At 42.9% G+C, this 285914-nt stretch overlaps 4 protein-coding genes, 3 long non-coding RNA genes and 1 pseudogene across 9 annotated transcripts; 4 read left to right on the top strand and 4 right to left on the bottom strand.

Moving 5' to 3' along the window:
* Positions 1-13782: 13782 nt before the first annotated feature.
* On the bottom strand, positions 13783-51441 carry cwc25 (CWC25 spliceosome associated protein homolog). 2 transcript variants are annotated; one of them, XM_069906984.1, is made up of 10 exons: positions 51298-51434; positions 35603-35775; positions 34308-34544; positions 30899-30968; positions 28407-28513; positions 26576-26645; positions 24858-25075; positions 24022-24108; positions 18057-18218; positions 13783-16138 (listed from the first exon to the last, which is right to left on the bottom strand). In XM_069906984.1, the coding sequence occupies exons 1-10, from the start codon at positions 51313-51315 to the stop codon at positions 16024-16026; spliced, it is 1257 nt and encodes a 418-aa protein (XP_069763085.1). In that variant the 5' UTR covers positions 51316-51434; the 3' UTR covers positions 13783-16023. The 2 variants fall into 2 exon arrangements, with proteins under 2 accessions (XP_069763085.1, XP_069763086.1); XM_069906985.1 differs by lacking the exon at positions 24022-24108 and having other exon boundaries at positions 51298-51441.
* On the bottom strand, positions 43753-44256 carry LOC138747112 (serine/arginine-rich splicing factor 3 pseudogene; annotated as a pseudogene).
* Positions 51415-66954, top strand: LOC138747613 (uncharacterized). Of its 2 annotated transcripts, none has more exons than XR_011347577.1 (3): positions 51415-51552; positions 64645-64694; positions 66349-66954. It is a non-coding gene; the product is annotated as an uncharacterized lncRNA (long non-coding RNA). The 2 variants fall into 2 exon arrangements; XR_011347578.1 differs by lacking the exon at positions 51415-51552 and adding an exon at positions 59608-59764.
* LOC138747611 (sperm microtubule associated protein 1-like) lies at positions 54216-73146 on the bottom strand. The gene is made up of 3 exons (XM_069906991.1): positions 72871-73146; positions 66848-66947; positions 54216-54529 (listed from the first exon to the last, which is right to left on the bottom strand). The coding sequence occupies exons 1-3, from the start codon at positions 73123-73125 to the stop codon at positions 54372-54374; spliced, it is 513 nt and encodes a 170-aa protein (XP_069763092.1). The 5' UTR covers positions 73126-73146; the 3' UTR covers positions 54216-54371.
* An 8695-nt stretch (positions 73147-81841) lies between these two features.
* rpl23 (ribosomal protein L23) lies at positions 81842-89792 on the bottom strand. The gene is made up of 5 exons (XM_069906992.1): positions 89699-89792; positions 87645-87728; positions 86504-86632; positions 83509-83622; positions 81842-81987 (listed from the first exon to the last, which is right to left on the bottom strand). Exons 1-5 carry the CDS (start codon positions 89709-89711, stop codon positions 81905-81907), a joined length of 423 nt encoding a protein of 140 aa, XP_069763093.1. The 5' UTR covers positions 89712-89792; the 3' UTR covers positions 81842-81904.
* Positions 89793-99254: 9462 nt separating this feature from the next.
* On the top strand, positions 99255-236116 carry lasp1 (LIM and SH3 protein 1). The gene is made up of 7 exons (XM_069906972.1): positions 99255-99521; positions 145649-145743; positions 171342-171426; positions 204743-204850; positions 229585-229687; positions 231370-231461; positions 233055-236116. The coding sequence occupies exons 1-7, from the start codon at positions 99453-99455 to the stop codon at positions 233226-233228; spliced, it is 726 nt and encodes a 241-aa protein (XP_069763073.1). The 5' UTR covers positions 99255-99452; the 3' UTR covers positions 233229-236116.
* Positions 236117-252186: 16070 nt separating this feature from the next.
* Positions 252187-258543, top strand: LOC138747599 (uncharacterized). Its single transcript, XR_011347571.1, has 2 exons — positions 252187-252685; positions 257167-258543. It is a non-coding gene; the product is annotated as an uncharacterized lncRNA (long non-coding RNA).
* Positions 258544-258684: 141 nt separating this feature from the next.
* Positions 258685-266783, top strand: LOC138747600 (uncharacterized). The gene is made up of 3 exons (XR_011347572.1): positions 258685-258836; positions 260863-261015; positions 264046-266783. It is a non-coding gene; the product is annotated as an uncharacterized lncRNA (long non-coding RNA).
* Positions 266784-285914: the final 19131 nt, after the last annotated feature.

Raw genomic sequence — 285914 nt, 5'->3', positions numbered from 1 at the left:
CCCAAATTGCATGTACTGTTGTTCCCGTTTCCTTCTTACAGCGAAAAGATCGATCTGATACTGTTGGGTCCCATTTATTTAACTTTTGGGGCGTGGTGTATAGCCTGTGTAACCAATTATATTGTATCATGCATAACCTTGTGTTTATTGTATTTCTCATAGTTCCGGAGCATAGCTTTTCCCATTTTTCATCTTTATGTTTAGATCTTGTTCCCATTTTTGTTTGGGTTTACAGCTTATTTCATCGTTCTCTTTCTCTTGCAGTTTGATGGACATGTTTGTTATAAATCTTTTAATTATCATTGTGTCTGTAATCACATATTCAAAGCTGCTGACATTACATTTTTAATGTATTATTATTTGACAATAAATGGAACCTTAAGTCTTGACTGACACTCAGAGCACTACAGAGGCACTGCTGCATTTTCAAGGTTCCTTTATTGTCATGTAAATAAAAACAGTGCATATTACACAGAATTTGCTTCAGTCTACCGTAAGGCAAACAGATTGACCATCGGCAGAAACTGTCTGAAACACCCCTTAGTCAGAGAAAAAGAAGCAAAAGAGACTTCCCTTGGAGTCACCGAATGTCCTTGGATTTGCCTCCAGCGTACCCACAGCCGCACAGAGTCCAGTCCAAACCATCTGCAACCCAAGCTCCAGATCTGAACCTCCGACATGATCAGAAAACCTTCAGTGCCCTTGGCACCTTCTCGGATCTTGGTTCCAATACCTGGTGCCCATTCAGCCAGTCTCCAGCAGTCCACAGCCTATTGTGAATCCTAGTCGCCAGCAGCCCACAGCCTGCGAGGTTTCCTCAGATGAGATATCAAAGCAAGATTCCATTTGTTTTCATAGGTTGGCGTAAGAAATCCCATGGTGCCATTTTAAGAAGAGCAGGGAAGTTATCTATCCCTCAGTTTATAATATCTCAAACTGTTGAATTCAAGCTCTGCAATTAAAGCATGCAATTCATTCAGGAGAAATTAATTGGGAAGGAAAAGCCAGAGAAATTGGAAGAGGTTCCAGTATGTGGAATGTTCATTTCTGTCATGATCCAAATATCCAAGGGCTTAAAGAGCTAAGAATGGAGGAGAACTCATTTAAGACATTACTCACTGGAGGGATTACTTAGAAGATATTTACACTCTGTATTTGACACGAGTGTCCTCATGGTATTATTCCCGATCATCTCAATGCCAACCAAGCCCTGCACATCTGATTGATGAGAAACAACAAGGCGGCTGCGGCAGATGTAATCCTTTCTGCCGAACCAAAACATAATGAAGCAGTACATCTGGAGTGAATCCATCATCTCACCTCCCTCATCCAGGGACAACAGAGGGTGCCAAGGGATCTTGGAGACACGTACATTCAGGTAAGAAATGATTCCTGTTTCCCAAGCAACCTTAAAAATACAACAATGGTACATAGAAATGAACAAGTGTATTCCATTAAAAAAAACCTACAATCTAAAAGACAAATATGCTTTATTTGAACAAATTTGGGAATCATACATAGAGTATACTAGAAACCACCAATTTCAGACCTCCATCTCTTGAAGTACAAAAATAATTCAATGTGAAATATTGGATGACACGATTTCTTTTTCTTTTCTGTTCTTCTATTTTTTATTTATTTCTTCTTCCCTCTTTCTTTACTTTCTTGTTTAAAGTTATAGGGGGTGGGGAGGGTGGGGGAGGGAAAATGAAAATATCACTGAATATTTGTACAGGTACATATTGTTATTAACGTGGTTAGCAGTGAAGTGCTAAATAAAAAATTATTTGAAAAGAGAAATGATTCCTGTTTCCCTCCAGTGTGGGTTCATCATCAGGTACTGATTCAGCAGAGGGGTACTGAACATTTCACCAAGACAGGGAAACAGGTGACTGCGACTCAGAAACATTGTCTTTTTCAATGTTTTGATCAATTTCATCAAGTAAATATTACATAGGTACATGATAATCTTTCTTTGGCTCAGCTTCGCGGACGAAGATTTATGGAGGGGTAATGTCCACGTCAGCTGCAGGCTCGTTGGTGGCTGACAAGTCCGATGCGGGACAGGCAGACACGGTTGCAGCGGTTGCAGGGGAAAATTGGTGGGTTGGGGTTGGGTGTTGGGTTTTTCCTCCTTTGTCTTTTGACAGTGAGGTGGGCTCTGCGGTCTTCTTCAAAGGAGGTTGCTGCCCGCCAAACTGTGAGGCGCTAAGATGCACGGTTTGAGGTGAGATCAGCCCACTGGCGGTGGTCAATGTGACAGGCACCAAGAGATTTCTTTAGGCAGTCCTTGTACCTTTTCTTTGGTGCACCTCTGTCACGGTGGCCAGTGGAGAGCTCGCCATATAACACGATCTTGGGAAGGCGATGGTCCTCCATTCTGGAGATGTGACCCACCCAGCGCAGCTGGATCTTCAGCAGCGTGGACTCGATGCTGTCGACCTCTGCCATCTCGAGTACTTCGACGTTAGGGATGAAAGCGCTCCAATGGATGTTGAGGATGGAGCAGAGACAACGCTGGTGGAAGCGTTCTAGGAGCCGTAGGTGATGCCGGTAGAGGACCCATGATTCGGAGCCGAACAGGAGTGTGGGTATGACAACGGCTCTGTATACGCTTATCTTTGTGAGGTTTTTCAGTTGGTTGTTTTTCCAGACTCTTTTGTGTAGTCTTCCAAAGGCGCTATTTGCCTTGGTGAGTCTGTTGTCTATCTCATTGTCGATCCTTGCATCTGATGAAATGGTGCAGCCGAGATAGGTAAACTGGTTGACCGTTTTGAGTTTTGTGTGCCCGATGGAGATGTGGGGGGCTGGTAGTCATGGTGGGGAGCTGGCTGATGGAGGACCTTAGTTTTCTTCAGGCTGACTTCCAGGCCAAACATTTTGGCAGTTTCCGCAAAGCCGGACGTCAAGCGCTGAAGAGCTGGCTCTGAATAATAAAGTATTAACAAATCACATATAATAATAAAAATGGTAATAAGACCCATGTTACATTGAAAAGAAAAAAAATCCACTATACTAATTGTCAACCCCCTCCCTTCGGAGGCTACTGGCTAAATATAAACAGTTCACGACTTAATAATAAAAGGAAGGTAATCAATGGGGTAAAAATAACCCAAATGTAAACAAAACCTTACAAATTTTGAAAATAATTAAGAAAGGAACCCCATGAGGAAACAAATTTAAGATTCCTTTTGGTAATGGAGTATCTAATTTTTTAAAAGTCAGACATGCCATCATATCAGTCAACCAGTGTGTATGAGGAGGAGGGGCAGCTTCTGAAAGGCTGTCAAAGAGTTGAATTATCTGAGTTCTTGTAAACAACTTTATACTTGCTTAGTGAAACAAGAAAGTCTGGAGATGCTGTGATGGTAGTAAAGAGACAAGACCATTGGGGGCGGGGGGTTGCTCTCTTCCTACCATGAAGGACATCGACAACACTCGATGCAGGTGAAAGGCAATAAACATTGTGAAGGACTCCACACACCCCTCACGTAAACTGTTCTCCCTTCTACCATCTGGTAGGAGGTACTGCAGCACTTGGGCTCTTGCGTCCAGATTGGGCAACAGTTTTATCCCCCAAGCCATCAGGCTCCTGAATTCCCAGAACATATGTGGATAGTGTACCATGGACTTTTACTGTACATGTTTTAATATTTCAATGTGTTTAACTTCTATTCTAACATATTTATGTAAATACGATCCATGGTCCTGGAGAAGACACTATCTCATCTTTACCGTGCGAGCATGGTATGAACGATAAATAAAGGGGACTTGACTTGAAATTGATGGAGAAACTCAGCAGAAAAATATGTAACCAATGTTTTGGGCCCAAGGTATGAGCAAAGAGCAGACAGGCTCCTGAACAAAACGGTTGGGGAGGAGGATCAAAGATCAATTCCGTCCACCCAATATTCTATTCCTGTCACCTACTCTCACCATGATCCCATCAGTTGCCCACAAATTTCACACTTGCCTATGCACTCGGGGTCAGCATCCAGATAACTTTGGGAGGTGATAGGAAACCAGAACACATGGAGAAACCCACGAGGTCACAGCAAGAACATGAGAAATAGGAGCAGAATTAAGAATAGAAGCAGATCAGACATTCAATAAGATGATGGCTGATCTGGCCATGGACTCAGCTCCACGTACCCACCTGTAATTCCCCTACTATTCAAAATCAGTCTGTGTCTTAGTGAGGCAGCTTCTACTGCTTCATCGGGCAAAGAATTCTACAGATTATCTAATCTCTAGGAGAATGTGCTAACTCCACACAGACAGCAAGAGGTCAGGATTGATCCAGCATCTCTGCAGCTGTGAGGCAGAAGTTCTATTTCCCGAGCCACTGAAAATGTGGCTCTTTGCAAGTAGTTAGTGAAGCTTTATGCGGAGTATTGTGTTCAGTTTTTAATCTCCTTATTTAAGAAGGACATCAATTTGTTGGAAGCAATTCATAGAAGGTTCACTAGACCAGTACTCGATATGTGCAGGTGATCTTATGAAGAGAGATTGGAGAGGCTTAGCTTGTATCCACTGGAGGTTAGGAGAGAGGCAGGGTTCTTGATTGAAGTGAGTATAATCCTATGATGTTTTTGACATGATGGATGTGGAGAGGATATCTCATTCTGCGGAAGAATCTAGAAACAAGAAATATTGTTTTAAAAATGAAGAGCCGTGGATTTAAGGCAGGATAAATTTTGGATCTTGGGTCTTTGGTGCCTTTCCCTCTGAGGCAGGTTGATCGTTCATTGGGACCATCATAGTAATGGCTATGGCTGCAGTGCAGCAGTGGGGTCCTGGACGGTCTCGGGTGCCTGTACGTGTTTGTCAGTGTTGTGCTGGTGGTTAGACACCAATGAGTCCAGTGTATCCTCCCTCAGGGCAGAAGCAGGGTACCAGGGGTCAGGTGCATCATGGGTGTGTATCATGGGACGGTAATGGGGGTGTGGTGTGATCAGCAGCAGTCTCCAGGGCCCCTGAGGGAGCCAAGTCCCTGACAGTGACTGTATCTTCGTGCCCATCAGGGTACACTACGTAAGCATATTGAGGGTTGGCATGGAGGAGGTGGACCCTTTCAATCTGGGGGTCAGACTTGTGGCTCCTCACTTGCTTCTGGAGTAGGACGGGCCCTGGGGATGTCAGCCACGCCGGTAGTGTGGTCCCTGTCACAGGTTTCCTGGGGTGGCATTTGTGGCAATACATAGCAGGGACCTGATAGAGTGGAGTGGCTCTGGGAGGACCTCTTGCCATTGGGAGTCTGGGAGGCCCTTAGACTGCAAGGCTAGGAGGACTGCTTTCCAAACTGTAGCATTCTCCCTCTCCACTTGCCCGTTACCCCAGGGATTGTAACTGGTTGTCCTGCTCATGGCAATGCCCTGGCCAACAAGTACTGGCACAGCTCATCACTCATAAAGGAAAGCCCCCATTCTCTGTGGATATAACTGGGGAAGCCAAAGAGAGTGATGAGGCTGCGCAAGGCCTTGTTGACTGTGTCAGCGGTCATGCCCAAGCAGGGGATGGCAAATAGAAAACGGGAGTATTCGTCAATGATGTTAAGAAAATAGATAATGCGATCAGTGGAGGCCAGGGGTCCTTTAAAATTAACTCTGAGTCGCTCAAAGGGGCAGGTGACTTTAATTAATTGTGCCCTGTATGGCCGGTAGAAGTGTAGCTTGCACTCAGCGCAGACCTGGCAGTTCTTTGTCATGGACCTGATCTCGTTGATGGAGTATGCTTTGACTAAGTGATAAAACCTGATAATTCCAGGGTGACAGAGATTGTTGTGGAGGTTTTGCAGCTGGTCGATCTGTGCACTGGCATAGGTCCCGCGGGACAGGCCATCTGGCGGCTCATTAAGTTTCCCCGGCCGGTACAGAATATTGTAATTGTAGATGGACAGTCCAATTCTCCACCTCAGTATTTAGTCATTTTTGATTTTACCCGCCTGCTGATTATTAAACATGAACATGACAGCCAGTTGATCAGTCAGCAGGGTGAATCTGTTACCGGCCAGGGAATGGCGCCAGTGCCTCGACAATGGCCTGGGCCTCTTTCTCAACCAAGGAGTGCTGAATTTCTGGGCCCTGCAGGGTACGGGAAAAAATGCGACTGGCCTGCCTGCCTAGTTAAGGGTGGTTGCCAAAGTGAAGTCTGATGCATCATTTTCCACCTGAAACAGGGTGGATTCGTCCACAGCGTGCACCGTAGCCTGGGCAATATTTGTCTTGTGGCAATTGAATGCTGCACAAGTCTCTGCCATCAGGGAGAAGGATATGGATTTGATGAGGGGGTGGGTCTTGTCCATATAATTGGGGACCCATTGGGCACAATAAGAGAAAAACCCAAGGCATCTTGAGGCTGTGTGGGAGGGCAAGTTCCAGGAGCAGACATGCTGTTAGGGTCCGGAACATGTAATTTTGGATCGCTCCAAGATTCAATGATCTGTGATCAAATTGTGTTCGGAATTAATGATAAGAAAGTGAAAGAGAGGTTGCTGCGAGAGACAGAACTTACTTTAGTGTCAATATAAAGAGGGAACATTATCAGAATTAGCTCTGCAGCGTGCGAGAATGTTTGATGATAGTGTAAAAGTCAGTGAAAACGAAGGCATTGTCATAGCCACAGTGTCTGGACACCCACACAAACAAAAAATGAGACATAGGAAACAACAAAAAGATGGAGAAACATTCAATTGTAAACAATGTGGCACTAAGCATACACCAAAGCAATGCCAAGCTTATGGGAAAGTGTAATGAGTGCAAAGAAACTGCTTTCAGTGAAATACTTTTCATGGGTATGGTGGTGCAGTAAGTGAACAGAATCGAGCAGGATAAGTGGATACAAATGGAACAAATATTCCTTTCAAGTTAGACACAGAGGAAAAGGTCAATTTGATTTCTGAGCACGACATCAAGTCAATGAAGATAAAGTCATACATCCATGCAAATCCAGTACTGCTCAAAGCCTACAATGGACAGAGCATCGACACGAAAGATACATGTAAACTCAAGGTGAAAAGTAAAGATAAAGACCACCACCTCAGGTTCACAGTAGTCCCAGATGGTCATTATTCACTGGCTGGTGACAAAGCATGTGAAAACATAAACCTAGTCAAGAGGATGTACCTCATTAACAGTGACCATGCGCAGAACAGTGTAGAGGAAATACTGGATCAATTTTCTGACATCTTCAAGAGGTTTGGTGTTCTACCATTCACCTACAAGTTAAAGGAGGACACACAGCCAGTAGTGCATGCCTCAAAGTGGGTAATAGCACCACCAAAAGACAAGCTCAAGCAGGAACTCAACTGAATAGGGGTCATAAAGAAAGTGAGCTGCATGTGTGCATGGACCTGAAAGACTTGAATGTCAATATAAAAAGGGAACATTATCAGATTCCAACCAGGGATGAAATTACAAGTGAGATGGCCGGTGCAAAGTTTTTCACTAAATTGGATTCATCCCAAATAAAACTGCATGATGAAAGCACAAAACACTGTGCATTTAATACACTGTTTGGCCAATACTCCTGTCTGAGGATGCCTTTTGGAATTTCCTCAGCTCTGGAAGTGTTCCACAGGACAATGGAGCACATCATAGTTAGAAGGCATAAATAGGGTATAGGAGAAGATTGGAAACCAATAGCATATGCATCAAGGACAATGACATTTGAATGTTGATTTGCACAGGGCAAGAAAGAGTATTTAGGTCTGGTCCATGGACTCGAGAAATTCCAGTTATGTGTCTGGTCAACCAACATTCGTGGCAGAGACAGACCACAAGCCATTAATAGCAATAATAAAGAAAAATCTCAGTGAAATGTCACTGAGAATCCAAAGACTGATGTTGATGCTACATCATTATGACTTTGAACTGGTGTACACAGCAGAGAAACTCAATGTGTTAGCTGATGTGTTATCCAGGGCAACGACACAGAGTGAAGAACACAGTGAGAGTTCCACAGAGACAGATGTGAATCTGATCACTGAATCTTCCCGTATCTGACATGAAATCCAAGCAGATTGCAGCTGAAACAGAAAAGGACACAGTTGCACAGAAGGTCATCAAGAATCTGAATGAAGAATGGCCTAGAGGTGAATGTCAGCCTACAGCAACAGAGGTGAGTTGAGTGTTGTCAAAGGGCTTCTACTCAGATAGAGCAGAATTATCAATCCTCAATCACTGACAAGTGATGCTGAAAAGGGTGCATGAGGGGCACCTTGGAATGGAAAAATCCAAGAGGAGGCCCAGAACTGCTGTTTATTGGCCAGGTATAAATGCTGATATTGACAGGGTGGTTTCAAGCTGTGAAACCTGTTTGAAACATCACGCAAAGCAGACAAAGGAACCCATGGTAATAACTGATGTACCAGCAGAACCATGGCAGAAAGTTGGGACTGATGTGTCCCACATGGATGGAAAGAATTACTTGCTGGTTATTGATTATCTATTGAACTGTCCAGAGATTGCGCTGCTTCCTAGCATGTCTGCAGCTTGTGTGATCAAATATATGAAGTCAACCTTTGCAAGACACAGAATTCCTCAAATTGTCTACAGTGACAATGGACCATGCTACAGTTGTAGAGAATTCCAGAACTTTACAGAACAGTAGGATTTCTGACATGTGACTTCAAGCCCTCTGCATCCACAGACCAATGGCAAAGCAGAGAAAGGTATTCAGATAGTTAAACAGTTGCTCAAGAAAGCACTAGACAGCGGCTCAGATCCGTATCGAGCTCTATTGAGTTAGAGCTTCACCACTGCACATGGCATGTCATCTGCTGAGCTTCCAATGGGACGTAGACAACACACCACGCTTCCCTACTTTGCAGGCCCAAATAAGAACCGAGATGTCAAACGGAAACAAAAACATCTGCAAGGGAGAAAGAACATAAACTATGACAAGTCAGTGAGAAGCTTAGGGCCACTGGCACATTACACAGTGAGACTCAGAGATTCCAACCCTTGGGACAAAAAGGCTACTGTTCAGGGAGAAGCAAGTCCAAGATCCTACACTGTCAGAACAGAGGAGGGTCAAATACTGAGGAGGAATTGAAGGAGCCTGCTGAAAATGCCAGAGATACTGCAGGAACAGATAAATGCAGAGGATTCAGCCTGCACAACAACAGCGGAAACACCACCCTTGCTAGACAGTAGTGGACCAGCTGAGCCGACACAAGCACCTATGTTAAGATCCATACGAGTTATCAAAGCATCTGACAGACTGAATCTACAAAATAAAAAGAATTGCATACTGAAAAATTTGTGCTGCTGATGTTCATGTTACATTTGTGTTGAACTTTAAATTGAAAGAATATTGGATTAATGTGTCATGTTTGATTAAATATCTCAAGGAAAGGCATGTGTATATTCTGTCCTTCAGCTGTTTGCTTAGCTAATGTAATGGTATGGATTGTGTATGCTAATTGCTTCGGGCTGGCCCTCCCCTGATGACACTCTTACCTGGTCTCCTCCCCTGGGACCCTGGTCATAAAGGTCGGGCCACCTTTCCCTTCCCTAATTTGGATCCGGGCCATCTCAAGTCTTCTGTGCAATAAAGCCTATCGTTCCCTTCAGTCTTTGTCATTGCAATTAATGGGGCAACTGATAGTGCCCAACAGCTAATAAATCTAGTTTTAAAAAGAACCCAAGATTTCCATTTCCAGTGAATAAAATTGATCTACCATCAATTACTCAAAAGATTGTTGTTGAGAAACCAATAGACTTTTATTCACAAGAACAAAGGGACTTCCATACTGTTCAACTGTCCTGCATTGAGGAAGGGGGCTGGCTGTGGGGAGGAACCACAGGTACAATCGGCCAATAGGTGTGCCTGACCAGACAATTATATGCAACAGTGGTTTACCCCTCAAGGTCAAACACAAAAAGAAAGCAAAAGACCGTCAAGTGGTGCAACAGATGTAGAAGCTACAAGTGTTCCATCCACAATCTGTGCAGCTTTATTCCTTCTTAAATTTTAATTTTAGAAGGTACTGACTGAGAATCCAGAAAAATCCCAATCCCCGAGCAGTCCAGATTTTCTTACTTCTACTGTAACCTACATGTTGTATTCTACTGGTACAAATTTCACAAACGATGGTTTCTACATACATTAACAAATTAATTGCAGTTTCCATCTGAGGCAAGTTGAATGTGAAGGAATCGCAGCCCAGCTTCATCCTCATGTCCTTATCCATCCACACAAACCTACCCAGGAGGACACAGGCCAGAGAGAATCTCTCTCCAAGTACTTCTTCCTTCCTCTCAACAATAAGGTAGTTGTCACAGCTAGTGTTGCCCCTGGGTGAGAGCTAACAACTGACTATATATATGCATCAGTAATGAGAGAAAGACTTGTACAGTAAACAGGGACTGCCTTCGAGCTTTATCTGTAGTGTATTCGAACAAATTTGGGAACCGTACATGGAACACAACAGAGAAGTCCTACCGCGGACCTCCACCGCCTAAAATGACAGAAGGAGAAGACGAAATGAACTGACCCAGTATGTAAAAGTAGAAGACACAAATTTCTTGTTTATTTTCATTGTGTGATGACATTGTTTAATGGGTTTAATGTATCATATAGGTTGAACGTTGAGTGGGTGGGGAGGTGAAGGAGAGAGGGAAGGGAGGGGGGAAAAGGGGAGAAAATTACACTGTGTATATTCAAGAGGGAAATGTTTGTGTGTATTTTGGTTAGTATGGTTCATAGTGTGAAAAATAAAAAAAATTTAAAAAAGCTTTCTGTAGTTACCTCTACCAGAGCTACATTGGAAATCACTACAGATAAACTAGAGATAGAAAACAAAGATAGTCCAAAACCACATTTATAAAAGATAAGTTTGCGCCATTTGATAGAATGGAAGATGGAATATGTAAATATGTATTTCAATTAAATTTACTATTGCTTCTTGCCCCCTGTTTGGGGGTCAATGGGGTGGGAGGTGTCAAGGGGAAGAGGATAGGATGGATCTGGAAGCAGAGAGTAGGAAGGATGCAAGTGAGGAAGGGAAGGGTTGGGGAAGTTATGGGGGTGGGGGTGGGAGAGTGGGGGAGGTGGAGAGGGACCAGAAAGGGAGTTTGCCAGAGGGTCAATCATGTAGACTTCTGGGGCCAAGTTGGAGGCTTGGTCCTGTGGGCCACCAGGGCCAGGGTGGAGACTCACGTCCTCCAACTGTCCCTATGTCTCCTCTATCTCTTTCCCTTATGTCTCCTTCCCTTTTTCAGTAATACTTTAATTATCATTTTAAATATATTTATCAACAATCATATCAAATACATCAAGAGAACACCTCCCTCCACCCCTCCCCTCTATATGTCCTATTAAACAGAGAAAGAACAAAGAAACACAAAAATTGTCCCATTGTCAGTGCATACAGTAGAACACATGGAGACATGATAATACCAGTGTTAAAAGCTTTACAGAGGTTCACTGGCTAGCCAGTAGTGATTGTAATCCTATATTAGTGCCAGTGAGGTACCTATACTCTCTAAATAAGGCTGCCAGACTTTAGGAAGGTGTTATATCCCTTCCTGAGATTGTATGCGGCCTTCTCAAGTGGGATGCAGCTATTTATCTCTGAAGACCACCTATCCATGAGTAGATGGGAGTCAGACTTCCATGTTACTGCTATGCTCTTCCTGGCCACACATAAAGCAATTTCTGTGAGTTTAATTTGAGTTTAGTGATCTGCCAACCGTGGTCAAGTTCCCCAGAAGATAAAGCTCTGAATCTACTGGGAAGGTGACTCCTGTGATCTTGGTTAGATCATACCAGAAGGGCCTCACCTCGTGCAAAGCAGGTAGAATAGAAAAAATAACCTCGACACCACACCTAAAACACATCTCTGATAATTCAGGTTTATAGTGGTGTAATTTCTGTGGGGTGAGGTAGTTGATGGAGAAAATAATTGACCAATCTACTGGTCTTCTTTCCCCCAGCTCTGCACTGATAAAGCCACCCCTTCCCCCCCCCACCAATCCTCACCTTTAATCTTTCCTGACCTCCACATCCAATTAACATCTTTTGTCTGTTGGTCTGTGCTCCTCCCCCTGCCTTTATTTACTTTCTCCCCATCTTTTTAATTCAGGTGCCTAATGATTTTTACTCATACCTTGAAGAACAGCTAAGGCCTTGAACGATAGTTGGATATCTTCACCTCCTGTGGAAGCTGCGGGACCGGCTGAGTTCCTCCAGCGTTTCTGTGTGTGTCTCTCTCTCTCTCTCACTCTCTCTGCATTGCTCTGGAATCAGGTTAAAATCTAATATAAATCCTACAGGTTCTATAAGAAATTCTTCATTCAAATCTGGAGAGTCCACCATACAAATATGTTCAGCAACAGATGACTTGCTGACTGCACTTAAGGTCAATATAGATCTGATGTAATCTCAACCCTTTCAATATAGCCAGATCTTCAGATAGATTGGACCAGGTAAGCTACATTATAATTGCACATTAAATATCTCGCAGCTAAAGTGGTAATTGGCGGCTCCCAACTCAGACTACTTTCCCTAATGAGTCCCAGAAGGAACCCAAAGCAGAATTATGGAATCATTGCAGTCCCTGGGAATAACTGGAGCATGCAAATGTGAAGTGATTATTAATTGAAGTTGTAGATTGAAGCCTTGGCATCCAGTTGATAACATCTCCAGTGGCTTTGTGATTATATTTGTCCCTCTGTACTACGATATCTGCAACGTGACTGCATCCTCCGTTAGACAATATATGGATTGCCTCACAGTGCATTGAAATGCTATACAATTCTGTCATCTTCCTGCAGTTGCCATCACCCAGTGGGAAAATAAAATTTACTAACTTTGGAGATGATTAATAAAAGGAATCCTGAACCCAGCCGAGTCACATTTAGGTCAGATTTTTCCTCCTCACAAATATATTTTATTCATAAAATATATTCAGTAGATACAAGCATGTAGTCATAGAGGGCATCACTTAAATTTTCCAGTTTAATTTTGCACCACCTGGGAAGCAGGTCTATGAGGGGGCAAGATCATAAACTGCAGGCAGATCAAATGTAAATCCCCAAATCCTGATGCTAATTCCAAATGTTCCCTTTCCTTCCTTCAAAAAAAAACTTAGTTTTACTCATATTTGGAAATTCACAGAGCCCTGGTGAATAACTGGGCAGGGGGAGCAATGTTGCCAAGTCCAATATTGATCCCTCAATCACTGAAATAAATGAACTGGTCATCGAAACCTGGTAGTTTGTGGGCATTTGCATTCCAGCAGCAGTAACAATTACATAATACAGTAAAACCCGTTACCCAGAACTAAAGCAACCAGCAAAAAAAAATCAAAGAAAATACATATTAATTTTTTAAAAATAAGAATAAATACAAATTTTAAAAGTTTTAAATTGTAAATGTTCTCTGAAGTAACACAAACCTTTGGTGAAGGTGGGAACAAATATTCAGCCGGCGGAGTGCCTTGGTCATGCTTTGCTCGTAGCAGCTGTTTTAATAAAATGGCGTTGTCCAGGATGAAGAGCTGGTTGATGCCGCTCACTGTTGGGCTGACTCTTTTGAAGTGTATCCTTATCCCTGCTTAGTAAGTCTTTATCTTCATTATTATATAATTAAGTAGATCAGCAAGGCTGTCTCTGTAAACTTGGGGAGGGGGTTAATTATCTATTATGTTATTGTTTGCGTTTAGGGAAGCTCTGTGGAATAGAAGCCTGCAGATGCAGCGATGGTTAAATGTTTTCAAAGAATGTGACTGAAAATAAAGTAAAATGCTTTAAGGTTTATATATTCATGCACATAGCATTTCTGTCTTTTTAAACTGTTTATTCTTTATACAGGTGTATTAGTTAGGCATTGTAAGAGCGAATCTCAAACAACCACCAATCACCATAAATGGCAGGTACCAGGGGTTTTACTGTAAAGCAGTTAACTGGTTGGAAAAGTTGTGTGGGAAGTCTTGAAATCCTAAAAGTAGACAATTTTTTTTTCTTTTTACAACATGGAGTACCAATCATCATGACTGAGCAATATTAGACAATTAAAATAAGTCAGATCCCACCCACTGGAACCATGCAAAAACCTTACTCTTGCTTTATAACATTCATCAGTACATGTGAAAACAAGGCAACATGTTGCAACTGAACTAAACATTATAAAGTTTGAAAATGGCTTTATGGTTTGAAATATATAAAATTATGACATTAGAAATGCTGCCATTAAATTTCACAAGTATTTAAACAGTTTTATACACAATCTTTAATAAAAAGTATCAAATAAATGTAGTTATTTACAGATTAATTTGTGCAAACAGATCAAAGGTGTTATACCTGACTGTCAAGGTGCGATTCTGGCAACCAAATACAATTGATAATTATTTACACTACATACAAATTGGTGAAACATACTCCCGTAACAATGTTCCATAAAATTCAGCTTTCTGCACCTCCCTGCTGTTCAGTTGGTGAGCATGTGCCAGTTAGTGAAGCAGTTAATCAGCAAACTAATGCTGCCAAGTTCAGGTTTGCGCTGTAAGATACTGGACTCAAGTCAGGGCAATCAAACGTGTGACTCAAGCTATTTCAAAAGCACTGGAGTCTGATGGGCCGGGTTTCTCATGCTGTATTAATTTCTGCTGGATTATCTATATACATCAGGCAATGGTAGTATTAGGCTCGGGTAAAATACCCAGTGGGGAACATCTGCTTGAAAATTATACTTGCCTCTGTGAAAAGATAATGCAGACTGTGGTATTTCACTGAATGAAAGAAAAAGACAGTTTTTGCCAGCTATCTGTCCCTAAATTTACCAAGAAGGATCAGGTTAAACTCCTGTACAGAGAGGCATGATAATCGATTTACACAAACTCAGCATGGAAATACAGGAGTGAAGAATTCCAGAAAGCAATTACAATCTTTCCAAGGAAGATGGAGGGGAATCTCCTTGCTGAGAAATGGTCCACAATGGGCAAAAAGTGGAAGAGAATGTAAAAGGAATGAAAAAAAACTTATGTACACCTGATCTATCATTAATCATTCAACAAAGGGTGCACAATTTTAGTCCTCATTTTCAAGATGCCGAATATCACATTGACATTTCCTATTTAATTTTGCTGAGCTAAGAATCACATAGTAACTACAGGTTTTGGTCAGCCATCTGGAGACAGATGCCCAATTCCATTATTACTACTGGGTTTGTGCATGTAACATTGCAGGAACTCTCCATTCAAACAGAAGAAAATGAAAAAAAAACTGCAGAGAACTAAAACTGACACTGTCCAAATATTCAGGACTCTGGAAAGGGAAAGTGCATACCAGATTTTTAGAAAGGTCACCGATGCTGCCTAACCTGAGTATTCCTTATATTTTCTTTTCATTTTGGAAACAAATTGTCCAGAGTCTCTCCCCAATTTAAATGCTGATTTGAATGACACAGGTTCAATGCTGTCTTCTGGTGCTGTATGTGGAGTTTGCACGTTCTACCTGTGGCTGCATATGTTTTCCCTCAGGTTTCCTCACATCCCAACAGTGTTGGTGCGTTGTTAATAACTCCCCCTGGTGGTGTACATGTGTGGTAGAACTGATGCGACCATGATTACAGGTTTGAGGGAATGTTGGTGGAAAATGAAATTACTGAGCTGGCTAAATGCCTTCCTTCTACGAGACTAAAACTGCCTCAGGTTTACTTGTGCTACTGAACAATGACAGCCTCAACAAAATAAGCAAACACACGTTAATATCTGAACGTTAATACTCTGTTCTTGACCCTTGGCAAACCAAATATTAAGGGCAGCAAAAGGGGTCTTTACGGTGGCAACCTCATGGGAACAAATCAGCTTAATTTTCTTATTTACTGACACCCTTTATAAACTGAACTAGCATCTTTGGTTGTACTTGGGGAGAGGCCAGAATCAATTGGCCTCCAGAATGATGTTTCCCTGAGTAATATTGCTTCACAGAAAAGGCAAAACTGGCTGTTTCTGTATTTTTTTGGACACACTTGTCTTTCAACACCATCTCAGCTCGTGTTCATTATTTACAGCCAGATTCACTTCTTCATGAAGTTCTTCTCCAAGGCTAATGGCATCCGTTGGAGGGAATGAATATTGCGTTTCACACGGTCTTCCAGAGAAGAAGTAGCAGCGCTCTGTAGTTTCATTTTGCTTAAACAATGAAAGTTAAAAAAAATTAGCACGCAAAATTCTGACTTGTGGAGAAAGCAAGAAATTTTGATAGGTTTTTTTTCCTTTAGCAAATCCTAGCACAAGTACAGGTCAATCATAAGGCACACCCTTGTCTCATCCAAAGCAGGACAATATAAATGATAAGCCATTTTCATCTTTATTCTTGGCTCTGGCCCCCTCAAGACTCTGCTCCAAATTTATGGGCCCCCTTCCCTGTGAAGCATTCAAGTTATGTTGGTTTCTTCCGTACTTTTCTCCTACCAATAGTAAAAAATACCAAAAAAAATTTTTCATGATTCAGTATGGCCCCTATTGAGAATAGCTGATCTAAAGGATACAGTTTGAAAGGGTGTGCAGGAACAGAGGGACACGATGTGGAAGTGGAAGGACACGTTGAAAGAATAAAGCATTTGGAATCTATAAACAGAGGCAGGGAAATTCTGTTAAATTTGTTCAACCCAAGTTAGGCCACAACTAGATGGTCACCACATTTGAATCTTCTGAAGGTCATAGAAAGAGCATGGACAAAGATATTCTTGAATGGTTTCAAGATTAGTATGGAAAAGCTTGTATTTGGATTCATTCAGCTGGGGTTGTTCAGAGAAGGTTGTGAGATACTTGGAGGAGGACAAGAAAACTGCTTAAATAGTGTAAACAAAGCAAACTACCACCATTAATAGATGGCACAAGGTGTAAAGGGCATAGATTAAAAAAGTTGAGCTGAAGGATGCAAATTTACTGTCACGAAAGCAAATCCAGTTTTTGAAAGAGAAATGAGCAACATTTAGAGCCATCAAAATGCACATATCATCAATGCCTATCGATACTAATGCAATCTGGTTTATCCCACAGATCTCCTTTAAACCTCCTCCCTTTCACCATAAACCTATGCCCTCTAGTTTTTGCCATCCATACTTTTGGAAACAGACACTGGCTATCTACGCTTTTCCATCACTCCACGGAAAACTAACCAAGCCAACCTCCGCTGGCAACTCAAGCCCTCCAATCCTAGTAACTTCCTTGTTAATATATTCTGCACCTTCTCTAGGTTAACCACATCTTTCCCAGAATGTCTTGACTGGAAATTCACAATACATCAAGTGCAGTCTCAATCGAGAGAAAATCATGCAAAGGATTCTCAGGCCTGAGGAGGAAGGATTAATAGGATGTCTCTACCAGAAACTGGCATGCCAAACTGACCCCATCTGTGCTGGTACAATTCTCTCACAGATCCTAATGATTAAATCCATTAAGAATGCTGTTTGTCCAAGAACAGTAAAATCCCCATAATCCAAAATACAAGCAACTAGCAGTCTCAAGCAACCGGCCAAAGATTCACAGAAAATAAATAGGTAAAAAATACAAACATTTTAAATTGGTGCCCCTCAGTGGTCACTTCACCAATCACACAACCTACAATCTCAAGCAACCAGCAAATTCACTTATCTGGCATCTACCAAACCCCATTGGGCTGGATACCAGGGGTTTTACTGCATTTTCAATTTTTAATCCTTCTTTCTTTCTTTGCTCTCCACTAACCCCCACTAGAGAGTTTGCAGATGGGAACTGGGCAAGCATTATAATTGAGCTTTTATTAAAGAGGCCACTGAGGTTCTTGTCTACTGCATGGCCCATAGAACAGAGAACCTATTAGTAAAGAAGAGTCATTCTAACGTAGCTCCAAAAGCCAAGGGAAGAAAAATGCAAATGGAACCAAGACCAACATCAGATTGACCGCGATCTTACTGAATGGTGATGCGGGATCTGGGAATATGTGACTTGCTCCTACTCCCCCTTATGAAATAAACCACACAAACATCATATAAAACAATTACAACTGCACAAGAAGTGAAAAGCATAACTGGGAGATTGTAATGCTAAAATACAGAATACTTACTGGATGAATTTTGCTTCTCCAATATCCTTTTTCTCCAGTTTTTGTTCCATTTTATCTTCCTCTTTGTACCTCTTGATGTTATCCCGGCGAGTTTTATCCCTCCATTTTGCGTTCTCCATCATCTCTAAACGCCTGCATTCAAGCTCTTCTGCTGAAAGGTGTCTGTAAAAATCCACATAGAACTGGTGTCTCCCTGTATTAGGTTCTTGCTGACCATTGTTAATGGCTGCTCATGTGGGTCATTGGTTGCTATGGCCTGAAGCAGGCAAAATTCACTCAATTGAACAACTTTGCTCCATTTACTCTCGTATCTGCTTATTCTTCTCTGGATTCGAAAAGTATACGTCTTGTTGTAATCCAGAGAAGAATAAGCAGATATGAGAGTAAATGGGGCAGGGTTGATCTTTTGGGCAACTTCACTGAAATAAGTAATTAACTAAATTCCGAATGTCATTTGTTGAAATAGACTTAGCAGTAGCTAAGAAGTGTATTGCAATTACTTGGAAATCAGATTCTCTTCTATATATAGCATGATGGACTGCTGAGATGAATAGCTGCATACCTATGGAAAAATATTATGAACAAATATGACATTTATTAAGATATGGCAGCCATATTTGGATCATATTGCTCTAATATAAATGCAAGTGACTTCCCCATATAGAATTTTTGATGGTCATCGTAAATGTGAGTCCTGATGGTGTGTGGATTTATACTGTGAAGGGGGCGGTGCTTTGTTATTTTTGTAAAGAAAAACTTTTTATATAAGACTATTTTAACAAATGAAATTTGGAATTTACTTAGTTTATTACTTATTTCAATGAAGTTGCCCAAAAAAATAAAGCTCTGATCACCTGTGAAGACCACCCCTGTTATCCTTGTTAATATTTCAGTGGTATCCTTCCAGAAAGGTCTTACCTTCACACAAGACCACATAGCATGTAAAAATGTTCCTCTTTCTGTCCCACACCTAAAACGCGTTTCTGATATTTCAGATTTTGATTTATGCAACTTCTGTGGTTTGAGATATACTAGGTGTAGAAAATAATATTGCTCTAATCTGCATCTTGCATTTATAATTTATGTCATGCTGTCCAAACACCAATCAGACTAACATCTTACCATTATTGCAACACCTCGATCTGACTCCCATCTCTCTTTTGATCTCTGTAAACCTGATTTTGCATTTTTTTTTCTGGAGAGCCCAGTTCCCATCTGCAAACTCTCTAGCGGGGGTTAGTTATAAATTTAGATGTATTCCTCAGCCAAATCCTTTGTTCCACTTCATTAATTTTAAGTGGGGCCAAACTTGGCTCCCATCTTTCTCTTAGGAACGATCTTAGCTGGAGAAAACAAAAAGTCCCATTAGGCACTCCATATATATTTCTTAATTGTTCAAAAGACACAAGAGATCCCTTCATATAACAGTCATCAATACATCTTATTCTTTTGTCATCCCATGAATTCAATATTTTGTTACCTAGATTCATAGGCAGAAGTATATTTTTACATAATGGTGTTCTTAATGGTATACTTGCTTTTTTTTTCCAATACACTCATTTATTTCTTGCCATATTGTAATCATGTGGATTAATATAGGGTTATCCATCTTTTTTGTTATTAACTTAACATTCCACATAAATAAAGTCCTTCACTGTTTCTTCTTCTATTGAATTCAATCCCATTCAAATCCAAGGGGGACTTTCTTCTTCAAAAAAGAATCAAAAATCTTGCTTGTGCTGATAAATAATATTTCTTAAAGTCTGGAATTCTAAGTCCTCCCAATGTTTCCAATTAAATTTTTGGCACTTTGTTATTCCTTCAGAATTGCCTTATATAATTATTCAATAACAAAGTAATTTTTAGGTAGTTCAATGGCAACCATTGAAAAAGATACTGTAATCTTGGCATCACCTTCATTTTAATACAATGTACTCTTCCCACTTGAGTAATCAGCAGGTCTTTCTATTTCTGTAAATATTTTTTCCAAGAGGAGTGTAATTAAATTTATACAAGTTTTGTAAATTATTATGTCATTATTTCTAAACATTTGATTCCATCTTTCTTCCATTTAAATCTCCTACCTTTTTGATACATTTCCTAATCAAAATTTTCAATGGCATCTCACTCTTGTCCATATTTATTTTATAACCTGATATTCTTCCATATTTTTCTAATGTTGTTCACAACTTTATCAAGGATTCAGCCAGATCAGACATATATAATAGCACATCATCAGCAAATAAACTAATTTTAAGTTCTTCCTGTCCAACTTTAAAGCCATTAATGTCTGGATCTCTCCTTATAATCTCCACCAGTCGTTCAATAGCTAGGATAAAAAGTGCTGGAGACAGAAGACAACCCTCTCTACTCGATCTACTCAAGGGAAAAACCACTGACATCTGATTGTTAGTTATAAATTTGGGTTGCGGTTTATGATAAAGAGTTTTTATCCAGTTTATACATTTTCTGCCTCTACCAAATTTTTCCAATGTTTTAAATAAGAAAGACCATTCTAATCGATTGAATGCTTTTTCTGTATCTTGGTATATGGTTATACTTGGATTCAACTTTGATTTTGCCATATGTATTATATTAAATAGTCTCCCTTTAACAAATTCCACCTGATCTGTATGTTTTAATTTTGGTAGATATTGTCCTAGTCTATTAGCTAATGCCTTTGCCCATCATATAGACCTATATAATTCCTTAATGCATTATAATCAGCATTAAGGAGTGATATAGGTCTATATGGTGGGGCCTATATCTTTCTTCGGTAGCACTGTAATTATAGCAGTTGAGAAAGATTCCAGGAGGGTCTGGGTCTCCACCGCCTGGTCCAATACATCCATCATAAGAGATATCAATAAATCTTTAAATTATCTGTAGAACTCAGGACAAAACCCATCATCCCCTGGAGATTTGTTAGCTTGTAAAGTACCCAAGGCTTTCTCAATTCCTTCTCTTGTGAAAGAGAAATCAATTCGTTCTGTATCTTCTAATTTTGTAAGATCAACATTTGTTAAAAATTCATCCATCTCATTTTCATCTCCTAATAATTGTCAAAAAGTATTATTTATCTCCTTTTGATTTATATGTTATAATGTCGGCTTCTGTTTTTATTGCATTCATCATTCTAGATGACTCCTCTGTCTTTAACTGCCAAGATGCTCCCGTTCTCTAATTCATATTTTTGTTTGGTTTTTACAAATGTATAGAACAGAAAAAATATATTAATCTGTTATATTTCAATTTTTTATTCTCTAACAGTCTATATTTTTCTAGTGTCCCCGTTCTCTGATATTCTTCCTCCAATTTTATTACATCTTTCTCAAGACCATCTAGTTCTTAGCATATTCTCTCAACGTTTTTGTATAGGAAATAATTTGTACTCTTAGATAAGATTTAAGTGTATCCCATATTAAAAAGCTATTATTAATCAGTAGAAGAAAGTTTAGTTTCACAGAATAGTTCTATCTGTCTCTTAATAAACTCACAAAAGTCCTTCATTTTCAAGAGTATGGCATTGAGATGCCATCTGTATACGTTTTCTTGTTTATCCATTATTGCAATAGTTAAAGTTAATGGTGAATGATCTGATAGAAGTCTCGCCAAATATTCCATTTTTACCACTGTACTTTTTAAATTGGGCAGTCATTAAAAACAAATCAATCCTTGTATGTGCATCATGTACACTTGAGTAGAATGAATAGTCTCTTTCTACGGGGTTAAGCTGGCTCTATATATCAATCAAATTTAAATCCTTCATAAATGATAGTGTCATTTTTGCAGCTTTTGCCCTTGTGAGTGTTCTGGCTGATTTATCAAATATTGAATCTAGAAAGAAATTGAAGTCTCCTCCAACTAGTATCTTTTTAAAAACAGCAGAGGGAAGACAAAATACATCTTTCATAAAGGCTTTATCATCATAATTTCATGCATACATGTTCATAAATGTCTATGATTCTGTGTAAATTTTACAATGTGCCATTATAAATCATCCGACTTGGTCAGTCAATGTCTCTTCTATTATTATTGGTATATTTTTATTAATTAGAGCCACTACTTATCTTGCTTTTGAGCCAAATGAAGATGATATTACTTGTCTCACCCACCCTCTTTTTAATTTAGCATGTTCTGATTTGGTAAGATGCCTTTCTTGCAGAAAGACTATATCTGCCTTAATTTTTTTTTAGGTGTGTCAAGACCTGCCTCCTTTTCACCGACCCGTTTATCCCATTAATATTAAGACTAATAAATCATAATGTTCTATCCCTATAGATTTTCAAACAAATGTTGTTTAACTATAAAACCTCTGATTATTTAAATAATTGTGATCTTTCCCTTTAAGAAAACACATATAATGTCCCTCCCCTGATGGTGACACAAACAGGAAACCCTGAAAGCCCATGAAAAAAGCCTGAGGAAGAAGAACCCTTCCTTTTAGCACCATCTTTTATAGATTCTTCTCTCTGGGCACCATTCTCCCCTTAGAACGAGTCTCCACCTTGCTACTACTTTTCCCAACTTTTCTCTTTTCTGAGCTCTCCGTGAACATTTCAATAAAATTTACTTTTCAACAATAAATATAAGACAGTATTTTTTTTAAAAAAATACAACTTTTACTTAGTCTCATTGTAAACATTCTTCACAGTCTTCCTCTTTGGAAACCTTAGCCTTTTCATAACTCTCTCAGAAAGTCTTCCACCTCGTTCTTAATCCTTCTGCTACTTCGACCCTCAGAGTCGCAGGGTATATCATAGAATATTTCAAGCTTTTGGAATGCATTTGTCTTTTTACATCAAACTCCTACTTTGTTTAAGCAAATAAAGGACTAAAATCTTGAAAAAAATAGGACATTTTCATGGTCAATCTCGGGCGGACCATTATTTTGCTTAGAGTATTCATATGCTGTCTTACCAGGACCGGTCATGGTCGCTGACTCTCTTGGATCCAAGAATCCAGTGAGGCCTTTCAATGAACAATTTTTCTCTGAATGTGTCTTCTCCCAGCATACACGGGATCTATGTTTTGAAAAGGTTCACCAGATCTCTTCCCTCAATTGCTTTTTTTAGTCCAATAATTCAAACATTATTTCATCTGCTAAAATTCTCCATGTAGTCGATCTTGTCCAGCAGACCTTGTCTGTCCCACTCCCATTGCTTTGCATCTTTCTCCAAAGCTTTTCAGTTTATCTTGTGTTTTTTTTACCAAATCTGCTTCTGCTTGGGTCAATTTTTCTATTAAGTCTTCAACGATTTCTTTAATTTCAGTCATCCTTTCAGTTATGTCTCTTATTACATTTTCAACACTAACAAATAGTTTGCTGAGGTTTTCCATTTTCTCCAGGATAATATTTAGTTCTTGTCCCAACTCCCCAGCCCTGTCGGGGTCAGCTAGTCCCAAGGCCATTCCTGTACCACTCCCTTTTGGGCTTTTGCTCGATGTTCCTGTCTGAGTAGAAACTTCATTTTTTGTTCTCGGCTGCCTTGGTTTCTTAGTAGTTGTGTCCATTTTTTAGTGAAAAATTCTTAATTTCAAAGTTTTGACCGTCTTTTTGATACTCTTCATGGAGACCTCAATCAAAACATGTCTAAGTCCTTTGTATGGCCACGCGCCCCCCCCCCCCCCCACCAGCATATGCTTGGTTAATGGAGACCAAGCACCCTTTACAGCAGTAAAACATGACACAGAGTTAATCTCTCCACAACCAGTAGAATAACAATGGGCTGAATAGTTGTGTTCTGTCCTGCAGCAAAAAAGTTAAGGACACTCCAGCTTTCCTCAGAATAAGACATGAATATATATGAACATCTAAAATTACCAAGACATAAAAAAGTAAGTCATGAGACTGCCGTGATATTTTTTCTTATTCCTTTGGCTTTGCTCCGCTGATAAAACTGAGAAATTGATTTCAATATTATAGCCCTTCTACCCACTTGTATGGAGCTAGAATAAATAGTACCTTGACTGTTTGGAATAAGACCTCCTCTGGTATCCTTCTCTCTTTGGGGACAATTTCCGTACTTGGATGTTTCCAGTGTCAAAGTGCCTTCAAAAATAAATGTTTAGAACTGATTTTTTTTAAAAAAAAACACATTTCCAAAGTCTAATTCTCTGTGAAGATATTAGATCAAGAGCCAATGTGGCTCAGTGTATAATGCTCTTCTCCAAGTCAGACCAGTGAAAGTTCAAACTCCTTGAACAAATCCAGGCCACAGTTGTAGTGCAGGGCTGAGGGACTCCTGCACTATTAGAAGTACAGTCGTTCAGAGGAAATGTTAAAGCAGACAGGAACTAAGTCCCAGTGACACCATTTTGAAGAAATGCATGAAGCTACCTTTGACCAAAATACCTCCTCACAACCAAAATAAAAAGGCTTGATTATCTGGTAATTATTATGCTGCCATTTCCAAAAGTTTAGCATTGTAAATAGGTTGCCTTGTGACCACATCTTGAAAATCATTCATTGAATGTATTCCTGAATGCAATGGGTTTTGCCAAGGTTCTGGCAGGTGCAAATCTTTAGATCTAATTTGAATTCCTGATCAGTGTTGAGCAGAACCATGAATATAATTGGTTTCAGCAGGAGACCACAAAATGTTTACCAGACAACCAGTCACTGTAAACATGTGGGAGCAAGGCATGTACAGTAACTGGACCGTTTATCTTCATGCCTCACCTTTCAGAGAACAGTATGAGAAGCAAATTGACCACTATATTGCATTTCTGCATGTCATGAAAAGAAAAATAAGATCAAAGAATTATTTCAAAACTGGACGGAATAAATGATGCACTCACTGTGAACGCACTTTCAGGTGTCTAGGAGGTGATCGAGATGATGATCTGGATCTCTTATCATGTGGATCTTCACGCCTGTTGTGTTTGTGAGTCTGTTTTGTTGACCGGGTGCGGCTCCCTGACCGTGATCGTGACCTTGGCCTGGTTTTGTGAGACACGTTACCTTGGTTAGAGGATGGGGAAGGGGGTCGCTGCTTAATCCTATGAGAATCTCTCACCTACAAAACACAAGGGAACAAGGTAACTGAAAGGGCAGAGGGGAACATCCTCCCACTTAAGCTAACAAAACAGCAGGTTCATAAAACTGAGTAATGATAAAGAAGGTTCTTTGTAAGAACCTCTCCTGTGACTTGCTGAGCAAATAATAACAGCAAGGGCTCTCATTACTTAAAATTATGAAGGGTTGCTTTTCTTTACTAAATTTTGTGATTTGAAACTGATAAACGACTGTATATGTCGACGTTTAGGACAATCCTCAAAATTTAAAAGTGACACCTTAAAAATCAGGGATTATCTTATTCGCTGGATCGAAATTTGGAATCTTGACAGCAAAGTCTCAACACCACCACCATCTTCCCGCTGGCTCCAATGCAATCTTGCATGTATCCTGTTAGTTATCAACGAAGTCTCAGTGTTCCCCCATGGGGTCCATCTGCTCAGTCTGACTGCTGTCGGCTCTGTATAGTCTTTAAATGACCTGTTACAAGGAGCCAATGGTGGTTTATTTTAAAATATGCCAATAAAATTAAAAACTTTACAGGGTAATTTGGTATTAAAATATTGTGATCTGCTTTAACACCATCCACTGGTCAGCGGTGCCAGATTTATTTTTTGGGGGTAGTTTTATACAAAGAGTAGTGCTCCAAACCTACAGTTTAGGTGGAAATTCCTGGATTGTCCTATATAGAGTTGTCCTATTGGCCAGCATATATGGTATATATTTGAGATGATAGAAAAGTATACAGATACTCCCCAATTTACAACCTATGAACATTAGTACATACGAACGAAAAAAAAAGGCATAAATAAAAAAAACAACAAATATATGCAAATATAAAAGTTACGTTTGGCTGTACGTCCACCAGCAGTAATGACTGCATGCGTATGACAGTGACCATCAGACGATATCCCGGCTTTATGTACATCACAGCATCTCTCTCACTTCTCAGTATAAAAAATTGCTCTACAGGTACAGCTGGCTGTTGGGAGAGCACGGGCCAGTGGGATCAACGTGGGGACCAATAGCGGGCAGTCAGGAGAGTGTGGGACAGTGAGATCAGTGTGAGGACTATATGTCATGCTAACATACATCCATTTCAATATATGACCGGTCAGTCAGAACAGAACTCAGACGTATGTCAGTAGTATCTATACTACAATATACAGTACTTCTTTTCTCTGCTATTGATGTACTTATCATGCCAACTACTGTGTGTTATTAAACTTCTTTAATATAGTAGAGTCAAGAATGACTGCTAAAATTTTAATAAATGGACTCATTCTCAATAGCTAAAAGCTAAGATGAGTAGTAGCCTCACCTGGCAATCTGAAATAATACAAATTGAAATAATATAAAACAATATTGTTGCGAGCAGCCTACAATTCAATGCTTGGCTGACTTGGAAGATTTTCATTTCATAAGCAATTACTTGGATTCTGACACACAAAAGAGAAAAAGCAACTAATTTTAGAAACAGCAAACATCCATGAAAACAAACCTTTAAACCATACCCGGGGATTTTCCTCTGCACCAGTGCTGGCGAAGGACTTGCACTCTTTTCACGCTTTCTGTGGTAATTTAAAACAAAATTATTCTGTTTCAACAATCTCATTGTTTTAGTGCAAATGTGCCCAAATTCAGGTCTTCTATGAAGAGTAATTTTTATTAACTTCCTTTCAAGTGTTTCTTCAACCAGTCATTATGTACTTAACAGCAACATTTCATTGCCATTCAAGATTCTTTTATTGTCATAAAATAAAACAAATGTAATATTACACGAAATTGCGTTTAGTCTGCTGTAAGGCAAAGATTTTCCATCAGCAGAAATTGCCCAGTGCCCCTTTACAGTAAGAGAAAGAGAAGAAAAAGAGAGACCCTTCAGAGTCACAGAGTGTCCTGTGAATTCACTTCCAGCGCTCCCACAGCTGTACGGACTGCCTACAAATGTAGTGAACAGCGTTGTGAATATTACAACTGCCATGTCTACTGGTTCAGAAATACTAACCAGTGGGTGCCAAGAATTGAACTGACAAGTTTAGAGAACTACAAAAACAAAATCTCCTCTCCATCCCCCGTTTTCTCCCTTCCTCCCCTAAAGATGGAGGTTAAATCTTGAAATCACCACCAAATTTAGAATCTTTTTATATATATTTGAAAATATACAACAATTATGGTGTTCCAACCAAAATATTCTCCCAGATATTAAGCACACGCATGTTCCAACATGTCATGGGATAGTAATCGAGGTCAAAGTTTTATTTTAAAAACTTAAAGCAGACTTGTGATGCCAATAAATAAAACCTGGACTTCTAAAGAATAGTTTGACCCCAGGCAGCTTGGAAAAAAAGTACAGATAAGGAAATACAATGAAATATCAGAGGCAATCAATTTTCACGCAGCAGACTGCGAAAAAACAGCATTGCAGCAATGTCCATATCATCTGCATTTTTTCATTCATCATGCTGATTGAAAGACAGAACTACCCTGGAGACACAAGAGAGACTGCAGACACTAGAGCATGGAGCAACAAACAGTCTGCTGGAAGAACTCAGTGGATTGAGCAGCCTCAGTGGGAGGAAGAACTATCAACGTTGCGTACTGAATGCCTACACTGGGGATTCGTCTCGCCCTGATGAACAAAACTACCCGACTCTCCCTAGATACCATGCCATGGAATCTTTTCTGGCCATTTGACAAAGTAGACATCTATTGATAGTGAAGGTTTTCCTGGGCATCGCAATGAAACCCACCATGTAGATCTTGAACCCATGACCTTCTGACACGCAAGTGATAGGTCTCCCAAGTCAGCCACAGCTGGTGAGTCACTGAGAGAGTGTAATTACTATAACTGAGTGGGTTTTTTTTAGTAATCTTGATGTGAGGTCAATGTACATAGTTCTCATAGTAATATGCCATGTCCTACAGAATCTGCACTAATTATTTCACAAAACAATCTAGTTTCTTCACTCTTCATAATCTCCATAATCTTTCACACCTTAACTATTTATCCAACTTCTCTCAAAGCCACAAACGAGCATCTTTGCACTGTCTGCAGTTCATATAACCTTAATCCTTCACAGTCATTGCATTATTTTGTCTTGTCATGAAAGAACTTGATCTGTGTCCAGATTTCTGACTCTACTGTCACTGGGAACGAGCCCTCTTTGTCTACACTACCGTGATATTAGTACTTCTATCAAATCTTTCCTTTGAGACTTGGCCAGTTTTAATTAATTCCCTCATCACTGAAAGTCTTTTCCAAAGTGTGGCTCCCAGGGATGGAGACAATATGTCAGCAGATGCCGACCTTATTGGATAATATACTGTACTTTGCTTTATGCTGCCCATTGTCACTGGAACTGGAGCGATGTTTCTTGTGCTTCTTCTTCCTGTCCTTTTTTTTCTTCTTGTCTGTTTTATCCAAGTTTCTTTTTAGCTTTTAAAAGAGAGCAACAAATGTATTTGTTTCTACAGTAAAAAAAATAAAGCATGTAGCTCCTGATCCTACAACATCTACAACAATAGATTTACAGGATACAATTAATTAAAAGGTCAAATAAAGAAACCACAATATTTGGAGTAAATTTGCTCTCAGACACTAAGGGTTTCAGACATTCAATTTCCAGCTATTTTTATGTTAACATATTGCTTTAGTCTTCTGCTTCCTGCATGCTCAGCAGTTTAATAGTAGGTACTCAAAGTCAGAGAGAACATACGTAACAATACATACAACCCTGAGATTCTTTTCCCGTGGGTGAGGCAGAATTAGTGCAAAAAATCTGTACTCAAAAGATGATATGTTTACATGTAAATGAACTGATGTGCTATACAGAGAGGAGAAAAAACATCAATAAAAAGTGCAAGAGTCCTTAATTGAGTTTGTCATTGAGGAGTCTGATGGTGGAGGGGGAGCAGCTGTTCCTGAACCTGGTGTTGCGAGTCTTGTGGCACCTCTACCTCTTTCCTGATGGCAGCAGTGAGAACAGAGCGTGTGGTGTGAATCATCGATGATTACTGCTGCTCTCCGATGGCAGCGTTCCCTGTAAATGTTCTTGATGGTGGGGAGGGTTTTGGCTGTGATGTCCTGGGCTGTCCTTTTGCAGGGCTTTCCACTCAGCAGTATTGGTGTCCCTATACCAACCCGTAATGCAGTTGGTCAGCACACTTTCCATCACACATCTGTACAAATTTGCCAGGGTTTCGGATGTTTTACCAAACTTCCACAAACTCCTAAGGAAGTAGAGGTGCTGACATGCTTTCTTCATGAATCCATTAGTGCACTCGGTTCAGGAAAGATCCTCCGAGATAGTGACTCCCAAGAACTTAAATTTGCTCACCCTCTCCACCTATGATCCTCAATGATCACTGCATCATACACCTCCAGATTTGGTTTTATAGCAGGTTATGTTATTTAGGCCCTGCTATAGCTGTTGGGTCTACTTTGTCTGGAAGATAGCTTTCCGCAGGTCACATCTGCTCCTTCTGTAGTGATCTGGATCTCTGGACTTAAAAGCCTATGATCTGGCTCTCGGCGGGTTCTGGATCTCATTGTTCATCCAGGGCTTCTGGTTGGGGAAAACCTTGAATGATTTGGTGGGGACGCCCTCATCCACAGCTATTTTGATAAAGTCTGTGACAGCCCTGGTTTAATTGCTCAAATCCTCAGCTGAGTCCTTTAACATGGCTCAATCCACTGACTTGAAGTCCTGTAGCCATTCTTCAGCCTCCTGCAATCATTTTCTAGCTGTCCCGATCTCTGGAAACTCTCTTTTTAGGCTCTGTCTGTATGAAGGCAGAAGGGAAAGATACTGCATTTTATCTTGATAAAGCAGTGATCAAGTGTGCTGGGACTTCTGGTACAGCAGGTTGCATGCTGGTGACAGGTTTTTCTTCAGACAGGCCTGGTTAAAGTCTCTGACTAAGATTTGTAGTGCGTTGGGTGGACCGTCTCTTGTTTACTGATCACATCATGTAGCTCCACAAGTGTCTGAAATTAGCATCGGGAGAGGTACAAACTCCAGCGAGAACCACTGATGAGAATGCTATGGGTAGAAAGATCTGTACTTAATTAAGATTTGCTCTAAGGCAGTAGAGTAGGAACGTGACAGGACTCCCACGTTCCACCCAGTATTAACTAAAAATTGCACACCACCCCCTCTCTCTTCAAGTTCTGAGCCAGTCTTTGAATGTTGAAAACATCTGGCTGGATAGCAGTGTGTTCTCTGTTAGCCAGGTCTTGGTGCAGCAAACAAATGAGATTGGTCTTCCAGTCGGACTCTGATAAAGCAGCCTTGTTCTCAGATCATCAATTTTATTCTCTGGTGACTGGACATTCACCACCCACTCATTTCGCCAGCCACTCAGTTTGGCCTGAACTGGTGTAGGAATCAGAAATCAAACATCTAGATCAACCGGATAGAAATGACCCAATGTAATGTAAACTTGGAACTGCCGCAATTTGGCTTGTTTAGCAAAAGTAATCAAGGTCCATCTTCAAGCTCCATTTAAAAGGCACAAAAGTCGGCTGCATTTTGAGACACAGGAGATATTTCCAAAATGTGAGAGACAACAGAACTACACTTGATAAAATGATCAGATATTCTTAAATTCCACTTTCCTAAAAAAAAAATCAAACGTGATCATCATATTGCTGGACCAAGAACTGTCAACAGTTAATCCAGGCAATGGAAATTTGGAAGCCACCACTTTGTTACTTTAGACCATTGTCAACCTCCATTTAAAATTCACAAAACACCACCTGGATGCTTGAATGTTGGGGGGGGGGGTGAAAGGGGATCAAAAGACTTGAAGACCAACTCACCATTTCTCTGATCATCTTCATTTTCATGGGGTTAGTTAAAGTCTCTCTCTTTTTCTCTTCTTCTCGCTTCCTGTAAACACCAAATTAAAAACAAAAAAAATCAATACAAGCATCTTTTAGTTTTACTTTAGACAGTTACAGGCCCTTTCAGCCCATGAGCCCTTACTGCCCAATTACACCCAATTGACCTACAACCCCAGGTACATTTTGAAGGGTGGGAGGAAACCAGAGCACCAGGAGGAGACTCATTCACACATGGGGAGAATGTACAAACTCCTTACAGTCAACGCCAGATTCAAAGCCCGGTCACTGACACTAATAATAGCACCGCGCAACTGCTACGCTAAACATGTTAAAAGTCAAACTAAAAAGGATTAGCTATTCAAGAATCAAACTGTTTAACAAACTGTTCCCAGACTAAAAATAGGTGCTCATTATTCCCCTACTCTCACACTTAGCACTGGTTCCCCACACGCTGTGTGTTGGGCCCAATGTTGTATTCTCTTTATACCCATGACTATGCCTCCGGGTATTCCTCTAATACCATCATAAAATTTGTGGATGGCACATCTGCAGTTGGGCTCATTTCAAGGGGCGACAAGTCAGCCTATAGGGACAAAGTCCACAGACCGTCAGTGTGGTGCTTGGAAAATAATCTGGCATTGAATTCCTTGAAGATGAAAGAGGTCATAATGGATTTCAGGAGGAAAAGTACGGCCCAGCTCCTTTGTATATTAATGGAGACTGCGTGGAAAGGGTCACAACTTTTAAGTTTCTGGGAACGTATTTGGCTGAGAATCTTTCTTGGACTATTAATACCACTGTTATAGTCAAGAAAACACATCAATGTCTCCAATTCCTGAGAATCCTTAGAAAAATCAATCCACAGGAGAAGTTATTGATGTCCTTCTATCGTTGCTCTATTGAAAGCATGCCGACTTAATGCAATCCCGTGTGGTTTGCCAGCTGTCCAGCAGCAGATAAGAGGGATCTTCACAGAGTTATCAATATGGCCCAGAAGATCATTAGGTGCTCCTTGTCCCCTTGGGAGGATTTGTTTTGATCTCGCTGTATCGGGAGAGCAGCCAATATCCTGAAGGATTCTACTCACTTAGGCTGTCATTTGTTTGACCTATTGTCTTCAGGTAGACAATATTGGTCCATTAAATCACGGATGAATAGACTCAAGAGCAGTTTCTATCCCAGATCCCAAGAAAGAATCTCCTCCAATTAGTGTATTTGTATTTTGTATTGTTTTAATGCTGCTTTGTTTTTCTTGTTTTATTTGGTGTTGTATATGTGAGTACTGTGGGTTGTGTTTTTTAAAATTTTGTAGCGTTTTCTTACACAACAATAAAGTACTTACTGGGAGCAATAGATATCTGTTCACATAGTATTTTGCAGCAAATGGGAAACTAACCTCCTTCTTACTCCCCTTAAACTACAGAAGCATGTATTCCAATTCTCTCCTCACGAGGAGATGGGAAGCATCTGCTACAGAAGCTCAAGGATTCAAAAGAGGCATGAAGGTAGGTCCAACTCACACGGCACAGAATGTTAGAAACCAATGACCTCTTTTACTATACTCTCCACTCTTCTGGAAGCCAACAGGGCAAGTCATTTCTTAATATCAGTCCCTGAAAGCATGGCTGAAATGGCAGTGGTGCCAGTGGTGCAGACCCATAGAGAGCAGAGAGAGGAGACACAGTTCTCCTCTGCAGTCTAGAAGAAATTAATTATACAGTGATAAAGGTCTGCCCAGTCCAACAACCGACAGCTCCACAAAGGCTTTAAACAGACTGTTAAAGAGCTAACTGATGTTTATTTTTAAATCTTGCCATCACGGGGTCTGGGTTAAAGATGGCAGCACCTGTCTTCAGCAGCAGTCACAAGTGGTTTCAGATTCCAGGGAAGCAGAGGACTCGCTTCATAGGGCACCAGAAAACAGGAAAACAGGAAAACTCCCCACCCCCCATTTGAGAAGGAAAAGCAGAGGAAATGGTGACCATGGCAGCAGAACAGTGAGGGGCTCTGAGGCTGAAGGCCACACAGCTGACGGGCTGTCGATGACTCAAGGTGAAGAATCCACGCGGGCTGCAGGCAACTGTGGTCAAAGGACTTATGCCAGACTGCGGACTGCTGGAGACTGTCTGAAGGGGTACCAGGTATTGGAACTGGGAAGCAAGAGGGTGCTGAAAGTTTCATGATCATGTCGGAGGTTCGGATCTGGACCTCAGGTTCCTGATGGTTTGGACTGGTCTTTGTGTGGCTGCGGAGGCTGCGGGAGTGCTGGAGGTGAATCCATGGACACTCGGTGACTCTTGGAGGGGGTGGGGAGGGGGAAACTCTCTCTTTCTTTAACTATAAGGGGTGTTGGGCAATTTCTGCTGATGGCAAGTCTTTGTCTGCCTTATGGCAGACTAAAGTCAACTTAGTGTAATATTATACCTGTTTTATTACACAATAAAGGAAATCTTGTAATCTAAAGCATCCACCTTTTCAAATCTCTCAGAGCACACCCCTATCACTGCATAATTAATTTCTTCTAGACATGATATTAGGCTCTTCCAATGCTGGCATCTTGCTCAACCCCAATAGTCATTGCACCAAAATGGGAAGGTGCAATTGTGACTATAGTTGTCTGGCTCCTAGACTCTGGAATTCCCTGATCACTTCTTCTTTCACCTTAAATACACTCTTAAAACTGCATTTTCAAACCAATTTTTTTTCATCAACTGTCCTAATATATTAGATCAATTCTCCAGTGAAAAGCATGTAATACTTTAGAAATGTTACAGAAATACCAATGGTTGTCATGACGATGACCATTACAATAGATATACCCAATCTATGCAAGACAACAGAAGTATAATTAATAAAATGACCAGTGGATATTGTTCTTAAATTCCTCTTTCCTAAAGAAATTGAATGTCACAGTCATATTGATCACACAGCATCTCTCAGCTACTCCTGTTGGAAAGAGATACAGGAGTATCAGAGACAGTACCACTAGGCTGAGGAACAGCTTCTTCCCACAGGCAGTGAGAATTCTGAATGACCAAAGGAACTGCTCACACTAACCATCCGGGGCTCTCATATTTATGAAACAATATTTATTTGTTTATATTAATACTTGTCCTGCAATGTATTGTTTGCTCGTTTGTGTGTTATATCTGGTTGTGTGTCTGTGTATTTTATACCAAGGACCGGAGAACACCGTTTCATCGGGTTGCACTGTGCAAACAGATGACAATAAACTTGACCTGATAAAGGAGGGACAGTGATCAGCTAACCTAACGAGCAGCAAGATCTCAAATCTGCTGATTCAGTCTGGCTTCACCCCTTTCCCAGCAAGCCAAGTGCTCTTACTTCCGAGTTTCAGTCCTTGATAATCAAATCGTTTTCCCACCTGATTGTAAAGAGCGGATCCTCCCGGATTTTGGAAGCCATATCCAAGGCCGAGTTAGCCCCTGTTGCTGAGAAAATGGAGCCAGGCAGCAGCCCAGTATCAGAAGAAGGGCCAGCCTCCTCGTCTACCATCTTTTCAGTAGCATACTTGTCGATAGGTCTACCCAACAAGTACTCCTCCTTGTTTACCATGGCACAGGGGCCCTGATACATCCAATCCAGGCGATCGGACTTCTTTCTGCAGGCAAAAAGCCAACCTTACATTAAACTTTTGCACTAAGAAAACCATGAGGAACTTGTATACACTGTATCATCCAGTCAAAGTAAATAAATTCAGTCAACAAATATGTCCTGATCTAGTTTAAGCCATTTAAAAATATCAACATACAACAGAACCTTACACAACTTTGTCCCCGACTTACGATGGTCTAACTTACGATTTTTTGAAGTTATAATGGTTCGAATCTGTATTGTACTTCAAATTTTGGCTAGGCTAGGTTATGTTCAGTGTCTCCCAACAGCACAGTATAAGTCCCCACACTGATCTCACTGCCCAATGCTCTCCCTACAGCCCCATGTTAGTCCCCACATTGCCCCGCTCTCTCCCCACAGCCCCATGTTGGTCCCCACACTGATCCAACTGTCCCGCTCTCTCTGGACAGGCCTGTGTCAGTCCCCATACTGATCCCACTGCCCTGCTCTCTTCCCACAGCCTCATTTCAAGCCCCACACTGATCCTACTGCGCTTTTTCAACTTACAAAAGGAGTGCCGGAATGTAACCCCATTGTAAGTTGAGGACGACCTGTACTATATTGTTATATTCTGAAATAGCCATCAAAATAGGCCTATACTCAGCTCTTACATCAAAATTCAGTCATTTTTTTTTACCATGTTTACAATTTCTAGTTAGTCTTTAGCTGAAATACTGAGGCCAAAGAACAAAGAAAATTCGCTACCAAGATTTTTAGACTAAATCATTGTCAAAACAAGGTGCAAGGCAAATCCTTTTCCTTTATTAATCAGGATTAGTAGAACGTTCCATTTGAAGAGGGGTTGGAATCTATGAATAGCTCTAAAAGGCTGCAAAATAGCCATTTATGGATAAGAAACATGGGATTATATAGAGAAAAGTTGGATATAAACAGTCTTTTCAGAGGTTCAATGACTTGTGCTTTCTAGTATTGAGCTAATGTACAGTTGATTATTTAACTGCTTGAAACTAAATTTCATAAGGAAATGACTCCATTCTGCAGTCAAAATCCAAATGCCATACAGCCAGAACACCAATGACTTACTTCATGGCACCACTATCCTCCGCATAGCGCTGCATTTCTTCACGAGCCCGCTCTTCCCGCAGCTCCCTCTGAAGCTCCTCGATCTTTTTCTTTTCTGCTTCATGTTTCTGCTCTGCTTTCCACACCCGCTCAACATTTTTCAAAGTTTGTGGGTGCCAACTTTTCTTTAGATTCTGAAAGTGACAGATGAAGGAGCATCTATTCTGAATAACTTTTATAGAGCAAAAAAATGTCATACAATTTAGAAACAAAAATGACTAAAATTCAGTGATAATACACCCTGTCGAAAATAATTTAAGCCGTTTTAAAAAAATATTTGGGCAGGCATTTCTCCCTTTTTCCCTCACACATCACAGGACAATCTACCTGCTCTCCTATGAGAGCATCATTACCTAATGCAGATGGATATCTATTATTTTGATATGGTTTAAAAAAAAAAATTGACCTTCTCACTACCCACAGCAATACATAGTGATCCCTGATTCCATGGTTTTCTTTGTGTTCATCGTATGGAGAAAAGGCAGTGTCAGTGGTTCCAGGGAAGGAAGGGCCAACACTTTCTACATCCCATTATATTATCCATCTCAGCAGTTTGTATAGGTAGGAGTGAAAACACAATGCTGGAGAAACTCAGCACGTCAAACAGTGTATTTTATGTGGCAAAGATAAAGATACTAAACCAACGTTGTGGGCTTGAGCCCTTCATCAGGTACAAGCAAAATATAGGCAGACACCCAAGCAAAATGGTGGATAAAAGAGGAAGAACACACCAGCAAACTAGGGGATGGGTGGGGGGGGGGGCACTGTGAATGGAGGAGGAAGGAGGTGGAGAGCTGTAGGAAAGAAGACAAAGGGATGGGGAAGAGAGGGAAAACAGAGTGGGCTAGCAGAAACCAGAGAAGTCAATCTTAATGGCATTCATTTAGAAAGGGCCCAGACAGAAAATTAGCTGTTGCTCCTCCAATTTAAGAGTGGTCTGGGTCTGACAATACACAAGGCCATGGACAGACATGTCATGATGGAAGTGGTGCGCAGAATTGAAATAATTGGTCACTGAGAGGTCCCCGTCACTGATGTGGACAGAGTGAAAGTGCTCAGCGAAGTGATTTCCCAGTATGGGTCCAATCTTTCCATGTAGGCTTTAAGCATGAATTGTAGTACAGGAGCTTGATGTGAAAGTCAGAACCCAGTACTGTATCATATGATCATCACAGCAGCCCAGTTTAAAAATAAAACATTAATCTCTTTTTCTTTTGAAAGCACCTTGAATCTGCAACGAAGTTTGGGGTATTGAATTGCTTGGAAAATTATTTTTCTCATGACACTTGAATCTTTTACTTACCACTTTAACCCTCTCCTCGCTTTTCATGGCAAACTTTAATTTACTGTGCCTAAAACGATCAAAATTAATTGACCTTTATCAAATCTACTTTATTGAGTCAATCCTCAAGGACCTGGTTATGAAATACCTAGAGATGCTTGACAGGATAGGTCCAAGTCAGCATGGTTTTTTTTTAAAAAGGGTAGATCCTGCCTGACCAACCTATTAGCATTTCTTGAAGAAATCTCAGGTAGGATGGACAAAGGGGAGGCTGCGGATGTTGTATATTTGGAATTTCAGAAGGTTTTCGATAATGTGCCACATGTGAGGCTGCTTAATAAGATGAGAGCCCATGGAATTACAGGGACGATATTAGATTGGATAGAAAATTGGCTGATAGGCAGTCGGCTACCTGCAATAAGCGGTGTTCCGCAGGGGTCAATCTTGGGGCCGCTACTGTTTACAATTTATATTAATGATTTGGATTATGGATTGGTGGCCAAATTTGCAGATGACACCAAGATAGGTGGCAGAAGCAGGAAGAGTTGAAGAAACCGAAAAGTTGCCGAAGGATATAGACAGCTTAGGGGACTGGGCAAAAAAAATGGCAGATGAGATACAATGTTGAGAAATGTACAGTTCTATATTTTGGAAGTGGAAATAAACAGGCAGAGTACTATTTGAATGGGGAGAAAATTCAAACCTCAGAAGTGCAAAGGGACCTGGGCAGGGAAACCTAAAAGTTAATGACCAGGTTGAATCGGTAGTGAAGAAAGTGAATGCTATGTTGGCATTCATTTCAAGAGGAATAGTGTATAAGAGTATCGAGGTGTTGATGAGGCTCTGTGGGGCACAGGTGAGACCTCATTTGGAGTACTGTTTTGGGGCCCCTATCTTAGAAAGGATGTGATGTTGTTAAAGAGAGTGCAGAGGAGATTTACTAGGATGATTCCTGGAATACAAGGGCTAACGTATGAGGAACATTTGGCAGCTCTTGGATTGTATTCATTGGAGTATAGAAGAATGGGAGGGGATCTCAGAAACATTTCTAATTTTGAAAGTTTTTGACAGAGTGGATGTAGATAAGATGTTTCCCTTGCTGGGTGAATCAAGGACAAGAGGGCACAGTCTTAAAATTAGAAGTTATCCATTTAAAACAGAGATGAGAAAAAAACTTCTTGAGTCAGAGCGTCATGGATTTGTGGAACTCATTGCGGTATACAGCGGTGGAGGCCTGATCACTGGGAGAGTTTAAGCAGGAGATTGATAAGTATCTAATTGGTCGGGGCATCAGGGGATATGGGGAAAGGGCTGGCAATTGAAACTAGGTGTGAGTATAGTTCATCTTAGAGTAGAGTCACAGAATGGACTCGATTGGCCAAGTGGCCTACTTCTGTTCTTTATCTTGTGAACCTCCTACACAAACAAGCCTGATTCTCAGGTCCAGATTTCTCACAGGTTTGTTGAAGGTATACTGTGACACAGGAAAGACAAATATCACTGATAATAATAAGTAATATGTAACACAAGGTTGTCAATTTGATGACAAAAAAAGGAAAGTTCCCTGTAGCATGGAGGGTCATGTGATCCCTCAGGCAGGAACCTTGTCAAAAGCCACCACATCTATCAAGGTACTCACAGTAACACACACCTTGGCACTGGCCCCTTTGAGGGATTACACACATCACCATTGGCTCATTTAATCACCTACCCTATTAAGGGCATACCGGAGTTGGCTGCCACTGGCTGAATAAGGGTATAAAGCCCAACAGGTTGAGTAGCTGGGTCTCTTTTTCCCTGAGGATGAACCTGAGATCCACTCCAGGTCATGAGCCATAGACAATGCTGGAAAGTCAATTACAAGGTGTGTGCCAGAAACAGGTTGGGAGGGGGGGGCGGCTTATCAATTGTTGTAACTTCTTTCTTTCTAATTGAGGTGCTGTACCCGCACTGGATCGAGAGGTGGCAGGTACTGTTGCATCTTTCTGCTGTAATATATCACAGTATCTACAATTGCCAGTACTGTTGTTGTATCCTATGCAAATGTATTGCATATGTCTTATCTGTGTGTATGCAATCCCAGTTGAGACTCCCCCCCCCCCCCCTCACCCCCATCATCATCACTCCCCTCCCACTGGCAAATAAAAGTTTTTTTGTCAAAAGCAACTTGTGGTCAATCATTAAGCCCTTTCATACAGTCAAAAAGCCCGAGTGTAAAGACACAGATTCTCTGCCCTTACATTGGGCGACTTACCTCCATGAATGTGCCGTGGCTGGCTCCAAGGCGCTGACTGCAATCCCTCTCGGGGGAAGCGTCAGCGGCAGAGCACTGTACTCCGCACCCTAGCATGAATGTAATGCCACTGCAAGTGGCTGGCTGGAGGTGGGCTGATGATGTCGCGGTGACGTCGTCAGCCTGAGACGCAGGAGCTGACAGCTTGGCGCGTATGAATGACATCGACTTGGCAGGCGGTGCTATGGCACCAGTCGCTCTGCCTCCATCGGCTCCGGAGGGCACTACGAGGCGCTGCTCAACATGAATACAACACAAGAGCAACCTCTTAGGGCTGCTCTATGAAAGGCAAGTTTATATTTTTCCCTCTGCACTTATAGCCGGCCTCCAGGCAGAGGCTTGGCATGAAAGGGGCTAGAGTCTCTCAGGCCCACCGAACTTGTTTCTCACATCACATTCCCCAAAAACATTCTCACTGAAACAAAAAAATTTCAGTGGTTTGGGCAGGGGCTTGAGTTCATCAGCACATTTGTCCAACACCCACGGTGCTCATTGGTAAATAAAGAAATACGTTAGATGGTCTATGGGTGAAATAAGGTTTTTTTTTAATTGTATTAACTTTTATACTGAAATCTGACCAAAAAAAAACACAAAAAAATACAATCAAAACATCAATCCAGCTAGTATCACGTCATTTTCTTAAAAAGTCAGTTACTGACAGTTTGCTGTAGATGTCCACAGTGACTTCAAAGGGGTCCTGCTGTACTCTGGGGTCACCACAAAAGATGCACAATCAGGAATCCTTTTCTTTGTGCTAGTGTGGCACACACAAATGGGCCATTCACATTACATTCTAAAAATCCTGCAATAAACTTAATAAAGGAGACTCAGTGTAACCAAACAACTTCCTCAACAGCAAGAAATATCTGCAAGCATGCATCTGGTTATTTTTACTCAAAACTTTTTTCAGAACGATGTTGTGGTGTTTCAGGATACAGATTTGGAATATAGAAGAGTTCAAAGTATTGGGAATTTACAACATGTATATTGTAAGCTTCCAAGTTCCAATGCTAACTGTGTTTAAAAAAAAGCATTTCAATGATAAGCAGAATGACAAGTACTGTGCTCTTTTTTAAAAGTACTAAAATGAGCACATGGAACTCCTTCCCATAGGTCTTTCAACTATGCATAGCTGCCAAAAAAATAAGCCATCTTTCCTACCATGAAATCCCTGGATTGGATATCAATAAATGTTTCCAGACAGTTCTTTTTCACTTCATGATTAAGATGCCGTCCAATGTTATTAAACTGTTGTACAGCACTCTTTGTAAAAGGCTGCTTTTTTTTTTTTTTTTTTTTCACACCATAAACCACATTGACCAAGATACATACATTTTCCTTTTCAAATATATAGTGTCATTTTCTTCCCCCCCCTCCTCCCATCCCACCCTCCCTACCTCCCCCCCATTCATTTAAAGTACAAAATCTAAGATACATTAAACCAGTCAAACAATGTTGTCATTCATTAAAAATAAACAAGAAATTCCACTGAGTCAATTCTTTTCATTTCCTTCTCCTTTCATTAATTTAGGTGGTAAATGTCCCCGGTAGGTTTTCTCTATTGTGTTTCATGTACGGCTCCCATATTTGTTCAAATATTTCAATATTATTTCTTAAACTATAAGTTATTTTTTCTAACAGAATACATTTATTCATTTCTATATACCATTGTTGTATTCTCAAATTATCTTCCAATTTCCAGGTTGACATAATACATTTTTTTGCTACGGCTAGAGCTATCTTTACAAATCTTTTTTGTGCACCATCCAAATCAAGTCCAAATTCTTTGTTTTTTATGTTACTTAGGAGGAAGATCTCTGGGTTTTTTGGTATATTGTTTTCTGTAATTTTATATCTGGTTTAGATCTTCCCAAAATTTTTCGAAGTTGCACAAAAAGATGGCCTGAGATAGGGATGGCCTTTGGTAGCTTCTCCATTCATGTGAGAAAATGTGGACGAATGTAAGCAAATTTTAAACTGAAAGCATTTCACAGCAAGATTTTGGTAGAAAGCATTTGGAATGGGCTGACCCTCTTGTTTAATCAGCAAAATAAAGACAAATTCCATTATAGCATTTTCATCTTTTAAGACCTAATCAACCAGGTTCAGAATTGAGAGCTTGAAAATCCAAATTAAACACCAGAGCTGCAGGTGTGGTTAGCCTAACCATGCTAAAAACTTCATTAGGCTGAGGTGAATTTTCCAACCATCTCTGTAAGGTGACACTTTTCTGACCTTGCCAACATTAAAATGCAGAAATATCTAGCCTTTGTGTCTTAGTATCGGTCATGATCATTGGGAAGCCAGAAAATGTATCTAATACTTCCAGCTATTTTTCAGTTCTATTAACTGGAGTCAGGCTCTGGAGGAAGAGTCTCTTAAGGATGCCATGCGATGTCAGTAATGATTTGGGATTGAAGTCTGAAATTTCAGTGCAGGTGGATTCCTCTAACTGATTCTGTCAGAAATATACCCCCATTTAAAAAAAACTTATTTGGAATAACAAGTAGGAAGAAATATATTGCAATCTTACTACCCTGTAGGATGTAGCCTCAGGAATATCTCTACAGACATCTGCTGGGCCAAGCAGGGAATTGATGAAATTCTCATTCATTTGGAGAATTAACTGGCAATTAGACATAAAAGGCCTCAGGCAACAGAACAAAATTAGTTGCGACCACAAAATTCTAGGATCAGGACTCCCATGCCCTTTTAATTTCATATCAGGCAGACACAATGAACTTGATAATTGTTAGCATTTTAAACATTAAGTTATGCTGTGAGCAAGGCCAATGTCACTTGAGTCATGTCCTTTAATACAAAATCTGTTTGTCAGATAGCAACACACCAAGTCTGAGAGTGTTAGAGACGGTTTACATTAGCAGGAATGTTTCTCAACTCCATCATCCCAAGGAGAGCAGGGTCAAATGATCTGTTGAAATAACACAACACTAATCTGATCAAAGCACTAAAACTCCCATTATAATGGGTTGTTAATTTTTACATTTGATAGATTTCTCTTCTGCCAAGCATCATTTCCCATACGAGCAGGAGATCACCGATTAGAAAATGTACCACAAGGAGTTAAGTGCAGACTAAATGCTTGCAACCAAATGGTCTCCTGAAGCAATGATTTAAACCAAATTCTACTGTACACGGGCAGTATCAGCAACAAATGAAGTTGATCAGATACTTTGCTAGGGCTCTGTCAGTTTTCTGTAGCTTCAAACATTGCAAAAATCAAACACTACCTTAAAGACAATACTCTGAGCACTGCAGCCTGTCCAATCAGTTAAACTGTTTTATCACAGATCAAAGAGATCAGAAAGTTAGATATGCTAATTAAACTTTGGACACTGCTAGTTCTTTGGTTGATAGTTGTCAGAACTTTGGGGTAAATCTTTACCTATCTCCTGAAAAGATGTGCACAACAGAGATGCAACTCAAGTAAGGTATTCTTCAAAAGCATCAACCACAGGAGGAACAGAAACTTCAAGGCAAGAGCGTACAGCACTTAATCTATTTCACACCCCAAATCCTGTCATATTTCGAAGGATTGTTTTGCTGCAATGTAGAATGAACCCTTCGAAGTAAATTAAAACTGAGATATAACCTCCTGCTGTTAGCCAAACTCTTCCTGGTATATAATTTCTTATATTGAAACGCATTATAGTATGAGGTTTTACCTTATCTCTCAAGGTTCTCCTGGTACAGGGGCAAACACAATTAGCGATACCTGGTCTAGACGCAACATTAAAGCAGCAATAATGTGGTCCCCATTGACTGTGAGCCTGTTGATCAAAACTGACCAGTGCACATCAATTAGTTACGACCTCTGCTTCCTTCCACACCCCTCCCTATAACTGCCCAAATCATTTCTTACATTGTTTAATTTTCAGTTAGTAGACAAGATCTTCCTTTCCTAAAAAAGATCTCTACCTCACTGCCATGAAATCTTCCTGACTACTGAGTTCAAAACAAAGATCAACCTGACAAAAACAAACTTAATTTCTGCTCATCTCTAAACTGTTTCCCCGCTCACACCTTCTGTAAAACAAAATGAGTTCTGATGGTGTAGTTTATAATCAGTACCTACATCTTGGTGAAAACCTTTTACCAGTCACAATAACTTATCATTGCAATGCAAGGCACAAACTAATAAATGCACTGAAAGGGATTCAATGAATAACTGTTGACATCACTGGATATCTAATGAAAAAAAATTAACAGTACGTGAATTATAAGAAATTGAGGTTTTGTTGCTGTTCTAACACTGGGACCCTCCTTTTCTGATTTGTATCAATTTTTGTAGTTTTACTTGACGGTTTTTTTTTTGTCTTTGTTTTTTAAAAAAGTTCCCAAATTTGGTGAGCTGGTTAAAGCTCATCCTCTAAACCAGAATAAAGGACAGCAGCCTCCTCCCCCGACCCCACTCTGCTGCATTTTAAGCCTGACCCATTGTAGAATCTCAGGAGCACTGTAGTCATTCATCTCCAGTAGGTCAGAGGGGAGAAGAGGTCGTCTCCACCACAGACACTACTTCCTCTCGATAGACCGGGAGCGACTATGCATCTGGAGAAAGATGGCTCCCGTCTATCCCGTGAAAGTGAACACTCACATCGCCTGTTCTTCTTGGAGCGAGACCTCGAGTAACGTCGCCGCTGTGGGCTGCGATGACGATAATCATCATAACGGGGACACCTAGTCCAGGGAGGTGGTGGGCCACGGTAATGCTTCCTCCTTTCACCAGAGGACAGCTCCACTTGGACACGAACGCCACACAAGGTTCTGCCATCCAACTCTCGAACAGCATCTGCTACATCACGAGGGTCCTCAAACTCTAGACACGCAAAGCCAGGAGGATTCCATGCAACCCACACATTCCTCAGGGGTCCATAGTAGCTGAATGAATGCTCCAGCTCCGTCTTGTTTCCATTGGTTCCCAGGTCACCCACATAGACTTTACAGTCAAGTGGACAGGAATCGCGGCGCACCATAGCTCAGCTAAATTTCTGGTGACTTCCCCCGTGTACATCGAGTTTTCTCGGGTGAAATAAGGTTGAGAACTTTTACTCTAGTCTAAACCTGTAGCTGAAATTCTCTCACTCTAGAACCATTCTACTAAATCAGTCCTGCATTTCTTTCAAGACCATCACATCTTCCTAGAGTGCAAACCAGAATGCAAATCTCCTGCTAAAGACTATATCGTGTTTTCATCACAACTTCCTTGATTTTGCATTTTCTGCTGTCAAAGGACAATCTCCATAATGTGCTCGAGGAACGACACATAACACTTTAACACCAAAGAGTAGGAGCCGAGGCAGACCAAGTGCTGAAAGTAGCCTTTAGTGCAGTTATGGCATACTTTAAAAGTCCTTACTAATAATTAGCTTTGAAGGACCTTTAATAAAAATAGTTTAAAAGCAGCTCCCACCCTCCAACAGATAATAGTTTGAGATCTCAATTTGACATCACACTGCTACCTAGAAAGTGTGGCTGGTAACCAAATCACACAGATACTGCAAACATAACAGAACACAGTAAAACCAGGCCATCATGGGTGAGCCTTGCTTAAACCAATTGTTTACAGTGAGTGGCTAAAACCAGGAGATTGCACCTCGATGGGATCTCACTGATATAAAGGGCGAGTCGGGGAGCCAGATCTTGGATGCCCTGAGTTACTTGCTACCACCAAATATGTACTTATAAAGAAGGACTCTAATACTTATGCAAGTAAGAATTTTGGGCATATGTACATTGCACAATGTGGACGACAATAAACTCAGGATGTTTAAGGAGCTCTATCGAGAGCATCCTGGCTGGCTGCATCACAGTGTGGTATGGTTCCTGCAGAGAAATGGATTGAAGGTCAATCCAAAGGACCACAAGAGTGTCAGAGAGGATCACTGGAGTCTCCCTCTCCACCATCGATGTGATCTACCAGGATCGTTGTCTGAAGAGGACACACAAAATCATTGAGGAACCCTTCCATCCTGCACACAGCATCTTTCAGTGGCTCCCATCGGGAAAGAGATACAGGAGTCTCAGAGCCAGCACCACCAGGCTGAATGACCAAAGGAACTGCTCACACTAACCATCTGAGACTCTCATATTCAAGAAATAAAATATTTATTTATCTGTATAGATGAATACTTGTCCTGCAAATGTGCCGGGTTGTTTGTATGTACGTTATCTCTGGTTGTGTGCCTGTGTGTTTTGCACCGAGGACTGGAGAACATTGTTTCATCGGGTTGTACTTGTGCAATCAGATGACAATGAACTTGACTTTAGAAGGCCATGATTTTCAGTGCTAACCATTTGTCCTGAGGATTTAAAAGAGCAACCCCAAAGAAAGGCTGTCTATTTTCTGAATGTTCCTTTCTTACTGATCTGTTCCCTCATTTTCTCTTCAATCAACCCTTCACCTCATCTTTGTTTTTTTGTCTCTCTATCCCTTGCCCTTACCCCTTCCTTTCTTATTTCTGTGTACCCATCACAGTCATAAAAACAGGCTTTTTCAGCCCACCAGGTCCATGTTAGCCATTCTGTCCAGCTCTGCTAATCCTGCTTGCCTACATGAGGACCATAACTTTCTATGCCTTGCCTAGTTAAATATCTCCAATTCTATTACTTCCTCTGACAGTGCATTTCCAATATAAACCATTCATTGTGTTAAAAAACTTAACCCTTGGATCCCCTTAAAAATGATTTCCTCCCACTTTAAATTCCAATCCTCTTGTTTTTGTTATCCCTACCATGAGAAAAATATTCTCACTGCTGCATCTACATACCTCAATTTTATAAACTGTGAAGAAGGCACACCAACATCTCTACTTTCTAAGGAGATTTGGTAGGTTATTGAATATTTATCAAACATGTTGTAGAAAGTATACTGACTGTTGTTTTACAGCCTGGTTGGGAATTTGAATGCCCAGGAACACAGAAAACTCCAAAAGGTAACAACATAGCCTGATCCATCAAAAGCTCCGACCTCTGAGGTGCTGCCTCAAGAAGGCAGTGAACATTATAAAGGATTCCCACCAGCCTGCTCACAACCTCTTTTCACTGCTACCTTAAGGCAGAACGTGCAGAAGCCCGAAAACCAGCACCTCGAGGTTCAAGAGCAGTTTATTTTCAACTGCTCTCAAGCTCTTGAACCTCCCCTTGTTACATTAATCCTGGACTCTTCCAACACCACAAAAGAACTGACTGCACTGTTCTATAGTCATTTTTTTTGTACTGGGATAACTGTGAATATATATTATCTGTTTTCATTAATTGTCTCTTTTTAATTCACTTAATCATACAATTGTCATTGATTTAGTTATTTTTTTTAAAAACAAGAACCTGTTTGGCTGCAGAATGCAAGAATTTTGATGCAGAGGTACATTGTATGTTGGATAAGAAGAAACTCAATGTCATTATACCTCACAGGGCAATACTCAGCCTTCTTCACTCCACAGAAAACAAAGCTCATCTTTTCCAGTCTCTTTAGCTGTGGATTTTTTCCACTGACCAAACCTCCCTTTTTGTTTCCCTCTTCTCCAACTCTGCTCCCAGCCTCAGATACTTCCCCTCACCTCCTCTCCCTTTCCAAGCCCTCCTCCTCTCTGCTTAGCAGAAAATGGGTGCTATTTCAGACATTTAAACTGATGAAATCTCTGTTAGCCCTTGAAGGACCAAGTACAAACACATATAGAGTTGTATGCTGTAATAGGAAAACATCTATGTCCTATTATCGCAGGAAGACAAATTTTATTACAGAAAACAGGCAAATTCGTAAGCAAATATTTGGCTGAATTACGTAGACTGTCAGAAACCTGTGAGTTTGGGTCATTCTTAAATGAAGCATTAAGAGACGGGCTAGTCATGGGTTTAGCTAACCGCAGTCCCCAACAGCGATTGCTAAGTTTTGAGATGGCCAATAAAAACTTACAAGGTGAGCCACAGGTAGTGGGAAAATTTAACCGACGAGATTGCTTCCGCTGTGGATAATTGTTATTTCAGAAAAGTTAGATGTCATCTATGTGACAGGGAGGGACATACAAGAGCCAAATGTCCAAGAAAGAAAGTGTCAACAAGGGGAAAAAGGACAAAAAGCAAAGATCCAGATACAAAAAACAACCCTCCAAAGTAAAAACCGTAGAGAAGGATGAAAGCCCTAGCAGTGAACCTAACGACTCAGAGGAAGACAAGGCACTGGAAATAATGTATATTCGTGGATTCATGGATAAGAAATCAACGTCCATGTGAAAATCAACAACGAACCTCTTCAAATGGACATGGGAGCAGCAGTGTTGTTAATGCCAATAAAGTTAAAAACATGACTGTTACCTCATCTTACCATGAAAAAGTCTGACATGGTCCTGAGAGTCAAGGTGTTTGGGAAATGCAAAGTAAATGTTGAATATAAAGGACATACACCGAAAAGATTATCCCTCTACATGTTTGACAGCAAGGGGCTGGTGTTATTTGGAAGAAACTGGTTGTCGCACATCCAACTCGATTGGATGAAAATTAGATCCATAATGAACATAAGTACAGAGGGTGAGGCCAAGCCAAAACTGGAGCATGTGCTTCAGAGGTATCAGACGATTTTTGAAAATATGCCTGGGGAACATCCAAAGAGTCCAGGTGATTACACTTGAAATCCGGTGTTGAATCCAAGTTCTATAAGCCCAGGATGGTACCATTTGCAATAAAAGGAAAGATTGAATCAGAAGTTATCAGGTTGGAAAATGAAAGAATCCTGGAAAGAATTCAATGCAATGATTGGGCAGCTCCCATCATAGCAGTCTGAAAAGCCAATGGAGAAATCCAAATTTGTGGTGATTACAAAGTCACCACTAATCAGGCTCTGCAAATACCTGAACACCCTATGCCCAAAGCTGAGGAATTATTTCAGGCCCTGATTGGGGTATGGGGAAATAATCACGAAATTGGACATCCCAGGCATATCAGCAAATCGAATTGGATAAGGCCTCAAAGAAATACATGGCAATCAATACTCACTTGGTGTTATTCACCTATACCCAATTGCCATATGGAATATTAGCAGCCCCAGCAATATTTCAAGCAGTCACGGACAAATTGTTGCACGGCATAAATGTGGGATGCTACCTCGATGACATCATAATTACAGGTCAAGACAACTCAAGAGCATTTATCAAACCTGGCAAGGGTCCTAGCCAGATTGCAACAAGCAAACATCCATCTGCACCAGGACGTGTGTATTTATGGTACCTTCTGTAACATATTTAGGATTTACAATTAATAGTGAAGGAGTCCGATTGGATACTACTGGTACCAAGGTTGTCCACAGAGTACCTTAACTTCAAATAAAGCTGAATTGCAGTTGTTCCTGGCTTTAGTTAACTATTATCGGAAGCACATTCCAAATAAGTCAATGCTGTGCACCCCACTGAACTAATTGTTAAGAATAGAAATGGGGCTGGAATGAAGAGACAAATAATGCGGTCGATCATTTAAAAGAACTGCTAACATCAAGCGATAATGTTCTTTTCCATTATGACCCAGAAAAGGAAGTAACCCTTGCAACGAATGCTTCGCCTGTGGGCTTAAGTGCAGTGTGGTCACACATGATGGAAAAGGAGGAACAGCTGGTGGCTTATGCCTTCTGGTCTTTGATGGCTTGTGAATGTAATTATGCACAATTGGAAAAAGAAGGACTTGCCATAATATTTGGTGTCAAATGATTTCACCAATACTTATAAAGGTAGGAAGTTTACCTTAGTTACAGACAACAAACCAGAGTTTGATTCTAGGCCCTAAAAAGTGGATTCCAGTGCTAGCTGCAACAAGAATTCAAAGGTGGGCCATGCAGTTCGCCACATACCATTATGATTTGAACCATAAACCAGCAACATAAAATGGCTATGCTGATTCCCTATCTTGTTTACCTCTGAAACTGAACAGAAGGACGAAATAATTAAATGGATAGCAGAGGCTACAGTTATTATTCAAGAACTGCATTCCTTACCAATTACAGCAAAGACTATCAGTAAAGTACTGAAAGAAGCTCCACTGTCAAAAGTCCTATTTTTCACATTAAATGGGTAGCCCAAGGCTGAAACTATTTCTCCCAAACTGAAACCTTATTATACACGACACAATGAATATGAATATTGTTTATTATGGGGGACCAAGACAATCAGTTTTAGAAATGGCAGGCTGCCAATGCTATCAGAGCTCCACAATAATCACCCAGGGATGGTTTGAATGAAAGCTTTGGTATGTATGCATGTCTGGTGGCCATCAGTAGACATCGATATTGAACAAACGGTGAGAAGATGTTGCACTTGTCAGGAGATGCAATCCAAAGCACCTCAAGCTGAAGCCAACCCATGGAAATGGCCATCACGACCATGACACAGGATTCACATAGATTTCGCTGGTCCCTTTATGGAAGAAAACTTCCTTATTGTTGACGATGTACACTCGAAATGGCCAGTAGTGTCACACATGAGAACAACAAGCCAGATAATCAAGACTACAAAATATGTTCACATCATAGGGATTACCTAAAGAACTAGTCTCCGATAATGGGCAGCAGTTTTTATCTGATGCTTTTGAGGTGTTCCTACATAATAACAATATATGACACATCTAATCAGCACCCTACCACCCAAGCACAAATGAGGAAAAGGAACATTTTGTGCAAACTTTTTAAAAGGCCATGAAAACTAATTCCTAAACACGTCATGGAAACACAAAGCTGCAGATTTTCTAATAGCATAGAGAAACACATCGTACTCTACTACCAAACACCAGCAGCATTGATGTTTCCGCGGTGCACCCAAACATCGGCCTTCGCAAGGAACAATCCACGTCTCCAAGTAAACCTACCCGATCTCTGGAAGTAGAAAAGTGAGTACTGGTACAGGACTACCATGACCATAAGGAACTGTGGATAAGAGGCACGATTCTTAAAAAATGGAGTTCCTGTTCTTATTCTATACCAGTGGGAACTAAAATATGGAAAAGGCATATTGGCCAGTTATGAGAGGTGGATGATCCAGTGGCTGCCCCCAATCCCAACCAGTTTCCATTTTAGGCTCATCCCAATGAATTTCTAGAAACATCTTCAGAAAATGCTGCCTCCTTGATGTCAGCTGCTCAGCAAAGCAGTCCTCCACAACGCCCGAATGGGGCTCACCAAAGAGAAAGTTCACACAGTCCTGACCACCAACCAAAGAGGACATACTGCCCAGAAAGGCAGAGCCTCGGGAAGTCACTAAATCTCCTGACAGATTGTACCTCGCCAAAAAGGGAAAGATGTCCTCCGACACGCCTGAGGGACTATGTACAGTGAAAAGTTGGCTGCTTAACATGTTGTACTTACGTTCTAGTGTAATTGTAATTCACACCATTAGTTCACGTGTTATTACACATCACAGTTATTGTAGTTTAGTACGAGTGCTGCCTACGTGTTATTTTCACAAAGCATTTATTTTGTTGGGGGAAAGAGTGTGTGTGTATGATGTCATCATTGTGTACTACAAGGAACCATTTTAGATTGGTAATAAAGAATGAATGAAACACCATCTTTGTGTGTGCAAGTGTATTTCTAAACCTAGAATACACTAAACCCCCACCTCCTTCCCTCTCCCTCCCCACCAACTCCTCCCTCTCCAACTCACCTTCCCACACCTCCCCTCCCCCACCCTCTTCCTCCCCTCCTCTCCCTCCCCCCTCTCATCCCACACCTTCCCTTCCCCCAGGCTCTCCCCCCCACCCCCTCTCCACTTCCCCACCCAACCCCCTCTCCTCCATCCCACCCCCTCTCCTCCATCCCACCCCCTCTCCTCCATCCCACCCCCTCTCCTCCATCCCACCCCCTCTCCTCCATCCCACCCCCTCTCCTCCATCCCACCCCCTCTCCTCCATCCCACCCCCTCTCCTCTCCCTCTCTTCATTCCATCCGCCCCCCCGCCCCCCCGCCCCCAAATGTTTAAAGGTCAGAGCTCCTGGCTGTAGGCCCCAGCCTCCCGGTTTGATTGACGGTCATTCTCCATCCACGATCCCTTGACCCACATAATCTCGCCGGTCCCCCACACTCACCAAATCCCCGCCGCCCATGACGACCCACAAACTCCACGCTCTTCGCGGCAAGCCAACCGGGAGCAACAATTCTGGAACTTAGTACCCGGTCGCTGCTGCCCCCTGACGTCTGGAGGTCGCACAGCAAATGCGCTTAGTCGCTGTCGCCCCCTCGTTCTGGAGGACGCAGCTACTGCGCAGTCTCCGGATCTACTGACCCCTATGTCCGGAGGACCCTGCTGCTGTCTTCTATGGCTGGAGGATCCGTAATAATATGTAATACTTTCCAGGATTTTGATAAAAATACTCCAATATTTGATAACCCAGTAACGCCGTGACATGTCGCCAGATACTGTGATGATTGTACAGATGCTTCTTCCTGCTGTCCACTGCAAGGCTAATTTGCCATCCCATTTGCGTCCATGATAGGCTCTACCCCTCACACACGCATCTGACCACATGTAGCTTCTGCTGCTACCTGTGTTAGCTAATTCCATACACCCACCACCCTTGGTGGGAAGAACCATCTGCAGCCTTGTGTACTTTCATGCCAATAAGATTTGTTCCTCTGTGGCGTTCAGGTACTGAACAGCTCCTACTTTACCTGCATTCAAAAAGATGTTTCGGTTCAAAGTTGAAACTGTAGGAGTTTGTCTTTTATTGGAACCCATGGAAGGATCTCTGCAGTTACCTTAAAATCATGCTTTGAAGTAAAAGCCTTTGAGTGACAGAGGATTTTTTAAAAAATTCTTCAAGTAAATGTCATGAAGGCATTTCTGCTTTCCAACAGGCAGCAAAGCAACAGGGTCTCAGAGAAATTTTTTTATACTGGCTGTAAAATACTGGGCTGGCATGGTCCCTACTTTAATAACAAATGGACACCACTCATTTACTATTTGACTTTGCTTTAATGTTTGTTCAAGGGAAATGGGCGGGAATAATAGCATTGACTTTGTCCATTCACTGTTTCGTTATGATCCATGTACAATGTTTGCCTACAAGTGGGAAAAACTCACTTCTATTCCATCGACTTTCTCCAAAGTGAAATCCCTTTTCAGAATAGTCAAAACATTCAAGCAATTGTCAAAAGAAATTTTAGTTTGAGCAGCGATGCTTCCTGCTAGTGACATTGACTGATTTTATTTTTGTGACAGCTGCTGCAGATACCGATGATGGTTCAGTTTTGCTCTGTATTATGCAGTTTCTGTTTAACTTGTTGTTAATACTTGCAAAAGTTTAAATTTGAGCAGAGAATTTCCACAGTATTACACATCCCATGCAAAGTTCAAGTAACTATTAGAAAGTGTTAAACAGATGGTTTAGATTTGGGTTTAAACAAATCAGTGCAATACAGAACTAGAAACTGGGTACTTAAAACAATTGTCACATTATTTTTGATGTCAATTTGCTACTGTTATGGTGTGGATTAGATTCACTCACATTTAATCAAACAAAACATCCAACTCACCAATAGAAAACAGCAGTTCAAGTGAATGCGTCATTATTAATATTACTAGGCCTGGATTTCTTTTGAAATTAGATTTCAGTATAAGTGTCTTATTCACCCCCGCCCCTTCCCCATTTGCAGGGGTAAGAAAAATCAAGAGTCACTTCGAACAAACACTCACTGAACAGTCCCCTGTTTGCTTTCTGATGCAGCCTGCTCCTGCCTTGCTTGAGGCTTGTGCGGCTCCGGAGTTGTTCAAATCCATTGTGCATACACCATCCTGACTGTGCCCCTCTGAGGTCTGTGGTCTAGGTGGCTCCCTCGTCCATCTATTATCTCCTGCCTGTGGAACTGTGCTCTTTCCCCCCAAAAAATTTACTTGGGTGCCTGTCTACATTTTGCTCATAAGAACATAAGAAGTAGGAGCAGGATTCAGCCATCCAGCCCATTGAACCTGCTCCGTCATTCAATGAGATCGTGGCTGATCTGATGATGGGCTCATCTCCACCTACCTGCTATTTCCCCATATCCTTTAATTCCCCTGCTATGTAAAATTCTATCAACCTTGTAGTAAATATATTTACTGAGGTAGCCTCCATGGGCTTCAATGGGCAGCGAATTCCACAGTTTCACCACCCTTATCTCCATTCTAAATCCACTAATCTTGAGGCTTTATCCACTAGTTCTAGTCTTCCCACCAATGGAAACAACTTATCTTCCTCGATCTTATCTATGCCTTTTATATGTTTCTATAAGATTCCCTCTCATTCTTCTAAATTCCAGTGAGTTCAGTCCCAGATGACTCAATCTCTCCTCAGGCTAACACCCTCATCTCTGGAACGATGAAGGGCTCAAGCCAGAGACACTTGTTATGTACCTTTATCTTTGCAGTATAAAGTATGCTGCTTGACTTGCTGAGTTTCTCCACTCAGAGTTTTATCAATATTGGAAACCTTTAAGGTGAGAGGTTCTGACCTAGGGTGGTACACAACACTTTTACAGGGCCAGCGAGCGGCATTCGAATCCCGCGCTGTCTGTAAGGAGTTTGTACATTCTGCCCGTGTCTGCGTGGGTTTCCTCCAGGTGCTCTGGTTTCCTCCCACCCTTCAAAGCGTTCTAGAGGTTGTAGATGAATTGGGTATATTTGGGCGGCACGGGCTCATGGGCCGGAAGGGCCTGTTACCGTGCTGTATGTCTAAATCCCTAAAACATTGACGATTCTTTTTCTCCCATTGATGCTGCTCAACCCACTGAGTTCCTCTAGCAGGGTGACGATGCTCATGATTGACAAGTGCTGAATGTGACCCGTTCCCAAGGATGAGATGGACATTGAGAAACAGGAAGTACAATATTCTGACTCAGAAATGAAAATGCTGCCAACTGAATCAGAACTGATAATGTGGACAGATAATAACAACCCTGTGTATCTGACTCCAGAGATAAATGGCAGTAAATGGAGATTAACAAGAAAATTCCTGACAAAAGGAAAAGACCAGATTAATTAACATGTTTAAACTCTCAAATGCTCTTTGCCCATCACAAATTAATTCAGTTCTTAAGAATGGATAACTTCTGTGAAAAGGACTTCTTTGTCTTCTGAGAGTCCCAACCTCATCAAATGTCCCCGGGGAAAGAAGGCCTGTGTTCTTCAGTACAATGGAAAATTGGAGACTTCTCTGAAAACAGATGGCTTTTCTCTCAGACCAGGTGTGTTCCTTCTGTAGCCAAACTTCCCATTGTATCCAACGATGGGTTTGACATCTGATAAGTATCCTCTGTGGCCAACTATTTGGTCATAGGAGTGACCTGTAAAATCAATAGACATGAAATCAAACCAAATCCCTTGCTGAGTTTTTCTTTTCATTTCCAGCACAGAAAGACACTACTCATTACAACTAGTCCATGCCAGTTTTGTTAGCTATTAAAGCTATCTCTCATTCTCATTGACCTTTTCCTGTCTGACCCCATAACCCTAATTACCACTAATTAGTAGTGAATAAAACTGTACACAACATACATGTGAACAAATGAAGAAATGTAAACAAACTGACTGCAATACAGAGAGGAAAAAAAATCTATAAAGTGCACAAGAGTCCTTAAATGAGTCCCTGACTGAGTTTGCTGTTGAGGAGTCTGATGGTGGAGGGGGAGCAGCTGTTCCTGAACCTGGTGGTGCGAGTCTTGTGGCACCTCTACCTCTTTCCTGATGGCAACAGGTGTGCTAGGTGGTGAGTGTCCTTGATGATTGCTGCTGCTCTCTGACGTCAGTGTTCCCTGTAGATATTCTCAATGGCGGGGAGGATTTGCCTGAGATGTCTTGCGCTGTGTCCACTTCTTTTGCAGGATTTTGTGCTCAGGGGTATTGGTGAGCCCATACCAGATTGTGATGCAGCTATACATTTACAGAAATTGGGCAGGATTTCTGGTGTTTCTGGCGTCATACCAAACCTCCGCAAATTCCTGAGGAAGTAGAGGCGCTGACGTGCTTTCTTCATGATGCCATTAGTGTATGGGGTTCAGGAAAGATCCTCTGAGATAGTGACTCCCAAGAACTTAAATTTGCTCACCCTCTCCACCTCTAGTCACTAATGATCACTGGATCATTAAAACCTCTGGTTTTTTCCTTCCTGAAGTCAAAAATCAGCTCCTTGGTGACATTGAGTGCAAGGGTACTGTTGGGGGAAACAGCCCAGCTGGGGAAAGCGTCAGTGGCTGTGCCTTTGGCACTGGGTCAGCCTCTGAGGCTCAGAAGTGTAGGGAAAGGAAGAGGAGGGCAATAGTCATAGGGAACTCGATAGTCAGGAGTACAGACAGGGGATTCTGTGGACAGAGCAAGGAGAACCGGATGGTGGTTTGCCTCCCTGGTGCCAGGGAATTTTCTTGTTAATCTCCATTTACTGCCATTTATCTCTGAGTCAGATACACAGGGTTGTTGCTGCTCAAGTCCAGGACATCCTAAAGGGGGAGGGAGATGAGACAGAAGTCATGGTACATGTAGGTACAAATGACATGGGGAGGAATAGAGAAGAGGTCCTGAAAAGTGAGTACAGGGAGTTAGGCAGAGAGTTAAAAAGAAAAAGAAGGACTGCAAAGGGAGTAATCTCAGGATTAAAAGGACAGGTTGCATTTGAACCCAAGGGGGATCAGGATTCTGGTGGGGACATTTGCTAGGGTTACTCAGGAGACTTTAAACTAGAATGGCTGGGGGGGGTGGGGGGCGGAGGGAACCAAATGAAGGAGAACAGCAAGGAGAAGGTTAGAATGCAATCAGAGAAAGCTTGTAGACAGTGTTTGAGGGCGGAAAGGCAGGTGATAGAAAAGGGGGATGCTCTATATGAAGATGGACAGAGGTCGATTGCAAAAGATAATAAGAGAGCTGTTGGTAAAGATAGGGGCATACAGGAAGTAAAAAGTGGGAAATCTCTAAAATGCATATATTTTAATGCTAGGAGCATTGTAAGGAAGGCCGATGAGCTGAAGGTATGGATTGACACTTGGAGGTATGACGTGGTAGCAATTAGTGAAACATGGTTACAGGAGGGATATGACTGGCAGCTAAATATTCCTGGATTTAGTTGCTTTAGGTGTGATAGAACTGGGGGTGGGGGCCAGAGGGGGTGGGGTTGCACTACTTGTTAGAGAAAATATTACAGCGGTGCTTAGGTGCAATAGAATAGAAGGCTCGTCCAGGGAGGCTATTTGGGTGGAATTGAGGAATGGGAAAGGGGAAGTTACAATTATAGGGGTGTATTATAGACCACCGAATGGGGAACACAAATTAGAGGAACAAATTAGTAGGGAGATAGCAGATATTTGTAATAAGCACAGGGTAGTGATTGTGGGGGATTTAAATTTTCCAAATATTGATTGGGCTGGATGGAATGGAGTTAGTAAAATGTGTGCAGGATAGCTTTTTACATCAATACGTGGAGGTACCAACTAGAGAGGGAGCTGTGTTGGATTTACTGTTGGGGAATGAGATGGGTCAGGTGACAGAGGTATGTGTGGGGAAGCACTTCGGGTTCAGTGATCATGGTGCCATTAGCTTCAAAGTAATTATGGAAAAGGATAGGTCTGGGCCCAGAATTGAGGTTTTTGAGTGGGGAAAAGCGAGTTTGGAGGAGATGCGAAAGGATTTACAAGGGGTGGATTGGGACAATTTGTTTTCTAGGAAGGATGTAATAGAGAAATGGAGGGTCTTTTAAAGGAGAGATTTTAAGAGAACAATATCTTTATATACCTGTTAGGTTGAAAGGTCAGGTCAAAAGTTTGAGAGAGCCATGGTTCTCAAGGGATATTGGAAACTTGGTTTGAAAAAAAGAGGGAGTACTACAAGAAACAGGGAAAAAAGGAGATGTTTGGGTACTATATTGAATGTAAAAACAATCTTAAGAAAGAAATTAGAAAAGCTAAAAGACGGTATGAGGTGGCTATAGCAAGCAGGGTGAAAATAAGTCCAAAGGGTTTCTACAAATATGTAAATAGCAAAAGGAAAATGAGAGATAAAATTGGTCCAATAGAGAATCAGAAAGGACAAACGTGTGTGGAGCCAAAAGAGATGGGGGAGGTCTTGAACAATTTTTTTTCCTCAGTATTTACTGAGGAGAAGGATATTGAAATGTGCAGGGTAAAGGAAGCAAAGGGGGTAAATATGGAGACTATAGTGATTAAGAAAGAGGTAACACTGGAGCTTTTGAAACATATTAAGGTGGATAAGTCTCCAGGTCCTGACAGGATTTTCCCCAGGACCTTGAGAGAAGTTAGTGAGGAAATAGCGGAGGCTCTGGCAGTGATTTTTCAAATGTCATTAGAAACGGGTATAGTGCCGGAGGATTGACGTGTTGCGTATGTGGTTCCTTTGTTTAAAAAGGGTTCAAGGAGCAATCCTAGCAATGATCGGCCTGTAAGTTTGACGTCTGTGGTAGGTAAATTGATGGAAAGTGTTCTTAGAGATAGTATATATAAGTATATGGAGGGACAGGGTCTGATCAGGGACACTCAACACGAATTTGTGCGTGGAAGGTCGTGTTTGACCAATCTTGTTGAATTTTTTGAAGAGGTGACTAGGAATGTTGATGAGGGTAGAGCAGTGGATATTGTCTATATGGACATCAGTAAAGCCTTTGAAAAGGTTCCGCATGGGAGGTTAGTTAGGAAGGAAGGCTAAGTCCTTGGGTATTAATTTGGAGATAGTCAAATGGATTCAACAGTAGCTGGAAGGAAGGTGCCAGAGAGTAGTAGTAGATAATTGTTTGTCAGGATGGAGGCTGGTGAAAAGCAGTGTACCTCAGGGTTCGGTATTGGGACTGCTGCTGTTTGTCATATATATTAATGATCCGGAGGATGGGGCAGTAAATTGGATTAGTAAATATGCAGATGATACTAAAATAGAGGGAATTGTGGATGACGAAGAGGGTTTTCAAAAATTGCAGAGGGATTTAAACTGCTTAGAGGAGTGGGCAGAACGATGGCAGATGGAGTTTAATGCTGATAAGTGTGAGGTGCTTCATTTTGGAAAGAATAATCAAAGCAAGGCATATGTGGTAAATGGGAGGGCATTGAAGAATGCAGTGGAGCAGAAAGATCTAGGAATAATGGTGCATTTGTTCCCTGAAGGTAGGAAGGAGTGCATGTGGATAGGGTGGTGAAGAAGGCCTTTAGTATGCTTGCCTATATAAATCAGTACATAGAATATAGGAGTTGGGAAGTAATGATGAAACTGTACAAGGCATTGGTGAGGCCAAATTTAGAGTACTGTGTGCAGTTCTGGTCACCAATTTATAGGAAGGATATTAACAAGATAGAGAGAGTGCAGAGAAGATTTACAAAAATGTTGCCTGGGTTTCACCATCTGGAATACAAGGAGAGATTGAGCAAATTTGGTCTTTATTCCTTGGAACATAGAAGGCTGAGAGGGGATTTGATAGAGGTGTTTAAGATAATGAGAGGGATAGATAGAGTTGATGTGGAAAGGCTTTTCCCATTGAGAGATGGATACAAGAGATCATGGGTTGAGAGTTGACAGGCAAAGGTTTAGGAGTAACATGAGGGAGAACTTCTTTACTCAGAGAGTGGTTACTGTGTGGAATGGGCTTCCGGGAAAGGTGGTGGAGGCAGGGTCAATTTGTCATTTAAGAAAGAGTTGGATGAGTATATGGATGGGAGGGGGATGGAGGGATAATGGCAGGGTGCTGGTAGGTGGGATTAGAGGAGGGTACTTGGATCAGTGCGGACTAGAAGGGCCAAATTGGCCTGTTTCCGTGCTGTAATTGTTATATGGTTATATGGTTATTGTTGGTGTACCATTCTGCCAAGTTTTCAATCTCTGTCCTATATGCATTGACTTATCGCCAGTCTTGTACAACCCACTACCATGGTATCGTCAGTAAATTTATAAGTGGTGTTGTTGTCGTAGTGAACTACACAGTCGTAGGTGTATAGCGAGTAGACCAGGAGGCTAAGGGGAGATTTGGTAGATTAATTTAAAATTATGAGGGGGATAGACAGAGTATATGTAGGTAGGCTAATTCCACTGAGGATAGGTGGGATACAAACCAGAGGACGGGTTAAGAGTGAAAGGGGAAAAGTTTAGGGGGAACTTCTTCACACAGAGAGTGGTGGGAGTGTGGAACGAGCTGCCAGTTGAAGTGGTGAATGCGGGCTCAATTTTAACATTTAAGCAGAATTTGGACAGATACATGGATGAGAGAGGTATGGAGGGCTATGGACTGGGTGCAGGACAGTGGGACTAGGCAAAAAAAAAGTTTCACCACAGACTAGAAGGGTCAAAGGTGCCTGTTTCTGTGCTGCATTGTTTTAAGGTTCTAAGAACGCAGCCCTATGGTGCTCTGGTACTGTTGGAGATTGTGGAGGAGATGTTCTTACCAGTCCTCACTGATTGTGGTCTGGAGGTATCCTTCAGCCCAAATCCATGCCTATCAAGTTGCATTTTTTAATAGGGGCACCATGGTTGTTTAGCGATTAGTGCAATGCCTTTACAGCGATAGTGATCAAGACCGGGGTTTGAATCCTGTGCTGTCTGTAAGGAGTTTGTACTTTCTCCCTGTGCCTGCGTGGGGGGTGGGGGGGGGGTTATAGGTCAAATACGTACTGGGGTATAGGTCAATCGGGTGTAATTGGGTGGCACAGGCTGATGGGCAGAAATGGCCTGCTACTGTGCTGTATTTTGTTACGTCACAGTTATTTTGCTTTTTTGGGCCTATATTGAACTGGGTTTGGCCACTTGTTTTTATTCCGAATGTAACTAATTGAGGTGTCCCTGGTGCAAGTTCAAAATCATTTTGACCTTAAAGATTAAATTCAATGTGGTTATGACATTTGGCATCAAATGTTACCCCTACTGAACCTCCTTGGACATTTCTAGAGTGCTCCATTTTGATTTGCATGGAAAATAGACAAACAAACAAACATACATGCACAAATATATCTTAGATTACTAATAATATAACACCTTATCTAACTTATCTAAACTTAACCCCCAGCTATGTGCTAATATGTGTGTGTGTGTGTGTGTGTGTGTGTGTGTGTGTGTGTGTGTGTGTGTGTGTGTGTGTGTGTGTGTGTGTGACCCAAGCCATAACAGCTTAGGCACAATTCTGTAAAGTCATTCCAAAGTTGGTCTTAGACACCCAGTGTTGACACGAAGACTTTTAAACTGATGCAAAGAAGTAATTACGAAGGAGGTGGGAGATACTAAGGGATTAGACTGTTGAAAACTCACAAATCCTTATCATTGCTTCCAGAGTGAATGTCCTTCCAGATGAGTTGTTGTCACAACTCCCCTTCGTGTGACTTCCTCGAAGCTTCCAAAAACCAAGGCAAGGGTCAATTACAAGCCCCTTTCACACTTTCATCCCACTAAATTGGCCATTCAGTGTCCTGGGATAGGAATGGGGGTTTGGCTTTTCACTCTTAACCACTCCTAACTGGGACACTAAATGCTTTCACACTTGCAAGGAGCCATCCCCGGGATTAGGATATTCTACCTTCTACTGGTGTAATTACCCATTTCACACTTGCCTGATTGCAACGCCAGTGTCTGCAGACACTGGGGATTGTACTAGGGGTAGAGGCTGTCAACCCCCGGCATGAGATGACGTCATGTGACGCTGGCATTGAGCTGATTTTGCTTTCACACTTGGCACATTAAAGGCCAATTGGCGTTTGATTCCTGGGATCACTGGCAAGTGTGAAAAGGGCTAAAGTGACCTTTCATTTGGTCACAGTGTGTTTCAATAATTCCCCTGACAGGGAGTGTCAAACGAATTGTCCATCACCACAGAGAGCCACTCCAGCACAGTCTTCCTTCAGATGGCTGTTGCTCACACAGTGCTGTTCCTTTTAAAATGGCTGCTGATCATCAAGTGTGCTGTTCCTTCAATGTTTTCCACTCTCACGACTCTCTCGACCTGTGTCCCTGGAGAAGCAACACATTTCCTCTCTTCTCTTCAAAAGTAGGGAAGTTGGTACATGCTGTACGAGTTGTTGCCACCCCAGTCTCTCCAAAGCTGTGCTTGTTTGCAGCTTGGTATGTTAACCCTTAAAGGGACAGTCACACTAAAATGAAATGCCTCGTAATAATTTAAAATTTAATGTAAACTTAATATCTAGTCTAGCCCCATTTGTCTGCATTTGGGCCAAACTAATCCTATCCATTTCCTATACAAATTCCAATTGTACCCGTCTCTACCTCTGGCAGCTTATTCCTTAGACCCAATACTCTCTGTGTGAAAAAGATTCCTGTCAGGTCCCCTATGTCCCTTAGTTTTAGTCAACACTTCTCTGTACAAAGAAATTCCTCTCCAATCTTTCTTTGATTCATTGTTAGTTCTTACATTCATGATTCCTTGCCCTGGACTTTTCCAGAAGAGGCAATGAGTTCTTCTTCTTTGTAACTTGGTGTCTTTTTAAAAAATCAATCTCAGGGTATGAACAGTCAAACCTTAGTGAAACTTGTATTAAGTTTAACTTCTCAATTCTGGCTAAATCACTAAATCAGTGCATTTTAGTCAGCAGAATTAGAGTACCCATCAGTTAATTGAATGTGCTTCCATCATTTATGTTAGCTGAGCCATTTTACCCTTTATCTCCTTAATGATCTGACTGTCCACCATCTGTCCTGTTAAGGCAGAAAACAGTGGAAATACACGTTTGTGTCTGCAAATTTAAGGATGGTGACTCAGATAATGGTCTTGGGAGCAGAGTTAGGCCATTCAGACCATCTATCTCCTCCACAATTTCCTCTCAACCCCACTCTCCCCATAACCCTGGACACCCTTGTGAATCAAGAACCTATTGACCTCTGTGTTAAATATACCCAATGACTTGGCCTCCATAGCCAACTCTGGGGTAGGGGGTTAAGCAGTATCTAGGGACTTGGTGAAATTACTGAAGGAAACAGAGAATTTGATGGATATTCAGATCCAGAAGCAGGTGGTTGTGAGCAAATTGTTAGAACTGAGGCCTGATAAGTCCCCTGGGCCTAATGGGCTGCATCCCAGGGTGCTTAGAGAGGTTTCTCTGGAAATTGTGGAAGCACTAGTTGACATTTTCCAAAGTTCTTTAGATTCCGGGGAAGTGCCTGCAGATTGGGGAGTGGCTGATGTTGTACCACTTTTTAAGAAGGGAGGGAGAGAGAATACGGGAAATTATAGACCAGTCAGCCTGACATCGGTGGTGGGGAAGATATTGGAATCCATCATTAAAGGAGAAATAGCAGAACACTTAGGAAAGAATAATAGTATCAGTGCTGGTCAGCATGGGTTCCTTAAAGGAAAATCCTGCTTGACTAATCTCCTGGAATTTTTCGCGGACGTAACAAGGAGGGTGGAGTCGGGAGAGCCAGTGGCTGTGGCGTACTTGGACGTTCAGAAAGCCTTCGATAAAGTCCCACACAGGAGGCTAGCTTGCAAAATCAAGGACCATGGTATCAAGGGTAGGGTGCTGTGACAGATAGATAATTGGTTGAGAAATAAGAAACAAAGGATTGCGATAAATGGGTCATTTTCTGGATGGCAGGATGTGACAAGTGGGGTCCTGCAGGGGTTGGTGTTGGGCCCTCAGTTGTTTATCATTTATGTAAATGATTTGGATGAGGGGATAAATAACTACATATGCAAATTCGCAGATGACACTAAACTGGGTGGTAGTGTAAAGAGCGAGGAGGATGTCAGGAAATTCCAAGGGGACAGTTTAGGGGAGTGGGCGGAAAGATGGCAGATGAAGTTTAATGTGAGTAAATGCGAGGTTGTCCATTTTGGAGGCAGAAACAAGAGAGGAGAATATTATTTAAATGGTGTTAAGCTAGGGAGTGGGGTAATGCAAAGGGATCCAGGCCTACTTGTTCACCAGTCATTGAAAACTAGCATGCAGGTTCAGCAAGCGGTGAAAAAGGCGAATGGTATGTTGGCTTTCATAAAGAGGGGATTGGAGTATAGGTGTAGAGAAGCCCTCCTGCAGTTGTACAGGGCCCTGGTAAGACCTCATCTGGAGTATTGCATCCAGTTCTGGTCCCTATATTTAAGAAAGGACATACTTGGTATAGAGGGAGTGCAGCACAGGTTTACAAGGTTAGTTCCCGGGATGGCAGGATTGTCATACGCGGATAGGTTAGAAAGACTCGGATTATATGCGATGGAGTTTAGAAGGATGAGGGGAGACATGATTGAGATATTTAGGATTTTCAAAGGGCTTGACAGGGTGAAAGCAGAGCACATGTTCCCAATGATGGGTGACACCAGGACTAGAGGGCACAGTTTAAGAATACAGAGGAGGCCATTTAACACAGAAATAAGGAGAAATTTTTTTACCCAGAGAGTTGTGGGTCAGTGGAATGCATTGCCACAGCAGGTAGTGGGGGCGGATTTGTTGGATAGATTTAAGAGAGAGTTGGATAAGGCTCTTGTGGGCAGGGGAGTTAAGGGTTATGGGGATGAGGCTGGGATTGGTTATTGAAAGGGAAAGATCAGTCATGATCCGATAAATGCCAGTGCTGGCTCGAAGGGCCATTTGGGCTACTCCAGCATCTATTCTCTATTGTCTCTCATCCCTGGGATCATTCTCATAAACCTCCTCTGGACCATGTCCAACAACAGCACATCCCTTCCTCAGATATATGCAGCATTTTGTTGTTAACATAATTTTTGCCATAATCAGGCAAAATTCTTCTGTAGATGTCCAGAATATGCCATTGTTTAAAGATTTTTTATTTATCTAAATTAAGCTGCTGAAATATAGAGAAATATGGGGAATAGAGTTCCTTTTTGTGTGAAGAGTATTTTTCTGAAATTCTAATTCAAATTCTAAACTGTAGCCTTCAGACTGGCAATATTTTGAAACAATATAACAAGATTGGGGTTTGAATTGGAATCTACATATTCTCTGAGGCTTAATTTATGGTGGGCAGTGCTTTATCCACTGAATCATTAATTTCTGGCAGGGCTAAGCAACTAGTAATAGCTGTTTAAGTAGGTGCTGTTCATTAATGCCTTGTGCAGATTTTCATTGATTATTATTAGAGCCTCGATCACTAAATATTGTGATCTCCGGCTGCTCAGTCTCCTCTCCCTAATAAAAACAAAATGACCCAAAATGTCATTCTGTTCTCATTTGTTTCCAATAAAATGATACAGCAGCAGGCAACAAGACATATCGTGGGACCATGATAATCCAGCACATGCTGCTACTTTGTCTTGTTGCTAGGCACCAAAAGACCAGCCTGACATTCAATTCAATCAATTCACTGCGATTGACCAAGATGGCGTTAATGTCTCCATTTGTCTTCTACCTTTTCCAGGGTTTTGCTCGATCTGAATCGTGATTCTTCTGCAATCACATACAGGCTATTTTTCTGAAACGTTGCTGTAATTACACCCTTTTCTTCTGTCCTTATCTCTCCACAGAAACCCACGAAGGCACAAAAGATGTCCCTTGGTATCCATCAGATTTTAACGTAAGTAATTCATTCTGTTACACGAAACATACAGCAGAGGAGCAGGCCACGTATCCGTGCTGAACATGAGGTCCAAATCAAGCTAAAACTCAGAATCAGAATTTATTGTCATGAACAAGTCATGAAATTTGTTGTTTTGTGACATCAGACCCCAAACATTCATATAAACCACTTTACAAAAATAAATAAAAATAGTACATGAAAAGCCAAAGTAAGGCAGATTCTTTGGTTCATTGATCATTCAGGAATCTGATGGCAGCAGGGGAGAAGTTATCCTTGTGTGGCTGCGTGCTTGTCTTCAGACTTTTCCACGATGGGAGCAGAGTGAAGAGGGCGGTGGGGGTCTTTGAGGCTAGAGGCTGCTTTTTTAAGATACCACCTCATGTAGATGTCCTCGATGGAATGAAGCCTGATGCCCATGCCGACACAGGCTGAGTTAACAACCCTCTGGAGCTTTTCCTTGTCCTGAGCATTGGCACCTCTGTACCAGACAGTGATGCAACCCAGTGTGATGCGCTGCAGTGTGAACAAACAAGCTCAAACTACAAAGGCTGTACTACAGACTTTAATTAGCTTAAAACTGGCACTAAAGGTTCAGTATCCCTTCTGGCTCCATGTGTTCTACTGCCTACACAAGGGCCAGTGTGAACTTTTATATGGGGCCCGGTGATTTGCAGGGAGTAGCTGGAGCCAGCCTCCCAGTTTACTTCCCTGCAGCCACAGTGGGTTGCCCCCTGAAGTAGGCAGGCATCCACCCCCCGCCCACCATCAACCATGGGACCCCGTGCTGTATGTTGAAATTTAAAATTATTTCTTCTTGGTACCTTAAAAGCCAGGCAGCATTTCAACTACAATCTTTCCTTTGGCTTCAAACTGCAGTCATTAAAGCATTAACCTACATTAGATAATCTGAGAAATTACAGAAATAAACTATATCAATAAGATCATGGTTGATCTGGCATTCTCAACTTCCAATCTTCACTGATACACAGTGAAAAAGTTATTAACTTGCATCTACTTCACTTTCTACCAACCTGGTAGTGACATATCACAAGAATGATTGGGCTGCTCACTAGTCAGAGGCAACTTGACACCACCAACAAATCATGTATTGGTTTATCTTGTAATCTCTCCTCAGTTCCCAAAGGGATCCAGCAGTGAAGATTCTCCACAAAGGGCAGCACAGTTAGCGTAGGGGCGGCACGGTTAGCATAGTGGTTAGCGCACGCTGTTACAGTGCAGGAGACTGGGATTCGAATCTGGCACTGCTTGTAAGGAGTTTGCACATTCTCCCTGTGGCTGCGTGGGTTTCCTCTGGTTGCTCCATTTTCCTCCCTTCAAAATCTACTGGGGCCGTAGGTTAATTGGGTGGCGCGGTCTCGTGAGCTGGGAGGACTGCGGCGGGGCTGTATGTCTAAATTAAAATGAAATACAATGTGGAACTGTGACATCAGGAGCTCCTTCAGTATCAGAATCAACAGGAGCAAAGTAATTAAAATGACATAGAATTCACCACCTAGAAACAGGCCTAAACACTCTTTGCTGAGGCTTCACCTCCTCCTGTTATGTGCTGCAATGAAAATTCTACACAGAATTCTGCTCTCGACTCTTTGGTATCCTGTTAAAAAAATTTCCTCATTGTAAATTCTGTTAGTCCAGATCAAAACAGTAAGAAACCTGACTTGGAACTACATCGTCTCCGCTGGATTCAAGTCCTGGAGCTCCTCGACATCCAGCAGTACAGTGTGGGAACACCTTCTCTACAACTGTAAGAGAAGGCAGCTCACCACCACCTTTGTGAGGAAGATTGAGGATGGACGTCAAATGCTGGACGTAAACGATAAAGTATCGGTGGAGTTGAGTGTGAAACACAAGCGTGCTAGAAAAGCTCATCAAGTCACACAACAGCCAGTGAGCAGTTGATGTTTTGGAGCTGACCCCATATAGTCAGGTGTAGTCTGGCATGATGCTGCCTAGTACCTTTGATGAGGGGTTCAGGCCTGAATCATTGGTTACCCTTTACTTCCTATGAATGCTGCTTGACCTGCTGAGTTTCTCCAGCACGTTTGTGTAATTCGCTCAACCCCACTGTCTGCAAACTTGTTTTACTAAAACAAGATTATTTTTGCTCAAAATTATTTTAAATAACTTACCTGCTCCATATGCATTCCTCCTGGTGAGGTATTTTTGAGCTGATCCATTTTTGTAAAAATAGTCCACCAACCAGCCACTGTTCGATGTTCCACCTTGATCCTATCAAATAAACTCATTCATTAAATTGTCCTTGCACTCATTTCTATTCTGTTTCTGCATCTAATTTCTCCTCACGTTCTCCAGAATTTGCTGGGCAAAGAGCCTGGAAATATTCACCAATCCTCTGTGGTCACAGAATCATAAGGCCTAGATGCAAATACTAGCTGAAAATTAGTTTGTAACTAGTGCTAAGCTTAATTTTTTAAAAATTTAGACATACAATTTATAGGGAGGAAGATGAGGACTGGAACATATTCAAGAACTCATCCATGGACTTGAATGAATATGCAACAGGTGTCATCGACTTCATCAAGACCTGCGTGGATGAGGAGTCACGTGATGGAGTAGTGGCCGGACGGTGAACTCCAGCCCTCTCCAGAAAAGTCGGGAAAAACAAGAGAAAACACAAAGGCACAGAAATAAAAGTTACAGAAGAGTGAGTATAAAGGTGGAAAGAAGATGGCGACAAAAAAAGAAAAGTCGAAAGCAACGGTAAGAAGAGAGGAAGAGAAGACAAAGGAGGAAAAAGGTGAAGGCCTTACCTGTCCGAAGAGGCCCGCTGCGGAGAGAGAAACCCGCTCCCTCAGGTCGGTAAATAATGGACTACAAAAATGGCTCGCAGAGCCGAGCAAAAGTGCGCAACCGCGCATGCGCGAAGTTTCGCGCATGCGCGATGCGAATGAAAAAAAACACACCGACGGGAGGGGAGACCAGCTGGGGAGTCGATCTCCACAGCCGGCAACGACAGCTGCAGAACACCTGCAGCAAGAAGAGACCACAAAAGACAATAGAAACAAGAAAGAAGAGGAGGAAAGGGCAACAAAAAAACAACAGATGGTCAACCCAGAGGAAGAAGAAGAGGAAGAGTATGGTGAAATAGAAGAAGAAAAGATAGGCAAGGTAAAGGATATACTTGCTCTTATTAAAGGATACATGGAGTCATTTAAAGAATGGCAAACACAGGAATTTAAGGATTTAAGAAAAAGAATAAACAACACAGAAGAGAAAATAATTAAAATGGAGATGACCTTAACAGAAATGGGAAAAAAAATGGACAAGATGGAAGAGCGGGCAGTAGCAGCAGAAATGGAGGTAGAAGACTTAAAAAAGAAATTGGAGAAATCTAATAAAAAAACTAAAGAGACACAAGAACTACTAGCTCAAAAAATAGATACAATGGAAAACCATAACAGAAGAAATAACATAAAGATAGTGGGCCTTAAGGAAGATGAAGAAGGCAAGAATATGAGGGAGTTTATAAAAGAGTGGATCCCTAAGACCCTAGGATGTCCAGAACTACAGCATGAAATGGAAATAGAAAGGGCACATAGAGTATTGGCCTCTAAACCACAACCACAACAAAAACCAAGATCTATTGTAGTAAAATTCCTAAGATATACTACAAGAGAAAAGGTACTGGAGAAGACAATGGAAAAAGTAAGAGAGGGCAACAAACCACTGGAGTATAAAGGGCAAAAAATCTTCATTTATCCAGATATAAGTTTTGAACTCCTAAAGAAGAGAAAAGAGTTCAATACAGCAAAGGCGATTTTATGGAAGAAAGGGTATAAATTTATACTAAAGCATCCAGCGGTATTGAAAATATTTATTCCAGGACAACAAAACAGACTATTCTCGGATCCAGAAGAAGCACGAAAATTTGCAGAACAATTACAAAAATAGACTGAGGGAGGAAGACGGGTAATGAGAGTTAAAATGATCACGACTGATATGTATGTGGGTAAAGACAAAAATAGACTGAGGGATGAAGACGGGTAATGAGAGTAAAAATGATCACGATTGATATGTATGCGGGTAAAGAGGTATAAGAGTGAATAGAGACAATGAGCATACATGAATGTATCTGTACTTAGAGGAAAATATAGATAGTATAGACAAGAATTAATAAGGGAAGGTAATGGAATAGAGAGAATAAGGAGGGAATTAAAAGAGGGACCTTTGTGACATATGAAAAGTGAAATCTTTTCTGGGGGAGGCGGGGTGGGGGGAAATAGCGGTCACTGCAAAATCAGTTGACGCTTGCGAGTGGATTCGCAAATCCAAAAGGAGAGGGGAGATGTGGTTGTCCGACAAGGGATAAAGGACAACTCAGGAGGTGAAGGGGAGATTGGGGATAAATAAGATAGAAATAGGAGAATAAGGAAAATGTTAGATGTTGTAGGAATGTTGTCTTATAAAGAGTTGAAAATAAGAAAACAGAAATGGAAAAGGAGGAAAGGTAATGATGGAAAAATGGAAAGAGAAGATAAACAAAATATAAAAGGGCTACGCTGAACTATATGTCTTTAAATATTAATGGAATACATAACCAAATTAAAAGGAAGAAACTACCAAATTTAAATGAATAAATGTATTCCATTAGAAAAAATAACATAGTGGTTAAGAAATAATATTGAAATATTCGAACAAGTATAGGAGCCTTACATTAAATACAATAGCGAAAACCTACCGGGGACAAACATTACCTAAGTTGATGGAAGGAGAAGGAAAGAAAAGAATGGACTCAGTAGAATTTCTGGTGTAATTTTGTTGAATGACAACATTGTCTGACTGGCTTAATGCAACCTAGATTGTATACCTAAAATGGATGAGAGGGGGGGGTGGGGGGGTGGTTTGGGAGGAAAGGGGGGGGGGGAGAAAAAGTCACTGTATATGTGTGAAAAAGAAATAGTGTATATCATGGCTAATGTGATTTATGGTGTGAAAAATAAAAAAAAAAAATAAAAAAAAAATAAAAAAAAAAGAGACCTGCGTAGATGAGTGTGTGCCCACGCGCACATACCGGGTGTTCCCCAACCTGAGCCCTGGATGAATCAGAGAATTCGCAACCTACTGATGGCGAGAACAAGGGTGTTTAAGGCCAGAGATCGGGATCCTTACAAGAAGTCCAGGTACAACCTGTGGAAGGCTGTCTCTGAAGCAAAATGGCAATTCCGGAGGAAGCTAGAGACAGAGACAGATACACGTATCTGGGAGTACAGGATATTTCAGCCCACAAAGCGAGGGCGAACACTGTAGATGTCTGTGATGCTTCACTACCCAATGAGCTGAACACCTTCTACACCTGGTTTGAGAAAAAGAACCAAGAACAGTGCTTACTAGAATCCCTGCAAAGGCTGGGGACCCTGTGATATCTGTCTCTGAAGGCGACGTCAGATCATTTAAGAGAGTGAACCCTTGCAAGGCATCAGTTCCTGACAGTGTACCTGGCAGGGTACTGAAAATCTGCACCAACCAACTAGCTGGAGTGTTCACGGATATTTTCAGCCTCTCATTGCTGTAGTCAGAGGTTCCCCTGCTTCAAAAGGGCATCAATCATCTTGGTACCCAAGAGTTGTCTCAACGACTATTGCCCAGTAACGCTAACTCCTACTGTGATGAAATGCTTTGAGAGGCTGGTCATGGCCAGAATTAACATGTACTGAAGCAAAGATCTGGACCTACTGTAATTCACCTATCGTCACAATCGCTCCACAGCAGACGCAACATCGCTGGCTCTCCACTCAGCTCTGGATCACCTCGAAAACATCAACTCATACATACGGCTGCTCTTCATAGACTACAGCTCAGCCTTCAATACCATTATTCCCTCAGTGCTGGTCAAAATGCTACAAACTCTGGGCCTCTGTACCCCCTCCTCTGCAAATGGATCCTTGACTGACTCATTGGAAGACCACAGTCAGTATGAATTGGAAGCAACGTCTCCTCCTTGCTGATTATCAACACAGGCACACCCCAAGGATGTGTGCTTAGCTCACTGCTCTACTCGTTATACACCCATGACTGTGGCCAGGCACAATTCCAATGCTATATACAAATTTGCCGATGACACAACAGTTGTTGGCAGATTCACAAACAGCAATGAGGAAGTGTACAGGAGGGAGATAGATCAGCTCGTTGAATGGTGTAATGACAACAACCATGTGCTCAAAGTTAGCAAAACCAAGGAGATGATTATGGACTTGTACCATGGGAGTTGACAGGTCAGGGACAGTGGGTGGGGCTATCAAGGCAGAGGCCATCAGGACAGGGGCGGCCGGTGGGGGCCATCAGGGGGTGCGGGCTGTGACAGTTCCGTCGGCCACTCCGGCACCTCACCGGGTCACTTCAGCCTTTGGGACTGCTCCCTGCAGCTCAAAACGCAGCTAGAACTGTTCTGGGAAACACAGAGTGGTTCCAGCTGCATAGGGGATTATGGGTAGGGAAGACATATTTATGATGGGTGGCGCTAAGTCGCCAGTCGTCCCACCTCCATCGGTTCTGGAGGGCACTACAAGGCGCCGCTCAACATGAATGCGGCGCAGGAGCAGCCTTTTAGGGCTTCTCCATGAAAAGTTAGTTTTATGTTTTCCCTCCGCGCTTATAGTGGCCTCCAGGTTGAGGCCTGGCATGAAAGGGCTGCTTTTTTAAGTCACTGCCTCATGTGGATGTCCTCAATGGAGTGAAGTCTGGTGCCCGTGATGTCGTAGGCCAGTTACCAACCCTCTGGAGTTTATTCTTGTTCTGAGAGTTGCCCTGAGGGGGTCATGGAGGGAGATGGGTGAGTGGGTGGGGAGATGGGTCGCGAGCTGACAGCATCATCACAATGTCATCAGCTCGCCCCTAACCAGCCCATGTGAGGTGGCAAAGTCGACACCTTGGAGCCGGCTACGGCCCGTTCATAGAGGTAATTCTCCCAACGTAAGGGCGGGGAATGTCTGCTTTACACTCGGGCTTTTTCAGTGCATGAAAGGGCCTAAAGACCCCCACCACCCAAACCACGCCCTCTTCATTCTGTTACCATCGGGGAAAAGGTACAGGAGCTCCAAGAGGAGCAGCATAAGGACAGCTTCTTCCCTGGTGCCATCAGGTTCCTGAATGATCAATCAACCAAAGACACTGCCTTACTTTTCATACACTATTATTCTTATTTATAGTCATGTTGTAAGATGGTTACAATATGAATGTTTGCTCTTTGATGCTGCCACAAAACACAGAATTTCATGACTTGTTCAGATTCTGATACAGCACAGTAACAGGGTATGCCGTCCAATTAACCTACCACCTTTCAAATGTGGGGGGGGGAGGAAACCAGAGTCCCCGGGAAAACCCACGCAGACACGGGAGAATATACAAACTTCTTAAAGACAGCACGGGATTCGAACCCCAGTCCCGATGGCTGGCGCCGTAACAGTGTTGCACGAACTGCTACACCGACCATGCCGCCCATTTTACTTTTAAAATGAAATGGTCCTGACCAGAAACTACTGTCCACTTCTCTCCTGGATGCTGCCTGACTCACCTTGTTTACACAATAAAGAATATGAAAGAATCTCTGGTGGGAAAAATGCAGCGGCAATCATCAAGGATCCACACGCTCTGTTCTCACTGCTACCATCAGGAAAGAAAGAGGTAGAGGGGCCACCCCTTCACCACCAGACTCCTCCTCAACGACAAACTCAATCAGGGGCTTATTTAAGGACTCTTACTTGTGCACTTTATTGATTCTTTTCTCTCTCTGAATTGCACAGTCAGTTTATATGTCTTTATTTGTTTTCATGTGTCAGTTGAGTACAGTTTTGTTTGCACTTCCAATTCTGCCTCGTCTGGGGGTGGAAATCTCAGGGTTGTAAGTGTCGATAAATCTGAAAATCTTGTGCAAACCATTGGCGATTATATTTTTGGGAACGTTCACAAAGAAGATGTTTATAACAAGTCAAACAATTCTGAAATGGTTCAGGGACCATGTGCAATTATCAAGAGATGTGAATTTCTCCTGGTATGTTTGAACTCGTCCAATTTTGAAAAACAAATCTCGAGTCCAGCCGCGGTTGTTCTCCGTTCACCTGAGCTACACGGAGTTTGCCTACTCACGCCGTCACCCCAGCTCGTCTCCCATCGCGAAGTCAATGGGCCAAGTTACCTGCTCAGTCTTCTTGAGAAGCCTCTTCATTGCCTTGGTCTGGAAGGCATGCTTAGCGTAAGGGTCTTTCTGCGCGTTGTAGGGCGGAATGACACCGCACAGCTTCGGCTGGACCTTCTCATAAGTCAACGCGTTGCTGGAGACGGCCACGCCGTCCAGGATGAAATCTCTTTCTCTTTTGAAGTATTCACAATCCAAGCAACGGACTCCAAGAGGACAGCGAGCACTGTTCATGGTTGAAGCCATCGCCAACATCTGAAACTGCTCCGACCTTGCAAAGGTCACAGTGTCAATCCTTGGGAACCACTGTTACGTTTCCTTTAATACAACTTTTTCAGCTTTTTGGGCCGATAAATCAACCCAGAGCCAGTGAAATAACAATAATTCTGCCAATTTGATTTGCAAGGCAAGTAAAATGATTTGTTGGCCTTAAATCGCATTTTTCACCTCGCACACCTTCCAGTCTCCAGAACTTTTCGAACCGTTCTGGAGTACACATTGGCTGCAGAGACTGACAAGATCAGCCCCTAAAGTAAGTTAACGCTTTGTCCAGGCAAACCATTGAAAATTCTGTCCGTGGAAGGGTAGATGTGGCATTGGAGGGGAGTCCAGGACAAGAGGGGACAACTTCAGGATAAATGGGCGTCAATTTGAAATGGAGATCCGGAAAATGTCTATAATCAGAGGGATCTGAGTCTGAAACTTGTTGCTTGATTGTTGTGGGTAATCAAAAACCTATCAATCTCTGCCTTAAGTACACCTGAATTCCACAGGTTTACCACCTCCTGGTGAAGGAAATTCCTTCACATCTCTGTTCTGAGCAGATGCCCTTCAATTCTGATGTCCTAGATTCTCTCACCATGGGGTAACAACCATTCTACATCTACTCTCTCCAAGCCTTTCAATATTCCAAATGTTTCAATGAGATCCTGCCTCATTCCCCTAAATTCCAACGAGCGCAGGCCAAGATCTGTCAGATGCTCCTCATATGATAACCTTTCTTTCCTGGAATCATCCTTGTGAACCTCTTCTGAACCTTCTGAAACATCAGCACATCCTTTCTTAAAAGAGGAGCCCAAAACTGCTCATAATTCTCCAAGTGAGGCAGGTTACTGGGAGACTGTCAGGAGAGGGAAGGGAATAGGCAATGGGTGCAGAGCATCCCTATGGCTATTCCCCTTTGGATACTGATGGGCAGGGAAGCAGCCACACCAATAGCACTATAGTTGGCTCTGAGCCTCAGAAGGGAAGGGTGGTCAGGCAGAGTGATAGTCATAGGAGACGATAGTTAGGGGAACAGAGGAGATTCTGTGGCCGCAAAAGAGACTCCAGGGTGCTCGGGTCCAGCATGTCTTTGAGCAGTTGCAGAATATTCTAAAGGGGGAGGTGGAGCAGCCAGAGGTCATGGTACCTATTGGTATTAATGGCATGGGCAGGAGTAGAGGTCCTACAAAGTAAGTTTAGGGAATGAAGAAAGAGGCAGAAGAGCAGGACCTCCAACATGGAAATCTCTGGATGACTCCCAGTGCCACCAGCTCGGGAAGGTCAGAAGATTAAACGTTAAAAAAAGAGGCAAGAGTAGATATAGGACTGATGGAAAATGATGCTGAAGAAATTATAATGGGAGATAAGGAGATGGCAGAGGAACTGAACAAGTATTTTGCATCAGTTTTCACTACGAAGACATTAGCAGTATTCCAGACTTTCAAGGGTGTCAGGGAAGAGAGGTGAGTGTGGTCGCGATCATCAGAGAGGTATTTGTAAAGCTGAAAGGTCTAAGGGTATAGAAATTTCCAGGACCAGATGAAATGCACTCTCGGGTTCTGAAAGAAGTAGCTATAGAGATTGTGGAGGCATTAGTAATGATCTTCCAAGAATCAATAGATTCTGGCATGGTTCCAGAGGACTGGAAAATTGCAAATGTCACTCCACTGTTTAAAAAGGGAGGGAGGCACCAGAGAGGAAATTATAGACCTGTTAGTCTGACATCAATGGTTGGGAACTTGTTACATTCAATTGTCAAGGATGAGGTTACGGAGAACCTGGAGGCATTGGCGGATTAACTACCACCTGGGTCCTAGGCTGAGCTTTAGTAAGACCCCATTGACCTTTCCCTTCTGCCCTACGGCCCCCACCCTTCATTGAATAGAATCAAGTTCCATTTATTTAGCCTTTGGCCATGATGTCCTCACATAATCTAAATTTATCTGCTGGATATGAGCTGGGAATACACCAGTTGGTGTCTGGTTGGAGCAGGGGAGGAAAAACTTCATTAAAATCAAACAATACTTTACAGAAGCCATCTGCTGGGCCCGAATAATTTGAAAAGTCAGTTATTTACAAAAGGATAAATAAAATCAGTTCTAAGAAGCCAGTCTTGATACAAAATTACACCTCCTGTGAGTGACGCTGTATGAGCCGAACTCTGCTGCAGGAGGTGGACCTCAGACTCGTGCGCGCGTATAAAGGTGAGCATTGATTGACAGGTAGCATTGGGACCGGCGAAACCCAAGTTGATAGATGAGACTGAAACCCCACTGCTGATTGACAGTTGAACGCAGTACTTCCACGAACCTTGATTGACGACTGGGGCCAGGACTCATATTGAGTCATATTGACAAGTGGCAATATTGGTGTCCCAGAGGTTGTAATGGGCCTCCCTTACCTTCCAGGCCGGGAGGCTTCAGCCTACTGAGCCTAATGGCTAAACTGCCATTGCCTGAGGGTGCGTGACAAGATAGGCCAAAGTCAGCATGGTTCCCTTAAAGGAAAATCGTACCTGACAAACCTACCGCAACTTTTTTGAGGAAACCACAAGCACGTTAGACCAAGGACGTGCAGATGTTGTACATTTGGCCTGTCAAAAGGCCTTTGACAAGGTGCCGCACATGAGGCTACTTAACAAAATGAGAGCCCATGGAATTACAGGAAGGATGTAACATTAGCATGGGTAGTGCATTGGCTGATTGGCAGGAAACGGAGTGGGAATAAAGTGATCCTAACTTGGTTGGCTACTGGTTACCAGTGGTGTTCCGCATCAGTGTTGGGGCCACTTCTTTTCATGTTGTATGTTAATAATTTGGATTGTGGAATAAATAGCTTTGTGGCTAAGTTTGCAGATGGTACAAAGGTGTGTGGAGGGACAGGGAGTGAGGAGGAAATGGAGAGGCTGTAGAGAGACTTAGATTTGGAGAATGAGCAAAAAAATGGCAAATGAAATACAATGTTGGGTAGTGAATGAGCATGCACTTTGGTAGAAGGAATAAAAGGGCAGACTATTTTTTGAATGGGGAGAAAATCCAAAATTCGGAGCTGCAAAGGGACTTGCGAGTCCTCGTGTGGGATACCCTAAAGGTTAACCTCCAGGTTGAGTCGGTGGTAAAGAAGGTGAATGCAAAGTTGGCATTCATATCTACAGGAACAGGCTACAAGAGCATGAATGTCATATTGACTTTATAAGGCACTGGTGAGACCTCACTTGGAGTACGGGGTACAGTTTTGTGCTCTTTAATTAAGAAAGGATGTGCTGTCATTGCAGAGGGATCAAAGATTCCTGGAATTAAGGGATTGGTTTGGAATGAGGTTTGACAGCTTGTGGACTGTACTCCTTCAAGCTCATAAGAATGAGGGGGGGGGACATCAGAGAATTTTAAATGTTGAAAAGCCTGCACAAAATAGATGTGGCAAAATCGTTCAGCATGGTAGGGAAGTCAAGGACAAGAGGGCACAACTTCAGGATTGAAGGGCCCCCATTTAAAACAGAGATACAGAGGAATTTCTTTAGCCAGAGTGGTGAACCTCTGGAATTTGGAAGCCAGGTCATTGGGTGTATTTAAGGCAGAGATTGATAGGTATCGAAGGTTAAGGGGAGAAAATAAGTGAGGATAATGGATAATGGATCAGCTGATGATGGAATAGCAGAGCAGACTCGATAGACCGAATGGCTCATTTCTGCTCCGACATTTTATGGTTTAAATGTATAAATGCCATCTAGTCTCGAACCAAGGACACTGGAAATGTCCTGCAATACTTTTGTCACCCTAAACTCCACAGGCTGGATGCAGGACAGTGTTCCTCTTGTCCATGAGATTAGTCTCAGAATAAGGGGGAGACAATTTAATAGTCTTGAGGAGAAATTCCCTATCCCAGAGAGCTCTGAGGGCTCAATCACACTGAAAACAGAGATGCAATCAGGTCTCTACAGATGCTGTCAGGAAAAGCTTTGAGGTGGACTATCATCATAATCTTGATAAATGGTGAAGTCTGGAAGGACTGGGGTGGCTTACTTCAGCTCTTGTTGCTTTTTTAGGTTCATACATGGAATAAGGGACTCATTTAAAGACTTACCTTTGCACTTTATTGATTTTTTCTCTCTCCGTATTGCACAGTCAATTTGTTTACATTTCTTTATTTGTTTACATTTTACATTGAGTACTTTTTTTTTTGCAATACCAATAAGTGGTAATTCTGCCTGGTCTGCAGGAAGAAGAATCTCAGGGCTGTATGTGATGTCATGAGCGTACTCTGACAATAAATCTGAAATCCGCATGAGACGTAGAGGCAAACAGGGAGGGAAGCTGTATTAACAATTAAAAAGACCATTAATAAAACAAACCACAGGTTCAGAATTTAAAAATTGAATAGTTGCATGATATTATATTCGGGCAACACAGTTGGCATAGCAGTTCGTGCAATGCCTTAACAGCGCCAGCGATCGGGACTGAGGTTCTCCATAAATGCTGCTTCTCAACTTCAGCAAGTTTAAGAATCTGTGATTAGGTTATTTGCCTAATAGCGAACAATATACCTTTCTGCTGACTTAGGCATTCCCTCTGGATTGAGGATAACTTGCAGTTTTGAAGTGACATATGAGACAGATAAAGTGAAATTAATTAGGGAGAGGGGATGTTTCATTTATTTTTTAACTAAGCGGTCTCTGAGCACATCTCTTGAACATTTTCCTATATCTATCTGGCAATCTCTTTTCATACTAGATCTTGGCATGGAGCATTTTGGGAATCTATCAGACCTGTAAATGATGAGCTTGCCTGTCAGTGTAACCAGGGTCTCAGTGCTGGCGACATTGGTCTGGAGAACAAAATAACAATGGCTTGCTTAATCTTCCAGTGAACTTGGATTGTAAATTCATTTAGCAGAAACCAAAACACAGAATGTACTGATATACAAACCAAATTGGAATTAAGACCAAAATGAGTACTTTTGTTTTCTCCGATACTCCCTTTGTCATATACAAGTGCAACTGAAGAATATATGACCAGGGGTGGCCAAACTGCAGCTCGTTGCCTATTTATAAGTGGCCCAGGGCGAATTTTAAAGATAAAATGGAATATAGCTCATTAGAATGGCTCAATAAATTGCACTGTATGTTCATTGCACTTCTTAGTTTCAACACTAGATGTCACTGCCATTTTGAACAATACGAGACCTATCCTTGCAATGATACTCATCATTTGAACACATTTACCTCAGTTGATTAAACATGGTGGAACCAAAGATGGAAAATAGCAAGGGAGTGCTGAAAATTTAAGACATGGTGGGAAAATGAATACTTTTTCCATAGAAGTGAAAGGAAGCATGCTAGTTTGATTTGCAAGGAATCTGTTAACTTTAATATCCAAACTACAGATTAACACATTGCATCACAATCTTTAAGGTGAACACGGGCTATGAACTGCATTCACTGAGGGCTGTGGAGGAATGTTGGAGACTGCTTTGTCTCTACTTGATCTGTTCCTCTTATTTTACACCCAGCTTTTTATTTTAGTTTTTTCAATGAGTTTTATTGTACTCATTAAATTACTGTAATGTCAAGTTAAACTGTTCAGTAGTGTCACATAATTATTTTGATAGAAAATTAATTTTCAATGGCACAGAGGTTTTCTCGTGTAAAAACACAATTTTTCTTGCAGGATAACTGGTTGAAAACTGCTGGGCTTATTATTTGGCCTGTGACTCCTTTGGATTTTTTAAAAATGTGACCCACAACCATAAACATTTGGCCACCCCCATTTTACATTAATAGATGCATCCAGAGTACTCAGACACTGGCAGTATTTTCCACCACATTCATCCCAAAAATAACACAATTCATCCAGGTTTTGATCATTCATCAATCCCATGTACTGCATCCCATGAAAGGTGACATTACTCTTTTGCCAGCTCACTGATTTTAAATGGATACAAATGTTGATTTTTTTTTTTTAACCCATTGTCTTCTCTCAAAACTAGTATTTATTTAATCTTTTACCAAAACACTTTGTTTAGAGACCTGTCCCAAATTACCTTTGGAAAAAGTAATGGCATGCCATATTCTTGAACATTCTGTCTACTGAATGTTTTGATGAAGTAATACTTCTAAAGGTTCTTCTCATCTATATTGCTGTGGGATTGTTTTAAATCCATTGATAAAGTAGTGGTACAATATTCCATACAGATGGAATTTAAATATGCTGGCTACACCCTCCACTGTGCTAAATGAAGGCCGTTTTCTAGAAAAACCAGGGGGCAGCATGTCATCAATTCATTGTGATGCAGATGTGATGATCAAGTCCCAGTCCTGCTCCCCTGACCTGGAACATCTGGCTATCAAGTGCCACCCATTCTACCTGCCAAGGGAGTTCACCATCATTCTGGTCGGTGTATCTTCCACCCCAGGCTAGAACCAGGCTGGCACTGAAGGGACTGAGCACGGTGATAAACACCCATGAGACAGCACATCTGGATACCTTCTCGATCATTGAGGGAGACTTCAATCAGGCCAATCTGAAGAGGTCTCTGACAAAACACCACCAAGTTACATGCAAGACCAGGGGAACCAACACACTCAACCACTGCTACACCACCATGAATATTGCATAGTGAGCCAGATCACAACTGTACTTTGGCAAGTCTGATTACCTGGCTGTACTTCTACTCTTGGTGTACAAGCAGACTGGTCCACATCACCAGTAGTGAAGACAGCGAAGGTATGGTCAAAAGAGGCAGGAGCGTCTGCAGGACTGCTTTGAATTGGTGAACTGGAACATATTCAAGAACTTATCCATAGACTTTAATGAATATTCAACAGGTGTCACCAATTTAATCAAGACCAGTAGCCCTGGATGAATCAGAGAATTTGCAAACCTGCTGAGGGTGAACAAGGGCATTTAAGGCCAGGGATTTGGATCTTTACATGAAGTTCCGACACACACTGAAGGCCATCTCTGAAGCAAGTCCGGAGGAAACTCTAGACATACATGCCAGATATTGCAGGGAGTACAGGCCATTACAGCCTACAAAGCAAGGGTGAACACTATAGATGTCTGTGAAGCTTCACTAGCCGATGAGCTGAAAGCCTTTTATGCCTGTTTTGAGAAGAACCAGTGCCTACTAGAATCCCTGAAATGTCTGAGGATCCTGTTATCTGAGGGCAACATCAGAACATCATTCAAGAGGTGAACCTTTGCAAGGCATCGGTGTACTGAAAATATGTGCCAACCAACTAGCCAAAGTGTTCACTAACATTTTTAACCTCTCATTGCAGCAATCAGCAGTTCCCACCTGCTTCAAAACGGCATCAATTATCTTGGTATAAATTGGAAACATCTCTTCCTCACTGATTATCAACACAGGCACACCCCAAGGACGTGTGCTTAACCCACTGCTCTACTCATTATACACCCATGACTGTGGCCAGGCACATCCACTGCCATCTACAAATTTGCCGATGACACAGTTGTCCGCAGAATCACAAACGGCAATGAGGAAGTGAACAGGAGGAAATAGATCAGCTCGTTGAATGGTGTAATGACAACAACCGTGTACTCAACGTTTGCAAAACCAAGATAATTGTGGACTTCAGAAGGAAGTCAGGCAAACACAACTCAGTCCTCATCAAGAGTTCAGCCCTGGAGAAGGTCAACTTCAAATTCCTGGGTGTCAACATCTCTGAGGATCTGTCCTGGAGCATCCACAATGATGCAATCACAAAGGCGGCTCACCACTGGATACACTCTGTGAGGTGTCTGAGGAGATTCGGGATGTCACTGAAAACTTCTAATGGTGCACTGTGGAGAGCATTCTGGCTGGCTGCATCATTACCTGATATGGCAGTGCCAACTCTTAGGACAAAACTCGAGGGCTGCTGTTAACTCTGCCTGCGACATTACATCACAGGCACCAGACTTCATCAAGGACATCTAGGCGGTGTCTTAAAAAAGCAGCCTCTATCCTCAAAGACCCCCACCACCCAGGTACCATCAGGTAAAAGGTACAGAAGCCTGAAGATGAGCACTCAGTGGCACAAGGACAGTTTCTTCCCCACGGCCATCAGATTCCTGAATAATCAATGAACCAAAGACACGGCCTCACTTTTCGTCCACTATTACTTTTTTTTATAGTAATCTTATAAGATGGTTATAAATGTTTACACTGTGACGCTGCCGCAAAACACCAAACTTCATGACTTGTTCATGACAATAAATTCTGATATTTAGGTCTCCATCTTCATTTTTTGGTAGCAAGAGGTCATAGGTTGAAGCAGGTTTTTGATTAGGTAGGTGAAAGAATTCATTTTATAGATGCAGACAGGTGATGATTGATCAGGGCAAGAAACAGGATTCTAACCAAAAAGCCACGATATTCAAATCCATTCTGTTGTAACTCTCATCTTTGTCAGTAGAAACATTACTGTTAAATCTCACTCAATTACTAAATCTAGGCCGACATTCCAAGCAGTATTGAAGCAATGTTGGAAAATTTGGCTGGCAATATGAACATTTATTGGGGAAAGATAATGTTAGCCATGTACCAATTTATTATGTCAAAAATACACCAAGATGCAAGACCACTTTAAGAATACCTTAAATATTGATCAATTTATTCACAAACATAGGGGATTGCAAACTGCAACTTTACTGACACAACTTTACAAGTAAAAGCCAAAATGGTCAAAAAGAAATGCATAATCATATTTTTGGCAGGGTAACAATTTATTGAATTGCACCGATGTATTAACAGGAGATTGTTACAGCCTTTATGCAATGCTCCCAGCATTGGAAGCAATCCTGGGCCAAAGGTCTGCACATTCCTTGGCAACTGGGCCTGTGATGGCAGAGCCTAGAAACCAAACCAACAGAGAAATCATTAGAACATGGAAATCCTGAACAAACCACATACGAACTAGGGCAGGAACAAAAGCAGGGACCCGTGTGAAAACCGCAAAGAAACCCTGATCAGAGCAGCATAAACACACTGGGTCTCCACAATACATGGAATATTTAGCACCTGTGAAGGTATAGATCAGCGCCATAACAACACCAGAATCAAGCAAATAAACCCAATTGGTTAACAGCTGTATTATGTTTCCACCTTAAAATCTTCGGTGCAACCAAAAAACCATCAGGGAAAGGGAATAGAATCCAGAAAGATGGTGGCGCTGCTGGACCTGCTGTAGTGGCAGTGCTGCCACTGGTGTGGACCTGCAGGGAGTGGAGAAGCGGTGCCTATGTGGGGTCCAGCTGCCCAGTCGACAGCCGTTGGCTCCATATGGGCTTTGAATGGGCTTCTGGGGGGAGCTGATAGAGGTTTTAGTTGAAATCCCACGTAACTGAGCCCAAGATGGCGCCGCCTATCAATCAGCAACATCCACGAGGGGTTGCAGACTCCAGGGCAGCGGAGGACGGGAAGATCCCGCATCGTCTGAGAGGGAGGAGCAGAGGAGACAACTTCCAGGGACAGTGACCACGGCGGCGAACCAGTCAGGAGGCTCTGTGGCTGAGGAACCCGTGTATACCGCGGGCCGTTGGGGACTCAAGGTGGGGAACCCGTGGGCTACTGGAGACTGCTGTCGGGAGCCTTGTATGTGCACTGCTGGAGATTGGCTTGAACTGGCTGGAGAGGTACCAGGTATTGGAACCGGGATGCGAGGAGGTGCCGAGGGTCTCTGACCGTTGCAGACGTTCAGACCTGGAGCTTGAGTTGCCAATCATTAGAACTGGACCGTGTGGCTGCGGAAACGCTGGAGGTGAATCCACGGACACGGTGACTGGGGAAACTATCTTTGGCGTCTCTCAGATTGACTGCAAGAGACACTTAGGTAATTCCCGTCGGCGGCGAATCTGTCTGCCTTGCAGCAGGCAAGAAGAAATTTCATGTAATGTGGCATTGTTTTATTACTATGACAATAAATTGAATCTTCAACAGATTTGAATCATTTCAGTGTCTCCAACTCAAAATTCTCAGTTCATTGATGTGGAAAAGCACCTAGATTGAAAGGAAAAATGTCACATCACAGACTGAGATAAAGCAGCACATAACAGCTGCTACCTCACCCAAAGCAACGTGTTCCTTTACCTCCTCTGATCAACTCACTGAGCCACTGAGAAAAAGCAAAGCAAGTGCATTTTGGAGGAAATTACCAAATGTGACAGATCGCAAACTGCTGCAAGTCCTGACTCTCTTTCCTTCACACAAACTGCCTGACCAACGAGTTCCGCAACAGTGGATTTTTTGGTTCCAGATTCCAGGAGCTGCTGTGCCATGTCCAGAATGCCCTCCTTTCAATCATTTAATTTGAAAAAATTTTAAAACGAGCTTCAAATTTACAGCAAAAGCCAATTCCAACTCTGATATCCATACCTTTCATTTCTCCTTTGTTATTTACTATCACTCCTGCGTTGTCTTCGAAGTAAAGGAAGACGCCGTCTTTTCTCCGATACGCTTTCCTTTGCCGTATCACTACTGCTGGATGCACTGTGACGTAACCATACAAAGGTATAAGATATACGGTACAAAACAGAAACTGTCATCCAAAAAATGCACGGTTCCTTCCAGATCAAGCTTTTTTGGCCAATCTTATTTTCAAACCACAAGTGCGTTGATTCAGTTTATAGCCCCAAATTTAATATTGTATACATTTCTGCAAGAACCCTTCATTATCTGGCTCAGCCAGGTTAATGCACAAGAAAACAAAACCTTAGATTCTACATTGGTAGAGTTTAGTTTGCTGAGAGTTACTGTGGTAGTTACACATATGCAAATTTTAAAAGAATTCAATGTTTAACCCTTTGGACTCCATGTTCCTGTTTCCCAGGACTGGTTTTTATCCAATTACCAGCTGCTTCACACTGGTGTCAACATCCATTGGAGCGCTCACACCCCTAACGTCGAGGTACTCGAGATGGCAGAGGTCGACAGCATCGAGTCCACGCTGCTGAAGATCCAGCTGCGCTGGATGGGTCACGTCTCCAGAATGGAGGACCATCGCCTTCCCAAGATCGTATTATATGGCGAGCTCTCCACTGGCCACCGTGACAGAGGTGCACCAAAGAAAAGGTACAAGGACTGCCTAAAGAAATCTCTTGGTGCCTGCCACATTGACCACCGCCAGTGGGCTGATAACGCCTCAAACCGTGCATCTTGGCGCCTCACAGTTTGGCGGGCAGCAGCCTCCTTTGAAGAAGACCGCAGAGCCCACCTCACTGACAAAAGGCAAAGGAGGAAAAACCCAACACCCAACCCCAACCAACCAATTTTCCCTTGCAACCGCTGCAATCGTGTCTGCCTGTCCCGCATCGGACTGGTCAGCCACAAACGAGCCTGCAGCTGACGTGGACTTTTTACCCCCTCCATAAATCTTCGTCCGCGAAGCCAAGCCAAAGAAAGAAAAAAAAAAATACCCATAGACATTGTCCGGAGAATATATTATGAATGGATGAAATTGGCTGTAGTCCAAAGAGTTAAATGGCAAGGACCTAGTAATGTTCGTAAAGTCACTAACATTGATACCTGAATTTAAAGTTTGAATTCAAGTTCTACTCGAGAGACTTGAACACCAAGTTCCAGGCAACACCAATAAGTTCCTGTATCAAAAGTGCTGTTTTCTGATGAGAAATTAAGCTGACAACAAACAGAAACTCATGACATCAATCCACTTACTCCTCCAGTGCCATGACCAGTATTTATAAACTAAAGCAGGGATGTTTATGCAATCTTGTCAAATTGGCACTACAACCCTATCCTATATTACAAGACAAACTAAACTTCAAATGCACCTCATCTTATTACCAAGCAACAGACAACTTTGTTGAACTGTTCCATTGCTGATTGAGGATGTACAGCACAAAGCATCTGCAATCTCACCCGAAAGCAATGAATTACTTTCCCCATCCTTGACAACTCACCAAAGCCATGATAGAGACCAAGTAAGTGCTTTTAGGAGGGTGACCCATTCATTGCCAATGAAACAAAATTAGGTTATTCCACAAAATGGGCAAGGTAGAAAATTATAGGAGACATTCATACAATATTGACATCAGAATAGAGAAATCATAAAGCACAGAAACAAAAGTTAAAATATACTGTATACACTCGTGTAATAGTTGCATTTTGTGGACCGATTTTTAGGGTAAAATTTGGGAATTTGACTATTGCATGCATACTACTTTTGACTGCAGTAAGTGTCTGTGTTATTCAAGGTGTTTGGAACTTGGCTGGGTGGCTGGGGCCTGGGCGAGTCTGCAATCCAGATGTCAAGAACCAAGATGGGTGGACAGGACCAAAAATAATTGGGGGGCGGTCGACTTTTACAAGGTATCAACAATTATGCGTGCGTGTATAAAATTATCATTATTTCTACATTTCTAATATTTGTGCCCTCAAAACTTCTACAACTATTGGAGCTCTTCTCTGCAAAAAGGATTTCAGAATTTCAGTCAAGCATGGTTTGAAGCCCTCACACCAATTACATCCATTCCAAGTAGTAACAGTTGTTTCTCCCAACAGAATTTCTAAGTTATTTTATGAATACAGCCCGTAAAGGAACTGCCAGTAACTTGCTTCTCAGAACAAGACTTCAGTAGAACTAGCCTCAACCATCCAAATTAAATGACTGCACTTATACGGCAGCTTTACAACTAACTGCAGGACATCCCAAAAACACTCAACAGCCGCTGCAGTCATATCAGTGTTGAAAGCACAGGCAACTGGGCAGAGAGCAATTTAAAAAAAAGACATACAGCATTTTGGCCCATGAGCTCGTGCTGCCCGATTACACCCAATTGACCAGCAAACCCAGTACTTTTTGAAGGGTGGGAGGAAACCAGAGCACCTGGAGGAACCAACACTGACATGGGAAAACAAACCTCCTTAGAGACAGCGCCGGATTCAAATCTTGGTTGCGCTAACCTCTCCGTGCTGCCCTTTATTCTAATTAAAATTATTGAAAGCCAACCAATAGTTCTCTTCCTGAAGACTAGTCAATTAATTTCTTTGTTTACAGGATGCCAGGTTCACTTTTGGGTAGTTAATGCTACTTATCACATATCCCAACACAAAATTTCAATATCTGAAATGGCAACTAAAGAATGATCTCCATACTCCCTGAAGTTGCCAACTTCTCCCAACCTCAAGACATTCTGCTAACCCTTCCTGACCAGCTGATTTTATGGAATGAAAATGAGCAGGTTTTAGCCAGATTCACATTCCACATCACACATGAGAACTTAAGCACAATGTTCCTTCATTTAGTCATCGCACATTTCAGAATTAGGGTTGGTGTGATGTGAAGATCTACTGACCTGAGTCATGAGGAGTGCAACACCCTCACCAATACAATATTGAAGAACTCACTCACCCTTTTTCCTGAGCTCTGGTTTGCCTTTCTTCACTGTTGCCATAACCATGTCTCCAACACCAGCAGCTGGCAGCCTGTTCAACCGCCCTTTGATCCCTTTGACAGAGATGATGTACAAGTTCTTAGCCCCTGAAAGCAGCCAAAAGAATGAACATCAGCACACCATACAGAGCAGTGACCACCAAAAATGCAGTTCCAGCACTTTGTGACCTCCAGTCATTACATGGAACCAGATGCCTTGTGCAAGTTGATGAGACTTCAGATTAACATATACTATAAAGAAATTTTTTACATTTTTATTTATTTTAAAAATTTTAAATTGTAAAAGTAAATGTTCTTCGAAGCAACACAATCCCTTGATGAAGATGAGAGCAAATGTTCAGCCAGTGGAGCATCTGCAGTAGCTGTTTGAACAGTTTCAATAAAGTTGTGTTTGAATAAAATAACAGCTCCCATGTTGAAGAGCCAGCCAATGCCGCTGGGGTGACTCTCCCAAATCGTCTCCCTATCCCTAGGAACTGTCTTTATCTTTATTACACAACTAAGACTTTATCTGTAATCATGGGGGAAGCAGGGGTTAATTATGATGGTGGCACAGTTCGTGTAGCAGTTAACACAACGCAACTGGGGTTTGAATTTAAATACAAATTTTGTAAATTCCATGAATTACCAGATTAAAGGGCACTTTACATAATTAAGGACCACAGTACTGATTTTTGTTTTTAAATTACTTTACATTTTGCACTGTCTTTTAAACTGTTTGTTCTTAATGTAGGTTGTTTATTAGTTAAGCGTTGTAAAAGCAAAACTCAGGAATGGGAAAATCTGCATATCTGGCATCCGCAATCCACGCAGGTAGGTGCCTGATACTGGGGATTTTACTGTAATCATTGACCAATGTAGCCAGAAACAATTGCCTGTAAATACAGCTCAATCGAAAGATTAATCAAAGCCTACGTGGGCCAACATTACCAAATGGCCTCTGCTTTCAGATGGCCAAGATAATGACTAGAAGAAATGAATAACATTCTTCATGCAAAACGTACAGTACTTTCCATCCCATAACCAAAATGATTCACGGGTTGCCAACAGCTTCTTGTACCTTATGGGGTCGTCAGGATTTTATTAGCACAGCTCTTACCCGTGTTATCAGCGCAGTTGATTACGGCCCCCACAGGGAGACCAAGGGAGATGCGAAATTTCGCTCCAGATGACCCGCCACGTCCTACAGCAAACCAAAACACAGGACAATGTTAATATCAGGTGAAAGGCACTCAAACTGCAAGAATTAATTCCAGTCTGATTGTTTGCCCCTCAAACGCTTTAACAGCACAGTTCTTTTAACTCAGTGCCACTTCCTTATACAGTAAAAGTCCAGATGCCAGAAATCCAACCACCCAAGAATCCAAACTTCTCAAACGTAAAATTTAGCTGGCTTCTTTCTGCGTGCATAAATGACACAGATGCACAGAAGCCATGGAAATGAACAACATTTTTTTTGTAATTTGTATTTTATATGAAAAAAGTTTCATTAATAAACTATCAAAACCTGTTCATCTCTTTATTTTCCTTAAATTTGAATTTTAAAAGTATCGCCCAATATGGACCGACCCAAGCCCCGAGCAGTCTGGATTTTACAACTTTTACTATATTAGTATCAAAAAATCATCAAGACAGGCAATTTCAAAGTCACCACGGAGAAGAAATTTCTTCCCATCGCGACCCAATTACCAACCCATTAATTAGACTCATCCCATTCCTGGCTCAAGGCTCCTCAGCCAGGGAAACATCAGAACAAGTACAGTCAACCCCGACAGAAATACTGTTCACTTCAAAGGGACCATCTGTTCCAAATTCAACAAAGTTCTGTCCGAGAATCCAGAAAATCTAAAAAGTCCAGACTGGCCCCTGAGCAGTCCACTTTACAGAAAATACTGCATTCACTCAGGAATCTCCAGCAATTCCCTTTAATAATTATTTGACATTGCATCCAAGCAGAATTTATTTTTAATGAAAGGATCAAAACTACAAGGTTCACTTATCACACTCATTCACTTTGCAATGAGCATGTTGTGGTGTGCTCTTCAGTAACAGTCTCCTGCGATCAAAGCCTCAGCCTAACTTACTGACCCCAGAGCAATGAGAAGCTGAAGGGACTCAATATGTCAGCATTCATGGAGAGAATGATTTGCTGAGTTCTTTCAGCTTCTCATCAACTCAAGATTCTAACATCTGCAGCTTCTTGTGTTTCTCTGCTGACTCCACAACTGTAGAGGCAAGGTTAGCAGAGCTCGGGCTTTTTAGAGAAAAGGGTAAGTATCTTAACAAGTTTACAAGATTATGGGAGGCATAGACAGACAGCCAGTACTTTTCTCTCCTCTTCCCCACCCCCCCCCCTCCCAAGTACGAGAGTACATCTGTACAAGGTGAAGTTGAGGGGAGACGTCCTTATTTTTGTAGAGTTGAGGGTACCTGGAATGTGTTGCCAGGGGAGGCTGGTTACAACAGGGGCATTTAAGAGAGTGACAGACACGTGCGTGGATGAAAGAAAACTAGAGGGTTACGAGGTCGGGAAGATTTGAGTTTTTCTGTGTAGGTTTATATAGGTCGGCACAACTTTGTGGGCCGAAGGGCCTAAATCATACATCAAACGACGCATGAAGGTCCTCGAGCCCATCTCACCTGTGGTGACCGTGATCTAGTTGTCCCTAAGGCTAGTACCCCTCCAAATAGTCCCGGAATCTGGAGAGAGAGGCGGCAAAAACCCACCATCCGCTGGGGGACTCTGCGGGCTTCAGGCTGACCATTCTCGCCAGCGCTGCTGCTCGACCCGCCCAGTTCCTCCGCTCCCTCTGAACCTGCCCTGTCCCAGGAGTTGCCAGGGGGAGGGCGGGGAGCCCGGGGCTTGACGCCCCTGGAAGGCCCGAGGCCTGCGAGCAAGTGACGGCGCGGGGGGGGGGGGGGGGGGGGGAAGCGTCCGGCCTCTGAGCGAGGGCTGCTCCATGATGGCAGCCTTCACACACAACTCCATCCACTAATTTCCACACATACATCTGTTGCGAATCATTAATACCCAGGCGGAAGGAAGGGCAAGGTCGCTCGATAAGTGATTCGAATAGTGACGTGCATGTCCCTCTCAGATAAAGAGCGGATGGCAGCGGATCATCACTTCGCTCCTTCTCCCCTCCTTCTTACCTCTCTTGGACATTGTGGCGCAAAGAAAGAGGCCAAGCGCGCTGGATTATGGGATATATCGACGAAGCACGTAGAGGGCGACGGAGCACGTAGAGGGCGACGGGCCGACGCCAATTTTACGTGAAGCCGCGAAGGCGGGTTAGCCCCTGTCACGTGTCAAGGAATCCGGAAGGTTGGCTGATGAGGCATTTTTGTGCCCAGTTTCGTCTGGTCTGAAACTATAATTGGATAGGGAGACATAAGAGAGTGTAAATGCCTTGGAAGCTGAAGACATACTGCCAATAGGAGAGGGATTGAATGCAGAGGTTATAAATGCTTTGGAATTCATTGTGTGAGCAATCATTTTATCCCCTCATAAACAATAGAAGTAATAGTAATGTTTCTGGGGAGTGGTCTCACAGAAACCTGAGAAGTCGATGTTGATGCCATCTGTTTGGATCAAATTTTAGGTGTTGCTCCTCCAATTTACAAGTAGCCTTGGTTCTATATAGTTACCTTTTAACAGGCCCTATTGGCGCACAAGCCTGTGCTGCCCAGTTACACCCAATTGACCTACAACCCCAGGTGCATTTTGAAGGGTGGGAGGAAACTGAAGCCCCCCAGGGAAAACCCATGCTAACACGGGGAGAACGTACAAACTCCTTACAGACAGTGTGGGATTTGAACCGGAGTTACTGGCACTACAACAGTGTTAACCTACTGCCCCTAAATGTTAAAACAGTCCTTCAATTAACCATGATTTGTCCTTATAGGTAGATGTAAGTGATACTATAACAATTTTAGTGATGTCCTGGCCTGCAATTATTATCATTCAGTACCCGAGACCTTTTTTTTCTTTTGCTCTAGGCATTGAAATATGGTCTATGAAATATAAAGCAATGATGAATACCAAGGTGGAGCTTGGAAATGAGTAGTGAAACGTGAAAGTCTGCGGACGCAGTGGTTGAAGTAAGAACGTAATACTGGAGAAACCCAGCAGGCCACAGCGATGATAAAGATACATAACCAATGTTTCAGGCTTGGAGCCCTTCATCAAGGTATGAGCAAAATGAAGGCAGGTGCCCGAACAAAATGGTGGGGGAGAGACAAGGGGAGGATAGTAAGTGGATAAGGGAGGGAGGGGCATACCAGCAAACAAAGGGAGGGGAGATGGATGGAGACAGAGAAGAGATGGAGAATGGGGAGTGGTCTAGCAGAAACCAGAGGTCTATGTTAATGCCATCCTGTCGGAGAGTGCCCAGATGGAATATTAGGTGTTGTCCTTCCAATCTACAGGTAGCCTTGGTTTGACAGTGCATGAGGCCATTGGCAGATATGTCAGCATAGGAGTGGGGTGCAGATTTAAAATGGTTGGCCACTGGGAGATCCCTGATATTGATGTGGATAGAGCGAAGGTGCTCAGCCACGCATTCTGCCAATCTGCGTCCAGTCTCTCCTAAGCAGAGAAGGCTTCAACAGGAGCACTGGATGCAGGAGATGACTCCTGCAGATTCACAAGTGAAGTGCTGCGTCACTTGGAAGGACTGGGACCCTGAATGGTGGTAGGGAGGAGGTGTGGATGTGTATGGCACTTCCTGCAGTCACAGGAGAAGGTGCCAAGGGGGTGATTAAAGGAAAGGGATGGGTGGACGAGGGAGTCGGGGGGAGCAGTCCTGATGGAAGGCAGAGAAGGGAAGATGTGTCTGGTGGTGGGATCATGTTGGAGGTGACAGAAATTGCAGTGGGGGTGGCAGGTGAGGACAAGGCGAATCCTGTTTTTGTTGTATTTAGGGGCAGAGGGGGCCAGGGCAGATGTGTGGGAAATGGAGGAGATGCAGACAAGGGCTGAGTTGATGATGGTAGAGGACAAGCCACGTTTTTTGAAGAAGGAGAACATCTAGGATGATCTGCAATGGAAGAACTCATCTTGGGAATAGATGCGATAGAGACAGAGGAATTGAGAGAAAGGAATAGAATCCTTACAGGGGACTGGGTGTGAAGAAGCGTAGTCGAGGTAGTTGTGGGAGTTGGTTGGTTTGTAAAGATGTCTGTAGAAAATTTGTCTCCCAAGATGGAGACAAAGAGACCAAGAAAGGGGAGAGTGTTGCTGGAGATGGACCAAGTGAATATGAGGTTGAAAGTGAGTAGCACTTTCCTTTCCGTACTCCATGCATGGCGATGACAATGGGCAGCAGAAGAGGCACCCAGCATCCAGGGTTTAACAGTTCAGTCTTGGTTTCGAATCCCCCGAGGGCCTCAGCCATCTCTGTAACCCAAACCCCTTAAAGCTGTGCATTCTTTTAATTCTGCTCTCCGGCAGGTCCCTGATTTGAATTTTTGGTTACCATGCCCTGAGCTACTTGATCCTAAGTTGTGGAATTTCTCCCCCACCCCCCATTCCTCATACCCCTCACTCTCCTTCTCTCTCATCCTTGTTTGGCACAGTATCTAACTTTATTTGGCATCATCCAGTGAATTGTTTTAGATGCTTTACTCCACCAAAGGTGATGGATAAAAGTTGCTTTGGATATAAATCACCACGTAAATGCAATGTGGTTTAAAACACCCATCTGAGATCAACTAATTGAATCATTAGATTTGCAGGCCACAGGCATATGCCACATATCTACTTAATCCACGTAGACCAGTGGTTTTCAAACCTTTTCTTTGCACTCACAAATCACCTTAAATAATCTCTATGCCACAGGTGCTCTGTGATTAGTAAGGGATCACTTAAAATGGTATGTAAATGGGAAAAAAAAGGTTGAGAACCACTGAAGTAGAAAAACAACCAGCTCAGATTTTGCAAGGGCTCATTATGGACACATTATTAGCAATGAGCCAGAGGTACCACTTTCCGCTGTGTGAGAAAACTGAGTCCCATCCCCATTCCAGAGTCAACAATGGTCTCTTGAAGCCTGCTCTGCCATTCAGTAAGATCATGGCTGATCCAATTTTGGTCTCAATGCCTCCTTCCTGCACTCCCCAACACCCTCTGCATTGAATGTACTCAAAGACTCCACCTCCAAAGCTCTCTCAGGTGCAGAATTCTAGAGTTGAGACTTCCAGAGGGATGAAGTTCCTCCTCATCAATGTCTTAAATGGATGATCCCTTTCTGAAATAATGCCCCTGGTTCGAAAACCTTCCACCAGGAGAAACATTCCATCAGACTGCTACATGTTTCAATAAGAAATCCTTCTATGTTCCAATGAGTATAGGCCCAATGCAGGAGTTTGTATGTTCTCCCCTTGTCTGCATGGGTTTCTTCCTGGTGCTCTAGTTTCCTCCCATTGTTCGATAGGTACCGGGGTTGTAGGTTAATTGGACAGCATGGGCTCGTGGGCCAAAATGGCCTGTTACTATGCTCTATGTCTAAATATAAACTATATGGGCTGGTGAGCCTAATGTGAGAGATTGGAAAATTATTGGAGAAAATTCTAATGGATATGATTTAAGTATATTTATAAAGACAGGAGCAGATCGGTAATGGTCAACATGGCTTAGTGTAGAAACAATAACTTTGTTTAAGAGGGATTTGGTGGGTGTTTAAAAAAGTAAAACCTAAAAGGAAGCAGATCTAATGTGGACAAATGGGATGAGCGTAGATGGGCACGTTTAAGGACTATGTCTCGCACGTTCCGCATGAGTATGTTCTGAATTGTCATCATCGATTGCATCCCAGAGCTCGTGGCCGCCCTCTTTTACAAAGAATAAGTTCATTTGTAGATCAGGGCCTTTTTTCAGTTTTAACAGATGAAAAAAAGTGTAAAACTCCAAATGGTGACTTGGAACATTTATTTTTCACCAAGAAATATCTAGTCTGGCAGTAAATGCTAGTCACACAGAACTTATATTTTCATTCATTTAACGTGGCTTGCAAAATCCGCAGATTCATCTGCTGGAAGATTGGCAAATAGCTCATGTTGTTCCATTGTTTAATGGCAGATGGAATTTTATGCAGGGAAGTGTGAGGAGTTGCATTTTGGAAGGATAAACCAAGAAAGGGCATAAATGGTAAGGAACTGAGGAGTGCTGTAGAATAGAGGGATTGGGATACAGACACATAGTTAAAAGGCTCCAAAAGTAACTCTGGAAGTTATTGGCTGGTTAGCCTGATGTCAGTAGTAGATAAATTATTGGATGATGTTCTAAGAGATCGGATATACAAGTATTGGATAGCCAAGGGCTGCTTAGGGATAGTCAACATGGCTGTGTGTGTGGTAGATCATGTTTAACCAATCTGATAGAGTTTTTCGAGGAGGTTAACAGGAAAGTTGATGAGGGAAAGACTGTGGATGTTGTCTACATGGACTTTAGTAAGACCTTAGACAAGGTCCCACAGGCGAGGTTAGTCAGGAAGATTCAGACGCAAGTAGTAAACTGGATTCGACATTGGCTATGTGGGAGAAGCCAAAGAGTGGTAGTGGATGATTGCTTCTCAGATTGGAGGCCTGTGACTAGTGCTGGGCCTCAGGGATTGGTGCTGGGACCATTATTGTTTGTCATCTATATCAATGATGATAATGTGGTAAATTGGATCAGCAAGTTTGCAGATGACCCTAAGATAGTAGGTGTTGTGGTCAGCGAAGAAGGTTTTCAAAGCTTGCAGAAGGATCTGGACCAGCTGAAAAATGGGGTTGAAAAATGGCAGATGGAATTTAATGCAGGCAAGTGTGAGGTGTTGCATTTTGGAAGGACAAACCAAGAAAGGGCATATATGGTAAATGGTAGGGAACTGAGGAGTGCTGTAGAATAGAGGGATCTGGGATACAGACACATAGTTCCCTGAAGGTGGTGTCGCAGGTAGATAGGGTTGTAAAGAGAACTTTTGGCATATTGGCCTTCATAAATCAAAGTATTGAGTATAGAAATTGGGATGCTATGGCAAAGATGTATAGGATATTGGTGAGGCCAAATTTGGAGTACTGTGTGCAGGTTTGGTCACCTAACCACAGAAAAGATGTCAATAAGATTGAAAGAGTGCAGAAAAGATTCACTAGGATGTTGCCAGAACGTCAGGAACTGAGTTACAGGGAAAGGTGAAACAGGTTAGGACTTTTTTTCACTGGAGCATAGAAGAATGAAGAGAGATTTGATGGAGGTATTTAAATTTATGAGGAGAATAGACAGAGGCTTTTTCCTCTGAGGGTAGGTGAGATACAAACCAGAGGACATTGGTTAAGGGTGAAAGGGGAAAAGTTTAGGGGGGAACATGAGGGGGAACTTATTCACACAGAGAGTGGGGAGAGTGTGGAATGAGCTGCCAGCTGAAGTGGTGAATGCAGGCTCAATAGTAACACTTAAGAAGAATTTGGACAGTTACATGGATGGGAGAAAGTTAAGATTAAGCTGACATCATTTTTGCGCAGGAGACTCATATTCGCAGGGATGATCAAGATAGATTTTTCAAATTCTGGTGTGGTTCTCATATCACTCATCATCAATAGGTAAAATCAGAAGGGTGTCCATTTTAATTGACTCCAAAGTTTATTTTATATACTTTAATACAAGGACAGACTCTATTGGAAGATACTGTATTGGAAGAAACTTTATTGTGACCGGTGTAGCATTGAGAGAATGAAAAGGTCCGTGATTTTCAGTCCCCTGCCAGGTATGTAATCAGGGCATGATACCTTGTGAGGGTTCACCATCTTGAATGATGCTCTGATGTCGGTCTCAGTTTATAGTTATTTAAATAACTCTTAAGAGATGCATAAACTTAGGTGGCTAAATTGGAATTGGTACAATCAGCAATGAGCATATTTAACAGTGTATTTACTTATTAAAATCTTCTGAGTTCAAGTTTATTATCTTCCGATTGCACAAGTACCACCTGACGAAACAGTGTTCCCTGGTCCTTGGTGCAAAACACACAGTCACAGAAACAGATATAACACACATACAGATAAACAATACATATGCAGGATAAATATACATTTATAAATATATATACATTTGCCCATCTGACTGACAACCAATTCCCATAAAATAATGGGATGAATCAGTGATCTATCTGCAGATTTAGCAAGCTATGTAAAGCAAAATAAATGGAAATACAAGTTCTGCGTGACTGGCATTTACTCCTAGACTAGATAATTCTTCGTAAAAAGTGAATTTTCCAAATTGACATTTGGTGTTTTTATGTTATTTTTCAATTGTGTTAAAACAGGAAAAAAAAAGCCCTAATCTTCAAATCAAATGATACAAGAAGGGCTCCAGCCCGAAACGTTGGTTATATTTCTTTACCTCCTACAGGCGCTGCCAGACCTGCTGAGTTCCTCTAGCACTTTTTTTTGTTCACATCCTCTGGAGACTTTCGTGTTTCACCCCTCTTTCCACGAGAGGGCAGCCACAAGCTCTGGGATGCAACAACAATTACAATTCAGAACATACTCATGCAGAACATGCGAGATTTAGTAATTAAACATGCACAGCGTGTTATGATCTGCTCCTGCTGAGTATGTTTTAGGGATAAAGCATTGATTAAAAATTAGAATTACAGATCCATAGATCACATTCATGCTGTGTTTAATCTGAACAGATCTTGGATTTACATGGTGATTTACTGCATCCACAATTCCTATGTTGAACATGATCAACTCAGGCGCAAATTAAAATCCTTGGTTTGATTCCAAAACTGTGAAGATTAATAGTGCAGAGATGGAGGAAAAACCACAGCCCTGCTTCCCCAAGGTCTCCAATCTCTACAAATTATGAGAATCAAGATAGACAACCAACACCTTTTCCCCAATACTCGAGGACATCTGCACAAAGTGAAGGGGGAAAGGTTTAAGGGAGACCTCAGGGATAAGTGTTTTAACTCAGAGTGTTGTGGGTGCCTGGAATGTATTGCCAGGCGGAGGCTGGAACAATCATTGCATTCAAGATGATGAGGAAGCCTTCAGTGCCCAGGGCCCTTTGAGAGCCACCCTCACGAATCCTGGTTGTAATACCTGATTTAGACTATATTTAATTTTAAAATAACTGTTCTAAGGCAGGTTTCACTACAGAATCAGAACATGCAGCTACCATCGGGTAGCAGTGAAGACAAGCACCCAGTGTCACAAGGACAGCTTCTTCCCCTCTGCTTTCGATTCCTGAATGATCAGTGAAACACAGACACTACCTTACTTCGTCTTTTGCTTGCACACAGTTCAGCCTTCAACACCATTATTCCCTTAGAGCTGGCCAAGAAGTTTCAAACCCTGCACCTCCTTCTGGAACCTTGACTTTCTTGTCAGAAGACCACAGTCAGTACGAATTGGAAACAATGTCTCCTTCTTACTGATTATCAATACAGGAGCATCCCAAGGATGCATACTTAGCCCACTGGTCTACTCATTATACACCCATGACTGTGTGGCCAGCACAATACCAATGCTATCTACAAATTTTCTGATGACACCACACTTTTTGGCAGGATCACAAACAACAATGAGGAAGTGTACAGGAGGGAGACAGATCAGCTTGTTGAATGGTGTCACTCCAACAACCTTGCACTCAACATCAGCAAAACCAAGGAGATGATTGTGGACTTCAGGAGGAAGTCAGGGGAACATGACCCAGTCCTCATTGAGGGCTCAGTCGTGGAGACGATCACGAACTTTAAATTCCCTGGGTGTCAACATCTCTGAGGATTTGTCCTGGAGCCTCCGTGGCAATGCCATCATGAAGAAGGGTCGCCAGTGGCTATACTTTGTGAGGTGTTTGAGGAGGCTCTGTATGTCAACAAACACTCTTGAAAACTTTTGCAGGTGTATTGTGGAGAGCATTCTGGCTGGTTACATCACTGTCTGGTATGAAGGCGCCAAGTCTCAGGACAAGAATAAACTCCATAGGGTTGTTAACTCAGCCAGTGACATCACGGGCACCAGACTTCACTCCATCAAGGACATCTACAAGAGGTGGTGTCTTAACAAAGCAACCCCTATCCTCAAGGACCCCATCACCCAGGCCATGCCCTCTTCACTCTGCTACCATGAGGAAAAAGGTACAGGAGCCCAAAGACGATCACCCAATGGCACAAGGACAGCTTCTTCCCCACTGCCATCAGATTTCTGAATGGACAATGAACCACAGACACTGCCTTACTTTGACTTTTTGCATATTTATTGTTTCTATCAATGTTTAGACTTTGTTGCTGCCACGAAACAATGACTCATGACTTGTTCATGACAATAAATTCTAATTCTCATTGCAGTGGTTCTGAACCTTTTTTGGTCTCAGGCACACCATGGCCTAACATGCCATGGCCCACTTGTGGCAATGACTGAACAACATTTTCAAATTAAAGGGAGCTCTGTAAGAAACACATCTTTATCTAATTGAAAGTATTTATTTAATATTATTGAAGACCCATATGAAAACACCCTGTGGCCCACCAACAGGTCATGGCCCACGTTGAGAATCTCTGGATTAAGGAGTTAATCACCAATGATGGAACAGGTAGATTCAGGGATTCCTTCAGCTATAGCGTTGCAGACCTGGTCTGACCTGTGTGTTTCTGTTTTCAAAATAACTTAAAAAAAAATGATCGCACATTACCCCACTCTCTGCAGGTTCCCCCCTTCAATCCTGAGTTCGAGTGATCGACCAGTTAATTCTTGAAAGCAAATCTCAGAACTCTCCACACATCAACATTGTGGAGTGCCATCACCAGAAATATTTGCCCGTGAGTGGGTTAGTCAAGGTGGAGGGTCATTTCAGGATGGGCCTGTTTCTCTGCTGTCTAATTCTACACGTTCAATCATTCAAGAACCACCTTCTACCAGGCAAAAAATGTTGTCCTTGCCAGGATCACCTGCAACTCTGATAAATGAAGAAACAATTAAAGACTTGTGGTGATGGAACCACGACACTGGCCGCACTCCTACCGGCTGCCTGCAGGGGACAGCCACTGTACCTGCAGGTAAGCCACTTGGGAGGCTGGTCCCACCTGCCCACTGTCAATCACCAGCCCTTATTAAAGCCTCAAGCAAGATCCTTTGGGGGCAGATCGATAGGTGCAGCTCGGAGCATCATTAAAGCCTGTTTTAGTCTGTGGACTTTGCAGTCAGAATTAGTGGCGCCCACAAGACTCCAACCTTCTAAACATTTTGTTATCAGTGCGACCTGGCACAGGTCAGTACCCACACCTGTGTTTGCTAATAAAACTATGCAGCTTTATGCAGTTAAAATCAATAAAAAATTGTCATTGTCACGAGCTTCAAACAAGAATGGAGTTCAACAAGAACGTCTGCTGTGGTTGTAGTTTAATACACAAAGGTGTGGGAGAAACTCAGCAGGTCACGCAGCGGTTCGTTCAAAGTTGTGACGGTCTCAAGGATAAAAGATTGTTTCCCCCCCTGCGTGACCTGCTGAATTTCTCCAGCACCTCAAGAGCTTCCATCAAGAACGATGCGCAGGCGAAACATCACTCGCTCAGGCTCGTTTGCCGTCAACAGACGCCTCATGATTGTGAACGGCGACACCGTCTGACTGGCTCGCTCGCCTGCCCAGTGTTTCATGTTCGGAGCGTGCACGTCCATCCTGACGGCGTGCGCGCCCCCCCCCCCCCAACCCCCTCCTGCCAGACTCAACCCCCTTTTAGGACGTGCAATCTCTTCCGCGCTCGCTCGCAGGGCCCCTCCTGTTTATTCCCTGATTAGATCAGAGAGAATACATCCAGCTTCACACACACAAACGGAAGGAGAGAAGCAGACGGGGGGGAGAGGAAATCTCCCCAGACCCTGGCAGAGACCGAATTGGAGCTGGTAAACGAGCGGGGGGGTCAAAATGAATCCACCGTGCGCTCGATGTAAAAAAATCGTCTATCCGACCGAAAAAGTCAACTGCCTGGACAAGGTGAGCTGAAATCGACACGATGGTCGCGTTCCGACTTCTCCTGCATCAATCAGTTACATGGTAACTCGTCAATTTCACTGTAGTTGCTACACTGCTCGTCCGTTTCATTGGGAGCCAGCGGCCGCTTGTCGTCCCACAGCCACTCAGTCACACTGCATGGAATTCGACTGTGGGGGGACTGGCGAAATCTTGTCACGGTTTCCGCTTCTTTTTCTCTCTTGTTATAATTCGGAACCTACTCCCCGTTGAAGGCGCCAAGAAGGCGGAAGTATATCAACCCACCCTTTTATTTCAGTTCTCTGTGTGGACCTAAAAGCAAAACCATACGAGGAGATTTGAAGATTTTTATTTTTGGAAGGAGTTTCTTAAAAAAAAATTAAACTAGTTAATGACCAACCAGCTCCTTGATAACTGCTTCTAAAATTTGCATTAAAAATATTTGGGAATTAAACTTATCATTTCAGGAAAAAAACATTGATTTCAAGCTTGTGTTGGATTTAACTCTCCAAATTCAATCTAGGGCGTCAGAAAAGGGAACGCTTTATCGGAGATGAATAAGGGTGAATGGAGGGCGTGGGTCCACACATATCACGCGTTGCACTTTAAAATCGGATCTGAAAGTTTTTGGCAAGCCAGAGCAATCCGAACTTTTCACCAATGTAAAACCTGATTTAAAAAAAAAACACCCAGTGTACTTCTCCTTTCTAAAAAGCTGAAAGAGAAAATATTTATAGTTTTCCTGGAGGGTTTAAAAGAACGCCTTGAATAAAGAGGAACACAGACCCCCCCCCGAATGTTTTTTTGGGGGGAGCTTAATATTTTAGGATCTCTTGAGGAGATGGTGGTATCTTCTTGATCTTCCGAAATATTCCGCATGGAATTGAAACTGGAGGTGGTAATTGAATACTATATTAATTCACAAACTATTAAACAGACTTGATTTTTATCTAAAGGGAGGATAGGAGTATTGAGGAAGAAATTAAAAATGCTGCTTCTTGTCCACTGAGCAAAGATCATGTAAAGTCTGGGAATCCAGTTTTATTTTTACAAAAGACTTATTTTAACCTCCTACTCCTACAGTATGCCAACCATCAATGGCTCTGCTGTTCCTGCATTCATGTTGGCAGATGCCAACAGCGTTGCAATATTCAACTGGAGTGACCATTCCTTATGCATGAGTTTGACCTCTCAGAGGGTGTCAAGGGATCATAGAGTCATCCAGCAGGAGAACTGCATATTTGGGAAAATCCCCATAAAATGAGGGAATACTGCCGCCGCAAAACAACAAATTTTGCGAAACATTCTTGACAATGAACCTGATTCTGATACACAAAAGTGTGCTGGAGAAGCTCGGCCGGTGTCCCGCAGCATCCGTAGGAGGCAAAGATATCTAACCGAATGTTTCGGCCCTGAGCCCTTTATCAAGGCTACGGTCCTATGAATGCTGCAGGATCTGTGGAGTTTCTACAGAACCTTTGTGTATTTGCTATAATCACAGTGTCCACAGACTTCCTTGTTTCATATAAATTTAGATGCATTGATAAAGTGAATGCCCACTGGCTCTTTCCCATGATAGAAGTAGAGGGCATAGGTTTAAGAGGAAGGAGAGATTAAGAGAATCTGAGGGGTAACTTTTTCACTGAGTGGATGGTCAATATCTGGGATGAGTGTCCAGAGGAAGTTATAGAAGTGGGTACAATTTTGATAGACAGAAGACTTGTGGACAGATCTAAGGATGGGTAGGGTTTAGCGGGTTATGGACCAAAACGCAGGCAAATGGGACAAGCTCAGGAGGCCAAATTGGTGGTATGATGAGTTGGGCTGAAGGACCTGTTCTATGGCTCTGACTCTGACACCAAGTGCTGGAAGCCCTCTTTCCAGTCTGGTGAAAGGGACTCATCCCATCAGACCAGAAAAAAGCTGAGAACTGATGGGAGAGGGAAATGGAGAGGGAAGGCAGTGGAGAGCTGAAGGAAAGGAGAAAGAGGGATGGGGAAGAGAGGGGGACAGGGGAGGGGCCTCACAGAAACTGGAGAAGGCCACACTTATACCGTCCGGTTGGAGAGTATTTTGTGTTGCTCCTCCAATTTGCCTTGGTTTGGCAGTGCATAAGGCCATGGACAGACATGTCAGCGCAGGCACAGAATTGAAATGGCCACTGGGAGATCCCCACCATTGCTGTGGACAGAGCGAAGGTGCTTAGTGAAACACTCATCTAGTCTTTCTGATGTAGAGAAGTCCATAATGGGAGCACTGGATGCAGTCGATGACCTCCACAGTTCCACAAGTGAAATGTTGCTTCACTTTGGAAAGACTTGCACAAAAATGCTGGGGAAACTCATCAAGTCATGTATCATTCTTTATTTAATTCATGCCTCTGTTTACAATAGTTTTGGTTCACAATCTTGAACCCATGGAATGTCAGATTAAAAAAAAATCATTCAACATTCTGAACAAGGAACCACATTATTGGAAGGGAACAGCTGATACTCATCAAACCAGTAAGGAAGCACTTCGTTTATGTTGAAATAGGAATACGAAATCTCTTTTGCATTGCATGCTCTTTTGCATTACATGCTCTTTGACCAGTTTGCAAACCTCCTTAGTGAGTGTAGGCAGTTCACTCCGAAAGTGACCTAACCAAACTTTCCAGGTTTGTATTTCCTAATCCATCTATTTTATCCTCGATGTTACTCAGGATTTACTGGTATAGATGTATAACCATGTCCTTTGAAAAGCAGAGAGAAAGACTCCTTTCTAAAGCCTCAAACCAAAGCCATGCCGCCAATGAAGAACTTGATGAATAGCTGCAATGGTTACCACAGCTGCCAGCTTGTGTAGATCCAGCCCTTTTGTAGAGAATAAAAAGGCCAAGGAAATTTGCCTTAACTGTGCTGGAGTTTAGGATAACCCTGCTCTTCAATTATCTTTGATGTTCACCCCGAGATGACAGTTGGTTTTATTGTACTGTCTCATTCCAGATGCAGCTCCTGTGCACCAATCCTTCAGAGCCAAGATTCCTTGTACCAACTCTGGACTAGGTTCTGGTTTCATAAGAAATAGGAGTAGGAGTTGGCCATTCAGCCCATCGAGCCTGCTCCACCATTCAATGGCTGATCTGATGATAGGCTCATCTCCACCCACCTGCCTTTTCCCCATATCCTTTAATTCCCCATCTAGGTAAAAATCTATCCAACATTGCCTTAAATAGATTTACAGAGGTAGCCTCCTCTGCTTCAATGGGCAGAAAATTTCACAGATTCACCACCCTCTGGGAAAAGCAGTTCCTCCTCATCTCCATCCTAAATCAACTACCCTGAATCTTGAGGCTATGTCCCCCAGTTCTGGTCTCCCCAACTAATGGGAACATCTTGTCTTCCTCTATCTTATCTATGCCTTTCGTAAATTTTATACATTTAATTCTTCTAAATTCCAGCGAGTACAGTCCCAGACAACTCAGTCTCTTCTCAGAAGCCCCTTTCGCACCGCCAATTCTGTGTGGGTTAACTGGCTAATTTAGCAGGACTGTTCCTGGTAATTGCATGGTGTGAAACACCCCAACCTGGCAGGGCGAGTTAAATTCAACCGGGTTCTGACACTTGGTGGGGGCAAGTGTCAGAGCCCAGCTGAGTTAACTCACTAATTGCCTTCTGGTGGTGTGAAAGCACAACCTGCTCTCACATTGTCACTGCTGGAGGCAGGACCCCCTTAAAATGCTGCATTACCGATTAACCAGGTAAATCATGGTGCAGTGGGAAAAGCTCCAGAGGTGTAACATGCCCGGTAAGTTTACCCACTTTCTAGGAGGGTTGGCAATATGAAAGAGGCTGATAATTGGTTAAGCACAGCCAGCTGACTTGGAGTGCTGGTAGTGTGCCCGGAAGTTAGTCCTTGAAGAGAATGCCCCAACTCTTCATATTAATGCCAGGGGATCTCTGATTTGGCGGCACGGTTAGCGTAGCCCTTAGAACAATGCTATTACAGCGTCAGCGACCCAGGTTCGAATCCAGCGCTACATGAAAGGAGTTTATGCGTTCTTCACATGTCCATAGGGGTTTCCTCCAGGTGCTCTGGTTTCCTCCTACGCTTCAAAACGTACTGGGGTCGTAGGTTAATTGGGGTTTCTGGGCAGCACGGACTCGTGGGCTGGAAGGTCCTGTTACTGTGCTGTATGTCTAAGTCTTCTGAAGGCTGACTGAAACTTTAAAGTTATTTTTGTAAAATACTTAGTACAGTGAGGAGGGTATTTCTGTGAGCCCATGAACAGGTTATATCTAACATTAGACCTTTTCATAGCCGGCCTCTGCATGAAGAGCCAAATGAAAAGGGATTTCTTGCCTTTTCATGCAGGCCCAGGAAAGCCTGCTCCAATATCCCCTTTCAGCCTGGAGGTGGCTGGGACGTTGATGAAGCATTCAGGAGGCGTGGCTACTGGTGCCATGACACCATAAATACGCACGAAGCAATGGGCAATTTCGTTACACATAATTGCCCACGCAGCTAGAACCACTCTGTGTTTCCCAGAATGGTTCCAGATGTGTGGGGGATTATGGGTAGGGTTGACGGCCTTTGCACTGCTGTGTATTGAGGCCCTGGTGCTGATGAGCAGTCCCAAAGGCCGAAGCGGCCCGGTGAGGTGGCAGCGGGGCTGTCACAGCCTGCCCCGGCCACCCCCTGACAGCCCGGCCACCCCTGCCCTGATGGCCCCTGCCAGCTGCCCCTGCCCTGAGGGGGTCATAGAGGGAGAGGGGTGAATGAGTGGGAGAGAGAAAAGAGAGATGGGTTGCGGGCTGATGGTGTTATCGCGATGTTATCAGCCCGCCCCTAGCCAGCCTCTTGCGGTGGCAGTGCATTCATGATGCGTGGCGGTGTGCTCCGCTCCACCGCTGGCACTACCTCGGAGAGGCACCTTGGAGCCGGTCGGTGAGCATTAATGAAGATGGGTTTTCCAATGTGAGGGTGGAGAATCTCTGCCTTTATGTTTGGATTTTTTAATGAAAGGGCAGTGTAAAGAGCACAATTTACAGAGCATAGGATTACAAAGAAAATAAGGATCAAATTAACATCAAGCAACAGTGGGGTTCATTCAGGAGCCAGATGGCTGCTGGGAGAAAGCTGTCTTTAAGCATGTAAATGCGTGCTCCCATTCTTGAGGCTTCTCCCAATGGGACGAGGGAGAAGAGAGTGTGCCCAGGATGTGATGGGCTTTTTAGTGTATTGGCTGTCTTTCTCAGGCCACTGAGGATGTTGAGGAAGTCCATGGAGGGAAGTTTGTGTGATGTTCTGAGTTGCATTCACTGCCTTCTGCAGCTTCTTTGGAACATTTTTTATTTATAGCGCAGTAGAATCTGATTCCGGCTGTTTAATCCCGTTCCGCCCAATTACACCCAAAGTAATCTCCAACTCTGTACATGTTGGAAGGTGGGAGGAAACTGGTGCCACCAGGTTAAAACTCACGCAAACACAGGGAGAATGTACAAACTCCTTACAGACAGCAATGGATTCGAACCTGGGTTGCTGATGCTCTAATAGTGTAATGCTGACCGCTACATTAACCGTGCCGCCCATCATTTTAAACATAATGCCCATGGTTAATGCAGCACCATTATGGTGCCAGCACCTGGCTTTGAATCTGGTGCTGTCTGTAAGGAGTTTGTATGTTCTACTGGTGTCTCTGTGGGATTCTTCTAAGTACGTCAGTGTTTAGAATTGGAATCAATTTATTGTCATGAATACGTCATGAAATTCCTTGTTTTGCGGCAGCGTCACTGCGCAAATGTTTATATAAACCACCAGACAAAAATAAAAAGTGCAACAAAACGTCAAAGCAAGGTAATATCTGTGGTTCGTTGTTCATTCTGGAATCTAATGGCAGCGGGGAAGAAGCTGACCTTGTGCCGCTGAGTGCTTGCCTTTGGGTTCTTGCACCTGATAGTAGCAGAGTGAAGATGGACTGGGTGGTGGGATTTTTGAGGATAGAGGCTGGTTTCTTAAGACTCCGCCTCATGTAGATGTCCTCAATGGAGTGAAGACTGGTGCCTGTGACGTCGCAGGTCGAATGAACAACCCTCTGGAGTTTTTTTTCTTGTCCGGAACCATACCAGACAGTGATGCAACCAGCAAGAATGCTCTCCACAGTACACCCGTAGAAGCTTTAGAGAGTCTTCTCCTGCCATTTGAAAACGTATGGGATTTGTATGTACGGGATTTGTATGTTAACGAGAGTCTGCAGAGGGATATAGTTAAGTTGGATGAGTGGGCAAAGGTCTGGCAGATGGAGTACAATGTTAGTAACTGTGAGGTTATCCACTTTGGCAAGAAAAATAAAAGAGCTGAATATTATTTAAAGGGTGAAAAACTACAGCATGCTGTTGTTCAGAGGGACTTGGGAGTGCTTGTGCATGAATCGCAAAAAGCTAGGTTGCAGGTGCAGCAGGATATTAAGAAGGCAAATGGAATGTTGGCCTTCATCGCTAGAGGAATTGAATTCAGGAGTAGGGAGGTAATGTTGCAACTGCATAAGGTACTGGTGAGACCGCACCTGGAATCCTGTATCCAGTTCTGGTCTCCATATTTGAGGAAGGATATACTGGCTTTGGAGACGGTCCAGAGGAGGTTTACTAGATTGATCCCTGGGATGAAGGAGTTGACTTATGATGAAAGATTAAATCGTCTGGGATTGTATTCGCTCGAGTTCAGAAGAATGAGAGATCTTATAGAAACATATAGGATTATGAAGGGTATGGATAGGATAGATGTAGGAAGGTTTTTTGAGCTGGCCGGGGAAACTAAAATGGGAGGACACAGTCTCAAGATTCGGGGGTGTAGATTTAGGACAGAGATGAGGAAAAATAGTTTTTCCCAGAGAGTAGTGAATGTTTGGAATTCTCTAACCAGGGAAGTGGTTGAGGCTGCCTCATTAAACATATTTAAAATTCGGTTAGATCTATTTTTACATGATAGAGGAATTAGGGCATCACCTCTACCCCTGCCCTTCTTCCTAACGTTGGACTTGTAGTGTTTCTTCCTGTGTTTTTGTTTCCTGTGGGACTTTCCCTAGTGTCTGCTTTTTGCCTATGCTCCAGCAATGGTTACAATACAGAAATAATGCAACAGCTATACCATGCTTTTGGGTGACCTATTGTTGTTAGAGGCACTAAACAAAGTGCAATTTTTTTCTTACAATGGAGTTTCTTGTTTGTTCATCATGCAAGAGTGCTTCCTGGTTCTCGAGGTAAAAATTTTATTATTGGAATCTGGACCTACCACATACTGTAATTGCATTTCAGAGCTTATGTGGATGGTAATTAACTGAACGACATGGGACAAATTGGGGGATTGCAAAGTGACCTGATTAAGTCTGCAACAAGTATTGTGCTTGTGTGAAACCAGATGGGATTATCCTTAATTATGTGACTATTGCTCAATTTATAGTTTCCCTTGGTTGATTTTGGCTAAATGGGGAGATTATCACAGCATTTTCCTTTGTTTACGAAGCCCCCTCCATTGTTTGGTAGATGGCAGACTTTAGCTTCTGTAAACACACAACAGAGCCATTCACATTTCAAGTCATTTTTGGAGCAGGCCTCTTTCTGCTCACTTACATTGCCTCAGGGTTTCAAGATTGCTGTTATTTTCATTAGTGTTTTTATAGTTGCTTTTGTCAAAATTTCTGGCGTTTTAGCTACAATATTGAGGTAAATAGTATTTGTGAACCGTTATCAATAACTTTTTTAAGGATTCAAGATCTTGAACTCAAGATTCAATTTATTGTCATTGTAGTAAAACAGCGTCATATTACATGAAATTGCTTTTGCCTGCTGTAAGCCAGCCAGATTCGCCATCGGCAGAAATTGCCTGAAGTGCTTCTTACAGTCAGAGAAGGAGAAGCAAAGGAGAGTCGTCGTTCCCCCCCCCCCACCCCCCACCCCCCGCCAGAGTCACCGAGTGTCCGTAGATTCGCCTCCAGCACTTTCACAGCCTCCGCAGCCACACAGAGTCCAGTCCGAACCACTGGCAACCACATCCGAACCTCCGACACGGTCAGGAACCCTTCAGCATCTTCAGCACCCCCTCGCCTCCTGGTTCCGATACCTAGTACCCCTGCAGCCAGTTTCAAGCCAGTCTCCAGCAGTCTGCTGCGAGTCTCCCGACAGCAGTCTCCAGCAGCTCACAGCTTCCGTGGGTTCCTCGTCTCGAGTCACCAGCAGCGTTGGTCTTTCAGCCGCAGAGCCCCCTCCTGGTCTGTCGCCGTGGTCACCGTCCTGTGGGTCATCTCCTCTGCTTCTCTTTCTCAGACAGTAGTAATTAAAGGAAAAGGAGAAAAATCAAAAAAGGTTTCTGCTCAGTTAACTAATAATGTAATTCAATATAGAAAGATTTTACAAAACAATTTTGTTGTTAACATTCATATACTTTAAGAAGTATTACAACTATCTTTAATGCCATTACATTCAGTAATATTACGGGAATTACGAGTAACATGAGTCTGGTACGGGAGGAGGTCCATGGTGGGGTGGTACGGGAGGAGGTCCATGGTGGGGTGGTACGGGAGGAGGTCCATGGTGGGGTGGTACGGGAGGAGGTCCATGGTGGGGTGGTACGGGAGGAGGTCCATGGTGGGGTGGTACGGGAGGAGGTCCATGGTGGGGTGGTACGGGAGGAGGTCCATGGTGGGGTGGTACGGGAGGAGGTCCATGGTGGGGTGGTACGGGAGGAGGTCCATGGTGGGGTGGTACGGGAGGAGGTCCATGGTGGGGTGGTACGGGAGGAGGTCCATGGTGGGGTGGTACGGGAGGAGGTCCATGGTGGGGTGGTACGGGAGGAGGTCCATGGTGGGGTGGTACGGGAGGAGGTCCATGGTGGGGTGGTACGGGAGGAGGTCCATGGTGGGGTGGTACGGGAGGAGGTCCATGGTGGGGTGGTACGGGAGGAGGTCCATGGTGGGGTGGTACGGGAGGAGGTCCATGGTGGGGTGGTACGGGAGGAGGTCCATGGTGGGGTGGTACGGGAGGAGGTCCATGGTGGGGTGGTGACACCATGAGTTACCACACTGGGCGACGCCAACCCTAGTAACGCCACTGTTTCTGCCTCTCTAAGTCTCCATGTGCCAAATTCTGTTTGGTAATGTTCTTGCAAAATATCTTGTTTCTGCAAAATTGTTTTGTGCAGCGTGCAGTACCCTATCAGTTCTGCATAGAAAACAATCTGCTCTACATTGCTGGCTGCATAAGACACTGCTCCAGTTGTTTAAAGACAACCAAAAATTAAAGTGTAATTTGAAATCTTAGCATATTCAAAGCAACTCCACAACTGATGAATTAATTTGGAAAGCATAATCTCTGTCTTAATAAAGAAAGCAAAGCAGTCAATTATGCAGTGCAAGATCCTATAAGTGGTGATGGACTAATTAGCAGATTCAAAAGTGTTTTGATAGGATTGGTTGAAGATTCAGTGGTGTCTTTGTTACCATGGCGACAACTGACGATAGCTGGGTTTCAGAAATTGTGCAATGAAAGATTGGGGAGGTGAAGGATCCGTAGTTTTGCTAAGTCTGAGCCGTTCTTCCTTGAAGAACAATATGTGCTTCCTGAGTCAACATTCCATCAGCTTCACGGAAGGGACATGCAAGCGTTAAGCCCTGTGATGTGCAGGTGACCCTTGGCAGGAGACGAGGAGCAGTGAAACCTCCCGTAATAAACCCTAGCCGAGTTGGTTACCAGCACACCCTTGCTACACCTGGCATTATTTTGGAACTGCCCTACCCCGCGGTTGAATAATTTCTGCATTCAATGAAACTCAATTCACGGACTTGATCTGGATGGGTTTGTAAAAGGAAAATAGGCTGACGAGGGGTAAAGATAAATGTTCCATTATTGGAATATAATACTATATTTAGTATATAACATACATGACATTGTCTGTCATAAGGAAAACAAGAGAGTTGCCACTATATCCAGCGCCCTTTGCAGAAATGAGGCCCCAGCGAGGAATGAACTCATGACCCTTGGTTAATGAGACCAGTGCTCTAACCACTGAACTATTGGAACCTACAGGGAATGTGATGATTGAAATGAGAGGCAACTGTGTGAGGAAGGATTGAGAGGGAACAGAGGTAGAGAGACTGATGGAATGAGAGAAACAGGCTGAGGAAGAACTTGTGCTTGTCTGCTTCTTGTGCATGTTGATCAATGCAGCGGAGTCCTGCTGCACCTTGTCTTGAGCTACCTCACTGCTAGGCCAAGATCTCAGTCTGCCAAGTGTTCTTGGTGGCTAGTGTGCAATGCCCACCCCAAAGTAAAACAATTAACATGCAGGCACACTCACAAGGTCAGAAGTGGAGTCTTCCACAACCTCCAGAGAGGACCCAAGAATGTTGTTCCCATAAACAGATGACACAAAGACTGGAGAATCAGCATTAAAACGTGCGAGGAGAGTTTCAAGAGAAATGTGAGGGAAAGTTCTCGAGGCAGAAATGGGTTTTATTTGGAGATCATTAGCCCTGGTGGGGTGGAGGGATGCAGAATTGGTCAGTGTTCTCATTGGAAATGGGTTTCCACTAGGGAGCAATTAGTTGCTGGGGTTGTAGGGAGCTGGTTGGTGAATGGGACTGGTGGGAGTGATGGTATTGGGAGCCAGTGTAGATCTGAATGCCTCCCTTCTGATGAACAAGTCTGATTCTATGAACTAACAAAGGGTTGTAAAAAAAAAAGTTCTGAGTAAAAGCAGTGATGTTGGTCTCGTTACGAGGCCATTACTGCATTTTAATTGCCTTGGTCTGTGGTTACCTCTCCCCTCAAGTTTTACCTCTCCCCTCGAGTTGCCACTGTTTACCTATTGTGGAAAATGGCATCCTCTGAACAAACCCATTTCAACTTTTTTTTTGTGTGGAAATTCCTAGGGTACAGAGAGTAGAACCATCTGGAATGAAACTTCTTGATTCTGAATCAGATGATTTTCTTCCTCTTTTAAGTTAATTCATCTAAAATGTTGAATGCAAAACAAAACTCCATAAAACTATAATTATTGAAATTTTAGCCCGTTACAATGGGTTGAGACTAGTGTAGGAATGTTGGCAATACCTTTTCATTCCTAGAAGGACTGACATAACAAAAGTATTAACTAAAATCATACTTGATTGAAACCAGTGGTTCTCAACCTTTTTCTTTCCACTCACATATCACTTTTAAGTATTCCCTATGGCATTGGTGCTTTGTAATGAGTAAGGGATTGCTTAAGGTGGTATGTGGGTGGAAAGAAAAAGGTTGAAAACCACTGTTTTAATTGTATTTAATTGACTCGTTACGTGCATGGTTTCATAACTCCAAAGGAAATGGGCCAATGACCATCTTTCTCAAGCAAAATATTTCAGTAACAATTAGGTCTAGAGCAGTGATTCTCAACCTTCCCTTCCCACTCACATACCTCCTTAAGCAATCCCTTACTAATCACAGAACACTTATGGCATAGGGATTACTTAAAGTGAGTGGAAAGAAAAAAGTTGAGAACTTCTGATTTAAACTTAGTGTACAATCATTTTTCAAGAAATTGAAATGAGTTTCAAGAGATCACCCCCTAGGAAATTACTGAAAATGATATTGATCATTGGTGGTGCCTTGATGGTTCTGTTCTTGCCTTTGAGTTGGATGGAAGTGGTTGCACGTCCCAGTAACCTAAGAACATAAAGGTTGATAGAGGGTTAGAGGATTATGAGGGGGAGGGTTTAGTTTTTCTTTGATAAGAATGTATCTTGGCACAACATCAAGGGCTAAAGGGCCTGTACTGTGCTGTAGTGTTCTGTGATGGACACAAGATCACAAGACAAAGGAACGGAAGTGGGCCATTTGGCCCATTGAGTCTGCTCCGCAAATCCACCCTGATCTAAACTATTCTCACATCTTGTTCCAAGTTCTGGCCTTTTCCCCATATCCTTTGATACCGTGACTAATTAGATACCTGTCAATCTCCCTCATAAACTCCCCCCAAAGATTCAGCCTCCACAGCTGTATGTGGCAATGAATTCCACAAATCCACGACCCTCTGGCTAAAGAAATTTCTCCTCATCTCCGTTTGAATGAGTACCTTCTAACTCTAAGACTGTGCCCTCTTGTCCTGGAAGCCGCATTTCAGTATCGGAGGCATAGAATACAATTGCTTTTTGTCATGGACATTGAGATGCTGTGGAAAACCTGTTTTGCATGTTATCCAAATAAGTTAACCCATACTTAAATATAAAATGAACCTTGAATGCAGAATATAGTATTACAGAGGAAAGAATTGGCAAAAAAAGTGACATGGTTAGCGTAGTGGTTAGTGCAATGCTATTGCAACTTCAACGACCTGAGTTCGAAACTGGCACTATGTGTAAGGAGTTTGTACGTTCTCCCTATTTCCTCTAATGTCCTCCCCCATTTCAAACTCATACAGGGATAGTAGGATAAATAGTCATACATGGGTGTAATTGGCCAGCATGGCTGAAACGACCTGTTACTGTGCTATAATCTCCTAATTAAATTAAAATGAACAAAACCAGTGCAAAGGTATTTTATGAGTGGGAGGGAAGTCTGTTCAGAGGTCTGATATCAGTAGGGTAGGGAGGCTTCATAAATGTACAGCCGTGGCAAGTGGCTGGCTAGGGGTGGGCTGATAACATTGCGATTACACCATCAGCCCACGACCCAGTCGAGTCTGGTGCTGATTACTGAAGAAACACACGACAATATTTAATTTCTGTTATGTATACGAATTAAACAGTTAATATTTCAGGAAGGAGTGTTGTGAAAGAGTCTGACAGAATTTACCTATATGTTTGCATGGGATTGAAATGGCCACTTCCAACGCCGAGCCAGAGGGGCAGCGCCGGGCGGAAGAATGATCAATGGCTGTCTTTGTTACCCATAATCCCACATGCAGCTGGAACTGCTCTATGTAATGAAGATGGCCATTGCTTGCTGTGCATTTATTCCATCATGTTGATGGGCGGTGCCACGGCAACAGTTGCCCGCCTTCATCGGCTTCGGAGGACTTTTTGAGGTGCCACTCATATAAAAGCGGCGCAGGATCAGCCTTTTATGGCTGTTCTATAAAAAGGTTTCAGATTGTCTCTGTGGATGGAGCCAGCTCGAAGCGGAGGCCCTGCATAAAAACATCCTTGGTCTTTTTCTTGAAGATGAGGGTGATTCGACTTTTCCTCATGCTTCCAAAGGTTTCCACTGACATATATTACAAGCCCACTAACTCCCACAACTACCTGGAGTACACTTCCTTACACCCTGTCCCCTGCAAGGATTCTAACACCTTCTCTCAATTTCTCCGTCTCTGCTGCATCTGTTCCCAAGTTTAGGTCTTCCAGTCCAGATCTTCCGAAATGTCTGCCTTCTTCCACAAACAATGCTTCCCCTCCACCACTCAGCCCTCACTCACATCTTCTGCTCATCTGCTTTGGCCTCCTTAACTCCCAGATGCAATGTAGAATCTCCCTCATCCTTACCTACCACCCCACCAGCCTCCGTATCCAACACATTATCCGCCAGAATTTCTGACACTTAAAACAGAATTCCACTATTGGGTACATATTCCCCTCTTTGCCTTCCGCAGGAATCGCTCTTTTGTGCACCCATCCCTCCCCACTAATCTCTTTCCCCCCAACCCCGGCACCTTCCCCTGTGCCCGCAGGAGGTACAGCACTTGCACCCATGCCTCCCCCCTCCCTCCCCCCACTATGGTCTGGGACCCCAAATGGGCCTTTCACGTGAGGCAACACTTCACTTGTGTATCCGCAGGACTGATTTACTGCATCCAGTGCTCCCTTTGTGGCCTTCTCTAAATCGGAGAGACTGGGTGAAGATTGGGAGATCGCTTCGATGAGCACCTTTGCTCCACCTGAGCACATTTTTCGAAAGTGGTGTCTTTTCTCCACCCCCTCCCCCCATTTGCTGTATAAAGGACACTGTTTGACCTGCTGAGTTTCTCCAGCAATTTGTGTTTTTACTTTAACCACGATGTCTACAGATTTTCGTGTTTTACTTTTAACAATGGACTCTGTTTATCACACTGCTCCTTGTGAAATCTTGCTGTGCACAAAGAAGGTACCGCTTTTCCTTACACGGGATTGCCGGCTGGCGATGGCTTTAGGTTGTCCTGGGGTTTGTTGCATCTGTGTGAATCTTTGGGGACCAGTGTTTTGCCTGTCAGCATGTTTTCACTGCCCATCCCTCAGGATCCTCCTGTCCTTTGAATCTCTCAGCAGAGCCATTGGGGATCCTGTGCCTTTTGGTTGTGTGGATATCTTCCAGCAACCATGAAATTAATCCCATCCTGTGAAATTATGAGAACAGTGGTCTTTTTATTAAATAAATGGGATTTGTATAATCATTGATTTTAGTTCAAATTAGAATGAAATTAACTGTGCAGTTAGACTATTTCTTGGAGTTATTCATTCACGCAGTGATATTTCTGACAATTGCTTGCATCAAAATGCCACATTTTGGGAAATTGCTGGGCATTTGTGCGAGAATCATTTGCAGGAAATGAGGAGAGGAGGAACAAAACTGTTGGAATTGCTTTGTTAGGAGTGGGATTTTCCATATTTTATGACGCAGAATGAACAACAAACTTTCTCGCTGTACTTGCTAGATGTGACAATAAATAAGCAGGCCATTCAACCCATTGGGTCTGTGCTGGCCCAAAGTCCAATCCCATTCCTGTACTGATTATACCTGTTATCTAGTCCCCTTCACTTTCTCATCAACCTCCATATTCCACTGCCCATCTATGCTGGAAATAACTTCCAATGGTCAATCACTGCCAATAATACTTTCCCACTGACCAGCACAAGTTTGGGGTGTTTTTTGAGGAAACTCACAGGGAACATGCAAACTCCACTCTGGTAGCACTGGAGGTCAGGCTTGCTGGAGCTATGAGGCAGCAGTATTACTTTCTGCTCCTCTGTGCTCCCTAATGAGCTGTGATGGTTTTCTGTGTCCTAAAACTTTACATAAACACAATATTGTCACATGAATGGAGAATTTCATGTTTCGCACTGGCTTGGTGGCAGATGCATTCCTGAAGGAAGCAGAGCAGTTACAGCTATGTTTATTTCCCTCTCTTCACCTGGTACACAAATGTTATATCCTCCCAGAAAACACAAAAGCTTTTCTAATAGATTTCGGTTTTTATTCTGGCTTTCATTGGTATCAAGGGGTGGGGTGGGGGAAAGACACACCTCGTTCATGTGCCCCCACCCACCCCAGCCATGGATTTCCTTAAGCAGTTACAGTTAGTGAAGTGCCTTTGGTCGAAAAGTCCCTGGAAGATGAGAAGCAATGAGCAAATTCTAAAGGTTGTGAACACAACCCAAGGGTCTATTTTGGGGATGTTCATTGTTGTGGGTTCATTATCCACCTGGATGTTCAGAGAAACCCCTTGCTCTTCCTTAATATACCGGGAACATGGTGCATCCCCTCCATCCATGTGAAGTAGGCACCTTGAACCTTATTTTGGTTTACATGTGTCTTGAAGCATGATTTTGAAAAGAATGATCCTGACCATTGTACAGTTGATGAGGAACATCGACCATGGTTCCTGTTCTAATTGTTTGCTCAACTCTACGTGCAGAAGAGTGTTTTGGGTGGGCAGAAGGGGCGATGGTACAGTAGAAGAGGTAGAGAATGAAGTCTGATAAGGTGCTGCATTGCAGTTGGCTATGTTTGTCATTCTGTGACCAACATGTCTGGGAGGGTACAGAATAGCTCCTTGGGACACATGAGCACAAAGGATTTGTATGTTGCTCCATCTCTTCTCAAGTAAATACGATTTGTTCAATTGAAACAAATTCAACTGAAATTTGAGGACGATGGTTTTTTGCTGATAGATAAAGCATGTCTGTGGAATTGGGACACAGATCAATTGCAGTCTCATTCAATGGCAGTATGTGTTAGAGGGGCAGAATGGCCTTGCTCTCCCTGTGAGTTGATACTCATACAGCAAGACCTCCAGTTTTAAAGTGGACACATTTAAAAATGCAATTCAATTACTCATGTAAAATACTGCAGAAGATTCTGCAATTTCAGAACATGTGATTATATCACAATGGGCATATATTTTTTAATATAATTTTTTATTTTTCACACTGAACCATATCAACCAAAATACATACAAACATTTCCCTCTTAAATATACACGGTGGCATTTTCTCCCCTTTTCCCCCCCCCTACCTTCCCTCCCCCCTCCAAAACCATTAAACTTTCAACATATACAATACAATAAAACCATTAAACAATGTCATCACACAATGAAAATAAACAAGAAAATTGTGTCATCTACTTTTACACACTGGATTAAGTCATTTTGTCTTCTTATCATTTTAGGGGGTGGAGGTCTAAGGCAAGGCCTCTCTATTATGTTCCATGTACGGTTCCCAAATTTGTTCAAATAATGTGACTTTATTTTATAAATTATATGTTATTTTTTCCAAAGGAATACATTTATTTATTTCCATGTACCATTGCTGTATTCTCAGGCTCTTTCCGATTTCCAAGTTGACATTACACATTTTTTGGCAACAGCTAAGGCTATCATAATAAATCTTTTTTGCGTTTCATCCAGTTTGAGGCCTAATTCTTTACTTCTTATATTACTTAGAAGAAAGATCTCTGGTTTTTTTGGTATGTTGCTTTTTGTGATTTTAGTTGATACCTGATTTAGATCTTTCCAAAACTTTCTCACATGCCCAAATTGCATGTACTGTTGTTCCCATTTCCTTCTTACAGCGAAAACATCTATCTGATACTGTTGGGTCCCACTTTTTTAACTTTTGGGGCGTGATATATAACCTGTGTAACCAATTATACTGTATTATGTGTAACCTTGTGTTTATTATGTTCTTCATAGTTTTCCCATGTTTCATTTTTTATCTTTATGTTTAGATCTTTTTCCCACTTTTGTTTGGGTTTATTTTCCTTGCAGCTCGATGTACATGTTTGTTATAAATCTTTATTATCATTGTGTCTGTAATCACATATTCAAAGCTGCTTCCTTCTGGTAATCTCAGTCTGTTTCCCAATTTATCCTTTCAGTAGGCTTTCAGTTGATGGTATGCAAACATTGTACCATGAGTTATTCCATATTTGTACTTCATTTGTTCAAATGTTAATAAATTATTTCCCAATAAACAATTTTCTATTCTTTTAATTCCTTTTCTCTCCCATTCTCTAAAGGAAAGGTATCTATTGTAAAAGGGATTAGCTGATTTTGTGTCAATAATAATTTTGGTATTTGGTAATTTGTTTTTTTTTTCCTTTCTAAGTGAATCTTCTTCCATATATTGAGTAAATGATGCAATACTGGTGAGCTTTTATATCGTACCAGATTTTCATCCCACTTATAAAGTATATGTGCTGGTATCTTCTCCCCTATTTTATCTAGCTCTATCTTAGTCCAATCTGGTTTTTCCCTTGTCTGATAAAAATCTGATAAATATCCTAATTGTGCTGCTCTATAATAATTTTTAAAGTTTGATCACTGCAAACCACCTTGTTTGTATCTCTCTGTTAATTTATCTAACGCTATCCTCAGTTTCCCCCCCTTTCCATAAACATTTCCTTATTATTCTCTTTAGTTCATTAAAGAATTTCTCTGTTAAGGGAATTGGTAATGATTGAAATAAGTATTGTATCCTTGGGAAGACATTCATTTTAATGCAATTTGCCCTCCCTATCAACGTTAGCGGTAATTCTTTCCAATGTTCTAAGTCTTTCTGCAATTTCTTTATTAGTGGCTGATAATTTAATTTGTACAAGTGGCTTATTATCTAATCTACTAATACCTAGGTATTGGATTGCTTGTGTTTGCCATTTTAATAGAGGTTCTTTTTTAAATTCTGTATAATCCGCATTACTCATTGGCATCGCTTCACTTTTATTTGTGTTGATCTTGTACCCCGATATTTCTCCATATTCCTTCAATTTCTTAGGTAGTTCTTTTATTGATATTTCTGGTTCTGAAAATCTGCAAATAAATTGATTTTATACTCCTTCTCCTTTATTTTTATCCCTTTTACTTTATTTTCTGTTCTTATCAGTTCTGCCAATGGTTCTATTGCTAAAGCGAACAGAACAGTGAGGGAGATAATGGACATCCCTGCCTAGTTGACCTACTTAATTTAAAATGGTTCGATACATATCCATTTACTGTTACCTTCGCCAATGGTCCATTATATAATGCTTTAATCCATTTAATATATTTTTCTGATAGATTGAACCTCTGTAATACTTTGAATAAATAATTCCATTCTATCCTGTCAAAGGCTTTTTCTGCGTCTAAAGCAACAGCCACTTTTGGCTTCTTATTTCCTTGAACTGCATGAATTAGATTAATAAATTTACAGACATTATCTGCTGTTCGTCTTTTAATAAATCCAGTTTGATCTTGTTTTACTCTTTTTGGTACACAGTCGGCCAATCTGTTTGCTAATAATTTTGCTATTATCTTATAATCTGAATTAAGTAGAGATATTGGTCAATATGATGCTGGTGTTAGTGGATCCTTCCCCGTCTTTATTGCTGTCTTGCATGAATCTGGCAAGTTTTGTGTTTCTTCTATCTGGTTCATTACTTCCAGGAGAGGAGGAATTAATAACTCTTTAAATGTTTTATAGAATTCTATTGGGAATCCATCCTCTCCAGGCGTTTTATTGTTCGGCATCTTTTTTTTTAATATATCCTGTACTTCCTCTATTTCAAATGGTTTTATCAGTTTGTTTTGTTCCTCTTCTTGCAATTTCAGGAGTTCAATTTTAGCTAAAAAACTCTTTTATCATCTTTCCCCTCGTTCTCAGTTTGGTATAATTGTTCATAAAATTCCTTAAAGTTCTCATTAATCTCCATTGGATTATATGTAATTTGTTTGTCCTTTTTCCTTGATACCAATACAGTTCTTTTAGCTTGTTCTGTTTTAAGTTGCCAGGCTAATATTTTGTGTGCTTTTTCTCCTCGTTAATAATACTTTTGCTTTATTTTCATTGTTCTTCTCCACCTTGTACGTTTGTAATGTTTCGTATTTTATTTTTTTGTCTGCCAATTCTCTCCTTTTAATTATATCATCCCTTGTTGCTAGTTCCTTTTCTGTACTTACTATCTCCCTTTCCAACTGTTCTATTTTCCGATTGTAGTCCTTTTTCATCTTAGTCACATAACTTATTATCTGCCCTCTAATGAAGGCTTTCATTGCATCCAATAATATAAATTTGTCTTTCACTGATTGTGTTTATTTCAAAGTACATTTTAATTTAGCATTCAATAAACTCTCTAAATTCCTGCCTTTTAAGTAGCATGGAGTTTAACCTCCATCTATATGTTCTTGGTGGGATGTCCTCCAGTTCTATTGCTATTAACAGGGGTGAATGATCAGATAGCAATCTAGCTTTATATTCTCCCTTGAATATGGGCCGACAACAAAAACATATCAATCCTTGAATATGTTTTATGCCTACTCAAATAATGAGTATTCCTTCTCCCTTGGGTGCTGCCTCCTCCATAAGTTTCTCCAATAAGTTTCATTTCCTGCATTGATTTAACCATAAATTTGGCCATTTTATTCTTTTTGTTGGTCTTTTGTCCAGTTTTATCCAACATTGGATCCAAATTAAGGTTAAAATCCCCTCCTATCAATATATTCCCTTACGTATCTACAATCTTCAAAAAATATCTTGCATAAACTTTTGATCCTCTTCATTAGGTGCATATATATTGAGCAAATTCCAAAATTCTGAATATATCTGACACTTTATCATGGCATACCTCCCTGCTGGATCTATTATTTCCTCCTCTATTTTGATTGGTACATTTTTATTAATTAATATAGCTATACCTCTAGCTTTTGAATTACATGATGCTGCCGCTACGTCCCCTCCCCAGTATCTCTTTAATTTATTATGTTCCACTTCAGTTAGATGCGTTTCCTGCACAAATGCTATGTCTATTTTTTCTTTTTTCAATAAATTCAATAGCCTCTTCCATTTAATTTGGTTATGTATTCCATTAATAGTCATATAATTCAACATGGCCATCTCATACCCTGTTTACACCTCATTTTCGCTTCCTCACCACCACCATCCCCCTTTTCCTCATTTTCATCTCTTAGTTTTCCCTTTGTAAACTCAATGTATGACAACACATTTAAAACATAAAATACTTCAACAACTCCCACATCCAATATTCTCTTAGCCCCAAATGTCGTTTTCCCCCCCTCCCACTCCCTCGAGTTGCCCCTTATCCCTTGCCAACCAACCACAACTCCCCTCTCCGGATTGTGAACCCGCTCGCAAGCGTCAACTGATTTCGCGGTGACGGTTATTCTCTTCCACCTAACCGCCCCCCCCCGAAGACTTTCTTTTACACATATAACAAAGCTCACCCTCTTTTTTTCCCCCTTACTTCCTTTCTTCCCTTCTCTTTCCCTTCTTTAGTTCTTACATATACATTATTTTTACATCTTTATTTGTATTTTATCACCGTTCTTCATTCTTGTTACATCTCTTCATCTCTCCTTCTGTCCTGCAGGCATTCTGCAAATTCTCGTCCTTCCTTCGGATCCAAGAACAGTCTGTTTTTCTCCCCAGGGATAAATATTTTAAGCACAACTGGATGTCTTAACATAAATTTATAACCTTTTTTCCATAGGATCAATTTTGCTATATTAAACTCCTTCCTCTTTAAGAGTTCAAAACTTGTGTCTACGTAAAAAAAATATTTTTTGACCCTTGTATTCCAATGGTTTATTGTCTTCTCTAATTTTATTCCTTGCCCGCTCCAGAATATTTTCTCTTGCCATATATCTCAAAAATTTTACTAAAATGGATCTTTGTTTTTGAGGTGTCTGTGGTTTCGGAGCTAGTGTTCTGTGTGCTCTTTCTATTTCCATTTCTTCCTGTATTTCTGTCATTCCCAGGACCTTTGGGATCCATTCTTTTATAAATTCCTTCATATCTGTGCCTTCTTCATCTTCCTTCAAGCCCACTATTTTTATGTTGTTTCGCCTACTATAATTTTCCAACATATCAATTTTCTGAGCTAACAACTCTTGAGACTCTTTAACTTTTTTATCACTTTCTTCTTAAGTCATTTACTTCCATTTCTACAGCTGTTTCTCGTTCTTCCATATTTTCTAATCTTTTCCCTATTTCTGTCATGACCAGCTCTATTCTATTCACTTTTTCTTCTGTACTTTTCATTTCACTAAATTCTAATGTCAACCATTCTTTTAATGCTCTCATTTGTTCTTGAAAAAAAACTATCTATATTCTGTCCATCTGTTTTACCTATTTCTCTGCGCAGATCTTGGTCGTCTTCTTCCTCTTCTTCTGTGTCTGCACCTGTGTTTGTGTCTTCTTCTTCTCTTCCCTGTATCTGTGTCTCTTCTGACTTTCCTGATGAGTTCTTGCCTCACTTTGCTGGGCTTCTTCTTGCTTGGCTTCTTGCTCTTGGTCCTCTTCTTCTCAGCTACTCATCTTTTGGGCCTCCTGCTGCTGCTCTTCTTTCACTCCCTTTCCTGTCGCTTTCCTCTTCTTCCAGCTGAGAGTCCTGGTGTCAGGCATCCCTCAGCTGGTCATGTTGTGTTTGCCCGCTCCTCAGCTGAGCCCCCCTCCTGTCGGTCTTCTCCTTAGTAAGCGCACTGCGCACGCGTGACGCCTCACACATGCGCAGTTGTGCATGTTTGTTTGGCTCAGAGCCATTTTTCCAGTCCAGCGGTCGGGGGGGGTCGCAACTCTGCGGTGTCGTTACCAACCTCGGAGAACGGGCTCTCTTCTCCACGACGGCTCCCTGTTTCTTCATGCAGGTAAGGCCTTCTCCTTTCTCTTCTGGCGTCTTTTCTTCCCGTTGTTTTTACTTTTTCCTCCTTGGGTGCCATTTTCTTTCTTTTCTCTACAACTTCATCTTTTATTTGTTATGTTTTGTATTTCTTGAACTTTGCAATGGCCATATCTTTAGATAAAAATATTTCAACAGCAAGGCCCCTTAAAGCAAAAACTTGCTTTCCTCTTCCTCCTTTAAAATTCCAGGCTTTAACTGAGGTATTAACTCTGTGCTCACTTTATTGAGCCCAACCAATGCTATTGGTGAACTAGATACCTGGAGCATTTACTCTCGGGATGGAGAGAATTTTGCCCTTTTTTTGTTTGAAAGCAGTTAATGTTGTGATTTTGGAGACGCTGGGTGCAGACTTGCTGACTTTTGTGTTTTACCCCATGGGCCATGATTTTAATGCCCTCACTGAAAGATGCAAGAGAAAGGGGTAGCAGATTGCTTGAGATTTTTGATTCCTTGTCGTGGAGATTAAAGATGAATTTGAGGTGCTCACCCAAGGGCAGAAAAAGCTGGAAACACTAGTTAGTCCGGATAGCATCTGTGGAAAGAGAAACAGAATGAACTCTCCTGTGTTAATTCCTCAGTGTCGGGATACCTCTGGTGAAGAGTCCTGGACATGAAGCTGTAACTTGTCCACTTTCCATGGACGCTGCATCATCTGAGTGTTTCTCGCTTTTTAAAATATTTTTATTGAGTTTAACATATAAGTTTACATACAGTTTTAGAGAAGAAAGCATGTAACAAATAATTTATACACATAAGCACACAAAAAACTAAGTCAAAAATTCTTTAATGAACTAAGAAGCAATCATTTGAATTGATCTGTGAACCCATCTGCTGAGTTAAGCCAAATCAAAAAAAAAAGTAAAGAAACCTAAAAACTACATCTAATTGACCCCCTCGCTCTACCTTATATAATAAATAAAAATCTGGATCCAATGGTGACCCCCAGACGTCGGACAGCGAATCTCTGGACCACACGATAATTCTTAATTCTTCCAATTACAATAAAATTCTAAGAATGGTTCCCACAACTTTATAAATTAAAACTTTCTATTTTTAATATTACAGCTAACTTAAATAGGACATTATGTCATAGAACCACTGTGTATGAGCAGGGGATGAATCATCTCTCCATTGCAGTAAGATTGGCTATCAACGTGGTAAAAGCTAAAACTTTTTCGTGTGATGCAGATGTCTTGGTCACAAGAAAAACCAAACAGAGCAATTAATGGACAAAGTTCTAAATGAATCTTCCGAATTGTTGATAAAGTTTGGAAAATGTCTTTCCAGAATCTCTCTAAATTTGGGGACTCCGAAAACATATGGATCAGAGAAGATCAGAGAAGCTTCAAAAACTATGTACTTCTCACATAGTGGATCAATAGCTGCATAAAAATTAGTTCTGTCGACCACCTTAAGTTGTAAGAACTAGCGTCTTGCACAAAATGAAGAATCATTAATCAATCTAAGAGGAGAGAACCATTCTTCCTCTAAAACTGTTATGTTTGCATCTTGTTACTAATTACTCTTCATCCCAGCCATGGAGACTGATTTTTAAAATCCAATAAATTATTATAAATTCATGATATCAATCCAACATGAAAATAAAACTGTTAAGTTTAAAAATAGATCGAATATTAGTATTTCAAATTTGCGAGAAGTCAAAGCTTAGACTGAACAAAATATCTAATTTGTAAATAACTTTAATAAAAAATCTGTTAGAAAGATTAAATTTGGCTGATAATTCTTCAAAAGAATCTGGAATAAAGAGATTGTTAAAACTTTGGATGTCTAATCTATGCCATTCCTTGAAACCTGCATCCAGGAAGGACGGCTGAAAAAGATGGTTATCTATAATTGGATGAGCCAAGGGAAAATCATTAAGCCCAAAGAATTACCTAAATTGATCCCATATTCTCAAACTATTTCTCATTAACAGATTGTGTCAATGTGGAGAAGGAAAGTAGTTAAAAAAAATAAATTGTAAAATTCATCATCTGAGCATTTCTAGTATTTTCTATTTAACTTTCAGACTTACAAAATGTTTATTTCAATTCCACCCTGAACTGAGTTTGGCGGTGGTGCACTGGTTGATGGATTGGTTTTCAATCTTCACCTTGCTATGTCTGCCTCCCTCCTTGCTCTCAGTGGTAGGACAGGGACCTAGTTTTGCTGGTGTCGAGCTTCAAGCTTGGCACTGGGACAATGACATGGATTAAAAAGCATAAATGATGTGAGCTGGCTGACCAACTTCGAACTGAAGCGGTGCCAAAAGAAATTCTGGAACAAGGCAATGTGGGAGGCCAGCTGAGTGAATTTCCTCTCTGCGTTGCAAGGCAGGGCCTCTGAAGATTGGCTCTTGATATGGATCATGAACATGGCAAGAAGAACATAATGTCCCGAAAGATCTTATGTTGCAGAATCCCGGAGTAAAACCACCTTCACTGCAGTATGAAGATCGCCTTGATTGACCATCAATTGATCTGTTTTTAGAGGTTGTGTTCAATTAGCTTTTGCCTGGAATTCGAGTATGTAACAGTGTAAAAATGGCCAGTTTTACCCAATAAATCTCTTCCTGTATCTTTCACATGAGCTTCCTTTTACTTTATATTGTGCCCTATGGACATACTCTATAATAATCCTGTATCACAGGGTTACTGTAGCGGTTAGCACAATGAATACTATTACATTGCCAACGACCCAGGTTCAAATCCACTGCTATTTGTAAGGAGTTTGTATGTTCTCCTGGTTACCTGTGTGCGTTTTCTCTGGGAGTTCCGGTTTCCTCCCACCCTCCAAAAACATATGGGGATGGCAGGTTTTTTGGGTGTATGGATTTCATGGGCCAGGAGTCTTCTAATATGCTGTATCATTATAGAAGAATCTCTCATGCTGTTAAGCCCTTGACTTGTATGGCAGCTGCTAAGGAGCCAGGTTCTGGAATTCCCTCCCTAACCCTCATGTTCCTCTCTCCTCCTTGCAGGTGCTCATTAACACTCAACCTCAAAATGTTCGGCCAACTGTCTTTGTATCTCCTACAGTCCTGATGTCAAATTTATTCAATAATGCTCAGATTATGCAACTTTGAATGTTATATGATGTTAGTTAATAGCACTACTAGCACTTTTTAAAGCTAATTTTCCCCTTGTATTAAATTTTTAATTTAGACGTACAGCATGGTAACAGGCCACCTCAACCTAGCAGACCACGCCACCTATTTTTCCCCCCATTAATTTACAGCCCCAGTACATTTTGAATAGGAAACTAGGCCCCCAGAGAAAACCCATGTAGACACTGGGAGAATGTACAAGCTCCTTACAGACAGTATGAGACGCGAACTCCAGTCTAGTCTCGATCGCTGGCACTGTGAAGGTGTGTGGCGCTAACTGCTACACCAACCGTGCCTATTTGTGTGTGGGTGTGGGTGGGTGTGCGGTGTGGTGGGTGTGGTGGGTGTGGTGGGTGTGGTGGGTGTGGTGTGGTGTGGTGGGTGTGGTGGGTGTGGTGGGTGTGGTGGGTGTGGTGGGTGTGGGTGTGGGTGGGTGTGTGGTGTGGGTGGGTGTGGTTGGTGTGGTGGGTGTGGTGTGTGTGGTGTGGTGTGGTGTGTGTGGTGTGGTGTGGGTGGTGTGGTGTGTGGTGTGTGTGGTGTGTGTGGTGTGGTGTGTGTGGTGTGGTGTGTGTGGTGTGGTGTGTGTGGTGTGGTGTGTGTGGTGTGGTGTGTGTGGTGTGGTGTGTGTGGTGTGGTGTGTGTGGTGTGGTGTGTGTGGTGTGGTGTGTGTGGTGTGGTGTGTGACCAAGCTACTTTTCTAACGTGTGTGTGGAGTTTGAACCTACCCCCAGATGCTCTGCTTTCCTTTCTCATTCCAGAAATTTACAGGCTTTGGTTTAACTGCCCACTATAAATTGTTTCTCGTGTATAAATGAGTGGTGGAATCTGAGGGGAGTTGACGGGAATGCGAGGAGATGAAAATGGGATACAGTAGAATTAGTGTAATTTAAAAAAACATCAAAATAGACTTTATTCACAATAAAAATCTAGATAGAGTGCGATGTCTTTGCACGTTAGCAGTGTCATATTTGTACATAGACAAAAGAAAGCAGCCAAAGTCTCTTAACATTCAGAGTATCATTCCTTTGTACATTCTCTTATTGTGCCCCATAGCGTTAACCGTTTATAGGATTAGTGTAAAAGCATGCTTGGTAGTTGGCACGGATCCTGTGGTCCAAAAAAGAGTCTGTTTCCAAGTTGTATCTCTTTGCCTCTTGTTCCCTTTAGATTCAACTTCTCCAGGCGATGACTGTAATTTGGGTTTGCTTTATCATTATAAAATTAATAACTTACAAGGATTCTGTTGCATCTCAAAATGTCCTTTTTAGAAATTAATATTTCCTGCCCATCAGTCTTCAGATGCTAACCCGAACGTCTGATTAAAGTACTGGGCCAGTCAGAGACGTAATTAACTATTGTCGGCTGTGGAACAATTGGTCTCTGTGATTCTCAATGGGCTCTCTGTCCCTTGTGTCCATTGCCATTACCCTGACTGTTTCCTGTCTGTTGATCAAGAGCAGTCTCATTGCACCGTGAGTTGTTTTACTGTTTGCTTGGGTGTGAGATATGCTGTGTTGTGCAGCGAACCAATCGCTTTGAGCAGTGTTTGTCGAAACAGGGACCTTTGACCAGATAGTGGATTCAATGGGTCTGGACTGCTGCCAGCTCAGGGGAAACAGTCATGCTGTTCAGAAGTCATGGGTTCAAGATTGGTTTAAGCATTGAGTACTGAGGAGGTGCTGAGTGAGGTGCTAAACTCCATGGAGCTTGAACAATTACAATGATCAAATCACAAAAGTCTGCAGAGGCTGTGATTGTATTAAAAACACACACAAATACCGGAGGAACTCAGACAGTCTCACAGTGTCCATAGGAGGTAAAGATATCTTACCACTATTTCAGGCCTGAGCCTTTCTTCAACGAATAAGCAAAGAACAGGGAGAAAGAGAGTGTGTAAGCTGGGAGAAAGGCAAAAGGGGAAGAAGAAGGGGGTGTTTAACAGAAACCAGCGAAGTTGATGTTAATCCGGAGCTCTGTGGATCTTCCAGTAGCCACCATTTCAATTCCCCAGCTGATGTGCTTGTCCATGGTCTTGTGCACTACCAAATAGAGACCATCTGCAAATTGGAGGAACATCACCTCATCTTCTGTCTGGGCACCTTCCAAGTGGATGGCATTAACATCACCGCCCCACTCCCTCTTCTCCCTGTCACTTTTCCCCAGCTGTGTCTCTCTTACATTTTTTACATATAAATGACCGTGCTTTTCTGTCGGCAATTCTTACGCCTACCTTCTGGAGTGGCTGTTGACATTGGAACAACCAGAATGCCAAAAATTTGGATCTCACCATGCGTTTATGTTAAATAGCTGAGGTGCAGTATTTTCATTCAACGTGGGATGCCACGTGCAATATACAGCATCGTGCATCATCAATAACATTCCATTCATTAGCTCGTTGCTGCCGAATGCCTGCAGTTGTGTTTAGACTTCAGGCATTCCGTGAAATTCTCTAGGAGTCCAAGAAGTAAAATATCGGACCTTTTACACAGACTGTGTTCTGGAATTTTGGGAACAACTTTTTTGGAATGCAAAAAAAACATAATAGTGTCTCTTGCTCTTCCCTTTTCCCTCTGTCTCCTTTCACAGAGCCAAAATCAGTTCTCACCTTTACTCTTGTCATATCCAATTCACACCTTTTGTTGGACTCCTTCCCCTGCCAGTCTTAAGTCTTTATTCTGACACCTTCCTGTTCTTTGCTTATTCCTTGAAGAAGGGGTCAGGCCTGAAATGTCAGTAATATACCTTCACCTCCTGTGGACGCTGTGAGACCAGCTGAGTTCCTCCAGCATTTCTTTGTGTTTTCACTTGTTTAAGAATCTTAAAAGAGATGCCTCGAGGTCTCCTAGAAGGTTTAAGCTATTGGTTCATTCTTTCTGGGTGAGGCTGATGAAATTTATGAAATAGTAAGTTTATAATTGAAATTGCCCATCTTCATTTGATGCTTTGGGAGCAAAGAGGGTCTTCACTCTGGTCATTGTCCTGCAGCACGGAATGGGTGTCTTGACCAGTTAATAACTGTCTATCTTTACTCATCCCACTTTTCAGTACACACACCATGGTCTTATGTGCCATGGTGTTCCAAAGGCTTACAAAATAACAGTACCCACTCCCACAGTTATTTTGAGAGGCTGTTTCAGATTTCTCTCACTCTTGTTCTTCCTCAAATGGCCTCCATAGCCCTCAATGGTTATTTTGTTAAGGGTGTGGTTTCTCCTTATCAATAGTATTGCTCTTTTCATTCTGATCTCCCCTCTATTACAGCACCAGCAAACCCAGGTTTGAATCTGTCTGTAAAGAGTTTGTGTTCTCCATGTCTATGTGGGCTTTCCCCGGGTGTTCCGGTTTCCTCCCACCCTCCAAAAAATACTGGATTGTGGGTTAATTTGGGTAAAGTTGGGCAGCACGGGTTTAAATGGCTGGAATTGGCTTCTACCGTGCTATGAATAAAATTAAAAAAAAAAAAGATCAACCAGCCAGTCCAATGCCTTCCCAATACTCTATCTCAGGCAATGTCTTGTGAGTCTCCTCTGCATCCTCTCCAGTCCAATCGCAACCATCCCAGAGTGTGGTAGCAAGAGCTGCCTATAGTACTCCAGCTGAGACTTGATCATTGTGCTCTAAAGAGAGACAGTCGAGGTTAGATAGCATGGCGATTTAGCTCCACGGATGCTGCCTGTCCTGCTTAGTGTATCCAGCTTCTCTTAAGTTTGCTCAAGATTCCAACATCTGCAGTTTCTCCAATGTATTATAAAGTTGAACCAAAATCCTCTTGCTCTTATGGCCCAGCTAATGAAGGCAAGTATCCTAAATGGTGCCTTAACAACCTTATCTATCCATGTGATGTTGTATTTTCAGGAGGCTCACATAATGTTGTCCTTGCTGCCTGGTGTTCCTGCTTATAGTTATTGCTGTACCTTGTGCCCAGCTGGTCTTTGCTTCCTTTAAGTTTATGGTCTAATCTGTACCAGATACATGTACAAAATATGCACAGAACTGGAGATGATCAATTGTTTGGCTCGAGTCAATAGCTGTTAAGGTTGGGAGTGGGGAAGTAGGTTAAAGACAGTGATGACTGCTGTGGTATAGTGGTTAAATTATGAGATTACTGTCAAGGGATCTGGCCTGCTCTTCAGGAGACCTGTTTGAATCCCTCCAGCTGGCTGGGGAAATGCAAATTCAATAATTAAACCTGGGATAAAAAGCTATCAGAAGTAGTGACGATTAACTGAATGAACTGTTGTTAAAAACTTGTCTCGGTTCCTGATGTCTTCTCAGTGGTAAAGGCAAATAGGTTCCTTCTGTATCATGTTCTTTGTTTATTCCTTGAGGAAGGGCTTGGGCCCAAAATAACAGTAATATACCGTTACCTCCTAAGGACACTGTGAGACTGGCTGAGTTCTGCGTATTGACTACAATCACAGTGTCTGCAGACTTTTGTGTTTCGTGCCTTCCGTATCATTCAGTTTCTACCACTCTGTCCGAACGATTTGCTGGAGTTTGGGTGTGGGCATTTACCAACTGAGCCCATCGTGGCCTTGGATTTTTGTAATTCAGTCTTGAGAGTTTTCCCTTGAAGATCAGTGTACATGACCTTTGAGTTTATCTCATGGTTTCCACTGAGAAATCTTGTCAGTTGTAGGAAATTTAACTTGGCTGAGGACAAGTGTTTATTTCAATGTCTGCACTACTGAATTCATTAAAGCACCGCCTTGGATTAAATATTGATTTAATGGGGAATGTTTTTCTAGATACAATTTCTCTTCCCTGCCCACAACTCGCACCCATGGCAAGTTAGCCAAGCAAATAAGGTCAACGTTTAATGCTCTCTGTTGTGGATCACGAGATGGGACGAGGTTCATGGACTAGATAGGCCAAAGGGCTGTAGTGCTCTATGTTAATGATTTGGAAAAGAATGTCAGTGTCGTGATTATTAAATCTGCTGACAGCCCTAACACTGGTGGAACAGTCGTCAGTGAAAAGTGTTACAGCAGGGTCTAGATCAATTGGGAAAGTGGACAAGTGAACAGCAGATGGAATTTAGCAAATCTGCCATGTGAAGTGATGCTTTTTGGGACATTAAATCAGGGCAGAATGTACACAGGATATAGCCTTCCTCACTGCCTCCGCTGACATCTTGTACCTCCTGTCTTCCATCTCAAGTCCCACATGGATCTCGGGTACCTGCGCTGCATGGATTGTTGCTCTCTTTGCTTCTCCTGCAGAATTATGGCATTAACATCAACTTCTCTGTTTTCTGCTAGCCCTCTCCCCTTCCCTCTCTTCTTTCCTTCAACTCTCCACCCCCTTCCCTCTCCATTCAAAGAGCCATCCCCCCTTCCCCCTCCTTTATCCACCTATTACCTCCTGTCTGTGCTCTTGCCCTTCCCACCCACCATTTTGTTCAGGCACCTGCCTGCATTTTGCTCATACCTTGATGAAGGATGCCTGAAACATTTGTTTTACATCTTTACCTTTGCTACATAATCTAAGCTGTTTGACCTGCTGAGTTTCTCCAGCATTGTGTTTTCATGTGCATAGTGAATGGCAGGTCTCTGGGGAGTGCGGCCTAATCAAGGAGACCTTGGAATACAAGTGCATGTTATGCTGTAAGTGTTGGCACAAGTAGACAGGGTGGTGATGGGGTACGGCAGGGTTTTCCAAACTTATTAGCTCACGGAACCCTTTTGGGGAGCACTTGAAAATAGCAGAACCCCAATCATTCATTACAGTTTAAAAGACCTGGTATGTACACAAGCATAGTAAAAAAAGTAAATAAACTCACCAGTAGTGGATTAACTACTGGCTGGGCCCTAGGCTGAGCCCTGTCACAGGCCTGGGCTACCCCCGGTGCCCCTTGCTCCCCACCGCAGGCCTGGGCTTCCCCTGCCACACCTTGCTCCCCCACCACGGCTGGACTGCCTCGCCATGTCAGACACCGCCGACCTCGAACCCCTTCCGTGGTTCACTTATTACAGATGACAGGCTGGAAGCCGGTGATTCGGAGCCCCCCCCCCCGCACATGCCGCAAATCTTCATGGTTCCGCTGCCAGCTCCCAGAAACCTCCGCTGGCTTCAGCCTGGCAACGGAGTGGTGCTGACTCTGGCCCACAGTTACCAGTTTCATCCACGCAGATCATTGAGCTCCCTGTCAAATTTCTTCCACGGAACACCTGTGCCTTTCCATGGAACCCAATTTGGGAAACGCTGGTGTGTGGTGTGCTTGGCTTCATTGGCTGAGGAGTTGAGTCATGTTACAGTTGGATAAATCATTAATGAGGACACACTTGGATAAATCATTAATGAGGACACACTTGGAGTATTGTGTGCAGTTCTCATCGCCACAATGTAGGAATAGTATGATTAAGATAGAAAAGATTCTCAGGAATGTTGGACTGGAGGGCTTGAGGAGAGATTGGATTGGCTGGTTTGTTTTTCCTGGAACAAAGAAGCCTTAAAAGTCTCTAAAATTGAGAGGATAAGGTTGATAGAAAAAAAAATGTCTTTTTCACAGGGTCAGGCATCACACAATGGATGCCATATATTAAAACAGTCGGTTATGTATTTTTATCTCTATGCTGAGTTTCTCCTGCATTGTTAATACTTAAATAGCTCTTCAAAGCCAATTTAATGGCTACAAATTATTTAGGATGATTTGAAAGGGGCAAGAGAAATGCAAGGAGTTTTTTTTAAATTATAATTTGTCACGTTTGAAATTTTGGACGTGAAGATTGGGGAAGAGTTGGATTTTCGGTTGACTCCTTCACTGGGAGGGTAATTTCTAAACACCACGACAAATTACTTCAAGGAAGAAACTTGATTTTAAGAATTAAGGAGTGTTTAACTCTTACTTGACCCACAATTGGTCCCTTAGCCCCAACCTAAACAATTGATAAAAGTTTTGAATACCTCCAGCTTGAGGCAAATGGACCACAGATACTGTTCAATAAAGTTTAATCTTCCCTCAAAAAAGTGTGAGTAAGGGCTGGAATATTCCTCGTGGGAGCCTGACGAGAACTGGCAGCCACAAAGCATGTTTGAAGAGTGAAACACTGTCTGTTCCTGACTTGGCTACTTCCCTCCCCGTCTTTGAGCTTGTGCTTTGTGAAGTTATGCTCTTTTTTGGAAGAATTCTATTTGCCTTGAATTTTGGATACCTTCTAGCACGGTTAGCACAAAGCTAACTGACAAAAGGCAAAGGAGGAAAAACCCAACACCCAACCCCAACCAACCAATTTTCCCCTGCAACCGCTGCAACCGTGTCTGCCTGTCCCGCATCGGACTTGTCAGCCACCAACGAGCCTGCAGCTGACGTGGACATTTTACCCCCTCCATAAATCTTCGTCCGCGAAGCCGAGCCAAAGAGAGAGATTACAGCATCAATGACCTGGGTTTGAATCCCACGCTGTCTGTAAGGAGTTTGTGCGTCCTCCCTGTGTCTGCATGGGTTTCCTCTGGGTGCTCTGGTTTCCTCCAACCCTTCAAAACGTACAGGGGGTTGTATGCTAATTGGATGACACGGGCTTGTGGGCCAAAAGGGCCTGTTACCGCCGTGGCTGAATGTCTAAATTTAAAAAAATTAAAATTTAATATTTAAACACCACATCTATATTTCTATTCCAAGGCTGTTGTTCTAAGCGAAGGAATCTGGATGCAGATTGTCCATTAGAAATTAGCAATTCCCAGCATCTAATGAAGAATTGTACTTGAACTGTTATTTTCAATTTTTTTGTTTTTGTTATTGCATTTTTGTTTTGGTGAATGGAAATTATCCTTGGTTTTAAAATTTGAAGCTCTTTTCTTCATTGTTTGTCTGGTATTGTGACATATTTTACCCATGCTAAATTTAAATTTTATTTACAATATGGTAGAAGCCATTCCGGCCATTTAAACCCTAGCTGCCCAATTACACCCAAATTAACCTGGTAAGTTTTTAGATGGTGGGAGAAAACTGAAGCACTCGGGGAAATCCCAGGCAGACGCGAGGAGAATGTACGAACTCCTTGCACACGGCATCGGATTTGAAGCTGAATTGCTGGCGCTGTAAGAGGTGGCAGGTTTGCCAAAGTTAAAAGGTACTTTTTTAGGTATGCTACAGCAATTCAAAGGACTTTTTGGGTCATTTCAGGCAATTCTGAGGCGACCATATTGGTCCGGAATCACATGTCAAGCAGACTCCTAAACAACACTTGTCCTGTCTGTCGATGCACTGATGACCTGAAATAAAATTGTAAAAACACAGAAATGCTGGAGGAATTTAGCAGGTCTCACAGCGTCCATAGGAGGTAAAGAGATGTATATCTCCTATTGTTGCTGCAAAGTTCCTCTTGCATTTCCGTTTTTACTATAATCACAGCGTCTGCAGATTTTCCCTCTACCTGAGGCAAGATTCAAGCCTAAAATGTATGCGCACAAATTTGCAATGAAACATAAGGTACAGTACAACTCCGATTATCCAAAATGGTCAGGACTGGGCCTATATTGGATAAATGGTTTTATCGGAGAACTGGTCACTTTTTAAAACAGCCCGGTAGCAACAGGAAATCACAATTAAACAACAACAAAGAACAAGGGGAGGTTTTTTTAAACATGAAATAATGTTTAATTCTCACCAAAAAAAAAACAACCTGAACAAAATAAGATAAATCCAACACCAAAAACACAAAATTCTAATCAGAGGTTCTTCTAAACTTTTTTCAACCTGTGACGTCAGTTTGACTCAAAAAAAATTGGGTAACTGAGGATTTCTGATTGTTTTGAATATCCTTGTTTATCCAAAATTTTTTGGAGGCAAAATGTTGTCATTTTGGCTTTGAAGTTTTTCAGATAAATGAGGATATCTGATTTTTCTGAAATACTCAATTATCCAAAAATGTTTTTGGAGCCAACAGACGTCACCTCTGGGACCAAAAAATTTCGGACAACTGAGGATTTTGGATAATCCGAGTAGTACTGTTCCTTATGTTTCATAAAGTGGCCAAACTTAAATTCCTACACAAGTTGTCTGTCACTCCAAGATTTCCTAAAGCTTATTATCAAGATGAACTGAGATATTCCCCACGATAAGGTTGTGTTTCTTTCAAAGGAACATTAATTGAGTTATTGTCTCTAAACACGGATTTAGTATTCGGTTTTATTCCAAGTGGATTGTTGTTGAATGTTCATAATCAAATACCATCATAAAGTGGCTGAGAAATGGAGAATTGGTCTGTTGACAGTCACCTGATGGTGAGGATCACTGAAGGTTTAGCTCCTCTAGGTTCATGGCAGTGATGCCGCAGCTGATTTCAGTTACATTGAGTTGAAACGGGAGAGCCAAGAGCGGAGACACAGCGTTGTTCTGAAAAGTTCAATCCCTCCCCAGTCCTAATGCTGGCTGACCAGTACAGGCTTTAAATGGCCTGTTACAGGAGCCGACAGTGTTTGGAAATAAAACCCTGAAACCTCAGAAGTCTGCCCAAGCGCTTGTGCTCAGCAGCGGCCTTGAGGGGTTGCAGACACCAGGGGATCAGTGGATCAACGCAGGGCAGGGAAGAAACCTTCCGTTGAGATGGAGAAACAGAGGAGATGACCCTACACCACGGTGACCACTGCGGTGGACCAGCAAAGGGCTCAGCAGCTGAGGGATCTACACAGGCTGCTGGAGAATGGCTGATGAGAACTAGGTATTGGGGAAGGGATTTGAGAGGGTGCTGAGGGCAATATAGATTCCCGAAGGGGCCTTGGGCTCTGAAGGCTCCTTGATCATGTTGGAGGTTTGGATCTGGAGGCCAGGTTGCTGATGAACTAGAGTCTGTGCAGCTGCAGAGGCTGCGAGAGCACTGGAGGTGCATCCACCAACACTGACTGACTCTGAAGGGACTCTCTTTTGCTTCTCTTTTCTCTTACTGTAAGAGGCAACACTAATGAGACTGTCTGGCAAAAGGCAATTTTGTGTAATATTACATGTTCTGCGCTATTACTTGACAATTACAGAATCTTGAAATTTGTGCTTGATAGGCTTTTTGGTTCTCAAAAATCTGAGAATCAGTGGTAAAAGCAATATTTAGATTAGAAATGATCTTGAACAGGTTGGAGGGGGTAAAAAGCGTCTGTTCCTAAATTGCATATACACGAGGACTATAATCAATGCAGATTTTATCTGAGCAAGGGCTTGTTCCTTGTAGCGAGAAGAGCTTCATGTGATCACCTTCATGGCCTTGAGGTATTGCCTGATGCAGTAGTTGTTCTCTGTGAAGACATATTTCCTGGAGATGCCCAGAAGGTCACGAGGTGGAAACAAGCATCTTCTCAGTTGATGATTATTTTATTGAAAGATCATTGCGCTGAATCTTCCTGAATTGATGCTGGGAAATCCGCTGAGTATCTCCATCATTTTCAGATTTCCAGCCTCTATAAAACAGAAAATCTAATCTTACATAAAATTTTCTTTACTGTGCCATAAGGCAGACAAAGTCACCATTAGCATTGCCTGGCACCCGTTACAATAGGAGAAGCAAAACAGAAGTCACTGAGCATCTGCCCATTCGCCTCCAGTGATCTTGGCTTGCACACATCTCGAATTCTTCCACCATTGCAGAATCTATGATATTTTCATGTACGTAACCCTGTAATGAATGGGGTTCGTTGGCCATGTTCATTAGATTCTAGATCTCGGAAGAATAATTTTTTTCTTCCAAACAGATTTAAAACATTTGAATGAAGTGTTGTATATTTCTCCCATGCAATCTTCCATATCCCTTCTCATAAGCTGCTAATTTCCAATTGTGCATTGATGAGTGGTGGCACAGAACAGTTTGCATCTGCTCATCGTTATGAAGAGGCCTGGATTTTACTGAGTTTGGTTTGCTGTTGAGGTGCTTATTATGCCTGCACTTAACCAGATTGGTAAACTGAATTTTCTAAAAGATTAAGCCACATACAGCTTTTTGCTTCAGATCCCATGCAACAAACTGCATGGCTTTAGAGACTGATCTCCTAAACTTCTCCCGTTTCACCCTTAACCCATGTCCTCTGGTTTGTATCTCACCTCCCCTCAGTGGAAAAAGATTTTGTTTCCTTGTTGTTCAGTGACATTCAAAAGCTATTAAAAATCAAACAATTGAAAGTTTAAAAGGATCTTTGAGAAGTGAAGTCATCAAAAAAGGCCTTTAATCTTCATACCCTCCACTTTGAGGTGAATGTTGCTTTAATTGTAGGTGTTCAGCTGGAAAGAAATCTTTTTGTTTTGTTGCAATATTGTTCTTGGCAGATGCACAATGCTGAGTGAACACAGCTACAGAGAACGTGATGTATCCTCTTGGCCCTGTTCATTGCCTTGGATGCTTCTGGCTCTGGTCAACTGGGATGTTCTCACTTTGGTGCCAGCAGTGTTCATTTTATTCGGGATGTGATGTGTTTGGCTGTTGTCCCTTAGGAGGAGGGGATGAAGGCAAAAGAAGCTTTTTTTTTCTTTTTCAAGCCTTCATGTTTTTAAAAATCTTTTCCACCTCTTCACCCCAAAGCTAAATTTGCATGCAGAATTGTACAGAACAGAATCGGGCCCTTTTGGCTCTCCTCATCCATGCTTACTGTGAGGCATATGTTTGTCAATCCTATTTGTCCTGTGTTCTGCTGTGTCTTTATCCATTAACCTGTCCAAATGCTTTTCAATGCCTCTATCACCTCCTCTGGCAGATATCCCTCTGCATGAACAAGCCCTATGCCTCAGATCTCCTTTTCTTGCATTTCACCTGAAACCAATGTCCTCTTGTTCAGCTATTCTGAACGGGGGATTTTTAAGTAAAAGCCTAATTTTCTTTTCACCTCACGTAACAAGTATTTTTATTTTTTTTTGTGTGTAGTCAATGGCCTTCAGCGTCAGGGCCCTTCAGGAGCCCTCTTTGCCCACAGCATCCTCTCAAATCCCGGTTCTAATACTTGGCCAATACAATAGCCAAGAAAGCCCAGCAGCACCTCTACTTCCTGTGAAGGCTGAGGAAAGTCCATCTCCCACTCTCCATCCTCACTACATTCTACAGAGGATGTATCGAGAGTATCCTGTGCAACTATATCATCGCATGGTTTGGAAGCTGTACCTCCTCAGACCACAAGATGCAACACAGAGGATAGTGAAGTCAGTGGGAAAGACCATTGGGGAACCTCTTCCTAGCATGGAGAACATCTACAATACTCTATGCAGTCAGAAAGGCAATGAACATTATGAAGAATTCCACACATCCCGCATGTAAACTCTTCTCCATTCTACCATCTGGCAGGAGGATCCAAAGAACTCGGGCCCTTGCGTCCAGAGTGGGAAACAGCTTTTTCCCCCAAGCCATCAGGCTTCTGAACTCCCAGTGCAGATGTGGATAGTGCGCCGTGGACTTTCAGTGTCTACGTCTTCAGACCGTAATATTTTAACGCGTTAACTGCTTCCCTAACTTATATCTATGTAAATAAGCTCCGTGGTCCTGGAGAAATGGTACTTCGTCCTACCGTGCGAGCATGGTATGAACAATAAATAAAGTTGACTTGGTTCTCTTTTTTTTCCCAGTAAGACTTGGTTCTCTTGAAGACTCTCCTGGACGCTCAGCTTGGTCCTTTGACCTCAAGTCGCCAGCAGCCCATAACCTCTGTGGCATTCCTCCCCCTTAAATCACCAGTAGCTTGCTACCTGTGATTGTCCTTCAGCTGCAGAATTCCATACTGGTCTGTCACCATGGTCACCGTCCTTAGGATGGTCTCCTCTGCATCTACTTCTCAATGGGGGGAGTTCTCCCTGTTACTGCTGCCCTCCGCTAGTCCACTGCTCCCTCGGAGACTGCAACCCATCATGGCCACGGCTGAACACAGGTGGTGCCATTTTAGGTCCAGGGCCCGTGGTTATAGAATTTTATATAAAGCACTGTTGGCTCCTTTAACAGGCTGTTTAAAGCCTGTATGGAGCAGTCAGCAGTAGGACTGGATGGTGGGACCCTGCAAGGAGCACTCCCCAGTCCAAATCCATGACAGCTCTGCCATTTTGTTTTACTTGTTATGTTTAATGCTGTTTTGTTTAAACTTAGCAAGTTTAATGTAGTAGTGCTAAACTATGTTTAATACTAAGCACATGCCCCTCACTTCCATCATTGATTTTGGCAATCTGCTTTTGGCATTCAATCAGGTTGATTCCAGAGATAAGGGGGTTAGCATATGAGGAGAGATTGGGTTGTCTAGGACTATACACGCTGGAAGAATGAGAGGGGATCTCAGAGAAACGTATAACATTATGAAGGGCATAAATACGATAGAGGTAGGTAAGTTGTTCCCATTGGTGGGGGAGACTAGAACTAGCGGACTTGGCCTCAAGATTCAGGATAGTAGTTTTAGGACGGAGATGAGGAGGAACTGCTTTTCCCAGAGGGTGGTGAATCTATGGAATTTGCTGCCCATTGAAGCAGTGGAGGTGACCTCAGTAAATATATTTAAGATGGTTGGATAGAAGTTTACATAGTAGGGGAATTAAGGGATATGGGGAAAAGGCAAGTCGGTGGAGAAGAGCGTCTCATCATGCCAGCTATGATCACATTGAATGGCGGAGCAGGCTCGACGGGCCAGATGGCCGACTCCTGCTTCTGTTTCTTATGTACTTGTGAGCAGCCTGTGAATACGGGTCCTAAGATGTGAGGAGCCACTGACTTCTGGTGAGGGATGCAGATTGGTGGCCAGATTCTACCAGGTCAATGACTCTTCTGATTCATGGCCAGATTTGAAGACCATACAGAGGAGGTTCATTGGATTGATTCCAGAAAGGAAGGGATTATATTTTGTGCTGAGATTGAATAGCCTGAGTTTAAAAGGATGAGGCCTCGTATTAGGTTTTGAAAGGAATAGATAAGATAGAATCAGGGAGGTTGTTTCTGCTGGAAGGGGAGTCTAGAACAAGCGAACAAACCTCAAGATTTGAAGGGAGTAGATTTAAAATAAAAATGAGGAGAAACTGCTTCTCAGAACCATAGAACATTACAGCACGGAAATAGGCCACTTCAGCCCTTTCAGTCTGTGCTGAACCATTTTTTTTTGCCTAGTCACACTGATCTTCACCCTGTCCATAGCCCTCTATACCTCTCCCATCCACCTGTCCAAATTCTTCTTAAAAGTTAAAATTGAGCCCACATTCACCACTCCACCTCACAGCTTGTTCAACACTCCCACCACTCTCTGTGTGAAGATGTTTCCCCTCATGTTTCACCTGAACCTTTCCCCTTTCACTCTTAACCCATGTCCTCTGGTTTGTATCTCACCTACCCTCAGTGGAAAAAACCTACCTACATTTACTCTCTATACCCCACATAATTTTAAATACCTCTATCAAATCTCACCTCATTCTTCTACGCTCCAGGGAATAAAGTCCTAACCTGTTTAACCTTTCCCCTTTAACTCAGTTCCAGAAGTCTAGGCAACATCCTAGTAAATCTTCTCTGCACTCTTTCTATCTTGTTTTTTAAAATTAAAAAAAAAATTTTCATGCTATGAACCATATTGACCAAAATACACATAAACATTTCCCTCTTGAATATACACCGTGTCATTTTCTCCCCTTTATTCCCCCCCTTTCTATCTTGTTGATATCTTTCCTGTAGTTAGGTGACCAAAACTTCAAACAATATTCCAAATTTGGCCTCACTAATGTCTGATACAATTTTAACATAACTTCCCAACTCCTATACTCAGTATTTTGATTTATGAAGGCCAATATGCCAAAAGCTCACTTTACAATCCTCTCCACTTGTGACACCACTTTCAGGGAATTATGTATCTGTATTCCCAGATTCCACTGTTCTACTGCACTCCTCAGTGCCCCACCATTCCCCGTGTATGTCCTTCCTTGATTTGACCTTCCAAAGTGCAACAACTCGCACTTGTCTGCATTAAATTCCATCTGCCATTTTTCATCCCATTTTTCTAGGTCGCAAGCTTTGAGACAGTCGTGAATCTGTGAAATTCCCTTCCCTGCAATCAGTGAAAGCTGCCTCATTAAACGTGTTTTAAGACTGGTAGATTTTTGAAGAAAGAGTGAATTATGGGGATAGGCGGGTAAGAGGAATTGAGTCCGCAGCTAGATAAGCCATGATCATTTTGAATGGTGAGGCAGGGTCAACAGGCAATGTGGGATTCGAACCCAGGACTCAATCACTGGTGCTGTAAAGGCATTGCACTAACTGCGATACCAACCATGCTGCCCACTGTAGCTCTCACTCCACCCACCAAGTGGGCTTGATAGTGGGCAGAATGCGAGGCGGAGCCCAGGGCAATTGGAGACTAGATTCTGCTGTGTTGTGATACTGCATACATGTCTGGAGACACCTGGGCACACTATCCATAGTTTATATGTACTTCCAACACAGGCACTCGTGTGAACACTGATCCATCCCTCCATAACCCTCATCCCCTCCCTACTCCAAGTTCCTTCTGCTTCACCCCTTCCATTCCTCAATTTTTCCCTTTCATCCCTCCTGCCTAATGTCTCCAAGACCTGGTCTTTAGCTCTTCCCCAACCAAACACCATTCCATCCTTGTCTGTAGTTGTACTAACAATCAGGGAGATGCGGTCACTGTCTCCAAAGTGCTCGCTCACCAAGAGGTCTCCCACCACCAGGCTCGTTGCCCGGTACTGGATGCAGTATGTCGTCAGTCTATCCACATGCAGTGTCGGGAATCTTTCTTGAACTTGGATTACTGTGAATATTTAAAAAAAACATTTAGACATGCAGCATGGTAACAGGCCATTTCAGCCCACTAGTCCATGCTGCCCAATTTACCCCTATTTAACCTACACCCATGGTATGTTTTGAACGGTGGGAGGAAACCAAAGCCCCCCAGGTAAAACCCACGGAGACATGGGGAGAACATTCAAATTCCTCACAGCGTGGGATTTGAACCCGATCCTCATCGCTGGCGCTGTAAAGGTGTGCGAACCGCTACTGAAACTGGGCTGCCCTATTAGCTATCTATTTATTTATTATCTATCTTGTGTCTTTTTGATTCAATTAAGTTTACTATTATATTTTGCTATTATTACCTGTTCAGCTGCAGCAAGTAAGAATTTTGGTGCCGGTGTACAATGTGTATGACAATAAATTCATTGTTGTAATCACCCTGCTGTTGAAGCCAGTCTGGCAACAAGTATTGATACAAGGACTGCCTAAAGAAATCTCTTGGTGCCTGCCACATTGACCATCGCCAGTGGGCTGTTATCGCCTCAACCCGTGCATCTTGGCGCCTCACAGTTCGGCGGGCAGCAACCTCATTTGTAGAAGACCGCAGAGCCCACCTCACTGACAAAAGACAAAGGAGGAAAAACCCAACCCCAACCAACCAATTTTCCCTTGCAACCGCTGCAACCGTGTCTGCCTGTCCCGCATCGGACTTTTCAGCCACAAATGAGCCTGCAGCTGACGTGGACATTACCCCTCCATAAATCTTCGTCCGCCAAGCCAAAGAAAGATTGAGAACGAGAACAGTCTTCTTAGAGATGTGAAGGGAGCTGTGTAACAACCAGATTCAGTGCCAACAGTAAACAATAGCTAAGCAAGCCCACAGGACAAATGGGTTAGATTAAGTGCCTGTTGTCCTGCCATATCCTGTGATGAATTAAACATCTCTGAAGCCTGTGCCTCACTTGTATAGACCCTGGATCCTGCACTGATTTCTTTTTAGATCACTAAAACTCTGCAGCTCGCACATTATCCACATAATTTCCTGAATAGTCATGTGCCCATTTACAAGACTCTTAAATGCTGTTTGCATCTGCTTCTGGCAACCCTTTGGAGGCATAAGTACAGTACAGCACAGAAAAAGGCCTTTTGGTCCTTCTAGTCTGTGTCTAGTCCCACTGACCTGTACCCAGACCATATCCTTCCATACATCTAACTATCTTTGGGTTTAAATAAAAAACTTGCCCCTTCCCCCTACCTTAAATGCACATCCTCTAGTACAGGAGTGGCCAACCTTTTAATTCTTAATGTAGAAGACAGACATTTTGGCCCACGAATACGTACCGGAGGTGTAGGTTAATTGGGCGGCACGGACTGGTGGGCCAAAATGGCTTGTTACCGTGCTGTATGCAAGTCTAGTATGTGACTTTTTTTAAAGTTCAAGTTCAAATTCATTAATGATCCAATTGTACAAGTACAATCCAACAAAACTCGTTCTCCGGTCCTCGGTGCAGCACACTGTGAACACACATACAGACGCACACCCATTCAGACAAACAATACACGTGCACAATACTTATTTACAAATATTAAAATAAATATATTATTAAATGAACAGTTGAGTCAGAGTGTTTGTATTACCCGAGGAAAAAGTTTGATTGCTTATTGATACCACTCCTAATTTTATAAACCTCTATCAGTTTTCCCCTCTTTGTTGTCTTACCTTTGACAATAAATCTTATTGCCATGATTTCTGCCTGTGTGTGAAGACAATGTAACCCTTGATGACTGTGTGGAATACAGTTTTTAATCATGTGCTTTCATCCTTTTGAGAACAAAGTACACGTGAATAATAAAGCTGATAACAGTCATGGTTTGGTCCTGGTAAAGTGTTGTAGGACAATTTACTGCATTAAAGGCTCTATTAATATATGTTTGTGTGTGGTGAATGCTTTAAGGTTACTGTATATATGTGTAATAGTTGATTGCATGTAAAAGTCGACCTTTTTTTGGCCACTCGCCCATCTGAGCTCCCGACGTCCTGACCGTAGACTCTCAGCTAGGTCCTGGCCGCCTGCCCACCCATCCGTGTTCCCGACATCCTGACTGTGGACTCTTACCTAGGTCCCGCACTGCCCACACAAGCTCCCGACACCCTGAACGTGGACTCTTCTAGGTCCTGGCCATCTGTGCTCCCGTGGTCCAAAACGCAGACTCTCGCCTAGGGCCTGGACGCTTGCTCATCCAAGTTCCCGAGGATGTCAATGAGGGCTTACCACCAGTCCCGCCCACCCATCCGAGCTCCTGACACCTTGAATGACGGAGGTACTTACTGAGTTCAAAAGTCGTATATGTTTAATAGTCGACCCCCCCTCAATTTTACCCTAAAAATTGGTCCACATAATTTGATGATTGCACACTTGTATACAGTAGATAAGTTAGGATGAAGGAGGTTAATGTGGAGCATAAACTATAGCATGGCTCCAGTTGTAGCAAAGACTATTTTTCTGTGCAAGAGCAGCTGTGAGTGGCTGGTCAAAGAACACTGAAGATAAAAGGACTCTGTCCATGGGTTGAGTGATTTCTTTGGCAAGCTGATTAGTCTACTCCTGCCATATACCCCTCCCTGCTAATTGTAGTCATGTAATTTCCATCTTGCTGGGTTATCTGCACCATGTCAAACCACAGATGAGGGCTCAAGGCTGCCAGAGGCTACAATGAACCTAAGGCCAGAGTTGTGAAAAATGGGCAAGTATCTCTAGCATTCCCACTGTCCAGATCAAGCAGACAAGGATGTCCGTTATCTCCAGCTCTTTTCATACTGGCTATAGAACCTTTGGAGGAAATTATTCGACGAGATCCAACATCAAGGGGTTCAGGGTTGACCAAGATGAACATGAGATCAATCTGTTTGCAGATGATGTATTAATAGATCTAACAGAACTGGAAACTTCTTTGCAAAAGCTGCACGCATTTGCAACTGGAAGGTTACAGGAGGGTCTCTGGGTATAAAATAAATTGGGACAAAAGTGAGATTATGCCATTAATTGATGGGGATTTTACAAATTGTCAAAGAAATATGCAATTTAGATGGGCAAAGATTGAGATTAAGTACTTGGGAATTCAAACAGATAGTTCATTTTATATAAATTTTTCAAATCATTATTGTCCCCCCTGCTTAAGAAGATTTATTTTGTTACAAACCATGTGTAACGAGCAGCAATGAACCAGACAGTGTTTAATTTTAAAACTATAGTGTTAACTTTTAAACTATCCTGAACACTAAATCTATCCCCAACTATGTGAAGGTGTACTAGTGTGTGTACAGTCCAGGCCAAAGTCTAGAAAGTTACTTCAAACTTCAGTCTTTCAAATTCAGTGTTGAATCATGGGCCTTTGAAATTTGATGCCCAGAATTAATATTGAACTGATGGGAAGACTGGAGATGTGGCTGCTACAGATTCACGAATTCTCCTTGCATTGTCTTTGAAGAAATGTCTATCCACATGAGCTGTGGTCATAACACTCCTGATCCTTTGTGGGCAAGACTCGAACTGGGCGACCTCCACGAAGCTTCCAAGACCCTGGCACCGGTCTCTCCGAGTGAGCTTCACTATTAGTCACACTCAAAATGAAGCACTTTGCTTCCCAAAAAGACCCTCCTGGCATAGGTCAATCCATTGAAAAGGCCCAGTCATTCACAGGACATGCTTTGCTCTGAATTCCATAGAATGGCTGGCCACAAGACTTGCTTCAAAGAGCTGTTCCCTCTGCAGCCATCAGCATGGTTCTCCCTGGCAAAATCACAATGTCTTTGCAAATGTATTCAACCTGGAACAGCCTGTGAGAAGCCTTCCCTCAGTTTTTCCAATGTATCGAATTGTCGCTGGGCTGTGACTTGTGTTGTGCTTGTGTTAAATGTTAACTGTGACCATTCAGTTCCTCCTGTCTGTACTAGCCCTTATAATGATAATCTCATTTTACTAAAACAGAAGCTCGTAACAAAATAAATGGATAACTTCTGATAACTTTGATTGGAAGAGTTAATTGTGTTAAAATGAATATACTTCTGCGTGTCCAGTACCTCTTCCAATACCATTACCAATTTGAATAAATTGGTTAGAAAGTTTCTTTGGAATGTTAAGTTAGCCAGAGTCTGCATGGAAAAACTAACTTGGAAATACTATATGGGGGTGGGGGTGGTGTTTACAACTCCTTTTAAATATTACTATTGGGTGGCGCAGATGAAATTTGTTACTTCTCTCTTTGATGGAAGGACTTCATGGGTGGAAATTGAACTGCCCAAAGTCAGATAGAGAATAGCAGAAGATCTTTTGTGTAAATAGGACACTAAATCTATTTCTGGAGGAAAAGACTCATCTCTAACAAAACATTTTCTGGATACTTGGTATAAATTGAATAATTTAATTGGAAAAGGAAAAATGTTTCCAAAAATCCCCTTGACTCAAAATAGATTAATTCCTTTAATAATGGATAATAAGATTCTACATACCTGGTCCCGCAAAGGAATCAGGGATGTAGAAGATTATTATGTGCAAGGACAACTTGTGTCATTTGAGCAGTTAAAAAATGGATATAGTATTCCTAACAACACAATTTTCTGCTTCTTCATTTAAGAGCTTTTTTCAGAGATGCATTAGGACTGACCATGATGTTACCAGACTGCAGCAAAATGGAATTTCTGATTCAAAGGGGGAACACCAGGAAGTTTACATCTACAATGCATTCCTTACATTAATCGGGCACTCCCAAGTGATATAAATCAAAGCAAAGATGGGAATCAGACTTGAATATTAGTATTGCTGATAAGATCTAGTCTGATTTCTGTCAGGACTGCATGACCAGTACAATTAATGTAAATGCAATATAACTTCTTGCATCAGCTATAACTTACCCTGCAGAAGTTGCACATATTAAATTCTAATTTATCGGATATATGTCTTGGATGCGCTGAAGAAACAGGAACCTTTTTACATTCCACCTGGTCATGCTCCAATGTGAAACCTTTTGGGACCAAAACTATCCAATCTGATAACTTCCTTTTCCATGTGGCTAAGGAAGTGAGACGTGGTGGGGGAAATGCATGCGATGACCAAACTGAGCTGGAGGAAGAGGAGGAGGCTGACAGAAAGGAGGTCATGTGATTGAAAATTCCAGACGGAAATAATGTGGATCACAATTAAGAGATGGGCGGCACACAGTTAGCTAGTGGTTACAAGGCCAACAAATGGGCTTTGAATCCAGTGCTGATTGTACATTCTCCCCATATCTGTGTTGGTTTATTCCCACTATTCAAAATATACTGGGGTTGCAGGTCAATTGGATGTAATCAGGCGAATGGGTTCATGGGCCGAAAGGGCCTGTTACTGTGCCTGTGTATGTCCTTTAAAAAAAAATAAAATTTGCTTTCTTACAATGGAATTAACAATATGCTTTTATTTTCTGTTCTTGTTGTAGTACTGGCATAAAGCATGCTTCCAATGTGAAACCTGCAAAATGACTCTAAACATGAAGAACTACAAAGGATATGATAAGAAGCCTTATTGCAATGCGTAAGTACTTATCCACTCCTGTGGCCCTGATGGTGTGTTACCTCATCTGAAGCCGTATGTTGATCCTGAGGCCAGGTGGGGCCGGTGTCTAGGGCAACTGACGGTTGCACGTTTGTGTCAGTTTAGTGGCGACACTATTAATGCAGCGGTTAGCGCAACGCTGTTGCAGCACCAGTGATCAGGACCGGGGTTTGAATCCTGCGCTGTCATTAAGGAGTTTGCATGCTCTCCCCGTATCTGCGTGGGTTTTCCCCATGGGCCCAGTTTCCTCCCACCCTTTAAATACTGGGGGGTTGTAGGTCAATTGGGTGTAATTGGGTGGCACTGTTTCATGAGCCGAAAGGGTCTGTTACTGTGCCGTATGTCTAAATTTAAAATTTAGCTTGATGAGTCATATTTGTTCTATTGTGCGAAGGTTAGTAATTGGTGAGACTGCCAGCTTGATGTGTCAGGTGCGGATTCAGTGGAAAGAGCTCTCCTTTGGTACAAGATTGAAGCTGAGCCTGACCAGACATGTTGCATCCTGTCTGGTTATAGAACGTAGATAGCTACAGCACAGTACAGGCCCTTCTGCCCTCGATGTTGTGCTAGCCTTTATATTCCTACCAAAAAAAAAGCCCTTCCTACCTCATATCCCTCTATTTTTCTTTCATTTGAGTCTCTTGGATGCCTCCACCACCACCCCTGGCAAAGCATTCCTGGCACCCACAACTCTCTGTGGGGGGGGGGGGGGGGAATGAACTTAACCCCTAAACTTTCCTCCCTTCATTTGTACAAATGTCCTGTTCTGTTTGCTACTCCTGCCCTGGGGATAAAGGCATGGACTGCCCACCTTATCTATGCCTTTTGGTTGAATAGCAGGTTTTAGAAGGAAGAGCTCTTTGTGGTGCCAGTATGAACAGATTTTAATGGACAATGCCTTTGTGATCCCTCTCTTCCTTAGTTCTTCTGTGTTCTCTTGGTAGTACACAGTGCCACAGTACCTGGCTATGCCATAGGTACTACCATGTAGTAATGAAATCGAAAGGCCTAATCTATGCCATCTCGAGGGACATGATATTTTGTTTTCCTAGCTGCCTCCTGACACCTGATTGGGAAGCTTGGCTCTATAGGGGTAAAGTTCCTCACTCCAATTTCAAATCCCATTTCAGGGAATCCTAGAGGCCAAGCTGGGTTAAACTATTTTGTGGTGCAGGCCACCTTTTTCAAGATTCAAGTTTATTATATTGTTGTGTAATAACACAGAAAATGTAATATTACATGAAATTTCCTTAAGGCAGACCAAAAGTTCCAATTAAAATTGACTGGTGTCCCTTACAGTCAGGGAAAAAGAAGCAAAGAGAGAACATTTAGAATCAATGAGTGTCCGTGGATTTGCCTCCAGTGCTCTCGCATCCTCTGCAGACACTCGGACTTCTGTTCTCTCCGTTGGCAACCTGAGCTCCAGACGTCTGGTATAATCAGGAAGTCTTTAGCACCCAAGGCCTTTCAGGAGCTCTTCTTGCCTTCAGCACCCTCTCAAATCCTGGTTCCATTACCTGGTTCCCATGAGCCAGTCTCCAGCCGCCTGTGTGGATCCTTTAACTGCGGAGCCCCTCGCTAGACTGCTGCCATGGTTACCTTCCTGTAGGGTTGTCTCCTCTGCTCCTTCTCTACGGGCCAGCCATTAGCATTGCCCTGTGCTGGTCCACTGATCCACAGAGTTTGCAACCTCCCGAGACTGTGGACAGCATAGACGCCACCAAATTTGGGCCCCACAGTTGCAGGATTTTAAATAAAAACACCGTTAGTTCTGTTAACGGGCCGTTTAAAATGTCAGCATTAGGACCAGGTGGTAGGACTCCGTGGGGGAGCTCTGTGTCTCCGCTCCCCAGGTCCACACCAGTGGCGGCACTGCCTTTACAGCAGCACTGCCACCTTGGCTAAATAAATGGTCCTCCCGCACTAGTTTGACAAAGGCAAAGGAGTTTGGTCCAAAATCTTGATGAACAAATTACCGTTATGTTTTTATGATGTCCATTTTCGGTTCCCATTTGTAGAGCCTTGTATTGTGCAATTAACAGACAGCTCCAGTTGTCAAAATAGAATTTAACTGCCTGTCAAGTGTTGGCGAAGGAGTGGGAATATACTTCTGAGTTAGGAAGGTGAGTGAATTGGAGGACTCTCCTGGTGGAGATGTTGCTAGGCTTCTGCTGCCCTTGTCCTTCCAGCTAGTAGGGGTTGTGGCACTGGAAGGTACGATCCAAGGAGTCATCAAGGTATGAGCAAAATGTAGGCAGGCAGCTGAATAAAATGGTGGGGTGGGGGGGAGGGGGATAGGATCTCCCAGTGGCCATCCATTTTAATTTTGCGCCTCACTCCCACACTGACGTGACCTCATGCACTGCCAAACCAAGGCCACCTGTAAAGGGGAGACCACCTAATATTCCGTCTTATGCCCCCTCCAACTGGATGGTATTAATGTCAACTTCTCCGGTTTCTGCTGGACCACTCCCCGTTCTCCCTCCCTTCCCTATCCCTCTTGTCTTTTCTCCAGCTCTCTATCCCTTCCCTCACAGAACCATTCCCCCCCCCCCCCCACCTCACTTGCTGGTGTACCCTCCCTTCCTTATCCACCTATTACCTCCTGTCTGTGGGACTGTGCTCCTCCCCCTGCCCTTCTCCCCACCATTTTGTTCAGGCACCTGTCTACATTTTTCTCATACCTTGATGAAGAGCTCAAGCCCTAAACGTTGGCTCTGTATCTTTTATCTTTGCTCTATAAAGTACATTGTTTGACTTGCTGAGTATCCACAGCTTTGTGTTTTTACTTAGTACAGTGATGATGTTTGGAAGACATCTGTACAGATAAACAGTTAGGAAGGATTTAGAAGGGTAGAGGGCTAGCCCAGAATGCTGAGTTGGACAGAAGGGCCAGTTCCTTGCTGTGTGGTTCTCTGACTGTATGGTGGAGCTTATTGAGTGTTATTGAAGCTACATTCATCCAGGCAAGTGGGGAGTATCCCAAGTTGACTCATGCAGATAAGAGACATGCTTTCAGGAGTTGGAGGTGAGTTACTCACCACCGGATGCCTAGCCTCTGACTTGCTCTTGCGCCACATTGTCTATTTGGCTATTCCTGGTCAACAGTGAATGTAAATCTTAATCCCATGCATTTGGTTGGATTAAACAACATGCAGTCCCATCATTTTTTATTCCTTTTGCCCTCTCACTCATATCCACCTGTGATCTCTTGCCTATGCTGCTGCCCCTACCCTCACTGTTCTATGTAGCCGCTTGCCTGCTTTTTGCTCATACCTTGACGAAGGGCCTGGGCCTGAAACATTGGTTTTGTATCTTTGCCATAAAGAACTCTTCATGACCTGCTCAGTTTCTCCAGCATTTTTGTAGATTAACCAACAATGGAGAGTCTGCAGACTTTCATGGTTAACCACGATGGGTAAATGCTGCTTGTACTTCTTCCTGCATTGGAAATTTCTCCGAATGCAATCTCAATAGAAGTCAAGTCAAGTCACCTTTATTTGTCATTCATGCCATGCTCACATGGTAAAGACAAGATAGCATTTCTCCAGGACCACGGAGCATATTTACTTAAATATAAGTTAGAATAGAAGTTCAACACGTTTAAAATATTAAGATGTATACATTAACAGTCCATGGTACCCAATCCCCAAATGTTCTGGGAGTTCAGGAGTCTGGTGGCTTGGGGTGGTGGGGTGGGGGGGGGAAGCTCTTGTCCAATCTGGATGTAAGGGCAGAAGGGAAGAACTGTTTACATGAGGGGTGTGTGAGTCCTTCACAAACGTTTATTGCCTTTCGCCTGCATTAAGTGTTGTAAATGTCCTTCATGATAGAAAGAGAGCCCCCAATGATCTTTTCCGCTGACTTCACTATCCTCTGCAGAGCCTTGCAGTCCAAAGAGGTACAGCTTCCAAATCGGGCGGTGAGGTCCTGCCCTGAATGCTTTGAGACCATGGAGATGGCTATTGGCACTGGTGTCATGAGGTGGGTGCAGTCTGCACCGGGTGACACCATCAGAAGGGGTGACGCCATAATGACTGACTATAAAAAGTTTTGTGCAGTGTTTCAGCAGAAATTTATTATTTTTAATAAAAATATCCCTGTAGTTAGTTCTAACAACAAAAATAATTTTTTGTAACCCCAGCGTACATGTATCAATATACCTACAAGCTAAAAGTCGACACTCATTTACTTTTTGAACCTTCTAATGTCGGAGCTGTTATTACTCGATTACAACGATGCTTCAAATCATGGGATTTCGTCTGAACGCGCTATAAGCATGCGCTGTTGTTTTCATTGCTGCTGGCGTTTTTACAGTCGCTGCTTTTGTCAAATTTTCTGATGTTTTAGCTACAGTATCGTGGTCATTGATATTTGTGAACCGATATCAATAGCTTTTTGGGGGAATGAAGTAGTAATTAAAGGAAAAGAAGGAGAAAAAAGGTTTCAGCTCAGTTACTAATAATGTAATTCAATGTAGAAAGATTTTACAGAACAATTTTGGTGTTAGTATTCATACAATCAAAGAAATATTACATTTAATCAATTTGCAACTATATCACATATTATTCTATATTTTTTCACTTTAACCACATGAAACTGTGTAAATGTAGATACATTTAGGCTGTACATATTGTAATTTAAAGGTGTAATTTAAATTTTGCTAGTTGTTTACCTCACCACTATTGTCATTGATATATGGGAATTACGATTTCCAAGTAACATTAGTACAAAAATCATTATTAAGGATTCTGTATGGTCTGGTACGGGAGAAGGTGGAGGTCCATACAGGTGGGGGGAGGTGACACCATGAGTTACCGCACTGGGTGACACCAGCCCAAGTGACGCCACTGATTATTGGCACCTTTCTTGTTTAAAACATAATCTAATGCTTGCTCCTGGTCTGAGCTTTCTACTTCTGTTTTTATTTATTGATGCTTGCCTTGATTAGTTTCAGCAAGTCTTTAAATTCACATTTCACTTTGCCTTTTTCAGTGCCTCTCTGAGGATTTACTTTTCCTTTTCCTCAGCCATTTTCTTTCCTCATCCTGTTTGGTATTTAATGGTCCAAAGGAAATGTTTTGTTTTAATTACATCCGTAACCTGTTTGTCACTTGTAATCTCTGAATTTTCCAAGCAATGAGTTAGCGGGTATGGAATGCACTGACTGCTGGACTTCGCTGAAGATATTTAAGGGAACAAAACTGGGCTACGGGGTAGGCTATTTTGACCTTTTGAGTGAACTTGACCATTTTGCTTGAATATTTCAAGGAAAAATAAATTATGGGCCTTGACAAAAGTCCTAGGGAAGGGAATTAATTGAATGATTTTTTTTCCCAAATAACGAGTGTCAAATCAGAAAATGCAAGAAACACTCAGCAGATCAAGCAGCAGGTGCGGAGAGAGACATGGTCGGACACTGGGAAGCTAGGTTTTATGTTGCAGAGAGGGCAGGGAATGGGTGGGTAGAATGAGGAAATATTTCTGATCGGGTGAGACCAGGGTTGAGTAAACGATACATCTGCCCACCCAAGCAGCTCCCACTTCATCTGTGGAAGAGTCTGCCGGTTCCCTCATCGGTTGTATTGGAGCTCACAAATCCAGAATGGAAGCAAGTTATTCTCAGTCGTATTTTGTTTATTGGCCACAAAGGTATTTGGAGGTGAGATGATGAAGAGAGTTTATTGACATATACATAAGTACAATGTACAAATCCACTGAAGTTTTCTTCCTTGATGCAGCTATACATGTATGTAAAATACACTAATAAGCAGTAGCGAGTAAAACCCCCAGAATCCAGAATTCAAGCAACCGGGAAAAAAAAACCAATGGAATAAACAAATAAGACTAAATAAAAATTAAAATAAAAGTTTAAAATTGTAAAAGTAAATGTTCTCCAAAGCAACACACAACCCCTTGGTGAAGATGGGAGCCAATGTTCACCCAGTGGAGCGCCCCGGTCATGCCCCACCCACTGCAGTTGTTTGAATAAAGGTGTGTTTGAATAAAATGGCGGCGCCGAGGATGAAGAACCGTCTGATGCCACTCACCCCTGGAGCAACTCTCCCAAAGTGTCTCCCTATCCCTGCCCAGTAAAAATCTTTATCAGGGTTAAGTATATTAGTAAGGCTTTATCTGTAAACTTGAGAGGAGGGGGGGGTAATTATGATGGTAGCATGTTAGTGTAGCGTTTCATGCAATGCTGTTACAGTGCCAGCGACTGAGGTTCGAATTTAAATTTTGTAAGTTACAGATATCACCTGATTAAAATGAGCTTTACATAATTAAGGACTACAATACTGATTTTTTTTTCAAATTACATTTTGAACTGTCTTTTGTTTTTTTAAACCATTTATTCTTAATGCAGGTGTATTAGTTAGGCATAGGAAGAATGTGTCTCAGGCAACTAGGAAGAGTGTATATCCAGCATCTGCAATTTCTGTAGGTGTTGGATACCGGAGATTTTACTGTATATAAATTACCACACGAGGAAAAAAAATACAATCTATAAAAAGATAGATAAATATTCAGAATTCCAGTTAGCACAATAAAAATGTGATATTTCAAAGGTGCAGACAGTTCTTTGATCCTGGTGTAGTGTTATAGTCAGGGTAATATGGGGAAGATTCAAGAACCTGATAGCTGTTGGGGGAAAAGCTGTTCTTGAACATACAGATGTGGGACTTTGGATACCATCTGCCTGAAGGTAGCAGTGAAAGGAAAATGTGACCAGGGTGATGGGGATCCTTTATGATGTTGGCTGCTTCCTTGAGGATACGACTCATGTAGATGTCTTCAACGGGCCTGTGATGGACTTGGGTGGGTTTGCCACTTTCTTCATCCTTGTGTGTTCTGCATTGGAAAGGATGGATGCAATGGTGGAAGAGTCTGTGTTCACACAAGCGGAGAGAGGGTGACACTTAAATGGTAAGACCTGAAGAATACGATTACCTAAACTGCCTGTGGGAAGCTGGTGGTGAGTTGGCTTTTCAACAACTGCAATTTGTGTGGTAAAGGCAGTCCCATGGTGATGGATGGGGAGTTCCATGGTTTGGCCCAGAGATAGTGAAGGCATCAACACAGGATGCAATGTAGGTTTGTGGGGAATCCACAGTGCTCGGTGCCTCTGGAGACGTTGTGTTGAACAAACTTACTGGTGTTGATAGAGGGACTAGGTGTTCAGCGTGGAGGATGGAAACTGTGGGTTATGAGACGTGCGGGTTATTTATTTGTGTACAGAGAGTACATCTTAAAAACACTGCAGGCAAAGCTCTGTTTTAAATATCTTATTTCCTCCAGTGAGGGCGGAAGAGGTGAAATCGGTCAATCTTGTAGATTGTGCATGAAGGATAATTTTAGCTTTATGTTTGAAAGGAACGTTTAAAAGATTAGTGTTTCCATGTCCTACCTTCTGACAGTACTAATTATTCAGTTGTGGGTAGCAACCCTGTCTGAATTTCTTTTTAACTGCATTTGGAAATTCTTTAACATGAACATTGCTTTGCTCTGTGCATTTTAACTTGAGCATTCCCTGTGCAGGGAACAGTTATTGAGCTCTTCAAGAGCAAGGCTCTGGGAAATGTGTTGAGCAGAGGATCCAGTTCTTTTTAAATTTTAAAAATTTAAATTTAGGCATGCAGCACAGTAACAGGCCCTTTCGGCCCATGAGCCCGTGCTGCTCAATTACACCCAATTGACCTACACCCCTGCTACCTTTTGAAGGGTGGGAGGAAACTGGGGCACCTGGGGAACCCACGCAGACAATGTACAGACTCTTTACAAACTGCGAGGGATTTGGACCCTTGTCCTTATCGCTGGCGCTGTAACAGCATTGCACTAACTGTGTCACCCAACGCTAACAGTGCGGCCTATTCTTGCAGCTTTTAATTGGACGTGGATTCCTGGCTTCTGCTGCCAGGGGCTAGAGCAGCTGTTGACCGTGGCAAATCCCGAAGGAAGGAGTTCTTGTTTGATTGGCATCTTCCTGGATAAACCAAAGGCCTTTATTACCAATGAATGACTGTACTTATGTTAAGATGGGCCACTGTACATCCAGCAAGGTCTCACAAGCAGCAATAATATGTGGGATCTAGCTGTCTATTTTCATGGTGTTCGTTGGATAAATGTACTCCAGGGCCTTAAAGAAACTACAACCACGGGGATTTCATGTTTGTGTGCAGGCAGTGCTGCCGCTGGTGCAGACACTGGGAGTGTGGGGAGCAGAGACATAGCCTATCCTAGACCTACTGCCATTGGCTCCATTTTGTACAGCCTGATAAAGGAGCCATCAGTGTTTTATTTAAAATCCTGTGACCATAGGGGCAGGGCCAAGACGGTGGTGCCTGTGTTCGGCAGTGGCCACATGGGGTTGCACATTCTGGGGCAGCAACAAACTGGTGCAGGGCAGCAGTAATAGGGAGAACACCTTCCCCCCCACCCCCAGTAGGAGAAGCAGAGAAGATGTACCTAAGGACAGTGACCACGGCCAGCGAGGGGCAATGCAGCCAAAGGACACACGCAGGCTGCGGGTCGTTCGCGACTTGAGGTCAAAGGACTCACACCAGGCTGCGGGTTGCTGGAGACTGACTCATGAGAACCAGGCATCAGAACCGGGATGTGAGAAGATAGTGAGGGCAAGAAGAGCATCCGAAGAGCCCTGGGTGCTGAAGGCTTCCTTACCGTGTCAGAGGTTTCGATCTGGGCTCGGTTTGCTGATGGTTTGAAGAGTGAGAGACTGCTGGAGGTGAAACTGCAGACCACAGTAACTCCAAAGGGCACTCTTTTATTCTTCTCTTTCTTTGACTGTAAGGGGCACTGGGCAATATTTTATTACGTCTGTATTATTGTGTGAACAGACAGCTAAGGCACCTCCTCTTTCGCCTCTATTAAGGGGCCACTAAAAGACCTTTCAGATGAGGCAGAGCTTTACCTGTACATTATCCAGTGCTATCAACTGCATTTAGTAGATGCAGTGTGGCTTCCTCTGCCTTGGAGAGACCAAATGCCGATTGGGTGACTACTTCGTTGAACAACACAACTCTATCTGTGGTTGGGGTTTGAACTTCCCGAGGCCCAACCTCTTCAATTCCCCAACCCATTTCTCCACAGATGCCTGTCCTCTTCCCGATCCACTGTCAGGGTGAAGCCTAACATAGACGTGAGGAACAACACATCCTATTTCTCCTGGTCAGTCTTAAATCTAATGGCATGATCATTGATTTTTATAAATTTTGAAAACCCCCATCTCTTTCTGGTTCCATTTCTTCATTACATACACCTGTACTTTTCTCTCCCTCCACCTTCTGTCCAATCCCTTTCACCTTCTGGCCCCTCCCCAACCAACCTCCTCTACATGCGTAGTACCACCCCTTTTTACTTTAGTCTCAGTAAGAGAGCTATGACCTGAAAAGCTGACTGATTATTTCTACCCCTGGATGCCACCTGACCCATTGTGTTCCTCCACTAGCTCACCGTTTAGTCATATCTCACCCTAGTTTAGTATCTCATCCACAAGAAGGCCAGCAGCCCATCATCACTGCATTGCAGTTGAGTTTATGATTTGACGAACAAAATCCAGACAACTTCAGTAAATTATAAAATGAAGGTAAACTTAATCAGTAATCCTTGAAGCCAGGCCATGTCCTCTTCATTCTACTACCACTGGGGGAAAAGGTACAGGAGCCTGGAGATGAGCACTCAGCGGCATAGGGACAGCTTCTTCCCCACTGCCATCAGATTCCTGAATGGACAATGAACCACAGTCACTGCCTTATTTTGTCTTTTTCTTGCACTATTTTTATTTATTTTGTAAGGTGGTTTATAGAAATGTTTGCACGGTGATGCTTCCACAAAACAATGAATTTTGTGACATGTTCATGACAATAAATTCTGATTCTGATTCACCAAGGTCATGAAAAGAGGACTTGGGTGCAGCAAATCGTCTCTAACCATCAACACTCAATTTCATTAAAAAAGGGGAGAAAATGACACTGTGTATATTCAAGAGGGAAATGTTTGTGTGTGTTTTGGTTAATGTGGTTCATAGTGTGAAAAAAAACTCAATTTCATTCACCCCATTTATTCTCCCCATTTTCATATGATCACCCCCACCCCAGATTCTATCGTTCAATGACACACTAGAGAAATTTTATGGTGGCCTGTTGGTGGATCTTTGGGATATAGGAGGAAACTGGTGCAGCCAGAGACATCTCTTATGGTCAGAGGGAGAACTTCACCTTGACAAGACTGAACCCGGTAGCATCTGTGAGGCGCATTGAAATCATAAATGATATTTTGTAGTTGGTGGTGGAAGAAACCTCCTAAACTAAACCTGACTGCATCTCAGGGAAGGGGGCCTATAAACTGTGAGCAGAGCCCTAAGGGGGACATAGCCAAAAAACGGTTGAGAACGGTTGCCTTTAAGTGTCATTGCTCAACCATGTTTACAACACGGCTCTCTACTTAAGTGAGAGGGTTGCGAATTCAAGACCCAGAACTCAACCTCCTGACTGAGTCCAGTACTAATCTTTTGGACAGATTAAACTGAAACCCCCTACTTCCTCTCTGAGAATGAATTGAAGAAGGGGAGTTTTACCCAGTGCCACCACTTGTTAGGCTGACCCTCAAGTTGAGGGATGATTTGCTTCCACTCTGAGATGACCAGAGTTTTGACCTACAGGTGGTCTGGTTGATGGGTCAAAGTTTCCTTTTATTGTCACTTAACAATACACTAAAAATGTCATAGACATAATACACTTCAGCTTTTGTCAGCCGTGAGGCAAGCAAAGATTGCCATGATTATTGCCCGGCGCCCCTAACAATAGGAGAAGGAGAAGCAAAGAGTCCCCCAGAGTCACTGACTGAATGTCCGTGGATTCGCCTCCAGTGCCCCCGCAGGCTCTGCTGCCGCACGACTCCACTCCACACCATCGGCAACCCAGCGGGGAGATCGGTGGATAGTTTGCGATACCAGAGGAAAACGCTGGCGATACTTGCGAATTGGGGATGTTGTGCACTTTTTTGGCTCTTTGTAAACCGTCTCCATGAGCTTGTATTTTAGGGGTCACGAGGAGCCCAGGGCATCTCTGGATGCCTGTTCTTCCATTTGTTATTGATTATGCTTCACTATCAGTCACTCAAGATCCAGCTTTTATAAATATACTTCATTATAACAATGAGCACATTTTAAATGTTTTAGAAGAGGAATTTTGGATGTCATGAAGTTACTTAAGACGATAGAAGTTTATCGGCCCATCCAAGTACAACGTTCAGATGTTAACTTATGCAAAGGAATTCTTGCTGAAGTACCTCTGTAGCTGCAGCAAGCAAGGATTTCATTGCATGAGTACACACTATCAAACAATCAGTATGATGACAAAGGAGAACACCCCCCCCCCCCCCCCCCCATTTGAGAAGGAGAAGCAGAGGAGAGGACCCATGGGACGGTAACCATGGTGGCAGACCAGTGAGGGATTCTGCAGCTGAAAAAAAACACAGGCAGTGGGAGGAACCTGCATAGGCTGCGGGTGACTGTGGTCAAAGGATTCACACCAGGCAGTAGATGGCTGGAGACTGGCTGAAGTGGCACCAGGTATCGGAACTGATACATGAGAGGGCGCTGAGGGGGCTGAAGGGTTCCTGATCATGTTGGAGGTTTGGATCTGGAGCTCGGGCTGCTGATGGTTTGGACTGGACTCTGATTGGCTGCGGCAACTCTGGAGGCGAATCCATGAATATTTGGTGACTTTTTGGGACGGGGGGAGGGGGGATCTCTCTTTTGCTTCTCTTTCTCTGACTGTTAAGAGGTATATCAGGCAACTTCTGCCTTCGGTGAATCTGTCTGTCTTACAGCAGACGAAAGCAAATTCCATGTAATATTGCACTGTTTTTGTTACATGACAATAAAGGAGTCTTGAATGGACATAACTTAGATTTACACAGCACCTTGTACCATATAGTGGCAGAACATGAAGGATGATCCAGATTCACCATCTATAACCAGGTTCAGTCTTCGATAGGCTGTGTCTGACTTGATTCCTGGAGCAATTTCCCTGTCTGCCGGACACTGTAAACTGAGCTCCATAAATCTTCCACCCTGCCTCTTTATTGCTTGACTGTGAACTTGGTTGGCTGGCTTCTTGTGCCACAGAGTGACTGAAGTCAGGATCCCAGAGGACTTGATCCATGTCACAAGAATGTTTTTGTGTTTGGCTGGGATTCGGTTCCCTTGCTCACTACTCCTGCACCATCTGGTTGTATAGTGTGGGAAAATGGAAATGCCACATCACTGCAGTGGGGGTTTCCTGTCATGTGAAATTGAAACAGTACTAGAACAATAAAGGTATCTAAAGATTTTGCCTGTGGCGCCTGTTTCTATTTATAGCTGGGGCTGAGAGAAACCAATGTGCTTTATTTAATTTGCTAAGGAGTCAGAGAATATTGTTGCTGAAATAGAGACTCTTGGTCCTTGTGTTTCTCTGGTACGGTTACTTAAATTGTGCAAGAACTTCCATTGTAAGCACCAAAGCTTCCATTCCATCACTACAAGTATACCATTGCAGGAAAGCATGGCGGAGTGATGTCCTCATGCTTGCCAACATTTAAAGAAATTACATACTAACATTTTATGTTTGTTAATGCAGCAAAGTTTCCTGAGAGACTTCAAGAACATTGGCACCTTACACAGAGGGAATTGTTATGGCATGCACAAAAAATTGGTCAAAGAAGTACTCTTTAAGGAGAAATGGAGGGAATTTGAATTCTGGGACTTGGCGACTGATAATGGTTTGTAGTGATTGAGGAGAAAGGATTGGAGAAATGTAGAGAGCTCAGATGCTTCAAGGATTAGAAGCGGGTAAAACCAGCGAGGACAAGGCCACGCAGAGTTTTGAGGTTAAGTGAGTGGGCAAGGGTCTGGCAGATGGAGTACAATGTTGGTAAATGTGAGGAAAGAAGATCTGATTCTTATTTAAATTGCAAACGATTGCATCATGTTGCCGTGCAGAAGAACTTGGCAGTGCTTGTGCATGAATTGCAAAAGGTTGTTTTCAGGTGCAGCAGGCTGTCAAGAAGGCAAATGGAATGTTGGGCATCATTGCTTGAAGGATTGATTTTAGGAGCAGGGAGGTTGCACTGCATCTGCACAAGGTACTGGTGAGGCTACATCTGGAGTACTGCATGCAGTTTTGGTCTACTTACTTGAGGAAGGATGTTCTGGCTTTGGAGGCGGTGTAGAGGTTCACCAGGTTGATTCTAGAGATGAAGGGGTTAGCTGATAAGAAGAGATTGAGTCATCTGGGACTGCACTCACTGGTATTTAGAATGAGAGGGGATCTCATAGAAATGTATAAAATTATGAAAGGCATAAGATAAATTAGAGGAATGCAAGTTGCTTCCATTGGTGGGGGAGACTAGAACTAGGGGCTATGGCCTCAAGATCTAGGGTAGTAAATTTAGGACGGAGATGAGGAAGAACGGCTTTTCCCAGAGGGTGGTGAATTTGTGGAATTTTCTTCTCATTGAAGCACTGGAGGCAACCTCAGTAAATCTATTTAAGACAAGTTTAGATAGATTTTTACATAGTAGCAGAATTAAGGGTTATGGAGAAAAGGCAAGTAGGTGGAGATGAGCCGATCATCAGATCAGCCATGGTCTCAATGAATGGCAGATAAGACTAGATGTACTGGTTGGCCTACTCTTGCTCCTGTTTCTTATGTTCTCATGCTTCATGAGAGCACCTTCAGTAGATTAATGAGGAAGTCTCTGGAGCAGACCAGTTTAAAAGGTCACAATGGCCTGGGCAAGGATTTCTGCATCAGATAGGGTGAAGTTGAGCAAAGGCTGGACAACAGTGGAGCATTCCACAGATGGAGGACAGTGAAGATGTTTGAGGGGTACAGTAGCATAGCAATTAGTTTCTGGACCATTAATCAGAGATGTGAGTTTGAATCTCACCATGGCAGCTGGGATTTAAAATGTGAATGGAATATTTGGTCATATCTAGACCTGATTGCAATCACATAACATAATTGATTCCTCAATTCCTCGTTGCTTCAGAGATAATTCAGAATATATAGCAAATATTGGTCCTGGCCAATGGTGTCCACATCCCACAAATGCATGATTGAAATGAAAACCAGTGGAGGAAGTGGCAGAGTGAGGCTGAGTGTTTCGAACATTTTTTTTTGCTTGAATGTAAATAAATTGTAAATTTTACATACAGTACGGTAACAGGCCCTTCTGGCCAACAAGCACGTGCCCCCCATTACTCCCAATTGACTTACACCCCCGGTGCATTTTGAACCGTGGGAGGAAACCTGAGCACCCAGAGGACACCCACACGGACACGGGAGAACATACAAGCTCCTTACAGACAGCACCAGATTCAAACCCCGGTCGCTGGCACTGTGACGTTGCGCTAACTGCTACACTATCCAGGCCGCCGCTGTGCTTCCAGATGGATTTGTATGTAATTACTAAAAGCTATAATTTCCTTTAAATTCCCAAAAGAGCGAAAGGCTTTACCAGTTGTGAACATTAAATTTAAAAGTTCGTAGGACAGGTGAAAAGAATGAATCACTCTTTGTTCCTTTTGAATTAACTTCCAAATATATGCTTCTTGGCACAAGGCCTTGGCTAGGAAAAAAAAAGTCAACACTGAGGCAACTGGAATAATTAAACACGGCTGCTCTTTAACACACCGCCATAGGGGTACCTGTTCTGGAAAAACTATTGAATGGGACTTTGACAGCCTTGCTACCCTGAGAGCGATTAAATACTTCTGAGGTGTTTTCACTGTCATAATGGTAAATGTGGACGGAAGGGGTGGTGAGTGGGCATTGGTCTATCATGAGGGACTCTCAAGCAGTGCAACTCTCCGTTAGCGTGCGTCATAAGAATAAGGGGATGGAATTAGCCGTCCTAGACCAGCTATTCTGAATGGGGCCCATATGACCTCTCCTGGGGTTGGGGGGTGGGGGGGGGTCTGCTCATTTAAAGTGGGAACCACGGACTGAAATCATAAAATATTTTTACGTTTTCTTGTGTTAATCAGTAGGAGGGAAGTACGGAAGAAACCAACTAAACTTGACTGCTTCGCAGGCAAAAGGGCCCATAAACTTTGAGCGGAATCCTAAGAGGGCCATAGGTCTGTTGAGCCTGTGAACTCTGATTCACTTGGCCCCCTGTTACTCTTAAATCCCCTGCTATTCAAAAGTCTGTCTCTCTGTGTCTTAAATATGTTTAATGAGGCAGCCTCTGCTGATTAATTGGGCAGAGAATTCCTCCGATCCTGTGCTCCAGTTACCTGAAGTGGGATGAATCCCTGAACGTGTGGCCTGCTGAGCCACACCAGACATTGTGGAAATCAAATGTAGCCGTCAGCTGGTGCTGGGAAGGTAAAGTTATGATGATGGGCCAGCCAAGTTCACTCTATCCTGTTGTAGAGAGGTGCGGTATTTGCATAGGCCGTGCCAATGCCCTCAAATAGCACTGATGATGTGGCAACTCCATACAAGAACAAATTGCACTCTTTGAAAGTATTGTAAAGTTTTGACTGTGCAAAATGTCTGCATACTATTCAAAGTTTCACAGCTTTGTGCACCTTCAAGGAAATACTGAACAGTAATAATTTACATGCTTGTGATGTTAAACACTGCAACAGACCCTCTGGTATTATTGGTGAATGAGCACTGCATAGTTGCCTTATTTGGCCATTGAAGTTGAAGCTTTGCTGTTTCCACAATAGTTTGATTTGTTTCTGCTTTCAAAACAGGAAGTGACACGGTCAATTTCCAAGGCAGCATGAAGATATAGTTTCCTTTCCTTATTCATACTTTAGATCAGTGACTTTCAATCTTTTTCTTTCCACTTACAGACCACTTTAAGTGTTCCCTATACCATTGGTGCTCTATGATTAGTAAGGGATTACTTAAGGTGGTATATGATGGATGAAAACCACTGTTTTAATTGTTCCTAATTGACTCGTTATGTGCACGGTTTCATAACTCCAATGACCATTTTTCTCAAGCAAAATATTTCAATAACAATTGGGTCAAGAGCAGTGGATCTCAACCTTTTCCCCCCACTCACATACCACCTTAAGTAATCCCTTACTAATCACAGAGCACTGATGGCATAGGGATTACTTAAGGTGGAATGTGGGAGGAAAGAAAAAAGCTTGAAAACTTCTGCTTTAAATTGATTTGCCATGAAACATTTTTCAAGAAACTCCGTGGAGGCATGATTAATATGTGAACGCACGAGAAAGTAGTTTCCACACTTGCATTTCAAGTTCAGGTTTATCGTCATCTGATTGTACATGTACAGCCTGACAAAATGGCATCTCTCTGGACCATGGTGCACAGACACAATACACCTTACACACAAGCTGAGCTGAATGCCGATCCCACCGATGGAGGAGGCTGTCCTTGTTCCAGGCCTTTGTTGCTACTACCGATGGCCAGCCTCTGCATTTCCCAGGTGTGTGGCACCAGCGGGCCACAGTTCCTCACCTTTGGTGATAATAGCATCACTGCTCTCTCCTGGTGCCTCTCGCATACTGTGGTGTCCTGATCTAGCGATGCGATAACATAGAAATATTTAGTAGTGTCAGCGGCAATCTAATGAAGGTGAAACTGGGCCACGGCCTACTTGAACCAGCAAGTAGTGGTCCAAAAACCACTAGCTTGAGTGCAGGTGTTCTGCATATCCATAGCTAGGTTCAAAAAATTGTTTTGGACCGTTGGGGTCACCACTGTAGCGTGTGGCGCAGTGAACAAAGCACAACAGAAGTCGTCTGTGAGCTGAACCAACAGAATTATTTAATGGAACCTTCGCAGGAGTTAAATAAATACTGTTGGCGCCCTATCACCATCACCTGACCTCGGAAGTCGCGTGCCTCCCAGAGTACTTTGTGCCCCCCCAGCGGAAACTCCCGATGCTGCGGGGGCCCGCAACTATGGACACCGGTTCGATAATGAAGTGGCGCTGTTTACCACAGTATGATATAAATTCTAACGTTTTCTCTCATTTATTGTCCCTCCCTGATACCATAAAGTTTCTCTTTTGGGTGAAGACCAGGTTTCCTATTTTGAGGCTTTCGAGTTTTTGTTTTTTAGATTAGTTTAGGGGGTTTTACTAAAGTGAATTCTTTTTTCTTTGATTGAGTGTGGAGAAATGAAGACTTATTATTTACTGATTGTTGTATATTCTAACCTTTTCAATCATATATCTTTATTCTCTCCATGCATTGTCTATTGTCGGTTTTATATTAAAATCAATTAAAAAAAATTGAAAAAGAAAGGAAGTGTGGGCACTGTTGCCCCTTCCTGACTAATGAGGAGGTTCAAGATTGGTCGGCCTTTAAATGAACACCAAGGAACTCTGTGCTCCCCACTCTCTCTGCGATGGAGCCATTGATATGTAGTGGGGAGTGGTCTTTCATCCTCCTGAAGTCCCTAGTCATCTCCTTTGTCTTGTCCATGTTGAGACTTGGGTTGTTACTCCTGCACCACTGTCCAAGCCTTTAGTTCTTCCCTTCTAGTAAGGAAATTTACTCACTTATGAGCCAGTGTTTTGGGATCACAGAATAAATGGTGTTATATTACTGCAAGTAGATAGAGATTTTGTTAATTTTACGTTATCAAAAACAATCTTTTTCTCTTTGTCTCAGTCCTTGAAACAAATTCTAATCTGGTTTATTTTCCACAAATATGCTGGGTGTTTAGCTGGTTGGCTTTGCATTTATTTGTACATTAGCTTAGGTGGATAAGCACATGTTGATACCAAGTTGCCCAAGTCCTAATGTAGGGTCATGACTGGAAACCTCAACCATCCCTTTTCCTCTACAGATGCTGTTTGACCTGCCTTGCCCCCTCCAACAGTTTGCTCTTTTAGAAAATTTTGCTCCTGTTTCCGGCATCTGCAGTCTCTTGAGTTCCCGCTGACCATTTTGGATATGATAAATATCCCCAGATTTTGGTGGGCATTTGCTGACAATATTGTCCATTTAATTAGTGCTGAGCTCAGGAGGCAATTAAGAAGCCACTGTGAGGTGGTCAAGAGTTTAAAGAAGACCAGGCCGGGTAAGCATTACTTCAAAGGACAGAAATGAACCAGATTGTTTATTTTTTTAAGTTGATCTTTCTCCACATTGCCCGACTTGCTGAGGACCTCGAGTACTTTTGATTTATTTTCACTTTTATAGCACCAGTATTGCTTCTCCCTTTAGAAGATCACAAAATATTGGAGCAGAAGCAGGCCCCTTGGCCCATCGAGTCTGCTCCACAATTCTAATCGGAAGCTGATCCATCCTCTCAACCAGCCCCACTCCCCGGCTTTCTCCCCATGACCCTTGATGCCCTGATGAATTAAATACCTGTCAATCTCTGCCTTAAATACAACTAATGCCCTCATTTCCACAACTGCCTGTGGCAACATTTCACAGACTCGTGACCCTCTGACTAAAGAATTTTTTTTGACATCTCTGTTTTAAATCGATGCCCTTTTATCCTGAAGTTATGGCCCTCTTGTCCTAGACTCCTGTACCAAGGGAAACATCCCTGCCACATCTACTCTGTCTGGGCCTTTCACCATACAAAATGCCTCTTATGAGAATCCCCCCTCATCCTTCTGTATTCCAATGACTACAAACCAAAAGCCGACAATTGTTCCTGATATGCTAACCCTTTCGCTCCTGGTACAATTTCTAGTCAATCATCTCTGACCCCACTTCTTGAAAGCCAAGAAGTTTGTGGTTACCCTTAAGGAAAAGATCCTCAATTCCAGATTAAATAATTCAGATCCTAATTTTTGGTGAACGAAAATAAAATGAAGTGCGAATATGAAACAAAGGCAAAAAATATTGTTACTCCCCAGCAGGGCAGGTAGTGTCTGTGGAAAGAGAAACCAAGTCGGTTTCTTATTCCTGCTGATCTGATGGCAGTTGGTCTCATCACCACCACCACCTCTAAAATAGGACCTCACAAGTGTCCAGAACAGTATAAATGAAACTTTATTGAATGAGGACTACAGAGGTGGGACATATAACCATATAACCATTTACGGAGCGGAAACAGGCCATGTTGGCCTTTCGAGTCCGCACCGGTTCATTGATTTTGTCCATTGGAGAAAGAATATTCTTGAACCTCGATGTGGTTAACTTCAGATTTCTATATCTTCTTCCTTTCATCATCCAATTGAGATGCCTGATTTCTTCAGACATCAGAATTGATGGAAAAATTTCCTTCTTGAAAGAGGGTGGCTCGGTTTGTGTTGCGGTTAGCACGATGCTGTTACTGCTCCAGCATTTGAGACGGGGGTTCGAATCCTGCACTATCTAGAAGGAGTTGGTTCGTTCTCCCCATGACTGCGTGGGTTTTTTCTGGGGCTAGGGTTTCCTCCCACCGTTCAAAACACACCGGGAGTTGTAGGTTACAGTAATTGGGTGGCACGGGCTTGTGGGCTGAAATCACCTGTTACTGTGCTGTATGTCTAAATTAAAAAAAAACACTATAGAAGGCTTATGGCATTCTTATCTTTCATTGGTTGGGACATTGACTGTAGGTTTCTGTGAGGAGCGGTGGACAAAGTGACAACTCTCTGTCTGCCTTAGGGTAGACAAAAGTTAAAGAATTTCATGTATGTTACATTCAAAATGTAATATTATGTGACAATAATGGAACCTTTACCTTTTACAAGAATAAAGAAGTTGTTTTGCAGCGATATTAAACTTTGATTCAGCTGTAATTGGAATATTGTGTGGAATTCTGGTCACCCCATTACAAGAGGATGCGGAGGCTTTCGATAGGATTACTATGAGAATTACCTGCAGGTTTACTCGCTGGAATTTAGTTGAATGAGAGGGAATCTATTGGAAATGTGTAAAATTGTTGTTTTCATTGATGGAGGAGACTAGAACTAGGGGACATAGCCGCAAGATCCAGGGTAGTAGATTTAGGATGGAGATGAGGTGGAACTGCTTTTCCCAGAGGCTAGTGAATCTGGAATTCGCTGCCCCTTGAAGCAGTGGAGGCGACCTCAGTAAATATATTTAAGACAAGGTTGGATAGATTTTTACACAGTCTGGGAATTAAGGGATATGGAGAAAAGACAGGTAGGCAGAGATAAGGCTATCATCAGATCAGCCATGATCTTATTGAATGATGGAGCAGGCTGGGCTTGAGGAGCTTCAAAGCAGCAGGGATAATGGAAGTTGGGGGGGGGGGGGTGGAATTGGTGGGAGCAGTGTGAGAGGCTCCCACAGACTTCAAAGAAAGGAGAACCTCTTCAGGGTCAGAATCCCTCAAAGAAGTTTATAAAATTATGGCAGACATTGATAGGGTAGAGAGTCAGGGTAAATATGTTAAGGTCAAGAGGGAAAGTTTAAAGGAGATTTGTGGGGCTGGTACACAGAGGGTAGTAGGTGCTGGAACAGGCTGCATGGGATAATATTGGAAGCAGATGTGAAGGTGGCATTTAAGAGGCTTCTATGTAAACACCTGATTATGCTGCAGGGAATGGAGAGATATGGATCCTGTACAAGTAGCAGAGATTTAGTTTAATTTGGCAACTTGTTCCGTGCAGGCATCATGGGTCAAAAAAGGCCTGTTCTTCTGCTGCCCGGTTATTTGATGGGAACAGATGTCCTCCTTCATTCTATGCAATTTAGATGCAGGAAAATATCACAATTGAGACAAATTTTGGCAGAGAGCCTCAAAGGGGAGGTTAGGACAAGTGACCAATTTTAACGTAGCCCTTAGTGACCCAGGTTCAAATCTGACGCTGTCTGTAAGGAATTTGTACGTTCTCCCCGTGTCTGCACGTATTTTCTCCAGGTGCTCCGGTTTCCTCCCACATTCCAAAACGTATGGGGATTGTAGGTTAATTGGGGTATTTTGACGACACAGGCTCATGGGCTGGAAGGGCCTGTTACCTTGCTGCATGTATGACTAAATTTAGAGAGGTGGGTTTGGCGAGTCTAGTAAAACAGTCCCATGCTTAAAAAGTCCATGGGTGACTCATTCATGATGAAGGAATTGGAACATGAAATATCCTCACATGGAACAATTGAGGCCAACAGCACAGAAATGTTTCAGGTGGATGCAATGAACTGAGTAAGATGGGATGCTGATGTGGAGCTTAAACATCACATGGACCAATTGGGCTCAAACCCCCTAGTTTCTGTGGAGCAAGCTCTATGTAGGGGAGCAGGTTTGTGAAGAAATTGGCCACTATAACTTGTCCCTAATGGGAAGCCTGGGAGTGATTGAGTCATCAGGGACCATTGCTTAAAAACAGACCTCAAATAATTTTATTTTCCATCCAGCAAATAGTATCTTTGACCAACTACCAGCAGGAATCAGGACTGCCAGGCTGGGAAATAGCTTCTTCTCACAGGCTGTGAGATTGACGGACAGTATTCAGTAACCCAGTAAATCATCCCAAAATATGTGTTATGTATTGAAAATTATATATTTATGTACATGGGTGATCATTATTTATGTGTGTGTACTATGGTTCAGAGAAACACTCTTTCTTCAGATTCTATTTGTGCAGCCAGATGATAATGAACTTGAACTTGAGATCTTGTTATCTCCAAGCTTGTCTGTCACTGAGACCATTTATCTTGGAAACAATAACGTTCTCTGTCCTTGCTATTTATTGTCTTTATTATTAATCCAGAGGCCCTCTTAAGTCCCTTGGGTGTATTTGGAAGCTCTACCTTTATTCAGATTTGTTGTCAGAGTACATACTTGACATTACATACATCTCTGAGATTCTTTTTACTGTGGGCCAATCTGAAGGTCCAATGGGAATTTATCTGCCCCTCTTTTCCCACATGCCTGTCAGTTCTATACAGAATCTTCTGTTCTATCACCCACCTGCAAAGACTAATTTACAGCAGCCAATTCACTTCCCTATCAGTTCACTTGGGATGTTGGATAAATCATGGGGAGATCATGCAAACTCTGCACAGACAGTACCTGAGTTGAGGGTGACCCCAGAGTTACTCAAGAAGTTGATGCAAAATACCGAGGTGTTTGCTGCTCTCTCATGAGGGCACAAATTTTTGCAGTAACTTGGGGATTTGTGCTTGACATTGTAGATGTTATTTAGCCTTTAATTTTACTTTATGTTGTTTCTTTAATTTAGACACACAGCATGGTGTGGGCCCTTCCAGCCCTTGATTCTGTGCTGCCCAAATATGCCAATTAACCTACAATCCCTGTATGAATTTTGGAAGGTGGGAGGAAACAGGACCTCCTGGAGGAAACCCACACAAACACAGGGAGAATGAACAAACTCCTTACAGACAGTGCCATATTCCAACACTGGTCTCTGGTGCTGCAACAGTGTGTGTTGCACTAACCAATACACTAACCGTGCCACTCAATAATGGATGGGCTATTTAGGTCTGAGGTGAGGGGAGGTTTCTATCTCAGGGTGGCAAATTTTTGGAATTATTTGCCCTGGAGTGCAATAAAGGCTTGGATGTGGAAAACAGAGGTTGATAGATTTCTGGATGTAACGTGAATCATGCGATATGAAGACCGAGCGGGAAATTAATGCTGGGGTTAAAAATCAGCACATCCTGTTGTGTGACCAGGCAGACTCAAATAGCTAAATTCCCTGTGCTTGCTTCTAATTTTTACATTCTTCTGTTAAATTCTAATTATTGAAATTCAAGCCCTAATGACACTGTGGCTGAACTTTTGTGTCTTGTTCCCACGTTCCTTAGTTACATTGTATTTTGAAAATCTATTGAGATTTCTCATGGAGGTGTTTGGTTTAAGTACTTGGCTTTGGTGGTGACTAGAATTGAAATTTTAGACCATGCAAACCTGATTCAATTATTCTGGAATCCCTTTTAACCGTAGGAATTCTGACTTGCTCAGTCTTCCAAAAGCCCTGCCGATCACCTCACTTCGCAATGACTTACAGCCCTTTGTGCCTGTGCTAGCTGTTTGAAGGAAGAGTCAATTGGACCAATTCTTTCTCCTTTCTGTGAACATTCTCTGTGAGGTTGGAAGAGGAGAAGGAGGAGGAATGAGATTGGGTTCCAGTTGGTATTTTCCATACTTTGTAGTTTTTTTTAATGAGGTTCTTTTGAACAGGTTGTTATTAAACTCTTTGAAAACACACAGAGGAGGAACTCAGTTGATCTCGTAGCATCCATAGGAGATAAAGATGTTTCAGACCTGAGCTCTACTCCTAGTATCTCGAAGATCTCTCAGTGACTACCCATTTCAATTCCGTGACCAATTCCCTTGCTGACATATCCATCCATGGAAATGCACTGCCAGACCGAGACCACCCGGAAATTGGAGGAACAACACCTCATCGTCCATCTGGGCACCCTTCAACCAGATGACAGTAACATTGACCTCCAGTTTCCATTAAACCTTCGTTTCCCTATAGCCTTTCCCCCAGCTCTGTCTCTCTTCCCTTTTCCCTCTGTCTCCTTTCACAGAACCAGAATCATTTCTCACCTCTCCTCTTGTCATATCCAATTAATACCTTTTGAAGATCTGGACTTCTACCCCAGACAGTCTTCAGTCTTTATTCTTACACCTTCCTGTTCTTATTTCTTGAAGAAAGGTTCAGGCCTGAAATATCAATAATATATCTTTACCTCCTATGGACGCTTCAAGACTGGCTGAGTTCCTCCTGCATTTCTCTGCATTTTTACTACAATCACAGCATCTGCAGATGTAGTCTTTGAAGCTTAGTAGAATGAAAGGCTTTCTAATTGTCTCTTGAAACAGTCTGAGGGTGTTTGATAGAGTTGGGGCTTCCTTCCACGATGGGGATACTTAGAACTAGGGAGTCACCCATAAAGAGGGAGAAGAGGAGGAATTTCTTCTTTTCCATGGCTGGAATCTTTGGGAATCTCTTTCCCCCAGGATCTATCTGAATGTATTTAAGGCTGTTTTTGGACTAAAGGAGAGTCCAGGGTGATGGGAACAGAAAGGAAAGTGGACCCAACGCCTGGATCAGATGAGCAGTAAATCTTATTGAATGGGAGAGCAGCATGAGATGCTGTGTGCTCTACTATTGCTCTTGTTCCAGTTTATTGTCACACTTAACCAAAGTGTTTTGTGAGCTAAACGGTTGACATAGATGGCATAGATAGCATTGTGAAGAAACTCCTACTTCCTCAGGAGTTTCCAGAGGTTTGGTATGACATCGGAAACCCTGGAAAATTTCGACAGATGCGTGGTGGAAAGTGTGTAGATTGGCTGAATCATGGTCTGGTACGGAGGCACCAATACGTAAAATGTCACGGACCCACCCCAGGACATCACAGGCAAAACCCTCCCCACTCTTGAGAACATCTACAAGGAACGCTGACATTAGAAAGCAGAAGCAATCATCAAGGATCCACTCCCCCAGCACACGCTCTGTTCTCGCTGCTGCCATCAGGAAGGAGGTACAGGTGCCACAAGACTCGCACCATTGGGTTCTGGAACAGCTGCTCCCCCTCCACCATCAGACTCCTCAACAACAAACTCAGTCAGGGACTCATTTAACGACTCTTACTTGTGCACTTTGATTTTTTTTCTCTCTGTATTGCACAGTCAGTTTGTTTACATTTCTTTGTTTGTTTACATGTGTACGTTGAGTAAATTTTTTTTTGCACTGCCAATAAGTGGCAATTCTGCCTCGCCCACAAGAAAATGAATCTCAGGGTTGTATGTAACTCTGTCAATAAATCTGAACATCTGAGATGTCTAGACAAAGACTTTATTCTGGGGATTGAACATCCAAGGAACCAACTGATCTCGACAGACTGACGTGCACCCTTCTGTGCTTGCTTTGTTCAAACATTTTCTGTTGTCATAATCTGTACTGAACTTGGAAGCCTGAGAAACTGGCAAAATGTGGGTCGCCAACCACCAAAGGCTTACTTTGGCTGCTCAGAGGTTCCTGTTGGGAGAAAGTGACCACATTTGGGGGAGAGGCAATTTGTTTTTCTTGGTACTGAGGAAAAGCAAGGCAATTCAAAACTGGGCAGGATGGTTGGTGTGGTGGTTAGCGCCACGCCTTTATAGTACCAGTGATCGGGACTGGGGTTCGAATCCTGCGCTGTCTGTAAGGAGTTTGTACATTCACCCTGTGTCTGCATGGGCTTTCCCCAGGGCCTCAGGTTTCCATCCAACATTTGAAAGTACCGGTTATTTGGGTGTAATTGGGCAGCATGGACTTGTGGGCTGAAATGGCCTGTTACCGCACTATATGTCTAAATTAATAAATTTAATCATATTGTGCATGAAATCCACACAAGAATGCTCATTTAGAAAACAAAATCTTGCAAACACTCATGGGGCCAGACAGCATCTACAGAGAGAGAATACTAGACTTAATGTTTGATGTCTTAGAGAGTTTCTAGAATTTTCTGAGAATTGGCGTAGATTGCAATGTGCAACTGGGGTGTTAATTTCAACCTGGCTTCATGTTCTCTACCCAAATGGATGAAGAGCTTGTTGTAATTCCATGGTCATTAACCAAAGCCTTGTGGGAATGTGTATGTAACCATGGAAACTAAAGGTGTTTGCCTTCAATGTTGTTTTGCCCAGGCACTACCCAAAATCTTCATTCACCGCTGTGGCAGATACTCCGGAAAACCTGCGTCTGAAGAAGCAAAGCAAGTTGCAGAGTCAAGTGAGTATTTCACCTTCTGGTATCTGACTTCTTGAAGGTTGTGGGGTTGCTTGCTTTCCTCTCATCAACATTCTACCTCTTCCCAAGAGCCGTGGAAGCCTACCAGTATGCCAAAGGTTGAGGAAAGGCATGTTAATATAGAGTATTCCTCTCCTTGAAAGGACTGTATGGCTATTTCTTTGATAGCATAGTCACTATGGCAGCGGCAATGCAGGCTATTTGAATACTGTACCATCCAGCACGCAGGCTATTTGCTGTTTGTGGGTTGTTGCAGAAATGCAAGGACCATAGGTCATGGAATCTGCAATCAAACTATGAGAGACTGGAGCAGGGGTCCCACAATATTTTGGTCCATCGACCCCATCATGGAATCCTTGATACCTCATCGACCCCCAAGCATGGAATTCTTGGGGTGGCAGAGGCGTTGGACTTGGTGGGGGGGGGGTGGTGACAGCACAGAATGGGGAGCATGGAAGGGGGCAGTGGCGGCGCAAAACGGAGGGGTTGGGCGTGGAACAGGAGGCTAGTGGCAGCATTGGACACTTAGCTTCTTCACCACTAAATCAGTCCTTTGGTCTCTACTATTAAAAGGCTGAAGCCAAATACAACATGACGGCCACCAAGGCCAGGTTATGCGAGAGGTTGGCCACCCCTGCCATAGGTGCTCTTTTCAAAATTTCAATCGCCTCCCACTCCCCGCTGCCGTTTTGATCCTCTGGCATTTATCGGCCACTTGGATTGTCCCATTGACCCCCCCCCCCTCCCAAGGGTTTTTGATATCGACCACTTTGGGGACCCCTGGACTGGATGGAGCATCCATAGAGAGATATGGTCAGTCAACGTTTCAGGTTGGGACCTTTTTTGAGACTCGACAAAGAGTTCCGACACCAAATGGTGACAGACTATTTCTTTCCATGGATGCTACCTACCCTCTAAATTTCCCAAATCTCTTGTTGTTCCTTTGGTGCTGGATAGTTGGGATGTAGTTAATGGCAGACCAATCTCCTGCTTTTTGAAATATCTGGTGTCTGCAAAGAAACTTGGAGATGGGCGGCTCAGCATCTCAGGCAGAATCTAGGCAGAAGAAAGGACGGTCGTGTTGAGACCCTTTAATTGAGACTATCTTGAAGGGTTATCTCTCCATTTCCCTTCATGGATGCTGCCTGGTCTGCTGAGTCCTGCAGTTTATTGTAAGAACCACAGGCACTCTGGCTTCTCCCTCCTTCTAGTCACGAATGTGAGATCATGCACCACCAGATTCAAGGAAGTTTTTTTCTTCCATTATCAGACTCCCCAAAAACTTGCACTAGTAAAATCCTGTGGTCTTTGCTCTGTTCCAAACTGATTTCCCTCATTAACTCTGTACTGTATTTTTATTGATGTTCTATGTATAGATTGACCAGCTGGATTGCATATAAAACAACTTTCTCACTGTACCATGTACCATGTAACAATAAAGTTGGAGTACCACATATATGTGTATAATAATTGATACCATGTAAGAGTTGACCTCCCCATCCCCCCCTATTTTTGGCCTAAATATCTGGTATTTTCCATACAGTATGTGGAAAAGTCAAACCCCACCCTTGATGCTTCGACCGTGGAGTCTCACCTAAGATGCTGGTCATCCTGCTACAGGATCTCCTGATGTCCCAACAGTGGACTCTTGCCTAGGCCCAGGCTGCCTGCCCAATCAAACTCCCGATGCCCCGACCATGGGTTCTCACCTAGGCCCGGCTGCCCGCCTAATCAAACTCCTGATGCCCTGAATATGGAGTTACCACCCACCCGGTCATCTATGCTCTCGGCACCTCGAACGACGTAGGCACTTACCGTGGTTCAAAGTAGTATGTGTGTAATGGTCGAGCCCTTAAATTTGACTTTAAAAATTGGGCCACAAAATTTGATGAACTAGAACTGATGGGGCCTCAGATTCATGTTTCAGTTGAGCAATAACAGCACGTTGGTACAAGTCTCTCCCTGTTCTGTACTAAACCCTGGCAGTATGACTTGAACCCACAACCTTCTTACACTGAAGCTGTGCACAGAGCCATGTCAGGCATTTTACTGCTTGCATTCTTGTAAAGCAGTGAAGTCCTTCTCTTTCTCTTCCTGCTTCAATGGCACATTTTAATTCCCCTTCTGGAGAAGTGTTGCATCTCACATTCTTGATCAGAGCAGGAGTTGACTCATCAAACTCAGCAGCTGATCCTTCACCATCTTCCAGAATGAACAACGGTTGGTGTAGCGGTCAGTGCAACGCTTATACAGCACCAGCGATTGGGACTGGGGTTTGTTTCCCATGGTGCTTGTAAGGAGTTGGTACATTCTCCTCCTGTCTGTGTGGGTTTCCTCCGGATGTTCTGGTTTCCTCCTACCCTTCAAAAAAAAATTTACTTGGGCTATAGGTCAATTGGGTGTAAATTGGGCGGCATGGACTCGTGGGCCGAAATGGCCTGTTACCGTGTTGTATATCTTAAAAAAAACCCAAACTGTCCCAAATATACAGTAATTCAGTCAGAAGTACACTTGGCAAAAAAACCCCAGTCTGTTGGAGAAACAAAGCAAGCTGAGCAGCGTCAGCGGGAGAAGAAGAATGGTCAACATTTAAGTCTAGAACATTGTCCATTCTTTTACTTCCTCTGATGTGGCTCGACCAGCTGAGTTCCTTCAGTGGATTTTTTTTTTGATCCAGATTCCAGCATCTACAGTCTCCTGTGTGTCCCTGGTGGTACATTGAGATGGCTTGCACATTTAAACAGCCAAATATTCCACGAAGATCATTCTTGTGTTTGGAGCCAGCCATCTAAATAAGAAGCACTTGCAGTTATTTTTAAATAAACGTGGTAAACTTCTCTCTTCATCAGTTCTGTTAAACCATAGACCCTTGGGGTGGCGGGGGGGGGGGGGGGGGGTGGTATTTCTGATTGCATTGCTTATCAATTCAATTAAAATGTAAATCTGCTTCTCTCAGACAGACTGCTGTTGATGAATGTCTGGCAATGTGCAAGTTCACAGCGATTGAATAGAGCAGACTCCAGCCTCTCATTTCTTATTCAAAGTATGATGGCAGCTGAGAACTAATTGGCTTTAACTCATGATTAGCGGGGCAGTTAGCGCAACGTTATTACAGCAATCAGGTCCGTGGTCCGAATCCTGCGCTGTCTCTAAGGAGTTCTCCCTGTGTCTGCATGGGATTCCTCCGGGTGCTCCGGTTTCCTCTCACTGTTAAAAAACGTACTGGGGGTTGAAGGTCATTGGGTGTAATTGGGCAGCACAAGCGCCTGGGCCGAAAGGGCCTGTTACAGTGCAGTATGTATGTCTAAATGGGCCTTCCTTTACATGCCAGCCTTGCTTGAATGCAGCACGAATCTCTCTCTTTGTCCCAGGAGTGTAGTTTGCGCAAAGAGGAATTGTCTGTGAATAATGCAATGAGTACCATATATGTTGCAGGGTATGGGAGACTAGGTAACTGACTGAAGTAGCCTGATGATATTTTCATGCACTCATTCTGCATAACTGCATTTGCAGCCATCACCACGAAGAGCTACAACATGGATGCTGGAACAAAATTGCCTTCGTAATATTAATAGTTCGAAACAAATGCTGATTGTAGTTATATTTTTTAATTACATTTTCATTCTACAAATCAGATCCAGTAGTTACTTGATACAAATCGTGTTTTTATTCTACCAGGCACAGCTAAAGTATCGAGATTTGGGAGTAATATCAAAAAAGCAATGGGGAGATATAATTTCCTCCACAGCTCCTCATCCACGTGTGTGTGTGTGTGTGTGTGTGTGTGTGTGTGTGTGTGTGTGTGTGTGTGTGTGTGTGTGTGTGTGTGTGTGTGTGTGTGTGTGTGTGTGTGTGTGTGTGTGTGTGTGTGTGTGTGTGTGTGTGTGGGTGGGGGTGACTGAACTATTGGGGAGGTCTACATCTATTCAGTTACATTTAAGGGATGGAATGAAGTAAATCTCCTTTGCCTATGTTGAGCAATCTCTCACCTCATTGATTTTGAAGTGGCACTTGAGGAGGACAGTTTGCAGCCGGATTTGAGATGACGCAGTGCCTGGTCAAAGTCGCTGATATTCAGAGCTCAAAATCCAACCAGAGCTATTTTTGGACTCTGTGTGCACTGGTTCTTCAAACTGCCAGTTGTTTCCGCTTCAGAGAATGAGTTGTATTTGTGGTATTAACCAGGGTTAAATGCACATCGATTTTTCTAAATGAGAATTATACAGCCATGCATCGACTTGCGTCCGGGTTAGGTTCTGGAAGTGGGGACACAAATCAATCGTTAGAGATGAAATATAGTGTACAACCTCTCATTTTGTACATATACATCTCTGAATACCATAGTTAATAAAATGTAAATACTGTACAGTACCTATAAACATTGGTTTTGGCATGAATTTTAAAATTTTTATTAACCCCTTGGATATAACCACGATCGGACATTACTCAATTGAGTGCAAGTCAAGGTATGGCTGTATTTTCTCTTGAGAAGGCTGACCTTTGCTCAGGTTCTACAGGGAGGGAGTGAAAGAAGGGAAAAGTGTGTGTATGTGAGAGAGGGCGCTGAGTGGGTGAATAGCACACCACTAGACTTCCCCTTCCTCGTTTCCCTGCTGGGTGATGGGAATGAGGATCCTTTCCATTTCCTGTCTTCGTCACAGTTGCCAATTATTTGACTTGATTTGGTGTCTAGTAGATCTCACTCAGTTTATCTTGCACACCATCTCTTGCTTCTCCCCTTGTGCACACACTCAGTCACTTGTTCTCCTTAGAGAAACATAAAGGCTGAAAACTTGAACAAAGAACTGCTGCTGGAACTCAGCAGGTCAGGCAGCATTCATGGGTAGAAATAGTCAGCTAACGTTTCAGGTTGGGACCCTTTATTGAGAGTGGATATTTTATGACCAATACATTTTAAACCAATTAGATGAATGGCTTTCTAATCCCTCTGCTGTTTCTCAAAATGACTACGAAACTAGGGTTGGCTTTGTAAAGGACATTTTGGACTGTGGCTTGTCATTTAATTTTGGACTTTTTGTACTTGTTTACAACTAAATCTTTAATCCAAGGACTGTGTTTCAGCAATATTGGTTTCAAACAAGGAATCAGGAAGTTGGACTCTCAAGTCTGCTTTGGCATTCAATATGGTCGTCTATAATCTGCCTTAGACTTTCATAGAGGATTACAGCGAAGTACAGGCCCTTCATCCCAGGAAGTTTTGCTGACCCACAGAAACCTACTCATCAAGCTAAACCTTCCCTACCTTACACCCATAACCCTCTATTTTTCTTTCATCCACGGGCCTGCCTATGAGTCTTTAAAAGGTCCCGATTGTACCATCCTCCACTACCACCCTTGGTAATGCGTTACAAGCATCCATTACACTATGTATATATCAAAAAACTTATCCTTGACGTCTCCCCAAACTTTCCTCCCCTGACCTGTACAGATGTCCTCTGGTGTTTGCTACTCTCGCCTTGGGAAACAGGTGCTGACTGTCCACCTTATCTATGCCTCTCATAATCCATTGTCACCTCTCATCCTTCTATGCTCCAAAGAGAAAAGTCCCAGCTCTGCTAACCTTGCTGCATAAGACACATTCTTCATTCCAATCATCATGCTGGTAAATCTCTGCACCCTCTCCATAGCTTCCACATCCTTCCTGTAATGAGGTGACCAGTACAGAACACAATATTCCAAGTGGAGTCTAACTAGAGTTTTATAGAGCTGCAACATTACCTCACGACTCTTCAGATTTTAGATTTATAGTCAAAGGACATAAATGACAACTCTGAGATTCTTTTTCCTGTGGGTGAGGCAGAATTACCACTAATTGACAGTGCAAAAAAAAAGTACACAATGTTCACATGTAAACAAATAGAGAAATGTAAAAATACTGTGCAATAGAGAGGGAAAAAAAAATCAATAACGTGCACAAATAAGAGTCCTTAAATGAGTCCCTGATTGAGTTTGTTGTTGAAGAGTCTGATGGTGGAGGGGGAGCAGCTTTTCCTGAACCTCGTGATGTGAGTTTTGAGGCACCTAGACCTCTTTCCTGATGGCAGCTGTGAGAACAGATGTGCTGGGTGATGTGGACTCTTGAACTCAATCCTCCAACTAATGAAGACCAGTGTACCATAAGCTTGTATTTTTTATTTTCCTGAATCCATTTGATAAATTCCTTCTCTAGAGATCCAGTACCAACCTGCTTTTCCCAGTCAACCTGCATGTTGACACCCCTCATGACAATTGTAACAATCCCCTATTTGCAGGCTAAAGCTGCTTTGACGCTTCAGAATCAAAACCAGAATTCATTGTCAAGAACGTGTCTCAAAGTTCAGTGACGTGGCTGCATTACACAGTGCAAATATTGCTATAAATTACATTAAAAAAAAATAAATTAGTGCAATAGAAGAGAAAGTGGGCTAGTGTCTGTGTTCATTGCCCATTCAGAAATTGTCTTCACATCGAGCATTTCCAAGGGTTCCCTACCCTCCTGTGGTACTGGTCAGCAATGGAATAGTGGTGGGAACTAGTTAAGAAATGTATCGCTGACTTGATGCTGTTTGAAACTGGTGACAATGTGTGGCTCAAAGCTGGAACTTTGGGAGGAAGTGTTGCAAATTCAAACTCCTCACGTTAATAGATGTTTTGAGAATTGTAGATGGAATATAAGATGTGGGGTTGCAGCCACTGTTAATCTGATCTGTAGGAATGGTGCTGAGATGTGAGGTCTGCAGAAGACAGAATCAAATGGCATGCGAACATTTATTAGCCAAGCTCTCTGAAGTAATTGTGGGATACCGATGTGTGGGCTTACCAGTTCTAGTTGGAAGTATTCCAAGGAGCCTGGTCATGTGACTTGGCCTTGTGTTGCATGGTTCTAAGACTTGTACAGAAGATACTGCATATATTATCTGAGGAATGGGCCTCTCAGATTTTGTGAGGTTTACTGCTCATGGTGTACTGTCAGCAAGTTTCAAGAACCAGGAGTCTGTTTGGACCAAGATGAGTTGGGGAGGAAGATACTGGGTAGGGCCTGCCAGACTGAGGAGGAAAGCATAGAGAAATAGGAAGAGTGGGGGAGAGGGGAAAGGCAGATGGAGGGGTGGGAAGATGGATGGGTTGGGAAACAGGACGACTTCACCAGTTACTTGCAGCTGCAGCAGGCTATCAAGAGGGCAAATGGAATGTTGGCCATCATTGTTAGAGGGATGGAATTTAAGAGCAGGGAGGTTATGCTGCAACTGTACAGTGTACTGGTAATGCTGCATCTGGAATAACGTGTGCAGTTCTGGTCTCCTTACTTGAGGTTAGGATGTACTGGCTTTGGAGGTGGTGCAGAGGACGTTCATCAGGCTGATTCTAGAGATGATGGGGATTAGCCTATGAGGAGAGTTTGAGTCGCCTGGGACTGTACTCACTGGAGGTGGAGACTAGAACTAGGGGACATAACCCCAAGAACCAGGGTAGTAGATTTAGGACGGAGATGAGGAGGAACTGCTTTTCCCAGAGGGTGGTGAATCGATGAATCAAACATATTTAAGACAAGGTTGGATAGATTTTTATATAGTAGAAGAATTGCTATGGGGAAAAGGTGGAGATGAACCCATCATCAGATCATCTCATTGAAGGGAAGGGTAGGCTCGATGGGCCATATGGCTGATTCCTGCTCCTACCTCTTTTGTTACATTGCTATGTTATTAATATTAACCCATGCAAATGACATTGCCCAGCAATTGGGTCCAAGTTGCTGCTTGAGTTACTAATGTGAGGTTTACCAGCACAGGTTGAGTGAAGGGCAATGTATTGCTGATCTGTCTGGTTGCCAAAAGCACAGGCTGATTGGCGCACCTCTGGTTCCAGGAGCACCCCGTCAAGTCTTGCCCCCACTGCCCTGCTCCTGCTGGGAGTCCCATTGCTCTGTGCGCCTACACTGATTGTTGGCAGTGGGACGCCCTTGGTAGAAAGTGGGAGGGAACAAATACACACGGTGGATTTTTCAACACTCCGACTCATTTGTTTCCTCAGCATGTCCATGAAAGGGACATAAGGGGTGGGGGGGTGGGGGGCACACATCCAGGTCGGATCTGTGTGAATCCAGTTGAATGATCTGAAAAGTAATGTACAAGTGTACAAGTCTGAGTCTTGGAGATGCTCAGCCATTTATCTGAGTAGCTCATTCACTTGGTTTAGAAGTATCAGAATTTATTGTCATGAGTATGTCACCGGAATTTGTTGATTTGCGCAGCATCACTGTGCACATGAACCACCTTACAAAATAAATAAAAAATAGTGTACAAAAAGACAAAGTAAGGCAGTGACTGTGGTTTGTTGTCCATTCAGGAATCTGATGGCAAAGGGAGTGCTGGTCAAATTGGAGACCTGTTTGGCAGGACATCAGATTGCAAGCAGTCAGAAGCTCTGTCAATAATTAACCATTAGTACAATATTGTCAATATCCAACCATAAAGGTCTTGCCTTCATTTTTCTTTGTACTTTTTCTAATTCTGTTCTGATCATGTTTGCAATCTGCCCTGTATCACATTAAACTGATTAATATGGGTGTCATAGTTAGCATAACACTATTTTAGCGGCAGTGAACCGGGTTAGAATCCAGTGCTGTCTGTAAAGAACTATTACGTTCTCCTCATGTCTGTCTGGGTTTTCTTTGGGTGCTCCACTTTCCTCCCACCCTTCTAAACATACAGAGTTAATTGGTCACATGGGTGGGTGGGTGGGGATGTGTGTGTGTATGGCATGGACTCCTGTGCCGGAAGGGCCTGTTACTGTGCTGTATCTCTAAATTAAGTTAATTTATCAGTCCGACGTCGAGCAAGCAATGAGAAGCTGGAGGTTCTCAGTAGGTCAGGTCTCATCCATGGAGAGAAATGGACAGTCAATGTTTTGGGTCTTGGCTCTTTTTTGAGACCAAAGTGGGAAAGAGAGATAGCAAGTGTGGAAAGGAGCAGGCAGAGGGAAGGACTGGGGAGGGGCCGAGTTTATAGGATACGAGTCAACTGAAGGTGCGAGAGGTGGACTTGGGTGACAGACAGGAGAGGAGACCACTGACGGGAGGGAGCTGAGTGAAAATCTGGACTAGGAAAATAAGAAGTAGTTATAGGATTAATAAGTCACTTGTTGCTCTTTGCACATTGTTCAGTGGAGGGAAATCAGGCACGTTTCATAAATGCTATAATTGGTTCTGTTGCCAACCTACAATCTGTCACAATTGGTTCTGTTGCCAGCTTACATTGACACAGCACAATGTGCAAGTTGCTTCCCTTCCATCCCTCCCCATTATTGTGAAGGACCCTTTTCTCCGGTTTATTGTTTGTATCCCTTCTCCCTTGTAAGCTTGAGAGCACAGAGGGGGGAAAAAAAAATCAGTATTTTGAAGTTCTATTCCACTGATATTGGTCTGAGGGGTTTTACAGTTTAATTGTGTCAAATAAAGTGTATGGAAAAAATAATTTAAGAAATCTTTCAGTGGTGTTTTGAAAAACAAACTAATTAAATTAAAAAATAATTAGACATACAGCACGGTAACAGGCCAATTTGGCCCGTTCACCCAATTTACACCCCATTAACCTACACCCCCTGGTACGTTTTGAATGGTGGGAGGAAACCTGAACCCCTGGAGAAAGCCAACACAGACACGGCAGCGTGTGGTCTGGACCCAATTGCTGGTGCTGTAAAGGTGTTGCACTAACTGCTACGCCAACTGCTACCCGTAAGCCGAACGTCACTCAGCTGAATTTTATTTGATGAACATACTGCTGTTTAACTTGAACCGATGTGCACATAATCATCCACGGACATCCAATCCTCCTTTTGTTTTCTTCCAAAACTATCTAGAAATAGATGTAATCTAGTTTTTACTTTTGTTCTAGAATGATTAGTGAGATAGATTGGCATTTAGCATAGTGGTTTGTGCAACGCTGTTACATCGCCAGTGGCTGAGGTTCGAATCCCGCGCTGTCTGTAAGGACTTTGTACATTCTCCGTGTCCACATGGATTTCCTCCGAGTGCTCTGGTTCAGATTTCAGATTTATTGTCACAGTACATACATGGCATCACGTACATCCCTGAGATTCCTTTTTCCTGCAGGCATAGCAGAATTCCCATTAATTGGTAGTGCAAAAAATAAACTGTATGCAGTGTAAACATATAAACAAACAAAGAGCTATAAACAGATAATGAATGTAAACAAACTGTGCAACATAGAGAGAACAAAAAGAAAATCAATAAAGTGCACAAGAGTCCTTAAATTAGACCCTGATTGAGTTTGTTGTTGAGGAGTCTGAGAGTGGAGGGGGTCACAGCTGTTCCTGAACCTGGTGGTGCGAGTCTTGTGGCACCTATACCTCTTTCCTGATGGCAACAGTGAGAACAGAGCATGTGCTGGATGGTTAGGGTCTTTGATAATTGCTGCTGCCCTCCTGCATCAGCGTTCCCTGTAATACACTCAATAGTGGGAAGGTTTTTCCTGTGATGTCCTGGGCTGTGCTCACTATCTTTTGGAGGGCTTTACATTCAGGGGTATTGGTGTTCACGTATTAGACCATGTTGCAGTCGGTTGTCGAATTCTGAGGTCAAATAAAGTCAACATTCTGAGGTCGAGCTCAAATATGCACAGTTTTTATTCCACCGTTACTGTTTTTTACTCCTTCGTGGTCCTGTGCAACATGCCAGACATTACAGTCGATAACCAATCTACATTATCATGTAAGGCATTATAGTCGGTAACCAAACTCTATTATTTATCAGTCAGCACATTTTCCACCACACATCTGTAGAAATTTTCCAGGGTTTCTGGTGAAACCAAACCACAAACTCCTGAGGAAGTAGAGGCGCTGATCTGCTTTCATCACGATGCCATTAGTGTGTTGGGTCCAGGAAAAGTCCTCCGAGATAGTGACTCCCAAGAAATTTGCTCACCCTCTCTACCTCTGACCCCCCCCCCCCCAATGATCACCGGATTGTATACCTCGGGCTTTTCTTTCCACCCAACCTTCAAAACATACCGGGGGTTGAAGGTTAATTGGGTGGCACGGGCTCGTATGCCGATAGGACCTGTTAGTGTGTTGTATATCTAAATCTAAACTCCAGAAGGTGACATTCAGATATTTGATTCAGAAATTAAATAGCGGTGCATATTAATGAGCAACTGAAAGGAATAAATGGTTGGAGAGACTATAATTTCAAGTTCAAGGTAAGGCATGAAAAGTACACTAATGTTTGAATGAAGGGAATGAGGTTAAAGTTGAGAAATCTGTAATTCCTGGAACTAATGACCATCAGAGTTAATGTAATGTGAGATTGTATTGGTACATAGTTAAAAGTTAAGAATGGACATGCTGGACTGAGAGTAAGTGCAGGCCAGAGTAAGTAGGGTGATGTGTCGCGTTACTTCGAGGGCAGTCAGGTACGTGGACGATGGTGCACGGAGCAGAAACGGCTTGAAATAAGTTGTTGAAAATAGTAGTGGGTGGGTTGAAGCTCAAGTGGAGAGGGGTGATTGGTTTTGGGTTGAAACAGATATATAAAAAAAAATCCTTGACAAAGATTTACAGTAGACAGATCTCTAGCTAGCAGATGCATGGATCCAGTTTTGTCACAAACCCTCTGGTTTTACAGCAGAATACCCGATGAGAAGTAGCACAGAGTGCTAAACTCCATTGGATCCCAAGGACCCAGCTCTGTGAACAGTGCAAGGCAGGTCATTTACTGCACCCTTCGAGGTGGCTTAGTGTGGAAGGAATGTCAATAACTCTGGGTCATTGCGTCCCTCAACTTCAGTTTTTAAGGAATGAAATGCCATATTTAAATATTTACATAGCTAGAGAGCAAAGCAACTTCCTGATTTATTCACACATATTAAGGCTGGACTCAAATTTTCATTTCCCATATCTTCTTGTACAGATTCCATTAAGATTAAATTTCTGCTTTTAGTTCTTGTTTTTGCTGAAACATTCAGGCTCTTGTGGGGCTAAAATTGTGATGGAAAGGGTAAGGATAAGCTACAAGTCCCTGAGGCAAAATTTTGCTCAGGTTGTAATGACTGAGAGATTTGAGTTACACTCTTACAAGTCCCTCTGTCCCAACCCCTACTATTGTAAATGCAGTCTTCAAACTGTTGTTTCAGGACCTCTACATTCCTGGAGAAAAAAATAACTTGATTATATTCCTGCAGAGTACACTACAACTCCAATTATCCAAAATGGTCAGGACCGGGCCTATTTCAGATAAACAATATTTTCAGAGAACTGATCATTTAAAAAAAAACAGTCCAGTAGCAACAGCAGATCCCTTGTAACAGTGTTTATACAACAACAAACAACAAGGGGAGGCTTTATAACCATGAAATAATGTTTAATTCTCACCAAAAAATAACCTGAACAAAATAAGATAAATCCAACACCAAAATCTCAAAATTCTATTCAGAGGTTTTTCCAAAATTCAACCTGTGACATCAGTTCGGCTTTGAAAATATTTTGGATAACTGAGGATTTCTGATTGTTTCAGATACCCTCAATTATCCAACAAAATTTTTTGAGGCGAACATTTGTCACTCCAGGTCCAAAAAATTTTGGATAACTGAGGATTTTGGATAATCTGAGTTTGGAGAACTGGAGTTGTACTGTATTTGCACATGATGACCAAGGTTGCCTGACTTTCCACTGTTGAGATATTTCTCTGCAGTTAATTCAGCAGATTACAGTGGACAGTAAATATTTTGCTTCCTGAACAATTTTGGGTGTATTTTCTGGATTTTGGGCTCTTGATCATGAAAATTATCTTAAAAATTCCTATCATGTAATGTCGTTTAGATATAATCTTTTTGTGAATTTCTGTCATATTTTAAGTCTACTTCAAACATACAAAACCATGAAGTGTCATTGAAAATTAATTTTCTGCATTCGTGCTTGGACTTCTCTGCTGATCTTGACGTAGTCAGTGATGAACATGGTGAAAGGCAAACCATGGAAAACCAGTATCAGGGCAACTGGAATCCATCAATGCTGGCCGACTATTGTTGGACACTGACCCAAGGGGCATCAGATGCTAAGTACAAACGAAAATCAGCGGCAAAACATTTTTGGGTCAGGTGAACTAATGCAATGTGTCAGCATCATTATGTGATTAAACCTGCTAAATTCAATAAAAGTTAATTTAATGCTTCTCCATCTTCCTATGTGATACAGCAAATCTGAAATTATCTTTGTGTTCATCTTGAAATTGTACATTATAATCCCAATTTATTTTTCAGGAAGCAAACCTTTTGGGGAAAAAAAATTGTCCAGTGTTATTGGTATGCAAAAAGTGCACAGAGACTTGACTATAGGGAACGAGCACTCTTGTTAGACAACAGATGGAACTTCTGAGACCAGTCACTGAAGCTTGTGAAAAGGTTGGCAATAGAATTAATGTCTCTGTTAAATTTTCTTTTTTGTTACTTACAATGGCTTAGTTTTCTTTATATTGTATCCCTTTATGAGACAACTCATCTATAAGTAATGCTCCATTGTGAGTTACAATTGAATGCAAAGAATCAATTCCCAAATCCCATGCTTTTGTTGACCACTGTTTTCTGGTCCACAGCAAACTGACCATGGTCTACATCTGGAGTTTGATTAGATCACATACTATTTATTGTGTAATAAAACAGAAATGTAATATTACACAAAATTGTCTTCATTGTGCCACGAGGGAGACAAAATTCATCATCAACTTTGCCCAGTGCCCCTTACAGTCAGAGAAAAAAAATTAAAAGAGAGTTGTCCAAGAGTCTCTCAGTGTCCGTGGATTTGCCTCCAGTGCTCCCACGGCCTCTGCAGCCACACAAGACTCCATTCAGTTCAAACCATCGACAACCCGAGCCCAGATCCAAATCTCTGACAATGAAGAAGCCTTCAGCGCCCAGGGTCCTTCACATGCCCTTCTTTCCTTCTGCACCCTCTTGAATCCCAGTTCCGATACCTAGTTCTCATGAGCCAGTCTCTGACGTGTCCTTTGACCTCAAGTTCCTGCAGCCTGTGTCTGTCCTTTAGCTGCAGAACCCCCTCGCTGGTCCACCGCCATGGTCACTGTCCTTGGGTTCGTCTTCTCTGCTTCTCCTTCTAAACATTGGGGGGGGTGGGGTGGAAGAGAGGTGTTTCAATTATTGGTGCCTAGTCTACTTCTCACCTGGAGTCTGCAACCCCTTGAGACTGCTGCTGAACAGAGACACCGACACTATTTTGGGTCCAGACCAACTCCATGCCCTTTTGGAGAAGGTATCTCCAAATTGCAGTGCATCTAGCAAGCCCTTTGTTTTTTCCAGTGGGTTGCCCAGCCTCCACACCAGTGTTGCCCACTCATCTACGCAAGTCAATTCATCCTTTGAGATTGAAATAATCTTTGGCTTGCTCTGCATGGAAGTTGAGTGAAGAATGTCGGTCATGGTGCTGGGAATGTAACGAACTATCAGAATTGCTCAAGGAACAAAGCTGATGGTTTTATGTGGGGTTCTTGATAATAGGGATTGGACCTTGACCACCTTGTGGTGTTGAGGTGTGCGTTTAGAATGCTGAAACCTGCGCAATGGATCATTGATGGATGGTAAACAAAAGGAGAGGCGAGGTGAACTGGAGGAAACTCTGGGTGGAGGTAATGGAAGCACAATATCTGATGGAATACAGGGCAGAAGGATTGATTTCTCCCCTCTGGAAAATACCCATGGTCAGAAAACTAAATGCACAATGATTTCTATTTATAAAAATCACAGCCTGAGGGAGAGATCCCTATGGCAACCAAAACAATTCCAGTGCTCGTATGATGCAGTAAGCCAGATCTAGTTATGATGTGAAATGTATAGATGCTGCAGAGAGAGAGAGGAAGGTTGCTGTCTACATGTATATTGGTGGGCTTATTCAATGTGTTGGCAATCGACCAGGTGAGCGAAGGACTGTTAGTTTACCTCAAGCACAGTTATTAGTCAGGATGAAAGGTGTAATATTGACCAGGGTAAGGAGAAAATCTGCCAGCATTTCTAGTTCTGATCTAATGAAATAAAACTCCGCCTTGGGTGCAGTTTGATTATCTATCTGCAGCTCGCCTGCTTTCAGCATAAACAATGAAGAGTTGCATTTCTGTAGAGGCTTCCACTTATTTTGCCAGAGGTTTCAAACTGCTTCACAGCCAAGGAAATGCTTTACAGGGAATGGGGCCCATAAACTTTAAGCGGAGTCCTAAGGGGGGCCATGGCCAAAAAAAAGGTTGAGAACAGCTGGTCTAGAGTCCTTCAGTTGCTGGGCATTGAGGACAGAGGTGGAAGTATCGACAAGGTGCTACAGAGGTGACAATGCTGCTAAATAGTAAATGAATGTAACAGTGTACAGTAGAAATCCTAAAATCCAAACTTCTCGGGGATTGGGTCAGACTGGATTTTTGGATTTTCCAGATTCTCAGGCGGTACATCGATAGTGCTTATGCAATGCACACGTGCACACACATAAACGCACAATGTATGCATGCACGCAAAAGCCAAGAGTTGTTGAGAAGTTTGGATTCTCAGGTGGTCCGGATTGCAGGCATCCAGATTTTTGGACGTACTGTACAGTGATGGATATGTATGTCTAGAACAAAGGGTGGGAAGAGACTTTGAACAATTTTCTTTTTGTAAATAATTTATTCAGAATAAAGAATATATTTGATTTAAAAACAAAACTCCTGCAGCCACGCAGCACCCTAATTCCTGGTGCTGAAGGTTCTGGAGTGATAGCTGAGCCTAATATGGATGATACTTGGCTCTAGAGGAGGTAGGCCAAATGGGGAAGAACCTCTTTTTTAAAAAAAAATGTAAAATGTCTTAAATCATGAAAGAAAACATCAAATAAGAAGGGAGGCGACCAAAAAGGTGCATTGAGGTGGGGCAGTAGTTTATGGAGAAATTTCAAGTATCTGTATCCTAGGCAGTTGATGATGCAGCTGAACGATGGAAGTTTGGGAACGAGGAAATGGACAATGAAAAGAAGCAGACATTTTGGAAGATTGTCATACTGGAGGCAGAGTCCTTGCTGGGATTTGAAGACCCAGAACAGTGCATCCATCAAGAGAGCTATCCCTTCAGCTGAAATCTTGGGTTAACCTATGACACTGGACAACAAAGATTTTTTCTTCCTGAACATGTTTGGGTGTATTTTATGGATTTTGGGCTGCTGGTCACTAAAATCACCTTGAAACGTTCCTATTGTGTAAGGTTTTTTAAAGATATAACCTGCTTTTGTGATTTCCTGTCATATTTTAAGTCTATTTCAAGCACAAAAAAACCACGAAGTGCAACTTGTCGTTGAAAATTAATTTTCTGCATTCGCATTTGGACTTCTTCCCTGCTGATCTTGGTGCAGTCAGTGACGAACACGGTGAAAGATTTCACCAGAACATTGTGACCATGGAAATCAGGGCAACTGCAATCCATCAATTCTAGCAAACTATTGTCGGACTCCGACGTGAGAGGCATCAGATGCTGAGTGCAAACAAAAATCAATGGCAAAACATTTTTGGGTCAGTTAAACTAACGTAATGTGTCAGTATCATTATGCGATTAAACACACCAATGTTTCTCAACTTCCTATGTGATACAGCAAATCTGGAATTATCTTTGTGTTCAGCTTGAAGTTATCTATTATAACCCCCATTTTTTTCATGAAGCAAACCTTTTGAAAAAAATTTGTTGTCAAGTGTTATCTGACTGGTTGGTGGCTTTGCTCTGCAAGTCCACCAACTTGATGTACTACTCTCTAAAAAGGCAAAGAACTTGGTGTTGAATGGAATGCAGCATTTAACACAACAGGAATTTCATTAGGAATGCAAAAACAGATTTCCCTGCTCCCCGACAATGAATTGCAAACAGAGAATTCCTCAGAATTGACGTGAAACAAAGTATCATCAAAGTTTCATCAAAGTATCTTAATTCCTTTCTCTCTCTCTCTCTCTCTCTCTCTCTCTCTCTCTCTCTCTCTCTCTCTCTCTCACCAGATATAGCCTGAAATGTGGGCTGCTATTACCTCCACCCCAGCATCCATCAAGGTATGAGCAAAATCTGAATAAAATGATTGGGGCAGGGGGAGCACTGGCTCACAGGGAAGAGGTTGGATATGGGTGGGAGGGCACGTCTTGTCTTGCCTGTGGTCTTGTCCTCCACCCCCCTACCCCCACCATTTTATTCAGGCTCTTGCTTGCATTTTGCTCATACCTTGATGAAGGGCTCAGGCCCAAAACCTTGGCCATGTATCTCTACATTTGCTCTATAAAGAACGCTGCATGACTTGCTGAGTTTCTCCCAACATTTTTGTGTGAACTACAATCAGAGCCTCTGCAGACTTTCTTGTTGAACTCCAAAGTAAGAGAGACAGAGAGAGAGAGAAAAGGAAAATAGAGGAATTAAGATACTTTGACGAATGGATTGTTTCACGTCAATTCACGTAAACTTGATGAGCAAAAAAATAAAAATTCTCCGGAAATTTTTCCCACCAAAGCAAAAACCCAGTTGGTGGTCTGGGTTGAACCTTGAGCTCACCCGAGCTGCCCCCTGCCACCCCACCCACCCCCGCTCTCCCCAATGGTGGTGTGCAGGTTTCTTGTAGGTGGTCCGCGTTGAGCACTGGAGGTTGGCAGATAAGTGAGAGCCTAAGTCCCTGCAGCTTGCAGTGTCTGGCTGAAGTTCATGGGAATGTGACAACCCCCACAACTTTCTGATTCAAGAGGTAGCAGGGCTATATACTGAGTCTCGGCTGACAGTCACACAGGGTGTTGCAGGTACAGGGCAGACTGTCTGGGAGACAGTGGAGGTGGGGAGTGTCAACTATTTAAAAAGGTTTGGCAGAAACTTAACGTGTAGCAACGTGAGATCAGAATGTGGGAGTATGCCTTGGGATCAGTGAGATGGATTGCATTAGTTTATTGTGGTAGAAATATTTCAATTTTCTGGTGAGCATTTGACATAAGCTAATGATTTAAATTTTTAAGTTGAATTTTTGAATATGTTTTTATATTTAGTCTTGCAGCATGGTAACTGGTTCTTCTGGCCACATGCTGCCCAAATACATCAATTAACCTCCAACCCCCATACATTTTGAAGGGTGGGAGGAAACCCACCCAGACACAGGGATAATGTACAAATTCCGGATTTGAACATGGGTTACTGGCACAGAAATAGCATTCCGTTAACTGCTAGGCCAACCGTGCCTAAAGTTTATATTTTTGAGCACCACCTCCCGAATTTTATTGCCCAGAAAACCTCGTGCAACTCCACGGGTGTGCTTAATTGTGTAAGGTGTCAGGGATTATTTCTAATGTTGACTGCTTGCTGTCAATTTCAGTCACATCCAAGGTCAGGACTTTGTGGTTTTGAATGGAGGAGTGCATGACTGCAGCCAGCTTGTGGAGTGTTGTCCCAGGGAGCTTGTGTGTGCCCTTGTGGGTGGCAAGGTGGCTGGTAGCTGAGGATATGGGCAGAGCTGGCAGTCAGACCATTGGAGTTGGTGGGGCAGGAGTGGTGGGCACTGTGCAATAAGAAGGCGGCATGGGATTAGCAGGTATCATTGTGAGGTGATTGCATTTCTAATTACATAGCAATGGGAAAATAAAGGGTGGCATTATCTAATTTCTGGGTCCATGTTATTTGTAGCAAAGATTAGATGGAAAGAACTAAATTTTGGCAGATCTGTCACCTGCAACCCCATTGGCCCATCAGTGACCTTTCCCATCTGTCAATGTCTACTTACCATGTGCTGTGTTATGTTACCCCCATACCAAATTTCATTTAGCATATCGGCCTTGAACTCAAGGCCTTGAACCCGCACTGTTTCACAGCCCTAGATACCTCATATTTAAGAGCTTTCTTCCTGGTTTTCCTTTTTATCTCAATAGCTGTGGGCAGACACTGTTTGTACTTAGCATCTGATGCCTCTCATGTCAGTCTCCAACAATAGTCGGCCAGCATTGATGGATTCCAGCTGGATACCACTTTTCTATGGTCACAGTATCCTGGTGAAACCTTTCACCATATTCATCACTGACTACACCAAGATCAGCAGGGAAGAAGTCCAAGTTCGAATGCAGGAAATGAATTTTCAATTACAAGTTGCCCTTCATGGTTTTGTATGTTTGAAGTTGACTGAAAGTGCAATAGGAAATCACAAAAATAGGTTATATCCAAAAAAAAAGTATGTGACAGGAAAATTTTAAAGGTGATCAGCAACCAAAAATCTATAAAATATACCCAAGAGTGTTCAGAAAGCAAAATCTCCCTTGTCCAATGTTATCTGTCAAACTGGAGCTTGGTGATAGTGAACTGGCAGACTTTCCTTACTTCTGGATGTTAATCCTATTAATAACCCAACTCTTTCCCACACATATGTTACACAGTAGTGTAATGAATTTTGCAGGGAAGGCAGTAAATTTGAAGGGACCACCAAATATACAAGCACTCTAGACTCCATCCAGTCATAGACCTCCCTGTGTTCCAGATCCCAACTCCAGGCCCACCCTCCAGATGACTGGTTTCGGCTACACAAGCTGCCTGCTCACTCCCCCCGCCCCCCCCACCCCACCCCACCCCACCCCAGTATATGTTTTGAACTGATGAGTGAAGCAAACAATGAACCATCAGATTTTCAAACATTTGGGTGCTGGATTATTGGAATTTTCCTGCATTTTCCCGTGTCTCAAGCTTCACGTCTTCCTACGTGTCAAATACTGCCCATGACGAACCTGGCAAGTATATTGGTATACAAGAAATTTCTGAATGCTAGATTTAGGCAGCTGTGCAGCTTGGGAATATCTCGATTTGCTGTATTTAGCCACATTCAGAACAGAGCTTGTTGTTGACTTTGCTTAACGTTCACCTGCCTCTCTGGGTCATTGGTTCCCAGGGAGCCAATGGCATGGAAAGGAGACATGATGCCACTGTATAAAATGTCTTGCCAGCTGTGGGCTTTTCTTTTACCCAGTCATCACTATGGACGTGAACCTTGTAACGCATGCAGGCTTCGTTCCAACACCTTTGGAATGAACACGACGGTGCACACGTCCTTCACAATAGGATAGGGCAGTTGCATGCAGCCAGACTGAGTGACTTCGCCACCCCCCCCCCCCCCCAAACACCCCCCCAAAGTCCAAGCTCACACTTTCTGAATCTGCAGCAATATAAGCTCTCTGTGTTGCAAGTGCTGCCATTCACAGGTGCCTTGAGGGAACTTGGATTTCAGATTTATTCTCAGAATACATACATATCATCACATACAACCCTGAGATTCTTTTTCCTGGGGGCGAGGCAGAATTACTACTTATCGGTTGTGCAAAAAAAAAACTGTACTCAATGTACACGTTAACCAATGAGGAAATATAAACAAACTGACTGTGCAATAAAGAGATAGAAAAAATAAAATCAATAAAGAAATCCCTGATTGAGTTTGGTGTTGAGGAGCCTAACAGCTGTTCCTGAACCTCGTGGTGCTTCACATGGTTTAGCGATTTAACTGCAAGAAATTCAAGGCAGAATCACAACCACCTCCTCACCCCTGAAGCACCATGACTTTTGGCTGAAGCGTGGTGTTGAAAGAAGTTTATTGCGGTTTAACTCTCCAGTGCCCTCAGTGTTCTCGAGTTCTGCTCGCTGGGAATAATGGAGTTCATTTCACTTTTGTGGGCACACTTGGCATATTTTTGCAGATCCCAACTAATCCTACATATCCCAAAAATTGTTTGAGTTTGACTCTGCAGGGTTCTTGAAACTCAAATCGAAAGGGGGAGGTTTCGGGAAACCGGTTTCTCAGTTCAGACTGAAGGTGAAAAATAGATTCTAGATTGATCGATAAATAAAAACACTGCATCCTTACTTGATCCTTCCCAGAGCAGGTTAATCAGTCTTTCCCTCTGCAAGCGATTTATGGAATATTGCTTACTATATGCTGTTTAAAAATTATTGCAGTGAAGTGTTTGGTTAAATAATGGTTAGCATGACACTATTACAGCACCAGCGGCCAGGGTTTCGACTGGGTTTGAAAGTTTCTCTTCCCTCTCACTTGATCACGGTGTTTTCTAATGATATTGGGTATTCTGCGTTTAAAATAAAAATTTATCTTGCAAAATTGCTCTTGTAAAGATGGTGGGTGAACACAAGTAGGGTGGGGTCCATCACTGAGGCAACAAGGAGAGATAGGTGTGGGTTCCCAATGCCTCCAAGGTCTTGACACCACACCCCCCCCTACCAATCCACAGCACATCATTTACCACTTTAGTTGCTTCACCACGAGCAACTCCTGCTTCAGCTGGTTAGCGTTCACTACATAAACTCTTTTACTTTATCTCCTGATAGGAAAATATAAAACCTCGCATGACCAAAGTTTTGGGCACCTGCCTGAAATTTTGTTCAGGTCATGTGATCCAGCTGGAGATGCATGAGCCTCCTTGAAAACATTGTTCATATCAAAAGGTTATCCAAATCCTAATGACTTATTATGCTCTATAGTGAACAAAGAAGCTGGAGGAGGGGCTCAGCGGGTCAGGCAGCATCCGTGGAGTGAAATGGTCAGTCAATGCTTCAGGCTGGGACCCTTTATTGAGAATGAATATGTGCTCCTCATCTGGGTTCAGATCAACGGTACAATCCTGGCACATTTGCCTCTCTGCTGAAACTAGATCATATTCCCTCAGCATTTTGTTCAGAATCTTTCTGACGTGGTGAGCTCCCCCGCGTTTTGCATACACTCTGTAATGGTTGCTCTTTACCTTCTGTCTTGTTATTCCCTCCATGTTGTTTATGCATTGGCAAAGTGGTGCATTTCTGTATGGGTCACCAGGCAACACTAATGATGACTCTTTGTCTCCTTGCAGCAGGAAGAAAGAAATTTCATGTAATATTACATGTTCTGTTCTATTATAAGGCAATAAAATAAACTTGAATTATAAGCCCCTGCATCCCCTGGGCAAAGGCTTCTTAATTTATCCCTGCAAAAGAATAGGGGAGATTTGATAGAGGTATTTAAAATTATGTGGGGTATAGAGAGTAAATGAAGTCGGGTTTTTCCACTGAGGGTAGGTGAGACACAGAGGACATAGGTTTAGGAGGAACATAAGGGGGAACTTCACACAGAGAGTGGTGGGTGTGAGGAATACCCTGCCAGCTGAAGTGGTAAATGCGGGCTCAATTTTAACATTTAAGAAGAATTTGGACAGTTACATGGATGGACTGCTATGGAATAAGTGCAGGTCAGTGGGACTAGGCACAGGGCCCTGTTTGTGTGCTGTAATGTATTATGCTTCTATGATTCTAAGTAAATATTAAGTGTCCTGGAGAAAAGCCCTTCATTTCCATTTAATGTGTCACCATTTGAAGCATGAGCAAGGCAGTGCGGTCATGTTTCCAAATGAGGGATTCTGTGTGTCGTGTCAGGAGGTTCAGCCTCAGCATTTCTCGACTGCCCTACAAGTGGGTGGAAAGGTGTGAATGTGAACCTGCCGGCACATTCCGCTTTGAGAGGAGCTGATAAATGCATCGTTGAATCTTTTTAATCAGTTTTACACCTCTGGTTTCACTGGTGATCTTAACAAGTCCACAGGCTGTGTTGGCAGATTTACTCTCCTGGTTCTCCAAGGACATCTATTTATAGAAGAGAAGAAAATCAGATTTTTAAAACCGTGAAGGATTTGGCATTCACTGTGAAACCAAGCGTGTGGATGCTATTCACTGGCATGGATTAAAGCACTAACAATGGTATTTTCTTTCTGTTTGAAATGATGTACTTAATGTTCAGTCAGATTGAGATTTCCAACTTCATGAAGGAATTTACTCTCAGCTACAAATGGGATAATCCAGGTAGTTTTTTTCCTCCCTTGCTCCTTCACCCCAGTCACTTCCTCATCCCCCAGCAGAGGACGATCCTTTTGTGAGATTGAAATGAAAGCCCTTGGGTTTGGTTGCCAGGAGCTCTAGACTGCAGTTAGAATCAGTTTGTACTATTGGGTGCAGCTGTGCTAGTCTTTTTGGTCAAAGACAACTGGAGAAGTAAAAGGAATGCCCTTGCGGTGACCTTTTGAAGTTGCTGGTAATATTTAACAGGGGTAGGTTGCACATTGGAGGCATTGGTGAGATTGTGGGATGGGTTGCTGAGGGTTGAGGTTTGTCTGGTAGGCTTCAGGTGGTTTGAGAATGGGGCTGGTGAGAGCAGGTGAGGCAAGACTGGAACTGAAATCCTTGGGCCACACTCATTGGTCTGTACCCTGGCCTGGATTTGCACCTGTCCCCTTCACGGCATCTTGAACCTGAACAGTGGAGTCGAACCATTGTTCCCAGAATGTGATGTCTATGGCTTCATCCTGATTGTGACAGGAACAGTTGGTCTTTGGGCATATCCTTGAGGACATTCAGTAGGATTAGTTAGGCCAATAAACTACTTCAAGGATAATCTCCAAGGATTTCCTAGAAATAAAATGAAAATGTAACCAATGTGAAAACCCTGGCTCTTGACTACTCAAAATGAAATGAAAATAGGAAGTCCATAAGACATAGGAGCAGAAATAGGCCAGTCATCTCATGGAGTCTGCCCAACCAGATCCATTTCCCTACTCTTCCCCACTGCCCGGACTTCTCCCCATAACCTTTAATGCCCTGGCTAATCAAGAAGCTACCAAGCTCTGCCTTAAAAGACCCAATGACCTGGACACAACAGCCACTTATGACAACAAATTCTGCAGATTCACCACCTTCTGGCTGAAGTAATTTCTCTGCATCTCTGTTCTAAGTGGATGCCCTTCGATCCTGTTTTGCCCTCTTGTCCTAGACTCTCCCACCATGACAAACAACCTTTCTACATCTACTCTTTCTATTCCTTTCAACTTTCAAAATGTGTCAATGAGATCTTCCCTCATTCACTTAAATTCCAACGAATACAGGCCAAGAGCTGTCAAACACTTCACATATGATAACCCTTTCATTCCTGGGATCACCCTAGTCAACCTCTTTTGAACCCTCTCCAATGGCAACACATCTTTTTCTTAAATGAGGAGCCCAAAACTGTCCACTATATTCCAAGTGAGGTCTCACCAGTGCTGTACAAGGCCTCAACATCACATCCCTGATCTGATATTCTATCCCTCTCAAAATGAATGTCAGCGTTGCATTTTTCTTCACCACCACCATCTCAGCCTGCACGTTTACCTTAAGGCTATCCTGCACGAGGACTCTCAGGTCCCCCAGCTGGTCCCGCAATGTCCAAAGGAGGCAAATATATATAACCAATTTTTCGGGACTGAGCCCTTCGTCAAGGAGAGATTACAAAGCTTGCAGGCGGTGCCTCCTATGGACACTGTGGGACCTGCTGAATTTCTCTAGCAATTTTGTGTATTTACTACTCAAAATGGAGGTGTGTCTGGGATGGTACTGGAAACCTTGAGTCTACACTGGGAGCGTACGGATATCGAGGGAAAGGGAAAATGTTGGCAGGAGCACAGCACCTCCCACCCACCCTGCCAAGGATCTCCTGTTCTTTCACTGGCTGAGCCGACAGATCTCACATGAGCTTTGTTGGAGTGGGGAACAAGTCCTTGCCAAATCCTCCCACACCATAGGAGCAGACATTACTTATTCAGTATAGTGCATGTATGTTCCCTATAAAACTCTTCAACTTTGCTTTATCCAAAACTGCCAGCGTGACCCCTTCCAGCCCCACATCCCACATACGTGCCTCAGATCTCCCCTTGAATCAATTAATACCGTTCACTTCAATGACCTGATGTGGGAGTATTGTCCCACATTCTGACCACAAGGCTTTGAGGCAAATGATCTTCACGACTAGAGGGTTTGAATGGTCTCACGTACTCCAAGTAAGTGGAAAGCTTTTGTAAAGGACTCCACTCAAGGATGAATCATTTCACTTGAGCACGGTTGAAGGAAAAGTTTGTCAGGGAAGCTCAGCCTTGAGTCCACTTTGGGTGCACCTTGTGAGATGATGCCCAAACAGAATTGCTGATTGCTGCACTGTTCTCTGTAGCAACCGTACCATATAGTTGCAGTAGAGAAATGGATCGGAGGTCAATCCACTGGACCATAAGAGTGGCAGAGGCAGAGAGGATCACTGGAATCTCCTTGTCCCCTCCCCACCCACCATTAACATGATCTATTGGGATTGTTGTCAGAAGGCATGGAAAATATTTGAGGACTCCTTCCACCCTGCACACAGCATCTTTCAGCCACTCCTGTTGGGAAGGAGATACAGGAATATCAGAGCTAGAACCACCAGGCTGAGGAACAGCTTCTTCCCACGGGCAGTGAGAATGCTGAACGACCAAAGGAACTGCTCACAATAACCAACCAAGACTCTCATATTCACAAAACAATGTTCATTGGTATATATGAATACTTGTCCTGCATAGTATTGTCTGTCTGTATATGTGTTATGTCTGGTTGTATGTGTGCGTGTTTTGCACCGAGGAGCGGAGGACACTGTTTTTAGACTTGTGGAATTCAGATGACAATACATTTGACTTGCTCAGTATTTAGACAGCTTAATTAAAATGCAATAACAATTGCTGGTTGAATGTGGAGATGCTGGGATGCTAGTTAACATACAAAATGGGTAGCAAGTGACTATTTAATTGTCTGTAGCAGACACTGTTGTTTAAATCTATCCAGAAGTGTGAATGATCTCATTGTGCAACTCCCTCTATTCTGAAGAGGATTCAAGAGCTCTCTGACTAATGCTCAGCCTTGTAACTGTACAAGTGCTCAATATGCAAGGAGTAACATTTCTGTGGCAATTTAATTGGTAAATTGTAACTGCAGTTGACTTCCATTGAAAGGATAGTTTGCTTACAGTCTTTCAATTCCCCGGTTTCACAGACGTATAGCATTTTTTAGCTGCTTGGTCTTTCTTTCTCGAGATCCAGTGACCTGCATGCTGTTTGTAAGGATTGTCTGGTTTAGTTCGATGCTGCAGTCTGTTATGCCCAGTCCTTCACTAGCTGGGAAATCAGTTTGTCTAGAGCCAGATTAGGAGCTAAGCCCCAGGGTCTGAATAATTTGGGGATTGGAATAAGCAGATCTGCTTGAAAGAATGGATTAGAAAACTGAATGCTTAAAATCAGCAGTACAAGGAACTAAATAACTTTATAGTTGTAGAATTTCTTGTAAAACCATATTTATTGTCTAACGATTTCAGTATTGCAGCCACCATTCACAGGAGCCGCATGCACATGACTTCAAAGTTTAATGTTCTGTTATTCTTTCTTTCTTTCTTCTTTGGCTTGGCTTCGCGGACGAAGATTTATGGAGGGGGTAAAAAGTCCACGTCAGCTGCAGGCTCGTTTGTGGCTGACCAGTCCGATGCGGGACAGGCAGACACGATTGCAGCGGTTGCAAGGGAAAATTGGTTGGTTGGGGTTGGGTGTTGGGTTTTTCCTCCTTTGCCTTTTGTCAGTGAGGTGGGCTCTGCGGTCTTCTTCAAAGGAGGCTGCTGCCCGCCAAACTGTGAGGCGCCAAGATGCACGGTTTGAGGCGTTATCAGCCCACTGGCGGTGGTCAATGTGGCAGGCACCAAGAGATTTCTTTAGGCAGTCCTTGTACCTTTTCTTTGGTGCACCTCTGTCACGGTGGCCAGTGGAGAGCTCGCCATATAATACGATCTTGGGAAGGCGATGGTCCTCCATTCTGGAGACGTGACCCATCCAGCGCAGCTGGATCTTCAGCAGCGTGGACTCGATGCTGTCGACCTCTGCCATCTCGAGTACCTCGACGTTAGGGGTGTGAGCGCTCCAATGGATGTTGAGGATGGAGCGGAGACAACGCTGGTGGAAGCGTTCTAGGAGCCGTAGGTGGTGCCGGTAGAGGACCCATGATTCGGAGCCGAACAGGAGTGTGGGTATGACAACGGCTCTGTATACGCTTATCTTTGTGAGGTTTTTCAGTTGGTTGTTTTTCCAGACTCTTTTGTGTAGTCTTCCAAAGGCGCTATTTGCCTTGGCGAGTCTGTTGTCTATCTCATTGTCGATCCTTGCATCTGATGAAATGGTGCAGCCGAGATAGGTAAACTGGTTGACCGTTTTGAGTTTTGTGTGCCCGATGGAGATGTGGGGGGGCTGGTAGTCATGGTGGGGAGCTGGCTGATGGAGGACCTCAGTTTTCTTCAGGCTGACTTCCAGGCCAAACATTTTGGCAGTTTCCGCAAAGCAGGACGTCAAGCGCTGAAGAGCTGGCTCTGAATGGGCAACTAAAGCGGCATCATCTGCAAAGAGTAGTTCACGGACAAGTTTCTCTTGTGTCTTGGTGTGAGCTTGCAGGCGCCTCAGATTGAAGAGACTGCCATCCGTGCGGTACCGGATGTAAACAGCGTCTTCATTGTTGGGGTCTTTCATGGCTTGGTTCAGCATCATGCTGAAGAAGATTGAAAAGAGGGTTGGTGCCAGAACACAGCCTTGCTTCACGCCATTGTTAATGGAGAAGGGTTCAGAGAGCTCATTGCTGTATCTGACCCGACCTTGTTGGTTTTCGTGCAGTTGGATAATCATGTTGAGGAACTTTGGGGGACATCCGATGCGCTCTAGTATTTGCCAAAGCCCTTTCCTGCTCACGGTGTCGAAGGCTTTGGTGAGGTCAACAAAGGTGATGTAGAGTCCTTTGTTTTGTTCTCTGCACTTTTCTTGGAGCTGTCTGAGGGCAAAGACCATGTCAGTGGTTCCTCTGTTTGCGCGAAAGCCGCACTGTGATTCTGGGAGAATATTCTCAGCGACACTAGGTATTATTCTATTTAGTAGAATCCTAGCGAAGATTTTGCCTGCAATGGAGAGCAACGTGATTCCCCTGTAGTTTGAGCAGTCTGATTTCTCGCCTTTGTTTTTGTACAGGGTGATGATGGTGGCATCACGAAGATCCTGAGGCAGTTTACCTTGGTCCCAACAAAGCTTGAAAAACTCATGCAGTTTGGCATGCAGAGTTTTGCCGCCAGCCTTCCAGACTTCTGGGGGGATTCCATCCATACCTGCTGCTTTGCCACTTTTCAGTTGTTCGATTGCCTTATATGTCTCATCCAGGGTGGGAACCTCATCCAGCTCTAGCCTTAGGGGCTGTTGAGGGAGCTGGAGCAGGGCGGAATCTTGGACTGAGCGGTTGGTACTGAAAAGAGATTGGAAGTGTTCTGACCATCGGTTGAGGATGCATAATACACAAAATTTGTTTACCTTTGTTTGCTTCTAAAACCACACAAAGAGGCATCACCAGTCCAGCACCCTCAGCGAGAACAAAGAGGGAAGCAAAGGAGAGTCTCTTCACAGTGTCCGTGGATCCCGCCATCTCCTCTGATGCTGCCGCCTCCTGGGCTGCTATAGTCTCCGTAGCCGCACTGCTTTCAGTCTGGTGCAATGGTGTACCGAGCTCCAGGTGCCTATGTCTCCCTGGTTCTGAACCCATGATATGATCGGGAAGCCCAAGGCCCTTCAAGAGCCCTGCTTGACATCGACACCCTCACAGATCCTGGTCCCAATACCTAGTTCCCACGAGCTAGTCTCCAACATCCCACGGCCTGGTGTATGTCCTTCAGCCGCTCTGCCCCGCGCTGCTCCACTGCCATGGTCTCCTACCGTGCAGGGTCCTCTCCCAGGCTTCTCCTCCTTGTTGGGATGGCCTTCCCCTGTTCTGGTGCCTTGTGTCAATCCATGGCTCCCCCAGAGCCCACGGCCTTCATGGTCTGGGTTGCACAGTGTGGGTGCCCCCATCTTGGGCATGGACCTCCTTGGCTTCTCTGATGTTTATATTTAAAAAAAACCACACACTTTGCACGGGTAATGACTGGGCAATAGGACCTTGAGGAGCAGAGCTGGAGGAAACTTCTCCACTTCCCCCTCTCCTAGGTCCCCACCAGTGGCAGAGCAGCCACCAACGCACATTGTTATATTTTTTCAAAGCCTTTCCCTTTCCTGAACCTACTAGCTTCCCGAAAACTGTCTTGCTGTTCATTGTAACTGCTCCACATGGCAGCGAGCACTGCATTCTCTTTGCAGCCAAACCAATGTGCGGCCAATCTCATCAACAAGCCCCTGCCAAGATACTGGTTCCAAGCACTAGAGGACCCAATTTACAGCAAGAACAACAACACATGGCATCTTGGAGATGCATTTTTAGATTTCATCGCTTTTTAAGTCACTTGGGATGTTTGGACAGGGTGACCAAGTATTTGGACAGTCACGTGTTTGTGTGTTTTAAGGGAGCAAAGTGGTGATATAAGGGAGGGAATTCCTATACTTGGAACACTATTGAATGTTGTCTACTTGAAATGTTGAATGTTACCAGGTTTGGGTGGGGTTGAATTACAAGGAGGAACTGGATAGGCAGGGACATTTTCACTTTTCAATAAATGGTTTGCTTATTTATTTTCTGCAGAATTCCAAAGGAGTATCTGTGATGAGTATGTGTGTGTGTGTGCATGCCGGTGCCTTGAAGAATGTAAGAGTGTTCACTTGGTTTGTTAGTTTGAGAAGAGTTATTTAGCAGGTGATTTTACTATTGCCCTGTGGAGGTTTTGAATCGGTTATGCTTCTTGCTTTTCAGACATTGTTCAATTTTCACTGTACCCCGGGCTATGGCATTTAAACCAGAATATCTTTTGTGCAGTGCACTAAAGTGCTGGAGAAGCTCAGCAGGTCATTGGGTGTCATGGTTAGCATAGCAGTTCGCGCAATGCTATTACGGCGACATCTATTTGAATCTTGCGCTGTCCGAATGGAGTTGGTATATTCTCCCTTTGTCTGTGTGGGTTTCCTCCAGGCTCTCCGGTTTCTTCCTACCCTTCGAAACGAATGGGGGTTGTAGGTTAACAGGCTCATGGGCCGAGAAGGCCTGTTACCATGCTGTATTTATGTCTAAACATCCATAGAAAGGAAAAAGGATGGAGATTTATTTTACTCTCCAATAAACCTAAGACAATACATTATTCAAAAGGATGGCACAGTTGGCGCTGTGATTAGCGCAACAGTGTTACAGCGCCAGCGAACGGACCAGGGTTTGAATCCCGCACTGACTGTAAGGAGTTTGTACGTTTTCCCTGTGTTGTCTGCATGGGTTTTCCACAGGAGCTTTGGTTTTCTCCCACCCTTCAAAACATTCCAGGGGTTGTAGGTTAATCGGCATTGACTCGTGGGCCGAAAGGAACCATTTCCGTGCTGTATGTCAAAACAAATAAATAAAACACACATGTTCCAGTGCATGAGGTGGCCATAAAAAAAAAATGCCCAGGCACAATTTGAGTTTTATTCCTGGCTTTTTTAGGTAATGCTCTTCTTGTGATCAACATCACAAAAAAAAACCCAAGAGAATTTACTTTCTGTGGGAAAGAGCAAACCGAGACAAAGTTTTTCATAAAACAACAGGTCAAATGTCCATCAATTGCCCTGGAATATTCTGTGACCTAGTTAGTGGTTTCTCTTTCCAGTTGTGGGTTCTCGCTTTGCACAAAATGGCTCCCAAATTTGCTATTGCAGCAATTGCAGAATTTCACAGTAATCTTTGGATGCTCCAAATAGTTCTAACTCTCCCAATTGAAATGTAATAAGCTGCCAAAGAGGGGTGAGGGAGGGGGGGGGGGTTCATCCTGTCCTTTATCCTCCTGTAGAATTGGGAAGCTTAACCTTTTGACGAGAAGCTTAGAAGCTTTTGTACTGAGTTACAGTTCGAGATTGTTAGCGAGGCAGACCCCAAGGCATGTTGTCCAGTTTGCGAGATTTGCTTCAATGCCTATGCAAATTGGATTGGATCCTGAATTACTTTATATAAAGGGAAGTTGGAAGCCGGCATATGGTGTTTCTGACAGAGAAAAGCCTCTCGTTATTTTGCATAAACAAACTCTGAGTGGGCAGGATGTTTTCTTCAGCTCTCTTGTTTGGCAGCTAGTTTGGTTCACTGAGAATTAACAGTTTCCTTTTAACATGAGGTCACTAATTGGCCTCACCTTGTAGTCAGAAAGTTGTGGGTTCGATCCCACTGCCTGACCTGTGTGCCAAGTTTAGGATGGTACTGAAGGAGTGCCATGGACTCTTTCAAACTGTCAAACTGAATTCTTTTCCATTTTACTCTAATTGATATAAAAGATCTCACACTGTTTGAGAAAGTTGACCATTTTGGATCTAGCATCAGAAGGATGTCCAAATTAAAAAGGGCCACCAAGTCTTTGTAAACTGCTAAACTGCTCAAATGTGACTGGGTCAGAAAACGATAGCTTGTTTGCAAGGTTGTTGGGATCCACAGATACTTGATGTTTCTGTCAATGCTCCCGACTAGATGTCTTTAGAACCAAAGAACACTATGGCACAGAGACTTTCAGCCCTTCTAGTCTGTGCCAAACTATAATTCTGCCTAGTCCCACTGAACTGCACCCAGTCCACAGCCCTCCATACCCCTCCCATCCACGCACCTGTCCAAATTTTTCTTAAATGTTAAAATTGGCCTGTGTTCACCACTTCAGTTGACAGCTCGTTCCACACTCCCACCTCTCTCTATGGGAGGAAGTTCCCCTAAACTTCTCCCCTTTCACCCTTAACCCATGTCCTTTAGAAGTATCTCACCTAAACTCAGTGGAAAAAGCCTGCTGGCATTTACTCTATCCATAGCCATTCTAATTTTGTATACCACTATCAAATCTCTCCCCACTTTTCTATGTTCCAGGTAATGAAGTCCTAACCAGTTGACTCTTTCCCTGGAACTCAATTTCTGTTTAAATGTTATACCTGTACCTGCCTTGAGCACACTCTCTTCTGACAAATTCCACACACAACCTTGCCCACCACCTCCCATCTCCTCATTGATATTTTAACCCCTTATGATTGCTTTAAATCTTCCCCATCTCACCTTAAACCTATGTGCTCTCTAGTTTTAGACTCCCCTTACCTGGGGTGGGGGGGGGGGGCAAAAAAAGGACTGTGACCACTGACCTTAACCATTACATTCATGCAGTAACTTGCTCCATTGCACGCTTTAATCTTCTCATTGGCAGAATTAATCCATCTCCTCGAAATCCTGTGCCCAATTGTCTCAGTTGATTGAACATAGAAATAAAAACAAAACACAACCAAATGAAATGTCCTCACAAATTCTGAAAATGATGTAAACACTCAGCAGGTCCTGCACATCTATAGCAAAAGTTATCCATCCATTGTGGGATGGAATGGGGATGCAGATGAGTCCATCACTCCTTCTAGTGACTTAAACTTTGGGGGGAAGTCTTTGGATTTAAAACATCTTTAATTTGGCACCTATAAGCATCAGGTTTACAATGAGGAAACAAGTGTCATTCCACATATGAAAATTGTTTATTCTATTAATTTTTAAAAATGTTTTACAACTTTGCTATAGTGAACTTGTGTCAGATCAAGTCAAGTTGCATTTATTTGTCATTCACACCATAAACCTTGCAGTGCACAGGGAAAATGAGATAACGTTTCTTCAGACTGTGGAGCTGGTTATTTATCTCAGAAACTTTTTATAAATAACATATCACTAAATATCATGTTACTTGTGCTAGAGTTAAAAAGCCTTGTGGGGGAAAAAGCTGTCTTTTAATCTGATCGTGAGGGCCTAAACGCTTCGGTTCCTTTTCCTAGATGGCAGTAGGGAGAATAGATTGCGGGATGGGGTGTATGGAGTCCTTTACAATGTTTATGGCCTTCTGCAAACAATGACCATTATAAATGTCTATCATGGCAGGGAGAGAGACTCTAATAATCCTCTCAGCAGACTTGACTCTCCGCTGCAGGGACTTGGATTCTGGGATGGTGCAGTTCCCGAAACAGGCGGTGATGCAATTACATAGGATGCTCTCAATGTATCCCCTGTAGAATGCAGTGAGGGTACAGGGTGGAAGCTGAAACTTACTCAACCTCCACAGGAAGTAAAGGCATTATTGGGCCTTCTTGGCAATGGATCTGGTGTTGGGGGACCAGGAGAGATTCTCTGCCAGGTGCACATCAAGGAATTTGGTGCTCTTGACTACCTTGATGGTGGAGCCCTGGGCTCTTCAGATGTGTTTATTAAGCAAGCACGTTTAATATGTTATAGGAATCCAAAAGCCAAAATCCCAACCCTTCCACAAACATCTACAAAGTTAACTTGGCCAATTTTTACAGTATGTGATATAGGATGGATGGAGTGCAAATGATGGCATGGGCTAGTTGGGCTGAATGGCCTGTAATTAATTTCTATGCAACTATCTTGGTATTGGTCTGGTTTCCATTTGAAATCGATTTAACGCTATTCGCTGTTCTGTCCTCCAGGTACAATACAAAGAAGATTTTGAAAAGAATAAAGGGAAAGGTTTCAGTGCAGTGGCCAGTACCCCAGAGCTTGAACGTATCAAGAAAAACCAGGAAATTGTCAGCAATGTGAGTATCCACTGGACAGATCTGTTGATTGTCTTAGAACAGAAAGAGATACAGGAGTATCAGAGGAACAGCTTCTTCCCACGGGCAGTGAGAATGCGGAACAACCAAAGGAACTGCTCCCACTATTTAGGAAACTATATTTATTTATTTGTATGAATACTTGACCTGCATATGCATTGTTTGTTTGTATATGTGTTGTGCCTGGTTGTGTGTTTGCGTGTTTTGCACTGAGGGTCAGGTTGTCCTTGTACAATCAGATGAAAATAAACTTGAACAAAAAGATCTAGGTTTTTTTGAATATTTTATTTGGTTTTTTTTCAAAAGTTATACATAGTAAAATTTTAAATATAACATTTTAAAAACTTTTTCTCACAAATGCAACAAACAAAAACAAAACAGTCCCTCCCTCCCCCCACCTTCCATACATACAGATCTGTTCACCATATGAGGATATTTTAAGTATATACAGTTGGGAATCTATGTTTTTGTATATATAATAGTTACTTTTACACCCTTTTTTTATTACAGTATCTGGGCCCCTATGTGGCCCAGGTGTGGCTGCCAGACCTTTACAAAAGTGTCATATTTATTCTTTGAGTGATGTGTGATCCCCCCCCCCCCCCATAGATATCCAGCTGTTCATTTCCACAGACCATCGTGTTAGGAGTAGAGGGGAGTCAGACTTTCAATTGATCGCGATACATTTTTCGCTACCACCAGTGCTAATTTTATAAATGAGATTTGATATTTGGTCAATTTGTCACTTATTTTCATGAAATGAACAAGTAGATATAGCTCCGGGTTGCCTGTGAAGGCCACTCCTGTTATCCTGGTTAATTTTTCTGCAATTTCTTCCAAAATGACCTCACTTTCACGCATGACCACGAGGCATGTAGAAAAGTTCCTGTCTCAGTCCCACATCTGAAACAGATCTCTGAAATTCCAGCTTTTGATCTGTGTAACTTTTGTGGGGTAAGATATAACTGGTGTAAAAAAAATTATACTGAACCAGTCCCTATCTTGCATTTATAATTGATGTTACACCGATCTGACCAGCTTCTTTCTGGAATCACCACACCCAAGTCCGACTCCCATCTTTCCCTTGACCTCTGCAACCCTGGTTTTGCACTGAAAAGATCTTTGTTCTTGATGCATAATTTGCAGCACAGAACAGGCTTGACTTCATATTCCTCACTCTAACTGTTCCTATCCATTGGGCCTCAATTGTTTAGTTTGAATTGATAATAACTAAAGGGGCAGGGGTAGAAATCCTCTGAATCTGCTCTCAAATGCTTTTATATTTGTGCTGGTAAAGTTCTGCATAATGAAAATGTTTCAGAAGTGTTTCATAAAGAAAATGCACAGATTGTGGTTTCCAAAGTGCAATTATCTTGCAGTAGACCGATAAGCAAACACGTGTACCTATGATAAATATAATCAGCTGGTCAATGACAAGTCATTAGAATGATCCTGTTGAAAGCAATGGATGACATTGAAATTGTTGGTATCATTATTACAGTTAACAGTTTAATTACATTTTTATAGGAATAAAAAGTTGATGCATTTTCCTCCTATTTTTCTTTTAAGTAACTAGAAGTATCTAATTTTTTCCAAATAATGATGATAATTGAGTAACTGAATTGCAAACTGTAATTCAAACCCTTCTAATTTTGGTTGGAGTCCACTTAACTGTTGAAATGGTGTTCCCTACAGCTGCTCTCTGGGGCAATGAGTTCCATGTTCTTGGGGGAGAGAAGCTACTTCTGAATTATCTTGGTGTCAGTCCACCTTTGCTCTTTGGTCCAAGGAAAAAAAAATGGTGGCGCTGCTGTAACAGCAGTGCTGCTACTGGTGTAGACCCAGGAAGAGGGGGGAGTGGAGATGCAGTGCTCCCATGCAGATCCTACTGCCCAGTCCTACTGCCAATGGCACCGTATAGGCTTTAATTGGCCTGTTAGGGGAGCCAATTATGCTTTTATATAAAATACTGCATCTGTGGGATCTGAACCCATTACGGTGGTGCCTGTGTTTGGCAGCTTTGTGGGGTTGCAAATTCTGGGGGAGCAGTGAACTGGTGCAAGCCAGCAGTAACAGGGAGAAAGAACTACCCCCTACTGTTGAGAAGGGAAAGCAGAGGAGAAAACCCTAAGGATGGTGACCATGGTGGTGGACCAGCGAGGGGCTCAATAAGTGAAGGACACACACAAGTGGCTAGCTGTTGGTGATTTGCACGCAAGAAACCCACACAAATTATGGGCTACTGGCAACTTTAGGTCAAAGGACGCACGCCAGGCTGCGGGCTGCTGGAAACTGGCTTATGTGAACCAGGTCTTGGGAATCAGGATTTGAGAGGATGCAAAAGGCGAGAAGGGCTCCCAAAGGGCCTGGGCGCTGAAGGCTTCCTCATGTTGGAGGTTTGGATCTGGGCTCTCTGGATTCTGGTTACTGATGGATTGAGCGGAATTGGACTCTTATGCAGTTGTAGAGGCTGTGGGAGTACTGGAGATGAATCCATGGACACTTAGAGACTTGGGGAGAGACTCTCTTGTGCTTCTCTTTCTCTGTCTGTAAGAGGCCAATGCTAATGGTGAATCTTCGGTTGCCTTATGGCAGACTAAAGGCAATGTTGTGTAATATTACATTTCTGTTTCATTACAGTTCAGCGAGATTGGGGATGGATGTTTGAGTATGGGTAGCTTGCGGCTTTACATTCAGTGGTGTCTACTCATGCAGCCTTAAGAGCAGACTTCTCCTTGGAACACGGTCCTACACGGTTGAAGGCATCCTTTCAAAAGACTGTTTATTCAAGAACACAGGGTGGAGAGAGAGGCCGGAGGGGGATTTTATTAAAGTTGGTTTTGACTAGTTCTTTCGATAATTTTTCAGATTTCAAGGGCAACTTTGCTGTCTCTTCTAAGTGTTGACGAATTGTCCGTTTCTGATAGCTTTGCTAATTTTTCTGCTGTTTGGAATTTGCCCTATTTTATCCCCATCAAATTATCTTCACAGCCCTTTTTGAGCTGCATATTTCAGATCACCGCAACTTGTGCGCCAAGTGACTTGCCTGCTGTTTTTGAAAGCAGCCGCCCAGAAATGTGTTTCATTGATGAGAAAAAGGAAATGCGTTTCATGTGTATGCTTTGCAATGGGACACAACTGCATTGTGAACCAGGAGCCCAGTGCCTCGCCAGTGGCAGGCTCCTCATCCAGTTCTCGATAATTAACAATTAACTAGGTAAAGGGTCAAGGCTGCACCAAGGCTGAGAAGAGACAGATCCAGAAAATGATTGGAAGGAACTCGATTGGAATCTGTGGGCGGGAGTGGCTGAGCAGTTAAAGTTATTCAACAGTTTCCCTATCCCGGGAGATTTGTTCTTGGCACGACATTTTCAGTGTAGGCTAGCATATGTTGAGAAGCGAGTGTTGGAAGTTTATGGAATGTGACGTTGATTTAAACAGTCAGTAAAATGGGGGCAGTGGTGTTTTACATTGGAGACACACTGGCGTCTGTGCCCAAGATGGTGGTGCCCACACTATGAGGAGGAGGGAGCAGTGGGCCGGCATAGGGCACCAGAGAGCCCCTCCTCCTCCCCGCCCATCTGGGCCGAGAAGGAGAAGTCCCTACAGGACAGGGAACCACAGCAATGGGTACCCAAAGGATTCATAGCAGGCTACCGGGTTGTTGAAGACCTGCTTGAGGGAGCCAGGAATTGAGTCTTGGATCTTTGAGGGAGCTGATGGTGAGCAGGGCTCCCTTAGGGCTTCGGGCACTGATAGCTTCCACATTGCCTCGGGGGGTGACGTAGCTTGGGTTCACTGCTGGAACAGACAGGATGCAGTGCGGCTATGGAGGTCAAAGGAGCAGAGTAGATGGCGTCATCAGAGGAGATGATGAGATACATGGACACTCAGTGTCTCTGAAGGGGCTCTCTTTTGCTTCTTGTTCTCCTCAGTAGGAGCACTGGACCAGTGGCATCCCATTGTGTGTCTTTATGGAAAAGAAAAGTAAACACATTGTGTTTATTTATGTACATGACAATGATGGAACCTTGAAAATGGAAATGAAAGGTATAGCAGGGTGTGGTGAGAGCAAGCTGGTACTAAACACATCAGTGTCTTTGGCAGGAAATTAACCATTTTACTTTTATGAGAAGAGTAAATTTTAGATTAATAATTTGCCTGGGTTTTCAAGAAAGCATTTTAGTAGGTCAGGATCTATTGTGGCAGGAATATCTATTTTTAAGCCATTAAAAATGTTCTTTGCATGGAGTAGTTAAGAAGACATGGGATGGTGGCCTGCATTAGGAAGGAAGTCAGGGGAACACGACCCAGTGCTCATCGAGGGTCAAGATCTTCAAATTCCAGGGTGTTAACATCTCTGAGGATCTGTCCTGGATGCAATCACGAAGAAGGCTCGTCAGCAGCTATACTTTATGAGGTGTCTGTGGAGGTTCGGGATGTCACCGAAGACTGTCAAAAACTTCTACAAGTGTACCGTGGAGTGTTTTCTGGCTGATTACATCATTGCCTGGTATGGAGGCGCCAACTCTCAGGGCAAGAATAAACTCCAGAGGGTTGTTAACTCGGCCTGTGACATCACAGGCACCAGACTTCACTCCATCAAGGACATCTACAAGAGGCGGCGTCTTAAAAAAGCAGCCTCTATCCTCAAAGACCCCCTACCACCCAGATCATGCTCTCTTCCCTCTGATATCATTGGGGAAAGGTACAGGAGCCTAAAGACGAGCACTCAACAGCACAAGGTCAGCTTCTTCCCCGCTGGCACCAGATTCCTGAATAATTACTGAACCAAAGACACTGCCTTACTTTTCGTGCACTATTATTTTAATTTTTTTTATTGTAATGTTGTAAAATGATTTAGAATATGAATGTTTGCCCTGTGATGCTGCCACAAAACACCGAATTTCATGACTTGTTCATGACAATAAATTCTGATTCTGGTTAGCCGGGGGATTGAGTTCAAGAGTCAAGAGGTGATATTGCAGCTCCATAAAAGTCTGGTTAGACAAGACGTGAAATATTGTGTTCCGTTCTGGTCACCTCATTACTGGAAGGATGTGGATGGAATCTGTGGCGAAGGTGCAGAGGAGATTTATCAGGATATTGCCTGGATTGGAGAATGTATCTTATGAGGCAGAACAGAGCTGGAACTTTGGATGAAAAAGGTGACTTAATAGAGGTCAACAAGATTATGAGAGGTAGAGAGATGCACCCTTTACCTGGGGCAAGGAAGGTTTAGGGGAGACGTCAGGGGTAAGTTTTTTTTTACACAAAGAGTAATGGGTGCCTGGAATGCATTGCCAGGGGTGGTGGTGGAGGCTGGTAGAAAAGGGACAAGGATGAAAGCAAAATAGAGGGTAACATGGTAGGGTAAGTATAGATTTTTTAGTAGGTCTATATAGGTCAGCACAACATCGTGGGCTGAAGGGTCTGTACTGTGCTATAATGTTCTATGTTCATACAAAATCATGAGAGGGATAGATTGGGTGAATGTAGGGAGTCTTTTGTCCAGAGTAGGGGAATCGAGAACTGGAGAACATAGGTTTAAGGTGAGGGTGGGGTTGGGGGTGGGGGGGAGGGGTGGGGGAAGGGAGAAATTTAACAGGAACTCTAGGTGTAATTTTAATTTTACACAGAGGGTGGTGGGTGTAAGGAATGGGTTGCCAGAGGAGATAGTTAAGGCAGGTACTGTTACAATGTTTAAGAAAAAAATACATGGTTAGGTTTAGAAGATGTGGGCAAGACATTGTGTTCTAGCTTCCAACATCTGTTATCCCCTTTGTTTAGTAATTACAAACATTCCTAACCATTTGAAGAGCACGTGTAGGTGTGCAATTGAAGCTTGGATTCTTATAAAGTTGCCCTGGAATATCTTGGACAAATAAGATCACAATGCTTAAAGTTTAGATGCCAAGTGCGGCAGGAAACTAAAACAAATGAAGGAAGTGGTTGTTGTGTAAAAGGTTAGTGTGATAGTATGGATTCTATCACTGATGTATATATGTGTATATTGTAGTATAAGATGGCTGTGATTGGCTGAGAGCATAGCCACGCCTGCTGGCAGGTCTTAAAGGGTTGCGCCTAGCCAGACCCAGATCATTCTGGACTGGTCGACCTACATGTGATACGCTCCAGTCTTTTGGTTAATAAAAGCCTTGGTTTGGATCAACAGGCCTTTAATTCTTTTGACGTGCACTACAGTCAATATTGGTCAATATTGTTATGCCTCAATATCACATTACCCCCTCCTGTAATAACATGACCACAATCAGGTCTGGCGTTTCTGATATGTTATGAATTATTGAGGACACTTGAATGGTTCCAAAATGATGATCTTTTGAAGTGGAAATGACTGGATTTGTGTGGTGGCCAAGATGTTTCCCTGCCCTGCATTGACGTTGGGCCTTTGTGTGAGTTTCACCAAGGGCTGTTCAACCATTTGACTGGAAGGAGGGAAGGGGTGGGGTGGGGAGAATGTCACATCCAAGCCAAGTTGGAGTTAAAGTTTAAGGTGCTGATATTGGGTGGCATGGTTAATATTAATGGTTAGCACAATGTTATTACAGCACCCGCGACCTGGGTTTGAATCTGCCACTGACCGTAAAGAGTTTGTTCATTCTCCCTGTGTCTACGTGGGTTTCCTCTGGGTGCTCAGGTTTCCTCCCATCCTTCAAAGCGTACAGGAGGTTTTGGGGTAATTGGGCAGCACAGGCTCGTGGGCCAGAAGGTTCTGTTACCATACTGTATGCCTGTATATCTAAATTAAAATTAAATTATTTTCTTTACACAGTTACCCATTGATTTGTTTTACTTGTTTCCATTGTTAAATAATGATTTACAAAGGATCAGATGTCTCACAGGAGCTTACCAAACCAGGTGATCAAGAAGGAAAGCAAAGAGACTGTGTGACCGAAGCTTGGCCAGGTCGATTTGAGGGAAGGAGAAATGTTGGGGAAATTTGAGGGAATCTCAGCGAGTGGAGAACTGACCATCAAAGGTCGAGCATCTAATATGGAAAGTGGTCAAGAAGTCAAACCTGGAGGAGCACGTAGATCTTAAAGGACACAAGTATTATTGGTGATGAGAGACTTGAAAACATCTACAAGAGGCAGCGTCTCAAGAAAGCAGCCTCCATCATCAAGGACCCTCACTAGGCATGATGCCCTTTTCTCACTGCTACCATCAGGAAGGAGGTACGGAGACTGAAGACAAACACCCAGCAGCACAAAAACAGCTTCTTCCCCTCTGACGTCAGATTTCTGAACGGACAATGAACCACAGACACTACCTCTTTTTCTCTTCCTTTGCTCTAATTTATTTATTTAAAAAAAATGTAATTTATCACAATTTTTCCCCCTGTAATGCTGCCGCAAACCAACACATTTTGTGGCATGTCAAGGGCAATACATTCTGAAATGAGAAGTATTTCCAAATTGAGTTTTTAATTTCTGAGCTGTAGTCATTTGAAGTCAATGATGGGAGGTAAATGTTCAAACAAGATGTGGAATAAGTTTGGGCACACTCTTTTATTGAAGTGGAAGCTTGGCTTGAGAATGTTTAAATAGAATACTGCTGGAATATTCTGTTAGCTCCAAAAAATGGGAGCAATTCATAAAATATTGGCTTCTCTTGAATGGCAAGTCTTAAAGCAATTCATCGTTCACATGCTTTGTGTGAATATCAGTACATGTTGGTAGTTTGGCACAATTGTGACCACAGGCGCATATGTGCTGGACTTGATAAAGCAAAGGGAGCACAAATCTCCTTAGTAGATCAGGTTAGACTTTCCAGCTGTCATTTTAATTGTTCAGATGGGACCAGGCTTTCTGACAGTCTTGGCTGCTGTGCTTGTCCAGGGAAATGATCATCCGATGGATGCCAAATCAACTTGCTTTTTTTTCCCTGACTATTCCACAAGGGAACCTCCTTTCTCTGCTTTGGAAACATGGCCACCAAAGAGAAGGGTTCGCATCTCCTACATTCCCCTCATCGACTTCTGTGAAGATGGGCTGCAATGGGTGGTTTAATGGAACTTCCTAAACATTGGCAGTCTGGACGCAGGGCATTTGAAAATCTCCTACTACTATTGGATATTAAAAATAGATGGACTTTCTCCCAGTTTCCCAGAGTGAGGGAACCTTTGCCCACACCTGAACTACGAGTTCCTTTTGACGAATGCACAGTTGAGTACTGATCTCTGCAACATTGAAGAGGACCATCGCCTTCCCAAGATCGTGTTATATGGCGAGCTCTCCACTGGCCACCGTGACAGAGGTGCACCAAAGAAGAGGTACAAGGACTGCCTAAAGAAATCTCTTGGTGCCTGCCACATTGACCACCGCCAGTGGGCTGATATCGCCTCAAACCGTGCATCTTGGCGCCTCACAGTTCGGCGGGCAGCAACCTCCTTTGAAGAAGACCGCAGAACCCACCTCACTGACAAAAGACAAAGGAGGAAAAACCCAACACCCAACCCCAACCAACCAATTTTCCCCTGCAACCGCTGCAACCGTGTCTGCCTGTCCCGCATCGGACTTGTCAGCCACAATCGAGCCTGCAGCTGACGTGGACTTTTACCCCCTCCATAAATCTTCGTCCGCGAAGCCAAGCCAAAGAAGAAAGAAGACAGAATATGAGTCACATATCAATAATACATAGTCTTCTATAATTCTCGAAAAAAGTGAAAAATCCTTGAGAATTTCACCTCATTCTAATATTGAGATATACATTATGATTCTAGTAAAAAAAGAACAAATGAAAAAAAGAAAAAAGGAAGACCCCCCCCCTCCCCATAATAATCTAATCCTTCCCACTAAACACAGTCACCAGCAAATGAATTGGAAAGAATTGAGTATCGGCTCTCAGACGTCGGATAGAAAACCCCCAGAGCTCACCACCGAAGAAATCAAATTATGATAAGAGTCCATGAATGGGCCCCATATCTTGTCAAATTCAACCTTGATCTCTTTAACATTAGATCTAATTTTCTCCAAACTCAAGCAAGACATAACATCCTGTAACCCTTGCATATGAGTTGGTGCTAAAGGAACGAGATTCGAATACATCAAGTTCAGATGAAAATTGGGATACCACACTTGATCTGATTAATAATACTTTATTCTGTGCATGACATTATATTTAATACAATTTAAAGTTGAACAGAGAATACATATGTCCAAAGTGAGATGATCTCGTTTTTATCCTGATGTTGATCCTCTATGTGACAAATGTCAAATTTTTGAGGCCTTTCTGATTCGTGTGTTCTGGGAGCATCCAGAACTATTGGGGACAATTCTTTAAAACTCTAACACAGATTCTTAGGATTAAATTAGAACCATGTTCTTTTATTGTCTTGTTTGGTTATTCTCCAAAAGAGAGGATTTCATTGTATTCAACTAAAAAAAAACAATAGTAGGTTTTACTTCATTGAGATGTCGTCAAGCAATTTTGATACTTATTAAGTGTTCAGTAGATCAGAGTGAAGGGAGTTACAGGAGCCCTTTTTATGGTGAAACCCCGCAATATAGCTGGCTCAAGTTTAAAATAAAAGGCTTTTTACCTTTTATGGTGACAACCTATAACTCAGATCCCGCGGTGCCTTTATGCAGAGCTGAGTCAGGAGCTGACTTCCAGAGCTGAGGGGAGGTGGGACGAGTGGTGCAGTATCACCGTCCGCCACTGTGACGTCAAACATTTCCGAGAAGGGAAAGCGGCCTATACACGAAAATGGTGACTGAAGAGCAGGTACGAGGGCTAGTGGAAATCTGTGCAAGCAGTCTTAGGACTCAGGCAGATCTTCTGCACAACATAATCGCTTCTATTAACCATATAGTTTTTTTTAAAAATCGCTGACGGCGTCATTTCTATAATCATCAACCCTCCCCTTTGGAGCCACATTCAGCGGCAATCCTTTTATGGAAGAGGTGGAGCAACTTCACTCCACTTCTGAATTCACCCCACAGGTGGATGGAAGATGGAGCAAGTTTGACCAGTCAATCTGCCTTTGGACCTTTTATGGAGGTAAGTGAAGCAATTTAAAGACAGAGAATACCTGTCTTTACAATTGCTTTTTGTTTCACTAAAAAAAGGGCCTACCTCCTGAGTCACAGAGTGTAGGGTCCAGTGTTACAGCGAGTCATAGAGTGTAGGGTGGAGTTTTACATTAAATCACAGAGAGCAGGGTGCAGTGTTACAGTGAGTTACAGATTGTGGGGTGTGGTGTTACAGTGAGTCACAGAGTGCAGGGTGTGGTGTTACAGAGAGACAGTGCAGGGTGCAGTGTTACAGTGAGTCACAGCGCAGGGTGCAGTGTTACAGAGACAGTGCCTGGGTTAGAGAAAAGTACAGTTAAAACTGCTGGGCCATTATCTTTTGCTAGTGGGAGGTCCATTTAAGAGTCTGATAACAATAGGAAAGAAACTCCTCCAATCCTTAAATTCATGTTACCTTCTGTCTGAAATGAGGGGGGTGGGATGGAAGAAAAGAGTTCAAGATATTCAGTTGATTTGGTTGTCATTCTTGTCAAAAATGAGAGCTTGTTGTGTGAAAACGAGCTCCTGTGTTTCCTATTGAGTTACAGATGACATTATAAAAGTCTCTTTAAGATGAAATGTTATGAAGGGTAATAAAGAATGATGCATATTCCTTATTAAACCACTCGGCTTCTGCTAATACGAGAGGGAAATTTTAATTTGTTTAATTAGGATGATGGATGGTGGGAAGAATTGGTGATGGGAGAAAATCTGAAGGGAAGGGAGTAGGATTGGTCTGTGAGCTAGGAAAGGTTTGATGGGCTGCATGGCCTCCCATGTCATTATGGAAACAAGTAGGATTGAGGACGTCTGATCTCCAATCCCCAAATTCAGGATCAGAACAATTGCATGAACCTTTAGCAGAGCAGCTGGTGAAGTTGGACTCCCTCACAAGGAGCCTCTGCTGAGGTAGAAAACGGTTGTGTAAGGGATTATGCTGCATAGTAATGTCTGGAATGTCAGTGAAGTGTGAACAGAACACTGCATTTTATTTATGACCAGTTTGCCACAGATGTAGTCTGCAGGTCTGGCTGTGACACTGTCTGGGCTTGATTGAAAATGGTTTGGATTCCTCGAGCAAGGCCTTGACTTGCCTGAGACACTGTACGAGGGAAAGGGAAGATGTGTCAAGAAAACCTGCAGATGCTGGGAGTGAAACACGATAGTCTGCAGATGCTGTGATTGAAGTAAAAAAAACAGAAATCTGGAGGAACTCAGCTAGTCTCAGTGTCTTTCTTTGGCTTGGCTTCGCGGACGAAGATTTATGGAGGGGGTAAAAAGTCCACGTCAGCTGCAGGCTCGTTTGTGGCTGACCAGTCCGATGCGGGACAGGCAGACACGATTGCAGCGGTTGCAAGGGAAAATTGGTTGGTTGGGGTTGGGTGTTGGGTTTTTCCTCCTTTGCCTTTTGTCAGTGAGGTGGGCTCTGCGGTCTTCTTCAAAGGAGGCTGCTGCCCGCCAAACTGTGAGGCGCCAAGATGCACGGTTTGAGGCGTTATCAGCCCACTGGCGGTGGTCAATTTGGCAGGCACCAAGAGATTTCTTTAGGCAGTCCTTGTACCTTTTCTTTGGTGCACCTCTGTCACGGTGGCCAGTGGAGAGCTCGCCATATAATACGATCTTGGGAAGGCGATGGTCCTCCATTCTGGAGACGTGACCCATCCAGCGCAGCTGGATCTTCAGCAGCGTGGACTCGATGCTGTCGACCTCTGCCATCTCGAGTACCTCGACGTTAGGGGTGTGAGCGCTCCAATGGATGTTGAGGATGGAGCGGAGACAACGCTGGTGGAAGCGTTCTAGGAGCCGTAGGTGGTGCCGGTAGAGGACCCATGATTCGGAGCCGAACAGGAGTGTGGGTATGACAACGGCTCTGTATACGCTTATCTTTGTGAGGTTTTTCAGTTGGTTGTTTTTCCAGACTCTTTTGTGTAGTCTTCCAAAGGCGCTATTTGCCTTGGCGAGTCTGTTGTCTATCTCATTGTCGATCCTTGCATCTGATGAAATGGTGCAGCCGAGATAGGTAAACTGGTTGACCGTTTTGAGTTTTGTGTGCCCGATGGAGATGTGGGGGGGCTGGTAGTCATGGTGGGGAGCTGGCTGATGGAGGACCTCAGTTTTCTTCAGGCTGACTTCCAGGCCAAACATTTTGGCAGTTTCCGCAAAGCAGGACGTCAAGCGCTGAAGAGCTGGCTCTGAATGGGCAACTAAAGCGGCATCATCTGCAAAGAGTAGTTCACGGACAAGTTTCTCTTGTGTCTTGGTGTGAGCTTGCAGGCGCCTCAGATTGAAGAGACTGCCATCCGTGCGGTACCGGATGTAAACAGCGTCTTCACCCAGTCTCAGTGTACATAGAAGGTAAAGCTACATTACTGCCGTTTTGGGTGTGAGCCCTTCTTCAAGGTGAGGAAGAGCTCAGGCCTGAAATTTCAGAAATATATCTTTATCTTCTCTTCTTTCTTTTTTCTTCTTTGGCTTGGCTTCGCGGACGAAGATTTATGGAGGGGTAAATGTCCACGTCAGCTGCAGGCTCGTTTGTGGCTGACAGGTCCGAAGTGGGTCAGGCAGACACGGTTGCAGCGGTTGCAGGGGAAAATTGGTTGGTTGGGGTTGGGTGTTGGGTTTTTCCTCCTTTGTCTTTTGTCAGTGAGGTGGGCTCTGCGGTCTTCTTCAAAGGAGGTTACTATGGACATAAGAAATAGGAGCAGGAGTCGGCCATCCGGCCCATCGAGCCTGCTTTGCCACTCTAATCAGATCGTGGCTGATCTGATGATCGGCTTGTCTCCACCTATACCTTTTCCCTTAATTCCCTGACTATGTAGAAATCTATCCTACCTTGTCTTAAGTGTATTTACTGAGGTCGCCTCCACTGCTTCAATGGGCAGCGAATTCCCTAGATTCACCACCCTCTGGGAAAAAGCAGTTCCATCTCATCTCCCTCCTAAATCTACTACCCTCAATCTTGAGGCTATATGTCCCCTCGTTCTAGTGTCCCCTACCAATGGAAACAACTTTCCTACCTTTATCTTATCTATGCCTTTCATAATTTTATATGTTTCTATAAGATTCCTCTAAATTCCAGCGAGTACAGTCCCGGATGACTCAATCTCTCTTCATAGGATAATCCCCTCATCCCTGGAATCAATCTGGTGAACCTCCTCTGCACCACCTCCAAAGCCAATACATTCTTCCTCAAGTAAGGAGACCAGAATTGAAAAGATGCGGCCTCACCAGTACCTTGTACAGTTGCAGCATAATCTCCCTGGTCTTGCAGCATAATCTCCCTGGTCCTAAATTCAATCCCTTTCACAATGAAGGCTAATATTCCATTTGCCTTTTTGATAGCCTGCTGCATCTGCAAACCAAGCTTTTGCAACTAGTGCACAAGCAGTCCCACGACCTTCTGCAGAGTAGCCTGCTGTAATCGCTTGCTATTTAAATAATAATCTGATGTTCCATTTTACCTTCCAAAGTGGATAACTGCACATTTACCAACATTGTATTCCATCTGCCAGACCATGCCCACTCACTTAACCTATCTATATCTCTGCAGACTCTCTGAGATCTGCTGAATTTGTCCAGCATCTCAGTGTTTTTACTCCAGATGCTGGGGACTAGTGCAATACACAAGAGTGCTGGGGAAACTCAGCGGGTCACACAGCATCCATAAGAAGAAAAGACAGTTGAAATTTTGGGCCTTCAATAAAAGGTAGTTATGTTTTACTTTCTATAGATGCTGAGTGACCTTTTGAGTTTCTTTAACGTTTATGTCTACTGCAGGTAAGTCACATGACTCCATGTTACTCAGACCTGATTAGGATTGGATGGGATCGAAGCCACTGCTTTTCCTTCTGTGGTATTGGCTCTCTGCTTCCACCTGCTGCCCATTCTTTGAAATGGAACCAAGGTTCTCGGGCATTTGACAGCCTCAATTGGTTTATGGCACTTCATTCGAAAGTGCAGAGAGAAAACTGGTCTGAGCAGGGAAGTTGTAAAATTAAAATTTTAAATTTAGACACACAGCACTTCCAGCCTATGAGCCCATGCCGCCCAATTACACCTAAATGATCGGCAGCCCCAGTACTTGTTTTATTTTGAAGGGTGGGAGGAAACCAGAGCATCTGGAGGAACCCACACAGACACGAGGATAACGTACAAACTCCTTACAGACAGCGCTGGATTCGAACCCTGATTGCTGGTGCTACAACAGCGTAGTGCTAACCGTTACGATCTTTTATGACACTAAACACAATGAGCAGGAACTGGTCGATGTTTCAAGCTGAAACCAGTTATCGACTCCGGTTGAATAAAGAAGCCAGTGTAAAATCAGTGAAAGATAAATTTATATTATGGGATGTAATGAAAGCTTTCATCAGAGGGCAGATAATAAGTTATGTAACTAAGATGAAGGACTACAATCAGGAAATAGTAAGTACAGAAAAAGAACTAGCAACAAGGGAAGATACAACAAAAAGAAGAGAATTGGCGGACAAAAAAGTAAAATACGAAACACTACAAACGTATAAGGTGGATAAGAACATAATGAAGACAAAGCAGAAGTATTATGAGCTAGGCGAAAAAACGCACAAAATACTAGCTTGGCAGCTTAAAACAGAACAAGCTAAAAGAATGGTATTGGCATCAAGGAAAAAGGACAAACAAATTACACATAACCCGACAGAGATGAATGAAAACTTCAAGGAATTCTACGAGCAATTATACCGAACTGAGAACGAAGGGAAAGAAGACAAAATAGATGAGTTTCTAGCTAAAATTGAACTCCCAAAATTGCAAGAAGAGGAGCAAAACAAATTGATAAAACCATTTGAAATAGAGGAAATACAGGATATATTAAAAAAGCTACCGAACAATAAAATGCCTGGAGAGGACGGACTCCCAATAGAATTCTATAAAACATTTAAAGACTTATTAATTCCTCCTCTCCTGGAAGTAATGAACCAGAGTGAAGAAACACAAAACATGCCAGATTCATATAAAACAGCAATAATTACAGTAATACCAAAGATGGGGAAAGATCCACTAACTCCAGCATCGTATAGACCAATATCTCGACTTAACTCAGATTATAAGATAATAGCAAAACTATTAGCAAACAGATTGGCCAACTGTGTACCAAAAATAGTAAAACTAGATCAAACTGGATTTATTAAGAAAAGACGAACAACGGACAATATCTGTAAGTTCATTAACTTAATCCATGCAGTACAAGGAAATAAGACGCCAACAGTGGCTGTTGCTTTAGACGCAGAGAAAGCCTTTGACAGGGTAGAATGGAATTATTTATTCAAAGTACGACAGAGGTTCAACCTACCAGAGAAATATATTAATTGGATTAAAGCATTATATAAGGGACCATTGGCGAAGGTGACAGTAAATGGATATATAACAAACCAATTTAAATTAAGCAGGTCAACTAGGCAGGGATTTCCACTATCTCCCCTCACTGTTTGTGTTAGCTATAGAACCACTGGCAGAACTGATAAGAACAGAAAATAAGAGGGATAAAAATAAAAGAGAAGGAATATAAAATCAGTCTATTTGCAGATGTTATGCTTAACAGAACCAGAATTATCAATAAAAGAATTACATAAGAAATTGAAGGAATATGGAGAAGTATTCGGGTACAAGATCAACGCAAATAAAAGTGAAGCAATGCCAATGAATAATGTGGATTTCACAAAGTTTAAGAATCACCATTTAAATGGCAAACACAAGCAATCCGATACGTAGGTATTCAACTAGATAATAATCTAGGCCATCTATACAAATTAAATTATCAGCCATTAATGAAGAAATTACAAGATGACTTAGAACATTGGAAAAATTTACCACTAACACTGATAGGAAGGGTAAATTGCATTAAAATGAATATCTTCCCAAGGATACAATACCTATTTCAATCATTACCAATTTCCTTAACAGAGAAATTCTTCAATGAGCTAAAGAAAATAATAAGGAAATTCTTATGGAAAGGGGGGGAAACCGAGGATAGTGCTAGATAAATTAACAGAATGGTACAAACAAGGGGGCTTACAGCTACCAAACTTTAAGAATTATTATAGAGCAGCACAATTAAGATATCTATCAGATTTTTATCAAACAAGGGAAAAACCAGATTGGACCAGATTAAATAGGGGAAAAGGTACCAGAACATATACTTTATAAGTGGGATGAAAAGCTGGTGCAACATAGAAGTTCACCAGTACTGCACCATCTGCTCAACATTTGGAAGAAGATTCACATAGAAAGGAAAAAAACAAATTACCAACTACCAAAATTATTATTGACGCAAAATCCCTTTCACAATAGATAACATTTCCTTTAGAGAATGGGAGAGAAAAAGGATCAAAAGAATAGAAAATTGTTTTTTGGGAAATAAATTATTATCTTTTGAACAAATGAAGTACAAATATGGTATAACTCACGGTACAATGTTTGCATACCACCAACTGAAAACCTACTTAAAGGATAAATTGGGAAGCAGGCTGAGGTTACCAGAAGGAAGCAGCTTTGAATATGTGATTACAGACACAATGATAATTAAAAGATTTATAACAAACATGTATATCAAGCTGCAAGAGAAAGAGAACGATGAAATAAGCTGTAAACCCAAACAAAAGTCGGAACAAGATCTAAACATAAAGATAAAAAATGAAAAATGGGAAAAGCTATGCTCCGGAACTATGAGAAATACAATAAATACGAGGTTACGCATGATACAATATAATTGGTTACACAGGCTATACACCACATCCCAAAAGTTAAATAAATGGGACCCAACAGAATCAGATAGATGTTTTCGCTGTAAGAAGGAAACGGGAACAACAGTACATGCAATTTGGGCACGTGAGAAAGTGGAAAAGTTTTGGGAAGATCTAAATCAGGTATTAAATAAAATCACACAAAGCAACATACCAAAAAATCCAGAGATCTTTCTTTTAAGTAATATAAGAAGTAAAGAACTAGGCCTCAATTTGGATGAAGCACAAAAAAGATTTATTATAGCCTTAGCTGTAGCAAAAAAATGTATAATGTCAACCTGGAAATCAGAAGAGAGCCTGAGAGTACAGCAACGGTACATAGAAATGAATAAATGTATTCCATTGTAAAAAATAACATATAATTTAAAAAATAACATCACAGTATTCGAACAAATTTTGGAACCGTACATGGAACACAACAGAGAGGGCCTACCGCGGACCTCCACCCCCTAAAATGACAGAATGAGAAGAAGACGAAATGAACTGACCCAGTGTGTAAAAGTAGATGACACAATTTTCTTGATTATTTTCATTGTGTGATGACATTGTTTAATGGGTTTAATGCATCATATATGTTGAACGTTTAATGGGTAGGGAGGGGGGTGGGAAGGAGGGAGGGAAGGGAGCGGGGGAAAAGGGGAGAAAATGAAACTGTTAAGTATATTCAAGAGGGAAATGTTTGTGTATTTTGGTCAATGTGGTTCACAGTGTGAAAAATAAAAAAATTTTTAAAAAAGAAGCCAGTGTAAAGAGGACAGGTTGGAATTCTCAGTGACATTTAACCAGTTTCATTAAAGGGTTTCACATTGAAATGTTGATCATTCTTTTTCTCCCATTAATGCTACTCGACCTGGTGAGTTCCTCCAGGAGAGTGTGTTTAACTTCCAGCATCTGTAGTCTCTTTTGTGTTCTTTTATGTAGTTGCCTGTCTTCAGTCTTGGTTAGAGGTCTTCACCATCTCCTCTGGTGCATTAACACTTGATGTCCGTATAGGCTGCTGAATACAGACAAGATCTTTGGAGGTGTCCAAGACATTTCCTTCAATGTTTGGCCCATCATCACGGTTTTTAACACTGATATACAAAGTGAGAAGGTTCGCAAAGGGGACAGTCTGGGGACAGATGGCCAGAGAAGACTGTGTAAACTTACATTTGTAAAGATCTCTAGCATCTCTTTCAGAACACAACTAAGGACATTTCAACCAAAGAATGGCATTTAAAAGGCAGCTGGTAAGTGTTCAGGACCAACAGCTTTCTGTGAGGAAGAAAGACAAGAATAGCAAGTTTTGGGAATCCTGGCTGATGAGAGATGCTGCAAATTTAGTCAAAAAAGGAAAAGGAAGCTCGTGTGAGTTTTAATAAGCTGAAATTGGATAAAGCTCGAGGAATCTAAAGGAAACAGGAGAGGGGGAGAGTTTAAAGGAGACTTACGAGGCACGATTTTTTTTACACAGAGCGCTACTGTCTGGGACATGGGAGGTGATTAGATAACAATGTTTAATCGGAATTTTGACAGGAACATGAACAGTCAGGAAATGGAGTGATGCAGACCACATATCGGCAGATGTGCAGTTTAAATTGGCATCACAGTCAGCATTGATATTGTGGGTTTTATGGTCTATTCTTGTAAAAACAATGCTGGAGAAACCCAGCAGGTCAAACAGTATACTTTAGAGAGCAAAGATAAAGATACCTAAACAACATTTCGGGCTTGAGCCCTTCATCAAGGTATCATTGATAAAGCCTTAACTTGATGAAGGGCTCAAGCTGTATAACCTGTTTGACCAGCTGGGTTTCTCCAGCACTGGGTTTTTACTTCAACCACTTAACTGGGCAATCTGTCCCCAGCTTGTCCCCTTTACGAACTTTCTCACTTTGTAAATCAGTGTTAAAACTCTGGGCCAAACATTGAAGGAAATGTCTCCAAAGATCTTGTCTGTGCTCAGTAGCCTATACCCTACAGAAAATAGTAGGGACGTCAAGTGTTAATGCAACAGAGAGCAGAGTGAAGACCTCTAACCAAGACTGAAGACAGGCAACTACATAAAAGAACACACAGGAGACTGCAGATGCTGGAAGTTAAATACACTCAGCTGGAGGAACTCCGTAGACTTCTGTGCCTTACTTCTTGGTCTGTTCCTGTTTTATGTTCTATTGCTGCCATTTTGTGCAAATCCTACCAACACCAACGTTAGAAAGACCCAATAATCTGTTTTAGAATATTGGTGAATATTGGTGGAGGGATAAATAGTACAGTGGACAAAAGTACTGGAGAACCTCGGCAGGTCACAAAGCATCCAAAGGAAGTATGATATATAGGTGAAAAAGTCATGTTTTGAAGTCCATATTTTAATGTTAAAACTATGGGTCAACCATTACACATATACTACTTTTGACTGCAGTAAGTACCTGGGTTGCTTGAGGTGTCAGGAGTTTTGACAGGCTGGTGAATGGCTGAGTTTGGATCATAAATCCTTGTATGAGGTGTTCGAGCTCGGATGGACGGGTCGTCAGGGCCTAGAATAGGCGGTGGGGGGGTGGGGGGAGGTCAACTTTTACATGTGATATATGGAAAATACCAGGTTTTGGTGCCAAAAATAAAGGGGTCGACTTTTGCATGGTATTGACTTTTATATGCGTATATACAGTTAAAAAGCTGTCAATGTTTTGGGCCTGATCCTTCTTCAGGAGGAGTTGAAAGTTAGGCAGTTGCTACAAGTGGGCGGGTAGAAATGAAAGAAGCTGAGAACTGATAGGGGGGTGGGGTTAAGCGGGCAGAAGGAAGGAAATGAGGGGGAACTGAATGAAGGGAGACAGAGAAATTTGAAAAGAGATCAGGGGTTAATGGAAATTAGGGGTCGATCTGGCTGGAGAGTGCCGAGACGTAATCTTGTTTGCCACCAGTGATAAATAGTAGGTGTTGCCAACAACACAGAAACGAATAGAAGTAATGTACAACTGTTATTGGCTACTGGAAAATAATGCAGAGGAAGATCTTTGATGATTTGCTGTTGTATGAAGAATTAAAGGATCATTTCTTTGCGGTCATGTGTGCAGGGCAGACAGGCTGTGGCAGACTATGTTGTATGTCACTGGATAATGAAGCGATGCTGGTGTAAGGCTTTGAGTCATTCTCCATAGAATATCCAGCCTCTGCCTTGTACCCATGGTATTTGTATGTCTGGCTCAGCTGGGTTTTGGGTTTGAGCTAGTGATGCTATCTCACAGCCCCAGTGCCCAGGTTTGATTCTAACCTCTGATCTCCCTGTAAAGGTGTGGGCTTCCCTTGAATGTTCTGGTTTCCTCTCACAGCCCAAAGTCACGTTGGTTGTTAGGTTAATTGGCTGCTGTATATCATCAAGGATCCACACCACCCAGCTCATGCTCTGTTCTGTTGCTACCATATAGGTGTAACGCTGTTACAGCGCCAGCATTCGGGACTGGGGTTCAAATCCCATGCTGTCTGTAAGGAACTTGTACGTTCTCCATGTGTCTGTGTAGGTTTCCTCTGGGACTCTGGTTACTCTCACTGTTTGAAACTTATCGGTTGTTGTAGGTTAATTGGGTGTAATTGGGCGGCGTGGGCTCATGGGCTGAAATGGCCTGTTACTGTGTCAAAACAAATTAAAAAAAAAACAATCAGGGACTCATTTAAAGACTCTTCATTTGCACATTATTTATTACTGAATATTTATTTGTCTGTATTGCACAGTCAGCTTGTTTAAATTTCTTTGTTTGCCTTTCTTTCTTTTGTAAACGTATCTTTACTTGAGTCCAGTTTCTTTTGCTCTATCAATAAGTGGAACTTCTGCCTAGCCTGCAGGAAAAAGGATTTCAGGGTTGTGTGTAATGTCATGTACGTCCTCTGGCAGTAAATCTGAACTTTTAAACTTTGACCCCAGGTATAGGCAGCTGGTAGTAATACCAGGCGCTGTCAATAGTCATGATTTAGTATTGGCTACAGAGAAATAAGGGGGGCATTGGGATTGCTGTGAGAGCTAGCATAGACTTGTTGGGCCAAATGGTATTCAATGCTGTAAATAAACTGCCAACACACTCCTACCTCCCAGGAGGTTAAAGTTGGGTGACTTGATGATACTATTTAGTCACAATGGTTAGATTCTTTTTTTGTTGGAGGTAAACAGTTCCTGGCATGTTTGTGGTACAAAAATGAATTGCCGCTCACTTACACTTTGCCGATTGTCTTTGCTCCTTGGTGGCCATGACTGTATCCGTCTTGTGGACCAACGAGCAGCTTGATGGTAAGATACTTTCTTAAGCTAATAACCAACCTTCAAGGTAACGTGCAACATCTGCCGAACTTAACATTGAGTTACCAAAGGCAGGAACTGGTGATAGGCTTTGTGCGGAATGCAGCCGGCTCACTGGAGACTACTAACCTTGCATTAGTTAGCTTGGTATAGCCTGAAATGCTCTCTCCTTGTTTCCCTAGGATGAAATGGCAGCATTGTGGACACAACTTTACCGTTTTCAGTTTCCACATGATATGAAATTGTGTTGACCAAAAGGCTTTGTCGCACATGATCAACCTATAAGCTTTCAAGGTGTTGTGTGGTGTGTATGTCTGTTTTGATAAAACACTAAATACTAAATCTCTGCATGTAATGTTGGAAGTAACATGCACTTAAAACAAAGTGATTGGCACCTTGTTCAGCTTGAGTTTTTTTTAACCAAAAAAACACAGACAACTTACACCGTAAGGGAGTTGTGAGGAAGAAGGGAAAATGGCGAAGCTTTATTGTGCACTCCTCGAGATGTATGCCATAAACTGAGTGCTTTATCTTGCAAATGCAGGTAGTGTCTTTCTCTGTGTGTATTCCATTCCTGCCCATGGCTGACCTAATCAGTAGGTTAATGCTGGAATAAGATCGTGCAAGATGACTGCTATTAATTCTTTTTTTTTGCCGTCAGGGCAGTTTGTCTGACATCGAAATGCCTCATTTTCTTTCTCTTCAAAGTTAACCCCAGGATGATATTTTGGCACGTTAGCGTGTAAAATCCACTCTTAACTGAAGCCTTTTTCCAAAAGAAAAAGAAGACGAATGAATTGTCACTGACGTGTATTTCATCAAATTGGAATATAAAGGGTTGGAAGTTGCGTATTAAGTTAATGGAGTTATGGTCAAATCCACTGGAATAAAATTTGTCAGGGATAATTGCTTTCAAGAGCAAATTACCATGAATGACTGGGGCTAAGAGGGTTAAATAATTTCATTGCACAGATTAGGTTTGTACTCCCTTGAGCGCACAAGATTAGTGTTCAACACCAGACTGGCAAAACAGATGGTCTATTCTGAGCTCTGTTTTGGCAAGAGGTATCAGGTAATCAGACGAAATAATTAGTGTGTCAGACGGCCTCCTTGGACTGGGGATGGAGTGCAATCCTTGGGGCACAACCACTCATGATGGAATGGAGAACCTTGAGTCCAGATGAGTTCATTGAGAGTCAAGTGTGATGGGGAGGAAGGAGGGTGGGGGGGTGGGGGGGAGCTCACCTTTTCCCTAATTAGTGACCTATTTGTCTTGCCTGCAACAGCCTGTTGCATCTGCCACCTCTGAACTCACAGAAGCGGTGTGGATATGGATTACTTTGCGATGTGGTACAGTAGATGCAGAGAAATTATTTTCTCAGCTGGTGAATTGCAGCAAAACGTCACCTTACTGATGAGCCAATTGTTCATCACAATTTTGATGATTTAGATATTACAGCTTGGTAACAGGCCATTTTGGCCCAGGAGCCCGTGCCGCCTAACCATACCCAATTGACCTACAACCCCTAACGTTTCAAATGGTGGGAGGAAACCAAAGCACCCGAGAAAAACACACGTACAAACTCCTTACAGACAGCACGGGATTCGAACCCAGATCTTGATTGCTGGTCCTGTAAAATCGCTGTGCTAACCGCGCTGCCCCATACTGATTAGAATAAATCTGAAATTTACCATCCAATTGATGGTGGACCCTTCAGAACTGGGGTAATTTAAAAAAAAATTAGGGTTGTGGAATGTGTGCAGGTAGATGGAGGAAATAAAAATTGAGCAGCGGTCCAATGAAATGCTAGAACTGACTTGAGGTGCTGAATAGCCTCGTGCTGGTGAAAATCCAAAAATGCAGATGCTGGAAATCAGGGATTTAACATAAGGCAGGAAACACTCAGTAGGTCGGGCAGCATCTGTGGAGAGATAAACAGTTAATGTTTCAGATTGAAGTCTGTCAAAGGGACTGTATAGTTCTGTTTCTGCGAGTCTATGGCTTTAATTTGAAATGTTATCTGTTTATCTTGCCAAGCCCTGCTGCTCTGTTTTGGTTGCTTTCACAATTAAGCACTTCAAATACTTTTGTTTTGCTTCCTGAAAACAGGGGTACAGCAGCAGAGGGGTTAAGTTGCTGGACCAGATTCCATGGCTCAAACCCATTAATTCAGAGACAGGAGTTTACCGCAGTTCAGTTGAGGAATTTAAATCCAAACCATTAAAAAATCTTCAATTAAAAAAAAGCTTTTACACCAATGATAAATCCACAAATATACCAGAAAGCTGTAAATCCTCATCTGGTTCACTGACGTCTTCAGAGGAGGAAATCTGCTGAACCTGGTCTACAAATGATCTAAGACACCCATGTGGTAACTGCTCTCCTCAAATAGCTATGTTTTAAGGTGAATGATGAACAATAAATGCAGGCTTTGTCAGATTAAAAAAAAATGTATCTGCTTTATTTAAAAAATGCACCAAATCCTGGCGATGATGAAGCGTGACCGGCTGACTTCTTAAGCCAGCAAATGTGGAACAACGTAGAAATGTCACTGATCAGGTGTGAGTGTTGTTGAGGGATTGAAAAACCGCCTTCAGGGAAGACTGCAGTGAGCCCTGTCTGAGCATGCGTGCTAACACCAGGATGCGCAGTAAATTGATGTGATGTGCACAGAGCTTTTGTGTGTGTTTCTGTGACAACGGTTTGAACCTAAAGTTTGGGGCTGACAGAACTGCTCTGCTGATTTATTCCGTGCGAGAGCACCGCCTTGTGGAATGGAGGAAGCATGCTGGTTTAAAAAAATATAATCGAGTTTCTGTCAGCCTTCTTGAGCCTGTCAGCTATAAAGAGTGAATGGAGACCAGAATGGACACGAGTGTTGGGTACTTGGCCTCTGTGCTGGAGTTAACATGGGCACCAACCACAATGGAAGTCTGAAAAATCTGGACTGCTTGGGGATTGGGTTTGCTGGATTTTCCGATACTTTTAAAATTCAAATTTAAGGAGGAATAAAGAAGAGATGAACAAGTAAAATTTGATCATTTATTCATTAGCAAATACAGCGTGCTTCATTTATCAAAACAGTGGTTTTAAAGAAAAGAAACATAGTCACTTGTTGCCACTGTGCATCTGTGGCACTTAAACACATACAAAAGCCTGCTAAATTTCAAGAGAGTTCTGAAAAAGTCTGGATTCTAGGGTGGTCTGGATTTCTGGACTTCTACTGCACTACCCTTCACTCCTTTTAGATTGCCAATGTTCACCTTTCTCGCTCTTATTTCCTCAGCCTCCACTTCAATTCATTTCTGGGTAAAATGGCTTCTTGAGAAGCTGTTGTTGGTCATAGCGAGGATTTTGGATTTTCTCGCATATAAAGGCATCTTCTCTACATTTATTGAATGCTTCTGTAGGATTTCCTCCTCCCCTCTCTGACCTGTCCACCTTGTCCACCCTCACCCATCTTCCTTCATAGTTAGGTGACTCCCGTCTCTTATCACATTTGGTTTCCATGAGGCTTGAACTCGGTGGAGTGACAGTAAATGCCAACAGGATCGTTCCATCATGCGAGGTGGAGGATCTTCGCTGTGCTCTGTATCTAACGTGTGATTGTTTTTCTTGTGATCTCTTATCAGATCAAATATCATGAAGAATTTGAGAGGAGTAAAGGCACCTCTGCGGCAAGTGCAGAGCGGAGGAACTCTCAGGAGTATAGGCCTCAGCCAGAGAGGAATCCAGGTGAGGGTACCACCATACTACATTGTCATGGGTGTGGGGGATACCCTGGTGACACCAGTAAAGCCAATGAGTTGCTTGGAATGATTTTTTATCTACGCAGTTTCCTGCTGAGGTCTCACTCACTGCTTTCCACATCTGCACTCCTTGCTAGTTCTCCTTTGTAATGACTGTTCTTTGCTTGAATGGCCAACCAAGAGACGGTAGCATGGTGCTCACCTTTCTGGATCCAAGGCCTGAGTTCTGGATCCTTGAACCAGAGACCTTTGTTCAAATCTCAGCAGGGCAGATGGGGAATTAAGCTCAAGATAATTAAATCCAGAATAATTTTTAATCTTGAGATATAGCATGGTACCAGGCCCTTCCATCCCACAGTCCCACGCTAACTAAATACACCCATGTGACCAATTAACCTGCTAACCCCGTATGTCTTTGGAAGGTGGGAGGAAGCCAGAGCTTTTGGAGGAAACCCACCAGGATCTGGGGAGAACGTATAACAGCAGATTTGAACCCGGGTTGCTGACGGGGTAATAGTGTTGTGCTAAGTGCTACGCTAACCATAGTGTAAAATGTTAAGAAAACGGTATTCATGGTTTTGGTGACCATGAATTTACCTTTTGTGAACAAGGCCATCTGTTTCACCAATGGCCTTCAAGGAAGGAAACCTACTGTGATTGACCAACCTGGCCTATACAAGACCCTAGACCCATCATTGTGGTAGATGCTTAATGGTCTCTTTAATTCAGGGGTAACTAGGGATGGACAATAAATGCTGTCATTGCCAGCAAGTGTGTAACTAAATAAAACAAAAATTCTGTCCGTGCTGTGGTGGGTTAATGCATTAGGCGAATTGGAAAGACAATGGCGACACAAGATATGATCATTAAGAGGCTTCTAGATAGACACTTGAATATTCAGAAGATGGAGTAATATGGATCACATGCAAGTTTAATTTGGGTATCATGTTCAGCACAGACATCGTGGGCTAAAGGGGTATGAAATCCAGTGATCTAAAAGTATTTTTATCATCATTGATCTGTGATGCAGGAAAATGTATTTATAACTGTTAAAAACAATTTGTAGAGTGAAACATGAAAGTCAGAAGATGCTGTGATTGTAATGAAACCACAGAATGCTGGAGGAACTCATCAGGTTACATTTCGGACTCAGGCCCGAAACGTTGGTAATATATCTTTACCTTGTATGGATGATGTTGAGTTCCTCCAGGATTTCTGTGTTTTCAAAACAATTTGTGGAACATTTTCTCATGAAGCACCCATTAAATCCACCACAGAGCATGCACTGGCCTAGATTACTGAGACAGTGCCTCCCAAGCCCACTGCCATGGAGGACTGGTCAAATGGGATACCGGTCATTCCAGGTTCCTCTCCAAATCGTGCACCATCCCGACTTGGAAATGCATTGCTGGTCCTTCATTGTCACTGTGTATGAATTCTAGAGCTCTGCAGAAAGGTCTTCACAGGCACATCATGGTAGTTTAAGACAGCTGAACATCACTTTCTTGAGGGCCATTAGAGGTGGGCAATAAAAGCTCTCATTCTAAAAAGTGTACAAATGGAGAAAATAATCTTCAAAGTTAAGAGCTAACAAACCTGGGAAATATTTTGGTGTTGCTATGATGAGGTTGTTCCCAGACCCCTTTAATACTCAATGCCTTTCTTTAGGTTACCAACAACAGGCACCTTCACAGCAGGAGCCGCCAAGCCAGGTCTACAATCCACCTGCTGCGACATCATATGCTCCTCCTTCAACCGGGGTAAGTTAATATCATGTTTGGTCTCTTTAAATGCTTCCCTGGTGCTGCTGTGAAAGGGAAAGAACACCCATTCCTACATTCCCTGCATTCCCTACAGCCTAGGACATCACAGGCAAAACTCTCCCCACCATTGAGAACATCTACAGGGAACGCTGCCGTCAGAGAGCAGCAGCAATTATCAAGGATCCACACCACACAGCACACGCTCTGTTCTCACTGCTGCCACCAGGAAAGAGGTAGAGGTGCCACAAGACTCATACCACCAGGTTCAGGAACAGCTGCTCCCCCTCCACCAACAGATTCCTCAACAACAAACTCAATCAGGGACTCATTTAAAGACTCACACTTTGGCACTTTATTGATTTTTTTCTCTCTCTTTATTACAGAGTCAAATTGTTTACATTTTAAAAAATTTGTTTTCATGTGTATGTTGAGTACAGATTTTGCACTATCAGTAAGTATTACTTCTGCCTGGCCCACAGGAAGTTGTATGTGATGTCATGTACTGTATATACACCTGTAATAGTCGATACAGTTTAAAAGCCCCCCACCCCCCCCCCCCCATTCTTGGCCCTGGTCACTCATCCCAACTGCCATCTCTAGACCAGCCCCTGGTCACTCACCCACTGGAGCTCCTGATGCCCTGACTGCGGACTCTCACCTAGGCCCCGGCCGTCCGCCCATCCGAGCTCCTGAGTCATAAGTACTCCAATTGAGTCCAGAAAGCCATGAAACTTTGTATCTCCCACTGGAGCTCCCGACACCCTGACCTTGTCCCTGGCCGCCCATCCATCCAAGCTCCTGATAGTGCGAGTGTGGACGTACCACCATCTTGAACGATGCAGGTACATACTCTGTCAAAAGTAGTTTGCGTGCAATAGTTGACCCTAAAAAAAATTTCACCCTAGAAATTGGTCCACAAAATTCATCTCTTAGACACGTATATAAGGTATGTACTCTGACAGTAAATCTGAAATCACTCCGTGCAAAGTCTTTGACTATTGATTTTTAAAAATTCTCTCTGTATTGCACAGTTGGTTGTTTACATTTGTTATCTGTTTACAATTCTTTATTTTCATGTATACGCTGTGTACAAGTTTTTTTGCACTACCAATAAGTGGTAATTCTGCCTCGCTTGCAGGATAAAGAATCTCAAGGTTGTTTGTGATGTCATGTATGTACTCTGACAATAAATCTGAAATCTGACGTACTTCACATGTAGGCCAGCCACCATTTTGTGGTTGTGGGATGAATATTGGTCAGGACACAAGGGAAAGAGTGAAACAGTGTGGCTGAGGCTAGGCAGGACCTTAGTTTGCCCTCTCCTACAGTCCCTGTGTTGTCCCTTGGCCTTCTGTAGCACAGTTATTTTTAACTGTGTTACAACAGCCAGTTCTGAGGCTGTAAGATGGTCATTAGCAAGCAGCCAAAACGTTGTCAGGTGGGAGGAGAATTTGAGGATGGGACGAACCTCTTGGAGGAAGTGAAACGCTGGCATGGGGCAAGGGCTCCTTGGCCATTGCCCTCTCTCCTCCTCACACCCACCTTTGCACATTCTCTCATTCTCTTTTGCTTTGTCTTGTTGCTCTGCAGAAGCGATTCAGAGCTGTGTATGACTACTCAGCAGCTGACGACGATGAGATCTCATTCCAAGATGGTGACCTGATCGTCGATGTTCAGCAGATTGACGAAGGCTGGATGTATGGCACAGTGGAGAGAACTGGTGACACTGGAATGCTCCCGGCTAACTACGTGGAAGCAGTGTAATGGGGCCTGGATTGATGCCTGCTTATGCTTTGGTTATCTGTCTTATAAGCAAAGAAATTACAGTGTGAATCCCAACAGTAATTTGATGACAAATTTAGATTAAAAATAGTTTTAAATTGTGATTCCGATTGCATAATATAGCTTTCTCCATTTGTTATTTTCATGTTCTTGGAATATAGTCAAAATTTTCTTTGGCTTAACTAGATTGGAGAAGAGTTGATTATTCTTCAAACCCATTTTCCTGTTCTGCATCTCCCTCCGCCACCCACCTCTCGCACCCTCCAATTTTCAGGTGACTCTGATCACTGTTCCTGGCACACCCTGAAGATGAAATTCTTGGCTCTGGATTACTAAAACTACACTTGTCCAGGTATAACTCATTCAATCAGGAAGATGCTGACTAAGATTGGAGCTTTATCATTTCCTTGCAAAGTGCTGAAACAAAATCAAAACTTTGCTGAACCAAAATATTAGGATTGTTTTGTTGGCAGGATGAAGAGTTGGCCACATTTCTGTTGATTCTGCAGCACTTAGCCCACAGACACAATGAGGTTGAGGTTCCTTGTGGATTCAAGGGAAATTTTATTCACCTTCACGATGTTAACCCTAGTGAGTGCACACACATTATTTGTCTGTGCAAGTCATACTTCTGCTATATAGTTCAGGGAACTCAGTATCCAGTTCTCATAGAACTAAGAATCTCAAGATATTGTCTCCTTAAGATGGTGAACTCTTTTTATGCTTTTGCCATTTTTAAAAAAGCAATATGAGGGAATGCAGCTCAGAGCAGGAAGGTTTCTGTGACCATTTTTCGCTCATCAGTAGCATCGGGTCCAAATCATTTCAAGTTTGTCACAGAACCTCAGCCTCTCATTGGGGGTGGGGAGGTGGATGAGTACAGTCCATGTATTGCAAGACCAGTCCTTGTAATGACAGCCAATCACGACCTTGCTCATGGCAAGATGTTGCTCTACAGGTGAACACGTTGGCTGCATGAGGACAGTTTTAGAATTGTAGGAATGGGGTGTGGGAGAAAATTGTATCAGTGTTGTGAGTTGGTGCTTTTGTTTTGAAACAATGCTCCATCCTCTAGATTTCAGGTTTAGGAATTACAAAGTTAATAAAGGCAGTGAAATCCATGCAAGAAGAAAGATATTTAATCCGGTCAAGTATGGTGAGCCAATTTGTGGCTGTCTGCCTCCCTTCCCCTTCAGGTTCAAACCACGTTAAAGCTGCATTTGATGTCACCTGCGGACAAGATCCAACTGCTCCATTTTAGTCCTGGTTGAAGCGTTTAATGTAATTGAAATGAACTAGCAAAGACTCAAGTTAGCAATAATGTTTAACTTGATGAGACACTGTAGCATTGGTGACTTCTCGTGGGATTAATTTGCATGGCTTTTTCGACTCACGAGTGTTAAATTTGCAAGGCTCTGATAAAAACCAGCCTGATGCTGAAAAAGTTTGGCCCATTTCTATAAAGTTGTACAAACAACAGAGAACTATTTGGGAATGTGTGGTGATCAGGATCTGGCCTCGGAGCATCTTTCCCTTTCACCCCCTCACTGAGTGACACCATGAGAACTGTCCCAACCTAACTCTGCCAATGTACTGTAAGTGATTGTTTACAAGGTCAGGGAGCGTTCTGGGGAACAACAAACCTATTTCTTAAACATCAAGTTTGTATAAATTTGACAATGTCTGCTGTGACTGGAATTATATGAATAAATTAAACCATTCCTGTGAAATGCTGGCAGAACATTGAATCCCTTTGCATTGATCTTGCACTGTTGCATCCAAGGCTGGACCCACCAGCACTCTTGTTTGCTTCTGAAAATGACTTTGCATACTTTGTAAACCTCGACGTATTAAGGTAGAAAGTAGTGTATTTTTAGGTTCAGTTCACAATGAAGAGGCTATGGTTTAGTCAATGCGTTAGTAAATTGGAACAGTCTTGACTCACGTCAAGCCTCATATCTGGTCCAGGCACCAATAGTAGAGATGTGCTCTGAAGGGAATGGGTTACTGGAGTATGATCTCAGATTTCCATCTCTTTGGCAAAAGACAGCCAATTGACTTCTCTTGCGATATTGCCAAGACTTTATCCAACTTGCAGGTACCAATACTACTGGAGCACAGAAGATTTGCAGACGCTGTGTGCCAATATTAATGACTCAACAAACATTCCATGGAATCAGTACATTAAATGTTTAGTCAGCACGCTGTTTAATTTGAAACCTGCAGCTATAGTCGCTAATGAATTGGTAGATATTTTTGTTTTTGGTGTTATGCTTTATCAAGTTCAGCTTAGCTTCGCAAAGGATGAAATTGAGTTTCCCATGTACTTGCAAAATGTCTGGTATCTGAGCTTAGCTTTGGTCTCTGGCTTATTCATTTAAGATGTTACTATGTACAAAGGGAGCAATTATGTCGAAGCTGCCTTCCCATCGAAACATGACATTGTGTGGGGGAAATGAACCTTGGTGGGGTGGGGTGTGGGGGCTGGGGAAAGGCTAATAACATTGTTTTGCTGGGAACTTCTCAAGCGAAAGGATAGGCATTTAGTTCAGCACACATGCTTGTGTACTCATTTCCCAAATGATACATCATCATATCAGTGGAGTACTGTCAGTGAAGGGAATACCCTCGAACCCGGGTCCTGCTAAACCCTCACACAACTTGGTAGGTTGATTTAGATATTAAGAAGGGGAGGGGAACCGTCTGGGTGCTGCTATTTGCATAAAATACTGCACATCTTTGAATCAAATGAAACATGTCTTGGCACTTCTGAATTCTTCAATACCATGCTTGCAATTTTTAGGAAAAAATGTATTTTTGGCATGATCCTTACAGGACAAATCATCAATAAACTAAATGATGGGAACAAATGTGAATGTTATTTACTTAATTTTGTCTTTTACTGTTGGTTGTATTTTGGGAAAATGTGCGGCTGATTTGTCTATTTCTTGGAAAGAATGAATGTGTTGAACTTGATGTTGTTATGTCCCAAAGTTGTTAAAATCTGCTCAGTTCCCGTATAGTAACAGTTGTGATGTAGGAAATGTTAACCCCAGTTTGTACTTGATAGTTCCTGCATTGAGCACCGAGAATGTAGCTGATATTGATTAGAATGAAAGAAAATTGTTTGTGATTAATATTCCTGGGGGTTCTTTTACATCCACCAGACAGTGTATTCTGGGCTACAGTTTATCATCTCTGTCCTAAGGTGGGGAAATGTAATAATTGCGATGTAATTTCAGCTTGGGTAGTGTAAATAGAGTTTGCATGGTTTGAGGATGATAAGTCCATAAGACATAAATTTAAATTTAGGCATACAGCATGGTAACAGGCCTTTTCGGTTCATGCGCACTCAATTAACCCACAGGCCCAGGACGTTTCGAACAGTGGGAGGAAACTGGAGGCCCCGGGGAAAACCCACACAGAGAATGTACAAACCCCTTACAGACATCGGAGGATTAGAAGCCTGGTCCCGATCGCTGCCGCTGTAACGGCGTTGCGCTAACCCCTACGCCAACCGTGCCACCCCATTAGAAGGAGAAATAGGCTATTCAGCCCTTCGAGTCTAAAGGCAAACATGAAATTATTGAACTTTGAGAACCACTGGGCTAACGTTTGAGTTGACTGCAAATGCTGGAAATGAAACAAATTGCTGGAAGTACTCAGCAGAGTATTTCTGTGGGAAAAGAAACAGAGTTAACACTTTGGGCTGAAAACTCTTTGTCACAAATGTTCAAAGAGAGTTAAATAATTGGGACTTCAAGGATAGCTCCTGGTGTTCTTTGGAAAAACATTGCTGGATGTTTTTGTGTCCTTCCAACAGAGCAAAAGAGACTTGGCTTAATGCCTTACTGCATGCAGTTGGGCAGACATATCTGCAAAGGTTTTTTTTTACATTCAGGCCTCTAAAATGGGACTTTAATTTGCAACCTTCTGTCTGAGACGCAGAAACTAATATCTTCACAAAACCAATATCCAAAGCTTAGACCCTAATCTCTTCTTTTATAAATTTAATTTTTAAATGTAAAGATACAGCACTGGTAACCAGCACACGAGCCCATGCCACCCAGTTACACCCATTAACCTACAGTCCCTGGTATGTTTTTGAAGGGTGGGAGGCAGGGCCAGATGAAGCAAATGCAGGGCCTGTAGCATATGTTATAACGATTCTCCCCCCGCGGCCCTAAATTTAAAAAAAACAACACATAAATATTAAAAGATCTAGTAGTTTAAAAGAGAGAACGAAAGGGGCAAGTGGGACACCACATGCCAGGCGAAGCTAAATTCAGAGGAGAGAGATGAACTCAAAGTGATGAAACATTGCAAATGAAGCCGTGTGCATTTTTATGATTGGATGCAAACTTACGTGGGTGTCGGTGACTTGAGAACAAAAATCCTCCAGGCCCGGCTTTCTGGCGACTCGGAGAAAGCCTGCCGTGGTCTATTCTAAATATGGGACGGCAGCGTAACAAACCGCGGGCATTTTTTTTCCCAGAATGGCGAAGTGAGGCGGCGCACATGTGCTTTAAGTTAATCGGGCAGCAGGCGGACAAATTGTTTTCCCTTGGGGGATTGCGTAGTTTTTTTAGCTGCTTCAAAACAAGTGAGGGGGGAGAGAGAGAGAGATCATTGGAATATGTCCCATCCAATTAATTTTTTTTTGTTGCAAGTATTCATTTGTGTGGAATCTCAATGATTTTTATTTCAAGTCAACATTGGTAATATTTTATTCACCCAACCTTACCTCTTCAAAACAAGTGCACTTATTTTTAACAAAATGATACTAGCTTTCTCAGATCACTATATACTTCAGTGATTACATCCTTGATGAAAGGTTATAATAATTCTCACTACCACCCCTTTAAGCTTTCATATTCCCCACCAACCCCCCCCCCCCCCCCCCCACAACCCAAACAGCATTATGTAACACTTCCACTCCACTGGAAGTGGAGTGTTGTCGTATCTCATCGCTGCTGCCCCAATTATTCATCCAGTAATCAGCCTTGTCAATACGACTTGTCACATGATGGGACGACCTAAAAATGGAGAGGAGTAACATTGATTCAGCAATGATTTTCCAGGGCAGGGGGTTTGAAGGATGATTTTTCATCCATACCCGGGCTAGTCTATGTAAACAGCCTCTTCATTGCCTTCTTAATAGCTCAGCAAATCAATTAGTTTGTAGGGCAATTGCAAATTCCGCTAAGCCAATCGCTCTTACGCCCCTCGAGCCAATAAATCTCATGACGGTTCCTTCAGGATTATTCGGTTGCTCATTTCCAAATGACAGTTTGAGTTTGAGAGAAATGATGAAAATTCCAATGCCTACTTAGTGTCCCTGCAAATCCTGCATCACTTTATCGCCTCACTGACGTAAGCATAGGACTTCAATAGGCATTTCTCTGGAAGAAAAAAGTATTACAGTAGGAATGGAGGATAGGGTTTCAGGAGACCAAGGGTCTCTTCTGCATCTAAAACTTCTCATCCTATTGAGAAATACAGTCTTAGGCAACTCATATTGTGCAGTGGCTATTAGGTTAGCAATTGTGAGCTTTAATCAGAGGACTAACATAGACCATGGGAATGTCATATCAGAGCTGCTGCAAAAAGATGAAAACAAAAATGTTTAAGTTGAACACCCAGTCAGTCGTTCATAATTCATGGTACATAAAGTTACAGAGCAAGTCAGCAAGCATTTAGCGTGGGGCCCTTGAAAATGCAGGGCCCGTTGTATATGCTACTTTTGCTTCTACGTTAATCTTGAACTGGTGGGAGGAAACCGAAGGAGCCGGATAAAAACCACCAAGACACATGGAGAGAATGTACAAATTCCTTAGACTGTGCCACGTTCGATCCTGGCTCGCTGGCTGGCGCTGTAATAGTGTTGCACTAACTTCCACCACTACGGTGACCATGCCATCCTTTGGAGGTACCTTCACAGTTGTCTGCTGTCCTTAGTTCTAGCATTTTCCACAGCTCTGTCTAATAACTCCAGTTGACATATTGGTCACTGCAACGTGTGAAAACTCGCTGATATCAGTCCAAATATGTCTTTGGTCAGTATGAAAAAGTATCTCATCTGAAATGTCCCGGATTCCACTCTGTGGATTACCTTTCCAGATCATCTAACCTCTGTTACTCTTTAAGGTTCATGGAGTCAACAAGGGTGTCCAAGAGAATGCAGTACGGAAACTGGAACCTTCAACTCACTGAGTCTGCAGCCACCATTGAATATTCATGGCTTCCTTTCTAACCTACTTTATGTCCTCTATGTTCACATTAACACTGCTGTAGATTCCACCCTTCACTTTCACACTAGTGGCAATCTACAGTGGTCAGTTAACCTAGCACACGTATGGGGTGGGGGAGGAAATCCAGGCTGTCGCAGGGAGAGTTCTTGGCTATCAGCCTCTGAAGGCCTCTTGCGTTTCAACAAGCCATCTACAAACCTTCTCAACTCCTTTCGATACAAGCTTTGTTTGCCCATCCACCTCAAATATTCCAGTTATTGGCCAGTAAAACTTCTCGAAACTGGGGCAGCACAGTTGGTGTTGCAGTTAGCGCAACGCCATTACAGCACCAGTGATTGGGACTGAGGTTCGAATCCTGCGCTGGCTGTATGGAGTTTGTATGTTCTCCCCGTGGTTCCGTGGGTTTCCCTGGGGGGTCCGGTTCCTTCCCACCTATTGAAATGTACCAGGGTTGTAAATTAATTGGGTGTACTTGGGCAGGACGGACTCGTAGGCCAAAAGGGCCTGTTACTGTGCTGTTTGTCCAAATTTAAAATTTAAAATTGAACCTCCCCGGAATTAAAATCTTTTCTTAAATAATATTTATACTCTATACCAGCCTTTCTTACAGACTGAAATCATAAAATGTTTATTCTGTAGTCGGCTAGAGAGAAGTACTGGACAATTGCTTCACAGGGAAGGGAGCCCATAAACTTTGAGCAGAGTCCTTGGGGGGGAGGGGGATGTAGCCAAAAACAGGTTGAGAATGGCTGCTCTATACTGCCTTCCAGATGTGGTTTTACCAGCACAATCTCCCTACTTTTGTATGCAGCTCCATGTACAAGTTAGCAGAGTATGGACTTTTCTCTTTGGACTGAAGAAGGATGAGAGGTGACTTGATAGAGATCTACAAGATTTAGAGAGGCATAGGTAAGGCATAGACAGCCAGCACCTTTTTCTCAGGGCAGGAAAAGCAAACACCAATGGACATATGTACAAAGTAAAGGGAGTGAAATTTAGGGGAGACATCAGGGTTTTAAAAAAAAAACGCAGAGTTGTGGGTGGTTGAGACTGAAACGAGGGGCACTTAAGAGACTCTTAGGCACTTGGGTGAAAGAAAAATAGAAGGTTACGAGGTAGGAAGGGTTTTTTTGGTAGGAATTTCTAAGCTGGCGTAACATTGAAGGCCAAAGGGCCTGTACTGTGCTGTAATGTTCTATGTTCTATGCACTCAGCCTCCTTCCATATCCTTTGTACGCCCATGACTGTGTTGCTAAATGCCATCCTAACTCCATCCACAAATTCACAGATGACACCACTATTGTAGGCTGCATCTCGCATCGTGACCAGATGGAATATCAGAGAATTGTCCTGATGCCAGGACAACAACCTCATATTTTGTGTCAGCTAGTCACAGACTGATGGAAGAAGCATAATGTACCAGTGGCATTGAACTGGAGATACAAGACCACTTTGAGTTCTTGGGCATGGATATTTTCAACAACCTGTCCTGGAGCAACCACGTTGACATGAATTTGAACTTGAGCAATAAACCCAGGCCATGCTCTGTTCTCACTGCTACCATCGGGGAGGATGTTCAAGAGCCTGAAGATGCACACCCAACATTAAAGAGAACAGTTTCTTCCCCTCTGCCATCAGATCTCTGATTGGAAATTGAACCTATGGACACCATCGCATTTATTATTTGCTTTTTAAATCTTGAATTTACGGAATTGTAATTTATAGCAACTTTTGTATTTGTAATGCACAATACCGCTGCCACAAGACAACAGATTTCTGGACGTGTTCATGGCAATAAACCTGATTCTGATTCCACTTCCTGTACCCACACACGAGCTGTTTGTGAATCATGCGTTAGCCCCCCGGCCCCCCCAGATCCTGCTGCATTTCAGACGACTGCAATAGATAGGGCACTTTTTTTCTTGTTTATCTGCCAAATTGAACAATATAGTTTTCTACATTATCTTCAGATGTTTAACATTTCATTGCAACTGCTTAACATTTTCATCAATATTTCCTAACCTACTCTTTTTGTACTGTTGATTGCTTCAATCCCTCCCCATTTTTTGTCCCCTCATCATGGTATCGGGCATGATTTCAGCACTTTGACATGAAAACTATTTATTTGTTCAAAGTCTCTGCCATTTCCTTCTTCCCATTACTTAAATCCCTAATCTCACCCTCTAATGGACCAATGTTTACTTTGGCTGCTCTTCTTTCATATACTGTAGATGTTTCTAACATTGTATCATTTACTCATAATCTATTTCTCTCTCTTGCAAGTATCCAAAATGTTTTTCCAATGTTATAGCTGATCACTAATTTTTGCAACACTGTGCATTTTTCAATTGGATACGATCCTTTGCTTCTTTACTTAGCAAAGGATATTTCATCCTTGCAGACTTTGCCTTAATTTAATTTAATTTTGTTTAGAATTATGAAGGAGCTCCCTAAATACCTCCTATCTTTTCCTGACCACCTTGTCTTCCCACCCACTTTATCCTACTGAGCTTTTGCAGCTGAAATTGTCTTTACTTTAGGTCAAAACACCAGTTTCCATATAATTTCTTTTTAGTAAGAGACCATTTAGTCTCCTCAGGAAGGCGCAACAGTGACTGCACTTCCTGAGAAGACTGAAGCGGGCAAGGCCACTGTGACAGATTATGTTATATTTTATATTGTATATAGATAAGTTTTAAAAGAGATAAATTGTGGCAGGTTTTTTAGTGTAGGTCACACACAAACACTTCAAAACAGATGTCATTTAAAATGCCAGAGCTCTGCTCAAGCCAGATAGTCCAGGCTCCAGGTGCCTTTGCAAAGAATTTGAAGGATGCCTCTAAGGTCTTTACAAGTAGTTGTTAATTGGACATGCTGTGGAGTAATGGATTATTGTTTTGGAAAGCAACATATGAACGAACTCAGAAGGTTAGGTCCGGAGCCGCAGTCTGTCTGAGTGCAATCGGCTGTTCTAAGAGGGTCATGCGGTTTTCTCTGAATGAGAGAGAATTCAGTTCTACAGTTCAGCATCAGCAGCTGGGACTGGAACAGGACAAGCTGGCAAACTTGTGGAAAAACCCCATTTGGGTTGTGAGTTGGGTTGTGAGTTCTTAGTTCAGCCTGGTCAAAGCCCTTATGGTCCATACAAGAAGAAAGGACTGGCTGCATAATGTTTCACTTGAAATAAGGAAAACAAAAAGGAGCTCTGTGGTGACCTGATAGAAAGAGGTTACCGTCTCGAAAACCCTGATGGGGCAAGTTTCTTCGGCAAGACACTGAAGTGGCTGATCTGAAGGGATCAGTTATGGGTGTCCAACGAGCAACAAATCTCTCTCTGAAAACCAACAAGAACCTTCCTGAGCAGTAACCATTTACCTATCAAGCACCAAAGCCTGGTGAAATTCATAAATGTTAAATTCTGTCCACAATATAAGAATTGCTTGATAGCAGTGAACTTGGAGGAGTGAGAAGTGAAATTGGACTGTGAATTAAAGAACTTACCTGAACTTACACATACATACATGTGTGCTTAGAGTTAAAAGGGGTTTAAGTTAGGTTAAGTAAGTTTATAATAATAAGTTAGAGTTTGATCCTGTTTTCATGTTTAAAGATAATTAAAAGCAACTTTTGTTTAAGTAACCATTTGTCTTGTTGAATTTCTATTGCTGCTGTGTTTTGGGGTCCTCTGGGCCCGTAACATTACTGGCCACCATCACGTGTACCGAGAGCATCCTGGCCGGCTGCATCACAGTGTGGTACAGTTGTTGCAGAGAAATGGATTGGAGGTCAATCCATAGGACCATAAGAGTGGCAGAGAGGATCAGTGGAGTCTCCCTCCTCCCCCCCCTCAATCGACGTGATCTACTGGGATAGTTGTCTGAAGAGGACACACAAAATCGTTGAGGACCCCTTCCACCCTGCACAAAGCATCTTTCAGCTGCTCCCATCAGGAAAGAGATACAGGAGTATCAGAGCCTGCACCACCAGGCTGAGGAACAGCTTCTTCTTACGGGTGAAGAGAATGCTGAACGACCAAAGGAACAGCTCCCACGAAATATTCGAGACTCTCATATTCATGAAGCACTATCTATGTTTTCTATTTATTTATTTATTTCTATATATGAATACTTGACCTGTTTATATATTATTTGTCTGTATGTGTGTTTGTCTGGTTGTGCGTCTGCATGTTTTGCATGGAGGAGTGGAGAATTCTGTTTCATCGGGTTGTACTTGTTGAATCAGGAGTCAATAAACTTGACTTGAGTTCATGACAGCTCTCAAAATAGTCCCAACTCTCCCTTTCCCATTTGTTGCCCATCAACTCAAATTCTCCTATCCTATTCCCCACCCTTGCCAGGAACAAATTACAAAGAAGCTTTTTACTCATTGATGTAAGGTAGGAGACCTTCACACACTCCGTCTCCCTATGTTCTGGTGAGGTTAGTTGAGGATTACAGGAAGGTGAGCATGCTGTCTTTGATTTAGGTGTCAAAGGACTATTTTGATCTCCCTGGGAGACGAGACAGTCTCTTGGTTTCATGCCCTAATAGAAGCCCTTCTGAAAATGGGCTGCTCCATTTATACAACAGTGCCATCTCTTGTTTAATGGTGATGTTTTCCTGGGACGCTGCAATATTTTTAGCATCAGTAAATGTTTTTCATATGAAACAAGACCTCATAAAAAAATTTAAAATGAGCTTTCAATTTTTATTCTATGGGCAACAACACTATTGGAGGGGCTGGTGTGGGAGCTGTTCAGTTGGCCCGGGTGCTGAAATGCTTCCATGATTGCCTTGTTGATAGCCAAGCTTAATTTAATAACCCACTGGTCAATGTGATATTGTAACATCAGCCCCTGTAAGCAGATTGCCCTTGGCTTTACAGAAGTGGGCTGGTGTGTCATTGTCACCAATTGATATTGATTGTACCTGAGTAAATGAAAGTGATTTGTGAGGATAGAGAAAGGAGAGGCCAAAGTTTCCAATAAATATTGTTTAGACCGTGCCTTGTTTTACAGAGGGAAGTTAAGATTCAGATGGCAGCATCAATGGCTGCGATTAGTAGAGAGAAAATAATAAAAGGTGTACAAGAGGCCAGTGCTGGAACAACACAAACCCAAGTCCAATCCCACTTTACACAAGCACACGAAAACACAAGAATGTCTATGTGCATGCACACACAAACAGCCACACTCATGCACACAAAACATTCATTTTCTCTCTCCCACACCTCGCAAAAACCATTGATTGATTACACTGGACAACAATTTTTTTTTTAAAAAAAGGTTTGTTTCTTGAAAAAAAATTAGGGATTATGATAGACAATTTCTTTATTTTAATTTAAAAAAATTTTTCACACTGTGAACCATATTGACCAAAATACATACAAACATTTCCCTCTTAAATATACACAGTGGAATTTTCTCCCCCTTTCCCCCCCCTACCTTCCCTCCCCCCCTTCCCACCCCCCTCCAAAACCATTAAATGTTCAACATATACAATACAATAAAACCATTAAACAATGTCATCACACAATGAAAATAAACAAGAAAATTGTGTCATCTACTTTTACACACTGGATCAAGTTATTTTGTCTTCTTATCATTTTAGGGGGTGGACGTCCGTGGTAGGCCCTCTCTGTTATGTTCCATGTATGGCTCCCAAATGTGTTCAAATAATGTGACTTTATTTTTTAAATTATATGTTATTTTTTCCAATGGAATACATTTATTCATTTCCATGTACCATTCTCTGTACTTCTGATTTCCAAGTTGACGTTATACATTTTTTTGCTGCAGCTAAGGCTATCATAATAAATCTTTTTTGCGCTTCATCCAGTTTGAGGCCTAATTCTTTACTTCTTGTATTACTTAGAAGAAAGATCTCTGGATTTTTTGGTATGTTGTTTTTTTGTAATTTTATTTAATTCACGATTTAGATCATCCCAAAACTTTCTCACATGCCCAAATTGCTTGTACTGTTGTTCCCATTTCCTTCTTACAGCGAAAACATCTATCTGATAATGTTGGATCCCATTTTTTTTAACTTTTGGGGCGTAATCTATAACCTGTGTAACTAATTATACTGTATCATGTGTAACCTTGTGTTTATTATATTCTTCATAGTTCCAGAACATAACTTTTCCCATGTTTCAATTTTTATCTTTATGTTTAAATCTTTTTCCTACTTTTGTTTGGGTTTATAGCTTATTTCATCATTTTCCTTCTCTTGCAGCTTGATGAACATGTTTGTTATAAATCTTTTTATTATCATTGTGTCTAATTACATATTCAAAGCTGCTTCCTTCTGGTAATCTCAGCCTGCTTCCCAATTTATCCTTTAAGTAGGGTTTCAGTTGATGGTATGCAAACATTGTACCATGAGTTATTGCATATTTGTACTTCATTTGTTCAAATGTTAATAAATTATTTCCCAAAAAAACAATTTTCTATTCTTTTAATTCCTTTTCTCTCCCATTCTCTAAAGGAAAGGCATCTATTGTAAAAGGGATTATCTGATTTTGCGTCAATAATAATTTTGGTATTTGGTCATTTGTTTTTTTCCTTTCTAAGTGAATCTTCCATATATTGAGTAAATGATGCAGTACTGGTGAGCTTTTATATTGTACCAGCTTTTCATCCCACTTATAAAGTATATGTTCCGGTACCTTCTCCCCTATTTTATCTAGCTCTATCTTAGTCCAATCTGGTTTTTCCCTTGTCTGATAAAAATCTGAAAAATACATTAATTGTGCTGCTCTATAATAATTTTTAAAGTTTGATCACTGCAAACCACCTTGGCTGTACCTCTCTGTTAATTTATCTAATGCTATCCTTGGTTTCCCCCCTTTCCATAAAAATTTCCTCATTATTCTCTTTAGTTCCTTAAAGAATTTCTCTGTTTAGGGAATTGGTAATGATTGAAATTCGTATTATATCCTTGGGAAGACATTCATTTTAATGCAATTTGCCCTCCCTATCAATGTTTGAAGTAATTCTTTCCAATGTTCTAAGTCTTCCTGCAATTTCTTTATTAGTGGCTGATAATTTAATTTGTACAAGTGGCTTAAATTATTATCTAACCTAATACCTAGATATTGGATTGCTTGTATTTGCCATTTAAATGGTGATTCTTTTGTAAATTCTGTATAATCCGCATTACTCATTGGCATCACTTCACTTTTATTTGCATTGATCTTGTACCCCGATATTTCTCCATATTCCTTTAATTTCTTATGTAGTTCTTTTATTGATATTTCTGGTTCTGTTAAGTATACTATGATGTCATCTGCAAATAAACTGATTTTATACTCCTTCTCCTTTATTTTTATCCCTTTTACTTTATTTTCTGTTCTTATCAGTTCTGCCAATGGTTCTATTGCTAAAGCGAACAGTGAGGGAGATAATGGACATCCTTGCCTAGTTGACCTACTTAATTTAAATTAGTTCGATACATATCCATTTACTGTTACCTTCGCCAATGGTCTATTATATAATGCTTTAATCCATTTAATATATTTTTCTGATAGATTGAACCTCTGTAATACTTTGAATAAATAATTCCATTCTACCCTGTCAAAGGCTTTTTCTGTGTCTAAAGCAACAGCCACTTTTGGCTTCTTATTTCCTTGAACTGCATGAATTAGATTAATAAATTTACAGACATTATCCACTGTTTGTCTTTTCTTAATAAATCCAGTTTGATCTTGTTTTACTCTTTTTGGTACACAGTTGGCCAATCTGTTTGCTAATAATTTTGCTATTATCTTATAATCTGAATTAAGTAGAGATATTGGTCAATATGATGTTAGTGGATGTTAGTGTATCCTTCCCCCGTCTTTGGTATTACTGTAATTATTGCTGTCTTACATGAATCTGGCAAGTTTTGTGTTTCTTCTATCTGGTTCATTACTTCCAGGAGAGGAGGAATTAATAATTCTTTAAATATTTTATAGAATTCTATTGGGAATCCATCCTCTCCAGGCGTTTTATTGTTCAGCAGCTTTTTTAATATATCCTGTACTTCCTCTATTTCAAATGGTTTTATCAGTTTGTTTTGCTCCTCTAATTTAGCTAAAAACTCTTCTACTTTATCATCTTTCCCCTCGTTCTCAGTTTGGTATAATTGTTCATAAAATTCCTTAAAGTTCTCATTAATCTCCATTGGATTATATGTAATTTGTTTGTCCTTTTTCCTTGATACCAATACAATTCTTTTAGCTTGTTCTGTTTTAAGTTGCCAGGCTAATATTTTGTGTGCTTTTTCTCCTAGTTCATAATACTTTTGCTTTATTTTCATTATGTTTTTCTCCATCTTATATGTTTGTAATGTTTCGTATTTTGTTTTTTTATCCGCCAATTCTCTTTTTTGTTATATCATCCCTTGTTGCTAGTTCCTTTTCTATACTTACTATCTCCCTTTCCAACTGTTCTATTTCCCGATTGTAGTCCTTTTTCATCTTAATTACATAACTTATTATCTGCCCTCTAATGAAGGCTTTCATTGCATCCCATAATAAAAATTTGTCTTTCACTGATTCTGTGTTTATTTCAAAGTACATTTTAATTTGGCGTTCAATAAACTCCCTAAATTCCTGCCTTTTAAGTAGCATGGAGTTTAGCCTCCATCTATATGTTCTTGGTGGAATGTCCTCCAGCTCTATTGCTAATAACAGGGGTGAATGATCAGATAGCAATTTAGCTTTATGTTCAGTTTTCCTAACTCTCCCTTGAATATCGGCCAACAACAAAAACATATCAATCCTTGAGTATGTTTTATGCCTACTCAAATAATATTCCTTCTCCCTTGGATGCTGCCTCCTCCATAAGTTTCTCCAATAAGTTTCATTTTCTGCATTGATTTAACCATAAATTTGGCCATTTTATTCTTTTTGTTAGTCTTTTGTCCAGTTTTATCCAACATTGGATCCAAATTAAGGTTAAAATCCCCTCCTATCAATATATTCCCTTACATATCTACAATCTTCAAAAAATATCTTGCATAAACTTTTGATCCTCTTCATTAGGTGCATACATATTGATCAAATTCCAAAATTCTGAATATATCTGACACTTTATCATTACATACCTCCCTGCTGGATCTGTTATTTCCTCCTCTATTTTGATTGGTACATTTTTATTAATTAATATAGCTACACCTCTAGCTTTTGAATTATATGATGCTGCTGCTATGTGTCCTACCCAGTCTCTTTTTAATTTATTATGTTCCACTTCAGTTAGATGCATTTCCTGCACAAATGCTATGTCTATTTTTTATTTTTTCAGGAAATTTAATAGCCTATTTCATTTAATTTGGTTATGTATTCCATTAATATTTATAGTCATATAATTCAATATGGCCATCTCATATCCTGTTTACACCTCATTTCCACTTCCTCACCACCACCATCCCCCTTTTCTCCATTTTCATCTCTCAGTTTATGATAGACAATTTCAAGATGAACACAAAGATGATTTTAGATTTGTTGTATGACATAGGAAGTTGGAGAAATATTAACTTTATTGAATTTAGTATGTTTAATAGCATAATAATGCTGACACATAGTTCAACCTAAAAATGTTTTGGTGCTGATTTTCAATTGTAACAACAATAGTCGGTCAGCATTGATGGATTCCAATTGACCTGATACCGTTTTTCCATGGTCACGATGTTCTGGTGAAACCTTTCACCATGTTCATCACTGACTGCACCAAGATCACCAGGGAAGGAGTCCAAGTGCAAATGCAGAAAATTAATTTTCATTGATATGTTGCCCTTCATGGTTTTGAATGCTTGAAGTAGACTTAAAATATGACAGGAAATTACAAAAATAGGTTATATCTAAAAAAACTTTCACAATAGGAAATTTTTTTTTTAGGTGATTTTCGTGATCAGCAGCCCAAAATCCATAAAGAGTTCATGAAGCAAAATCTTTTTTGTTCATTGTTACCCGTCCTGGTTATTTTCTGAATTGTGATCAATGCTCTCTCTTTGTCAGGAATTAATGATTACAAGTTCTACTCAAGAGGCCTGGTCATAATCTCTGCCAGCGCTCTAGTGCAGTTTGCAGATAGTACAGAATTCTTGCAGGTGCCATCTATTCAATTAGGCATTAGCCAGAGACCGCACTCCAGTGGTTCTCAACCATTTTTCCCCACTTGCATACCACCTTAAGTAATCCCTGACTAACCACAGAGCACTTACGGCATCCTATGGTATAGGTGCTCTGTGTTAGTCAGGGATTACTTAAGGTGTTATGCGAGTGGAAAGAAAAAGGTTGAGAACCAATGTCTTACTGCCTCTCTTCTCTACCTGTATCCTTATTTCAAACAAAAAGCTTAGGAGTTCTCCCCAGTGTCCTGTCCAATACTCAACCAATTATCTACATTAAAATAACTTGCCTTTTCTCTGTATCATCTGCCCTCTCTAACTCTGTACTAGGCCTTATTTGTTGTAATATGTATTAGATGTCAAGCAGGACTGTTCAGAAAACAAACTTTATCACTGCAAGTTGGAATATAGAGCATTACAGTACAGTACAGGCCACTTGGCCCACAAAGTTGTGCTGACATATATAGACAATCCCATGAAAATAAACCCTCCCTACATAATCCATGTGCCTGACTAAGAGTCTCTTAAATGCCCCTATTGTTTCAGCCTTTACCACCATTCCTGGCAAACCATTCCTGGCAATCCATTCCAGGCATCCAGAACTCTCTGTAAAAAGAAAACTTTCCTCCCTTTGCTTCGTACAGAGGTCACCAGGGTGTCTGCTACTCCTCCTGGGGAAAGAGAGCTGACGATCTGGACCCAGTGGTTCTCAACTTTTTTCTTTCCACTCACATACCATTTTAAGTATTCCCTATGCCATAGGTGCTCTATGATTAGTGAGGGATTGCTTAAGGTGGGATGTGGGTGGAAAGAAAAAGTTTGAAAACCACTGTTTTAATCATCCCTAATTGACTTGTTACGGGGACGGTTTCATAATTCCCTAGTAAATGGACCAATGACAATTTTTCTCAAGCAAAATATTTCAGTAACAGTTGGGTCCAGAGCAGTGATTCTCAACTTTCCCTTCCCACTCGCATCCCACCTTAAGCAATCCCTTACTAATCGCAGAGCACCGATGGCATAGGGGTTACCTAAAGTGGGATGTGAGTGGAAAGAAGGTGGTTGAGAACCACTGGTACCCTCTCATAATCTTGTTCTTTTTTTTTTGGCTTGGCTTCGCGGACGAAGATTTATGGAGGGGGTAAAAAGTCCACGTCAGCTGCAGGCTCGTTTGTGGCTGACAAGTCCGATGCGGGACAGGCAGACACGATTGCAGCGGTTGCAAGGGAAAATTGGTTGGTTGGGGTTGGGTGTTGGGTTTTTCCTCCTTTGCCTTTTGTCAGTGAGGTGGGCTCTGCGGTCTTCTTCAAAGGAGGTTGCTGCCCGCCAAACTGTGAGGCGCCAAGATGCACGGTTTGAGGCGTTATCAGCCCACTGGCGGTGGTCAATGTGGCAGGCACCAAGAGATTTCTTTAGGCAGTCCTTGTACCTTTTCTTTGGTGCACCTCTGTCACGGTGGCCAGTGGAGAGCTCGCCATATAACACGATCTTGGGAAGGCGATGGTCCTCCATTCTGGAGACGTTACCCATCCAGCGCAGCTGGATCTTCAGCAGCGTGGACTCGATGCTGTCGACCTCTGCCATCTCGAGTACTTCGACGTTAGGGGTGTAAGCGCTCCAATGGATGTTGAGGATGGAGCGGAGACAACGCTGGTGGAAGCGTTCTAGGAGCCGTAGGTGGTGCCGGTAGAGGACCCATGATTCGGAGCCGAACAGGAGTGTGGGTATGACAACGGCTCTGTATACGCTTATCTTTGTGAGGTTTTTCAGTTGGTTGTTTTTCCAGACTCTTTTGTGTAGTCTTCCAAAGGCGCTATTTGCCTTGGCGAGTCTGTTGTCTATCTCATTGTCGATCCTTGCATCTGATGAAATGGTGCAGCCGAGATAGGTAAACTGGTTGACCGTTTTGAGTTTTGTGTGCCCGATGGAGATGTGGGGGGGCTGGTAGTCATGGTGGGGAGCTGGCTGATGGAGGACCTCAGTTTTCTTCAGGCTGACTTCCAGGCCAAACATTTTGGCAGTTTCCGCAAAGCAGGACGTCAAGCGCTGAAGAGCTGGCTCTGAATGGGCAACTAAAGCGGCATCGTCTGCAAAGAGTAGTTCACGGACAAGTTTCTCTTGTGTCTCTCATAATCTTGTAGACTTCTATTAAATCACCAAGTTATCTTGGTCCATCGAGACAATACCCTTGATACATTACTGACTCCGCACTGTTTGTGGCAGCTTGCTGGTCAAAGATAGAGCGCATCACAGCGATTTACAAAAGTTCCAAAGGAACAAATCCAGCTGAGGAATGTTATATATATAGAATTTAGGTTAAAATGGCTTAAGTTAAAATGTGATGATTAATCATAAAAGGGGAAGCCAGAATAGACAGGGAGCTTACCATAAAAGTTCAGCTGGACAATGTTATAACAAACAGAGATCTTTCATGGTCACAAAGAGACATGTAGGAATTATTGATACCATTCTGGGAGCCCCTTCTATCCCAGAAATTTTCAAATTACTTTTTACAGGTTCAGTCCCGATTGGCAAACCTAGGGGAGCCTGTAAGTCCCTTCCTAGGAGGTTAAATCAAAGATTGATAAAAGAGTGAAAAACAGAATTTAGTGTGTGCAGAGTTCGTAGTGTACTTGACTAACATGATAATTACAAATGCAAGTGTACTTAGAATGATTTTGCAAAAACTAACCAATTAAACAGTGTTAAAGAGGAGGGGAAGGACAAGCAAAAAAGGTATAAAAATCAATGCACTGTATGTATCGGGGCTTAACTGGTGAGAAGCCAGTTGAGTCCAACTCTGCAGACTTGTAAATAAAGCTTGTCGTGTCATCAGTTTTAAAGAGACTCATGTGTGAGAAGTTTTATTTCTGACAAATGGGGGCTCGTCCGGGATCTACACTCCAGCCGTGGGGGGAGGCGAGAAGAGGGACATCGGAGGTGGTGCACCCCGCTGAGTTCAGCGGCTCCTAGTCCCTTGCTCGTCGCTTCGGGCGGCTTGAGCGAGTGGTATCCGGACAAGGTGACACGACAAGACGGAGAGGAGAAGGGTGACGGTTCAATCCCCGAGAAGACACCGGTAAGTGACAACTTACGATTGTGGTGTGGGGATTGGGTAACAGGTGTAACGGGATACACCTGTTAGGATAAAAAAAAAACCTAACGTAATAGATCAGGTATAGAGCTTTTGTCGTGGCGTGAGGACCCTGTCGTGGGACTCTAGGATAGACCCCAGGGAAACCTCGGCGGTAACCGAAGGAGGGACAGCACCTCCGACGAAGTGCCGAGAAGAGAGGGGTTGACCCCAGGGAAACCTCAGCGGTAACCGAAGGAGGGACAGTACCTCCGACGAGGCGTCTGAGAAGAAGGGAGTAGGGTCCAGAACGAGAGGGTCCTCAGCAACGATAAACAGATCTAGGTGGGAAAATGGGAGGATCAAAATCTAAGGGCTCGTCTGAAAATTCAGGACAATTCCTGGGAGTTCCCCTTGACACCCCTTTGGGGAGAATGTTTGAAAATTGGGCTAGTAAAAGATATCGAGACAAAAACAAGAAAAAGATGGTTCAATATTGTCTCCTTTGGTCGAAACAACCTATTAAAGGTTCCTCGGTCTGGTGGCCGAAATTTGGATCTGATGAGGATTGGGTTAGACAAGCATTAAACATATATGTAAATTCAAGACCAAAGGTGAATCAAGAAGAGTCACCATATGCATTTTGTTGGGTTCTCTGGCCAGGATCCTTAACAAAATGTTTTAAATTGAGGGTAGCGGGAGAAAAGAAGTGGGAACCTCTGGACAACCTTCCCCCTCCTTATATTCCCCCGGTGCCTACTGCGCCCGAGGAAAGCTCATTACCGGAGGGGAAAGGTGATGAATCTGATGGCCCCGAAAGGGGCCGGGAAAAAAAGAATGAATTAAGGGAGTCGGACCCTAAACTTCCACCAGTAAACTGACCCTGGACAAGATCCCAGACTGGTCCAGGACCATCAAAGTTTTCAATAAGCCTAAATCCCCTGAGGGAAGTTCCTATGGGAGGACCGGGAGGGGGAACGAGATATGTGAATGTTCCCCTAACTAGAACAGAGGTGCGGGGATTTAAGAAAGAAATGAAAAAGTTATTGGAAGATCCTATAGGACTGGCCGAACAGCTCGACCAATTCCTGGGACCAAACACATATACGTGGGAAGAGATGCAGGCAATAATGGGAACATTATTCTCACCCCAGGAGAGGCAGATGATTCGACGGGCTGCCCTCCTCATGTAGGAATATGAACAACCTGGGGACTCCAGACCCCATGAACAAAAATATCCCTTAAATGAACCCAGGTGGGACAAACGAACACCCGAGGGATTGGCAAGTATGAGACAATATAGAGAGTGGACAATTAAAGGGATACGGGAGGCTGTGCCAAAGGGTCACAATTTCACCAAGGCATTTGGGAACCACCAGGGGAAAGACGAGTCCCCTACTGATTTTTTGGAGAGGGTGAGAAAGAATGTCCAACAGTATGCGGGCGTGGACCCTAGTACACCAATGGGTGAACAGCTTATTCGAATTGAATTTGTTTCCAAATCATGGCAGGACATTAGAAAGAAACTAGAAAAGGAGGAGGACTGGAGCGAAAAACCCCTAAGCGACCTGTTAAAAAAGGCGCAAAAAGTATATGTGCAGAGAGAAGAAGAAGATCAAAAGAGGGCGACAAAGGTTATGGTACAGACTATCCGACAGATGAATGCCGAATCCAGAGGGGAAAGAAAACAAAACCTTCCTCTAAACAATCCAAGATATCCAAGAGAGGGAAGACCCCGGAGGTTCGTTAAGTGCTATTACTGCAATGAGGAAGGACACTTTAAGAGGGAATGCCCCCGATACAAGAGGGAATTGCGTGCCCTCGAACTTATGGAAGAAGATTAGGGGGGTCAGGGGTTCCAAATGTTGGGGACCAAGTATAAGAGGGAACCCCTGGTAAAACTAAAAATTGGTCCCAAGGGAGAAGAGGTGGTGTTTATGGTGGACACAGGAGCGGAACGAAGTAGTGTAATAACTGTGCCAATCGGGACTGAACCTGTAAAAAGTAATTTGAAAATTTCTGGGATAGAAGGGGCTCCCAGAATGGTATCAATAATTCCCCAAGTAACAGTGAAACTGGAAGAAAGAGAAGGGGTACAAGACCTCTTGTTGTTACCGTCGGCTGGATTTAACCTCCTAGGAAGGGACTTACAGGCTCCCCTAGGTTTGGGTGCTCTCCCTGTGGACGGAGAAGTGCGAGTCCACCTCTGTGCTCTAAAGGAAGAGGATGAACGGCAGATTGACGAGAGAGTCTGGTATAAGGAGGGAAATCGAGGAGGTCTGGACATCCCACCTTTACATGTCACATTAATACCAGGTCATCAGCCGGTAAGGAAACGTCAGTATCCTATTTCTTTGGAAGGGAGAAAAGGGCTACAGCCGGTAATTGAGACTCTAATACGAGACGGACTATTAGAAGAATGCATGTCACCTTATAACACCCCTATACTCCCAGTGAAAAAGTCAGATGGATCCTATCGCCTAGTTCAGGATCTAAGAAGTTTGAATGCTATTGTTCAGACCCGCCACCCAGTGGTGCCTAATCCCTATACTATTATGAGTCGGATTCCCCCAGACCATGAGTGGTTTAGTGTTATCGACTTGAAGGATGCCTTCTGGACGTGTCCATTAGAAGAGGAAAGTAGAGATATGTTCGCGTTTGAATGGGAAAATCCATGGACAGGTAGACGGAGACAGCTTCGGTGGACTGTATTGCCCCAAGGGTTCACTGAATCTCCGAACCTGTTTGGACAAATGCTAGAACAAATCCTGGCGGACTATCCACAATCTGATGATTCCCAACTAATGCAGTATGTGGACGATTTACTATTATCAGGACCCAAGGAACAAGAAATGAGGGGAGATACAATTAGACTCTTGAATTATCTGGGGAAAAAGGGTCTACGGGTGTCCAGGAACAAGTTACAGTTCGTTGAGAGAACTGTGGTATATCTGGGACACCAGATAAGTAAAGGACAGAAACAGATTACCCCTGAACGGATTGTGGGAATCACTAGAATGCCGTTACCCCGTAATAAGAAGGAAATAAGACAATTCCTGGGACTCTTAGGTTACTGTAGGTTATGGATAGAGGACTACTCAGCGTTGGTGAAGTTTATGTATGAAAAGCTGACAAATGAAAATGAATATCCATTGAAATGGACCCAGGAGGAGGAGGGATGGTTTGAGGACTTGAAGCATCGCCTGACACGAGCCCCGGTACTCACTCTGCCCTCTTTAAAACAGCCCTTCCAGCTATTTGTCACTCATAACCAAGGAACAGCTGTGGGGGTTTTAACACAGGAAAAAGGCGGTCAGCGACACCCAGTGGCTTTCCTTTCCAAAATGAATACTGGCAAAGAAAACTGGAACGATTTACACTGATTCCAAATACGCATACGGGGTAGTGCATACCTTTGGTAAGATCTGGAAGGAGCGTGGTCTAATTACATCAAGAGGAAAGGAATTGGCACACGAACAGATGATTACCAGGCCATCAGAGGGGAGATACCCCGACAGCAATTGGAAACAGACTGGCTGATGAAGAAGTCAAAAGGGCAACCATGCAACAAGAAGTCCGTTTGCTGACCTTAATCCCAATAAGACAAGGCATAAAGAAGGCTCCCATTTTCACTGCTAAGGAAGAAAAGGACATGGCTCAGCTGGGCGCAAGCCAGCTGCCTGATGGAACATGGAAGACACCAGATGGAAGAATGGTTCTAAATAAAGAAATAACTCGCAATATTTTAAAACACCTGCATCATCAGAGCCACTGGGGCACCCAAGCCTTATGTGACACAGTGCTTCGAGAATATGTGTGTAAGGGAATCTACACCTTGGCCCAACAGGAGGTGCAGAACTGTCACCTATGCACAAAAATTAATAAAAAGGTAATGAGGACAGGGACCATGGGAGGTCAACCATTAGCCATACGCCCTTTTCAAAGTATCCAGATCGACTTCACAGAGTTACCTCAAGTCCAAAGATGGAAGTATCTGTTGGTGGTAATAGATCACTTTACCCGATGGGTGGAAGCCTTCCCAACAGTAAATGCTACAGCCTCTACAGTAGCTCGCCTCCTCCTAGAGCAGATAATCCCCAGATATGGTATAATGGATTCTATAGACTCAGACAGGGGTCCACATTTTTGTTCAAAAATCCAGCAATTGATTTGTAATGCATTACAGGTCTCTTGGAAATTGCATACCCCTTGGCATCCATAAAGCTCAGGGAGGGTTGAACGTATGAATGGAACCCTAAAAATGCAATTGACAAAATTAATGGTGGAAACTAAAATGCCTTGGATAGAGTGTCTGCCCCTGGCTTTATTAAGAATTCGTACTGCCCCACGAAAAGATGTAGGGTTGTCCCCTTATGAAATGATGTTTGGGCTTCCCTTCTGGAGTACAGTTGAGGGGTGTCCCACCTTGGGGGAAGGGGATATATTTGTTAGGAACTATTTACAGGCACTGTCACGCTCTCTTACAGATTTACGAAAGAGAGGACTATTGGCACAAACACCGCCTCTAGACTTTTCTTTACACAAAGTGGAACCAGGAGACTGGATTCTCATCAAGACCTGGAAAACTGAAAAACTCCAGCCCCAGTGGGAAGGCCCATACCAAGTTCTCTTAACTACAGAGGCTGCAGCACGAACAAGAGAGAAGGGGTGGACGCACGCATCCAGATTTAAGGGACCTGTAGAGGCGCCTCAGGACCCTGATACGAACTCAGATTGGACTTGTGTTCCTGGAGAAAAACCTCTTACCTTGCGATTTCGCAGAAAGACTTGATTCACAATGTTATTGTTATGTTCTTTGATTTTTCTTAGTTTGCCTATGTCTTTATCAGGTGTGAAATGTAAGAAATGCAGAGACACAGTGGTCCTGTTTCAGGACCACACTTGGGGAAGAAAGGAGGGTAATTTTATTTCCCATACCTCAGTTCCTGAGAAATGCTGGGCAGAAAATACCACCCAACATCCATATACCCCTTGTGTGGAAAAAGAAGGAAATAATATGGGTCATTATATACAGATTCCTAATACCACTCCTTTCCCTCTTAACGGTTGGAAGGGTGACTCAGGCCCACCATGCCCTGATGGACTCTGGTTTTGCATACACCAGCGTACTGTTCCAATGAGAAGTTCCACTCCACACTCGAAAGTGCCTGCCCCTTTAAGACAGCCGGACTTAGTTCGAGTCCATCCAAATAACCATGAAAGTTTCGGTCACGCAGTTGGGGGAGATAACCTTTTTGTTGATCTTGCAACTAGAATTGCAGGAACTTTTAATGTAACCAATTGTTGGGTCTGCGGGGGTCCACTTCAGCACGAGATTAATTTATCATGAAACGTTTCTCTTCCCCGAGTTAAAATCCACATTCATATATATATAATACACACATTTTAAAGAGAGAAAGGGGTGGATTGTTATATATATAGAATTTAGGTTAAAATGGCTTAAGTTAAAATGTGATGATTAATCATAAAAGGGGAAGCCAGAATAGACAGGGAGCTTACCATAAAAGTTCAGCTGGACAATGTTATAACAAACAGAGATCTTTCATGGTCACAAAGAGACATGTAGGAGCCAAAGATTGATAAAAGAGTGAAAAACAGAATTTAGTGTGTGCAGAGTTCGTAGTGTACTTGACTAACATGATAATTACAAATGCAAGTGTACTTAGAATGATTTTGCAAAAACTAACCAATTAAAACAGTGTTAAAGAGGAGGGGAAGGACAAGCAAAAAAGGTATAAAAATCAATGCACTGTATGTATCGGGGCTTAACTGGTGAGAAGCCAGTTGAGTCCAACTCTGCAGACTTGTAAATAAAGCTTGTCGTGTCATCAGTTTTAAAGAGACTCATGTGTGAGAAGTTTTATTTCTGACAAGGAACACCAAAGAGGCGCTATTGAAATGAAAGTTTAGTAGGTGCACTTCCTTCAGAATGCGCTTGGGGTCTCACTCCCCTCCGCCCCGCAGTTCAGCGAGCCCGAGCCCGACTCTGGGACCACCGCGTCGCGATGCTGGACGTGTTCCTGCTGATGCTCTTCGCCATCGTCAGCCTGGTGATTCTCTCCTACATTATCTACACCCTGTAGGCGATGGGGTCAGCGGAGCCAGGAGCGGGGCGGCTCCCTGCACACACCGCCAGGTCTGTTGGACCCTCCCTGGAACAAGCGTCATTAAACACCGCTGGCATCATCCCCCCCCCCCCCCCCGCCCCGCTCGCACATTGCCCCCCCGCCCCGCTCGCACATCCTCGACTAAACACAATGCAGCCCTTTAAATGCACAACAAGCAGGGGGAAACCCCCATTTCTCCCACCCAGGGAGGCCCACTCTCAGAGCTTGGCTGAATGCGCTTTGTGGCAGAGGCTTTAATTGACCCCATGGCCCCGTGAACTGGCAGGTAGGTGATATCCCCAGTGAAATGCTAGAGTAACTCAGCGTCCAGAACCCCCCCCCCCCCATTCTGATTGTTCCTGGAAGAGGAGCTCAGGTCTGAAAGACTGGCTGAATTCCTTCAGCATTTTTACTGCAGCGTCTGCTCAGATCCAATAACATGTCCGTGGGGGTGACTTCCTCAGTCCCACTCTATGCTCTTGGATGCCCTTGAGTTGAATCTACCCTCTCTACATTGTAAATGATTTCCATGGAGACTACTGTCTCTGTCAAGCCTTCTCAGAAAGAGAGAGAGAAACTTCCAGACACAGAGATCTCGCTGCTATTTCAGTCAGGCGGTGAGCGGTAATGGGACCACTGCCTGGGGTGATAGGACTGACCCAGAAGTTCCTGACCTGATCTGCCACTAGAACTGGGCAGGGATGAGGGATGTCAGACAGCAAGGACAGGTCTTTTGGTCTACCTCATCCCTGGTAACTAAGGTGGCATTCTGGGCTTGACCCATTTTCCTGCATTTGGTCCAGGGAACCATAGAACATTGCAGCACTGAAAACAGGCCCTTTCAATCTGTGCTGAACTATTATTCTGCCGAGTCCCACTGACCTGCACCCCTTCTATATCCATCCACGTACCTGTCCAAGTGATTCTTAAATGTTAAAGTTGAGCCGGCATATACCACTCATCCCACACTCCCACCGCTCTCTGTGTGAAGAAATTCCCCCCAATGTTCCCCCGAAAATTTTCTCCTTTCACCCTTAACCCTTGTTCTCTGGTTTGTATCTTACCTAATCTCAGTGGAAAAAGCTTACTTGCATTTACTGTCTTTCCCCCTCATAATTCTAAATACCTCTAGCAAATCTCCCCTCATTCTTCTACACTTCAGGAAATAGTCCTAACCTGTTTAACCTTTCCTTGTAACTTAGTTCCTGAAGTCCCGGCAACATCCTAGTAAATCTCTGCACTTATTTAATCTTATTGCTATCTTTCCTCTAGTTAGCTGACCAAAACTGAACATAATCCTTCAAATTTGGCCTCACCAATGATAACTTTACCATAACATCCCACTCCTATGTTCAATACTTTGATTTATGAAGGCCAATGTGCCAAATTTCTCTTTATGACCTATGACACCATGTTCTGGGAATTATGTTTCTGTATTCTCAGATCCCTCTGCTTTACTGTACTCATCAGTGCCCTACCATTAACTGTGTATATCCTACCTTGGTTTGTCCTTCCAAAACCTCACACTTGTCTGCATTAAATTGGGCTGCATGATTGGCATAGCGATTAGTGCAACATCTTTACAGCACCTGCGATTGGGACCAGGGGTTTGAATCCCACGCTGTCTGTAAGGAGTTTGTACATTCTCCCCATGTCTGCATGGGTTTTCCTTGGGGCTCCAGTTTCCTCCAACCCTTCAAAACATACCAGGGGTATAGGTTAATTTGGTGTGATTGGGCGGCAGGGGCTTGTGGGTCGAAATGACCTGTTGCCGTGCTGTATATCTAAATTAAAAAAAAATTAATTAACAAATTTAAATTTCCATCTGCCGCCAACACCTCCAATCATGTCATCTGCTACTTTTGGTCATTTGGACCACATCCTGCTGATCCCTTCCTCTCCATAAACCTGTTGGAATGCTTTGCACCCACTTCTACAGTTTGCTCTTGAAGCTTGTTCCATATTTTGACCACTCTCAGTGAAAAAATTCTCCTCGGGTCTCTTTTAAAATGTTTCCCCTTCACCTTTAACATATGCCCATTGATTCTCTGGTAGGGGCAGCAGTGACCAGAGGGATGGCCAGCAATAAATCGCCTCCAACTGCATTAGTTTGGTCGGATGTTAGAAGAACTTGGAGATTTACTGGAGAGTGGGCTGAAACTGGATGGGAGTACATTTAAATGGCGAATGGAGAAGGTTTTTGTTCAGGTGAATGAAAAGCCAACAGATTATCGGGGTGCAGAAGTTGCCTGGGACATTTTCACAGGGAGATCGCGTCGCTGAGCACCTTGCTCTGTCCACAACAGGGACAAGGATATCCCAGTGGCCAATCATTTTAGTTCTGCACCCTACTCCCACGCCAACATCTCTGTCCATGGTCTCGTGCTGCCAAACCCGGGCCACCCATAAATTGGAGGAACAACGCCTGATTTTCAATCTGGGCACCCTCCAACCAGATGGCATTAACATCGACTTCTCTGGTTTATGCTAGCCTGTTCCCCTTTTTCCCTTTCTTCCCTATCCCTCTGTCTTTCTTTCCTCTAGTTCTATACCTCTTCCCTCTCCATTCACAGAACTGTCCCCCCTCTCACTCCCCCTATTTTCTCTTCTGCCCTCCCTCCCTTGTCCACCTATGACCTCTTGCCTGTGTCCTCCCCCTGCCCCCCCCCCCCCACCATTTTATTCAGGCATCTGCCTATATTTTGCTCATACATTGATAGCTCAGGCCTGATCATAGAACACTACAGCACAGAAACAGGCCCTTCGGCCCTTCTACTCAGTGTCGACCATCATTTTGCTAGTTCTACTGACCTGCTCCCATTCTATAACACTCCAGACCTCTCCCATCCATGCATCTATCCAATTTATTCTTAAAACACAAGATCAAGCCCCCATCCACCACATCAGATGACAACTCATTCCACCACTCTCTGAGTGAAGAACTTCCCCCAGTGTTCCCCCTAAACCTTCCTTCTTTCATCTTAAAACTATGACGTTTCGTATTTAGCTTCCCCAACCTGTGGAAAAAGCCTACTCACATCCACTTTATCTATAATTCTCATAATCTTGTAAAGCTCTATCAAATCTCCCCTCATCCTTCTTCGCTCCTGAGAATAAAGTCCTAACCTATTTAATCTTTCCCTGTAACTCAGATCCTGAAGACCCAGCAACATCCTAGTAAATCTTCTCTGCACTCTTTCAATCTTATTGATACCCTTCCTATAATTAGGAACATAATATTCCAAATTTGGCCTCACCAATGTCTGGTACAACTTCAACATAACATCCAAACTCCTATACTCAAGGCTAATAAAGGCTAAGATGCCAAAAGCTTTCTTTACAACCCTGTCCACTTGCGACGCCACCTTCAGGGAACAATGTATCTGTATTCCCAGATCTCTCTGCTCCTCCGCACACCTCAGTCCCCTATCATTCACTGTGTATCTCCTACCTTTCACTGTGTATCTCCTACCTTCCAAAATGTATCATCTCACACTTGCCTACGTTAAACTCCATCATCCATTTTTTGGCCCATTCTCGCAGTTGGTCCAGATCCCTCTGTAAGCTTTGAAAATCTTCCTCGCTGTCCACGACGCCTCCATCTTTGTGTCATCAGCAAACTTGTTGATCCAATTTACCACATTATTATCCAGATCACTGATTAAGACAACAAACAACAATGGCACACCACTAATCGCAGGCCTCCAGTCTGAGAAGCAACCATCCACCACCACTCTCTGTTTTCTCCCACCCAGCCAATTATGAATCCAGTTTCCATGGATACCTTGTGTCATAACTTTCTGAACTAACCTCCCATGTGGGACCTCGTCAAAGGCTTTACTAAAGTCCATGTGGACAACAACCACAGGCATTGCTTCATCTACCTTCTTGGTTACCTCCTCAAAAAACTCGGCAAGATCCATTAAACACGACCTACCACGCACAAAGCCATGCTGACTCTCCAAATACCTACATATCCTATCTCTCAGAACTTCTTCCAATAATTTACCTATTACTGATCTCAGGCTCAATGACCTTTAATTACCTCATTTATTTTTGGAGCCTTTTTTAAACAATGGGATAACATGAGCTACCCTCCAATCCTCTGTCACCTCACCCATGGCTAAAGAGGTTTTGAATCTATCAGCTAGGGCCCCTGTGAAATTTCTACACTAGACTCCCTCAAGTTCAGAGGGAATGTCATATCCGACCTGAGTGATTTTTCTACCTTTAATCGCTGTAAGGCAACAAGCCCCCCTCCTCCATCTCTATATGTTCTATGACCCTTCTGTTTGTTTCCCTTCCTTCCTTGTACACCATGCCAGTTTCCTGAGTAAATACAGATGCAAAAAAAACTGTTAAAGATCTCCCCCATTACGTGAGGCTCCGCACATAGTTGACCACTCTGATCCTCTAGGGGACCAATTTTGTCCCTTACTATCCTTTTACTCTTGATATACTTGTAGAAACCCTTTGGGTTTACCTTCACATTATCTGTCAGAGCCACCTCGTGTCTGCTCTTTGCCTTCCTGAATTTTTTCTTGAGTATTTTCTTTCTTTTTTCTGTACTCTTCACGTACCTCATTAGGTCTTTGCTGCCAATACTTGCCATACACCTCCCTCTTCTTTTTAACCAGATCACCAATATCCCTTGAAAACCAGGGTTCCTTGTGCCTGTTAACATTGCCTTTAATCCTAACAGGAACAGGCAAACTCTGCCCTCTCAAAATGTCACCTTTGAAGTCCATCCACTTACTTAACCCACCCTTGCCATAAAACAACACATCACAATCCACTCTTCCTAGATCCTTTCTCATCTCCACAAAATTTGCCTTCCTTCAATTCAGAATCTTAACATGAGGACCAGACTTATCCTTTTCCATAATTAACTTGAAGCTAATGACATTATGGCCACTGGACCCAAAATGCTCATCCACACACACATCTGTCACCTGTCCTGTCTTGTACCCCAATAGGAGATCAGGTACTGCATCCTCTCTCTTTATCTTTGTTATATGAAGTATGCTGTGTGACTCGCTTTTATTACTTTTTCACTGCTAGTTGTTTCACTCTGCTCTTTATAATTTGCTAATGTCTTTATCTGACTCTCTGGCCCTGCACTGTCAACCCTCTGGTTACTTTATCACCCTGAGATTTACACTATCCTGGACCTTCCCTTTAGTTCTACCTTCTCTTCCTTTGTTGACCTAAACATTAACTCTGTTTTTCTTTCCGCAGATGCTGCCTGAGCTGCAGTGTGTTTCCAGAATGATATAAAAAAAATTCTTCGTAAATGTATTCCTGTTGCTCCTTCACTGAGTGTACATCGGCACTTTGGTTTAAACCAGCCAGTCTGAACCTTTTTGGCTGTGGGCCCCCATAAGACTCTGCTCAAAGTTTATGGGCCCCCTTCACTGTGAAGCAGTTAAGTTTAGTTGGTTTCTTCCATATTTCTCTCCTACCGACTACATAAAAAACCAAAAAAATTGTATGATTTCAGTCCATGCCCCCCCCCCCCCTATGTTCTCTGGCTCCTGGGGTGGGGTGGGGGTGGGGTGGGGCATGGACTGGTTTAAACAATTGAAGGATGTTTCTCGTAGTCAACATTACATTCTTTATTGTTAAGATAAAGATGGATTAAAGATGCATTTGCTTGATGTTTCTAGCTCAACTATTATACATCTATAACAGTGGAGTGTTCAGTGTCACTGAGTCAAACCATATTTCTTTTGACAGCGCAGATGGGAGGCCCCTTGTTGGGCATGAGAACATCTTCCTGAGGTTTATTGTCTTGCTGGCTGCTTCTGACCATTGCAGACTGTGGACTTCCATCTGCCCACTGTCATGAATGTCAGGGAAACCCAGAGTCTTAACAGAAAAAAAAATTCACCCCTTCATCAGTTTACCAGAAGGTGCTGCACTGATGGCAGGAATGCTGTCTGTTGGGATTGCCTGTTCCTTTGGTTTAAACTAATGGAAACAGCTGTATATTCCCAAGAGTGATCTGATGTGAACTCTGTCCTTTTAAAAAGTTGTGTCCTTTCATCTTATTGTGGTTACAGACAAAGAGATTTAACGAGTTCTTTCACAAACATACTTATGGTCATAATAGAATGACAAATCACAATGGCATTGCAGTTAGAATTCAGTCACGTAATGTGAAGAGAAAGCTTAATGTATCACAGGAAAAGCGCAAATGTTCAATAACCGTATATGCCAGTGTATAAGACGACTCTGTATAGGATGACCCCCAGATTTTCCACCTAAAATGTAGGTTTTGAGCTTTACCCTTTGTATAGAAGAAACATTACCCCCCCCCCCCCCCCCCACAAGCCTGGAACTTACCACTGACCAGTAGAGTGATGCTGTCACAATATTTTAATACCAAATTACCCTGTAAAGGTTTTAATTTTATTGGCGTATTTTAAAATAAGCCACTGTTGGCTCCTGTAACAGGCCATTTGAACTCTGTACAGAGCCGACAGCAGTCAGACTGGGCAGATGGACCCCAGGGGGAACACTGAGACTTCGTTGGTAATTAACAGGACATGTGCACGATTGCGTTGGAGCTGGCAGGAAGATGGTGGCAGTGCTGAGTCTTTGCTGTCAAGGATCGGATTTTAGACCCTGCGTATAAGACAACCCGATTTAAAGGTGAGATTTTAAAATCTCAAATCGCCCTATACACCTGCATATATGGTATATTTTATTTCTCATGCAGTGGGTTGGAAGTGAAGCTAATTGGCCACATTTAACCTAAAGTGAAATTCTGCAAGGGCTTGAGCTCTGAAACAGAAATAAGATACTCAGCAGACCAGACAGGTGGAAGAAGTGGAATTGACATTTTTGTTTACGGAGGGCTCAGTGGCACAGAGAGTTAGCTGGTAGAACTGCTACCTCACAGCTCCTGTGATCTCTTGACCTGTTTATTTGGAATCTGCTCTTTCTCCCTGTGATCATGTGAGTCTCCTCAGGTTGCTCTTGTTTCCCCTCACATCCCTGGTAGGTTAATTGGACACTGCAAGTTGCTTCTAGTGTGTAGATGCAATTACATGCTGCCTTTCCCACATCCCAAAGCACTCTATATCCATATGTACTTTGATGTGTAATCATTCTAAATTGAGAAACACAGCAGGCAACTTGCACACAGCAAGCTCCCACACACATCCACAAGACTCCTACTCCTATATCTTATGGCCTACTGTCCCATTGAATCCATTCCTCCAATCCACTCCCTTGTCTTCTCCCCATAACTTTTGATGTCCTGACTATTCAAATACTTATCAATCTCTGCCTTGAATACACCCAATGACCTGACCTCCACAGTCGCCTGCGATAGCAAATTACAGAGGTTCACCACTCTCTGGCTAAAGAAATTCTGTTTTAAATGGGTGCCCTTCAATCCTGAAGCTGTGCCCTCTTGACCTAGACTCCCCTACAATGGGAAACAACTTTGCCACAACTAGTCTATCCAGGTCTTTTGACATTCAAAATGCTTCTATGAGGTCTTCCCTCATTCTTCTGAATTCCACGGAGTGCAATCCAGGATCCGTCAAACATTCCTCATATGCTAATTCCTTACCAATAAGGTATTTACTGGTGTTGAGTGTAGGATAATTATTAGCCAGTGCATCAAGGAGAACTGTCTCCCTTTATTTACAAAATAATGCCTTGGAATCCTTTCTTATCAACCCAAGAGCGCAGATAAAACTCCAGTATCTTTATGTCATCATCTCATAGAAGGGTCCACGTGAATAAACAGTATCTTGTATGAATGGTATCCTGTAATCTTGAGACTTATAAATGAAATGAGTAAAATTATTATGAAATATTTATGCATTTTTATTTGATATTTTTATGTATATATGTGATTATTATGTGCTGTGTACTATGTGCGTATATGTGTGCGCATTGTGGTCCGGGGAAATGGTGTCTTGACTGCTGGTATATGAACAGTCAGATGATAATAAACATGAACTTGAACATCTAGTAACCGCACCCTCATTGAACAATGGGATTGATCGGTATAAATATGTGGAAAGTTGTGTGACATGTTCTTCAAAATCAAAATTAGTGAAAGACTAAGTTCTGCAGGGATGACATTCAATCAATGAACAAAGTCATGAAATCTGATTTTGGAAGAAAGCCTTTATGGAAGTTTTGTTGGTTAAAATTGGAAAAAAGTTTGAATCCAAAGTACATGATAAAAACACGGGTTATGAACATTCTGTCCACAACACAAGGTTGACTGTACACTGTGTCGTAGAAGACATGAAGAGGGTCCAGAAAGGATTCAGTGAATATCCCCTCAGAGGTTTTGTTTCTGGAGAATGTTTTATCCAAAGAAAGGTACAGCAGATCTGTTGTGCAGCCCCAATGAACAGTCTTTAAAGTCCAGTCCAAGAGATCTGAGGATGAATCTTGCAGGGAAACATCTAACATCTAAGTGTTGGAGAAACTCAGCATCTAAAGAACCATAGAACATTACAGCACAAGGGCCTTGTTGGCCCTTCTAGTCTGTGCCTATCCCCACTGACCTACACCCAGTCCATAACTCTCCAAACCTCTCCCATCCATGTACCTGTCCAAATTTCTCTTAAAGGTTAAAATTGAGCCCACAATCACCACTTCAGCTGGCAGCTCGTCCATACTTCCACCACTCTCTGTGTGAAGAAGTTCCCCCTCACTTTTCCCCTTTCACTCTTATCCCATGTCCTTTGGTTTTCTATCTCACCTACCCTCAGTGGAAAAGCCGATCTACATTTGCTGTCTATCCCCCTCATAATTTTAAATACCTCTATCAAATCTACCCTCATTCTTCTACACTCCAGGGAATAAAGTCCTAACTTGTTTAACCTGTCCCTGTAACTCAGATCATGAACTCTGGGCAACATCCTAGTAAATCTTTTCTGCTCTCTTTCCATCTTATTGATATCTTTCCTGTAGTTAGGTGACCAAAACTGCACACAATACTCCAAATTTAGCCTCACCAATGCCTTATACAACTTTAACATAGCATCTCAACTCCTGTACTCAATACTTTGATTTATGAAGGCCAATTTGCCAAAGGCTCTGTTTACAACTTAATCTACCCATGACACCACCTTCAGGGAACTATGTAAACATAGAAGATGGGATAGGAGCAGGAGTAGGTCATTCGACCCTTCAAGCCTGCTCTGCCATTCAACGAGATCATGGCTGATCTTAAAGTTCAGTACCCCGTCCCCGCCTTCTCTCCGTAACCTTTAATACCCTTATACTGAAGAAATATATCCAATTCCCTCTTAAATAGATTTAATGAACCTGCCTCTACTGCCCTCTTTGGCAATGAATTCCACAGATTCACCACCCTCTGGGTCATGAAATTCCTCCTCATCTCGGTCCTAAATGGTTTGCCTATTATCCTCAAACCATGGCCCCGGGTTCTGGATTTTCCCATCATTGGAAACATCCCATCTGCATCCATTCTGTCCAGTCCTGCAAGAATTTTATAGGTCTCTATGAGATCCCCTCTCAATCTTCTAAACTCCAGCGAGTACAATCCCAATTTGCGCAATCTTTCCTCATAAGTCATTCCTGCCATTCCAGGTATCAGCCTGGTGAATCGTCTCTGCACTCCCTCCATTGCAAGAACATCCTTCCTTAGATAAGGTGACCAAAACTGCACACAATACTCCAGGTGGGGTCTCACCAAGGCCCTGTACAGCTGCAGTAAGGTATCATTGTTCCTATACTCAAACCCTCTTGATATGAAGGCCAACATACCATTTGCTTTTTTAACCGCCTGCTGTACCTGCATGCTCGCCTTCAGAGACTGGTGTACAAGTACCCCTAGGTCTCTCTGCACATCCCCATCTCTTAATGTATTGCCATTCAAATAGTAATCTGCCCTCTGGTTTGTATTCCCAAAGTGGATAACCTCACATTTATCCACATTGTAGTGCATTTGCCATGTATCTGCCCAGTCCCCAATTTATCCAAATCACACTGGAGCTTCATGACCCCCTCTTCCGTGCACACAACCCCTCCTAGCTTAGTGTCATCTGCAAATTTGGAGATATTACATCCAATCCCCTCATCCAGATCATTAATGTAAATTGTGAACAGCTGGGGTCCCAGTACAGATCCCTGTGGCACCCCACTGGTCACCGCCTGCCACTCAGAAAATGAGCCATTTATCCCAACTCTCTGTCTTCTACCTGCCAGCCAGTTCTCAATCCACATCAATACTTTGCCCCCAATCCCATGAGCCTTGATTTTGTAAGCCAGTCGTTTATGCGGGACCTTATCGAAGGCCTTTTGGAAGTCCAGGTACACCACATCCACTGGCTCTCCCCCATCTATTTTACCTGTCACCATCTCAAAGAATTCCAATAGATTTGTCAAGCACGATTTACTTTTTGTAAATCCATGTTGACTCTGTCCGATCCCTTCTCTGCTAGTCATATGCTCTGCTATTACATCCTTAATAATGGATTCCATCATTTTGCCCACTACTGATGTAAGGCTAAACGGCCTATAATTCCCCGCTTTTTTTCTACCCCCCTTTTTAAATAGTGGGGTAACATTAGCTACCCTCCAATCCATGGGTACTGATCCTGAGTCTATCGAGTTCTGGAAAATAATTCTTAAAGCATCTGCTATCTGAATGGCCACTTCCTTAAGAACCCTAGGATGTAGATTATCAGGTCCTTGGGATTTATCTGCCTTCAATCCCATCAATTTCCCCAAGACCATGTCCTTAGAGATACTGATTTCTTTCAGTTCCTCCCTTGCATTAGTCTCTATGTTTCCCAACATCCTTGGGAGTTTATTTGTATCCTCTCTTGTAAAAACAGAACTAAAGTAAGAATTTAATTGGTCTGCCATTTCCTTATTCCCCATTATATATTCCCCTGATTCCGACTGCAAAGGACCTACTCTGGATTTCACCAATCTTTTCCTCTTGACAGAGATCCCTCTGTTCTACTGCACTCCTCAGTGCACTACCACTTACAGTGTATGCCCTTTCTTGGTTTGTCCTTCCAAAGTGCAACACCCTACACTTGCCTGCATTAAATTCCATCTGGCATTTTTCAGCCCATTTTTCCAGCTGGTCCAGATCCCTCTGCAAGCTTTGAAAACCTTCGCTGTCCACAATGCTTCTAATCTTGGGGTCATCTGCAAACTTGCTGATCCAATTTACCACATTATTATCATTAATATAGATGACAAACATAAATAGTCCCAGTACTGATCCCTGAGGCACACCACTAGTCACAGGCCTCCAGTTTGAGAAGCAATAATCCATTACCACTTTCTGGCTTCTCCCGTCCAGCCATTGTCGAATCCAATTCACTACTTCGCCATGAATATCTAGTGCCCGAACCTTCCTGACTAACTTCCCATGTGGGACCTTGTCAAAGGCCTTAATAAAGTCCATGTAGACAACATCCACAGGTGTTTCTTTGCCAACTTTCCTGGTAACCTCCTTGAAAAACTACATTTGGTTAAACATGACCTACCACTCACAAAGCCATGCTGACTATCCCTAATCAGTTCATGGGCATCCAAATGATTGTCTATCTGATCTCTTAGAACACCTTCCAATAATTTACCTACTACTGATGTTAGATTCATCGGCCTATAATTTCCATGGTTACTTTTGGAGCCACCGGCACCACACCTGTGGCTAAGGATATTTTAAATATTTCTGCCAGAACTCCTGCAATTTCTACACTAGCCTCCCTCAAGGTCCAAGAAAATACCTTGTTAGGCCCTGGGGATTTATCCACCCTTATTTGGTTTAAGACAGCAAGCACTTCCTTCTCTTTAATCTGTACAGGTTTCATGACCTCACTGCTTGTTTTCCTTACTTCCCACAACTCTGTGCCAATTCCTGAGTGAATACTGATGAAAAACATATTTATGACCTCTCCCATCTATTTTGTTCCTTACTATCCCCTTTGCTCTTAATATACTTGTAGATTTTCCTTCACATTGTCTGTTAAAACAACTTTGTATCTTCTTTTAGCCTCCTGATTTCTTTCTTGAGGGTTTTCTTGCATTTTTATACTCCTGAAGTACCTCATTTGCTCCATGTTGCCTATACCTGCTATACACCTCTCTTCTTCTGAACCAGATCCCCAATATCCCTCAAAAACCAAGGTCTCCATGCCTTGTAATTTTGTTTTTGATCCTGACAGGAACATATGGACTCTGTACTCTCAAAATTTCACCTTTGAAGGTCCTCCACTTACCTAGCTCATCCTTGCCCAAAAACAATTGATCCCAATCCCTGCATTCGAGATCCTTTCTCATTTCCTCAAAATTGGCCTTTCTCCAATTTATAATCTTAACCTGAGGACCAGACCTATCCTTCTCCATAATTAACTTGGTACTAATGGCACTTTGATCACTGGACCTAAAATGTTCCCCCACAAATATTTTTGTCACGTGTTCTGTCTCATTCCCTATAAGGAGATCCAGTATTGCATTCCCTCTAGTTGTCACCTCTATATATTGATTTAGAAAACTTTCCTGAACACATTTAACAAACTCCGAGCCATCCAGCCCTTTTAGAGTATCTTCTTCTTTCTTCTCTTTGGCTTGACTTCACAGACGAAGATTTATGGAGGGGTAAATGTCCACGTCAGCTGCAGGGTCGTTTGTGGCTGACAAGTCCGATGCGGGACAGGCAGACACGGTTGCAGCAGTTGCAGGGGAAAATTGGTTGGTTGGGGTTGAGTGTTGGGATTTTCCTCCTTTGTCTTTTGTCAGTGAGGTGGGCTCTGCGGTCTTCTTCAAAGGAGGTTGCTGCCCGCCGAACTGTGAGGCGCCAAGATGCACGGTTTGAGGCGATATCAGCCCACTGGCAGTGGTCAATGTGGCAGGCACCAAGAGATTTCTTTAGGCAGTCCTTGTACCTCTTCTTTGGTGCACCTCTGTCACGGTGGTCAGTGGAGAGCTCGCCATATAACACGATCTTGGGAAGGCGATGGTCCTCCATTCTGGAGACGTGACCTACCCAGCGCAGTTGGATCTTCAGCAGCGTGGATTCGACGCTGTCAGCCTCTGCCATCTCGAGTACTTCGATGTTGGGGATGAAGTCGCTCCAATGAATGTTGAGGATGGAGCAGAGACAACGCTGGTGGAAGCGTTTTAGGAGCCGTAGGTGATGCCGGTAGAGGACCCATGATTCGGAGCCGAACAGGAGTGTGGGTATGATAAGAAAGATAAAATCTCCTACTATCACAACCTTATGTTTCCTGCAACTATTTCTCTGTAGATTTGCTCCTCCAATTCTCGCTGACTATTGGGCAGTCTATAATACAACCCATGCATGTGGTCATACCTTTCTCATTTCTCAGCTCCATCCATTTTGCCTCAGTAGACGAGTCCTCTGGTCGGTCCTGCCCAAGCACAGCTGTGATACTTTCCCTGATGAGCAATGCCACTCCTCCCTTTCATTCCCCCCCCCTCCCCCCCATTATATCATGTTTAAAGCAATGGAAGCCTGGAACATTGAGCTGCCAGCCCTACCTCTCCTGCAATCAAGTTTCACTAAAGGCCATAATGTCATAATTCCACGTGCCAATCCACGCTATAAGCTCGTCTGCCTTTCCATTGAAATCGATGCATCTGAGAACATTTCCACCACAGTCAACCACATTGAACAGTGCATGAAATTTTAACATAATCTTTCCCCTCCTCCTCTCCTCAGGCACTCAGGTTCCCATCCCCCTGCAAATCTAGTTTAATCCCACTGGAGCAGCACTCGCAAATCTTCCCACAAGGATATTAGTCCCTTTCCGATTCATATGCAACTTGTCCCATTGGAACAGGGCCCACCTTCCCTGGAAGAGAGCCCTACCTCCTTCACCAGGTCGTGTTTAACCAGTCTTAGAAGAGATTTTCGAAGAGGCTACCAGGAAAGTTGACGAAGCAATGGTTGTGAATGTTGTCTACATGGACTTGAGTAAGGCCTTTGACAAGGTCCTGCATGGGAGGTTAGTCAGGAAGATTCTGACTCCAGGTATTCATGGTAAAGCAGTGAACTGGATTCGACAACGGCTGGACAGGAGAAGCTGAGAGTAGTGGTGGATGATTGCTTCTCAGACTGGAGGCCTGTGATTAGCCACTTGTTAAGCTGCATTATTCTCCTATTTCTAACCTCACCAGCACGTGGAATGGGTAGCAATACCCTGGAGGTCCTGTCCTTCAACTACTGCCTAACTCCCTGAACTCTCCTTGCAGGACTTCTTCACCCTTCCTACCCATGTCATCGGTCCCTACATGAACCAAGACATCCGGCTGCTCACCCTCCCTCCTGAGAATGCCGTTAACTCAATCTGAGCTATCTCGGACCCTGGCACCAGGGAGGGAACATACCATCCGGGATACTCGATCTCTTCCACAGAACCTCTTATCTGTCCCCTATCTATGGAATTTCCCATCACTACAGCTCACATCTTCACCTCCCTTCCCTTCTTAGCCCCCAGACCAGACTCCATGCCAGATCTCTGTGGCTTGTCCTTGGTAGGTTGTCCCCCCCAACAGTATCCAAAATGGTATACTTGCTGTAGGAAGAAAAGGGTGACCTTTTGAGTTTGTCCAGCACGTTTGTGTATTGCTCTACACTCACAGTGTCTGCAGACTCCTGTTTAACACTGGATCATATGTCATTTTGAATCAAACGGTGCCTTTCCCTTTTTGTCCAGCGGAGGGCAGCACACACCACCTTTCTCCAGCACTGAAGAGTTAGCTCAAGCATTTTAAAATATTTTAACATTTTTAAAAAATGATGTTAAAATTTAGACACACACAGCATGGGAACAGGCCCTTCTGGTCCATGAGCCCATGATGCCCAATTATAGCCAATTGGGTGACAACCCCTGTACATTTTGAACAGTGGGAGGAAACTGGAGCACCTGGAGGAAAATCCAAACAGGCACAGAGAGAACATACAAACTCCTCAAAATCAGTGCTGGATTTGAACCTGAATCACTGGTGCGGTAACAGTGTTGCGCTAACCACTACGCTAACTGTGCCACCAGTAATTTTATGATTATTTATTTTCCTAACTCATCCTTTCAGGTTGAGGTGTGTCACCCATTCTCCCCTTGGGATGGAGGGCCAGCATTGTCTCAGAATTGAGCCAAAACACAGAAATGCTGGAGGAACTCAGCAGGTCTCACAGCATCCATAGGAGGTAAAGATATGTAACTGACGTTTCGGGCCTGAGCCCTTCTTCAAGGTATGAGGAAAAAGCAGGCAGGCGCCTGAATTAAAAGGCTGGGGAGGAGGGAAGAAAGGGCAGGGGTGGTGTTAATTGGATATTGATAGGATAACAGGAGAGAGGAAAGGTGAGAATTGAGGTGGGTTTGGCTCTGTGAACACATAGCTTGGGGAAAGGATACAAAGGGAAAAAGGAGGAGAGAAAGAGAGAGATAGAGGCAGAGTGAGAGGAAAGGAGGCACAGGGATAGCTGGAGGGGTGGGGTTGGGGGTGTCTAATGGAAACTGCAGGTTGATGTTAATGCTATCCGGATGGAGGGTGCCCAGATGGAAGATGAGGTGTTGTTCCTCCAATTTGCAGATGGACAGACAGCAGGGGAATGGGACAGGGAATTGAAATGGGTGGCCACTGGGAGATCCATGCTATTGTGGCAGACAGAGCCAAGGTGCTCAATGAAGAGATCTCCCAGTCTCTCCGATGTAGATGAAGCTACAATGGGAGCACCGGATACATTAGATGAACCCTGCAGATTCACAAGTGAAATGTTGCTTCACTTGGAAGGGCTCTTTGGGTCCCCAAATGATGGTGAGGGAGGAGGTGTGGGCACAGGTAGGGCTTCTCCTGCAGTCACAGAGAATGATTGGTGAGGAGGGAGGTGGATGGGGATTCATGGAGGGAGTGGTCCCAGTAAAAGGTGGAGAGGGGAGGAGATGTGTCTGGTGGTGGAATCACATAGTTGGTGGTGGAAATGACAGGATGCGGTGGCTGGTAGGTGAGGACAAGGGGAATCCTGTCCTCCTTGTACCTGGGGGTGGAGGAGGCCAGGATATGTGAGTGAGGTCTGAGTTAATGGTGGTAGAGGGGAGTCATGTTTTTTTAAGGTGGACATCTTGGATGATCTTGGAAGGGAGGTGCGGTTGGTGAAGTAGTTAGCATAACGCCTTTACAATGTCAGTGATCGGGACAGGAGTTCAAATCCCACACTGTCGGTCAGGAGTTTGTAAGTTCTCCCCATGTCTGTGTGGGTTTTCCCTGGGGGGGGGGGCTCCAGTTTTCTCCCACCGTTCAAAACGTACTGGGGGTGTAGGTTAATTGGGTGTAATTGGGCAACATGGACTCATGGGCCAAAGTGGCCTGTAACCATGCTGTATGTGTAAATTTAAATTAAAATAAATTAAATCTGACGTGGAAGACCTCATCCTGAGAGCAGATGTGACGGAGACGGTGGAATTGGGAGAAAGGAATGGATTCTTTACAGAGGACAGGATGTGAATCAACGTAGTCGAGGTAGCTGTGGGAGTTGATGGAAGACATCTATGGAGAGTTTGTCTCCCGATATGCAGACAGAGAGATTGAGAAAAGAGGAGAGTGTTGCTGGAGATGGACCAGGTGAATTTGAGGTTGGGGTGAAAGTTGGCAGCAAAGTGAATAAAGTTGATGAGCTCCTCATGGGTGCATGAGCCAGCAGAAAAATAGTTGTCGTTGTATCAGCAGAAGAGTGAGGGGCCTTGCCTGTGGCTTGTAGTCTTGCACTCTTCCTCAGCTACATCGACGACTACTTTGATGAACTCTCAGGAACGTGAAGGTACTGACTCTCAACACCACCGTCCCATCATTGAAGACAGGTGTGTGATCCCTCAGCATTCCCTGCCGAAACCCCACAATAGGTTCCTTGGTCTTACTGATGTTGAGGGCACCACATACCCAGATTCTTATCTCCATTCTTGAATTCTGAGTCGCCATTTCCCGTTATACAGCCAACAACTGTGGTGGTGTCAGTGAATTTATGGATTTCATTGGAGTCGAACTTGGCAACACAATGGCGCGTGTAGAAAGAATAGAGCAAGGGACTAAGCGTGCAGCCGTGAACTGTTGCCGTGCTGACGATCAGCCAGGAGGAGGAGATGTTGCTGAGGAGCCACTGTACCTCTCTCTCAACTGTCCCTCTATTTCTGATTCAAGCCTTATCCAAACTTCCCGGTTTCATCAGTCAACAGTCTGGGATTGGAACTGAAGGATCCTTCTCTCATTCACTGTCTTACAGAGGAGGACAGTGGCAGCACGATGGGTGTAGTGGTTAGCTGATCTCCGTTATGGCTCTAGTGGCCCGGGTTCGAATCCAGCGCTGCCTGTAAGGAATCTGTACGTTCTCCCTGAGTCTGCATGGGCTTTTCCTGGTTTCTTCTACCCTCCAAAACACATGGGGTTGTAGGTTAATTTGGGTATAATTGGGCAGCACGTATTTAAATGGTCAGAATCGGCTTCTACTATCTTGTACATAATTGCTTTTTAATTAAAAAAAATTAAACTTATTTATCTATCCTTTTATGTTTATTTTCTCTTCTTCTGCCCTGGTGTATCATGGTCATTTAAGATATGCAATTGTAGATGGTGTATTTTATGCACTTATTTGGCTGCAACAAGTAAGAATTTCAGTGCATCTTGTTATGGATCCTGGACAACTTTATTTTTGGACCAGGGACAGGGTTGAAATGCAGCGGGAGAGAGAGAGGAGCATGCGCTGTGGGAAGCGCGGGAGCCACATGTTGGGAGAGCTGAAGGCATGCGTTGGGGCAGTTGAAGAGCCCAGCATGCTGAGTTTGAACTGTCAGAAAGACGACAGTTAGTTGGGCAGTAGCTAGTCAGTTTAGGTGTGGGTGCCCGGCAGCTTCAGCAGACGGGAGGGTGAGTTGCTTCATTCACAGGTGCCAGCACTGCTGTGAGGAACTGTCTGTCGGTGTGCTCACCCAGCAGCTTCAGTTGGAAGAAGGGAGCCTGAGTTGCTTTGTCCGCGGGTGCCAGCACTGTTGTCCTGACAGCAGTTGGTGACGCTCTGACTCTCAGTGTGTGTGTGTGTGTGTGTGTGTGTGTGTGTGTGTGTGTGTGTGTGTGTGTGTGTGTGTGTCCTGTGCTTCTCCAGTCCCCTTTCAAGAGGAGGACTTTGTGCGGCAGAAGTCAATTGACAACAGAAGGGATTCAGAGGAGAAGACTCGAGTGACAGAAGGTCACTTGGCAACCCTATAAAAAGGGGCTTTGGGGATGCGAACCTTGTGTTAGTGACTAGGAGGTAACTGTGTGAAAATTCCCTTTGTGAAGAAATTAAAGGTGGTCGTTACCACATGAGAAAACTTAGGAAAGTCTCTTGTGCTCCCCTGCCAAGGTCATAAGTCTGCAGTGATAACAGTCATCTTTCTCCACGCAACGAAACTAAGAAATCCATGCCTGGAGACCAGATTCTGTGGACTGTACTTTTGACTGACTAACTTGACATGACTGAGATTAAGATTTTGTTTTAGGAGTTTTATTTTGGGGCATTTTGGGCTTGGAGTGTAACGGTCTGGGTTTTTTTTTCCCACATAGATGTTATAAAGATCCATTGTTAGTATATAGTTGCCATAAAACCTTGTGTTTGGGTGTTAAGATTTATTGAGTTAATTCTGTTATTGGCAATTGGTAATAAATTTTGAGTTAAACTTAACCCATCTGTTTGTGTCCCCCAGTTGCCGCTGGTAAGGTGTAACAGTCTGTGCATTGTACTTGTGCATATGACAATAAACTTTCATCTCATCATCATAATTTAAACGAATAGAAAAATGGACATTTATAAAAGAACTTACATGAGACAAAACTTTTGCTGCAGAGAAGAATCTCTTCTCCTTGGGTTTCAGTGAACAATTATGGAGGCTACCCAGGGGTGCAGTGCTAATTTTTTTAGATGCCGAGCTCACCGAAAATGTAAATAAGGAGGTCTCGCGAGACCTGGACTTGGTGACCGCCATGTTGTATTTGGCGTTCTATAGTTGAAAGTGAACAGTGGAATGAGGAAGGTGGACGACCGGACGGGGAAGAAACAGGTTCCTTGTATGTCCAGAATAGCACTCGGGGTGGGGGGGGGAGCGGGTGGGCGCTGGAACGGAGTGGTCTTGCCCCACGAGGTGCTGGATGGGCCCATGAGGTGCCAGAAGGGCCACGTGAGGTGCTGGAGAGGCACTTTGGTGAGTTCTGGCAACACTGCACCCCTGAGGTAATTGAACGTGGCTTTGCTGCAACCATTTCTCCACATCCTTCCCCCCCCAATCTCCTTTAATACAAGAAACTCCTGAGCTGATTAACCTTAGCTACGTAAACTCAAAGGGATAGAGAGTAAGTTTATGAGAAATGTCCCATATTTTAGTCCTTGTTTACAGAGGGACTAATGGTGGTGCTGCCAGAGCTGTTGTAACAGCAGCACCGCTGCTGGTGCAGACCCAGAGAGAGTGGAGAGCGGAGACACAGAGTTCCTTCGCGGGGTCCAAGTGCCCAGTTCCACTGCTGTCAGCTCTGTACAGGCTTTGAACGGCCAGTTAAAGGAGTCAATTGTAGTTTTATTTAAAATCCTGCTGTGGTGATATGCAATTACACCACTAGGTCACCAGGGGTCATCCCAGATACCTTGTATATAAAGCAGTCCAGAGCTACAGTCTAGCCTTCCAGGTTTGTCTTGCAGAGAGACAAGACCTCTTAGTGTACATATTAGTTTATTAAAGCTGTCTTATACTCGCACTGCTGTTGTGGTTATTGTCAGTACAATTTAATAAACTAATATCATAGCTACTAGGATGGAAGCTGCTTCTGCTCCAACGCGCATTCCCGACTACCTGGAGACTCTTCCTGAGGAATGGAATCCAGGGACGACGAGCACGCATGTGCTTCTGAGGACAGAGACGGCAAGGAACCGCTGTACTGGAATCGTGGTGAAATGCAGGGAAGACCACAGAAGTACAATAGGGCAGGTAAGAAACGGCCAAGAACCCTGCCCTCCCGTGGGTTCGCCGGTACAGGCGCCGCCAACCCTAAACCCCAGTCCGATCAGAAAGGGGCCAATACAAATGCAGGTGGAAGGATCTCCACAAGTCGTGCTCCCGATCGCCACGTATGTGCAGAATTTCCAACCACTCCAGAGCCAGGGAATGCAGATGTCGCTACCATCACTCTCCCAGCAGCAGTTTCCCCAGTACCACGGAGACCTGACGCTATCACTTGGATCCCCCCTAAGCCTGCTGCAAATGTCCCAAAGCCAGAAACTCAGCCAACAGCCCCAAGCACCCAGGTTACTCTTCCAGCAGACACAAGCCCCACAGAGGCTCTACCAGCAGCTCCCAGTACCCCAGGGTCCAACCTTGCTACACCTAAGGGACCAGAGACTGTGGCTTAGCCATGTTCTACGACCAAACAGGCTGGAGCTCGACCCCAGAAATCCCGGAGCCGGCATGCACTTCGGCCGCTGGCAGAGATGCTTTCTGAATTACGTGGAGGGTGCTGAGGCATTAGATAAAGCGCTATTAATGCTGCTGTTATCGCAGCTAGGAGAGCACCCTTACTCCCTTATACAGGATGCCAGGTCCAACCAAGAGGGAATGAACATTTTACGGAGGCATTACAGTAAGGGGCATAGTGAACTCCACTCCCAGTACAGACTCATGACCAGGTCACAAGAAGTAGTGGAGTCTGCCAGAGATTTTATACTCTTTCTAAAAGACCTGGCGAGAGGCTGCAACTTTAAAGCAGTATCAGCTCAGGCGTATCCGGAGGACCTTATTAGGGGCAGAATTGTTGTGGGCATACGGTCCATTGAGACGAGACATCGATTGCTGGAGAAAGGAATGGTGGGGCTAGATGAGGCAGAGACTATTGCAGAAGCTTTAGAAAGCACCAGGAAATAATTGGAGTACTCACAGGATCCTGGGGCTGGGACAAACGTCACACTGCTGGACTCTCTAGCTCCACGAAAAGAAAAGTACGCTGCCTCACAGGAATTCACAGCAGCAGCACCTTGAGGGTCCCAAGTGCTTTCTCTGTGGACAAAGAAAGCACCCCAGAGCCCTCTGCCCTGCCAGAGAAAATGTTCCAACTGTGGAAAACGTGGGCAAAATGCAAAAGTCTGCAGAAGCCCCAAGGCCACAGCCAAGGCCCATTCTCATGCTAGAGGCTGGAAAGCTCTTCTTTCTCCACAGACAAACAGAAGAAGAAGAATGCCATGTGCAGCCAGCCATCTTGGACAAATGCTACTAAGTAGAGGCCACAGTCTTCAGGAGATGAATATAACGCCGAGTACTAACGGATGGAAGGACACGAAGGACACACCAGACTTGCTTCCCTACGCATGAATCAGGCGAGTCCACACAATTTATCTGACGCCACTGTGTGCATCTGAGCGGAATGCAAACTGCAATTTTACCGACCAGACAAAGCCACCCTGATAAAAGCTACCAAACCTTTTGAGCGCCTCAGCCTCGATTTTAAAGGCCACTCCTGTCCAATAATAGAAATGTCTATTTCCTAAACGTAATAGATTCCCGTTTCCCCCTCGCAATCCCGTGTTCTGATGGATCAGCAGCCACTGTTATAAAATCCCTCCAACCCATCTTCAGCATATTTGGGTACCCGAACTACATACAGGGGAGCTGCATTCATGAGCGCAGAAGTACAGCAGTACCTGCACGAGAGAAGGATTGCTACCAGCCGCACTACAAGTTACAATCCCAGTGGGATTTCGGGTTGCCAATGGTTTGGACTGGAATCTGTGAGGCTGCAGGTACACTGGGGTGAATCCATGGACACTCAGCGATTCTGGGGGGACTCTCTTTTGCTTCTCTTTCTCTGACTGTAAGGGGTGCCTCAGGAAATTTTTGCCGATGGTGAATCTGTCTGCCTTACAGTAGGCAAAAGCAAGTTTGTGTAATACGACACCGTTTTTATTACATGAAAATAAAGTGAATCTTGAACCTTGGAGTGTTGGGCTGTGCATCAAATGATTTGATAATGTGGAAATTAAATTTTTAAATAGTCTGTACTAAATAGACATGACCTTGAAACTACTGCATTGCTCCAAAACAGATCTGGTTTAAGAATCTTGTCCATCTGTGGTCTGAATTATATTTGACTTCAGAACCATAATTGATACTTAAGTAGCGAGCAAACCATGTAGTCCAGAGGCAGTTGGAGTTGGACAAGATCTTGCCAGTGGTAATGACGATCAGTTTATTGTCATTTAATGTACACATGCACCAAAATTCTTACTTGCTGCAGACAAACAGGTACTTTGTACTTCATAGAAAAAAAAACTACAATAGTATATCTCAAATTAAACAGATAATAAATACAGAAGACAGATTATTAACAAATATTACCATAATGCAAGGCATAAAAGTGGTGTTACAAGAATGTTATTTTGTCTGGTATCAGAGCAGTCCAGGATTAGTACGACAAAGGGAGGCTTAAGTGCTTGAGAGCTATTGGCATTTTGTGGAGCAATTTTTAGGGTAAAATTACATGCATACTATATTTTACTGTGCTAAGTACCTCCGTTGTTTGGATCATCGGGAGTTTAGATGGGCGGGTGGCCAGACCAGGTGGTAAGTCCACGTTTGGGATGTCTGGAACTTGGATGGGCGGGTGGCTGAGGCCTAGGCGGAAGTCTGCGGTTGGGGTATCAGGAGCTCAGATGGGAAGACAAATGGGGCATCGAGAGTTTGGATAGGTGGACAGCCAGGCCTAGGCGTGTGTTGGGGTTGGGCCATCGAAAGCTCCAGTGGGTGGGCAGCCTGGGGCAAGAGATGGTGGTTGGGGCATCAGGAGCTTGGATGGGTGGGTGGTCGGGGCCACAGAAAGGGGCTCAACTTTTACATGTTGCCCCAGATCTTTGGGGCAAAAATAGGTGGCCAACTTTTATATATCACTATTACATGCGGTAATCATTTCACAAATCTTTATTGAAACAGGAATCAATCTACTGATCGTTGTTTTCCAATGAAATTGGAACCATGTGCTTTCTTAGAATATTTTAATTGTTTCTCCAGAAATAGAACAGAATGGACTGTCCACTCCAACTTGTTTACCGCCAGTTCTTATACGTGCTCCAAATTCCACTTTCCCCCGGGGACAATCTCTAACTCCAGATGTACGATACTCGTTTGATGCTCTCCAGCTGTTGTTCTTGGTGTTGAAATGTGCAAGTGACATGCATGGACAGCTTGTTCCATTGTCTGTAGGAGATGCTACTGAAGAAGGATGTTACTGTAGGAGAGGCATCATTCAATGACAGGACACCTGGAAAATCCGGCAGCTGAAAGTCTAGTTAATTTGTTTTTGCTCGTGTTGGTTGAGTTGGCCAATGTACAGTTGTCACTGCGTCACGCCTGTGCATGTTTTGCATGGAGCTGGTCGCCACCAGTGACTCACCGGGGGGGTTGGATGGGGGTGCGACATACTGGTGTCTGGACTGGCTGGCTGGTCGAGAACAGGGACAGCTTTGGGGTCATGTGCAGGATGCAGTCAATGGCTGATGGGGGAGAGTCTGTATGGAGGCAGGCCTAATAATTAGTGTGGCTTACTCAACTTCCTTAGATATTTGTTTTGTCGTGGGATTCAGTAGCTCCTACAACATTGTTTCCAAAGTAGTGCTTTGGGACCCTTTATATCCACCTTAATGGACTGTTTAATATGTTGAGGTGGAGATGACCCTCCCAAACTCTGGAATCTGAATCAGTGGCACCAGGTTACAAACAGCTTTCAATAGGTGGCCTCATCAAAAACTGAACACAGAGGTAAAAATGCTTCCTGACTGAACTATTAATGTTAAACCCAGTGGACACCCAGGAATTGTTCCTGGTCCTCATAGAATGCTAAAGGATAGGGTATGCTAACACAATGAATGAATGAGAGGACTTTCCCTCCTAACTGCACCCCTTGTTCTTGTGTCTGGTCTCTATGTGCGTTCAAGTCCTCATGTGTCTGTGTGCACAAGCATTTATGTGTGCACACGTTTTTATATATAGTGTGCGCAAGTGCTGATTGAGTGCATGCATGAGAAAGCCTGCATGTGTACGTGTCCACAAGAGTGCACACATATGTGTACAGACGAGTGCAGAAGTGTGTGTGTGTGTGTGTGTGTGTGTGTGTGTGTGTGTGTGTGTGTGTGTCCCCATGCTGTGTGTGCCTACACCTGCTTATGCACGTGCATGCCGTGGCCTTTTGTACGCCTCTGTGAATGTGTGCTTCCATGTGTTTGAGTGTGTGTGTGTGTGAGAGAGAGAGAGGTCAGAGTGCACCATGGTGAACTTAGTTTGTAGTTGTGTGTGTTCCCACATGGTCATGAAGTTGAAAGAGGACTAGCTCCCTCCAGCCTCTTTGGCCAATAAATTACCGTGGATGATCTGACTGCAAACCGTCACTCCAATCCACTCCACACTTGGTCATCTGTGCAATGATTCCGCTTTGTGGAAGGAAATTCTAATGACCCACGACCATTTGAAAGAAAAGCAGTCTCTCCTCTTCCTCGTACATTGGCAATTCTTTTTTCAACTGTTCTAGATTCTCCTGCAAAAAGAAACATTTTCTTTACATCCTCGCTGTCGAGACTCTGATAGATTTTAAATTATAGTTCAAAACTCCAGTAGTGCAAACCTAGATTACCCAACCTCTCCTCAGAAGACAAATGGTTTTCCCAGAAATTAACCCAGTGAATTTTCTCTGAACTGCTCATTATCATCCTTCCTTAAATAAAGAGACCCCACTGTATCCAGTACTCCAGCTGTGTTCTCCCAATACCCCATCTAAGGATAACTTTTCTATTTTTGTATGTAATTCTCAGACCAATAAATAATAAAATTCTGTTAATTTTCCGAATTACATTCCAGCCTTTTGTGAGTCATACATGGGACAAGTTCCTGACCATCCACTTAACCTACCTTTCTCCCCCCCCCGCTCCCCCAGACCTTCTTTATTGTTAAGAGACATAGAGTGTGGAAACAGGCCCTTCACTCCCACTTGCCCATGCCAACCAAAATGTCTCGCGCATACTATCCCCACCTGCCTGAGTTTCAAGATTCAAGATTCAATTTATTGTCACTGTAATAAAACAGCGTCATATTACACAAAATTTCTCTTGCCTGCTGTACGGCGGACAGATTCGTCAGCAGCAGAAATTGCCTGAAGTGCCTTTTACAGTCAGAGAAACAGAAGCAAAAGAGAGAGCGTCGTCCGTTCCCCCACCCCCCGAGTCACCAAGTGTCTGTAGATTTTCCTCCAGCATTTCTGCAGCCTCCGTAGCCACATAGAGTCCAATCCGAACCATTGGCAACCTGATCCGAAACTCCAACACGGTCAGGAACCCTTCAGCGCCTTCGGCACCCCCTCGCGTCCCAGATCCCCTTCAGCCAGTTTTGAGCCAGTCTCTAGCAGTCTGCAGCCCAGCACAAGTCTCCTGACAGCTGTCTCCAGCAGCCCACAACCTCCGTGGGTTCCTCGCCTCGTCAGCAGCCCACCGCATGCGTGGGTCTTTCGGCCGCAGAGCCTCCTCATTGGTCCACCGCTGTGGTCACGTCCTGTGGGCCGTCTCCTCTGCTTCTACTTCTCAGACAGGGGATGGTCTCTCTGTTTTCTGGTGCCCTGCACCGGTCTTTCACTTCTTTGGAATCTGCAACCCCTTGTGGCTGCTGCGGATCAGAGGCATCCACCATCTTGGGCTCAGAACCCATGGTTGCAGGATTTTAAATAAAACTACCATCAGCTCCTTTCTGTGCAGAGCTGACAGCAGTTGACTGGGCTGTTGGACCCCGTGGGAGCGCTGTATCACTGATCCTCACTCTCTGTGGGTGCATATGAGTGGCAGCGCTGCCGTTCCATTTTTTATCATTTGGGCCACGTCCCTCTAAACCCATGTATCAGTCCAGTTTTTTTCTTAAACAATAGCACCTGCCTCAACTACCTCATCGGGAAAGGGTGAAATGTGAAACCACCTCGCATTAATTGTTCACAATTTTCCTTTTTATCATCAGTTTGATAACTGATGGAATTATTGATGCAATAAATTTAGCAACCATCTCTTAGGTGCTTTCATTTATGTGAATTTTAATGTTAAAACACAGCACCAATCCCAGTAGTGTACCGCTTATTCCATCTTCTCAATCCAAAGGAAGATTCATTCTTGCCTTCTCTCTCTTTCCTGTTAGCCAGCCCATCTTCTTTCATTGTCAATGTGTTAGTTCCTTCATCAGAAGTCCTTATTTTCTGTAATATCCTTTGATGTAACATATACCAAACACTTTTTGAAAACCCAAGTATGGTACAGTGCAGGCTACTTCAAAGAAGTCTTACACATTGGTCAAAGATGGTTTTTCTTTCACCAAAACTTGACCTTAGAATTTTTAAATGCCCTGATATATATCATTAATAATAGCTTCCATCAGATTGCAGCTTTCTGTTCCCTTCCCTTATTGAACGGAGATGTTGCATTTGCTTTTTTCCAAACTAATAAGGCCTTCTAAGACTCAAGAGAATTTGGGAAAATTAAAACCAAAGCATATAATATCTTGCGGGCACTGATGTGAAGACCCTCAGATGCTAGTTTGTGTGTGTGTGGTGTGTCCTCATAGCAGGCTCTCCAGTCATCTTAGATCTGCCTGTCTTTGTTCCGTGTGATAACTTGGGTGCAGCAGCTAATCCATATTAAAAGAACAGGCAGGTATCATGCCTCAGAACTGGGGGTGGGGGCAAGAGATCTTCAACCCCAAGGGACTGTCTAGGGAAAAAAAAGGTTTTTATATTCATTCTGTTCAGAAATGTGTGTGTTTGTGTAAGCACAATCTCATCTTTGCTGCTTTGATCTCTAACGAGTACAGTAATTTCTTTGGAGGCTATTATTTAGTCAGCTCCTTAAGAGTGGCTAAGATTTCTGTGGCTCCCAGGTCTTCAATAATCAGGTCTAATTTCTCTGCTTGAGATCATTATCTTGCAACCAGGCAATTTTACATCTTTCCTTTAGATTACTTTTAGAGATTGAAGAGTGAGGAATGAAACCAATTTAAAGTCTTCTGTTTACGAGAAATGGTACAGGCATCAAACCACAAACT

Source organism: Narcine bancroftii, chromosome 12 (assembly GCF_036971445.1).
Source record: "Narcine bancroftii isolate sNarBan1 chromosome 12, sNarBan1.hap1, whole genome shotgun sequence".
Taxonomy (NCBI): domain Eukaryota; kingdom Metazoa; phylum Chordata; class Chondrichthyes; order Torpediniformes; family Narcinidae; genus Narcine; species Narcine bancroftii.
This window is presented reverse-complemented; position numbering and strand designations above follow the sequence as displayed.

What these genes read in the sequence shown, in the direction of transcription:
- LOC138747611 (XM_069906991.1), bottom strand. Translation starts at nt 73,125, where the DNA reads ATGTTGGCGATGGCTTCAACCATGAACAGTGCTCGCTGTCCTCTTGGA. An exon ending in TTCTCAAGAAGACTGAGCAG is followed by an intron (nt 66,948 to 72,870) that starts GTAACTTGGCCC and finishes TTTATTTGATAG; the next exon opens with GATCAAGGTGGAACATCGAA. An exon ending in GAGGAATGCATATGGAGCAG is followed by an intron (nt 54,530 to 66,847) that starts GTAAGTTATTTA and finishes TTGATTTTACAG; the next exon opens with GTCACTCCTATGACCAAATA.
- cwc25 (XM_069906984.1), bottom strand. An exon ending in GATCCGCTCTTTACAATCAG is followed by an intron (nt 30,969 to 34,307) that starts GTGGGAAAACGA and finishes TGGTGTTTACAG; the next exon opens with GAAGCGAGAAGAAGAGAAAA. An exon ending in TCCCCGGGTATGGTTTAAAG is followed by an intron (nt 25,076 to 26,575) that starts GTTTGTTTTCAT and finishes TGTGTTTTGTAG; the next exon opens with GTGAGAGATTCTCATAGGAT.
- lasp1 (XM_069906972.1), top strand. Translation starts at nt 99,453, where the DNA reads ATGAATCCACCGTGCGCTCGATGTAAAAAAATCGTCTATCCGACCGAA. An exon ending in ACCAGGAAATTGTCAGCAAT is followed by an intron (nt 204,851 to 229,584) that starts GTGAGTATCCAC and finishes ATCTCTTATCAG; the next exon opens with ATCAAATATCATGAAGAATT. An exon ending in ATGCTCCTCCTTCAACCGGG is followed by an intron (nt 231,462 to 233,054) that starts GTAAGTTAATAT and finishes GTTGCTCTGCAG; the next exon opens with AAGCGATTCAGAGCTGTGTA.
- rpl23 (XM_069906992.1), bottom strand. An exon ending in CAACTGCGCTGATAACACGG is followed by an intron (nt 86,633 to 87,644) that starts GTAAGAGCTGTG and finishes GGCTGCTTTCAG; the next exon opens with GGGCTAAGAACTTGTACATC. An exon ending in TAACAAAGGAGAAATGAAAG is followed by an intron (nt 81,988 to 83,508) that starts GTATGGATATCA and finishes TTTGGTTTCTAG; the next exon opens with GCTCTGCCATCACAGGCCCA.